Source organism: Enhydra lutris, unplaced genomic scaffold, assembly GCF_002288905.1.
Source record: "Enhydra lutris kenyoni isolate GAN:26980312 unplaced genomic scaffold, ASM228890v2 scaffoldscaffold19, whole genome shotgun sequence".
NCBI classification, from domain to species: domain Eukaryota; kingdom Metazoa; phylum Chordata; class Mammalia; order Carnivora; family Mustelidae; genus Enhydra; species Enhydra lutris.
The window spans coordinates 35,454,930-35,743,287 of record NW_019154103.1 but is presented as its reverse complement, the minus strand read 5'-3'; the positions used below and the strand labels follow the sequence as shown (position 1 = coordinate 35,743,287).

Below are 288,358 nucleotides of genomic sequence, written 5' to 3'. Positions count from 1 at the left end.
TAAGTCAAGCAGAGAGAGTCAATTATCATATGGTTTCATTTGCTTGTGAGCATAAGGAATACCACAGAGGACATTGGGAGATAGAGAGGAGACATGAGTCGGGGGTAATTGGAGGGGGAGACAAACCATGAGAGACTGTGGACTCTGAGAAACAAACTGAGGGTTTTGGAGGGGAGGAGGTAAGGGGTTGGATGAGCCTGGTGGTGGGTATTAAGAAGGACACGTATTGCATGGAGCACTGGGTGTGGTGCATAATCAATGAATCTTGGAACATTGAAAAAATTAAATTAAATTTAAAAAAAAACAAAAAAACCCTGAAAAACCAAACCAAAAACAACAACAAAATGATGCAGTTTATGTGTCAAAGTCATTTGTATTAGACTGACCCGCCAAATGAAAACACATATAAAAGATGGATAAGATGCACAAAACAGGTATTTGGAGTCCATAGAGATCAAGTAGGTTAGTCAGAACTTGAAGGACTAAATCCCAGAGAGAAAACAAGCAGTATGTGTGTGTCAGAGGTAATCTTCACATTAGCCTCCACATTCTCCCCCCATTCCATTTTCTGACTCATTGCACAAGAAAAGAAGCAAATGGAAAGCAGTAGCTCAGAATTGAAGGCAGTATCACTGAAGTTGATTGACTGACCGACTGATGGATTGATTGATAACCGAATTTAAGGATTTCACAGACAAATTTGATAGCATATTTAAAAAGAAAATGGAAAAGATCACTGACAAGCTGGGAAGAGAGATCTGCAGAAATGTCCAGCTTGAATCTTAAACAGAAAAATGGAAGGACAATACAGAAGAAAGCATCAGATACTGAATAACACGTGATTAAATGCTCTAACGTACATATGATTAGAATCTCAGGAGAGAGGAAAGGACAGGACCTAGCAACATGGAAGGCACAAATTACCAACAGGGGAACTGAAATGGGAGATGTTCTCTACAGATATTACAGAGCCTTAAGAAAACAAGAGGATAGTGTGGATAACATAATGTTCATGGATTAGTCTCAATTTTGTACAGATAACATTTGTCTCCAAATTGATCTAAAGACCCAATGCAATCAGAATCAAAATTCCAGAAAGAGGGGCACCTGGGTGGCTCAGTCAGTTAAGCCTCCAACTCTTGGTTTCAGCTTAGGTCATAAGCTCAGGGTCATTGGATCCAGGACCACGTTGAGCCTGTGCTCAGCGTTGGGTCTGCTTGAGATTCTCTCTCCCCCTTCCCTTCTACCCCTCTCTCCAAAAGTAAATCTTTAAAAAGAAAAAAAAAATTCCAGAAAGACATTTTGTGGAAATGTAATAAAGTGTTTAAGATAGATATAGAAAAACAAGGGAACAAGAGCAGCAAAGACAATTTTAGAGAAGAATAACAATGTTGGAGGATTTGTAGTAGGAGATGTAGAACATACAAAGACTAACTATAAAATTATAATAACTGGTGCTCCTGACTGGCTCAGTCAATATAGCACATGACTCTTGGTCATGGTGTTCTGAGTTCAAGCCCCACACTGGGCATAGAGTTTACTTAAGAAAAAAGCAAAAAGCAAAAAAAAAAAATAGAAAAATGTTTTAAATAAGTGGTAAAACTATAACAATTAAAATAGTGCATTATTGACACAAAGACAACAGTTCAACAAAACTGAGTTCAGAAACCAATGCATGCATATATGGTTATGCAAGTGCCATCACACTGCAGTGCAGTTGAAATGGTGTTTAGGATAAATGATGTTGGATCACTGGATATCCATATGGGAAAAAAGTTACCATTGATCCCTACCTTATAACATAATACCAAAAAAGAAAAAAAAAAATATATATATATATATATATCTCAGTTCCTGTTAGATCATAGATCTGAATATAAAAAAGACAAAATAATAAAGCTTCTAGAGGTTAACACAGAATACGTTTAGAATCTCAGTGTAAAGAAAGATTTCTCACGTAGAACAGGGAAGGAACATAAAGAAAAACATTGACAAATTGAACTTAACTACAATTAAGAAAATCTATACATATGGGGTGCCTGGGTGGCTCAGATGTTAAGCATCTGCCTTTGGCTCAGGTCATGATCTCAGTGTCCCGGGATCGAGCCCCACGTCAGCCTCCCTGCTCAGATAGGAGTCTACTTTCCTCTCCCTATTCCTGCTCTCTTGCTCTCTCTCTCGTCCTCTCAAACAAATAAATAAAATCTTTTTTTTTAAGATTTTATTTATTTATTTGACAGAGAGAGATCACAAATAGGCAGAGAGGCAGACAGAGAGAGGTGGGGAAGCAGGCTCCCCACTGAGCAGAAAGCCCGATGTGGTGCTTGATCCCAGGACCCTGAGATCATGGCCTGAGCCGAAGGCAGAGGCTTAACCCACTGAGCCATCCAGGCACCCCCAAATAAATAAAATCTTAAAAAAAAAAGAAAATCTATATACATCAAAAACACCATCATAAGAGTGAAAGAGATAAGATGCTGAGTAGAAAAAGATATTTGCAATATTCATTTCCAAGAACTCACGTCCAGAATATATAAGGAAATATTACAAATCCATCAGAAAACACAGGAAATCCAATTTTTTAAAAATGGGACAAAAATTCTTGTATGGGTATTTTGGGTGTGTGTGTGTATATATGTGTTTGTGTGTATTCTCCAAATTGCCTAATAACGACATGAAAAGATGTTTAACATAACTCATCATAAGGAAAATGAGTTACCACTACATAATCACATTTTTTAAATGACAATACCAAGTGTTAGCAAAAATTTCAATCATCTGGAACACTAGCAATAAGAGTATACGTTAGTAAAACCATGTACGGTCAGTATCTGCCAAAGCTCAACGAATGAATCCCTATTATCAGACAATTTTACAACATAAAAGCATATATAATGCACAAAAGACACATATAAGAATGTTCACAGCAGCCTATGCATAGGTTCTCAAAGCGAAAACCAACCCAAACATGCATCAACGATGGAGAAATGGTGGAACAGTCTTTGAATAAAATTCTCTGCAGCAGGGGTCAGCAAACTACATCCAGTGGACAAAACCCACCCATGGACGGCATCATCTAAGGCTGCAGAGTCCATCAGCTGCAACATACACCATATGGCCTACAGAGCTGGAAATAGTGCCTCTCACAAGCTTTACAGGAAAAGTTTGCCGAGCTCTGCTACACAGCAAGGAAAAGCAACGAGCGACTACTTCTATGCTACACACAACAAGACAAACCTGAGAGATGTCATACTGGGGTTGGGGGAGCCAGACATGAAAGGATACATGTTAGGATTTAGTTTATATGAAGTTCAAATAAGAAAAATTAATAGAAGTGACAGAAGCCACAATGTTGGTTTCATTCTGGGAAATGTCATAACTTGGTTAGGGGCAATAGTACAGCTGACCACAGTCTTTAAACGTGACCTGTCATTTATTTATTTATTTATTTATTTATTTATTTATAGATTTTATTTATTTAGTTAGTTGACAGAGAGAGAGAGAGCACACGCAGGGGGAGCGGGAGAGGGAGAAACAGGCTCTCCACTAAGCAGGGAGCCCAGTGCAGGGCTCAATCCTATAACCCCGGGATCATGACCTGAGCTGAAGGCAGACGCTTAACCGATTGAGCCACTAAGGTGTCCCTGACCCTGTCATTTAAAAGTGAGATGAGGGGCACCTGGGTGGCTCGTGTCATGATCTCAAGCTCCTGGGATTGAGCCCCGCATCAGGCTCTCTGCTCAGCAGGGAGCCTGCTTCCCCCTCTCTTTCTGCCTGCCTCTCTGCCTACTTGTGATCTCTGTCTGTCAAATAAATAAATAAAATCTTAAAAAAAAAAAAGTGAGATGAAGCAAGCCCAACTGGAGAGAAGCACCCACACCCAACTATACCTTCCCTGCCACACCACCAAGGTCCCTGGCAAATCTCTTAGAGCGTGAGATCCCACAATGGCCTCCCAAGCTGGGAAGACAAAAGGAAGCAAAATCAATCATTCAATAGCTCCTGGGCAGTTAAGATAAAATCTTGTCTCAGATCTCCTCTGATCCCTATAGGTTTTAACTTCTTTTGATTTGAACAGTAGGAAAACACACACACACACACACACACACACACACACACACCCCGAATGCATTCTAACAATCTACACTAAATAGTGTTTCAGTACCAACTAAAAGACTATATCCACCCCAAATCCACCTCCTTATTCAGATGAGTGAATAGAATTGCCTGAAGCTCGTCAGAGTATTGATTTTGGAACAATAATTAAAATCTAATGGAGTTCATCAGTTTCACATAGAACTATAAGTTTCATCTAAAGACATGATAAATCGCTGAATAAGAATATCTGACTGCTCATCTACTCAATTTTTAAAAATTCAGATTTCATTTTCTGACAATGTTATTCATTTTAACTGAGAGAAATATTCAGACCATCTGAAGTGCTGGACGTTTTATTCTAAGAAGGGGAGGGAAAAAAGAATCATTTGGTTCTTTATGGGGGTCAAATTATACATCAAATAAAGTATGAAGTTCCTTCAGCAGATACATTTCATAAAGTTAAATGGGTCTTTCAAGATTATGCTGACAATAGAGTCTTCAGTCTTTGTTATAATATAGTCTACGACCTCACTAATAAGGATAATAATGTATCATCAAAAAATGCTGTTAATTGAAAACTGCAAGTCTAATTAACCAGGGATGTGACCATGCATAACATATTATTAATAGAACAAAAAGATTGCATTACAGCAACGCTACACAGAGGAAAAACTACAAGGACAGTCCACAGTTCAAAGACTCTTCACATCCATTTTGGCAAAAGTTACTGGTGGTATTTTCCTTTCATTAAACTGTAGGCTTCATAGCAAAATGACTTAAAACCAGAAGAAGAAAGTCGAGCCAGATTTCAAAGATGGGTCACAGGGCAGCTGCTTGGGATCCAGTCTATAAAGAGTCCCTACACATGGCTGGACGACATCAGAAATATGGTGCCAATTAACTCATGTTTCCACATGAAACTCTTTACATAATGGTTAAAATGTAAATGGGCCCCACTCCCAGTGAATTAGTTCCCTCTAATGAAAAATATAAATACTCTGTCTTTGTGCTCACTTCTTTCCATTGAGTATTTTGTGATATACACATGCACATTCACTACTGGGGGGGTCACGACTATGTCTGGAACCAAACGTGGAAAGAGCCAGCTGAGAGTTACCGGAAGTCAGCAGTTATAGGCAATTAAATTTCAACACTAAAAGAACATGTGGTACAAGACTGTCTCTAGAGAAAAATGGATTTATTTTATTAACTAAATTTTAAATTCTACGCCTCTTAGGATGTTCCCTTATAACAGGAAAAGCCTTTTTAAAGATCTGACAAGTCAGTAGTACTATGGGAAAATGGAACTCATTTTGCCAACATTAAAAGAGAGGACCCAGATCAAAACGACTTACTGACAGCATGTTAAAATCTCCCCCTTACCGCAGCTAGCACTTTAAAACGTTAGCTTAAATAGCATGGATAAAGATACAGATATGTAAACACATTTATTTGTTGAAGAAAAGAACGTAAAACCTCCAAGGGTTACAAACAGAGGGGAACTCACTACCCGATACGAAAGACTCACAGATCAAGGGAATTTGGATGTGAGTTTGGAATCCTGACACTGAGACCTCAACAGTCTCACAGGACCGCGTTCAAATACACCTCATACAAGACAGGTGGCTCACACCAGGCTCTCCTGCCGTTAAAGCTGGGAGCTGCTTGTCCAAAAATCCTTCTGACCACCTGTGCAGAGTTGTGGCTGGGGACAAAGTAGAATCTCCCACTGGAAGCAGAACCCAGGCTTACTTGGTGTAGAATACAGAGCCCAGGGTCACCCCAACAGCACAAAGCAAGAGTCCACACTAAGCAACCAATAGAAGAGCCATTCCATAGGGCTGGGACGGAGGAGTTTTAAGGACTTCCTAAAATTCAAGGTGTCTCTGTTTATTGAGCAAGATCTAACTTCGATTCTTTTGAAATACAGAATAGTAACGAATAAAAGTAAACAATAATGAATGAGGCAGAGTTTCAGAATACAGGGAAACCAAAAGACAAGTCCAAAAGTACTTCAGCTGCCCTTTCTTTTCTATCATCAATATTTAAGCAATAATCAGATATGACCATAGCATTGCATTAGTTTTGCCCTCTGTGAGACGTATTTTGCTTTAGATAATACAGCAGAGGCGGACACCCATATCCACTTTGTATTTACAGAGAATAGACAGTAAAGTTTTGCCCACAACCAGGAGATGTCTCCAAACTGGGGCAGTGTTCTAATTTGTTCTGTAATCTATCCCAAGGTAGTGACAGTTCAGTAATATCCATGTCTTTGTCTGAGTATGTTCATTGAGCATGAGCCTCTCTGTTTCTTAGTATGAAAACTAAATAAGATGCTGGAACTACTTTTCCAGAAAGAGATTTCTTAATGGGAATTCTGAACTCACTACATAGTGCTCGCTTTGGCAGCACGTATACTGAACTCACTACATGTTTCTTTTGCTGCAATATTCTAACATTTTATTTCTGGTAAAGGTGTGTATAAATCTTAGTGTGATTAGCACCAATAAAAGAAACAACTACAACAATTGCTACATTCATTTGCTTCCTACAAAGAAAACATATGGGAAGTGTTGTTAGGCTTCAAACCTTTAAATAAAAATTTGACTGAAGACCTTCTGAAACAATCCACTTTTTGATGCGTTGTTTTGGTAAGTTAATTTTTTTATTTTGTTCAACAAATGAACAAGATTTGAGGCCACACACACACACACACACACACATACACACACATATGTATGTATGTATATGTATGTATATATGTATGTATATGTATGTGTATACATACATATATATATATAAAATAAAAATAATAGTGGGTGATGTGCTGAAAAGAACTTTAAAATAAGTGTTCAAGATCTTTAAAGATGGGTATTAAGGGGGGCACTTGTGATGAACACTGCATTACCTTGAAACTAATATTGCCCTCTATGTGATCCAACTTTTAAATAGAATTTAAAGTAGAATTTATTTTTTTTAAAGATTTTATGTATTTTTTTGACAGAGAAAGACACAGCAAGAGAGGGAACACAGGCAGGGGGAGTGGGAGAGGGAGAAGCAGGCCTCCCGCAGAGCAGGGAGCCCAATGCTGGGCTCGATCCCAGGACCCCAGGATCATGACCTGAGCCAAAGGTAGACGGCCAACAACTGAGCCACCCAGGTGCTTCTAAACTAGAATTTAAATAAAAACTTGGGGGAATAAAGATCTTTAAGGATGTAAAAATGGTATTATGGTTCATAAAATAAAAACAACGGTAATGAAGAAAGAGGTACCTAGAAATGAACATTGTAATCACTGATATTTAAACATTGTGCAATGAGCACAGCCAAAGAAAAAATTGCAGAAGTGGAAGATGGAATTGAGGAAATCTCTCAAACCATACCATAAGGATGGGCACCTGGGTGGCTCAGTGGGTTAAAGCCTCTGCCTTCGGCTCAGGTCATGATCCCAGGGTCCTGGGATCGAGCCCCGCATTGGGCTCTCTGCTCTGCAGGGAGCCTGCTTCCTCTCTCTCTCTCTCTCTCTCTTCCTCTGCCTACTTGTAATCTCTGTCTGTCAAATAAATAAATAAAATCTTTAAAAAAAAAAACAAAAAACCTTTTAAACCATACCATAAGGAGATAAGACATGGACATACAGAAGATAGATGCAGAAGTCCCAAATGCACTGAACAATGCCAGAGGGAGAGACTGGTGGAAAAACAACATTCAAGGAGATAATTCCAGAGAATTATCTAAAAAAATGAAGAAAGACATAAAACCTCCAGTCGAAAAGCCCACTGAGTATCACACGACATAAATTTATTTTAAAAAATCCCTGCCTAAGCATATTGGTACTAAAACAAATAAACAAAAAGTTTTAAAAACTAAAATTCTTGGGGCGCCTGTGTGGCTCAGTGGGTTAAGCCTCTGCCTTCGGCTCAGGTCGTGGTCTCAAGGTCCTGGGATCGAGCCTCGCGTCAGGCTCTCTGCTCAGCAGGAAGTCTGCTTCCCTTCCTCTCTCTCTCTGCCTGCCTCTCTGCCTACTTGTGATCTCTGTCTGTCAAATGAATAAATAAAATATTAAAAAAAAAAAAAAAGGAAGCTCAAGTCTTTTGCACATTAAATGTCTTGTTATACTGGACACCATAATAGCACACAAAGATTTCAATGCCATAGAGAATATTCTAAATAAAACTAAGTTAAAAAAAACAAACACACACAGAAAAGCAAAGAACCTTTCCAACTTCTTGTAGAAAGCAATGTTAACAGAACAGCTCAGCAAAGACAGTTTTCCAGCTTGAAGAGAAAGGTTGTAATTGTAATTTTTACTTTTGAATAAGCTCTTCCCACCTGTATCGTACGTGCTTCAGTCTAATTGAAAAGGAAAAAATCTCCAAGTTGGAGAAACACAGTGACATTCAGAGCCTCAGGCTTGACTCACAAGTAATTCCACCGGTAATATTTCTATTGTTGCAGAAAGTGGAAAAACACAGATATTTTGGCTTGTAGTATTAAATTTAATTCATAAAGTTTAGTAGCAATACTTCTGAGGACAGAGAAATATCAGCTTTCAATATAGTTAGTCAAGAAAAAGAAAGCTATATTTTTGGTGCAAAATTGCCTGTTCAAAATTTCAAAGTATAGGCTTTAGGGTTCTGAAACATGGGGAGATATAACTAGTTTATTATACATCTCAGATTGCAAAAATAACAAAAAGATTCCCTTGGGTTAATATAGCTACCTAAAATCAAAGAACAAAACAAGAGAACAAAGAATGGAGTTTTTTAATTTTTATTAGTTCTCTTGCCAATTCCATAATAAATTAATAGAATTCTGGTTTTTACATGCAGGAAATGAATAGATATTATGAGGACGATATGAAACAGCTTAGAAACTGACTTATTTTTACAAAAAATGATACATTTTTAAGAAAATCAAGGGAAGAAAAGTCTTGGTTTCTGAGTATATGCACAGATATATATCAGAATATATATATTCTATTATACTTGGGATTCTCCAAGTATAATAGAAACCACGTACAAAGATTGAACCACATTCTTTCATTGTTATCTACCCATAGATCATTGTGCTGACCCATTTGAGACTGTTATACCCAATGAGTAAGTATAAAAATGGAAAAAAATTCCCAAAGAGTAAATGCACCATCTTGTTCATTTTAAGATTGTATCTATATTAGGGGGAAAAAGTGCCAACAACTTCAAATATTCAAGTAATGACTTTAAAGGGGCTTTGCAGTTTACATTACAATGTATGTTTGTAATAAAATAACAAAGCCCTTTAAAAATACATTAAGAGAGGAAAATTGTTACAAAGAAATTCTGCAATTCTTGTTACAAAGAAATTCTGCAATTCTTCATTTTTAAGAGGGTATAATTTTTCCTTCATCTACTTGATTCACATCCTATTTCTTCTTAAGAAAGAAAAAAAGACACTGTTCCATCTTTGCAGAAGGCCAGCAAATATTTTACTTCATTAATGGTATCTAATTTTCAGTCAACAGAAATAGATCATGCCAGAATATTTTCCCCTCACTGTCACCATCCCCAAATTCCTTATTCCTTATTTTTTCTGGTGCTCTCAGTGAGTGCAAGATTTGATGAACACCAATAAAAGCAATAACCAACATTTTGTTCTACCAGCTAATCAATTTAAAAATATAATTTGCAGTGGCTTAAAGCTTATTATAGGATATTTCTACACAAGACAGAAGTGTAAACATTAAAAAACAACTAAAAAGAACTCATATAACACTGCTAACTACACTGGAATGAAAATTAAATCAAATTTTAAAAGATAATCTACATTTTGGTATAAGTGGTGGCTGCAAAGAAGTAAATGTGTAAAATTTTGTCAAACTATGCACACGAATATTTTAAACCACAATTAAGGAAACAAGTGTTTACAAAGATTATCTGGTCATAGACTTATTAGTGATTTTTTCTTTTATTTATATCTCTTTTCCAAATTTTATACAAAGAATGAACATTTTCTGTAATGAGAAAAAATGATCAATATTAATAAAAGGTATCTCAAAAAAAAGCCATTAAAGGGATATCCAACAAGAGTTGGCATCATGGGTGAATTTTTTCAAACCTATAATAAGCAGATATTTTGATCCTGTTTATACTTTTCCAGGCCATAAAAAAATTTACAGAGCTGTGGTAAGAATGATATTAAAGTTAGTAAGTACAGCATGAAAAATAAACTACCAACCAATCTCTTCCTGATTATATTTGTACAGGTGCTATTTGAATATTAGCATATAGACTCAAAGAGTTTTATTAACAGATTATTGTGCCATGTCCAAATAATATTATCAGGAATAAGAGGATGGTTGAACATTAGAAGACTGTTGGATGTAACACTAATATTTGCAAAGTATATGATTATAGATGTGGAAACTCAAAGATAGGTTCTTTAAAAAGCTATTAGTCATGTGAAAAGATGTAAACTGATTAAAAATCAATTGCATAAAAGCAGATTTTCTAGGTAAAAGAATCATAAAATGTACTTTAAAAAGAAAACTTTTAGAAAGGAAAAGAAGATGTTATAAATTAAACCATAAATGAGTAAAAACTACATTTTTTTAAGGTTTGATTAGGGATAGAGGGAGATAAAAGAAATCTTAAATGGGAAGACCTATTTTTAGGAGTGATTAGGGAATTATGAAGCCTCTTGGAATTAATCTAAGACTCAATGTGATATAACCAAAATTCCTACAGATTTTTTTTCTTTTCTTCCTTTCTTTTTTTTTTGCTTTTTTTCATCTCAACAGGAAAAAAAAAAAATCATTCTGAAGTTTACGTGAAAGACTAAATGTTTTTAAATGACCAGGAAGAAGTCTTAACAACTAAATCTAATGACAGGGGAGTAGCTCAGCCAAATAGAAATATACACGGGACTCTGGGACAACCCAGGTTTGAACAGCACAGATCTACTCAACACACAGGTTTTTAAAAAATATAAATAAATCGCAGTATTGTAAACCTATTTTCTCTTCCTTATAATTTTCTTAATAACATTTTCTTAAATCCTTTTTTTAAAATCAATTAATTAATTTATTTGAGAGAGATACACAGATACAAACAAATTTCTTTACTGGAATGTTTATCATAATAAAAGATAAGAAGTATATTACTTATCTATTACAGAAATACCTAACAAAATTTCTGAAAATGTAGCTGCTTAAAATCACAGTGAACATCAACTATCTTCTGTGGTTTCTACAGGTCAGAAATTTAGGAAAACTATAACAGGATAGTTTGTCCCTGGTTCCTTCATGGGGTTGCAGTCAGCTAAAGTCCTCACGAGGGCTGAAGGGTCCACATCCAAGTAGACACACTGGTGCTGGTTTTTGGTGAAGGCTGGTGTCATCTCCAGAGCACTGTTTGAATGTCCTTACAACATGGCAGCTGATATCCTACTAGAACATGTAGAACATGATCCAAAATCAAAGGCAAAGCCACAGTGTCTTATATGACTGACTCAAAAGGCATACACTCATTTCTACCATATTCTGTTCTTTAGAATTGAATCGCCAAATCTAGCCCACACTCAAGAGGACAGAAATTGGGCTCCATCTCAGAAAAAATGAATGCCAAAGAATTTGTGGATGTATTTTAAAATCACTATAGTAAAAAACGTAAATATCTACTAATGAAATGAAAGGCTGGTTAAAGGAAGTATGGCAATCATTTCCAAATATTTTTTACAGCATACTCTTTCAGCAAAAAAGAAAAAAAAGAGAGAATTGAAACACACAAGTCTGATATGAAAACATGAATTATATTTTCCAATTATATACATAACATGAATTACATTTATTTTCCAATTGTATATAGACAGTAGATACTATAGTGTGTATGTTACAAAATAGATACCCAAAATTTTGACTTTTCAATAAGATAAACAGAAGTGGACGAGCTAATAATATTTTCTTCCCACAACCCAATGAATCATCCTGAGGTGAATGTACATACTTAAGAGACCACTGAAGATATGTAGTCACTGAAAAATGAAATGATTCTATGAATACAAATGAGGAAATGCATCCAAATAAGAAAAGCAAAATGATAAACATTAGGAATCAGTTGATCCCATCTTTGTAAATAAAGAACATACACATAAATGCGTGCACGCTCTCTCTCTCTCTCTCTCTCTCTCTCACACACACACACACACACACACATAAAATTTATACAACACTATAAGAGAAACTTAAGAATGGTTTTCTCTGGGAAGCAGATTCCATCAGATGGGAGATGAGGAAAAAAAGCTTTAGTTATCTTTTACTCCCTTCCAGAACTTTTGAACTTAATATGTGCATGTTCATTTTGATAATTACTTCCAATGTTTAAAGAAAATATATGCAAATTCATATAAAATGAAAGCAATGTAACAAAAAATGAGTGGGGGCACCTGGGTGGCTCAGTTGGTTAAGCGACTGCCTTCGGCTCAGGTCGTGATCCCAGGGTCTTGGGATCCAGCCCCGCATCGGGCTCCCTGCTCAGTGGGGAGTCTGCTTCTCCCTCTCCCTCTGCTGCTCTGCCTGCTTGTGCTCTCCCGCTCTGACAGATAAAGAAAATCCTTTAAAAAAAAAAAAAGAGTGAAAGACACGAAAAAATAGTTCTCAGGGAAAAAAAATGAGTAAAAATGCCTCTTGAACTTTTTTTTCATGTTCATTTTCAATTATAGTAAGAGAAATGTAAATCAAAACTACACAGAAATAGCACTTTTCCTTTATCAGACTGGCAAACCCTGGAGTTTGATAACGCTCTGACTCAGCAGAGGGGAAAGTCACTTTCATTCAGTGTTGTAAAGACTGTAAACGCTACAACCCCCGTGGAGGGCCATTTGGCAATATCTGCCAGAATTTAAAATGTACATACCCTTTAACCCAGCAATGCCACTTCTAGAGATTAATCCTACAGACATATGCAAATAACATATGTCCAAGGTTCTTTGTTGCAGGATGGTTAATAATAGCAGAAGAAGAGTATTAACCTAAATGTCCATGAACAGACATCAAGCAAGATAAATTACTGTAAATCCTTTCCATGGAGCATGACACAGCGATTGGAGTAAGATCCTCTTTCCATTTATAAGCTCAAAAACATTCTTAAGTAAGGGGTGCCCGGGTGGCTCAGCCAGTTAAGTGGGGCTCAGATCATGATCTCAGGGTCCTGGGATCGAGCCCCACATTGGGCTCCCTGCTCAGCGTGAGTCTGCTTTTCCCCTTCCCTCTGCCTGCTGCTCCCCCTGCATGTGCTCCCTCTCTCTGTGTGTGTCATATAAATACATAAAACCTTTAAAAAGTAAATTAAAAAATAAAAACTAGTAATGATAATAATAATAATGATAAACATTATTAAGTAAATTTTTAAAGAGGCAAGGGCAGGGGCACCTGGGTGGCACATTTGGTTGAGCGTCTGACTCTTGGTTTCGGCTCAGGTCATAATCTCAGGGTTGTGGGATTGAGCCCCCACAATGGGCTCTGTTCTCCACTGGGAATCTGCTTGAAATTGTCTCTCCTTCTGCCCCTCCTGATAATACACTCTCTCCAATAAATAAATATTTCTTGAAAAAAAAAGGGAGGGGGGCAGAACACGATGTATAGTGTGCTACCATTTGGAAAACAAAGTGGGGAAGATATATATTTACACTTGCTTATTTACCTATAAAATCATTGGAAGGAGACATAAGAAAAATAAATGCCAGTTGTGGGTGGGATCTGAGTGGTGAGCAGGCAGAGCAGGGAGGCAGACTTTTCACTCTACACTCTTATACCTTCTGATCTTTGATCCATTAAAATAACTACAATAACACAGTAGAGGTCAATGACATTGGCTAACACCTAATAGTCACACCCCTTGTGCTAGACAATCTACTGTTTTACATATCATTCTATTTAATTCACACATTTTACATATGAGGACACTGAAGCCCAAGGAGACGAAGAAGGAGCCAGACACCTAACATTAATTAGTCAGGGGTGGGCCTGGTATAGTAATTCCATGAGATCTGGGCCAGATGCTGTAACACCTTTCACCACAAAGAGTTGTTAAGAGTAACACTTTGCTAGAAGGCACAGCTATGATAACTGACTCTTCATACCAGTCAATAATTATCAATACGGAAGTGATTTTTTTTCAGTGTTACTATCTTAAGACTTTATGGAGAATATTCAAATGGAGTCACCAGAAACGGAATCAGGAAATGTATGTCTTAGTGTAACTCTGCCGTAACTTTAATTTCTCTTGGTCTTCATTTCTACATAGAGAAGATGAGGAAATATCTAAGTTTCCTTTCCAAATCAGAATCCATTACAGGACCAAGTCACCTGCCCCGATCACAAGTTTGCCACCACTTGGGGGAGTCACCCTTTCCTGGAAAGCTAAGTCAAATGATTCACGTGCCTCCCCCAAGTCAAAACAGAGGGAACCTCCCCACCTCTTCCCCCTTCCAAGAGTCATTTCTAATGAGTTTAAGGCAACAGGAGTTGTTTCCTACGCAATCCTAAGCCAGACCACAAGGAAGCCTGCTTCTCTGCCCATCCTCCCATCTGCTTCCGTCCCTTGCTCACGGTCACTACCTCTCTTCATTCCCACTACAGCACTGCTCACACAATAACAAACATTTTCAGGCATTACTGAAAGAATATAAGACAACACGGAAACAGCTATAAATCAATAATGAGGGACTGTCCTGTTGTCTATAGAGTATTTGAATCACTTTGCTGCGTGAGGGCCTGAGGTTATTGCCTATTTCTAATAAAGAAACAGGAGAAGCTCTACTCCTTCCTCGTAAGCCCACCACTTACGATAAAACTCCCTTTATGAAATGCACAGTAATGTGTAGTTATAAGAAGGAGTTCTAAGCCGGAGAAGTTTGGTTTGAGTCTGAGTGTTGGTTCCAAGTAGGGGAACGCCCAAGGAAGTGCCCCCCCTAGGAGAGTTCATGAGCGTCCCTTCATTTAACCACCTGAAGGTCATAAACGTAATAAAGAAGGAGAAAACAGCTTCTCTGTTTCTCCTAATTAAAACATCATCTCTGCAGCAGGTGAAAGCAAAGCCTTCATGTTTCCAAGTGGTTTAAAAATCCTTTCTATCAACAGTGTGACAGAGAGCAAGAAAATTTACACACCCTTAGGGCAAGGCAGAGAAAATCTATGACTGTCCTATGCAGGTAGATGCAAACTGCTGGTGGTGATTTTTTTTTTTTTTTAAGTATAGATATAGGAGGAAGTGCACTGGTCAAATCTGTTAACAAATATTACAGGACACACTATATATATTTTCTAGAAATAAAACGATCTCAGATCTTGTACTAACAATGGTAGGAACAGTTTCATTAGTCAGTGGCAACCTATAGTTAGTCTCTCAAAATCATTTAAAATGATCACAGGGAGAAGCCAAAGGGTTCTTCCAGATCTTCCAGATCTCTCGTGAAGCTAGCAGTCTCTCAGATTACCTCCAGCATTATGTATGATTTTGCATTAACCTTCTAGATGAGCCCCCGAATCGTGATAAGCAGTGTAAGCTCTAGCCATGTCCTTTTAGAATTTCCATGCACAGCTGTTTCGGATTACTCAAGTCCATTCTTCTATGGCAGATGGCATCCTCCTTGACTTGCACAGAGGAAAAGATGATTATGTCACGAAATGAATGGCTCTGTTTTTCCTACTTCGGACATGAGAAGAACCTCTTTTCCTGGGCTCACCACCTCAGCCTCCAAACCCCAAACAAAACTATTCAATGCTATTTCCTTCAGAGTATGCCAGGCTTTCCTGGTGAGTTCCAAGCGGGTCTAATCCTCCGTCTAGGAATTTTCCAAAGGACAGCATGCTATATTCTTCAGTGCCCAGTGGATTCCAACATGGTTATGAAGTCCAGTGTCCTAGCAAGGCTGGGCATGGGCAAGACCCCTGAAGTCAAGCCTAGGGTGAAGACACTCCCCTGCCCCTCATCTCAGGGCTGTGGCCAAACTGCGGTCACCCTGAAGTCATTGCTTTGTCAGCAGTAGGAGGCAGCTGGTAGACCTTTTTTTAGCTGTGGGGTCCAAGATGCTGTGACTGAGCAACCCCAGGGGCCACAGAGTGTAGAGCAAGGCAATCCAAATGCTTTCAGCACAAGAGGTAGAAAGGTGTCCACACGTGGAGCTCAGCTGCCTGCCAGCTGTACCACCCTAATAAAGTGGAGAAAATAGTTCAATCATGAACTCTCTGTGACAACTAAATGAGCTTATACATATGAAGTACTTGGAACAGTACCTGGTACAAAGTTAATAAATGCATTAAGTATGATTAGCTATCAATACAGGATTTTTGGTTCTTAAAAGTCCTGAGGACATGCCACCGAGGAAGTGTTCTGACTCACACTGACATTCTGAGGGGCCGGCACCATGGACTCTCTTGGGTCAGGAGGTATGGTCTTCATTTGACAGATCTCATTCAAAACAGGCAGCAGGTAGGTGGGTATGGGGAGTGTAATTATCTACCCATACGAGCCAGGTATGGTACAACAGCCATGCATTTCTTCCTTAGGTACTTTTCTAAGCCCAAGCTAGACGGTTTTCTAAGAATAGGGACAGTCGACCATTCGTCTAACCACAGCTGCTACCCTTTCTTTAGCACCGTCATCCCAATCAGCACTTCGAATGGATGGAGGGGGAACACGACACCACAGACTCCCACTAAGTCAGCTCATGATGCAAAGAGATGCCTTCTTTCCATCAACTCTGCTCTTAAATACTGAATTCTTTCCAACAATTCCTTCTTAAATACTGAAAGGGGTGGAGGTCTGGCTGTTGCTTGTCAATCTCTGTGGAACATGGGGCCACCAGTGCCCAATGCCCTCAGCTTTGGACTTCTAGATCAAAATAATGAGCATGAGAAACTGATACATTTATACCTGTGTTTGCCTGGTGACTTCTTCACCTCTAAATGCATTTGGAAGCTCCAGGTGACCTGCAAAATGTCAGTGAAGTTATATACAATGACAGAAAGAGCCTTGAAGAGTCCCTTTCGGGGTCAGCCAGCAGGGGAAATAGTATAGCACTGAGCGTTAAGTACGGCGGCTGATCAAATTTAACCAAAGGCAAGTTGACTTGATGCAGAACTTCCCAGCAAGAGTAAATAAGAAATAAAGTTGACTCGATTTATTTTGGCAGCCAACAGATAGAATTTGGTTTATTTCCTTCTGTCCTACAGAATCTTTTTTTTTTTTTTAACCAAAGGGGGCTGGGAAACTAGATGAAAGGAACACGGCAAATCCCAGATCAATTTTTAAATAAATTCTCTGCTTCATCCAAAAGCAGCACCGAGTTCACATCAGGCATAAGAAAACCAGGATAAACACTAGACAATTGAAAATTTAATCAATTGCCAATGCCCTTGAAGGCCACAAGGTACTCAGTAACAGCCAGGGGTACTTTGTGAAAAGCAAGTCAAGTCAGAACGCAAACATCCTGTCCTCTAATGGGGACACATGATCCAAGGAGAGATGACGCATATTTGCTCTGGACTGGTGACAGGTTTTTTTTTTTTTATTCCGTCACACACAAGGTAGCAATCAAGGCTGCCTCCAGCCTTAGGGTTTAAAATACACCTAAGCTCCCACAGCACACTCAGGAGTTGATTATCAACCATTTTTTTAGAAAATATAATGTCTTATGTCTTGGATGTGGGGTTTATACGTTTATCATTTCCTACACCAGATACATTGACAACTCTCCCCTTTACGGATAATTAAAAGAAATTATAAATGTCTTATATGTGCGGCATAATTATCACTTTTACCTTACAAAATACAATTTGCTGCTCACACATGACCATCTTCTCTGGCCATTTAACTGCAGATAACGATCCTTTATGAATCTAGCCCACAACCTGGAGATTTTCTCTCTCATGTTCCTTTGGACCTTTGCAAAAACAATATAGAATGCCTACAGTGTAAAATTAGGCCTAAACTTAATTATCTTGCAGCCTATTTCCTGAGTTTAATTAACTTTTCTGAGTGGTTTCTACTGCAATGAGAACTAGGCCCATTTGGTATTATTTAGTGTCATAATTTCTCTTCCTTCTCAGTTCCAAGGACACCACAAGCTCCCTCCAGCCCTAATTGCCATGGCAAATGCAAAGATAGGAGAACCGAAAAACAGCTATAACCAAAATTAAGAATGTGCTGCAGTGCATACTAATCTAGGGATGGAAATCTGTGAGTGTGCTATCTATAATCCCTTCTAGCTTCCAAATGAACTGAATTTAAATATTTAATTATCTTGTTAAGTAAATTCAGATTACAGATTCAAATCCTCCTCATTACAGATTATCAGGCTATTTCAGAAGGAGAATAAATTGAAGCCAGACACACAGCCTTTTATAAACTAGAATATGCTACACAGTTTACAAGAGAAGCTGTTCTCCTTCTCCATAGCTTACGTAGGCTCCTTCTCTGGACTCTGAGAAGACTAGACGTGTCAAGAGAGTTGGCCTCCAGAAAGTGCCTAAGCCCTTCCCCATGGGTAGTAGAGTGTGGCCTTTGCAGCCACGCTTTTTGAAAGCAATGAAGACTATTCAGTCATTAGCTCTGGGGCCCTGGGCAAGTTACTCCTCTCTAGTAGCCTTGGTTGTCTGCTATTGAATGCAGATAATGGTAAATGCTCCCCTGGTGGATTTCAAAGATTAAAGAGATAACCAGTAGGCTTCCTCTACCTTTCCCTCTCCATCCCCCCTCCCCATATAAAATGTTTCAGGGAAGTAGTTTCCCTCCAGGGAATTTGTGGGTTGACTTTTTTTTTTTTTAAGATTTTATTTATTTATTTGACAGGCAGAGATCACAAGAAGGGGGAGAGGCAGGCAGAGAGAGAAGGGGAAGCAGGCTCCCTGCTGAGCAGAGAGCCCGATGTGCGGCTCGATCCCACGACCCTGGGATCATGACCTGAGCCGAAGGCAGAGGCTTTAACCCACTGAGCCACCCAGGCACCCCGACTTTTTTTTTCTTTTCTTAAGATTTTATTTATTTGAGAGAGAGAAAGAGAGAGCCAGTAGCTGATGGAGAGGGACAAGAAGACTCCCACCGACCAGGAGCCCGCCAAGGCAGTGCAAGGCAGTGCTCCATCTCATGACCCTGAAATCATGACCTGGGCTGAAATCAAGAGTTGGACGCTTACCTGACTGAGCCACCCAGGGGCCCCAGGTGGGTTGAGTTTTAACATGCCAATATGTTCTGTAAATGGTTGAGCGGAGAGATGACTAGGAAAATAGACTTGAAGGGGGAGGGGGGCCTTGGGTGAGACAGGTAAGAATAAAAAATAAATAAAAAAGAAAAAAAATCAGAAAAGGTTGCAGAGACCTAAATGGTATTTGTAACAAAGAACAACAACCACAAAAATTTAGTAAACAGAAAAGGTGGTACAGGGAGGTAGAGAAGAGAACATGAAACGATCCGGATATTCTGACGTAAAGCGTAAGACACTATTTCTAGGACAGTCTGTGACAAAAACCAAGGAGAATTCAGGGAGAACACAGGAGTGCTCCTAGGTCAGTCTCTAGCATCCACGTCACTCCTCCATCCTTACCTGAGACTCTGCTGTTGCTCTGCCGGGAGCCTCTCTTCACCTTAGCTGGGGCTGGGGAGCTGCTGAAGGCTGGGAATGAGAGAAGCTTTAAACCTTTCTGATGCCACCAGGTACTTCACACCTACTCCCCTCTGCCCCCATTCACTCATTCTTGCTGCTAGTCTTGTGGTATAATTGAGATCCTCCTTGTTTTATGCTTATTTTACATCCTTAGTTCTATAACAGGGAGGAATGTCTCATCACTGTCCTGGCTGAGAAGGAGACCCCGTCTTGGCTCCATTCAGTGGCTCTTTGGTCCCTCCTTGGCTAGCCATGGGGAATTTCCCTCCCACACCAACACCCATCTTTTACCTGCCCAGTCTAGGTAGAAGGGGAAGTAAAATGAGGTATGCTTAAGATTATTCTGAGCCACGGAAAGGGGCACGTCTACTCAAGGACGATGGGACACAGTATGACATCAATAGTCATGGGCAGGCACTGGCCCCATGAGGGAACACCCATCCCCCCACACATGAGAACAATGAAAAGGACAATCACTGTGGATCTTTGACTCAGATGACAACTGATGTGACGACTTTGGCTAACACCAACGCGAACGGATGATGCGGGCGATGACCCTCCCTCAGCTTTCATGCATTTTTGTTCAGGCTCTAAAACACTAAGCGTCTCTGGAAACATTGTGTTCCCCTGTGCTGCTCTGTGTCCCATATCAGAGAATGTTGGAGTTGAACTAGGCAATGACATGGACAGAGATTCGGGTGGTTTTAGTATTGCTATTGGGCTCTTTTCACATCCTCTCATAGACCACATAGAGTTCCCCTTCACACATTCATCTACTTGCTGCTTTCATTCAGCATTTTCCAATCTACCTTGTCCAGGGAAACAATCCCGAAGAATTAGTCCAATATCTGATTCCATCCTTCAAAAACAGGGCCTCCTGGATAAGAGAGAGCCTCTAAGTCTCTCACATTCGGTCCGTATCCAAGGCTACCAAAAGCCCTCACAATCTATGTACTAGTTCCTACTTTATTGTAAAGTAAAAGACTGGGTCTTCGGATGAGACTGAGGCACAGAGGACTTCGAACCTGCCGTGTGCCTGCCTGTGTCTCCTTCCCCAGCCTCCCACACACTCCCCTGCACAGGCCTTAAATCAACCAGCCCAGCCTGGTCTTGTACCTGCTAACATCACCCACTGTCTAAAGGCAGGGAGCTGCTGTTTATTTACAATTAGATCTGCCAGCTGGAAAGCAAACATTCTACGTTACCAAATCAATCAATGTTACAGGGAGAGAAAAAAAATCAGGATGAAGTGGAGGACAGGAACACTACATTATATCGCAGCTGTCTTTGTCCCATGCCATTAGAAGTTCTCTGCACCAAGGATTAATATAACCACCGTCTATGATCAGCTGTCTTCCAGTCACAGATTGGACACCTGAGAAATACAGCCAGCAAAGGGAGAGACTGGGGCCTTGGACGCCCATGGCCTTCATCTAATGACATGAGCAACACTGACCTGAAGGACGGTTCTATCATGGAACCAAGGCTTCTCCCCTAGACTGGGGGAGACCTCTTTGATTCAGGTAGCAGTTACAGCTGAATCACACGGACTGATATGGGGCCTTAAAAACAGTATCATAGGGGCACCTGGGTGGCTCAGTGGGTTAAGCCTCTGCCTTCGGCTCAGGTCATGATCTCAGGGCTCTGGGATCGAACCCCGCATCGGGCTCTCTGTTCAGTGGGGAGCCTGCTTCCCTTCCTCTCTCTCTCTCTGTCTGCCTCTCTGCCTATTTGTGCTCTCTCTCTCTGTCAAATAAATAAATAAAATCTTTAAAAAAAAAAAAACAGTATCATATCACCATGTTGTGTATTTGGAGGCTCTCTCTCGTTTTGGAAACCTGAAAGAATGATAAGCAGCTTCTCTTCACCATCAAGTGGGTCAGCCTAAGTAATCTTCCCATTTTTTATGGATGTATGTAGTTACTGATGGTCAAGACATCGATTTGAGGGGCTCCTGGGTGGCTCAGTGGGTTAAGCCGCTGCCTTTGGCTCAGGTCATGATCTCGGGGTCCTGGGATCGAGCCCCGCATCGGGCTCTCTGCTCAGCAGGGAGCCTGCTTCCTCCTCTCTCTCTACCTGCCTCTCTGCCTGCTTGTGATCTCTCTCTGTCAAATAAATAAATAAAATCTTTAAAAAAAAAAAAAAAAAGACATCGATTTGAGTTTGGCTGTTAATTCACCAGCGTATGCTTGCTGGAGGCACACACCTGCCGGGTATGGTCCTCGAAATCAGTAAAGCCAAAGGCAGTAACACTTTAGTAGGAATACAGCAACAAAAGCTTAACAGTATGACTGACGAGGCTCTTCACTTACCTCTAGGAGTTTTGTTTGGTTTGTTGGGCCATTTTTTTTTTAAATAGTAATTGATGGGAATCCAGAGGGGGAAGGAAGGGATACTCATTATAAAACTAGAGGGTCACTCAACATGAGATTCCAGTATACAATCCAATCTTTGTAACCCACAAAAGTTCCTATGAATGCATGCATACTGGTCTGCACCCCCTAAAACTCACTGCACTTTTTGTAGCATTTCAGATAAACCCTATACACGTTCTCCTCGGGCCCTGGTGTGCTGTGAATGTGAAGGTTTGTGTGCTCTCTCTATGCTCCGGCTCCTAATAGGAAACTCCACTGCGCTTTGTGTAAACAGAGAAACATCTGCTGTAGCCACTAAGAGCTTATGGAAAATGTGAAGCCAAGGCTGTTACAGACCCCTCTCTGCCCTCATTAGAAAATACGCGGCAATCAACAGAAATACAACAAAACTCAGAGAGCTTAAGGAATCGGGAAAAGACAGCGAAGGACTTTGGGACAAAAAAAATAAAAATAAAATAAAATAAAACACCCTCCCAGCTGACTAGTAGGATTAGGAGTACAGGGATTAGCCATTAGGATTCACAGAGCCTTCATTAGGAGCCTCCCATTTTCTGAAACCTGGTTTGTTTAAAACTGCAGGCTCAGAATCCACCCTTTGCATTTCAATACCTTGACCCCAAGGGCAGTAATCTCCTTTTATACAATTGAGTTCGCTTAATGCTCCATAGTAGCCTTATGAACCCTGGGCTTCCCAGAGTCCACAGAAGAGGATGTGGTTTCAAATTCTTAGCAAATTCTGGTGAATAGTTAAACTGGAGGTACATGTAGGTAAACTCTACGAAGAGTCAGACGGAAGGGAAAGTAGTGAGACCACTGCAGACCTCTCTGGGTATGACGGGATAAGGACTAGAACTAAAATGAGATCAATAAAAGTTAAGAGAATAAGGCCAGTGATGGGGTGTCCACCAGAGGGTGCGAAGTATGGGGTAGCCATTCTCTTCCCTGTTCCAGGGACCAGAAATGAACATTCTGGATCGAAATGACGCCTTTTCCTCTCTTACAACAGCTCACCAAGTACAGATTTTGTACCATCTACTCAAAGTCACTGTGTTCTTTCTATTTTTTTTTAATTTAAAAAAAAATTATTTAAGTAATCTCTACACACAACATGAGGCTCGAACTCACAACCAAGAATCAAATGCTCTTCCCACTGAGCCAGCCAAGCACCCCTCAAACTCACTGTGTTCTTGTGGTTCCCTTCATTCCTTTTTTCTTTTGTTTTGCTCCTGGAAGAACCCCTCTTTTCCCTCCTGCCCTATAAACCAATTTCCATCCACCATAACATCCAAGTAACATCATGTTGGTTTGGATTATTTGGGTTAATGTAACAAAAATGGGTTCTGGCTAAAATTAGCAAGGAAAAAAAATTGGGTTTGTGGAAGGAAATGAGACAGTATAAGAAATGGAAGGGCAAGGTAAGCAACCAGGTCTCAGAAAAGGATGAAAAGCAGGGTAATGATGGGAAAATAATAGATGCTCTCTCCAGAATCACCAAAAGGATGAGTCAAATCCAACTATTCCCTGGATCAGGTCATTTTGCTTGGGATGCAATTTCCCAGGTTGCGATCCCCACAGAGCTACATGGAAGGTCCCTCCCCAGTGCTGGTACCAAAGGAGGGTGGACGGGATGCCATAGCCATACGCGTGAAGTACTTGCACAGGCATACTCGTACACACAACAATGGCATGAAGCTTAGAGAAATGACTTACCAGGCTCAGCTCTTAGAAGCTCAAGCCCATCCAACTGCCCTTCATTTCAGGACAAAGCACACCCTGCACCACCATCTGCATTTGGTGCCTTTTATTCCTTTCTTTTACATAAAAATTTCTTATTTCATGGAACATTCCCTAGTTTTAATTCCACACCCTTGCCCACCAAGTAATTCTGATTAATTCTGTTTATCACAGAAAGCAAGGTAAGGCTACAGGAATGATCTCAAAAGAAAAAAAGAAAAGAAAAGAAAAGAAGGGGGGCGCCTGGGTGGCTCAGTCCATCAGGTGTCCGACTCTTGATTTCGGCTCAGGTCGTGATCTCATGGTCATGGAATGGAGCCTACATCCAGCTCCTGGCTCAGCAGGGAGTCTGTTGGACACTCTCTCCCTCCCTCTCCTTCTGCCCCACTCCCTGCCAGCTCTCTCTCTAAAGTAAGTCAATAAATCTTTTTTTTCTTTTTTTTTTAAGATTTTATTTATTTGACAGACAGAGATCACAAATAGGCAGAAAGGCAGGCAGAGAGAGAGGAGGAAGCAGGCTCCCCGCTGAGCAGAGAGCCCGATGCGGGGCTCGATCCCGGGACCCTGAGATCACGACCCGAGCCGAAGGCAGAGGCTTTAACCCACTGAGCCACCCAGGCACCCCAAGTCAATAAATCTTTACAAAAAAGAAGAAGAAGAAGAAGAAGAAAGGAAGACAGAAAAGGCATCCTTAGCCATATCACTGCTGGCCAACAGAACATTGTATGATATTGGAAATGTTCTAAATCAAGGCTCTCCTGTATAGCCCCTACTGCCACATGTGCTACTGAGCCCTGGAATGTGGCCAGTGAGACAAAGAAACTGAGTTGTATTTAATTTCAACTAAATTAAATGTAAATCTAAATAGCCAAATGTGGGTAGGATCTACCAGACTGGAGAGTATAGAATAGATACAGAGTACCCCAAAATTCTTTGTTGCATTTATTTGAAGACTATATGGCTTTTATGTCGTACTGTACTCACGTGTACCATGAATGTGGGATGTTAAAAACCAGATTAAGTGTTTTTCTGGGAAAGTTAAAGGCAACTCTATAACCTTTGCACAAATGCAGCAAATAAGGCACCTTCTGGGTCAGGAACTCACCTGAAATCTAAACCCCCGCCCAACGGACACCTGGGTGGCTCAGTCAGTTAAGCATCTGCCTCCAGCTCAGGACGTGATCCCAGAGTCCTGGGATCCAGCACCGTGTCAGGCTTCCCGCTCAGTAGGGAGCCTGCATCTCCCCCTGCCTGCCACTCCCCTCCTTGCTTGTCCGTGTGCACTCTCTCAAATAAATAAATAAAATCTTTAAAAGTAAATAAATAAGTAAACCATCCCCAAGTAAATAAACAGACTTGCAGCAAGTCCTAAGCTCTAGCTCTAGCTCTCCCTAAGCAGGTGAGTTTAGGCAAGTCAGGCTTTCCTTTTCATTTCTTGAAAAGAAAGAGACCAGATTAGATGTTTTCAGGTCTCTTCTCCAGCACTAACAGCTTTAATTTTTATTTTCTGCCACCCAAATCTAGAAGCTGTGTGGCAGGGGCTACAAACAGAAATGGCTCCAGGGTCCAGGGTGGTACATGAGGCAAAGTTATCTGGTAGGACTGGGAGCCAACACCACACACCCCAGCCAGTCCTACAGCTGGGAACATCAGCCTGCCACCTGAGAGTCTGTTTCCCAAAAGACCTCAGAAATCCTTTTTTATTGTTGGGGTCTAGAGCAATTTTTAAGAAAATCTCTGTGGCCTATGCAAATCTCATCTGTGGACAAGGCGTGATGTAGATTGCTTCAGATACATGATAGCTAAAAACCTGGGGCACTCAGATTCTATTCCCATAAATGACCCCCACCTTCAGAAATTTCTCCCTTTCTCTATCACCCCATATTATTTTCAGTTTAAATTTCTGTTTCTAAGCTCTCCCTCTAAGCTCCAAACACAATTTAATTAAAATGTTAGCTCAAGCCACAATACCACATGGTTGTGAAAGTGGGTTTTTCTCTAATAACTGGGACAGACAGAAAGGTAAGCATAATGTGCCTATGGTAAGGGAAAGATGCCCGTCTCTCACTTTTCATTGGGGTACTCTGAGGGGAATACAAGGATTCTGGGATCCATTAGAATTTGTGTTTTATGGGAAATACATTCAACTTGTTCTCCAATAAAACTGCAAATAATTACTGTCTAGAAAATTCTAACTGTTCACTGAAGCAGCTACTTGTCAATGACACAAATATTGCTGCAGTAACAGAAAAAAACACCAGGTGGCAGCATTATATCATTAAAAATTCTCAGTACTTGAAATGGAGGTAATATTTAGAAAAATTGTCTTGGCACAATTCAAATCAAGCTACATGATTCTAGATCTATTCTTAGCTGATTCATTTCTTCAGAATTTATTTTTAATCAATTATGATTATTTGAAGGCTATTATTATTGCAGCTTAAGTCATTCAACCCAAAACAGGCCTTAAATTTTTAGAATGTTCAGTTTCTAACACCTTTGGGGTTAAATTGTATAAAACTGCATAAGGAAAATGGGAAATGTTTTATGTTTTTTTTGAAAAGGGGAATTCTTTTTTTTTTTTTTTGCTTTTTTTTTTTTTAAAGATTTTATTTATTTGACAGAGAGAGATCACAAGTAGGCAGAGAGAGAGAGAGAGAGAGAGAGAGGAGAAAGCAGGCTCCCCGCCCAGCAGAGAGCCCGATGCGGGACTCGATCCCAGGACCCCAAGATCATGACCCGAGCTGAAGGCTCAGGCTTAACGCACTGAGCCACCCAGGCACCCCAGGGTAATGCTTTTTAACAAACATCCTCGCTTATTATTATTAATCTATTTGTGTTAGAGGCCCTTGGGAGTAATGAATGCTGCATTTTTAAGAGAAATCCTGGATGGTTGGGATTCATGTTTTAGATCCCAAGAAGTACCAAACAGTAGGGCAGAAGAGAGTGTGGAAAATTAGCAAAGAATCTGTTTTAAAGTCCAGGAATCACACCTTTGCATGCTCTGGAAATAAAACCCATTTTCAGATCTCAACTGCAGTGCTTAAAAACCTGGCCCCTGGCCACTGCAGAGTCAGACCGTCCCCCTTTCACCTAATCATCCTCAACTCTGTTTTCAGTTTGCTACTGCTATCTCATTGCAAATTCAAATCAGAACATATAATTAACCACAATTAAAAAAGTATGTGTGTGTGTGTGGAGATAGATGGATATTCATTATGCCATAATATCATCAAATATCCAGAAAAGATTCTTTTTTTTTTAGATTTATTTATTTATTTAGAGAGCAGGGGAGGGGCAAAGAGAGAGGAGAAAATCTCAAGCAGACTACCCACTGAGCACAGAGCTCAAGAAGGGGAGTGGGGGGGATTGATCTCATGATCCTGAGATCATCACTTGAGCTGAAATAAAAAATTGGACTCAAGCGATAGAAGTCCCTGAAGGATTCTATTAATTTTCAATTATTTCATAAATATCCTCAATTTTTAAAAAAGATTTTATTTATTTGAGAGAGAGAGAGCAAAAGTGGGTGAGAAGCAGAGGAAGAAGCAGGTTCCCCACTGAGCAAGGAGCCCAATATGGGACTCGATCCCAGGACCCCAAGATCATGACCTGAGCGGAAGATGGATGCTAAACTGACTGAACCACCCAGGCACTCCTGTCCTTAATTCTTAAAAAAAAAAATAGAAGAATTGTGCATTCCTTTTATGATGGCGGGCCCTCCCTCTTACACAATTACATCTGACTAACGTCTGGCATTTGGACCTGGGTGTCAAGGCCAATAGGCAGGTTTTTGACCTGGGCTGTTGACCCGGAGGGCTCACTCCAAAATAATCCCTCCCCAAATGGAGGACAAAGCTGACTTGTCTCTATGCGTAGAGGAGGCACAGAAGCAAATGCTGGGCCATTTCAAAAGAGCCATTTTTATCCCTTATTTCCGGAATCACGAGTTCAAAAATAATATAGCAATTCTCAGAGCACCCCGATACGAGCTTAGCAATATTTTCATTGTAAATGAAAAATATCTCTTTCTTTCCTTCTTTTTTTCTCTTTTCATTTCATGAGACCAGAAGCCAAAATACTGAATCATCCCTTTCCTGAGGGTGCGGCACCGGTCAGCCCTAGAGGACCTTCGGAAAATCTGAAGGAAGTTTCAGACACTTTGCAAAAAGCTTGCAGGCAGTAAAGCTAAAAGTACCCATTTTCAGGGGAGGAGAGGGTCAGGGACCCCTTGTGAAGAGCCTTGGGCACAGTGAACCTTCGTTGCCTATAAGAGCCATGCTATGCACAGAGGGGAGATCCCAGAACCCGCTCAGCCAAGCAGAACATGCCTGACCATCTCTCTCCGCTCAACCTAAATATCCACTTCCTACCACGTTTGTTCACTGCTTGACTGTCATTTTATTTTATATCGTTTGGCTTTCGCCACTCAAAGCCTGGAGGGGATCTGTAGTGCGTCTGGCCAAGAGACAGCACAGAAAGCCACATCCATATAAGTCACAGAGATGAAGGGTACAGCACAGGGAATGGAGTCACCGGTACCTTAGCAGGGTTACGGGGTGAGAGACGGGCGCTACCGCAGAGTGTATGGACTTGTGGCATCACCGTGCTGTACGTCACCTGAAACAAAGTAACCTTGTGTGTCAACCATATGTCAACAAAAAACTAAATTAAAACAATGACACACAAACAAACAAACAAACAAATAAATAAAAGGAAGCTGAGGGGACGAAAACAGAAAAGAAAATCGTATCCAGAAAAGCAAGTAAGGAACCCAAGGAAAGTGCTGGGCTCTGACGTTCGGCTGGTGGGCGAATAAATTGGAGAGCAATTTGGCAATCTCCCAAGGGACTTAAAATTCTGCACATGCCTTGACCTGGCCCTCCTACTCCCGGAAATTTATCCTGAGGAAATAATCATGTGGGTGGTATAGGCACATGGGTAGTCATTACAGTTGTGCCTATAATTGAAAAATTAGAAATAAACTGACCACAGTTGGAAATGCTAAACCAGCTCGAGTACTGCCATTGCACAAAATAACATTCACCCTTTTATATCAGTTTGATAAAGGTTAGTGATACCATTGGAATATATTTAATCTGTTAAGCAGGAAAAGCAGAGTCTAAAAGAGATTCTAAATGATCCCACTTTGATACTATCTATTTTGCTAACATACCCTGAAATGCTCTACACAAAGTGGCTAACAGCAATGCCTTAGATTATATGATTATGGTTGGTTTTATCTTTTGTCCCTTCTTCCCTTTGATTCTTATTATTTCTGTCTGTATTTTTCTTTTTTTTTTAAGATTTTATTTATTTATTTGACAGAGATCACAAGTAGGCAGAAAGGCAGGCAGAGAGGGGGAAGCAGGCTCCCCACTGAGCAGAGAAACCGACACGGGGTTTGATCCCAGGACCCTGGGATCATGACCTGAGCTGAAGGCAGAGGCTTTAACCCACTGAGCCACCCAGGAGCCCCGGTATTTTTCTGTAATACATACATATTGCTTATGCAATAAAGAAAAGTAAGTATGTTCCAAACATGAGTACAGTCTGAGGATCCTCGATCATTAAGGTCAGTGGCCAGAAAAGACAGGAAAATTGGAAAGCAAGAGAGGTAGGCACCTGCTGAAATGAGGATCAACAAAAAAACTAAAACAAGACACCTTTCACCATGGAGCAAAGCTAAGGAGAAATTCCATGATGCACGAACCAGATTCCATGGCAAGAACCAGAGAGGCTTCAGGTAACACTCACACCCACCCAGTCCCATTTTCTCCTTCTACTAAAGTGATTCTTGATATAAAAGATTTTTATGTATAGCTGATCATGAAATAAACCCAAGTTTCTAGAGCTTTATAAAAAGTGACTCCAAAAAGTCTTAGCCTGGCAAAAAGAACATTTTTTATGTGCTCAGGCACCTCCCTGCCCTAGTGCAGAGAAAACCATCTCGTGTGTAGGCAAGAAACCTGTACCATGTACCCTTTCCTACCTAGAGAAGATTAACAGCAGGCTCCAACTTCTCTGTCAATGGTGCTTTTGAAAAAGGGACTTTGTTTCACATAAGAACATTTGAACTTGTTCCTTTGTAAGCGTGAGCACTTTTAACTCAGACACATGTTAAAATCTCAGAATTGTTTGCTTAGATTTGTGGGCCTCCATGATTTTTTCGACTATTATCTATGCTCCTAGTTTTGTCTGCCTTTCCACAGTGGACTCAAGTGCTCTAAGACCCATCTCCAAAGTGTGGAATTCTTCAGGAACAATCCATAAATCCATCAATGACACTTTTGTTTAAAAAAAAAAAAAATCCGGGGGCACCTGGATGGCTCAGTGGGTTAGGCCTCTGCCTTCAGCTCAGGTCATGGTCTCAGGGTCCTGGGATCGAGCCCCACATGGGGCTCTCTGCTCAGCGGGGAGCCTGCTTCCCCCTCTGTCTCTGCCTGCCTCTCTGCCTACTTGTGATCTCTGTCTGTCAAGTAAATAAATAAAATCTTAAAAAAAAAATCCAAATTCCCCAATTGCATGACTCAAAGGCAATCCTTTGTGACGATATTAGCTGAGACCAAAACCTCAATGTTAAAATTAAAATGTGGAATACTTTGACTTACATTTGGAGTTCCCATTTGACAAAAGTAATAAAACTTGATTTCCATTTAGTTGGAATTCCTCCCTTTTCCTTGGTTATACCTAAGTTTATGTGGAACACTTTGACTTACATTTGGAGTTCCCATTTGGCAAAAGTAATAAAACTTGATTTCCATTTAGTTGGAATTCCTCCCTTTTCCTTGGTTATACCTAAGTTTGGGGGGAGTTTATGTTAAGCCAAGGCCTTGAGAGGTGTGCTCCATGGTTCTTGGGTCTTCATCCGTAATGGTTTTCCCAAGCCACACCCAGCTGGCCCCCAAAGGCTGAGAGGAGTCACATCTGTGTATCTGTGTGTGTGTGTGTGTGTGTGTGTGTGTGTGTGTGTGTGTGTGCGTGGAGGTTATCAACTTTGTGCCAGTGGTTGTTTTCTCAAACCAAGCACCAAGAGGGGATGAGTTCAGTGAGCATTGGTGGTAGAGTGGCAGGCTTCCAAATGTGATGATTTCAGTGAGTGAGAGACTCTCTAGCCTAGATGGGGGAAAAAAATCATTCTATAGATTCTACAACTGAAAATTCATTTTCTTTACCTAAGAAAATTTTTTCTAGGCCTTTTTGTTTAAAAAAAAAAAGCTAGTTATAACTCATCTTCATTCAACTCTTTTAAATCTTCCAATTTTTTTTTAGATTTTAATGATTCTAAATTACATATTCTGGAGGATAATTAATGTAGACCTAGCATGTACTTATGTGGTGTGAAATCAGCCTGGTATGTATGCCACCTTCCCCAGTGGATGTATTATCCCAGGGTTAACACTATGCTCTTCATGGGGTGATATGGTGTCCCTTTTCTCTTTTCTCAACCCAAGCTGTAGTAGATGATCAATAAATGCAGGCCATCCTGTTTCCTTGTGATGCTGGAGCACCCTGTCATGAGCCTGCTCTCTGCAGGAGTACTATGTATTTGTGTTATTTTCTTAGGTTTTTTGTGGGGAAGGGGGTCATGTTTGTTTGTTTAGCATCAAATGCCTAGGGGCTAAACCAGCAAAATCAAAATAAAAAAAACAAAAATAAATTATTAAGATGTAAAAACCTTGTAATGACACTCAAATTCTAGATTAGTACATCAACCAAACCTCTAATTATGTAGATAAATAAAACCGCATCTTAAGTACTTTGCACCAACATCTACTCTCACAAGATGGCAATGCCCACATATACCCAGAGCATCTACATAGGGGCGCCTGGGTGGCTCTGTTGGTTGAGCATTGGACTCTTGGCTTCAGGTCAGGTCATGATGCCAAGGTGCTAGGATCGAACCCCAAGTTGAGCTCTGTGCTCATTGAGGAGTCTGCTTGTCCCTCTCCCTCCCTCCCTGCTCCTCCATCTGCTTACATTTTCTCTCTCTCTCAAATAAATAAAATCTTCTTTAAAAAAAAAAGTGTCTAAATATAAAAAGACACATATAAAGGAAAAGTCAACGAACTGTGTATGCCTTCACTTAAGGGCAGATTTCCAGAGGACGAGCCTCATGTATTTTGTAGCTCGTGCACCAGGCAGGCGAAAAGGGCTTACCCTCTCAACAAAGACTCTATATATTATAGAGTTCTTGTGAATTATAATTCATAGATATATTCCTTTGACACTGAGGATGTTGACTCTTTCACAAATGCAAGATACAATATCGGGGTTTTATTCTTCTCAAACAGCCCATAAAAAGCCACCGATCCAGTACTTCTTAGCCAGGTAGCTAGATGCATGTTGATTTAAAAATCCTTCTAAAGATAGCACTCTCCGCCGTGAAGGGGCCTTCTTAGCCCTGAGCATTTCATTCATCATCCTTAGCTTTGGCTGAAAAAAAAGTTGGCCGTTCACCTCTCTCTAAAGATCAAATCCACTGTGCTCAAGACATATTGCTTCCTTCTTCGAGCTTTAAAAATATATGTTTACTTCTAACTCCTAATGAAGATGTATTACTTCAAAAGCCACAAAGTAGAGGTCCCAGATACGCCTTTTGAGTGAATCCCAAGAAAGGTTGTTAGGTTGTGGGCGTGAGAGGTTTCTGCTGCCTCTGAATCAATCCTTGAAAGCGTTCCTCGGAGCTCTCTACAGTCGGTGCTAACCAGCAGCCTCGGAGGGTCAGAGAAGGGCCGGCTACTGGAAATGATTCGGACCCCTGACACAGCAACCAAACGATGAAATGATTCTTTTACCCTTAAAGGAGGATAATCCTCCACTCTTTTCATACAATACGCTCAGAGGGGAAGACCAAAATAGAAGCAGAAAACGCTTTCCACAAAAGATGTAATAACAATTTTCTTTACTTGAGCCCAGAGAAGGCAAGTGGTTAAGAGTATTCTACCGAACTAGGAGATACTCAGGGAGACATCAAGGTCCAGAAGAGTTCAAACCTTCTTCACTCAACTGAGAACAAACACATGACTCTGAAGGACAGAGACCAGCTCCTTCTTTTCCCAGAACCACAAAATGATGCACATTGCCGTCAGAGGTCTTTATGGAAAAATGAGGGGGGACTGAGGTGTGAAGATCTGGAGCAATTTTCAAAAGAGCACTCAGCAAGACAGTGGCAGGTCAGGAAAACTGCTTTCCTGCCTCAGAGAGTTACATTTCATCTTCTCTAACACAAGAACTGAGGCTGGTCCCCAATGACTACACGACCACAGTTAGACAAATGTTTCTTGTTAAGAGAACCAACTGAAAATGTAATGTGGAAAAGCAAAATGCCATCTCCACACGTCTTTACGGTTGCTGAGATACTCGAGGCCATGGTAACCTCTCCTGATCCTGGGAGTCACGGATTCGGGTCCAAGAGTTTTCAATCCTGGCTCCATGGACGCCCCTTTGGGGAGAGCTTGGAAGAGAAAGAAGAGTCAGTATATCTGAGTCAGATATACTCAGCCTTTCTACCCCAATTTCAACCACCAAAACTCTAAGCTTACCTGTTTCAAGGGGTACATGATTTTTAATTTTTTTAAACAATCAAAGCTAACCCTATACCTTCAAAAATGAAGGGACCGAAACAAGATGGGATTGGGAGGGAGACAAACCATAAGTGACTCTTAATCTCACAAAAAAAACTGAGGATTAATGGGGGGAGGGGGGTTGGGGGGTGGGATTATGGACATTGGGGAGGGTATGTGCTATGGTGAGTGCTGTGAAGTGTGTAAACCTGGCGATTCACAGACCTGTACCCCTGGGGATAAAAATATATTATATGTTTATAAAAAATAAAATTTAAAAAAATAAATAAATAAATACCAAAAAAAAAAAAAAAAAAAAAATGAAGGGACCGAAACAAGGAGAAGTTAAATAACCAGAAAGAAGTACTGCTGAAAGAATGATTAGTGGAGATCAATACATAAACCAAGCAACCAAGATCTAAAGAAGCAAAGGAGGGGAACTTAGATCATCCAAGGACCCAGGACAACGAGCACTTTCAAGAGATGATTCGTCACTGGCACATATTACAAACCCAAGGTGGATTTGGTTCATAGACTTAATATTGGTCCCTCTTCCTTTGAACCTCATCTTCTTGTAACAGTGAAATAAAAAATGGAAGCATGACTACTAACCCTTTTCATCACAAATACATTTATCCCCCTGAAAATCACCTCAGTAATTCTATTCCTTTTCTTCTCTTTCTGTTCTAAATCCCTCCTCCTTCTGGTAGCTACCTCTTCAAACCCCAACCCTTCTATGGGTTTTCTTCTGAATCAGTAAACCCAATATGGCCCCACACAACGGCATGTAAGTTGTTTTATCCGAAAACATCAATTCTATCAATCTTGCATCTGTGGGCAATTTTATTTTGTGAAAAACACAGAAGAAAGAATATTTAAAGTAATACAAGGGGTAATATAAGGCTATTAGTCCCCTTCATATAGTGGTAACAGTGGAACCAGATGACATGAAGAATCTTATGTCTGGAAGGAAGAGTCCTTAAACAGGCCATTCCAACCACCACCACCACCTTCACAGAGTGACATCCTTAGGCACTGACAATAAGAAACAATTTGAAAACCATTCAGAGACAAACTTTAACACAAACTTTAAATAAAATTGTTTGCATGTCTTCTCTTGTCAGTTCAGTAACCCCATTTCCACATGCTGTGCTCATATTTCTATTTTTATTTTTCTATTTCTGTTTCTATTTTATTTGTGTCTTTCAACCCTTCTATATACTCCTCTTGGTTCTGCAAATTCCCCTCTCCTCCTGAAATGCCAGACTATCCACAAGGTTTCAGTAGGATCTGAATGAGAAAAAGAAAACATTTTTCTAAGCTCCTCCATACTATATTTTAGTTGCTTTTTCTCAAATTACCCAAAAGCCTACTAGCAAGTAAATATTATTGTTCTCTGTCTTTTTTCTCTGTAGAGGTACGGATGGGTCGATAGGGAGAGGAGGGTGTTCCAAATCACAATGCTTGTGTTTTTGTAAACTTTTTTATTCAACAATAACTTCTGAACATCTTTCTCTATCATTAAAATTGATCAACATTGGGGTACCTGGGTGGCTCAGTGGGTTAAAGCCTCTGCCTTTGGCTCAAGACATGATCTCAGCGTCCTGGGATCTGGCTCCGCATTGGGCTCTCTGCTCAACCGGGAACCTGCTTCCTCCTCTCTCTCTGCCTGCCTCTCTGCCTACTTGTGATCTCTGTCTGTCAAATAAATAAGTAAAATCTTTTAAAAAAAATTGATCAACAATATTGTCCTCATGCTCTTACAGTATTCCTTCATCTACATGCCAAAACTTATTTAAATCCAGGATGAATTCTGCCTTCTGAGAAGTTGCTTCTTTGGTCTGGTTCAAAGTGTTGATTATTCCAACAGTTCCTAACTGGCCTTCTTATCTGCTTTCCCCTCTACAATGCACTAACCACATCACAGCTGACCTTACCCTCTCCTAAAACACAGGGAAGATCATGTTACTCCCCTTTTTTTATAAACCTTCTACTGCTCTTTGAGTAAAATCCAAACTCCTTCCCAGGGCATCCAAGACCGTCCCAGAACCTAGCTTGGGATTCCTGCTCTAATCCCAGCACCCCCATCTCTCCCAACCAGTATTTCCTGCTCACTCCACAGAAATTCAAGCCTTTGTGCATTCCTGTAATGTCCTTCAGCACCTGGTCAACATGGCTAATTCTCACTCCTCTTTTAAGATCCTCCTCCACTGCCTTTTATGCCACCAGCAGCATTAGCTGCTTTCTTTTCTGCCTGTGAAGCCATTTCTATATTTCTATACAATGGCATTCATCATATTGTATTATAATTTTTTATGTAAATATTTATCTATCTCACAATTCTAGCTTTATCCCTAATGTTTTGTATGTTAACTTTCCCTCAATAAATGTTTGTTGAGGTGAATTCAATCCCTCAACCTGTGGACCAGGCGTATAACTGGATGGGATCAAACATTTAGTTCTGTGAGGTTCTGAGTCCTAAGGATGAAGTGCATTTCCACCCCCACAGTTGTCCTCCTGATATATCATAGCAACTGACATCGCTAATCTATGTTTTCTCCACCAACTTTCAGCTTATATGCAAAGGTCAGAGTCTTTTTTTTTTAATTAACATATAATGTATTATTTGTTTCAGGGGTACAGGTGTGTGAATCATCAGTCTTGCACAATTCACAGCACTCACCATAGCGCATACCCTCTCCAATGTCCATAACCCAGCCAAGGAGTCAGAGTCTTCGGGATGGTATCATTGATAACATTTGAACTCTTTCTGCTGTAAGGAGGGATAATGAATTCAGGAATTATGTCCAACATCCCATTAAAATTAAAAAGTTTTGGAAGAGGCATGCACTGTGAGAAAGCCGTCAATACTGTTACAGAAAACAAAAGTCGGGCAATAATATAGAAGTAACATTTAAATGTGAATATTGGTAAATGTGAAAGAGTTCATTAACTTTACCAGTCTTTATGACTTTCTTTTCTTTTCCCCTTCCAATAAATAACACGGAACTTTCTACTGAACAATCAGCCAAGGAATATCAAATGACTTAGTCTTTGATGGTATTTTCAGGAAACAAAAGAAAGAGAAAGAGAAGTTGTCCAGATAATATTGGTTTCGTGACATCAATGTTTAGTTTCCAGTTTCCTCCTAGGGTTTCTAGGCTTAGTGAAGCATGACAATTGTTTTTTCAATAAAATACAGTCCTACAGCCCTGCAATCCTAATCATGTGTTGTTTTGCATTACTTCGTACTGTTCTCGTTCTAATTGCCACTGATTTGTTGGGTGCTTGGTCTCCCAAGCATGGTTCATAGGGACACTGAAACCCGATGAAGTCAAAAGCAACACTGCGATAACGTGAGTCTGAAAAACATATAAATGTTGCCACCTTAATGATTCTTTCCTTAATAAACCACTAGAGATACCCAGATTCAGATTTCCCTTAAGTCAACAAGAAGAATGTGTTTCCTTGACGGTTCCATTTTTTAAAGAAATGTAACAAAGAAATCGAGACATGCACAAATACTAAGTGCACAGTTCAATCAATGCTCACAAAGGAAGCCCAGCAATGTCACCAGGATGTTAATCATACCCAGCACCCCCAAAGCTGCTCTTGAATGTACTTGCCAGTCTACCTACTTAAGTAGCCCATAATCTGGTATGTTAGCTTTGCCTGTTTTTGAACTTTACATGAATGGACTCATATAGTGTACACCAGAATGTCTGGTTTCTTTTGCTCCAGATGATCTTTCTGAGATGCGTTTTTGTTTTTGCATGTGCCAAGAGTCACGTGGAGCTCGGTGTTAGAATATAAAAGCTTTAGTCAAAAGAGGAAACAGTGAACGAGATGACTTTTTGAAATAACCTGAAGTCAACGGCTAAGAAGCAGCTGCTTGAGGTGAGAAATGTGAAACACCAAAAAGAGCCCTATGAGATAAGCCAGAAAAATGGTCTTAGAAAGAAATGCCCAGAACTGAAACATCTCTCTTAGCTGAAAACAAAAGAAAATTGGCCCTTCAGAAACTATTTTGATTCAGGCTGTCTTCACTCTCATCTCTTTCGCAAAATCTTGCTTTTTTTCCTGCCTATGCCATTCTGTAGCTGCTCTCTGATGGCCGCACCTCCATGAGAGATCGGGTTTTGCCACCTTTTCTCACACTGTATGGTAAATGATTCTCATATAAAATGATTCCAAACAATTCTTCACATAAAAAGACATTTTCAGGGGCGCCTGGGTGGCTCAGTGGGTTAAAGCCTCTGCCTTCGGCTCGGGTCATGATCCCGGGGTCCTGGGATGGAGCCCCGCATCAGGCTCTTCGCTCAGTGGGGAGCCTGCTTCCCCCTCTCTCTCTGCCTGCCTCTCTGCCTACTTGTGATCTCTGTCTGTCAAATAAATAAATAAAATCTTAAAAAAAAAAAAAAACATTTTCTTTTTTTTTATAACATCGCAATTTTTTACTTCCAATTTTTTCCTTCACTTTTTTTTTTGAATCCCATTTTTGTTAGTCTCTTTAATCAGATATGGAATTTTCATTCTGTTTCTGCCCTTTTATTTTTTTTTTCAAGATTTTTAAAAAGATTTTTATTTATTTATTTGACAGAGAAAGAGAGAGAGATCACAAGTAGGCAGAAAGAGGGGGGAAGCAGGCTCCCCGCTGAGCAGAGAGCCCGATGTGGGACTTGATCCCAGGACCCTAAGATCATGACCCGAGCCAAAGGCAGAGGCTGAACCCACTAAGCCGCCCAGGCACCCCTCAAGATATTTTTATTTTTAAGTAATCTCTACACCCAATGTGGGGCTTGAACCTACAACCCTGAGATCAAGATTCACACACGCTACTGACAAAGTCAGCCAGGTGCCCTCCGTCTCTGCTTCTTTTAAACACAGGTTATTAAAAGCTTTCTTTGTAAGTTTTTGGATTTCCATTATGGTGAGCTACCATGCCATAGAAGTTTATAAAATTAATAAACTATTGCTACCAGCTAATTCTAATATTTAAGATACAGAAATTTTTACTAGTGCTTCATAAAATTACATGCATTTAAAACATAAATTATTTTTATTCCATTATGAAAATGTTTCTTAGGGTAATTATCAAAATAATCTCACAAATATCAGTGTCATATTTTGAATATAAAAATACCCTTTTCTTCTCCCTTACAAAAAACCCAAATTCACACACACAAAAAAACTTGTACTAGTTTAAAATACAACTTATTTGAGGTACATCTACGATAGTTTTTAAAACAGATTAACTGATTCCAGTGAATCTGGGGGAAAAAAATTTTTTTAATCTAAGCTTTTCCCTAAACCCTTCCACTTAGAGAAGGTTAATTCAACTTGTCACAGATTTAAACTATTTATCAGGAACGGGAATAGGGAAGTTGGGTATTTACCACAGAAGAGAGATAGTAGGTGTGATTGGTCACGATATGAATAATCTGATTTCTGGATTGTTTGTTTGTTTGTTTTTATTTCTGGTTTTAAAACCAAAATCCAGGTATAAGAGGGCATCCAAAGTTCATTTCATTGGCTACTCAAATATACTGTGTGGTAAATTAAAAGTGGTCTTAAATTATTTTACGTCTTTCCACCAGGAGAGTGAGTCTACTTCCCCATTAAGTGAGCACCTTGTGATTCCTCTGACCAACACAATGAGGCAGATGTGACGAATGTGACTCTCAGCTCAGGCTTCAACAGTCTTGTCACATTGAGGCCACCCCCGGATCTGCTGCCTCCACAGGAGAAAGCCCCTGGGGAGGGGGCAGCATGTAAAGCAAAGACAAGCTCTCGGGGCTGCAGTCGTTGATGGTGATGGGTAATTGTTTGTGTCAACCTGACCGGCCTCACAGATGTCGGGATAGCTAGTAAAACATGTCATGGTGTGTAAGTGAGTCAGTAGATTGAGTCAAGAGAGCTGAGCTCGCCAGTGCAGGCAAGTGCAGGCACGCGGCATCCAAACTGTAGGGGAAAAAGGGGAAAAGAGAGCAAATCTCTTCCTTTTTGAGCTGGGATACCCATCTTCTCCTGCCCTCAGACACTGGAGCTCCTGGTCCTCAGCCTTCGGACATGGACTGAGTTATCCCACCAGTTTCCCTGGCTCTCCAGCTCGCAGGTGGCAGACTGTGGGACCTTTCAGCCTCCATAACTGCCTGAGTCAAATCCTCCAAATCTCCTCACATGTAACTGAGTATATCCTATTGGTTCTCCTTCTCTAGAGAGCCCTGACTGAGACACCGACCAAGAAGCCTGCAGAAGACAACAACTATGTGTAAATGCCCCAGGGAAGAGCAGAAGAAACGCCCAGCTGAGCCCAGCCCAACTTCACGAAGAACAACAACAAATTGCTCATGTGAGTCCCTAAATTGAGGGAGGTTTGTGACAGAACAACACGTCGAGAGAGGCACCCCGAGCCCACTGCATGAGGTAACATACCCATTCAGTGAGGAAAACAGGCTAACAGAGTTGGGGCTTCACTATCAGGTCTCCTATTTCAAATTTCTACTTTGGTTTTCCATCTAACTTAGAGCCAATTTATTTCAAATTGGAGCAACTATATTTCACTCCTAGTATCTGCCTCTACCCCTATTTACTTCTCAAACAAATCCCACTTCCATGTTACCACCAAAATATCTAAGATCCTAATTAAAATTCTCCCTGCCACCACTCATCCTTCCCAACATACTTTTGCCTACAGGATAAAGTCCTGAGCCTACCCTTCATAACCCTTCATGAGGCCCTGTCCCAAAGCAGAAGAGGCAGGAGTCTAGACCCACTGGCCCCTTCCCCACTGATCTAGAGTTGCTCCCAGATGTGTTAACCTACCCTGTGCTTCCAAGCTGAGCATACTCCATAACTTAGAAAGTTCCTCACAGCACCTAGAGCCCCCAAGGAAATCCTGAGGCATTAGGTAAAGCACTTGAAGGGGAAACTTAGAGCCTAACAACGAGTGGAATCCTGCATGGAACGGTCCAGGACAGCCATAGTTGAAATCTAAGAGCACATGTGAATCACTGAGCCGGCTGCATGTGCTGTTCTGTATCTGTGGTCATATGTGAAGATCCATTTCCTTGGGATGCTTCAGGAAGCCTTAGATGAAAGGTCTCCTGGGAAACACCTGGGCCTCTAAGGTGCTCATGCAAACCTTGGATCTCCATGAATTCCTGGAGCTTCTCCTTTCAGACACCGTGACCTCAATTAAACTGATCTGTGGCCAGGTTGTTCTTTCTAGGACAAACTTACTGCAGGATGGCCAGAAACACCTCCATGGAGAGCCACTTGACATATGATTATTTAAAAAAAAACAAAAAACAAAAAACAGGGGCCCCTGGGTGGCTCAGTGGGTTAAAGCCTCTGCCTTCGGCTCAGGTTATGATCCCAGGGTCCTGGAATCAAGCCCCTCATCGGCTTCTCTGCTCGGCAGGGAGCCTGCTTCCTCCTCTCTCTCGCCTGCCTCTCTGCCTACTTGTGATCTCTGTGTGTGTGTCAAATAAATAAAATCTTTTTTAAAAAAAAGAAAACCAAAAATTGTACAGAATCACCTGGGAAACTCGTTTTTGAAACTCTGATGCCCAAGCCCTCCACTGAACCTGCAGAATTCTAGAATCTGTAGGAGTGGAGTATTTGTACAAGCTCACTGTGTGGTTCTGAGGAAGAGCAGAAAGTTTGAGGACAACCAGTTACGAAAATGACGCTAAAGCAGGATTTTATTCACCACTGGGTGGCGCCAGAATTTCAAAGATGAAAATTTCTACTCCAACGTTGTTGCCTTTGAGAGAACAGTAAGTGTATTCCCTTTTCTCTCTATTCTCCACATCTCCCCAGCTTCTAGAAAAGGGGTGTATCACACTTTTTCTCCACTCAGTATCAGTTTGGCACTTTCTCCTTGAACTTATTTAGGTTATAACAAACTATCTTGCTCCGCAGGGACCCTGGAGGGGGGCTCTTTCAGCACTGCCCCTACTTTCCTTTAGCATTGTCCCTTTCAAGTGCAATGTTTGGAAGAAGAAAATCCACTGTGAGTACTGGCCTCAACAGCGAGGAGTGACTTGACAAAAAATAATTATATGACAAGTTCCCGAAAGCCGTATTTAGCCATTTGTAGTTTTCAATCCCTGCCCTTTCCCAAAAACCACGACTTCAAAATTACACCAGAATCACATTTATTCTTTCCAAACTCCCACTGCTTCAGTGCAAAAGTATTTGACAACTTGTTAACAGTTTTGTCCTCTCTTCTTCCTCAGAGATTTGTACATTAACAAATCCCATGCAGATAATAATGTCATTTAAAAATTTCTCTGTACAAAAAAAAAAAGAAAAAAATTTCTCTGTACAGTCCATTTGTTTGAAATCTGCTTGAGGTCATGTATGCAGCCCTGCATGCATTTAATTATTTTTAAATGTGCACTCAACAGAAATGGCTGGAAAGGGGCACCTGGTAGCTCAGTGGGTTAAGCCTCTGCCTTCTGCTCAAGTCATGATCTTGAGCAAGTCTCAAGTCATGATCTTGAGCAAGTCTCAAGTCATGATCCCAAGTCGTGGGATCGAGCCCTGCATCAGGTTGAGCCTGCTTCCCCCCCTCTCTCTGCCTGTTCTCTGCCTACTTGTGATCTCTCTTTCTCTCTGTCAAATAAATAAATAAAATCTTTAAAAAAGAAAGAAAGAAAGAAAGAAAGAAAGAAAGAAAAGAAAGAAAGAAAGAAATGGCTGGAAAGATGAACAAAGCAAATAACATTTATCTTATCAATCCTATAAATATCTACTGAGCAACTGTATGTACCAGGCACTGTGATACATACTAACGGGGAGATATGAGGTTGAATACAACAGGAAGATGGAAGGTCTCCTGGACTTATACATCTAGTTGAGAGAAACATGGGGGGATTAGCAAACGAACGATTAAAATAACAAGAGCGACAACTCTTCCAAAAAGTAAAGCAGAATGATGTGATAGTCTCTGCACAAGGTGGGATTAGTGTTGACAAGGTGGTCAGGGAAGGCACTGAGGAGGCAGCATGTGAACCAAGAACAAATGAACCATCTAGGCAGAGGGTAGAGCAAAGGCAGCAATCTGGGACTAAACAAGCCTGGTACATGGTGGATCAGGAAGGAAGCCAACGTAGGGAAGCATCAGCCCCATGAAGTTGGAGACATGAACAAAGAAAGACCCTATCAAGGTCAGAGACTGCTATCTATCTATCTATCTATCTATCTACCTATTTATCTATATATATATGAAATGGAAAATCACCAAAAGGTTTTAAGAAGGAAAGCAACATGGTCTTATTTATTTATTTATTTATTGTAATAGAACATCTAATTACATCGGTTTCCCATCAACACACTAGTCATTTAATGATGACTACATTGGTCATTTCTACTGATGGCAAGAAGCTCTTCTGCTAAAGGTTCCCATCGTTTCCAGTGTATCATTTATCCTGCCAGACTTACTTCATTTGCAGCCTCAAGCATCCCCTCTGCTAGCTGGCCACTCTGAAGTTGGTCTTCTAATTTCTTAACATCTGGTTCCACTTTAACCAGACCCAGCTTCTCATTTGTAATCTGTTCTGCATACGTGCTGTAGGCTGCATTTTCAGAAATCTGCTCAAGAACATCAAGAATCTTTGTGTACAACATTGTTAGCCCTTCATGTGGACTTTCACATATAACCAACCCCACCAGGCTGGCGGTTGTCCTCAGCAAAGGTGCCATGACAGCGCCTATAGATATATTTTTTAGATCATCTTGGCTCCTGACTGCAAAGGGGACACAAATGGAAGCTGAGAGAACAACTGGAACGTGGCAGTAATTGTTGCTTGAGAGATGATGATAGCTTGACTAGAAATAGGCATGGCCATGGAGAAAATGGTCACATTCTGGAGTATTCTGGCAGGACAGACTTGCTGATGGACTGCATGTGGGGAATGAGGGCATGAGAGAAATCAACAACACCTCAGTTCCTATTTGATCAACCAGGTAGATAGGGAGACCAATTACGAAGGGTAAAATGGGCAAGAAAAGTCTAGAGGAAAGCTCTGAATTTAAAATCCTCATTTGGTCATACAAAGCTTGAAATGTTTACTTAACATGGGAACAGTCAGTGGGGATTTATGAGATTTAATAGTCATCAGCATAGACGTTTATTTAAAGCCTGGATAATATCCTATCCTATCATATAACTATTATTTAACAGCTGGATAATATGTGTATAGATGGAAAAGAATATCAGAGACTGAGCCTACTAACTACATTGATAACTAACTACATTGATAACAGATAACACGGTAGTGGTTATGGGAAAAAATGATGTCATCAAGATCCATATTGGTGAGAATAATCATATTCCATATGGTATTGCAAAAAATAAATATGGGGGGCAGCTGGATGGCTCAGTTGGTTAAGCAACTGATTCTTGATTTTAGCTCAGGTCATGATTTGGGGGTCGTGAGACCGAGCCCCACATCAGGCTCTGCACTGGGTGTGGAGCCTGCGTAAGATTCTCTCTTCTCTCCCTGTGCCCCTCTTCCCTCCAGCCTGTACAAAGATTTCTCTCTCTCTCTCTCTCTCAAAAAGAAAAAAGAACGAAAGAATATATAAAATATTTAAGTGTCTGACACAGAGCAATCAAGAAAATAATGATTTTTTTTTTTTCTTATTTCCTTCCTGGGTAAAAAGTGGACTCACTAGTAAATTGCAATAGAACCAAAATCTTCCCATTAGTTCAGATGTCTTTAAAGCTGAAGAAGTCCTGAGAATGGTCTGCCTCCACATTTCCAAAATGAGATTCTTCCTGTAGGGTCTTTAGGGGTTTCCAGGATCTCTATGAAGCCCGAGTTAATAAAGCTGAACAGATTTCTTGAATGCAGACCCTCACAAAAGTCTCTAAGGGACAGACCTCATATGCAGCATTTCCCGACTTTCACCCAGGTTAGAGAAACTGTCCACAGACCACAGTTTGGAAGAGCACTGACCGACTCCACGCACACATTTTATAGATGAGAAAACTGAGCACAAACGGGATAAAGTCACCTGGCCTGGAGCTTGTTGTTAAAAAACAGACTGTTACTATGAAACTGCTTGCCCTAACCTTCCCATTGGAGAGCCTATTCCTGCTATTTTCCTTTACACTGAGTTAGTGAGTTAACGAGAGGTCAACAATAGACTTTGAGGTTGATAAGATGCCCCTGGTGGGCCTCAAGTTCCTTCCTGGGTCTGAAGGACTCACATGTGCTTTACAAGGACTGGCCTAAGAATCACTATTGTGATTCTTATATGTTATATATATTATATGTTATATATTTATTATTATATACATAATTATATATTATTCTAATATGAATAGGGAGACTGATCTTCCACTTTTTTCTAAAGAACAAACAATTACTATATTTACGGTTTTGCTTCCATTCATGCGTGTGACTTTGGATCCATCCACGTTGTGTCAAATCTCTGAACTTCCATTTATCTGGCTGCTAATAATAAGGGCAGTAAAGCTATGGTGAGTGCTGTGAAGTGTGTAAACCTGGCAATTCACAGACCTGTACCCCTGGGGATAAAAATAGATTATATGTTTATAAAAATAAAAATAATAATAATAATAAAGGGCAGTAAAATGAGAGTTAATATTTGCTAAAGCTTTGGCCCATAACACAAAGTTTCTAAATCAGCAGAAACTATCTCTACCAGTGATCAAAAGAACCTTGGATTGACTTTCTCAAAAGCCAAGATCTTCCCCATCACCATTTTGCAGGAAAGAAAACTAGAGTACACAAATACTAAACCCTTAGTGGGTCAGAGGGCATAATGCATGAGGCCTAAGACATGGTTGGAGGCCAGTTTTGTCGGTGTTGTCCCTTAAATGCAAAGCCCTCCAGCAGAGCTGACTGAGCGGTCAGAAGAAGGACTTCTATAAAAAGATCCAAGAGGAGCCAATGGTGGGTACAGCTGTCCGCTGCCCCCGGGGGCCAAGTGGAGTGGGAACTCTGCCCAAGAGGGTGGGTAGGATGGTGTGGGGATGTAATGGCAACAGTGTGTCGATCTACCAACAACAAATTTGAGATCTTTAATAGATGTCATCTACCTGATTTTAAAACTATTTTTTTCTTGTTTCTAATGATAATCGGCTTCTGAAGTATATGGGACTATTATCCCAGGAAGATTCCACTGCACTCCCTAAGTCCCCCAATCATCATTTACTGAAACTAAAGACACCCTCAAAATGCATTCATTTAGCTCAAACAACTGACAACAATTAAAATATAATAGCCCTGGGAGGAGCTACCACCATCTTATCCTATAAGTATTATGAATATAGGATGTGAAGCAGTTAGCTATGACTGTATGACCATCTCAAAGCACATGGGTTTAAAAAACTATTGTTTTGGGATGCCTGGATGATACAGTTAGTTAAGTGCCTGACTCTTGGTTTTGGCTCAAGTCATGATCTTAGGGTCCTGGGATCGAGTCCCACTTCTGGCTCCGCACTCAGCATAGAGTCTGAGATTCTCTCTCCCTCTCCCCTGCCCCTTCTGCTCATGCACTCTCTCTCTGTCTCTCTCTCTGTCTAAAGTAAATAAATAAATCTTCTTAAAAAATAACTATTGTTTCTCAGGAGGCTACAGGTTGGTAGGTAGTTCTACTGATATGGTGGAGCCAGATTTTGGGTGGGCTCAGTCTGGGTAGATGGCAGGTCCACTGGGAGCTGGAGCTCCATGATGGCTAGAATGACTCAGCTCTCCTCCATGTGGCCTCACATGGAGTGTGCCCCAAAGTCCGACATGTGACCACAGGGAAGCCAGAGAGGAAAGAGAAACACACAAGGCTTCTTGCAGTCTAGACTCCGCATCATCACACCATCATTTCTGCCACATTGCACTGGCCAAAGCAAGTCACAAGATCAGCCCAAATTAGAGTGGGCAGGAACTACAAGATTATTGGAGAAGGGGTATGGACAGAGGCCATTAAATTAACTGAGATCATTGATGCCTTCAATCCAACACAGGGTGGAAAGGCAAATTTTGATTCAAAGAGTAGAAAAGGAAGGATAGAGAATAAAAGTTATCTACATTCTTAATAATCTCATGCCTGGAAATCTCGTTCTAGTATCAAGCTTCGAACTCACACAAATTAGACTTCCTTCTCATTTGTAAATCTTCATCTCAGTTTTTTCCTATGCAAGTAAATCATCTCAACAGATAAGATTTTGTTTTACAGTGGTCACAGATTAAAGTTCATTAAATACTTAAAAATATTTTATCATTTGTGAGGCACCTGAATGGCTCAGCAGATTAAGCCTCTGCCTTCGGCTCAGGTCATGATCTCAGGGTCCTGGGATCGAGTCCCGCATCAGGCTCTCTGCTCAGCGGGGAGCCTGCTTTCCTCTCTCTTTCTCTCTCTGCCGGCATCTCTGCCTACTTGTGATCTCTGTCAAATAAATAAATAAACTCTTTAAAAAAATATATTTTTATCACTTGAGTTTAGCCAAATGATTTTGTTTGGATTTTTGATACAGAGTAAAAAAAAAACAAACTTTAACGTCCTTTTTTTTAATGCTTCTAATTAATAAGCAACTTTAGTATTTGCATTAGTGATATGATAGAACACCTAAAAAAAAATAAGAGTAAAAAAGATCAACTTCGCTGTGAAAGGGCCTTCTTTAGTATAACAGATTCATCATCAGTCGATATTTATTGAACCCCCACCATGAGCAAAGAACCATAATGAATAAAGCACAAAGAACATTTCTTTAAAAGCATAGTCTGAAAAAAAAATAAAATAAAAATAAAAGCATATTCTGATTATAGAAAGAGCAGATGAGGCAGGGGTGATAAAAAAAACATTGATAATATCTTTTTTTGGGGAAATGGTCAAATAATTTTTTTTAATTTTTAAATTTTTTTATTAACATATAATGTATTATTAGCCCCAGGGGTACAAGTCTGTGGATCACCAGTTTTACACAGTTCACAGCACTCACAATGATTATCAAAGCTGTTGTTTGGGCATTTTGGGGGAAGGGTTTTTGTTTTTTTTTTAACATTTTATGTATTTATTTGGCAGAGAGAGAGAAAGCAAGCACAAGCAGCGGGGAGGGGCAGAGGGAGAAGCAGGCTCCCCAATGAGCAGAGAGCCCCCCAGGATCATGACCTGAGCTGAAGATAGATGCTACCAGATGTTTAATCGAATGAGCCACCCAGGTGCCCTGGGCATGTGTAAAGAACGCATAGTCAGGGACACCTGGATGGCTCAGTTGGTAAGTGTCTGCCTTCAGCTCAGGTCATGATCCCCGGGGTCCTGGGATAGAACCCTGTATCAGGCTCCTTTCTCAGTGGGAAGCCTGCTTCCCCCTCTCCCACTCCCCCTGCATGTATTCCCTCTCTCGCTGTCTTCTCTCTCTGTCAAGTAAATAAATAAAATCTTTTAAAAAATTAAATTAAAAAAAGTAGAATGTATACTCATGCAAACAGGAGGAAGCTGAAGCCCATTCAGGGAAAATGACGGTAGAGGCTCTGAGGTGGCACATAGCCACTATCTTCTGAAGGGAGGAAAGACAAGATGGGAATAAGACATAGGTCCTCATGAGGAAGGGGTCAGTGTTAACTGACCCCACACCAGCACCAAGATTAAATGAAGTTCTTGAGCCAAGAAGGTCATGTGATCTTAGGAGTCCCACAGCACATTGCTGCAGTCATTTGCTGAGCCACACATGTGTGTTTCAGGTGTGGCTGATCATGTCCCTCGGAGCAGAGTCTGAAAGAGAAACCACCTGTTGCAGCACTTAGTACAGTGAGGGAAGAGCAGGCCACTTGGCAGAAAGGGCTGTCATTGGCCAGATCAGGAGTAAACTCCAAGTTCCTTCCTGGTACTCCCCAGAGTTTCTGGGCGATCAGATATCTTCTAAGAGATGTGGAAAAGGCAGCAGTCCCTGTCAACAAAGAGGAGCATCCAGCAGACCTTTCAAGCACAGCTCATCTCCTACAAGAGCCTGTTCCAGTGGAGGGAAATTACGCCAAAGGACCCAGACCAAGAATTGTGTTAGGTCTCAGACCTGGAAAAAAATAGGCGAGAAGGGAGTGTTGCCTCTTTGCATTTCAAAAGTCTCTAGCATTTCAAGGACAGAAGCCTCCACAGGAGGGAGGTCTGTGCTTGCCTACTGGGACATTTTACCTTCTTTATCATTAAGGGCTTGAGAATAAACAAGAGTGATCCCACACGCTTTAGGAACCTAGGATAGATTAACCAAAGACTCAAACGTATTTTGCTTATAGGGTTATTGTATAGAAGAACAGGCAGGGTTTGAGGGTTTTCATGTTATTCAAGCTGAAAAAGGGAACTCAAGCAGAAGGGGACAAGGAGCAATACTAGGAGAGCCTTGAGAATCATGGTGGCAATCCAAGACTCGGTTTGCTCAAGAGAAGTCAGGATTTTCCAGTGAAGGGAAAATAGGATTGAAAGAAAGAAAGAAAGAAGGGGGAGGGAAAGTGCCGAATCCTAACCACTAGGCCATCAGTGAGCATCAGAAGGAAGGAGGGAAGGAAGGAAGGAAGGAAGGAAGGAAGGAAAAAAAAATACAATTAAAAAAAGAAAGAAAGAAAATGGGATTATGGTACTGTCTGTCACACTTACCATGTCAACCTATAAGTTTTGGTTTTAAGTTCCTTTTAATCTAGAAAGATGGGTTTGGTTTCAGGTTAGATTTCGTTGACTTCCTTGTAAGCAGGCACGATGTCTGAGGCTTTTGATCTTTTGACTTCTGCTTTGTTTTCTACTTTAAATTTAGCAAAACTGATCACAGAGTACCAATTACATGTAGAGGAATTTATTTTTTTTTAATTCCTCAGGTGTTTCAACTATAATTGCTTTAAAATCCCTCAAAGAGTCTTGTCTTAAAAAGAAAGAGAATTTTATGGGAATGTTGTTAGGTTTTATCCCAGACCTAGAGCAATAAAGAGAAAGTCTCCAGAAACCCATTTAAAGGCATCACCATGGGTACACACAAACACTGTGAAGACAAACACTGCCCATGAGACGTGACGGGAACAGAAAACATAATATAAAATGTAAATGGATGGAGGAGACAAAGAACCATGTGCTTTACTTTACTTCTAGGAGACTGTGTAATAATGGAAAGACACAGGGCTTTGGATTCCAGAAAGTTGCCCTGAATCTCAGCTCCACAGCCATTTCACTAAATGTGTGAACTAGGAAAAGAGACTGTGTCTCTTGAGTTTGGTTATCTTATCTCCAAAATGGTGAGAAATATATCTATTCCCTAGTGTTATAGAGGATTAACTAAGTTTCTACAGGTCAGGTGCCAGGTATATAGAAATTTAACAATGATTAAATTCCCTTCCTGTCTTTATCCTCTGCCCCTAAAAACCCAACAGAAACACTAGAACACAGTTTCACAGATAAACAGCCTATATGTTTCCACAGCCGTCAGGAGATGGTTCAGTCCGATCACCAAACTCCACCTTAATTTATAGCGTTTTCATGGCTGTGTCAGGCAGAGGTAGAATTCAACTCTGGTTTACCAGAAATTTCCAAATTGTATCTGACCTGTCTGGGCTAAACACTCACTGTGCCGGAGGGGGAGACGGCAGGCACCTGGATCTGTATTTGAGTCTCAGTCTTGTCACTCACAAACTAGGAGACGTGGTATGAGTTCATCAAACTCTCAGGCCTCAGCCTCTCCTCTGCAAAATAAGGACGATAACTCCCTTCCAGACTCACTTCCAGCACTGCACACAAGCATGTTAGGAAGGCAATAACCATCACCACAAATGTGGTGGCCTTTCAAAAACTCTCCCCCCAAAAAACAACAACAAAAAAAGAAACAAAAACCTGCCCACTGGTCACCCAGTTGGGTTGTCTTCTGCATTGTTTGATAACTAGTAGAGAGTATTTTTTATTTATTAGCCATGTGCCTTTTTTCTTCCACAAATTGCACCCTTATGACCCAACTCATATCTTAAAAGATTCTATGACCTCCATTCTCAAGATCAAACTATTACAGATAGCACCATCTCAGTCACCTTCTGAAGTTGGCACAGCCTCACCGCTCTTCACTGTTTTAAAACCTTGCAGGATGAATGATAAATTGAAGACATGTCATCAACAGTAACACGGAAATGCATTAGTATATGATTTTCTATCTCTTTGCCTGTCCTTGGGTGATACTAATTCATGCTCTTCTCAGTGCATGAAGATTCTGTAGGGAGGCATCATTATTAGCATTCCTTGTTATTACCATTGTCACAAACAGGTAAAATAATAACCATCTAAAAAACATGATGTCAGGATTATCAAGAATGATAGAGGGAAAATACACAAAACTCTGGGCCTGGACTTACTACTAGAGATGCAGAAAAAAGATAGAAGTCCATGTCTTCAGAAGGAACAGGGATGACCAAATTCACCAATGGAGAATAAGTTGCTAATTATATTGTTTTGTTAAAAGTAATCAGTTAGCCAGAAATAAATCCTAACATTCATGGTCAGTTCATTTTCAACAAAGGAGACAAGACAATTCAATGATAAAAGAACAGTCTTTTCAACAAGAATGCTGGCAAAAACTGCCAAAGGAGTCACGTACCAGGACAACACACCAAAGAAAGAAGTTGGACCCCTACCTCACAACACACTTAAGAATCAACACAAAATAGACCCAAGACCTTATTCTTACATAAATGTTAGAACTATAGTACCTCAGAAGAAAACATAGGAGGAAAGCTTCATGACCTCAAGTTAGGCAATTATTTCTTAGGTCTGACACCAAAACACAAGTGATAAAAGAGAAGACTGCTACATTGGACTTCATCAAAATTGAAAACTTTGTGCTTCACTATTAAGAAAGTGAACAGACAACCTATAGAATGGGAGAAAATATTTGCAAATCACATTTCTGAGGGGAGAGTTTTATCCAGAACATATAAAGGATATAACTCAAAAATAAAAAGACAACCCAGTTTGAAAGTGGGCAAAGGATTTAAATCAGTTTCTCTCTAAAACAGATATGCAAATGGCCAATCAGCACAGAAAAGATGCTCTCATCATTAGTCATTAGGAAAATGCAAATCAAAAACATAATGAGATACCAGTCCATATCTACCAGAAGGGCTATAACCAAAAAGAAAAAACAAAACCAAAAACAAAACAAAAAAAAACACGTTAAATGTTGGCAAGGCCTATGGAGCCATTGGGACCCTCATCTATTTCTGATTGGAATGCAAAATGGGCAGCCACTTTGGAAAACAGTTTGGCAGTTCCTCAAAAAGCTAAACATAGCAACTACACTCCTAGTTATTTAACCAAGACCACTCTGCACACAAAACATGTACACAAATTTCCATAGCAGCAGTATTCATAATAGCTAAAAACTGGAAACAATCCAAATATGTACTGACTGAAACACAATATGAAATGTGGCATTCCGTTCAAGGGAACATTATTTGGTCATAAAAGAGAAGTACTGATACATATTACAACATGGATGAAACTTGAAATTATGCTAGGCGAGGGGTGCCTGGCTAGCTCAGGTGGTAAAGCATGGAAATCTTGATGTCGGCGTCATGACTTCAAGCCCCACATTGGGTATGGAACCTACTTAAAAAACAAAACAAAAACAAAAAATAAAAAGTATGTTAGGTGAAAGAAGACAGTTATAAAAGATCACATATAGTATGATCCCATTTATATGAAATATCCAGAATAGATACTTTGTTTCTATATGAAATGTTTCATTCCATTGACAAAGAAAACAGTGATTGCCCAGAGCAGAGAAGCAGGGAGGTAGGAGGATGGAGAATCACTGCCAATGGGTACAAGGCTTCTTTTTGAAGCAATGAAAATATTCTAAAATGAGATGATGCTGGTGGTTGTATACCTCTGTAAATATGCTAAAAACCACTAAGTTACGCACACTGAATAGGTGGACTTTATGTTATGTAAGTGATATCTTAAGCTGTTGTTTAAATCTTCAAAAGCAGTTACTTTAACTAAAACCCTCTGATTTTATTATAAATGTTGGTAATAATACTTATAACAGCTAACTGAGTGCTCATTATAGGCCAGGCAATATTCAAAACCTTTACAAGTACTAATTCACTTTTCTGGCAAACCTGTTAGGCAAATACCATTATTTGGTACTTTTACATACCATTTTACAGATTAAAAAACTAAAGCTATTAAGTAGCATCCTAAGAATTCAAACACAGAGAGTCTGTGTTTTTATTTTTTTTATTTTTATTTTTTTATATTTTTTTATTTATTTGACAGAGAGAGATCACAAGTGGAGAGAGAGAGAGAGAGGAAGAAGCAGGCTCCCTGCCTAGCAGAGAGCCCGATGTGGGACTCGATCCCAGGACCCTGAGATCATGACCTGAGCTGAAGGCAGAGGCCCAACCCACTGAGCCACCCAGGCAGCCCGAGTCTGTGTTTTTAAATAAAATATGGACCTGGCCCAGTAATCCAACAGCAAAATATGGGGAGAAAATCCCCAAAATTCAGAGTTGGGGAAATTTTAAAATATTATAACAAGCGGGGTACCTGGCTGGCTAAGTCAGTGGAGCATGCAACTCTTGATCTCAGAACGTGGGTTCAAACCTCAGGCTGGGTGTAGAGATTACTTAAAAATTTTAAAGAAAATTTTAAGGGACACCTGGGTGGCTCAGTCGGTTAAGCATCTACCTTCAGCTCAGGTCATGAGCAGGGAGCCTGCTTCTCCCTCTGCTTCTGCCACTCCCCCTGCTTGTACACTCTCTCTCTTTCTCTGACCAGGAAATAACTAAAATATTTTTTTTAAATTAAAAATAAAAAAATCATTAACATAAAATAAAATACTAAAACAAACAACAGAACCTAAGAAAGTTAATGACTAAGAGTAAAACAATTTTTTTTGGTTACTTCATATAATAGCACTGGAAAATGAAAGGCTGGAGATGTCATGGCCATGTCCATCTCTTGTCCTGTGTGAAAACAATATTAAATACAGGTGGGCTGAGGCTGGGAATCCCTGATATGTTTTCATTCTCCCATGAGCTACACCAGGAGGGATCCGGTACTGCAGCATGGCAGAAACAGAAGCCGGACTAGCAGGCTAGCAGCAAAGAGAGTCTGGAGGGCAGGCTTTCCTCTGACACTGATTATTCGTGTGGCCTTGGGCAGGTCCCCTAACCCCTCTGGACACAAATGACAGATCTCGACCATGAACTATCCTCAACTGACACTTCCTAAAGCATCTGTTTGTTTGAAAATCTCATCATCCTAATTTATAGACTGGTATCAAAAACCTCTTGCCCGGTGTCATGCTTACTCTCAAACAAATCTTCCTCAAATCGGTTTCATGAAAGTCCTCAAGAATTCTGTGTGGTTCTACGCCAACCATGCTAGCCCCCAGGGCTCCGCCTGTGGGGAGGGAACCGAGATGAGTCCGTGTGTTCCTCACTTTGAATGGTAAGGCCCCCTGAAAATAATAAAAAAGTATTTTGCAAATGTTGACTATATTTCCAGGATTACCAAGCAATTTTGACAATTATTTAGAGTAAAGCACAATTTTGGTAATGCCTACAGTGTTAATTGTGATTATCTCTGGAGGCTGAAGATTATAGGGGCTTTCTTAATCTTTTTTATATTTCCTGTGTTTTGTTTTATAAACAAAAAAGTGTATTTTAAAAAACTATGGCCCAACGCTATGAATGTAGTTAATGGCACTAAACTGCTCACACAAAAACAATTATGATACTACGTGTATTTCACTGCAATAAAAATCCCCCCAATATCCATTATGGAGACACTATAAATAATACAATGTTCATAAATAATTCTCTGAAAATAATTGTCAATTTGTATAAAATCAAACAAAGGCAGAATAGACAAAACCCATGCAGTAGGTCTGAAGATATTGGTACTTAAATCAAAGAACACAGTTTCTTCCGTCTGGTAACTCTAGAGCCAAATTCATAAGTTTTGCCAAATACTGCAGCTGGGATGCTGAATGTCAGCAGTGGTGTGAGGAAGCCAGCTCCTACAAGCTCACAAGAGTTCACTGTCAGCATCTTTTCCCAAAGCTATATTCAATGGTGCATGTTAGTAGCTTAAAACCAGCCACGGTGGGAGCACTTACACTCTGGAAATTGGAAATGCTACAAATCAAAGCTTGGTTTTTCCCAGAAAATCAGCATGCCAGCACATTGCTGTTTAAATAATAAAAACGTAAATAGAGGGGCGCCTGGGTGGCTCAGTGGGTTAAGCCTCTGCCTTGGGCTGAGGTCATGGTCTCAGGGTCCTGGGATCAAGCCCCACACTGGGATCGAGCCCCACGCTGGGATCGAGCCCCACACTGGGATTATGCCTCACATTATCATGGGGCTCTCTTCTCAGTGGGGAGCCTGCTCCACCCCCCCCCCGTCTTTCTCTCTGCTTGTGATCTCTCTCTCTCTGTTAAATAAATAAATAAAATATTCAAAAAAAGTAAATAGAAATGTATACTAACAGAATGCCTAAAATCAATGATCCCAACTTATTTTATAAATCTAAATACAGTTAGGAGCAGTGAAAAATATACCCAAGTGAGTGGCAAGGCAGGAATAGGAACCTAGGATTCCAGATTTCTTTCCCTTACATCATAAAGACCAAATGCCCAAAGACAAAGGTTGCCTTGAGTTTGCTATTGCTGGATTCACTGGAACTGCAAGATCAATTTGCTAATCTTTCTGGGGGCAAAACTCCCTCCAAAAGTCACCAGCTGCTGCAGAGAGTAATGGCTTTCTGTCAAAAGCAACATCCATCATCTCTGCATCGCCTCAGAGAAGGGCTCATGACTTCAGAGGAGGAATTAACTTCCTTTTTGACACTTCCTTCCATGGACACCCACAGATCAAAGGAGCTTGAGGAAGAAGCCAGGGGCTTGAGCTTGGACCTAGTTCACCAGGTCCTGAGCATTCCAGGCTGCTTGGTGGGCCCTTAGCACCAATGTCAACACCCCACGGACACAAACTGTTAATACTTGATCTCTCTCTGGAATGAGGTTTTCCACAAGACACATGCAGGCACACGCTGACGTCACATTCAGAAAAGGAAGTACATGTCCATGAAATTCAGCATTCATCTGTTTATTCCTATTACCTGTAAGATAAAGCTTGACCTAGCCACGGCATTTGGGGTCCTTCATCATCCGGCCGCTACCTAAGTGTTCAAAACTACTTTCTTCACCAACACACAGTCTCCACTTACACACACAACCTGACCCGTGTACTTTCTCGCTCATGGACTCTCCTGCCTTCCCTCTCCACTTTTCCAACCTCTCCTCACTCTTCAGAGTGGAGAGGTTAACTGGAACTCCAATTTTTCCTATAGGCTTTTCTAAATCATCCCGGATTCAAAAGATCTTTCTTCCTTTGAAATGTAAATAAACATAGTCTCACTTCTGTTTAAATGCTCCATAAACATTTGGTGAATGAATGACTGAATGAATTCCAGCACGACCACATTCTTAGGGCACTTAGTTATGCACTTAGGCACTTAATTATGGCCAAGTTGCTTTAACCTTCTTAAGATACAGTTTCATCATCTGTAAAAATGTGGTTTGGGCAAGAGACTGAGATATTGTTTTGAAATTATCTAGCAGAGATTCTACATAGACTCAAAAGATACTAGGTAGAACAAAGACTGGAGAAGTATTAGCCTGATTTACTGCCTCCTTCCCTCCTGTGTTGTTAGTTAACTTTTCCATTATGCATAGTGTCTCTTCCTAGCTAGATTATTGGATCAAGGACCCATTTCTTGACATTTTTTTCTGTCCTTCACAGTGGCTAGCAAAACATGGAGTTTTGCTAATAAAATACTGTTGATGAGTCAATAGCTTCTCTATTGAAAAATATGTCCCAAGATTTTGTCTGGTGACACTGGAATTCCCTCCTTTAGAGACATTCTCTCCTAAAACAAGCATCGGCCTAGCTAAAATCCAAACCTGCCTGGGAGATAGTAATAAATTATGTTGCATTGGTTATGAATATATGCTCTGGTTACACTTTCTTATTTACAAGGAGTAGAAACTAGCTTGCAGACTCGCTAGTATGCGAAGTATGATATGGTTTTGTTTAATCCAAAACCTTAGTAGAATTCGCTTTATTTAATGTTTTGCCAACATAACTGCAACATAGAAATACAGGGGACAAGAGAAATACAGATACTGCTCTATCAAGGAGGACAAGGAGTGAAACAGAATGAAGTGTAGCATCATAATTGCAGCAAATGGCATCAGGAACCACAGTGACCGGCTGTCGTGATTTGCATTTCACCAAGGGGTTCCAAAGATGCAAGGCATTCAGGGCTAACACCAGAAAATCCCAGACAATCTGGTATAAGTTGGTCATCCTGTAAGGAACCACTAAACTTCCACCAAAAAAACACACTTCCTCTAATTTCAAAAGTGCACTTGGGGTCAGCAGCACAAACCTGTCCCTGGCTGGTTATCAGCTGGTTAGGGCAAAGAGCTCACAAGGCCAAGGCTAAAGGTTTGATTTCCCAGGAAACTTGGCTCTCTTCCAGTCAGAGGCAGAGTGCTTCCCTTCAGCCAGCCGTCTTCCAGCATCTTTGACCCATCACAAGGGGAACAAGGAGAGGGAATGCACAGCTACTTTGGACCAGATCCTCCGCCGCTGCTAGTAACATTGGTGGGCGGACACTGATGGTTTCCTTGGGCATCAACACGGAGTGAGTGAATAAGGTCACAAAAAGAAACTCACCCTTAAATGGGTTTGAAATAACCACACATAGCAGAATCTCCTCGATTTCAGTCCAATACTGTGAGACAGGCCTGGCAGACAGCAAGCGCGGCAGGTCTGGGATCACCTGAGGTTCCAGAGCCAGAAAGCCACAGAGATGGGGCGGGAACCCTCACCTCCTAGCGACTGTTTGTCATCGTGGTGACCGCGGCGGTGGCAGTGACAGAGGTCACAGCCGCCTGTAACCCAGCAAAACACACACCCTGAACATTGAGCTTGACTTTGTACATCTCCTTTCCATAAGGATTCCAGAACTCTTCAGGTTACTGGAACCACACGGGCCGCCTGAAAGCTCTCATGCACCTTGCCCAACGCCAGCCGTGGCATGCTTGTGGGCTGATGATTTCCTGCACGTGTAAAGGCTTTACAAAGTGCAGTCAAATGCTCTGCCACTGAGCTATACCCCCTAGGCTTTACAAAGTGCATCCACATTCTCCACCCTGTTGCTCAGGTCCAGGGGATCCCAGAAAAGTATCCCCACTTTGAACGTTTAGGTGCTGCAAGTTTCTGCACCTCCCTCTTTTTTTTTTTTATATTTTATTTATTTATTTGACAGAGATCACAAGTAGGCAGAGAGGCAGACAGAGAGAGAGAGAGAGAGAGAGAGGGAAGCAGGCTCTTGGCTGAGCAGAGAGCCCGATGCGGGACTCGATCCCAGGACCCTGAGATCGTGACCTGAGCCGAAGGCAGCGGCTTAACCCACTGAGCCACCCAGGCGCCCCTGCACCTCCCTCTTTCACGTCTTTATCTTCTCATAGACTCCTCTGCCTCCAGTCCGCAGGGTCGTGAGGTGTTTGGTGTTTGGATTAGTAAACTGACAGGTGAATTTCCCAAACACGTTTATTTTTCCTTTGGGAAAGTGTGGGTAGGAAGAAAACCACTGTGTGTCCTACTTCCATGTTACTCATTAACTGACTTGAAAAAAAATAATAAGCAGCGTTGGCTAGATTAGGAGTCATGTGAAGAAAGTTTCCTGCAATGCGGGAATAGAGCAAAGCTAAAATGCAGAGTTTTCCCCATGACAGGGGGGACTCAGAAAGGAGCCTCTGAGCTTCTTGCTTAACCTGGTGATCAATATGCGCACAATGGCGAGGAAAAGTCAGTCTCCCAGCGACTCGGTCTTCCAGTTTGACATTCCTGGCAGCCCAAGAAAGGCAGGCTCCGAGGCCCCACGCAGCTCCACAGACAGCCCCGGCTCGGTGTTTCTCAGGTGGGTACCTCCGTGGGTCGCCCTGGTGGCCTGAGCCACCAGACCCGTGTTCCTTGGAGAGCTCTGTCCTTGTCCCTGGAGGCCGCAACCTGCCAAGGGGAAGGAGAAGGCACAGCCTGGGCATTTGGCCCAATGGATTAGAAGGGGGTACATAGCAAAGAATGTCACTTGCTGAGCAAATACAGCTATTACCACTATTAAGGGAAAATAATGGTGAGTACCTTCTTTAGGAATTTTTTGTACTGGGTGACTGGCCGGCTCTGCCGTTCTTTAATTCTTGATCACTTTCATGTTCATAGGAAATGAAGACAAATAGTTGAACCAAAAAAACCTTTCTTCCATGTCAGAATTACCTGTGTTATTATCGAAAGAGTAAATTTGGGGGCTTTCTAAATTAATTATCAAAATAGTATTAGCTGTACTGTGGGTTCAACTATTTATTGTACAGATGGAAAGCAGCTTTGGCCTGATTGAGAACACACTCTTTTTTAGCTATAAATATTAATATCTACATAAATATGACTCTGATAATTACATTTTTTTTAATTTTTTTTTTTTTTATTTGAGAGAGAGAGAGAGAGAGAAAGAGAGCACAAGCAGCAGAGGGAGAAGAAGAAGCAGGCTCCCGGCTTAGCAGGGAGCCCAATGCAGGGCTCAATCCCAGGACCCTGAGATCATGACCTGAGCTGAAGGCAGAGGCTTAACTGTCTGAGCCACCCACGTGCCCCAATAATTACATATTTTTAATGAAAACCCATATTATCAACTCTTTATTCATTTTGACCTCCTAATAATTGTCTAGGAACTTACAAAATGTAGAAATCAAATCCAAGTGAAAATAATTTCAAGAGAAAGTTTCTTACCCAACTTTGATGTAAACTTTAATGTTATCCCACATGAACCTCCTAAGTGAAGCCAGCGGAAAGACCTCCACACTAGAAGTTTACGTCTACACAACACCGCAGCCAGAAAGTTGATCATTTATTTTGTTTCTTCATCATTTTAAATCATTTATACAAAAAGGTGCTCCTCAAAATTATAGCTTTTAAAAATTAAATGGAGACAAAGAAATCCCATTTCATCAAGTGGTGTTTGCATATCAGAATGTCAGGTTACAAAAATCAGTAAAATAATTTAATTTTATTTTACTATATTATTTTATTTTATTTTTATTTATCTATTTGAGAGAGAGAGAGAATGAGAGAGAGAGAGAGCATGAGAAGGGAGAGGTCAGAGAGAGAAGCAGACTTCCCTCTGAGCAGGAAGCCTGACTGGGGACTCAATCCCAGGACTCCAGGATCATGACCTGAGCTGAAGGCAGTTGCTTAACCAACTGAGCCACCCACATGCCCCAAGTGAAATAATTTTAAGAAGAAGTTTTGGGGATAAAGAGCCTGACTTTATGCAAAATGTTATGTAATACCTTTATTTTTAGGGTAACTTAGTTTTTTCCATCCATCATGAAAATGAATTTATCTGACTTTCATTGGCTGAGCAAGAGGACAACTCCTGTGATTAAAAATGTAAAACCTCTGTATTATTCCCATAATTTGCTGAATTTTGAATGTTTCTCAAATAATTTTGTCTGCTTAATCCACCTCTTCTGTAAATAATGCCAACTCTTCTAGGAGCTCAAGTTCTAATCAGGAAAAACAAAATTAAAATATAAAACAAATATTTAAAATATATAAAATACAGAAAGTATAATTTAAATGAACACACATATTATTTAAATAAATTTAAATAAATAGAATAAAAATAAAATAAAAATCTGCATCAACTTAAAGTCAAGCCTCTTTCAAAAACAGCCCATGCTTATTCTACCTGCATATTAGATATTAAATATCAAATGTCTATATTAGGATCTAGAAATGATTTTTTGTGTGTGTATTGGAACCCATCTAAAACACTATGTGTATCTCCAAACACTTTGGGCACTGAAGGACTTTCATTGTGGTTGAAAAATCTACTTAATGTGTTATATAGTAAATCATTCCAAATAATTCATGGAAGCATTTAGGCACATCCTGGTTAATTATTTGAGGTATAAAATAAGACCAGGTAAACACTTCCCTTTACCTTCTCAATAAATACTAAGAATTTATGGGGCTGATGTGATATCCTATTATCATTTCCCAAACCAGAAGCAATAAAATGTACTCTGAGATCAACAAACCACTTCAGATAGGCACAGATACAATTTATGCAGTGCTCTTATTCAAACATTTAACACAGATTCACTGAGTGACCGTCATATGCCAGGCTATATGGAGCACACAGCGTACAATCATAAGCCAGACAAACCCAGTCTCTGCCTTCAAAGAGGTTATTATAATGTTTAACATCAAAGACAGGCTAAAAAATTATGAATGCATAAACGTATATACCTCTATATACATAATTCTTATATTAACATTTATTATCATAGGAAACAGTTACAGGACTGAGAAAAAGAGCCAGATAAGGAAAACTAACTTAGATGGGATGGCAAGGGAAGGACTCTTTAAGGAATTAATAATTCAGGTGTCTTCGAGGATGAAAAAAGCCAACCATGGAGTGACCATGGAAAGGACATGCTGCCCAAAGGGAGGGAAAGATCATAAGTCTTGAGGAATCTGGGAAGAGAAGCATCTGATGAAACTGGAGAAGGGGTTTAGGATTCTCTCTTAACTGCAGTGGGAAACCACTGGGTGGTTTAGAATAGGGGAGTCTCACAATGTGGTGTTCCCTTTAGAATGCCTTTCTTTATTTTTTTTTTTTTATTAAAAGATTTTATTTATTTATTTGACAGAGAGAGATCACAAGTAGACAGAGAGGCAGGCAGACAGAGAGAGAGAGAGAGAGGGAAGCAGGCTCCCTGCTGAGCAGAGAGCCCGATGCGGGACTCGATCCCAGGACCCTGAGATCATGACCTGAGCCGAAGGCAGCGGCTTAACCCACTGAGCCACCCAGGCGCCCCTAGAATGCCCTTCTAAAGGGAACACCACATTGTGAGACTCCCCATTGTGAGACTCCAGAGAGGCCCCTCTCTGGGTGATTTCCAGGTTTCTGCTCTGCCGAGCGATACTGGATCTTGCCCACATCTCCCCATGACCTTGTGTAAGAGCGTCTGTAAGGTACGGAGCCAGCAGACGCATTACTGGGTCACAGTTTATAGGCACGATTAACCCTGCTCATGATGTCAACTTGTGTTCCAAAGTGTTGTGTCATTCACGATCCTGCCTGCAATGATTCTGCTGCCTACACAACATTGACATTGTCTGACTTTTTAATTTTTTCTAATCCAGAAGCTGTGAAATGGCATCTCACTGGGGTTTTAATGTCCATTTCCCTTATTAATACAAAAGGAGCATCTTTTCAACATGTTTCTTGATTATTTTCATTTACTCTTCAATAAAATACCTGCTTATAGATTTATGACCCTTTGGGGCAGAAGGCAGGTGGGAAGACAGGATACTGTCTTTTTTTTAATTTTTAGATAGTTTTAAAAACACTGCAGATACTAATTTTTTGTTACTTATATGTATGGTGTAAATATTTTATTCTGGCATATGATTTGTCTGTTCACATTCTCTGTCATATCCAAGTTCTTATTCTTAATTTATCAATGCCTTATTTTCTTAATGATTTGCACTTTCTGTGACTCGTTTACAAAATCCTGACCTACTCTGAGGTCATTAGAATGTTCTTACCTATTGTCTGCTAAAAGTATGTTTTCTTGCTCTGTCACACATTGCTGTCTTAATTAGTACAACTTTATAATAAAAGTTTTGCTGTCTGGTAAGACAAAACTCCTTACCTAGTTCAAAAATGACTGGCTACTCTTGGGACACCTGTATGGCTCAGTGGGTTAAGCCTCTGCCTTTGGCTTAGGTCATGATCTCAGGGTCCTGGGATTGAGCCCTTCATTGGGCTCCTTGCTCAGTGGGGAGCCTGCTTCTTCCTCTCTCTCTGCCTGCCTTTCTGCCTACTTATGATCTCTCTCACTCTCTCTCTCTCTCTGTGTCAAATAAATAAAAATAAATAAATCTTAAAAAAAAAAAGACTGGCTACTCTTGACCCTTTTGCTTTTCCATTTAAATTTTAGAATCAGTTTATCGAATGAAGACTTATTCTTAGTTGAAATTGCTTTAAGTCTATTACTTAATTTGAGGAAATTAAGTCTACTTCTCCTTATATTGTGTTAAATATACCTATTCATGCACATAGTATTTCCTTCCATTTATTTAGGCTTTCATTAATATCCTTTGATAAAGTTTTAGAATATTCTACATAAAGACCTTACACATTTTTATACTTATTCCTACATACTTTACACCACTGTTGCCATTGGAAATAAATACAAATAAATATATATATACATATATATATACACACATTTTTTTTAAAGATTTTTTTATTTATTTGACAGAGAGAGACACAGTGATTTATTTATTTTTAGAGAAAGAGAGTGTGTGTACGCACACATGCAGGGGCAGATGGAAAGGGAGAGAGAATAAAGCAGAGTTCCCATGGAGCCCAATGGTGGGGCCCACACAGGGCTCCACACAGGCTCAATCCCAGCACCCTGACATCATGACCTGATCCAAAATAAAAAATCCACTGCTAATCAGACCCCTGGAAGTCTATGCCTCTTAATCCCCTTTACCTATTTCACCCATTTCCCTACCTCCCTCCCCTCTGGCAGCTATCAATTTGTTCTCTGATTCTGTAAGTCCGATTCTGTTTTGTTTCCTTTGTTTCGTTTTTTAGAATGCACATATAAGTGAAATCATATGGTATTTGCTTTTCTCTGTCTCACTTATCATAATACCCTTGGGTATATCCATGTTGCCACAAAAGGCAAGATTTCTTTCTTTCTTTCTTTCTTTCTTTCTTTTTTTTTTTTCTTGATGGCTAAACTAATATTCCGCTCTATGTGTGTGTGTGTGTGTGTGTGTGTGTGTGTGTGTGTGCATGCCATATCTTCTTTATCCATTCATCTACTGATGGACATTTAGGTTGCTTCCATACCTTGGCTTTTGTAAATAATGCTGCAATAAACAGAGACATGCATACATATTTTCATATTAGCATTTGTGTTTTCTTTGGATAAATACCTAGAAGTGGAATTGCTAGATCTTACAGTAGTTTCACTTTCAATTTTTTGAGGAACCTCCATACTGTTTTCAATAGTGGCTACACCAATGAACATTTCCTACCAACAGTGCACAAGAGTTCCCTCCTTCCCACATCCTTGCTAACACTTGTTATTTCTAATTTTTTCGATACCAGCCATTCTAACAGACATGAGGTGGTATCTCATTATGGCTTTGATTTACATTTCCCTGATGATGAGAGATGTGGAGCATTGTTTCATGTGTCTGTTGGCCATCTGGATGTCTTTTTTTTTTTTAAGATTTTTTTTTTTTTAATTTGACAGAGATCACAGTAGACAGAGGCAGGCAGAGAGAGAGAGAGGGAAGCAGGCTCCCTGCTGAGCAGAGAGCCCGATGCGGGACTCGATCCCAGGACCCTGAGATCATGACCTGAGCCGAAGGCAGCAGCTTAACCCACTGAGCCGCCCAGGCATCCCCATCTGGATGTCTTCTTTAAAAAGGGTCTATTCAGGTCCTCTGCCCATTTTTTAATAGGGTTTTGTGTTTTTTTCCGCTTTTTTTTTTTTTTTGTATGAGTTCTTTGTATATGTTGGATGTTAGCCCCTCGTCTGATATATCATTTGTGAATATCTTCTCCTATTCAGTAGGCTGCCTTTTCATTTTATTGGTGGTTTTCTTTACTCTGCAAAAGCTTTTTAGTTTGTTGCCCTCGCCTGAGGAGACAGATCAAAGAAAACAAACTCCGAAAAGATGAGGCAGCACTATGCTGGAATGTGGGACCATGGTGGGACAATGGTGGGACCAGCCTAGGCCTCCTCAGACTCCTTCAGTGCTCTGGTTTGGGGATCACCCCAGACTGCAGTCAACAATGACCATGGCAGGTCCAAGGTAGCCTTACAGTCACATTCATGCCTCCACCCAGTGGCCCCACTGATTCTGTCCCTGTTCATCTATTGTCCCAGCTGCCACCAGTGAATGGCAGAGGAAATATTGGCCCTTTTTCTCTCTCTTCCCAACAGCCTTGATTTTTCTTAGCCACACTCACTTCCCCCGCTATCAGAGAAAGAGCAGGAGCACTTTTTGGTACCTCAAGAAGAGGAACACTGTAGGCATCATATTATGACCCATTTTCACTAGATGAGTCCATATCCCAGCTCCTGTTCATTGGGATTTGTAGAGGTAAGGGTTATATTTAGAATCTGGAGGGAGCTGAGTTCTGAGAAATGGGTTTTCCTCCCTAGGAGAAGGGATGAACAGGTAACAGTCAAAGAAAGCAGGACTGTGTTAAGAGGATATAGTAGTAGCAGTCGTAGTGTCCTAAGCGTGGTGTGGGTGTTTCAGCAAATGGCATACCTCTCTATTCTTAGTGGGCAAGGTTCACTGGCAGGACCTGGGAACTCTGCTGAGCCTCAGGGGAGCTTGAAGAGCAGACTATCAGAAAGAAAAGAGATGATGAAGTATACTAGTGAAATGGGGCTGTGGAAGTTAGAATGAGGAGATGCCTCTCCTCAAAGAGCAACCGGCATCTCTGACAGGAGGGGTAGAATTTTCCCAGCAGGAAAGAAGAGAACTCCCCAGCCTCTAACCTGGCCCGGAGAGAATGGACTTGCAGTTTCTTTCCCAAACTTTGCCAGACACTTCCTCACAGTCTATGTATACCAAGCACTCAATATTCTGTCAGCACACATGCTCTATCCTTGCACCAGGCTTCCAAACACGCTGGGAGCCCTCCCTTGACTGCCTCAAAAATTCCTATTCATCTTTCAAGTTGCACCTCCAGAAAGGTCTTCTCTAACATCTGGGGAGAACTTCTACCTCCACCCCTCAGAAGTAGCTGCCTTTTTTATTTGTTGACATCCCATCCACTATTAACCACTTATCAGAATGGACTGTCAGGAGGGGTACGGTTTACAAAGTCGGTGAAGCTTAAGCTTCCACCCCCACTTACACAGGCCCCTTCCAAGGCCCTGGGAGTATCTGTAGCAAGCTCCTCAGATAGGCATACCTTTCTGTAAAGCTTTTGGACAATACTTCAACTACCATTATGACTGCTGTCTCTCTTCACTCCGATTTTCTCTCCTATCCAGTGGGCAAGGGCTTTTTTGACATTATGAGCTAAGGGGAAGTTGTTTGGAGATGCATTTCGTTTGGGATTGCTGGAATTAATTTATGTGGTTCGTCATGTGTGAGTTGTTACTAGCCAACCTGGCTTCCTGGAATATTCCCACCACACATGAAGGGTCAGAGATGAGATCACGATAGGAATATGTCCTCCGGGTACAGTTTATCAGCAGTATGTAGGCAGTGAAAGAGAAACAAGATTCGATATGTATAGGACCAGAAGCTAGTTTCTGGTAAATTTTTCCAGTCATCAGATGTGGTGGACTCTGTCCTCATTAATGCCAACACAAAACAGAAGTTCTCTCCTGTTAGGACTATAAACTTGATAATGTAGCTGATATCATTTTAAGTACACCGAACTTTCTTCTTCTTCTTCTTTGGTGGTAATTGCATGATTTATCAGAATTTCTGTCTTTATGGGACACAAACCCAAGGTAATACTAAAAACAGCAATTGCTTTTGTGTGTGTATCATATAATAGACCACATCTTATTTTTATTCTTTTATACTTACAGTGCTGATGAAGGAATGGATGTGATTCCCTAGGCATGAATCCGTTAGTGGAATGCATGCTGGCTTCTTAGTGACTACCTGTTAGAAGTTTCTCATTTGGGGTGATCTTGAACATATTTATAGAAAAACTAAGTTTATACAAATGTTTCTCATCAGTGTCCAGTTCATTAAATTTTCATAACACCTAAACTTGTTTTTAAAAAACAATTTTAAAAATTACTAACCTATGCATTAAGCCTTGACTCACTTGACTCACTTTTTAAACGACATTTTCAAATGTCACGAAAATTTATTTTGGATGAGCTTATCTTTAAGTTCCTACTTTCATTAAAAGCTTTTTATCTTAACTGGTTTTTAAAAAAAATCAATCAGGTTCATTTACATCCTCTCCTCCCTCCCTCTCTCTCTCTCCCCCCTCTCTCTTTCCTCCATGTCTAATGTAAAGCCAGGCAAGTGTACCTGAGCTGCAAGTTCCAGCAGTTCCCTCCATGGGTAACTATGTGGAGTTGTAAGAGGGCAAATTGGCCAGCCCTGCCAAGAAGTACAGGAGTGATGAATGAGGGCTTCTTTATAGTTAACGGCACAGAAATAACCTCTACTATTTGCACAGTGTCTTACTCGTGGAAACTTTTTACAGATGTGACCTTACTAACCTTAGCGGCTTTTTGCTATGGTGGGTGGATTATGGTAGTTACTCTTTAGTGCTTAGATAATGAAGAAAAGAATGGAAAAAGGAAAAGACGTTTTCTGCTGTGGCTGTCTGGCAAAATAAATCTAACGAAATTAGTTCAGGTAGTGAACACACAGCCAGAGAGGTAACAGGATGGTGTTATCCAACTTCACTGATTAATATATTCACCCGGTGTGACTTCAAATTATGTGGGCTATTTCCAAAAAATCAAATCTATCCTCAAGAGTCATTTAATTTTGTTTCTTCAGCCCACCCAGGGTGACTTTCACAACCTCAGAAGTAGGCATGTGACTCTCTTTGAAAGAAGAAAGTTAAGGAGACCTACCTGGAATTCTCTATTCTCTATTGACCCATTATGTGATTCTATGGGTTTTGGTGAAATTTATTTGCAAAAAAAGACAAGGGTATTTGTCTTAGGTAATTTTCAGGAATGGTGAAAGAACAAGTATGATGGGTAATTTCATTTAACAAACAGCTATGGAATCCCTTCTATAATACTGCATGGAAGGAGGACTGCCTGGTATATATCTGGTTTGGATACTTACTCGTGGCATAAACCCTCGGTGCCTCACTTTCCTTGATGGTAAAATGGGGACAATCTTAAGATGGCCAATACTATTAAACAAGACAATATACAAAGTGCTTGGACAGCAAATGTTCTAACAAGGTGATTATAAGGCAGGAGAGAAGATCTACAGAGGAATAATGGTATATTCACTCACCACCTAGAACTCTTAGAAGCTAGAAACACATCCTTGCCTCTCCATCTATAGTATCTGGCACAGAGAAGAAACTCTATAATGAGAAGAGAGCCTTGCAAAGTAAGTAAATGGCTGCAAACCCAGCTCCTGCTTTTAGGGGCTCCAATTTCTGTTGGTCACAGACACACCTGCTGGCTACTATACAAGGCAGGCAGTGTGCATGTATTAGGAAGATTGTATTATTAGCCTAACTCTCCAATCTGTAATTTCCCTCAGCATGTTTATGGCTGATCCCCATGTTGCAAAACTTACATCTAGAAATAACTGCACATTTCAAATGCTTAGTGCCACAAAATAAACCTTACCTAATGTGAAAAGGTGATGGCTGTCAGGACGTTCCTGGGGAGAAAAAAAAAAAACAAAAAACAAAACAAAACCCAAAACCCTATTTTATTACTTCCAATAAACCCACAGGGGCAGAACAGTGGGCCATGAATAAGCTTCACTCCAAACACACTCCTGTACAAGGGTAATAAAGCCAGAAGCAAGAATGGTGAAATCATACCAGGGCCTGCATTTATCTCCCAGACTTGTCCTTTGAACGCTGGGAAATACCGGCTGTGACCTGGCCAGCTTCCCTGGTCCTATATCTTATTCCAGGAAGCTTCCACTCCACTCATGCATGCGAGTCCCGCCTTTGCACATTCTGAGCTGCCCACAACACTCTGGCAGAGTAAATTCTATGTGGTCCTTTGAAACTGGACCAAACATCCCTGTCTTTGGAAAGCTTCCCTTGACACCCTTTTCTCGGCTGTGTAGTATCTTTTGTTTACTTCCATGACCACATTTATCACAAGCTGCATTACTCTTGTTACATTTCTTTCTTCCTCACTTTGCTGCCTTATTTCTAACCCAACCATTCAGCACAGTTCCCGGGACAAAATAGACAACAATAAATGTCAGAGGGCGGTGGGGGACAGAGCAGTGAGGAGCTCCCCCTGAGATGACAGGCAAACCTGGCCCCTGCTGGGGTGCTTGCTGGGGTGCAGCAGGCCTGGCCCCGGAAGGCTGATGCTCCACAGCACAGTGAGAGCACACAGGGAGGAGCCGGCTCGGTGCAGGAGGGCAGCTAGAGACAAAGCCGAAGGATGGATCAGATCTTCTGACTCACCGTTCTGGACCTTCTCGCTGTTCCATAGTGATTGATTATTAGAGCTGAACTAGCATTTGCCTATACTGTGGTCCCAAATGTTTTATCCTTGCAGTTGGGAAAAGAGAGGGGAAGAATTACAAGGAGCCATAGAGGCTGAGGTTTCTGTTTCCATAAATTGAAGGGCACACTTGATTTTAATGTATTTTCACACTGCATTCAGTTTACAAATAAACTAAATGACTGTAAAATTGAATTAAACTCAGCATAAAAGAAAAAAGAATGAAACAAAACATCAGTTTTTCATTTAAGGAATGATCCCCACAAACGCTGCACATTTTCCTGACTTCATGCCTCTAAGCTCGCTCTCTCTGCCCGGAGTAACATCTCCCTCCAAGAGCACTAAATCAACATCACTAGAAATCCGGCGGTGAATACAACAAGGGTGGCCTGTGTTCTTGAATTACTCTCCTCAGAGGAAGTCACACACGGGCAGGATTTTGAGTGTCTTGCATAGAGGAGGACAGGTAAACGGACCAAAGGGCAGAAACCCAGCCTCCAGGCCTTAAAGCAATGGCAGAGGAGACGCAGTTCCCAGCACAAAGAAATGGTAATTCTGTGACGTGATATAGGTGTTAGCTAACCCTACCTCAGTAATTGCATTACAATACAGAAATGTCTTAGATGACCAGGTTGCACACTTCCAACTTACACAATGGTACTTGTCAATTATATCTCAATAAAAATAATAATACTTAAAAAAAAAAAGAAATGGAAGGTAAGAGGTGAGCTGAGCATGAGGCGAGGGGGTGGCAAAGAGAGAAAGAGCTAGAACCTAACACTGAGGAATTAGCCTTTTGCTATTCTCTGTGGAAGAGAAGAACCCCCGTTTCAGACGGCTGACAGAACCCTGTGTCTCTAGAGCACACAGAGGGGGCGGGAGAATCAGAGGAAAGGATGCAGAACCCAGACACACTTTTCCCAAAGCATAAAAATGAAGCTCAGAAGCTGAATTTTGTCCCAAGTTCCGAACAAAATAAAACACCCTCCAGAAAAAAATATCATTCCTATTTCTCTCCCTGTCAGAGACTGTATCCAACTAATACAAATTCTAAGTTAGCAGTCACTGCCTCCAATGCCACCTCTGGAGAACAAAAGATATTCTTTTCTCTTTCGTGGCTGTGCCTCACCATCAGCACCCAGGCTCTGCCCGCTGACCCTTGCACGATTCCACACCGCCCAACATCGAAAGGCAAATCCAACTCCAAATCACTCATTTAGGGGAACATGAAGTTTAACCAGGAGGCTCACCCCACAGTGGGGAAGAATGGCCAACAAAGGCTGTATGAATTACCAGCTGCCTCCCAGCTCGTTACACCAAATCTTCACCTCTTAAAATCATAAGCATCTACTTTCTCATACAGTATCTGTGTGTTTTGAATCTGGAAGTGAAGAGCGTGGTGGTTCTAGCTCAGGGACTCTGGTGAAGTTGCCGTCAGCTATCAACCATGGCTGCAATTATCCAAAGGCTTGACTGGGGCTAAGGGGGTGCATTTCTAACCACACCTGGTGGGTTAGTGCTGGTATCTGCAGGAGGCTTCAGTTCCTCTCCAACTGGAGAGAGGGTTGTTTACAACATGGCAGCTGGGGTTTTCCCCAGAGCAAGTGATTCTTGAGACAGGACCGTGAAAGACACAATATCTTTAAGAACCCAGTTTCTGAACTACACCATCATTTTTGCAATATCTTGTTGGTGAAATAGGTCAGCCCTATGTATTCGGTGTGGGAGGGGACAATCCATGGGTGAGAATGCCAAGAAAGAGGCATCATTTGGAGCCATCCTGGAGGCTGGTGACTATAAGGGGTATGGGGGTGACATCAAGGTTGCCACATATTTCTAATCTGAAGGCAGTATATGCTGGAAGGACAGCCGGCTTAGAGTTGCACAGGCCTGTGTTTGTGTTGTGTTTTGGGGGTTTTTTGTTTATTTGCACAGGCCTGTATTTGATCACAATGTTGGCACATGCTGTGTCACCTTAGTCCAGTTACCTGAACTTTCTAAACCTCAGCTTTCTCATTTGTAAGATGGAAAAATAACACCGACATCTGAGGACTGTTTTTGAGGATTAGGTATGGAGAATGTACATACTGTGGCGAATACTGGAGAATGGTTAACTGTTATAGTTACAAAGTAGGCTAAATGTTACTATAGCAACACAGTTGGAAGTCTTTACCCACACAACCCTGGGTCAACTCTAAGGGTTTGTTTGGATTTGTTTCTTTTCCCTCATATTCTTTTTTTAAAAAAAATTTTTTTTAAAGATTTTATTTATTTGACAGAGAGAGAGAGAGACAGTTGACAGTAGGAACACAAGCAAGGAGAGTGGGAGAGGGAGAAGCAGGCTTCCCACTGAGCAGGGAGCCCGACACGGGGCTCAATCCCAGAACCCTGGGATCATGACCTGAGCCAAAGGCAGGCGGTTAACGACTGAGCTACGCAGGTGCCCCTTCCTCATATATTCTTTTATAATTTATAAACGACTTCAAGCTAAACACGGTTTGTAGCAGTTTATAAAGCTAAAAAACATGTATTTTTGTTTATATATTTGAATAGATGTAGAAAACATGAAAACTTTAAGATCTAAACTTGACAGCAAGAGCTGTCAGGCTCTTGCATTTTTCCCATATGGCTGAAATCCATACTCTGATGACCTTAAAGAAACCTGGAAATAAGGTAAGGGTGGAGGGAATATACTGCATTCATGAGTTTTCTCAAAATCACAGTTTTTCTGGGAAGAAGTGTGATTAACTCTAGAGAAAAACACAAGTTCCAGTGGTCAAGTGGTGTGTGATGTCAAAATGAAACATTTTTTCAACAGGGCTACTGGTTTATAAGGTTACAGTATGTTCTTTACTCAGAAATTTGAGTTTGGGCTTTGCCTTTGATGCAAATTTCTCCACCCTTCATTTCTTCCGCAGTAAAATAAGAGTAAGGACCCTATGAGAAGAAGCTTCTTCATGTGTGTACTCAGAATATTAACTCTCCAAATTTGTGTCCAGAAAGTTTAAGTAGAAAGAGCCCAGGCTTAGCCCTGACAGCCCTCTGGGACCCGGAACAAATCACTGATCCCCTCCTTTTCCTCATCTCACAAAATGGAGAAATCTACCAGTAAGAGGATTTTTTCCAGACAATGGGGAAGTTAAGGGACGGTGGGGAATGAAATGAGGTGAGATAAATAAATATAGAGAGATAGATATAGAGATACAGAGATATTTAATTATAAGCTCCTTCTGGGGAAAAAAATGAAGAATCCTTTTCAGGGATTACTTTATTCTTATGGTATTTAATATTTATTTTAGTTGCTATCTGAAGTGGGGGACTTACCACAAAGCTAATGAAGCTGAACTTTTAGGGCTGATCACCTGAATTAACCTCTTCTAATTCAATATTCTCTGTCCGCACCTGATTTTCACGTTTTTTTTTTTTTTTTTTTTAAAGAAGTCCCCCATATCATATAAGCTGCAGGCCCTACAAAACTGAATCTGCCCCAGTTGCTGCTCTAAACATAAATACACATTTTTCAACCAAGACCAATTTTCTAATGGTATCACCGGTGTTTCATCATCATTAGTGAGATAATATCCTACTAACAGCTTAACAAATCTATGTAAGAAACTTAACAAGAAACTATTACTATAGTATGAATGGGTATTTCCAAAATGACTGATTCCTGGAATAGATGGAAATACAACGTATCCCCTACGTGCGTGTATTATTTTTCACAATATTCATATTGTCATTTATACAGGATGGTCACATTACATAAACCATATAATTCATGAACCACATATACTAGAGTATATAACATATTTAATGTAGAATTTAATTTTAGCATAAAACATAGATAAAGGTGGTAGCATATGTTGCTTCTCAAAAGAGAAGAAAAATATTATCAAATATTCTATCTATATTATTATATACCACACATTGCGGGGTTTAAAGAAATATAGATTCCAGAAATCCAAAAGTTGCTGTACCGATAATAATTCCTCTCTGAGGTGAGAAGTAGCATAAAACAGTAGTTAGGAACGTCGACCCCACAGGGTGCCTGGGTGGCCCCTCCAGTGAGCTTTTGATTCTGGGTTTCAGCTCAGGTCATGACCTCAGGTCCTGAGATCCAGCCCCACTTGGGGATCAGCTCAGCTCAGTGCAGAGCATTCTTGTCCCTCTCCCTCCCCGGACTTGCACGCACACACATTCTCTCTCAAATAAAGAAATAAAATCTGGAAGGAAGGAAGGAAGGAAGGAGTGGGGGAGGGCGGGAGGGCAGGAGGGAGAGAGGGGAAAGAGAGAGCAAGCAAGTAGACTGACATGGGGTCCCATCTCATTGAAGTGGTTCAGCAAGTCTGTACTTCAGTTTTTGCTCCTCTTAAAGAGGGAGTGATAGCTTCTACTTCATAAGGTTCTCATAGGGATTGAATGAGCTGCCTTACTTGTGAAATGCCTAGAAACCTACCTAGCATAGGCAAGCACTGCATAAATGTTATTTAAAAACACTTTAGGCTGGGGGCACCTGGGTGGCTCAGGCTGTTAAGCATCTCCCTTCAGCTCAGGTCATGATCCCAGGGTCCTGGGATCCAGCCCCACATTGGGAAGCCTGCTTTCCCTCTTGCTCTCCCCCAGCTTGTGTTCCCTCTCTCACTGCCTCTCTGTCAAATACATAAACAAATAAATAAATAAATAAAATCTTTAAAAAATAAAAAATAAAAATACTTTATGCTGATTTCTACCTTGGGCGGTAGTCTCACAAACTGTTTTAGCACCCTGGGCAATGACTGAAAATTTCTCATTTTACTTGACTGTCATTCTCCCACTAATGACATCATGCTTCTAGATCACATTGCATGATTTCTACTGGAAAAGACTATATGATTCATCTTGGTATCCCCCAAAGGTATTATTTAGTCTTCTCTTCTTAGCAAGGACAGAGAAATACCTTTTGGGTTGTAGGTTAATCTAGAAATAGCTAAAACAGAAAACTGTGTAGTCATTTAAATGTTTCATGGCATAGGATTACTTGTTTTTATTTCAAAAGGGTTTTTAATATTTGCTAAATTGTCCACATTAGGAAATATAACTATGAATTAATAAGCATGTCTATTGGAAGTTGCCTCTTTTGTCAGCCTGTAGGACTAGGTGACTGAGAAGCTAACTTGACTTTGAACTTGCAACAATATCTGGGTTTACAGTAATAAAACAGAGTGTATTTTATTGTGGCCCCAAACCATGATGTACATGTGAACACTAAATTACTGGATCATTAATATGTAAGTTCTGAGGTAATGCTATAAATCATGGTAAATATTTAATGGAAATATCAAACCTTCCTTCTTAAAGTCTTATACCTGAATGACAGGGAAGGAGTTTTGTTAATTTCCTTGTAATTCTATCAGTGGTCCTTAATTAATGACAAATAAGAGAAAATACACATTGTGATGAAACATTCAATCATGCCAATACCAGTTTTTCGTCCCTTCTTTGGATCCCCAAAAGCAAAAGCATTGTTTTTTCTTGAATCCAAAAGAAGTGAAATCTTTCTACTGTACGCCTATCAGGTTTTTCCACAGTGCCAGACACTATTGAACCATAAGCAAACCTATAGCTTTATGTAACTTTTGCAGCTTTTCAAAAATACATGGTTAAGAGCAGTGTGATGACCACAGTTCTGTGAGGTAATTCTTAATAAGGACCAGCCTTGGTTCCACAATCTTGTCATAGAAATGACAACATTTATTCTATGCATCCTGTGTACCAAGTACAATACTAAGCCCTTTACACAGATTAGCTAATTCAGACTTCACAATAATCTTATGAAATAGGAACTCTGTGACTGCATTTCCCAGATAGAGAACCAAGGTTTAAAAAAAAAAAATGAAGTACTCGATTCCCACGATGTAAGAGTTGGACTCCATCTTAAGACTCTAAATCCCATGTTCTTCCCACTTCACTGTACTCCCCCATTCTTGCAACCCTTAATTGCCTTCCTTTGTGGACTAACAGAATTGGGTGAATGGATATAGACCTTCTGAAGTAAGTGGGGTACTTAACATCTGATGTGGGAGTTAGCTGTGACACCAAAAGCATAAGCTACAAAAGAAATAATAAACTGGACCTCATCAAAGTTAAATACAAAAGACACCCACAAGAAAGTGAAAGACAATCCACAGAGTGAACGAAAATATTTGCAAATCATGAAGCTGATAAACTAGTATCCAGAATATATACAGATTTCTTACAACTTAATAATGAAAAGATGACACATTTAAAACTAAGCAAAGGTGGGACACCTCGGGGCTCAATCTATTAAGCATCTGACTCTTGATCTCAGCTCAGGTCTTAATCTCAGGATCATGAGTTCAAGCCCCACATTGGGCTCCACTAGATGTGGAGCCTATTTTAAACAAACAAACAAAGAAATTCAAGGGATATGAAGAGTTTTTTTCTCCGAAGATATATAAATGCCAATAAGATGCAATATGGTTCTTCACATTAGTCATAAGGACAAAGTAAAACAACAAGAGAAAAAACCCATAATGAGGTACCACTTCACACTTACCAAAATGACTATACTCAAAAAGACAGAAAATAACAAGTCTTGGCAAGCATGCAGAGGAATTGGAACCCTTTTACAAAGCTGGTGGAAATGCAAAATGGTGGGAGCGCTTTGGAAAACAGTTTAGCAGTTCCTCAACAGGTTAAACATAGAGTTACAATATGACCCAGCAATTCCACTCCTTGGTACATAACCATAGAATTAACAACTCATGCCCACACTAAAACCTGTACATGGGTATCATAATAGCCATCAAGTGGAAACAACCCAAATGTCCATCTACTGATGAGTACGATGTGGCTTGACTACAGAATGGATTATTAACTGGATAAAAGAAAAAAAAATGAAGTACTATTCTATGCCACAATGTGAATGAAAGAAACTAGTCACAAAAGGCCACATGATTCCATTTTTTAAAAAGATTTTATTTCTTTGAGAGAGAGAGAGAGAGAGCATGCGCATGAGAGAGCATGAGCTGGGGGAGGGGTTGAGGGAGAAGCAGACTCCGGTTGAGCACAGAGCCCTACAACCAACATGGGACTCCATCCCAAAACCCTGAGATCATGACCTGAGCTGAAGGCAGACACTTAACTGAATGAGCCACCCACATACTTCCATTTAAATAAAATGTCCAGAATAGGCAAATCCACAGAGATAAAAGTAGAATTGTGGTTCCCAGGGGCTAGAAGAAAGGACAATGAGATTGACTACTAATGATTACAGGATTTCTTTTTGTAGTGATGAAAATGTTCTAGAATTAGTGGTGATAGTTACACAACTCTGAACCAGTGAATTGGAGAGTTTGAAAGAGTAAATTTCACAGTATATGAATTATGTCTCAAAAAGCTTTATTTAAAAAAAACTTAATGAAAATTTTTAAAAATTCATTCTTTTTAAAAAACAACTCATGTTCTGTGAGTACAAAACATAAAAATAACTTTTTCTATGACCGACAAATTGACCTCTTGATTTCAAAAGGAATGACACATTTTTATTAAACTAGATATTCTAGATCAACATTTTCTTTATTTGCCATGTAACTTTTTAAAAGATTTTATTTATTTATTTATTTATTTGAGCAAAAGAGAGAGAGAGAAAGGTACAGGGATAGTGAGAGAGAGCACAAGTGGGAAGGAGAGGGAGAAGCAGACTCCCCACTGAGCAGGAAGCCTGCTTGGAAGCTTGATCCCAGGACCCTGGGATCATGACCTGAGCTGAAGGCAGATGCTTAACCGACTGAACCACCCAGGTGCCCTTTAAGTTTTTGGGTTTTTTTTTTTTTAATTTTATTTATTCATCAGAGAGAGAGCGCACGCGCACGTATGCACTTTGGGTGAGGGGCAGAGGGAGAGGGAGAGAGAGAATCTCAAGCAGACTCCCCACTGAGCCCAGAGCCCAACATGGGGCTCGACCTCACCACCCTGAGATCCCAACCTGAGCCAAATTCAAAAGTCAGATACTTAACTGACTGAGCCACAGGTGACCCAAAGATTTTATTTTTTTAAGTAATTTCTACACCCAACTTGTGACTCTAACTCACAATCCTGAGATTAGGAGTCGCACACACCATTTAAGTCTTTGAAAACATTTCCCTTTCATCTTTTCACTGAAATTGTGCCAGGTTAAGGGAAGGATGTGAGAGAGTAAGTACCACAAGAAAGGGTTTGTGCCAGGGGCCCACAAGACCAGCCCACACTGAGAGATTCACTAGACACACTCAGAGAATTCAGCATACAGTAGAGTACACAAGGCTAAGATTTACCACAGGGACATAGTAAACTGGGTCATAACAGAAAAAGATGCAGGTGGAATCTGGGGGCATCCATGTATAAGCTTCCTTATACCCTTTCCCTCACAGTAAGGGTCACAGAGAATAAATACCTTCTTCCCCCAGCAAGGCAAATGCTACAACAGGTGTACAATGTTTCTGACCACGGAAGCCCATCAGAGAGTTTTTACTGGAGGCTAGTCACATAGGCACCCTCTGCCTAGACATGCCCCAAATTTAATCTCCCAGAAGGAAAGCAGATGTTGAACATAAATCATATTGCTTGCACAGCCTAGGCCTGATGAGCCACTTTTTTTTTTTAAAGGTTTTTTTATTCATTTGACACAGAGAGATCACAAGTAGGCATAGAGGCAGGCAGATAGAGAGGGGGAAGCAGGCTCCATGCTAAACAAAGAGCCCGATGCGGGGCTCGATCCCAGGACCCTGAGACCATGACCCAAGCTGAAGGCAGAGGCTCAACCCACTGAGAACCCAGGCACCCCCTGATGAGCCACTTTTATCAGCCTGGGAAAAGTGGGAATACCCCCAAAACCGAAGTTCCCAAGTATCAGGCATGCAAAGATACCTTTCTAAGAAGACTAGTCTCAGGTCTTCTTATTCTACATTAACTCTATCCTGAGCAGGGGTGGAAAACCAGGACCTCAAAACCACCATCCAATGAAACACAGATTCTTGAGGGAAAGACAAAGAGGACTAAGAGGATTCAAGGCCAAGGGGACACTGTAAGGTTTGGCTCCTAGATCAAAAGTCTACCCACATCCACAACCTGGGAAAAATTGGACTGGTTCAAGGAAGAACCTTAAGCCCAGATGGGCCTGATCATTTTGAAGTGATCCCAGGATTTTCTAGCTTCGCTTCCTAGCTTCTACCATCACCATGGCCTTCCATTCTCTAGTTGTCCAGGCAAAGGCACCTCCTCTAGTACTTTCCTGGAATAGTTGTGTCTTTTGCAGGAGAGATAAAAGGAAAGAGAGATGAAGTGCAAAGGTCTCTGACCTTTATCTTCCCCTGTGGTATTCAAGAAAGAATCCTCATTGATGTACAGATGGTGAAATGGTTTAGCACCAAGAACAGAGTTCATGAAACACTTACCAGGCCAGGTGTTCATGTAGCCCAGATGTAAAGGTCACAGAGGCAACACCAAGAAATAAACATGACATGACATGAGGTCATCCTTTTCTCTCCTGCAAATGCTTAGTGAGAATTTATCTCATGGAAGACTGGAAAACTGCTGTCTCAACTCCTTTGGGAATCAGTAACTACCAAAGATCAACTAGAATGTATTTGAAAAATAAAGTGGAAGGGATGTCTTTTTTTTCCCCCTAGAATATATTTCTGTTACATAAGAATTATCTAACTATGACCAGTGAGTTACAAAATGCATCATTAAAGGGCAGGACTCAAAGTGCATGCCAGGCATGAAAATGGTTTAGGTTTCTGTGGCTGCTTAGAATTTCTAAGACTTTCTACTTTCTCTGTATCTTTCTCTATTATCCTGGGTTCCTCGTTTTCCTTTTATTTCTTTCACTGATCAGCCTCCTCCTCTTTCCCCCTTCACATCCCTCCCATCTCCCCAAAGAATTAGAAACTGACTGTAATTTCCAAGGGTTCACTTATCTGCAGCCAACTGTTTTCTTTGACAATTTCTTTGACAATATCTGGGAGAATTACCCAGATACAAGATGGTATCTCATTGACAGATGATTTCTAATAAACATTCCTGTGTTAGCATATGTGTGTACCTGCATCTTCCACATTAATAGTTTTTTTTTTTAATGGTACCTTCCAAAAATATTCAAGTTCACGAAAATCAGTAAATTCTTTTTTGCTACTTGTAGCCCTATGGAAAAAAGAGACAGTAAATTCTTATTTAGCAGCCTTTCAAAATCTTCAAAGCTCTGCCTTCAAAATCAGGCAGCTACATGGGAAAATCAGAGTTTCCCAGAATCAGACTTTATAGCCCTGGTGATTGGCTTGACGGAGAGGGAGGAGACCTTCCTGGCAGAGATCAGTCACCCAGGGAAGGACCCTTCATCTAACTATCCATGTTTAATCTTCACAGAGAGTCAAACTGTCTTGAATCTAAGAAAGTCAACTTAGATGCAAGACACAAAAGATGACCCATTAGCAGGTGAGCCTGTCTCCAAGATAATAATTGCCTTCCATTTCACTTGCCTTCCACTGAGGCAGGGTTTTACTAGGACTAAAAGAGAAGTTTTCTCCGAAAAGGTGAAAAAATTCCTTCCTCCAAAAAATGAAAAAGTAATTTGGTATCATAGAGCATAAGCAGACTTTAGGATAGGTAACAATCCTATGTGTGTCAGGCCTTTCCCGAACCATCGTGGGTTCTATGGAAAGGTGACAATCTAGAGCATACCCAGAGATCTGAGAGCATGAGTGAACATGCAGATCTCTGTCAGCTGTGCAAGAGCTAAGGCTATTTGTCTGCAGAAGCAAAGCTCAGAAGCCGGTGCGGAGAGTAGGGCGTGAGGGTCAACTTGGATATTTAAAAGTTTGTCATGTGGCAGAGTCAGTGTACATGGCCTGAAGGGCTAAAAAGGTACAACTAAGAAGAGATAACATTCCAATCGCTATAAAAGAGAACTTGGAACAATCAGAATTCCCAAGGATGAAATGGGAATGCTGTGAGTGGTAAGGAGTTCCCTGTAGCCTGAGGTATTCAAGCATTTGATAGATTCATTCAACATTTTGCATTCCTTTATTAAGTGTTCACTCTAGAGGCTCATCACTGGCTACACAGAGGTGAATGAAAGGGTTACGATTCCTGCTCTTATCCAACTGAGTCTGGTGAGGTCATCGGCTCAGAGGTAGACTCTGAGTTAATTGCTAGAGAGGACTCAGATAGGACCTGTCAAGTTTTTCTGAATCTCAGGAAACATTCCATGAAATAAAGCCATGGGTTTTTCTACATTTAGAAAGCCCCAAATATTTTTTTTCTTGCCAAGAATGAGCCAGCCAGATTAATAATTCCTGGTTATGGAACAGCTTACAGCTAGCTTAAAGAATATTTTGGAGACCGTTGGGATTAAGGCTTTAAACTTTAAACTGTGGGTCTCCAAAGAACCTAAGGAAGAAGCCTCAAGTCCATTTTCTGAAAGTGAGCTCTTAGAATCATCTTCTTGCTGTTGGTGATAGTACTTATAACTTAGAGTTACGTATGCTTTACGGTTAGAAGATAGCTGGCCTTTCGAAAAATAGAATGACAGTATTTTATGATTAGGAACATAACATAAGACTGGTATATGCTGAAGAAAAAGACGAAAAAGGTTCTTCTTAATGGTTTGCATTTATTCTCATGATTATTTCCTTAACACACAACGCTGATTAAGTACAATCTAGTCTTGCCTATTAGCAAGTCTTGCCTAATTAGTGAAGTTCATTTTCTAATCACTTTGGTAATCAACACACTTCAAGATGTGATCTTTTTACCTTAATCTTAATTTCACAACTATGATCTTAAAACTGGACCACCTGATGATTTGGAAAAATTACCTGTTATAGCTACAAGTCCCCTGCGGGTTTGCCTAACTTGACCAAGGGGCAGAGGTGAGAAGCTCTGGGAAAATTCCAGGAAGTTCGCTTTAGTAAGCCTCCCAGAATAGCTCCCGGCAACACAGAATTCACAAACACGTCTTCATGGAAAATAAACCGGCACTAACAAAAGCTCCTTTCACTTCTTTTTTTTCCTTTTTTTTTTTTTTTAGCATATTTTAAATACTAAGACTAATCCAAAAAAAATCTATTAGCAAATTATGTACTAATCAATGCTAGAATGCTAAAAGTTTAAAAAACAAGAAAAAGAACAAGGTCAGGGACTGAAAAGTCATAAGCAGCAGGAGAGAACTTGCTATTCAGTTTCCAGAAGAAGAGGGAATGCTTTATAGAAACTTCTAGATACAGACCTGTTTTACCTTGTACTTAAAGAGAAAGGTTTACACCAAAAAGAACAATGATACTTTACATTATTATATAGTTTTCTAACCATATTCTTGAGCAGACCGTATCTCTGCTGCCCATTAGACTCAGACAATTAAATACTTAGATAAACCTATGACCCCTAGTCATACACATGCACAAATGAATAAATCACAGAAGTAAGATAATAAGGATCATGAGGCTAAGGGCAAACTGGCAAGTTTTCAGTTTATTGTTAGGCTTTCAAATTCTAACAAAACACACTGGTTGGCTTACTTAGCTGAGGGTTACTATTTCCTAACAGTGGAACTAGACAGAAAATCAAAACTGTAGGCGCAGGTCCTTGAATCAGGTTTCAGGCCCAACCCTGTCCTAATATTAGCCCTCTCCGGCGTTTTCCCTTGTATCTTGCCTTTTCCTCTATCTGTGGGGTTTCTGCCAACATGCCCACTGGGGTTCCAGGCCACCCATGGGCCTTCCTATCACCCCACCCCAAGGGGAAAGAAGTCTTCTCTCCAAGTATGACAGTTCCTTCAGCCAACTCAGAAAGCCTGGCTTCATCAGCAAGGAGGCCCACGAGTAAGAAATTTAAAGCTAATGAACCTAAGAGTTTGCAGAACCAGGAAGTGTGGATGAATGGTAGCGAGAAAGATATTCTCAGCCTTGTGGTCCCAGGAGGCGATTCTCCTCTATCTCTAGCTAGGTTCCCTGCTGCTCAAGAACCCACCCAGCCTGCTGAGATGGGAACAGGCTTCAGTGTTTTCTTATTTGAGGCATAATCTCTATGGTACTACAGACCCCCAAACTACTACCAGTGAATCTGAGGTAGAAAAAGCTCTAAAACCACACAACTTTTGTAACTTTGCTAGGAGAATGTGAACTCAAGTGCTGTGAGACTCAAAGCAACACCTATTTAGTTCACTTAGTGGGAATGTTCGCACGTTTAGTGGAAGAAATCTTATCTGATTGAATCAAGCTAGGGATATTTTCTAACATGCAGCATATGTGTCATATAGCTTTCTAAAATCCAAAAATCTCTCTGTATCCAAAACAATTTTGGCCCCATGGGTTTTGGATCAAGGCCTGGGGATCTGTAGTAGCTTCAAAATTAATTCCAGAGTTTTCCTTCACTATTTCCCCCAGGGGGCTGAATGAATTATGCAGGATATTGTGGCTAAAAGGAAAAGGTCACATATCGAAATTAGAATTCCTCATAATTTAGTGGGGAATTTAATGGGAGGGGAGTACTTTTAGAAAGCCAGGGGTTAGGGTACAGTGTCCCCCTAAAGAAGACAATATTTACCCCTTAGCCGTCTCATCTCTTTGTCTATTGTTGGCTAATATTCACCCAGGAAGGAGAGTATAGTGTGGGAAATCCATTCCTGAATTCAGTGGGGAGCTCACCATAGGATAAGAACTGCCCTCACTAAACAAACAAAATTTTCAATGATGATTTGATTCCCTCACTAAGCCAGAAAAGTTTGCTTATGGAGTAGCAAAAGCAATAGAATCCACAATATAGAATAAGCTCACTTTTATGAGCCAGACTTGGAATCCAAATTCTTTTTACATGACTCTTTACATGAGAAAATGTATTCTGCTTTCAAAAATGCCACGTAGAACACAGCGCATTTCTAAGTTGTATGCTAGCAGTATTATGTAGTGTTCTTCTAAGCACCATCACTTATTGTCCAAGAAATATTTTGGGGGCACTTGTAACAGGTTCTAGGAATAGAAGGTTCAACAGGAGACAATGAACCAGTCCTCACACTGTTCAGACACTAAGGAGAGAGATGAGAGGGGGAGAAATGTAATACAGATTAAAGTAAATGCCTCTCAATGTAAAATCAAGTACTCAATAAAGTCACAGTTTTCTAGTTGTAATTCTATACATCCCAAGTCTCCTGTGGTGCGTTTCATCTTATTTAAAAACAGCTGCATATTTTCTGATCCAGAGTTTTTGACACACTAAAAGTTTCACACTGAGTAACATAAAGTCTCCAAATCTTCACAAGCATAAGAAACTTTCTAATTACATATCTTTTTCCTCCAAGTTCTGCTAGTAAGAAAGAAGCTGCCTGGAAAAGAACAATTTACCAAGTCTCAGCAGAATAAAAGCATCATTTTCCCAAAAGTGAGACACAGAACACTATTTGAATCTTAAAACAATAGTGCTGAAATTCATCATTTAAAAAAAAAAAATCCCAACTTTGCCAAAAGAAGATGGAATGTTAATGTCTGATCTGATAGCTACAGTCCACATTTTTAGAAAACCTGTCTCAACATTCTACATACCAACCTTCTGAAAACAATAGCCTAGCGCTATTGAAATGCCAAGGTTAGATTTTCTAAGTGGAAACCAAAAAATAACAGCTACCTTCCCTGAAATCAGGAAATCCCAGTATCCCACAACACAACCCAAGGAAACAAAGCCTTGGTCTTACACACATCCTTTTCATGGTAGTGGTATTTGGTAGAGGGTGCATGTGAAGAGAAGCGAAAAGAGAAGAGGCCTTACTTCTCCACAAGGCAGCTCCCAGGGGGAGTTGAAGACACCATTGTCAACACAAATGGGAAGCTGTAGGTAGAAAACACATAGAAGAATTACGTGCTTGTTGTCTTAACCCAGATTGCATCAGCCACATAATGCCAAGGACAGAAAGTCAGTCCATACTTGATGTTAAGCCCCTGAAGAAACAACAAAGAAACAACTAAGTCTTGAAATGAATCATGGGCATATGCAACTCCCTCTCTACTTTCAGATTTTTAAATGCAATGAGAACTCCCAGGGGATGGTAATGCCAGCCTGGAAAGCGATAATCAGGATCCTCAAGAGTAGCAGAATAAGGTCTGGGAAGTGTGGATTCTGTATTTGGTGAGGTCTTTCACTGGGGAAATTTGGACAATATGGAAAATTTGGAAGTTCATTAACTAGGAAAGTGAAATAAACCCAGTAGGCCTTTGTTCAGTGTCTCCAATTATGAGACACTAATCTTGGCACTGAAGGGAGAATCACAAAGATGTACAACATATCACCTCCATCTCCTTGGGGAGGTACATATAACCATAAATAGAGTATTGTGCAGCATAATAACTAAAGGTGATCATTAATACTCCCAAGACATCCATTACATGCCACACCCCATTCTAAAGGGGTTTCCATGTTTTATTTCATTTAATTATCACAATCTATGAGACAGGTCCTATTATTCTGCTATTTTAGTGAAAAAACTGAAGCTCAGAGAAGCTGGGTAACTTACCTAATGTCACATAGCTCCTAAGTGGTATTTTAGTGACTTAAACCCAGGCTCCAGATGCCCACCACACAGTATAGCATGGAAATGATTCTAATTCTGTCTGTTGTGAGTTATGGGGGCAGGATGAGGAAGGGAGGTGGGGAAAGAAATGGGAGTTTCCAGGAGGAAAGGGCAATTGAGCTTTATGGTGCCTCAATGAACACAATATAACCTCCCACAAAATAACTGGGTCCCTAGGCTTGGTTTCCTTATCTCTGAGTAAGACTGATGAGTTTCTCTCTTGGGTTCCTTTGAATCTTTTAATCACTTCAGAACTCAACATGTCACCTCTTGTGACATCAGAGACATCACCAGAAACAGTACATAAAGAGCGAACTTTGGAAGAAAATGAGTCAATAACAGCCATGTGACATTAGGAGATTTGTGCACCTTTACTGAATCTCAGTTTTCGTCATTGGTGCACTGGGATAATCTTCGTAAGTTTGTTGTAGAGATTCAGTAATCGACACACAGTGCCTGGCGCACAGGGGACAGTCGATTAAATTTAGTCTCTACTTCCCCCCTTCCTTTTCTTCAGCTGCATAAAAATCTCAGTTCTTGAACTCCCTTAAACCTTAGATTTAAGGGAGGGACCTGGATGTGCAACTGGACACACGTTAGTAGAATACCCTTTGGAGGGAGATTAAAAAATAAAAGAATATTTGAGGCTATCAAATGTTTGCCAAAATATCTGCAAGGTTTTAATCTGCAATGCATCCATTTTATAGTAAAATACTTTGTCCTTCTCTTGATTTCTTTCCTTGTACAACTCAACTACCTTACTGAACAGTCACATGATCAACTGGAAACCAAGAGGTGAAGACACGCACGTACTATTTATAAGTTATGATTCATATGGCCTAGGAAGCTTTCAGCATTCCTCAAGTCATGCTAAAGTGCATAGCTGAAAGAATGAAAACCTTTGTAATGTTACATACTAAAATAAATGTGAAAGGAAGCGGACAATAAGGTCCTATCCAAAAACACCTGCCATAATTTAAAGCTTTGTTTTCAAAGATCAAGTAAAGATAGAGATCAAGATGCACACTCATAGAAAAGAAAAGACGGAGACCATATTGATAGCCAAGAGGAAAAAAGAATATATAAACAGAGGTTTTACTTCTTCTTTCATTAACTCAGAATACATTTTTTTAACCAGTGGTGGCTCAAGAGATTTGAGACTTTTCTTCCCTTTTTTACTTCTTTTTTATCTAAGGTTTAACTTACATATATTAAAGTACACCAATCCTAAGTGTACATTCAATGAATTTTTACATAGGCACACACCTAAGTAACTATCTCCCAGATCAACATATAGAACATTTTCAGCACTCCTGAATGTTCCCAACCCCCTTGCAGATACCAAAAGTTAACCTCTATCCACACTTCCTAATTCAGCACTGTAACAAAAATAGGCAATGATCAATGAAAAAGTAAAGGAGTCCTAAACCTAATTTGTGTCTTCTGGTGTGTGCTAGAGTTTTTCACCATAAAAACTACTCACAGGCAGTTTAGTAACCAGAGAATCTCAAGGCTCTAAGGAACTCGCTCCCTGGATGATAAAATGAAAGCCACAGCCTGGGATGTTCTTATTCCAGAAGAGTCTAATGATCTATTTCTTTCTTCTAGAGGAAAATGATTAAGGAAAGCATTGGGAGAATTAAGCCAGATTGTTTGCAAACTCCGTGTCGATAAGAATGACTCATTAGTGACTCAAATTCAGCTTTGCGGTTAGCCAAGCCAAGATAGGTAATAACCATGAGTCACTTAGGACCATACTCTTGATTGGATCATGAAGCCATCAATTGTACACAGAGATGCCTCCCATTTGATATCAACAGAGCATGAACTTTGAGTTTTTTTCTAACTGTGATAATTTGACATTCTTACATACATTTCTTTTTTGCAATACATTTCTTTTCAAATTTTGATTTAAATCCTAGTTCATTAACATACAGTGCAATGGTGGTTTCAAGAATAGAATTCAGTGGTTCATCACTTACATATATAACACCCAGTGCTCATCATAAGTGTCCTCCTTACTACCCATCACTCATTTAACCCATCCTCCCACACATCTCCTCTTTAGCAACCCTTAGTTTGTTCTCTATCATTAAGAGTCTCTTATGGTTTGTTTCCCTCCCACCTTTTTTTCTTCTTCCCCCTGCCCAAATGTCCACCTGTTTTGTTTCTTAAGTTCCACATATGAGTGAAATCATATGGTATTTGTCTTTCTCTCATGGACTTATTTCACTTAGCATAATACACTCTAGATTCATCCACATCATTGCAAATGGCAAGATTTCATTCTCTTTTTTAAAAGATTTTATTTATTTGCCAGAGAGAGAGAGCAAGCAAGCAAAGGCAAGGGGAGCGCCAGGCAGAGGGAGAAGCAGGCTCCACACTGAGCAAGGAGCCCGATTTGGGACTCGATCCCAGGACTCTGGGATCATGACCTGAGCCGAAGGGAGACGCCTAAATGATTGAGCCACTCAGGCATCCCAAGATTTCATTCTTTTTGATGGATGAGTAACAGTCTATTGCACATATATGTGCAATGGACTATACACAAACACACACACACACACCACATCTTCTTTATCCATTAGTTGATGGACATTTAGGCTCTTTGCATAGTTTGGCTAATGTTTATGATGCTGTTATAAACATTGGCACCCTTTCAAATCTGTATTTTTGTATCCTTTGGGTAAATACCTCGTGTTGCAATTGCAAGAACGTAGGGTAATTCTACTTTTTTTTTTTTAATTTCTTTTCAGCATAACAGTATTCATTGTTTTTGTACCACACCCAGTGCTCCATGCAATACGTGCCCTCTCTAATACCCACCACCTGGTTCCCCCAACCTCCCACCCCCTGCCCCTTCAAAACCCTCAGATTGTTTTTCAGAGTCCATAGTCTCTCATGGTTCACCTCCCCTTCCAATTTCCCTCAACTCCCTTCTCCTCTCCATCTCCCCTTGTCCTCCATGCTATTTGTTTCAGGTTTTCTATGTAGATGATCATGTCCTCTGCAAATAGTGAGAGTTTGACATCTTCCTTACAATTGGGATATCTCTTATTTCTTTTTGTTGTCTGACTGCTGAGGATAAGACTTCCAGTACTCTGTTAAATAGTAATGGTAAGAGTGGATATCTCTGTCTTGTTCCTGAACTTGGAGGAAAAGCTCTCAGATTTTCCCCTTTGAGGGTGATTTAGCTATGGGTCTTCTGTATTTGGCCTTGATGATGTTGACGTATGTTCCATGTATCCTTTCTTTGCTGAGGGTTTTTATCAAGAACGGATGCTACAGGGGCACCTGGGTGGCTCAGCCTTTAAGCATCTGCCTTCGGATCAGGTCATGATCCCAGGGTCCTGGGATCGAGTCCTGTATTGGGCTCCCTGCTCCAAGGCAGGAAGCCTGCTTCTCCCTTCCCCACTCCCCCTGCTTGTGTTCCCTCTCTCGGTGTATCTCTCTCTGACAAATAAATAAATAAAATCTTAAAAAAAAAAAAAAAGAATGGATGCGATATTTTGTCAAATGCTTTATCCCCATCTATTGAGAGGATTATATGGTCCTTATCCTTTCTTTGGTTAATGTGGTGTCTCATGTTGATTGATTTATGACTATTGAGCCATCTGTGCAACCCAGGAATAAATCCCACTTGACTACGGTGAATAATTCTTTCAAAGTACTGTTGGATTCAATTTGCTCATATCTTGTTGAGAATTCTTGCACCCATGTTCATCAGGGATATTGGCTTGTAATTCTCCCTTTTAGTGGGGTCTGTGTCCAGTTTTGGAATCAAAGTCATGCTGGATTCATAGAAGGACTTTGGAAGTTTTCCTTCCCTTTCTATTTTTTGGAACAGTTTGAGAAGAATAGGTATTAATTCTTCTTGAAATGTCTGGCAGCATTCCCCTGGGAAGCCATCTGGCCCTGGACTTTTGTTTGTTGGGAGATTTTTAATTACTGATTCAATTTCTTTGCTGGTTATGGGTCTGTTCAAATTTTCTATTTCTTCCTGTTTCAGCTGGTAGTTTGTAGGTTTGTAGGAATTTGTGCATTTCTTCCAGATTGCACAGTTTGTTGGCATATAATTTTTCATAGTATTCTCTTATACTTCTATCTATTTTTGTGGTGTTGGTTGTAATCTCTTCTCTTCCATTTGTGATTTTTATTGAGTTGGTGCTTTCTCTTTTCTTTTTGATAAGTCTAGCTAGGGGGCTATCAAATTCATTAATTCTTCCAAAGAATCAGCTCTTAGTTTCATTGATCTGTTCTACTGCTTTGTTTTTTGTTTCTGTATCATTTACTTCTGCTCTAATATTTATTATTTCCCTTCTTCTGCTGGCTTTAGGCTTTATGTGCTGTTCCTTTTCTAGCTCCCTTAGGTGTATTGTTAAGTCATGTATTTGAGACTTTTCTTGCAGACCTATTGCAATATACTTGCTTCTTAGGACTGCCTTTGCTGCATCCAAAAGGCTTTGGACTGTCATGTTTTCGTTTTCATTTGCTTCCAATTATTTTTGTATTTCTTATTTATTTTCCTGGTTAACCGCTACATTATTTAATAGGATGTCCTTTAACCTCCATGTATTTGTGGGCTTTCCAAATTTTGCTTATATTTGACTTCAGGTTTCATAGAACTATGGTCTGAAAATATTTTTTGCAACACATTTGTTCTGGTAAGTTTCAGGTCATTTAGTAAAATTTGGGAATACATTGAGTGACAGAGGGTATTCTACCAGTCAGAAAAGCAATCAAATCCAAGAGTTCATGCTTAATCTAAACACCTGAGCTAATACAATATTTTAGTTTGGTCCAACTGTAGATTACCTGTCAATAAGTTTTCCAAACAGGGATACCTTTAAAAAGGGGACCATACTATAAATAAGCCATAAGAGTGGGAATAAATCAGGACTCTCTCAAACAAATGAGAATGTTCAGTCATCCTAGCTCTCATAAGCCTCCATAAGCCTCAGAATTCCTATTAATTACCTTTTAAATCCAATGACTTCTATACTATTAAACTAAAACTTTTATGGTGGCAAAGATATTTGAGAGGGGAAAAAACCCAGGACATATGAGAGATTACAGATGAGATCTAGTAAGCTAAACATATCGATATCACTGATCTAAGGATGGAGCCTTAGCTTCTGATACAGATATCAGCTTGAAGAGGGCTGAGAACTCAGAGGGGAATAGATGTTACACCTTCTACAGCTTTAGTGATGCCTTCTTGCAAACCACGTAATACTCCACACACTGTGGGTTTTCATTAAATACTGAGGGCTGATGATATGAGGGAGGGCAGTTAAAATATTATTCTGGTCAGTAATAATATGATGATAATAATCAAGAGTTTAAATGAACTGAGTGCTTACTAGGTACCTGGCATACTTTACTAATTCCTTTACATACATAAGCTTTCTAAATTCTCCAGTGATCCTATAACATAGATACTACTGCTATTTCTGTTTTTTTCCCCCCAGATGAGGAAATGGAGGTTTATAGGAGGTAAGCCAGGTGCCCAAGGTGGTCAAGTGCATATTAGGACTCTTAGATCAGTCCGAATCTCAATCACTTGACCTCTCCTCATGCCCACCCCTCCCCTGCTGAGACTCTTTTGCCACAGGACAATTCCCTGAAGGAGCTCAAACAAGGAGGGCTATTTCCTGAAAGGAGACCATGGACAATCCCTCAGACAGAAGGGGCAAAATAGCAAATTCTGTAGGACTACATGAGAAGTGCAACTGAGAAGCCAGGAATTAAGACCACAGCCACCTGCTCTCACCTTCTGCTTCTTTGTAGTACCTACTAGTAATTTATACATTTTCTCGAAATCTGGAGGCTTGGGATTCTATAGGACCAAGCATTTCCAATATCTGAATTTCCCTCTAATGTGTGTTTTACTGAAGAGCTTATTATTTATTTTTTGATAAATAGGAAAGATGAATTTTTATTACTTTGACTACTACTACTACTAGAAATAGAATAAATTCTGATTTTAGTCAGCCTGTGATCGCAACACACAGGGAAACATTCTGTTTTCATCTGCTATGCTTTTAAAGGTAGAAGCCCATACAAAGAAGCAGAAAGCCCTATAGAAAGAAGGTAAATGCACTTAGTTTGCCAAGTGAATAAATTTTAATAAGCACTCTTGCCTCATGAAATTTATTTAAAACTGTCATTCCACAATAGGTACTTCCAACATTTCTGTGTAAAGCAGTTTCTTCCCCCTTCCCTCTTTTAGTCTCTATAAGACAAAAAGTGACACAGCTGGAAGCATGAAGTCTAGAGCCCTTTCTTTGAGGCCAGCATTCTCTAACTTCAATGCTGTATTCCATTAATAGATGCACATTCCAGCACAAAGCACACTGCCTGGACTAGGGCCCAGTTCTGACTTCCAGCCTACTGCCTTTCAACAAGTTGTGTGGATATGTAAGGGGGTTAGGTGGGGAGTGGGTATGACTTGTGTGTGACCCAAAACAGAAGAACGTGAAGCATCCCATGGCCATCCCCTGCCCCTTCCCACCATCTACTACCCAGTTGTCTGATCCAAGTGTCTGGTTGTGATATAGAATTGTGATAGGTTTGGACTCAAGTTCTGTGTACATGTATCTTGTAAATAACCACTTATTGAACTCTTTCCCTGTGGACAATGAACTCCGTTATAGCACATAGGTACTTCTTTATTTTTACATCTCCATCACATGAAATATAGCTTGGCACATGAAATATAGCTTGTTTTTTTTGCCAAAAATACAAAGCAAAAAAAAAAAAAAAAACAGGTTGGAAGTAAAGAAGGAAGGAAGGAAGGAAGGAAGGAAGAAAAGAAGGACAGACTGCACAATCTACCTCAAATGAAGGGTATGTTTATAAAATTTAAACAAAACCAAAGTAAAAGCTGTGGTTACTTGAGGGAAATAGAAAAACTTTATTTGCCTGAGGTGTTTTCTGTATTCACTTCTTCCCTGTTCCTCTTTTGCTTTCTTGTTTGTTAAATAATTCTTAAAAATGAATACTATTGGGGTGCCTGGGTGGCTCAGTGGGTTAAAGCCTCTGCCTTCGGCTCAGGTCATGATCTCAGGGTCCTGGGATCGAGCCCTGCATCGGGCTCTCTGCTCAGCAGGGAGCCTGCTTCCCTCTCTCTCTGCCTGCTTGTGATCTCTCTCTCTGTGTCAAATAAATAAATAAAATCTTTTTAAAAAATGAATACTATTAGAAGACAAATTGGAAGAAAAGACAACAAAATGCTAATAGGAATTGTCAAAAAGGAATAACATGAAAAGTATGTAAAACAGAATGAAAATCTAAAAAAAAAGTGTGCAATAGGTGATATAAAGAAAAAAAGTAACATGCAGAAACTCCTTGAATAATTAAGTATTAACTGCTTCCAATGTATTCATTGCACCATGCAAACTACATCGTCAGAACATTTCCCAGGAAGGAAAAGAGAGCACGTAAAACCAAGGCGCAGGGGAAGATAAGTCCTCATAAGCATGACATGATCATTAGTTCCCAAAACAAGGAAAGGAAGTTGCTGTATGAATGTTTCTCTAAGAAAACATGAAAGATTCCCTAACTTTAAATCACTGCCTGTGGATTATAAACAGTGATTCTTGGACATACTTTGGAGCCAGACCATCTGGGAGTCATGGGACCTCTCTGACCCCTTTGAAACACTTGCCATCCACTAGCAGACAAGTGATAAGTAGCATAAGCTACTTTTCTTTTTTTAGTTGGAGGTCTGAGGTGGGGGGGGAATTTGAGTTAAATTTCTTTTTTTTTTTTTAAAGATTTTATTTATTTATTTGACAGACAGAGATCACAGGTAGGCAGAGAGGCAGGCAGAGAGAGAGGAAGGGAAGAAGGTTCCCTGCCAAGCAGAGAGCCCAATGTGGGGCTCGATCCCAGGACCCTGGGACCGAAGGCAGAGGCTTTAACCCACTGAGGCACCCAGGCACCCCTAAATTTCTTTTTTCATTCACTCTTTTTCCCTGCAAATTCCAAAATGAAAAGAAAAGAGAAACAAAAAGAAAAGAAAAGCACATTTCAGGTTCCCTAGAGTTCCAGAAGATCATGGTTGAGCAACATTGGTTGGAAACAATGACCCAGTGATTCCTTCATTCATTCAACACATATTTATTGAGCAACTAATAGGAACCAGGTGTTGTGGATGGAGTGGCAGACACAACACCCAAGTTCTTTGTTTTGGGGAAGATTCCAATCTCAAGAAAGAGGACAGATTAAAAAAAACAAATAGACAGAGAAGATAGTATCTCTCAGAGATCACCTCCCACCAACCTTCTCTTCCCTCCTTTTACTCCAGAGTAGAGAACGTGGGCCTTCTTACTGTCCCTAGAATGTGCTGAACTCAGACTTGCCTCAACACCTCTACTCATGCTCTCTCCACTGGCTGCCAAACTTTGCACCCAGACTTCACATGCTCCCTCCTTCCCCTCTTTCAAATCTGACACATCACCTCTCAACGAGGCTTCCCTGGGCTTCCTATGTAAAATGGGCCTCCCTCATTCTCCATCATTTTCTATTTTATTTTGTTTGTACCTCCCATCTGTTGAAACTGTGTTCTTTATGTGCTTATGTTTCTCATTTTCAGTTCCTCCACTAGAATGCAAGACCCACCAAACACCATGGGTTTTGCCTATATTGTTCACTTGTATATCTCATGCATTTAGAACAGTGCTGTTAGAAACGCCCATTCACCCACATCCACATTGACAAAGTATCTAAACTCAGAGGGCATCATCTATTACCTGCACTGTGGTAGCCCATCTCCAGAGATGGTCCCCAGTGAAATGCACTCCTGTTATTCACACCTTGAATGTGGGGCGGCCTTGTAGCTCACCCTTGACCATGAGAAAGCAGCAGAGGTGAAGCCACCTGACATCCAAGGTTATCACATAAGAAGCCTTGCAGACTCTCCCTTAGCCTTATACAACACGTACCCTGGAGAAGCCAGCCACCAAGTCAGAAATCTACATATACTGAGATGGCCATGTTGTAAGGAAGCCCAGGATAGCCATGTGGTGGGCCATGGAGGGAGACAAAATGCTCAGCTAGTCCCCACCTGTTCTAGCCATCCCAGCTGAAGCACCAGACATAGGAGTACACCTGAAACTCAACTGAGTCTTCAGATGGTACTCCAAACCCAGGCACCATCTGACACTGACTGCATGAGAGACCCCTAGTGAGAACCCTCCAGCTCAGGGCCCACTGCACCAGGAGCAGAAATAATAAATTACTGTTTTAAGCCACAAGCTTTGAGGTAGTTATGCAGCAATAGATAACTCCAAAGGGCAGCCACCAAAGACAGCTCTAGGTTCAAACATTTCCTTCCCCACCAACATTACAGATGTGTCAGTGTCCTTGGGCTTTCCTTCACACACACTCTCCAGTAAGGTGTGCGTCTCTGCCATTAATGAAATTTGGTTTTGCCCTGTCCGTTCTTCTGCACCCCTACAACCACCCAAAGTCAGGAAAGTTGCATCTTCATCCTCAGGAGATCACTGTCATCTTGGCCGAGTCCCTACACCCTCTGAAGCTCAGGCTCTTCTCTCAAAAATGACTGCAGATTTTACTTTTCAATTTTGTTTAGTGTGTGGCAGGCAACCCTTTCCCCCTCCCTGAAGTAGAACCCAATATAGAACACAAATACACGAGAGATAAAGTGAGAGGGGTCTAGCAGAGGCAGGAGAGGCTGTGTGTCTGAGTGGTGGGAAGAGGGAGGCTGGTGTCATGAGACCTACCTTCAATCACCAGCTCCCCTGCTCTCTAGTTCAAACCATCCAGCTGACTCCTCCAGAACCTGATGTGAAAACCACAATAAGGGATGGTCTCAGAGGCCTCCTTACCTCACATGGGATCCGTGACATTAACCATGCAGAAAATAGACATCTACTTTAAAACTTCGGGATTGATTTTAATGTATTCTTTATGGGGCATCGTGTATTTTAATTTTTAAATAATATGGGGCTGGAAGAGGTTTTTTTTTGTTTTTTTTTTTTTGTTTTTTTGTTTTCTGCTTTTGCTTTCTCATAGAATCAGACTTAATCCTAGTGTGTGCCAACCACCACCTATTCTTATCATAGCAAGCCCCCACCATTTTGTCCATTTCTCTAAACACGGGTCCTAAGCTTGGTTGGTGCTTAATCCCTAAGAGAAAGGAAGAGAATACTTCAAATTTTCCCATCTGCAGTATAACCTGACTTGGAAAATACTGGGTTACAACCATTCTGTGTGTTTTTTTTTTTATACTATTTTCAAAAGCCTATAGAGTACGAGATTTCATGCCATACTGTAGCTTTCCATTGCAATTTTAATAGCTGTACTCATCAGGAAATTGCCTTTCATGTCAGTAAAGATCCCCTTCATGTAATGCTTCTCAACTTTCATTCTTAAAACCCTATTTAGAAGTCTTAAAATCAAATTCTTCAGTGTCACCGTAGGGCGCGCTGCTGAACTCTGTTTTCCCATTTTCTCCTTTGGATATTGAATTTAAATTGAAAACAGGAGTGTTCTGATCGATGCTCATGAAATTCTTTGACTTAGGACCCTAATACATTGAATATTGTGCATAGCTAAATTATTACAGGTTATACCTTGATAAGAGCATCAGCTACCTTTTTAAACATGTCCTCAGACAACAGGCACAAAATCCCAAGCATGTGATGACATTTGATATGTGCCTATATTGGTTAATAAGTACATAGCCTGCCACGTGGTATGAATTAGGTAATTACTTGACCCAAACATCACCCAGCAGATTAGGTAATTACATGATACCATCATCTCCACTCAAATCTCCAAGCTCATATTTGAACTCTGCCATTGAGACTATGGACAGATGTACAGTGTATCTGATCAACGTCAAAAAGACAACAATTTCGATCAATATTCCAAGCTGTTAAGTAGAAGTCTCCTACCTCCTGAAAGGAAGCTGTTTGAGAATGTCTTTTAAACCCAGGCAAATATTACTATGTAAAATAATATTTTTTGCTTGCTTCTTTTATTTTTTAAAATTTAAAATTTTAAAATTTTATTTGTTAATTTGACAGAAAAGGAGAGCACAAGCAGGGGAGCTGCAGGCAGAGGGAGAAGCGGACTCCCCATTGAGCAAGGATCCCAATATGGAACTCGATCCCAGAATCCTGGGATCTTGACCTGAGCAGAAGGCAAACACTTAAATGACTGAGCTACCCAGCCACCCCTTACTTGCTCCCTTCTAATTCCTCTCCACTCTAGGAAAGGCCTATGTGCTATTTTCTTGACCTGCCCGCATACCCATCCTCCTCCCCTCCTTTCTCACTTAAGACTGAATTATTGTTAAGTCTTCATCCCACACACTACAGAACAAGTTCTAAGGTACTCGTGTGCTCACTAAATGAGCTCTAAGCCCATGCCGAGGAAGTTCTGAACACTTGCCCTTATTCAGGCATCCAAAGGGGCCTGACTGGGGTTTCTCAAAAGGTTAAGCATGTGACTACCATCCGACCACCAATTCCACTCCTAGGTATTTACCCGGAAGAATTCAAAGTAGGGACTCGAACAGGTAGTTGTACATCAATGTCCACAACAGCATTATTCACAAGAGCAACAATAGCAGAAATAGCCCAACTATTCATCAGCAGGTGAACGGATCAACAAATGTGGAATAGACATACAATGGAATATTACCCAGCCATGAAAAAGAATGAAATACTGAGCTGGGAGTCTGCTTGAGATTCTTTCCACTTTTCCCTCTGCACTCCCACTCTTGCTCTCTCTCTTTCCCTAAAATAAATAAATCTTTTTTTTTCAACCAACATCTTCTTTCTTTTAACTTAAAATCAATTAATTACATATAGCATATCATTAGTTTCAGAGGTAGTTTAGTGATTCATCAGTTGCATATAACACCCAGTGCTCATTACATCAAGTGTCCTCCTTGATGCCCATCACCCAGTTACTCCATCCCCCCATCTACCTCCCTTCCAGCAACCCTCAGTTTGTTTTCTACAGTTAAGAGTCTCTTATGGTTTGTCTCTGATTTCATCATATTTTATTTTTCCTTCCCTTCCCCTGTGTTCATGTTTTCTTAAATTCTACATATGAGTGAAATCATATATTTGCCTATCTCTGACTGACTTATTTCGCTTAGCATAATACCCTCTAGTTCCATCCATGTCATTGCAAATGGCAAGGTTTCATTCTTTTCGATGGCTGAGTAATATTCCCTGTATACATACATCACATCTTTATCCATTCATCTGTTGATGTACACCTGGGCTCTTTCCATAGTTTGGCTATTGTAGATATTGCTGCTATAAACATTGGGGTACATGTGTGCCAATAAATAAATCTTTAAAAAAAATCTGGGGGTAGAGAGAGAGCGCACAACCTACCAGGCCAACTCTCATGGAATTTACGTAAACGTTTTTCTTTAGTTTTATTTTGTAAGTGTCAAGAGAATCAATTTTGGAGCAAGCGAGCTACTAAAAGATGCTTTTGTTCTCTCAGCCTAATCATATAGCTAATAAATGGAGAGGGGAAAAAGAGAACTTTGGAAGGGACTTGATCCCCCAAATGCTTGCAGTTATCTGAAAAGGTAGGTGTTTTATTTTACACACACCATATATGCACACATATACATACATACATGTGAACGCTACGGTTCCGTAGTCTTCGTCATTATTCTGAAATCTAAAATCAATTTTAAGAGAAAAATGAAGGACTTGCAGCTCCAGGAAGAGCACAGAGTTGGTGATTCCTCCCCCACCCAGCCATGTCATGAGCTACTGTTGCCCCTTGTCATTGTTTTAAAGTAAATGCGGGCTTCCAGCAAGTAAAACTACTCTTACTTTCAACTACTCTGGAGAAGTAGAAAACCACCAACACATGCTTCACTTGGTGTAATACGGGCATGTTTAGAACGACACCTGGAACACGGTAGCTCTCAAAAACCTGCGCCATAAATGATGTTTGAAATGCAAAACTTCAGATCGATTCACCACGTTCGAACCTCACCAAAAAGCTGGAAGAAGAAGAGGCATTCATTGTACTTCGCGGGGGCACAGCCCCTGCTCAGTTGCTAAGGAGGTTTTGAGGATGCCTCCCCACCCCCAGCCCATCCCCGCCGCAAGCCCCTGGAAGGGTTCACCAGACCACCCCTAGAGACAACCAGGTCTCACTACCTTTGTCACTCAGCTCAACTGACCTACTGATGAAGCCCCGACGGAGCAGTCCCCAATGAGGCAACATCCTGTGTGAATCATTTAGGCCAGGCCCCAAGTCAACCCACACAGCACATCTGTGTGCGAGAGCGCTTCTCGCAGGCGTAACCATTTCCTGGAGCCGCAGCCTGGCCGCCTGCTTCTCAAACCCCGGGGTTCCAGTCTGGGAGGCACAGCCCCCCACATCGGGAGGTTACATCTACGGAGCCTAGTTAAGCGCAGTTCCACCTGCGTGGCCAATTAGCTGCCTTCCCCGCCAGCCCGGACTAGTTCAACAGGTTTCCTCGAGCGCGTCCCGGGCCTCCCGATTGGTGCAAGAGGCTGTCACTCGGCTTCGGCCCACCCCTTCCCGCCCCTTCCCGCCCCTTCCCTCCCCGGCTCGCACGCCTGAGCGGACCAATCGCCGCGGGCCGGACGTGTCCAGGTTGGCTACCCCGCCGCGCCGGGCCGGCCTGAATGCGCCGAGCCCACGAGCGCACGGGGACAGCGTGGGGAAGGCGCGCTTCGCAGGGCCTGCGCCCCGGACCCCGGCAGCCGCGGAGGGACGCCTGAAGGTGTCCTCCACAGGCGGCCCCGATGACCGAACTACAGCAAGATGTGGAAGACACAAAGCCTGCCAAAGTGCTCGCGAAGAGAGAGAGCAAAGTTGGCTCAGCCCAGTGAGTATGCTCCGCGGGGACCCAGCCCCGGCGGCTGAGAGCGCGCTGCCCAGACGTCTCTGCCGGGGACCGGTTTGGAGTGGAACTTGAGGGGGGACGGACGGCCCTGTGGCTTGAATTCTTTCGGTGGCGCCGGGTCGCCTTTTTTTCTCCCCTTTTCCAATGCTGTGTTAGAGGAAAAGGCACGGTAGTGGGTCAGGAGTGGGCTGCAACTTGCAGTCCCGTGGGGATGTCAAGGATTGGACCCGAAGGCAACGACTGGAGGTTGGTCGTTCCCGAGGGACGTCTGGGGCAAGCCGTCAGATCTCTAAGGCCGGTCAGGAAGCAGCAGCCAACATTTGTTTCTGTTGCCCTACTTCTTAGTGACGTGTGGGAAGGTGAAGTTGCCTCATAGATGTCATCTGGTCGTTAGCGTCGCGGTGATGCGTGTTTTGTCGTGCGATTCAGAGCTTCAGGGTGTCTTTCTCCCATCCCCTTTCCTGTTTCCCCTCAAGAGAGGGGGAAAGTGGTGGAAAACATGGACTATGCTTTATCTTTCTCCTTAGAGACTGTCTGGCTTTGCTTGGGAACTTGACACAAACTTCTTCAACACTTTTTCTTTCTTTCTTTCTTTCTTTCTTTTTTTTTTTTTTTTGAGAGAGGGTGTAGGAGTGGGATGAAGGAGCACAGGAATATATAATATAAAACACTTCAAATATTGGGTTCTGACTATCCTCTTAAAGGATCCATGTTCATAATAGGATTTGCACATTGTTGGGCCTATAAATTCCTATGGTTTTAGAAACTGAAAACTGAAATATTTTGGTTACAAGGATTAGCTTCCTGTAATAAAACTTATTTATCTTCCCTGCTTTTTTTTTAAAAGCTGTAAGTATTATTTCCATGGTTATTATCCCCAAACCTTCTTGTTTGAAAAATGAAAAGAATCTTTCGTTATTCGCTTCTTTTCTGTATCACTGTAACTTTTTTTTTTAAGATTTTATTTATTTATTTGACAGAGCTCACAAGTAGGTAGAGAGGCAAGGAAGAGAGAAGGGGGAAGCAGGCTCCCTGCTGAGCAGAGAGCGCAATTTGGGGCTTGATCCCGGGACTCTGAGATCATGACCTAAGCTGAAGGCAGAGGCTTAACCCACTGAGCCACCCAGCTGCACCTTTATCTATAACTTTAATGATACTTATAAACTAAAACTTTAAATGATACTAAGATAAATATATAAATGTTAAGATGAACAAATAAACCCAAATTTTTTTTTGGTACCAACCTGTTGGGCGGCACCTAAAAAATAGTTAGATTTCTATCTGCTTAATTTCAACATGTACTCGTTTTTTTATGACACAGCCTGGTTCCACATAAAGACTTGTGTTTATAAAAGCATCTTCCATCAGTGTATCAGAGTTTGGGCTGAAGTTTTGAAAAAGGAATAGCTTTTATTAGCTGCTTTGATTTGTTATTTCAAAGGCTTTGGTTGTGTTCTCTTCCAGTGTCTGCTTTCCTTGGCTACCCTTTCTTCTGCCTCTCAGCTTTGTCAACTTAAGCTGATACTCTTTCCTCTTCAATGATAGATAACACTTGATTGAGGAAAAAAATCCCATAGATATAACCCTTAAAAAATGTTTTTGTTTTCTTAGCCTAAAATAAAATCCTAACTCTATTCTAATTGTTCAAGCCCAAGAAAAAGGTAAACTAGCAAAGACCATCTATCTCCTTTGCACTTAATCATTCTTTTATAAGCTTCTCTTAAAAAGAGGTATACGTAGCATTTTAAACAGCCCTTGATAGATGTTTGAGGTGACAGGAGTATTAAGGGGCACAGATAAGGCTGGAGCCCAGGACTGTGACCCCCTAGTCCAGGAGTCCACCGCAGGCAGTGTTATGTTCCTGTTACACAAAGCGGAATGATTCAGGTCCACCCAGCAGCTCCTAAATTTTTACATCTTCACATTCCCAATAGTCTACTCAGTTAAGGATATCGTTTTAGTAGATTGAGAAAGTCTGTTAGCTGTTTAGATGAATTCTCTTAACTTAAAACTCTTCAGATGTTGGCAAACTAATTTTATAGAAGATAATCTTAACCATATTGAAGCAGAAGAACCCAAACAGCCAGACCTTTGTTTGGAACACCTTCGTTTGACAAATTCATTTCAGCTCAGCAAATACTGGAATACCTACTCTTGGCCCCATAATGGTGGGGAATACGGAATGAAGATGTTGTGGTATCTGCCCTTCTGGAACCCAAGAGCTGTGTTGAGGAGACGCATACATATACAGATATTTCTGTATTTATCTGTATGTATCTATTACTGAAGTTCAGAGGACATTGGGGTCCCTGGCCATATTAAACCCATGAACAAGATAGTTCTATAAAAAGTTTGGCCTATAACTGAAGCCTCTCCACAGTTAGGATGTTTGCCCATTTGGCACTCTGTAGTAAATTTTTCTAGATTTATGGAGATTTTTGTTTATTTTGTTTGTTACAAAGTGGTCATTTCTAGGCCTGTTGTAGTCACTTCTGAGTCAATCAAAAACTTCAGACACTCTCTACTTCCTGAGCATTTGAATTCTTGCTTTGGTGATGGAATAAGAGTGATTTTTAAGAGGGAGAGAGATACGTTGTCAGTGTTACGTGCATTATGATTATTACATACCCGCAGTCATTTGAGGAGCAAAATTTTGATGCTTAGAAACCCAGTCTAACTTCTTGGTTTTGAACTTTGTAACTTAGATTAATTATCACTAAGCTCAGAGTCATTGGAGTCCGAGTGTCCCGATGGACATTTTCTTCTCTAGTGTTAGAATGGCTTGTCTTCCTACACAGCCCTTATCACCTAGAACCTAGGTTTGTAATTGATAATAGCTGGCCCTTACTGAGAAAACTTGCTTTGTGGCAGGCAGGGTGCTTAACACTGCACGTTCATTTTCATACAGGATTAGGCACATACTGTCATTTCCATTTTACAAATAAGAACATTAGAAGAAGTTAAACAACTAGGCAGAGGTCTAGTTAACATAGAACAGCTCAAATTCAAGGCCAGGACAGCTCACTCTAGTCCGGAACTTGAATACTTTATCCCTACTTCTGTATTCCAGAATCTCTGATGGCCCTCCATGACCTCCTCTCCTCTGCCAAGAAGTTCAGACCTTTCATAATCTGAGCACACATAAACCATTTCAGTCTCATTCCTAATACTAGCATGCACATCTTTATAGCTAAGCAGTTGCACTAGTGGCCCTGTACTTAGGAGGCGAGGATGCGGAAGAATAAGAAACAGATGAGCCAAAGGTACTTCTGAGTTAGTTTCCCTTCACTCCCTACTCGCCTCTGTTCCTTTCTCAAGCAATTCCCTCTTTTCTTTGTCTCAGTGTACTTCTACAAGTCAACTCAAAATTTCCTTTCTTGAAAGCCTTTCCTTGTCACTGGCTATACTTAGCTCTCTCTTATCTGGCCTCACCTTGCATGCATGTGATCAACCCCAGAGAACTTAGCTGTCACTATTATTGCTGTTAATTAATAGTTAATGTTTATTGGACATTTATTATGTACAAAGTACTACTTTGTTAACAGATACTAACTCACGTACTAATCCAGGACATATTAGCAGACTCACATCATATTTTTTCTTACTGATTTTCTCAGAGTGCCCAATGTATAATCTCTTCCAATGTCTGTCTCTTAGTGAGTGAGAGAGGCTGACACCCCAGCCCTCTAATTAAGGTATATAATCTACTTACTGATATTCCGCTTGAATATTTCCAGGGAAATCTTACTTTTAAAGTTTCTTAATCAAATTTTCTGTCTGTAGCAGTTAGAATTTTTAGGTACCGGCCCAAGAATTTTGACTCAATTACTCATCTTTGTATTAGCAGTGAGGTGAGGCTGCACATTTATTCATCACCAAAATGCATTAATTTAGCTGTATATTTCCTTTTGAGATCCTAGTTTTCCCCTTTCAGTACTTTTTTCATTCTGAATGTTCTGTTCCCAATGTATAGACATTTATAACAAACCTAACTTTTTTGACACACATTTTCTCAGATACACTTCAATTTCATAAAGTCTCTTGTGGATCTCATTTATTAATGGCTAAGTTATTTTCATAGTTTTTTTTTTTAAGATTTTATTTATTTATTTGACAGAAGGAGAGAGAGCACAAGCAGGGGAACAACAGGCAGAGGCAGAGAGAAAGGGAGAAGCTGGCTCCACGCTGAGCAAGGAGCCTGATGTGGGACCTGATCCCAGGACCCTGGGATCATGACCTAAGCGGAAGACAGACGTTTAAATGACTGAGCCACCCAGGTGCCCAGCTAAGTTATTTTCAATGAATTGCAAAAAGGATCTAAATTGACTGATATATTTCTGGGAAAAAGTTTACCTTGATTCATATTTCAAATAATGAATTTTATCACATGTAGCGTATTTCTAATGCAGTTTTAATTTTTAACATACTTTAATAATTTGAGACATAAGAATTCTAGACATTTATTCAACTGGATATATATGGAGAAAGAGAGGATGGATGTGGACAACATAAACATTTACCTCAAAAGCAAACTCTTGTATTAGCAAGAAGTAGTAAAGATTTTAGGAACATGTTTGACATTAGTGAATTCAAGTAAAAATAAGTGACCTGCCCCAAAAGCATTTATCATACAAACAGAATAAGGGTTGGAGTTAAGACGTGGTCTTGGTTTGGAGGCAAGAGGAGCAAAAACAAATAATGTTTGAGGATAGCTTGATTTTTTTAGTGCTTGTTTAATTCCAGTCTTCCAAAGTGCTCATTTAGAAAGAAAATCTCCATATTGTATATTGCCTATATATTCTCTCTCTTTCCGTGTGTGTACGTGTGGGTGTGTCCACATTTTTCTAAAATTCTAATTTCCAGGTCACCAATTCTGACAGGTTATCTAGTGTACTTTTTAATAGAAACTTTGGAATAGGAATAAAATACTGTAACATTAGAAACCATTAAAATTTTATTAAAGTGAAACAATCAGAGGAGTTTAAAAAGATGGAGAAAAATCAAACAGTGTGCTGGTCCAAAATGTTCTTGGAAAGGGATTTAATGAGTCAAATCAGTCCTCTGGCTTGAGGGTACTATCCAGGGAGATCACTGATTTATCAAGGTAGTTCATAAAGATGTTAAGAATGTAGGCTCGGGAAACAAGGATTTGAAATCTAACTTTCCTGCCTCCCGAAGTGTGACCCCGGCCAGTTACTTAGCACTACTAAGTCTCCCTTTTGTCATCTGTAAAGGGGAAAACTTAAGTCAGCTGTTTCACAGGTGCTTGCTTTCATGTTTAAATGAGAAATGTAAGAAATTCACTTCCCCTACGCCTGACATCATGAGCTCTCAGTAACCATAGCTATGTTCATCTTTGCTGTTGAAGGTCTGGGGCTTGCTGCGCGATAGAGGGTAGCCTGGAGGTAGGGAGGGTAGGCTGGTAGCAGGGAGGAAGGCTGACATAAAAAGTAATTAATCAAAATTCAGCAGGCCTGCCTGATAGTCTCATGCCCTTGTGATGTACTCAGTGAGCCTCTGTTGCATCAGTTAGACCTTGAGGACACTTGGGAGGGTACCTGAGCATTTCCTTGAAATCTACATGGCAGCTTGGTTTTTAGTTTATGCTAAAAGGATCTCCTATTGTAATTGTTCAGTGACCTACCAGCTTATTTAAATATTGCTTACTGCTTTGGTTGTTATCCCATCTGTTGTCCAGGACTGTTATCTACAAGCCATTGATTTTCACATCCTGCTTCCTGGCACTGAGTTTTATCTTGCCGCTCCTCATCTTTAAACTGCTGATTGTTTTTCATTTGCTGCATTCCAGTAGAACTCTGCTTCACCGTCTTTCTGATTCTTTAAATGCTCAGCTCTAGGCATTTCACACATTTTCAAATGGCGTAAAGCAGAGGTCCTCAAGAAAGACTCTGCCACAGTCACCTCAGTGACCGTTCTTTCTCCTCAAAGGACAACGGGTGTTTTTATCTGAACTTAAATTTGATTATTTACTCCTAGCAGAGAAGCAGAACCAACTTCAGCTGCATTCCGTAAGAGAAACTAATTTGGATGCTGTCATAAGTCACTCTGTGTCCCATTCAGAATGGGACATGATGTCTCAAGAGGCAGATTAGTTTTAACAAGTTTATTGCGATATATATAACATATCATAAAATTTACTCTTTTCCAGTGTACAGTTAAGTAACTTTACTAAGTGGTGTGCCATTGGCATACCTGGTTTTAGAACATTTTCACCCCCCCCAATGAGATTCCTTAGGCCTATTTGTTCCCCATTCCCACCTAGCCCCAGGTAAACACTTGTCTACTTTCTGTTTCTACAAATTTGCCTTTTCTGGGCATTTCATATAAATGGAATCATATAATATGTGGTTTCTTCTTTTTTATGATTTATTTATTTATAAGAGAGAGAGTGTGTGAGTGAGAGGGAGAAGCAGCCTCCCCACTGAGCAGGGAGCCCAATGTGGGGCTCGACCCCAGGATGCTGAGATCATAACCTGAGCCGAAGGCAGATGTTTAACTGACTGAGCCACCCAGGTGCCACAGTATGTGATTTCTTATATCTGCCTTCCTTCACTTAACATTGGGTTTTTGAGGTTCATCTGTGAGGTAGCATATGTCAGCAGTTCATTCCTTTATATTGCTGTATAGTATTCCACTATATAGATATGCCACATTTTGTCTGTCTCTTCATTTGTTCATGAACATTTAGCTTGTCTCCACGTTTGGTTATTATGAATAATGCTATGACTGTTTGCATGCAAGTCTTTGTGTGGACATATGCTATTAATTCTCTTGAGTATATACCTAGAAGTGGAATTGCTAGGTCATACTGTAATTGTTTAACTTTTGGAGGAACTGGCAGACTTTTTCCAAAGCAGCTATACCATTTGATGTTTCTCCTAGCAATGTGTAAGGGCCCATGGTATAGATTTAAGAGAAAATGCTTTCACAGTGCAGGGAAGCAAAATTCTAAGCACTTTAAAGGTAAACCAGTGACTTATACTCCATAACATAATAAACATCTGTTGATTGTTAACTGAGCAACATTCATACTTACAATTTTAAAAACTCCTCCAAACTGCAGTGTTATCGAAGATGTGAACAGGTGTTACAATGTTACCAAAGATAATTCTGGCTGTCATACTTGGGTACATTTTCTACAACCTCTTAAATTTTTCATAAAACATTTATCACATATTTTATGACAATAATAGATGAAATTTAAAAACTGGACCATAATCTCCTCCATCTTTGTTGACCTATTTTAAAGCAATATGTGTATAAGGTTAGAAAAATAAAACGAGGTAAGCTGTGTACAAAATGAAAAGTGAGGGCTTTGTTCCTGTCTCCCACGTTAAATGCCCTTGTCTCAAAGGTAACTGCTTGCTGAGGTTTTTGTATTCTCTCGCTGTTGGCACTTAAGGCCAGAATTAAGTTTTTTTGTTGTTTGTTTGATTTGTTTTAGAATATTCAGCTCCCAGTATGCATGTAAGTATGTTGGACTTGGTAAAATGAAAGACCGTGGGAGGACTAAGAGTGATCATACTCTACTTGGTCAGCATACCTAGTACACAAGCTACCTAAATGGCAGACGATATTCTCATAAAGCACTGTTTTCTCAAACTTCTTTGCATAGTACTTATCTACCAATAAAGTGGCCTCCTCGATTCTGCATTGAAGGATAAATAAATCCATCAGAATGTGACTTTGAGTGGACCTTAGCAATGTGGCCTTATGGAGAGTCTGATTTCTGACTGTGCTGTCCTCCAGTTATCAAAACATTTTCTCATCTCTTCTGTTCCCCACTCCTAAACGAAGGACACTAGGCAGGCCCTTGATGAGATGAGGTAGCTATAGCTGGGCTGCAATGTGAACAACTAGATGAAGGGCACAATAGTGATGAGATGGGTTTAAAAAAGAAGAGATTGAGCGGAGAAGTGGAAATGTGAAGGTGGCAACAGTGAGTAAGGATGGGGGAGAGAAGAAAGAAGAACTCAGGAGGGATATCGAGTTACATGGAAAAGAGAAAGAAAAAATGCTAATTTAACATTAATGTATACAATCTTCTATTTGTCCCCTGGATCCCTGGTTCCCTGTTCTATTTCTCCTCTTCTCTCCACATGCTCTTCTGTATGCTGTCTGTGAAGTCTCTGACACTGCAGTGTTTAGCAGACATGCCTCTTCCCTCATGAAGATACTGAGTTACGTGTAAAGGTTGGTGTTTTCTTTAAGTCCCTATATATCAGGTTTATCATTATACCCTTATTTGTTATCTTCTGGATTTTTCAAATTATGTCTTCCATCTCATGCAGTGAGTTAAAAACTGGGAAGAACCTTAGAAATAGCCTAAATTTTGTGTCCTTTACTATTAGGGATTATTACCTGAAGACCATGATCTTGGGATCCTACAAATTATTTTGAAACCCCTAGGGTGTAGTCCCATAAAGAGTGTATTGCGAATTGAGTTGCTATAGGATAACAGTGATGAAAAACTAATTCATTGTGACAGCTTTTATTATCACAGTATTGTTTCTATAAATCTTTGGAAAATAGCACCTCATTTGATCCTAAGAGCTTAACTATTATGCTGCATAACATGAAATGTGGTCTTGCGAGAGCTCACAGGAAACATCAAGAATATTTTCCTTTCCTCTTAGAATAAAGTTCTGTAGTATATAAAGTTAGACTGGTTTTCACATGAAGTTGGTAGATTTCTTACACTTGTTCTCTTGACTTGATCAGAATCTTTTCTAAAAATTTTACAAAGAATCACAGCACCTTTGTGGAAATCAGATACTAAAATCAAAACATCAGATTTTTCATCAATACCCGAAATGAGAGAATAATCAGTGGCGTAGCAGAAAGGCAATATATAACAGCTGATAATAACTGAGAGATTTGCTCCTATTCTCAACTGACATTGACCAGGTAGTTCTGTATGTTGGATACCATGTTGCGTGTCATGGCAGTCACCATGATGAAGAACATATGGCCTTTGCCCCTAAGGAAAATAAGAGCAGAGGAAAGGAATATTTTGAGATTAAATTTTTTTCAAAGGAGAGACAAGGTAGCTTCTGAAAATATATTAAAGCTTAGATAAGGTGTGATATCATTGTTATGTGGTAGACACCAGAGTGCTTTTACATATGAGGTAGGTACGGTTCTTATTGCATTTTATGCCTCACAGAGACTTAGCAACTTGCCCAAGATCATAGCAGCTTGTGAAGTGTTGAAGCCAAAATTCAAATGCCCTAGCAGTCTAATCTGAACCAGCCCCCTTAGATGGTTCCTTACTCAAACAACCTCAGTAGATTTAGGAAGGGTAGAGGCACAGAAGGCAGGATTCCTCCATGAAGTGTCTCTGATCCTTGAGTAGATCTCTTGACTTTGATCGGTCTGTTTTCTCAACTATAAATCCAAGATTCCTTTCCATTCAACACTTCTAACATTGAAAGTATCTCTAATGTTATGCAGAGGACAGGGTAGATAGAGGGAGCATCTTCAGTGAACTCCGGGGCACTGGGACTTTGTCTGTGTGTTGTCAGACACAGGTATCCCTGTCTGGCTCCTTCTGCTCAAACCTGACCACCGGGAACCTGATCATTGCAGTTTCAGCTTTCTACTGTGATTTGTGCAACAGTCATTCATAGATTCCGGTTTTTAAAAACTGTGGTTGGGTTCTTCCTTGCATAAGCACAGAGTGTTTCTACAAAGTAATGTGATTGCTTTGTTATAAAAACATGTGAATGTTGTCTCTTTAAAAGTAGTCACCAAAGGAACCCAAGAACTTTTCCAAAAATGCTGCAATTGCACAAAACCTTTTTGAAACTCTTCTTACAGAGTTACTTCCAAAGCCTGGAGCCCATTCTTTGAATAGTCATAAGGTTGGCAAATCCTTGTCCTTTGAGAATGAATTCAATTTCTGGAAACAACCTGAAGCCAAATGTGGTGAATAAGGTGGACAAAGATAAATTAAATGCCTTTAAAACACTTTTGGATAGGATCCTTTTTGATCCAAAAACAAGTTGTGACTATAGAATAATAAGACCAAGTTTCTAGTGGTATTTACAACCTCGTTTCTATATGTCCAAATTCTGGTTATTATTTTGTAATCTCATTATGAGAACAGGAAGATATTACAGTTTTTATTCTGTCCTAAAATCATTTTTTAGTGTTTACAGTATACCCAGGTTGGTGTTAGACATAAGCATTAAAAAAATACTTGAGTATGCAAATGTAGCATGTGATGTCTTTTCATCGAAGTGTATTCTCTATGTATTAGGGAAAACAATTTGTGAAAAACTTGCCCTCGGTTTAGTTTAAAGTAAGTGAAGTTCACATGTCACAATCTTCTTATATTATCTTGTCTGTCATTATAGACTAAGGGAATTGGTATGCTAATTACATTTTTTCAGGCCCTCTCTCCATAGCAGAGGTTTACACCAGATGGACTTTTCTCATATATGCCAGGCATCACTCCTGACTTTTTCACAGGATGGCCATCAGTTTTCAGTGTGAAGCTTTCCACTTTTGTCTGAGTGTCCCCTGTTAGTTAATATCTGTGAGATGATTGATCTACTACTACCTGTTAAGTCTTAGAGCCTTCTTTTTTGTTTGTTTGTTTGTTTGTTTTAAGATTTTATTTATTTATTTGACACAGAGAGAGATACATCAAGAGAAGGAATACAGGCTGTGGGAGTGGGAGAGGGAGAGAAGCAGGCTTCCCTCTGAGCAGGGGGCGCGATGCAGGGCTGATCCCAGGACTCTGAGATCATGACCTGAGCCAAAGACAGATGCTTAACAACTGAGCCACCCAGGTGCCCCAGTTCTAGAGCCTTCTTAAAGATAAGCATATTTTCTCATTCCCAGCTTTTGGTCCAAATGGGTTTATTAGCATAGCAGTTTCACCTGATATCTGATTTTAATGCTGTGTAGTGTTTGGTAACCTGTATGTACTTTGTCTTCGCTCTTCTGTAATCCACTGGAATTCAACAGACATTTGCCTACCACTTACTCTCTGCTGGGCATACAAGGCTAAATGACATGTGTGCAGTGGCCTTTGGAGCTCACAGTCTGAGGAGAAGAGAGTGGGGGTATGGGTGCACACATATAACTAATACCATGTGATAGAAATTTCACAGTAGTTGTCTACTGCTAATGGAAACAGACTTGTAGGCAATTTGTTTTCTTTAAGGTGAGGTGAAGTAAGAAGTGATGTTGAAGTGTGGTTGAAGGGCAGTAAAGAATCTGGCCTCAGCTTGAGGGGGAAAATTATTCCAAGCAGAAGGAAGAACAAAAATAGGTTGCTTGAGAGTTCAGAATCATGTTTTTGACACGTATGTAAAGGTTTTCTGTGGCTCAAATAGTGGGGGCCAGGAGAACTAAAAAGAACAGAGTCGGGGCAGACCTGGAGCCCCCATTTAGAATGCTCTTCCTGGCTTTGTTCTCTTTCTTCATTTTTGACTTTGGCTCTGCTACAGAGTCTTTGGAACTTTAGGGAAGTCATTCACTCTGGTCTTCACTTTCCTCCTCTGTAAAAAAGGAGGACTGAATGACTTGATTTGTTAGGTTGCTTCCAACCTGAAAAGGAAGAGTATTTGAAGAAACTGCCCTACTTCTCTGCACTCTGCTGTAGCCTTTGTGTAAAGAATTCTATCAGACTGGAACAAACCAAGGAGAGTTTTTTGAGTATGAATAGAATCCTTGCATTCTTACTTGGTTTTATCCTCTTTTATCTTTTTCCTTCCTTTCCCTAGGTAAACTTACACCTGGCTAAGGCAGGATTGTCATTTGTACATACCTAGACTGTCCTCTCACAAATTTGTAGATACTTATCAACATTCATGTTGCATTCAGACATCCCTGCTTTGCCCTTTGGATGCAGCTGTCAGGGTCACAATGCCTTCTGGACCAGTTGTAGTAGAAATGTCCAATCAGGTAACTTAATGTCAAACCCATAACACACAGGGAGACCAAACTTCTTACCAGTAGAACTGCAAGCTTCTCAGCTGTAGTTAAGGTCTGAAAATAATATACCATTATACTGGAATACAGATGAAAATTTAAGGTTAAAAAACCTTTTTCCTCAGAGATGAAGCCAGTGATACTTGTTTACTACTTCAACTTAATAATTACTTCAGCATTTTAAAAAATATTATATTTTTTAAAGTACTTTTATTTACACCAGTAGTTGAATTTAGCACATATTCTGAGAACTTACTATTGTTAGGTACTGTACTGTCCCCCTTAAAATAAAATAACCAATTATTTTACCATCAGATGGGTTTAATCAGGAACAGCAGAGGAATTGCAATCTGGGACAAGTAAATGCTAGCAAATGCCAGGCAAGTCCACAGAACAAAGGAAAGGAATGCTCCTTTACAGAGAAAATAGGGGAGTTGGGAGGGGCTGTTATAAGCAAAAGGCCATTGGTGTAAACTCTTTGGTTGATTGGCAACAGTCTGTCACTGGCTGGGCTGTTGCCAGGCAAGGAGAAAATCTTCCTACCTCCTCCCATGGTAGTAAAATGGGTTTTTTCCTTTGGAGAATGCAAGGTCTGTCTCTTTCTGTTGAGTCTGCAAAGTGGGGCAACCAGTGGTACAACTTGAGCTCCATATGTTCCAGCCTCCTGACTCCATTTTCCATGAGGTTTCCTTTATTAAGGTTCATAGTACTATGTTATAAGGATATTAAGTTGCATTAGACACGGACCCTGCCCTCTAGAACAGATTTCACTACAATTTGAGCAATATCTTAATATGACATTAAATATGAATTTCAATCTATTGTGATAAATAAGAATTTGTACAAATTATTTTTAAAAGAATAGCAGGAGAGAAAGTACCCCAGGGTGGGGACTGAGTAAATAAAGTAAATCATGAGAATGGTTGAAATTTTCCAAATGGAGAGAAGAGTAGACTCCCAAAGAGAGAACCTAGGAATGATTTTATGTTAGAATGAAGGACAAAAGAAGAGGGCACAAAGGTGAAGTAAAAATAAATGGCACAGCAGAAAACAAAGCAATAATAATATTAAATGCATAGAATAGAATCATGAAAAAATGATCAAGGGAAGAAGAATCCCAAGGCATAGCATGAGCAGGAGCTACCAATAGCATCAGAAGAACTCCTGAAGAGCCCTTGCATTTAGCAATACAGAGATCACCAGGGAACTCTGCTAGGGAAATTTTAGTGGAGCATGGAAAATGGAGCTTAGACTCTAGTGAATTAATGGGAAATAAAGAAGCAGACACAGCATGGGTAGGCTGTAGTTTCAAGAGACTCCACTGAGAAATGAAGGAAGGGGAGGAAGGTAACTAGAGGAAGTGAGGTCAGAGGAAAGTGGGTTTTTTTGTTTTGTTTTGTTTTGTTTTGTTTTTTAATTTAAATTCTAGTTCATATACAGTGCAAGGTTTGGGGAGGAGGGGTTCCCACACACAAAGACTTTATTTTGAAAAAATTAGAAAGATAATGACCATCCTGGAACAGTGACATGATGAAAACTGAGCTTTTATCCCCACAGCTGTTCATGACTGAAGCTCAACCAAAACTGAATGTTAAAAAATCATGGTAGATTCAGAAGCAGGGCCTGTAATTGGGAACTGAGGGGTTAATGTGATCGGCTCAGACATGAGCCTTTCTTTATCTCAGCTTCATCATGGGTGATAGGGCCTTTTTTAAAAAAAAAATTTAAATCCAATTAATTAACATATAGTGTAGTATTAGTTTTAGAGGTAGAGTTCGGTGATTCCTCAGTCTTTTGTAATACGCAGTGCTCATTATATCACATGCCCTCCTTAATATCTATCACCCAGTTACCCCTTTTCCCCACTCTCCTCCCCTCCAGCAAACCCTCAGTTTGTTTTCTATGGTTAAGAGTCTCTTATGGTTTGTCTCTCTCTCTCTCTCTGATTTCCTCTGGGTTTTTATTTTTCTTCCCCTCCCTTCCCCTATGATCCTCTGTTTCATTTCTTAAATTCTACGTATGAATGAGATCATAGGATAATTGACTTTCTCTGAGTGACTTATTTCGCATAGCTTAATACCTTCTAGTTCCATCCACTTCATTGTAAACAACAGTATTTCTTTTTTTGGTACCTAAGTAGTATTCCATTGTATATTTATACCACATCTTCTTTTTTTTTTTTTTTTAAAGATTTTATTTATTTATTGGACAGACAGAGATCATAAGTAGGCAGAGAGGCAGGCAGAGAGAGAGGAGGAAGCAGGCTCCCTACTGAGCAGAGAGCCCGATGCGGGGCTTGATCCCAGGACCCTGGGATCATGACCTGAGCCGAAGGCAGAGGCTTTAACCCACTGAGCCACCCAAGGCGCCCGATACCACATCTTCTTTATCCATTCATGTGTTGATCGACATCTGGGCTCTTTCCATAGTTTGGCTATTGTGGACATTGCTGCTATAAACATTGGGGTGCAGGTACCCCTTTGATCACATTTGTATCTTTGGGTTAAATACCAGTAGTGCCATTGCTGGGTCATAGGGTAGCTCTATTTTGAACTTTTTGAGGAACCTCCATACTGTTTTCCAGAGTGGCTGCACCAGCTTGCATTCCCACCAATAATTTAGGAGGGTTCCCCTTTCTGTACATCTTCACCAACATCTGTTGTTTCTGGACATTTTTAGCCATTCTGACCAGTGTGAGGTGGTGTCTCATTGTGGTTTTGATTTCTATTTCCCTGATGCTGAGTGATGTTGAGCGTTTTTTCACACATCTGTTGGCCACTTGTAGGGCTTCTTTGGAGAAACGTCTGTTCATGTCCTCTGCCCATGTGTTCATTGGATTATTTGTTCTTTGGGTGTTGAGTTTGAGAAGTTCTTTGTAGATGTTGGATACTAGCCCTTTATCTGATAAAACGTTTGTGAATATCTTCTCCCATTCTGTCTGTTGTCTTTTGGTTTTATCGACTGTTTCCTTTGCTGTGCAAAAGCTTTTGATCTTAACGAAGTCCCAGTAGTTTGTTTTTGCCTTTGTTTCTCTTGCCATTGGAGATATGTCTAACCAGAAGTTGCTAAGGCCAAGGTCACAGAGGTTGCTTCCTATGTTCTCCTTCAGAATTTTGGTGGATTTCTGTCTCACATGTAGGTCTTTCATCCATTTTGAATTTATTTTTGTATATGGTATAAGGAAATGGTCCAGTTTCATTCTTCTGCATGTGGCTGTCCAGTTTTCCCAACACCGTTTGTTGAAGAGACTGTCCTTTTTCCATTGGATGGTCTTTTCTGCTTTGTTGCATATTAGTTGACCATGGAGTTGAAGTCCATTTCTGGGTTCCCTGTTCTGTTCCATTAATCTGTCTGTTTTTGTGCCAGTACCATACTGTCTTGATGATTATAGTTTGTAATAGAGCTTGAAGTCCAGAATTGTGATGCCACCAGCTTTGGTTTTCTTTTTCAACATTCCTTTGGCATTTTGGGGTCTTCTCTGATTCCATACAAATTTTAGGATTATTTGTTCCAGCTCTGAAAAAAGTTGATGGTATTTTGATAGGGATTGCATTGAATGTATAGATTGCTCTAGGTAGCATAAACATTTAAACAATGTTTGTTCTTCTAATCTATGAGCATGGGACATTTTTCCATTTCTTTGTGTCTTCCTCAATTTCTTTCTTGAGTATTCTAAGTTTTGTGAGTGCAGATCTTTGCCTCTTTGCTTAGATTTATTCCTAGGTATCTTAATGGTTTTGGGTGTAATTGTAAATGGGATTGACTCATTATTTTCTCTTTCTTCTGTCTTACTGTTAGTGTATAGAAATGCAACTGATTTCTCTGCATTGATTTTGTATCCTGCCATGCTGAATTCCACTATGAGTTCTAGCAATTTTGAGGTGGAGTATCATGTCATCTTCAGAGAATGAGAGTTTGACTTCTTCTTTGCCAATTTGGATAGCTTTTATTTAATTTTGTTACCTGATTGCTGAGGCCAGGACTTCTAGTGCTATGTTAAACAACAGTGGTGATAGTGGGCATCCTGTCGTATTCCTAACCTTAGGGGAAAGGCTCTCAGTTTTTCCCCATTGAGAATGGTATTTGCTGTGGGTCTTTGGTATATGGCTTTTGTGGTATTGAGGTATATTCCCACTATCCCTACACTATGAAGAGTTTTAATCAAGAAGGGATGCCCTACTTTGTCAAATGCTTTTTCTGCATCTATTGAGAGATTCATGTGGTTCTTGTCCTTTCTTTTATTAATGTAGTGTATCACATTGATTGATTTGCAGCCCAGGAATAAATCCCACTTGGTCCTGGTGAATAATCCTTTTAATATACTGTTGGATCCTATTGGCTAGTATCTTGGTGAGGATTTTGGCATCCATGTTCATCAGGAATATTGGTCTGTAATTCTTTTTGGTGGGGTCTTTTCTGGTTTTGGGATCAAGGTAATGCCGGCCTCATAGAATGAGCTTGGAAGTTTTCCTTCCATTTCTATGTTTTGAAACAACTTCAGAAGAATAGGTATTAATTCTTCTTTAAATATTTGGTAGAATTCCCCGAGAAGCCATTCAGCCCTGGACTCTTATTTGTTGGGAGATTTTTGATGACTGCTTCAGTTTTGTTGCTGGTTATGGGTCTGTTCAGGTTTTCTCTTTCTTCCTGGTTCAGTTTTGGTAGTTTATACATCTCTAGGAATGCATCCATTTCTTCTAGATTGCCTAATTTGTTGCCATATAGTTGCTCATAATATGTTCTTAGGATTGTATTTCTTCAGTGTTGGTTTTGATCTCTCCTCTTTCATTCATGATTTTATTTATGTGGGTCCTTTGTCTTTTTTGAATATATATTTTTTAACATACTTTCTTTTTGAATAATAATAATATTAATTCTTTCAAAGAGCCAGCTCCTATTTTTGTTGATCTGTTCGACTGTTCTTTTAGTTTCTGTTTCATTGATTTCTACTCTAATCTTTATTCTCTTCTGTTGGGTTTAGGCTCTATTTGCTGTTCTTTCTCCAGCTCCTTTAGGTATAAAGTTAGGTTGTGTATTTGAGACTTTTTTGTTTCTTGAGAAAGGCTTGTATTGTAATGTATTTCCCTCTTAGGACTGCCTTTGCTGCATCCCAAAGGTTTTGAACAGTTGTGTTTTCATTTTCATTTGTTTCCATGATTTTTTTTTTAAGATTTTATTTATTTATTTGACAGAGAGCGATCACAAGTAGGCAGAGAGGCAGGCAAAGAGAGAGGAAGGGAAGCAGGCTTCCCGCTGAGCAGAGAGCCCGATGCGGGACTTGATCCCAGGACCCTGAGATCATGACCCGAGCTGAAGGCAGAGGCTTAACCCACTGAGCCACCCAGGCGCCCCCCGCCCCATGATTTTTTTTTAAATTCTCCTTTTAATTTCCTGGTTGACTCATTCATTCTTTAGTAGGATGTTCTTTAACCTCTAAGTATTTGAGTTCTTTCTGACTTTTCTCTTGTAATTACGTTCAAGTTTCAAGGCATTGTGTTCTGAAAATAAGCAAGGAATGATCCCAGTCTTTTGGTACCAGTTGAGAACTGATTTGTGACCCAGTATGTGAACTATTTGGGAGAATGTTCCATGTGCACTGTAGAAGAATGTGTATTCTGTTGCTTTGGTTTGTAATGCTCTGAATATATCTGTGATGTCCATCTGGTGCAGTGGTTGTTCACAGCCCTTGCTTTCTTATTCTTCTGCTTAGATGATCTGTCCATTTCCCTGAGTGAGTTGTTAAAGTCCTCCACTATTATTGTATTATTAATCAATGTTTTACTTTGATTTTATTATTAATTGGTTTATATAATTGGCTGCTCCCATGTTAAGGGCATAAATATTTACAATTGTTAGATCTTCTTGTTGGATGGACCTTTAATTCTGATACAGTGTCCTTCCTCATCTCTTATTACAGTCTTTCTTTTAAAATCTAATTTGTCTAATAGAAGGATTGCTACCCCCTCTTCTTTTGATGTCCATTAGCTTAAAAAATGGTTTTCTACCCCTTCACTTTCAATCTGGTGGTGTCTTTAGTCTAAAATGAGCCTTGCAGACAGCATATTGATAGATCTTGTTTTTTTATGCCATCTGATACCCTGTGTCTTTTGACTGGGGCATTTAGTTCATTTACAATCAGAGTAATGATTGAAAGATACTAAGTTAGTGCCATTGTATTACATGTAAAGTCACTGTTTTTGATTATTGTCTCTGTTCCTTTCTGGTCTGTGTTACTTTTGGGCCGTCTCATCATGCTTAATATTTCTTGCAGGGCTGGTTTAGTGATCACAAATTCTTTCAGTTTCTGTTTATCTTGGAAGCTTTTTATCTCTCCTTCTATTTTGAATGACAGCCTTGCTGGATAAAGATTTCTTGCTTGCATATTTTTCTCATTTAGCACCCTGAATATATCATGCCAGTCCTTTCTGGCCTACCAGGTCTCTGTGGATAGGTCTACTGTCAGTCTAATGTTTCTACCTTTGGAGGTTACAGACCACTTGTCCTGAGCAGCTTTCAGAATTTTCTATTTGCCTCTGAGATTTGCAAGCTTCACTATTATATGTCGAGGTGTTGCTCTATTTTTATTGATTCTGAGAGGGGTTCTCTGTGTCTCCTGGGCTTGAATGCCCATTTCCTTCCCCAGAGTGGGGAAGTTCTCCACTATAATTTGTTCCAATATACTTTCTGCCTCTCTTTTTCTCTTTCTCTTTTTCTTTCTTTCTCCTTCCTCTTCTTCTGGGATCCCAGTTATTCTAATATTGTTTCACTTTATGGTATCACTTATCTCTCAAATTTTCCCCTTGTGATACAATAGTTGTTTATCTCTTTTTCTTAGTTACTTTATTCTTCATCATTTGGTCTTCTATATCACTAATTGAACTTCCATTTTTAATTGCCTCTTAGTAATAACCTTTTTTATTTCAACTTGAATAGATTTTAGTTCTTTTATTTCTCCAGAAAGTGATTCTCTAGTGTCTTCTATGCTTTTTCAAGCCCAGCTAGTGTCTTTATATTAATTATTCTGAACTCTCGTTCCAACAGCTTATCTCCATACTGATTATGTCCCTGGCAGTCAGTAGTGCCTCTTGTTCTCTTTTTTGAGGTGAGTTTTTCTGTTTTGTCATTCTTGCAGAAAGTGGTTGCTTTTCTATTTGTAGAGGTGCATCTATTCTTTCCTTAGATCTCCAGTTGAGTTTGCAGGTGTTCAGAAAGATTTGATAGCTATCTAGCTGGATTCCTGGGAACAGACAAAACTAACGTCTTCTCTCTATCTTGGACTTGGCTCACGGTTTTGGTTTTTAAATGAGAGAACTTTGTAAGGTTGTATATAAACTCCCAGAAAGTCAGCAGAGAGGGGAAAGATGAAGTTGTATCACAAGCCCAGAGCGGTGGGAAAATGGGCTTGAACATCAGTAGGAGAAAGACCTTGTCTTCCGAAACTTCTGAAACTTGGGGGACACACAGATGCAGTAGAATCAGATACATGCCATTGTAGATCAGGGGAACACATGTTGTTGCACTCCTATGAATACTTCAGTTTTCTGTTTCTCTAGCTAAGTTGTGATGTGGCCCCTTTGATCCACAGGGATGGGTTGTGTGTGGCTAGGGGCTTGGCAGCATGGAGAGTGTTTAGAAGGCAAGCTGAGGGAATAGCAGGGGGAGGTGGCCAAGGACTGCCGATGGGCCCATGACAGCAGCCTCAATCCACAGAAAGGGCTAATTTTCCACCTTCAGCAGTGCTCACCATCTAGGATTGAGAAAGTGAATAGGCTGATGTTGAGCTGATCTTGTGGTGTTGATGCTGGCAGAAGGACTGCCATACCTGGAAACTAGGGGTGAATCTGTCATAGAAGTAGTCTGAGCTGCTTCAGGAAATAAGTCCAGAAGGCATTGCTCAGCCTAAGAGAACATGGAATATCAAAGACTATTTATTATCTTTGTCTGTAGTGGGAGTGGTGAGGGGCAGGAACTGGGATGATAGAAGATTACAGGCAGACAGCAAGAGAGAGCCATTTCTATATGGAGTAATCTGAGCAATGATTTAATGGAGTTAATACCAAGTGGTCAGATGCCATTCATGTGGACGTTGAAGGATCCAGGTTTCAAAGGGAGGTGGTCCATATGTTGGAAGATGCAGACAATAAGGAACATTAAATGCAGCTCTGTCAAGATTAACCCACAGGAGGTTGGCCTTTCTGTATAGTGAGAAGTGATAATTGACTTCATTTTTTAAACTCAAGTGAATGAACACAAATAGAAATGAGTAGTCAATAGGTTAACTGGTCATCAAAAAATATTTTTAAATCAATTACTTTTCTTACCAACAGTAAGAAATTTTAAAAACAAATTGGAGGAAAATGTACAAACAACAAGAAATATGAAATAACCAGAAATAAATTTAAGAAGACTTAAAAATAATACAGCTACCAGAGACAACTTAATTAATGGAGAGATGTACCTTCTTTGAAAGGGAAGAAAAACTTGACATCGTATAGATAATTGTGTTCCTTAAATTTCAGTGACTCTCTGAAGTGTTATAAACTGAATCTAAAATTCCTCTGAAAGAATAATTACTCTGTGAGAATATCCAGGCTAAATCTAAATAATAGAAGGTAGACTTGTGGCTTGTTGTGATGGATTCTCAAGCTCTAGGATTTAACTTTAACACATATAATCTGTTAGCTCCTGATCTCATTACCAACCACCTTTATTTTTATTCTTTTCATTTATTAGAGAGAGAAGGAGAGCAAGCACAAGCAGCAAGGAGGACAGAGGTAGAGGGAGATGCAGACTCCCTGTTGAGCAGGAAGCCTGACAAGAGGTTTGATCCCAGGACCCTGGGGATCATGACCTGAGCCAAAGGCAGATGCTCAACTGACTGACCGCCCCCACCAGGCACCACTAGGATTTAACTTTAGCACATCTAACCTGTTAACTCCTGATGTCATCGCCAGCCACCTTCAACTGAATATTTGCATCACTCATAATTTTGAAACAAACTCCGTCAAAACCTTATTTAAAATGTATTTTCGAAGGTGTATTCAAATTTATGCATTATAAAATTAGAGATTTTCCTGTAAGGCTCATGCTTAAAATTACCCCCTAAACATTTATTTGAAATCCGTTCTGGTTTAAGACATTGAGCATAACCGGTGTCCCAAAATCCAATGTTGTCCCTTTTCTTCCTTCTTTTTTTAAAAGACGTTTTAAACAGATTAACATGTGTGATTAGAACAAGCTCATGGTAATAATCTTGACCACCACAGATCGTAGCAAAAAATAGAAATCACTAGTAATTTTATTTCCAAAACAAAATTCAAACATGGTTTGTATTTTGATTTTGGATAGTGCATTTGACTAATATAGGAACTTCATACCTGAAGGTGGCATTACATACTTATCATTAATGAAGATTATTTTTCTAGAAGTACTAGTTTGTGCTGATAAATTTACCCCTCTTTCCCAGCCCACATTGTAAGATCACTGCGAGAAAGAATAAAAACAAACCAATTTGCTTCTTGATTGGCCTAATAATCTTTGGCTTGGTTTCCATTCACTTCAGTAGTTAGAAGATTTTAGTGGGCAAGAGACTTAAGTCTTAAAAGGGTTTGAAATAGGGGTGCCTGGGTGGCTCAGTTATTCAGGCATCCAACTCTTGATTTCAGCCTAAGTCATGATCTCAGGGTAGTGAGATCGAGCTCCATGCAGGTTTCATGCTGGGTATGGAACCTGCTGAAGATCTCTTTCCCTCTTCCCATCTCCCACCTCCTCCCTTTAAAAAAAAAAAAAAAAAAAAAAAGTAGGTTTAAGAATATTCATTCTTACAGCCCACCCACTATCTCCCAGGTGGTTCTGACATAGAAAGTGCTTAAGCCCCACTTTCAGAACCACTCATTTATGAAGTTCACAGTCAGATTTTACCAGAAACCGTATGGCTCAAGCCTACCCAAAATGACCTGTCATGGAAGAGAAGAAAGGGCTTCAGCTTTATTTGTATTCTCTGTCCTAGTTTTGGTTAAGAGTTGTTTCATTCTGTGTGTTCCTATCTTAGGCCAGGCTCCCATTAATTAGTAAGAAAACAGGACACGCCAGGCAAAAGCTTGAGGCTACAGTCTGCTCACACTCTCTTCCACATCTTCCTCCTCCTGTCTCCAAAGACACCCCTTTAGTTGGTCACCTACTGCTGTGCCCCCTCTGTAAAACCAGCCTTCTCTCAGCAGTGGCAGGAGGACGCTAACAGTGACTTCATGAATTGGTGGTGGTATGTTCATAACAGTAAAAGAGAGAGATGCCTTCTAGTACCCCTTCCCCAGGTCTGGCTTACCTTTTCAGAGATTATTCCAAAGAAATATAGGAGAGGACAATGGGTTGGGGGTTGGAGGAGCAACAGGGGTGGTGGAAAGGGGATTCTGATATACTACAAAAGTGCTCGCTACGGCAGCACATATACTTAAAAAAAAAAAAACCCGATATACTACAAAAGATGGGCTTGCCATTTTCTCCCACAATTTAGCCAGCAATACTGTGCAGGTAGCTACTCTTGAAACAAGCTAGCCTTCAGCTTAGAAAAGACATTGCCTCTGCCTTCTTTCTAAGATAACCTGACAATTTAGTATTTGAAGCTGTTCAAAGAGAGAGTAGGAATTACTGTTACATTAAAGCTCTTTTTCATGGACAAGATTCTAGGGGTTTTGTTCTAAGAATTGGCAAGAACTTCTTGCAAAGATCAGGGGGCAGTCATCATTTGTGGCATGCATTTATGATGGACAAAGTCTGAGAACCAAATACTGTTGAGAGAGAGCTGATCTTTGCACCTAGAATGCCCTTTTTTATTTCAAACCCACATACTGCTTTCTTTTTAGATGCTTACCTTCCATCCCTTTCCTGTACCCAGGAGGGCTGACCTAACCCTGCAAGGAAAGCCCAGACAGCCTCAAGTACTAGCACAGCCCAGGACCTCATTGACAAATAATATTGATGGGCTAGAGGAAATGGATGGTTGTGCTGTCACATCCCCATGTGTGTCTGCTGAGCAGCAGGTTTCTTTCAAGAATATCGCTTGGATTTTGAAAGGCAGAGTTTGGCGGGGGAGTAGAGAAGAACAAGTGTAGCATGAGTTGCAGGCAGGATATATTTGTGGCACTAATATCCCATCCACTGTCACAGTGGTTCATCCATTTTGATACATTGTGCTCACAATGACAACCAGCTTCTTGTTGACCCATGTAATTGCAAATCTCTTTTCCTTCATCCCCAAGAAGACCTAATTTGGCCCAGGTGTTGAGATTAGGGGCTATTTCTGTTTCTTCTCCCCAAAGTAGCCAGAGCAGCTAGGCCCCCAAGAAAAGAGACCCCAGCCCATGGAGATACCAAAGGGTTACCTCCTATTGCCAAGCTGGTGACAGCCATGTGGATTAATGCAGGGAAGTGTGAACTCTTTCAAGTCCCATACTGGATACTCTGAATATCCAACCTGTGTCCAGAGATGATTTAGTTCACTCTAACCCTAAATACTGCAGAGGGAGAAAATAATTTTCCCTCTACTCTTCTGAGTCCTTAGCTGAGACTTCCACAATGAAAGGCAGATTCACAAGAGAAGAACATTATTAACATGTTGGCCTTATGTATATGTGGGAGATACCCAGGGAAAAATGAGTAACTCAAAGAGGTGTCTTTAGACCTCAGTATTAAATTCCATCTTAATAAGGAGAGGGGAGGGAGGATATGGGCCTCTCAGGGGACAGTAAATGATTTTTATGAAAGATGAAGGGACTGAAGAAGAATAGGCAGGAGGTATAACAATTTCTGATGGTTTGTCTGGGTGGTGTGTTGTGAACTTCTAGCCTATTCTTTTGTGATGAGTCAATCCTTCATGGTTGATGGAACTCCCAGGGAAATCCCTTTGGAGAATCTGTCTTTAGGCAGGGAAGTGGAGGTCAGAGAAAGCCACTTCATGCATTTGCTCTCCTTCAAATACCTACAGCTCAAAATAGTCCACACACTGAAGCAGCATCTTTTGGGGTGATGTGTCCTGCTATACTCTTCAATAATAATATGTAATGATAATACCTTCCCTGAACAATAGCTAGATTTCACTTACTTTTTTTTTTTTTTTATGAAAGAATTTATTTATTTGTGAGAGCTAGAGAAAGCACAAGTTGGGGGAAGGGACATAGTGAGAGGGAGAAGCAGACTTCCTGCTGAGCAGAGTCCCATACAGGGCTCCACCCCAGGACCTCAAGATGATGAACTGAGCTGAAGTCAGATGCTTAACCCACTGAGCCACCCAGGTGCCCCTCACTTATTTTCTTAATCAGTTACAATTGTTAATCCTTTTTGGGTTTGATATTGGTATTGTGTTTATCTTTGCAGTGATAATGTAGGGATTTGCTTCAAAATAAACAGGATTTGGGACAAGAGGTAGATGAAATGAGATTGGCCATGAGTAAATAATCATTCTTTTGTCTACTTTGTATATATCATAAAACTCAGAGTAAACAGTTGGAAATTCTTTCTAATCATTTACAAAAATAAGTGGGAACTTTTAATTACTCAGTTAGCTGTGATGTAAACTAAGTATTAATCTCCAAAATTAGGCCAGCCTGAGTTTTTCTAATGAGATCTATGACCGATCTTTAAACAGTGTCACTATTCTATGAACACCACCTACCTTCACTGGCCAAATAGAAACTGCATACACTACCCTATGCTCCTTTACCCCAAATTTTTAAAAATGGAAAAATCTCTAATCAAGCATGATAGGAAAAATTTCATATCAAGCATGGTAGGAAGAGAGCAGCTCTGTGCCGTGCAGCTCTGTAGTACATGCTGCGGGAATGGGGACCTGATGTGGACTCAAGAAAGCCAGAATCTCATTCAGAAACTGAAATGTGATAAACAACCCTTATGAAGATGCCCCTCCCAGAAACCACGTATTGGGCTGCTCTCAGGAAGCCACCGATCCGGGAATAGGTTCTTTTCCTTGAGTCTTATCCATTTCAGAGATGCAAAATGAAGAAAAGGTATCTTGTGTTCTTTGGGTTTCTTGGAATAGCAATATCTAAGCATCGCCCTTTAGACTCTTCAAACAATAAAACCAACTAAGCTGTGATGGCCCCTCCCATCAGCAATGATGAGCTCATGCTGGCTCCATAAGGCTGACTCTCCTACCTGTCACCCAGTTTTCTGGGAAGAAATGGTAAAGCTTCCTCAATGGAAAGGTTCCTTCTTGACCCACAGTATTTGCTGTATCCTTTTGTCATATCTTTGCCTGGAAGAATTGGAAAGGCAGGCCATTGCCTCATTAAAACCACCCCTGACCAGTTGGGTCCAAGTTTGCCAAAACAGGGTCCACCCTCCAGTAGAAAATTTCTCTGGTCTTTCCCATGCCAATCTTCCCAAGTCCAGGAATCCCCAGTGAAGTACATCCCTTCCTGTTGCTATTTATGCTGTCTGGTGAGCCAGAAAGGGCTCTGGGCTAGAAATCAGAATGCCTGGCCTCTAGTGCTGATTTGAGGAGCATGAAATACTTAAGCTAAATGAAGAGAGCCCTTTCCTCCAAGGGATACAGAAAACTCTGGACCCTGCCCTCCAGGGGCTTATGATCCAAGGAGGGAAAAGACAAGCAAACTGTAGGCATTCATAATTTCAAAATAAACCTCCCATTAAAGCATACAGTTGCCATGGCAGCCATATCTTATAGGGTACTGGGAGGGAGCATCTGAAAAGGAGAGTCAGTCCTCATGGCACACTGGGCACTGGGCAGGGTTCCCTATAGGATGATGGTCAGCCAGAGCTAAATCTTGGAATATAATCAGTGCATGCTGAAGACAGGAAAGATGTCTCAGGCAGCCCAAGCTTATGACTGGGGCAACATGACAGGAGGTTAAAATCCAAAGAGGGAGGTTCCAAATTGCAGAGGGCCTCCTTAATTCGTCTTCAGCTGCATCCTGTAGGCACTGGAGAACCAGAAGGGCTTCGATGGGATGTGGGTGGGGAGACGATGTAACTATCCTATCATATTTGGGTTTTTCCACGATCACACGGTAAAGTGATCTTCCATATAGACAGAAGGAGTGAGATGGAGGAAGTGTCTGTCAGAGTTCAGATGAGGTAGAGAGGTACAGGGGTCCAGGCAGAAGGCCTCGAGGATCCCGGCAAAGCCAGCAAAACTGGGAACAAATAAGCAGGGGCATAACTGGAGAATATTAAGGCGGTGAATTCCACAGGTCTTGGTGTCTGAATGAGTTTGGTGGGAAACAGGCAGTCAACATACGGGTTACAGAGGTTCTAGGCACTTAGGGTATTGTGTAGGCAGTCCCTCAGTCCTCTTATTTAGCTTCCTTATTTGTGACATTTGGATAATTGGTGTGGTACACACTCGCCTTGTCCACATTTCATGAACACTGGTATGGTATCATGCATGATACAGCTGTACATGCTCTTTTGCGAACAGCAGTGCAAATTAAAGGATTCGGAAAATCCAAAAGAAAGGGGTGGCAAGGGAGAGAGAGGAGGTAGAGAAGAGGTGTTTGGCCAAGCAGTGTATTTTCAGCACAGGTAGAGAAAATGCGTATTTGTGGTGATAGAAATTAAGAACAGGAAATAAGGATGTCAAAGGTAAGATCTGTTAAAATGTATCTAAGGGGCACCTGGGTTGCTTAGTGGGTTTAGCATCCAACTCTTGATCTCAGCTCAGATCTAGATCTTAGGTACTTGAGTTTAAAAAAAAAAAAATCTGTTTAGGCTTACTGCTTATGTTTTCTTGAAAAAGGTACTAATTTTCATGTATAAATTATACTAATTCTAATTCTTGTATCTGTGCAAGTTAGTTATCTTTAAAATACTGGGATAAACATTTCTTCTCAACAACAGTGAGGAGTTACTCTATTACATATGTTGATACATATGATAATTACCATCTATATGTTAGATCATGGTATTAATATATGACATATGATATGTTACTTATATGTCATGATATAAATGTCAAATAATTCTCTGGCAATAATACATACAAAACATGGGGATGGATTCCAGGGGAGAAAAACCCAGATAAGATACAGTTAATGGGTTTACTTTCGTGAGGAGCTTACATTCATACTTTTGAATCTTAAAACTCAAAGTAACCGGGACGCCTGGGTGGCTCAGTTGGTTGAACGACTGCCTTCGGCTCAGGTCATGATCCTGGAGTCCCGGGATTGAGTCCCGCATCGGGCTTCCAGCTCCACAGGGAGTCTGCTTCTCTCTCTGAACTTCTCCTCGCTCATGCTCTCTCTCACTGTCTCTCTCTCAAATAAATAAATAAAATCTTTAAAAAAAAAAAAACTCAAAGTAACCAAGAAAGTACTCTTTTATTATTTATTCCCATAGGGTAGCATAAACTGTTCTTTGCTTAAGTATCTTGTTTGGAAGCATTTTTGGTTAAACCATGGCTTTTTAGAGGAAACTGTTTTCTCTAACGTATGGATATTGCATTTTTTAAAAAGTGACAGGAGAGCCTGGGTGGTGTAGTCCTTTAAGCATCCAGCTCTTGATTTCCGCTCAAGTTAGGATCTGAGGGTTGTCAGGTGGAGCCCTGCATCAGGCTCCATGCTCAGTGTGGAGTCTGCTTCTCTCCTTGACCCATGCCACTCCCTCATTCACATGCTCTTTCTCTCGCTCTCTCTCAAATAAATAAATATTTTTAAAAATTTTAGTTTGCAAGTAAATAAAGAACAAAAAGCGACAGTGACTTTCTTGTCTAGTGGTTGACAAGACATTAATTTTCATTAGAAAGAAGCCCTGAGTCTTAGTAATACAAAGCACTTAAGCAAAGAGAATTTTCTCGTGCACTGGTGACATCCAAAGAGCCTGTGTCCATTTCGGTCCCTGGGGGTGATGTGGCAGGAAGTCTGGAGCCAACTTCTGGAAATTCCTGTATGGCCCAGCCCGGCGAACATCCTGAGCTGTCCTCACACACAGGCAATTCTGAGCCGTGAGATCAGAGGACAGAAGCCTGAGGACATAGCACTGCCGAGTTTGAGTGGGGGAAACAAAGGAGAGACAGGTTTCCCGAGTGCTCTCTGGTGCTATTTTGGAGCCTTGTGGCAACTTTTAACTCTTCTGCAGTGTGCATGTGCGTGGGTCTTTCAGCTCTCAGGCTTTTGATGTTTTTTGGGTTTTGTTTTATTTTGTTTTTAACCTGCATAGATCAGAAAGAGTTCCAGGAAATGAAGGGTAGAAGAGGGAAGAAAGCCCTTGCATCATCAGAGATGACAGCCAGGGTGGCACGAGGCGGCCCCTTTCTCCTGTCTCCCGTGCTTCCCATGCAAATGCCTCCTCCAGCAGCTGAGGGCCAAAGCAGCACAGCCTGTTTCCACAGACACAGTGGGGGCTCCTCAAAACAAGAACAAACATTGCTCTTCAAGTTGGCTTCCAGTGGCCCTGGATTGGGGTGGGTTTTTTTTTTTTTTTTTTAATGGTACTGTGCTATTAATAGGTGAAATATTCCCTTCTGGTTAAGTACATGTATTTATGACATGATACATCCCCTCTGTCTCCGGAATAAAAGTTACTCTCATGCATGGTAACAAGAGAAATGAAACTTAATTCAGGAGGTATTTGTATTTTTTTTTAAGATTTTATTTATTTAATTGACAGAGATCGCAAGTAGGCAGAGAGGTACACAGAGCGGGAGGAGGAAGCAGGCTCCCTGCTGAGCAGAGAGCCTAATGTGGGGCTAGATCCCAGGACCCTGGGATCATGACCTGAGCCAAAGGCAAAGGCTTAACCCACTGATCCACCCAGGTACTCCCAGGAGGTATTTATATTAACATCAATTCATGTTCTGCCCATGTTGCTTATAAGGGATGTCCTGCTTGGCCTGGGGGTAGGGGGTAGAGGTATACTTTTTCCTTTCCCTCTTACCCCCTGGTCCTCTACCTTCTCTTTGTTGGAAGAGTACCTATAAATCCAGACTCCCTCACATTCATCTCATCCAGTACCCATCTATGAGAGGTTAGAATGTCATTATCTCAGGAGTATCATTTTTTAAAATATTTTTTTATCTATATATTTTAAAGAGCATGTGTGCGCGAGTGGGGGTCAGAGGGAGAGGGAGAGAGAATCTCAAGCAGGTCCTCACTGAGCATAGAGCCGGTGTCATGGGGCTCCATCTCACGACCCTGAGATAATGACCTGAGTCAAAATTAAGAGTCAGCTGTTCAACTAACTGAGCTACCCAGGTACCCTTCACAGGTATCCTTTTAAGAAAGTTGTGTCTTGGGGCACCTGGGTGGCTCAGTGGGTTAAGCCTCTGCCTTTGGCTCAAATCATGATCTCAGGGTCCTGGGATCAAGCGCCGCATCGGGCTCTCTGCTCAGGGGGGAGCCTGCTTCCCTCTCTCTCTCTGCCTGCCTCTCTGCCTACTTGTGATCTCTCTCTGTCAAAAACATCTCAAAAAAAAAAAAAAAGTTGTGCTTCATTTTAGGGTAGGGCTCTGTTACTTTCTCAGAATTTTGAGGCTCCTCTGCTTACCAACACCTTTCTCCTCAGCCACTTGATTTTTTTCTGATTGCACTCGCCTCTCATGCCCTTCCGCTAAAGACACCTTCTCCTTGGCACTCCCAGGATCCATGTTAATTGTTCCTTTCTCTTTCCTTGCACACTCTAACGTTTTACGACTTCTGCCTAAAGCCTTTATCCTCCCAGCTTCGTACTATCCTTGGTCCTCTTTTCCCTCAAAATGTGTTTCCAAATTGTTATTCTTTGATGGAAACGCACACAGGCATTAACATCTTTAATCCGGGTTTTAATGAGGTTGATAGAACAGCGGGTTTGGGTTTTTTAATGTGTGCCAATTGCCTTTATTTCAAATGTAAATCTGTTGAGAGCAGAGACTGTCCTTAAATATTTGTTCTTCCCTCCTTCCTTGCCATGTTCAGGATGTGGTAGGTTCAAAGACAAGGCATGTGGCTATTTATCTTGGATATCAGATCTCTTCTGGTATAGAGGTGTTTAGAAATTATGGCCCTCCCCCAAGCTCATTGAAAGAACTTCTTAATTTTCCTTAAATTCTAGCATTCCTGCTCTGGGCAATAAGCACATTTATGAATTTGAGCAGTTAGAAGTCCAACTTATATAAAACAGCTTTGCTTTTATCATTCAGAATTGCCTGTAATGGCAAATGGCTATTTTATCTTAGGGCATATTCTTTTTCTGTATCGTGCTCTGTCAATACATTCCCAGTGATCCAGTTGCTCTCCATATTCTAGGTTTTAATTTAGTTATTTCTCAAGTATGTGAGGTACTTTCTGATCTTATTTAATACTTATGATACTTTGAGTACTTTTCATAATAGCTATAGATTTGTTAATACTGTACTTTCTCTAAGTAATTTTTTCCTGGATTTCATGCCCTTTTCTTTTCTTTTCAAGATTTTATTTATTTATTTGACAGAGAGAGATCACAAGTAGGCAGAGAGGCAGAAGTAGGATCCCCGTTGAGCAGAGAGCCCGATGTGGGGCTCGATCCCAGGACCCTGAGATCATGACCCGAGCAGAGGCTTAACCCACTGAGCCACCCAGACACCCCATCATGACCTTTTCTTTTGTATTCCTACCTTTCTGCTTTTCTAAGTGTTTCATTCTGCTTTTAAAATTTATTTCTTCCCCAAACACATCCTTCAGGCCAAAGCTTTAATAAATGTCCTTGAATATATCTTAGATACATGAAAATGGCTTATTCTGACATCTAGCAATTGCTCATGGAGAACAACTTCAAAAAAGGAGTGGAGATAGAAATATAAAAACTCTTTAAAGCCCTTGCCCATGAGAAAATTATATTCTTGTTTAAAGGAGCCATATTAAACATATTTTTAGAAATTTTGTTAGCACTGAGCAAGGCAACATACAAAATACTATTTACACGCCGAGTTTGTAAGTAACGAAAGGGAACTCGCTGTCAGCATCATCAATTTGCCTTTCCTGGAAATTGGAAAAGTCAATTGCTGTCTCCTTGATGTATTTTCTTGTCATTTTATTTTGTTATTTTCCGTTTGTGCTTGGCCTCAAAGTACCACTACTGAGAAGTTACTTAGTTTGATTATAATTCTGCTTGCAATCCTCGTTTCTTCCAACAATAAAGACAGTCTGAGTTGTCACAGGGATTCAAATTCTCGCTTACCTAACTAATGATTAGTGTGAGGAATAAGGCTGTACACAGTGCTGATTCAGTGTAAGGGAAAGTGGAAAGACGACCTTTTCCTCCCTTCTGGCCCCTTCAACACGGCCCCCTTCCAATAGAAGTTGTAAGGCACACCTGATAAAGAGTTTACAACGTAGGCTGAAAGCAAATGTAAGCCAAAGCACTTTTTAAAATGCTGATTTTGGGGACACCTGGCTGGCTAAGTCAGTAGAGCATGTGACTCTGGGTCTTGGGGTCTTGAGTTGAAGCCCCACATTGGGTATAGAGATTACTTTTAAAAAATGCTGATTTTTGTCCTGTACTGCAAATACACTCGAAGTTGTCTGGTCAGTAAGTATTAATTGCACAATTTCTTATACCCAGACACCGTAGCTAAAGAGATGGGGGCCAGTGTGACAAAGGTCGATAATTAGACATGCCCCAGGCATGGAACAGTGTGTAGTTGTGGGGAGTTGGGAAGCAGCAGGGAGGATAGTGTGTAGTTGTGGGGAGTGGGGAAGTGACAGAAGATAGTGTATAGTTGTGGGGAGTGGGGAAGGGACAGAGAGGATAGTGTGTAGTTGTGGGGAGTGGGGAAGGGGCAGAGAGGATAGTGGGGAGTGGGGAAGGGGCAGAGAGGAGAGTGTGTAGTTGTGGGGAGTTGGGAAGAGGCAGAGAGGATAGCCCAGCTGGAGCCAGGGCACAGAGGGAGGATGGAACATGATGTAAGTGAGGTCATGGGGAGAAGACCAGCTTGGCTGGAACGCAGAACTTTTGTTGAAAAGTAGAGGAACACGGCATAACTCTGGCAGGTCTTGGCTTATATCCAGACGCCGCAATCCAGATGCTCCATTAGAAAGCCATTGTTGGTTCTAGAGCGGTGGCTTGACGCAGGGGAGGCGGTGTCTCTGGAGGATGAATTGGGCATTGATGGCTCAGGCGACTTGTGGAGGGGGACCCCGGAGATCACTGCTGTGTGTTCAGGGATTGAAGGCAAAGGTCTGCAGCTGCAGCGCTTCTGCCCTGGTGACTTCATCTTGAAGCAAGGACAAAAGCCCTTTCGGGGTTTTTTTTGTTTTTTTTCTTTTCTTGTAAACATAAGCTAGTTTGAGTTGGGTTTCTCTTCCTTCGGAACCAGAATCCCGGAGATCAAATGCTTTTTGGAATTGAGTTGCCTTAGGCTTTGAAAGCAAAGCAGTGTTGTAGGCAAACAGAATTAGGAGAAGGTGGAAAGGTGGGAGTGACTCATGCGATGGGTTCTGGGACAGATATTTGTCCACTGAAATACAAGCAGAGGGGAGCTCTGTGGGACCAGTTTAAAGAGGTGTGTTGGGCCCAGTTGGTGGCCCGTGGTGAGCCACTCCTCTATGCCTAGGATACTGCAGCTGAAGCTGTTGCTCTAGTCTATGGCCATGTGCTTGGGACTTAGCAGAAAGAAGTTTCCAGCTGGCAGAATCTCTCCTCTGCAGTCAGTTACTCTTTTTGCTGTTGTTCTTTGGGTTGTTTTGGTTTCTTAGATACGGCTTTCTCACGATATGTTAGACGTCTATTGCTAACAATAGACATCTGTTATTTCTGAAACTAGGTTTGCAAAATCCCTCCCACCCAACATTTCCTCTTGTGTTCTAGTTGTTGGTAGCAATCCTATCTTCTCCATCCTCCAGATAACCTTGGGGTTATCTTGGATATTGCTCTCCATTGCTTGCTCTCTTCTCTCTTCTAGTGTTATCTCTGGATTCATTCTCCTGTGCGGTCTACTGCTTCTTGCCTTCACTCTCAGCCCCCTACCCCCACCCCGTGCTTAGCCACTGATATAGTATAATCCCTCCAGAGTCCGTAGCTCTTCAGACCCTCATGATGGCTGTGTGGGAAAAGATGGGCGCTTCACACCCTGCCGCTTCATTCCTTCTGCTTAAAAATGTTTCATTTAGGGGCACCTGGGTGGCTTAGTGGGTTAAAGCCTCTGCCTTTGGCTCAGGTCACGATCCCAGGGTTCTGGGATCGAGCCCCGCATCGGGCTCCCTGCTAGGCAGGGAGTCTGCTTCCCTTCCTCTCTCTCTCTGCCTGCCTCTCTGCCTGCTTGTCTATCAAATAAAAATTTAAAAAAAAAATTAAGAAAAAAAAGTTTCATTTATCCCTGCTGCCAACCAAGTGAAGACTAAAAGCAGCCCACTCTCATTAGGAATCAAACTTTCCAACAATGTAATGTCCACTTCTTTCTGCTGCCTGCACTCCAGAGAAAACCAGCCTACTCCGTTTTCTTGTGCATGTGTAACTCTTCCTTGTCTGCCTATTTTTGCTACTGCCTCTCCTTGTATTTCTGTGCCCTTTTGGTATCTCAGCCAATTCTAACTTGTACGTCCCCAGTTCAAACATTGATCCTTCCCCCATGACGGTTGCACAAATACAGTGTCTCTCCAGGTAGAGAGGTGGCAGAGATGACTACTGTGTGGTAATGGAAGGGTTTGATTTTCTCCATCCAAAGGAACAGGTCTATTTTTTTATTTACAGCACTAATAGAAATACTATTTACACTTGTGATTTCTTGTACTGCAATGTATTTCTGACAGCTTAATGAGAAAAGCAATACTGCCCTCCCCTCATAAAAGCCCACAATGTCATGCTGATTTCCTCCACAAATCTTCCCTGATTCTCCTCTTCACAGCTAGATTTCTTAATTCCCAAGGCACTGCGTGTATGGTAGCCATCACTTATAACCTGTATTATGTGTTAATTAGGTGCTAAACTTAAATTCCCAGTAGAGGCCACAGTCCTGGAAAGGGCAGCACCTGGCAGTATGTTCTGTACATAGCAGGAGCTCAGACATTTGAAGACAGCAAATCCACCTATTTTTATGATATGTGCTGTATTTTACATCCTCTTTATAAGGTATTAACTTGTTTTTAAGTGTTCACAAATTAATAAAGTGCATTAAAATTTATAACAAACTCAATTTCACCACCCCTCTTCTCCGTGTGCCTCCCCAGTAGCTTCTTCTAACTGTGCCTGATTTTAGTTGCAGTGGTTACTTCGTTATCTGTAAAAAGTTTGTATCCTGCTCCTTCTTGCTTATTAATATTTAAACCTTATCTCTTCACTTCCTGTTTTGATGGAACATAAGAGTCAATGCAGACTAGCTCCCTGCCTCGGTCCGCCTACTCCTAATGTTGCCTAGGCATATCCCTCTTTCTAAATCCTACTTTCTCTTTTACCTTTTTAAAGAATACATCAATCTATATTTGATGAACAGCCAGTGCACAGGTTTTCTCGTGAGAGTTTGGGACTGTGGTTGGAAGGAAGTGAGTGAGGGGGTCAGGAGCTGAGGAGGGGTGAACAGGGCAGGTCACCAAGTGCCTGTAAGCTCCAGAGGACTTGGATTCTGGGAGAATTTACGAGTCCAGGAGGGTTTTCCCTTGCCATACTACTGTGATCCATTTCCTGGGTGCTGTCTTCTCTCTTTGAAGATATTCATTGGAAGGCTATGGGGTTTTTTTCTTGTTCGCTTGTTTACCTTAAGTTTTCTTCTCTTCTCTGAAGTCAGTTCCCTAAGGGTTTTACTATCCTGTTGGTTTATCTCGATCTTGTCATTAAGACTTCAGGTTTTCTTCAAGGGTCTGGCAATCCTTTGTTGTCATTTCATATATCAGAAAGAGGGACTAGTGAGCTCTTCTGGGACCTTTGGAAGGGCCTGGGTAGTGGATTGGCACCTAGCCTGGGGACTACCGATTCCCCATGGGAGGATAAGAAGGGTTTACTGTAAGGTTCCACCCTCCATACAGGGTACCCTGGCTTTGTACAACTAAGTTCACTCTGTCTTTTCACTGACATCCCTTCTGATATTTGACCTCCATGGCTAATGGTCTTCCTGCCTGATGATGGGGGCCGGGGTCAAGAGGAGGCCATCAAAGATCTCTTACACACAACTTTAATTTAATCTAATGTATTCATCAACTTCTTAGCCTTCCTCTTATAGCCCCCTCATTGGACTTTGACAGACCAGATTACTGTTCTCTTACCTTCCACTGATGCCCATATTCTATAACTTCTTTCTTTTTTTTTTTTTAAGATTTTATTTATTTGACAGAGAGAGAGATCAGAAGTAGGCAGAGAGGCAGGCAGAGAGAGAGAGAGGGGGAAGCAGGCTGCCCGCTGAGCGGAGAGCCTGATGCGGGACTCGATCCTAGGACCCTGAGATCATGACCTGAGCCGAAGGCAGCGGCTTTAACCACTGAGCCACCAGGCGCCCCAATGCCCATATCCTAACTACAGCTTCCTTACTTGGCTGCATGAGTTAATACTGTACTTTACTTTGTACTTTCCATATACCAGAAATTTGGGAATTACTCTTCTGTTGATGGTTTCCCTCCAGGATTATAAGCAGGAGTATTACTTCTTTTATACTTATTTTAACAGGCCTCAGAAAGGAGAGGCAAACATTTGTGCTCCATTCCTCCCTCTTGAACTAGAAGCCTGTGAGGTTTCATGAAAGGTTTTGCTGAAACCAAAGAATACTACATTTTGGGCATTTTTCTCCCTACCTGCCAGTAAGCCTATCAAAAAGTCAATTTGTCATCGACGTTTTATTTTAATGTTAGGCCCAACCCTAATATCCACTTAACTTCTAATTGTTTAACATCAGTTATTTAAAAAGTCAGTTCTAGAATATTGCAAGAATCAGTGATATAGTTGTGAAAAGAAGTATCGCTCTTGAATGTTTCAGTCAACAGCCCAATAGAAAAATTGGCAACGTGTTTAAACGTTAAATCACAAAACAGGAAATTTCAAAATACGTGAAAATACTCTCAACCTTACTCATAGAGAACGATAAATTGAAACTGTAATGGATTTTTTTTAACCTCTCACATTTGCAAAGATCAAAAATTTAACACTAGTGTTCATTCAAATTATTCTTGTTATTTTATGTGCTTGTTATTGTTATATGTAGGTACTCTGCTAGGGACTTGGGAAAAAATTCTTTTTTGTTTAACATTTTATTATTAAGAATGTGTTAACACTGCTTTGTATTGTGGGTGTGGGTTACAGAACCTCTGCAGAAGGCAATTTGGCAATAACTATTTTTTTAATTGTGTACATTTTGACACAGGTGTTTCATTTCCATAGAAGGAAATGAAACATACAAGGACATTTGTTGCAGTGTTATTTGTATTTGTAGTAAGACTGAAATCCACCTAAATGTTCATCAATAAGGAACTGGTTAAGTTATAATTTATCCATCTCAGTGGAACTCTGTGCAATAATTAAAAAGAAAGAGGAAGCTCTGTGTCTACTGATAGGCAAAGCACCAAGGTATATAGTAAGTAAAAAGGGGGGGAAAGCCAGCCGTATGATAGTATCCTATCATTTGTGCTTAGACAATACATATACTTGTATGTACACAGATTGTTGCTGAAAGACATACAGAAACTAGGAATAGTAGTGGATGCCTCTTGGGAGACAAACAGGACCACCATGAAACAGGGATAGTAGGGAGATTTGTTTTGTGATTTGTAACTTTTTAATTGAAGTGGAGTTGATACACAATGTTCCATGAGTTGCAAGGGTACAACATAGTAATTCTACAGGTCTATACATTATGCTGCTCTCACCACAAGCATCATTACCATACAATATTACAGCACCATCAACTATATTCCCTATGCTATACCTTTCATCCCTCTGCCTTATTGATTCCATAACTGAAAGCCTATATCTCCCAGTCCTCTACATCCATTGTGCCCGTCCTCCTACCCCTACTCTCTGGGAGCTATCAGTTTGTTCTGTGTATTTATGGGTCTCTTTCTACTTTTTGTTTGTATTTATTCATTTGTATTGTTCTTTAGATTCCAAATACAAGTGAAATCATAAGGTATTTGTCTTTCTCTGTCTGCTTAATTCACTTAACATAACACCCTCTGGACCCACCCATGTTGTGACAAATGGCAAAGTCTCATTCTTTTTAATGGCTGTGTAATATTCCATTGTGTGTCTGTATTGCGTCTTCTTTCTTCTTTAATTTATCAGTAGATACTTGGGCTGCTTCCATAGCTTGACTATTGTGAGTAATGCTGCAATGAACCTAGGGATGCATATATCTTTTTAGATTCATGTTTTTTGTTTCTTTGTGTAAATACCCAGAAGTGGAATTACTGAGTTATGTGGTATTTCTATTTTTAATTTTTTGAGGAACCTCCACACTGTTTTCTGCAGTGGCTGTCCCAAATTACATTCCTACCAACAGTGCATGAGGGTTACCTTTTCTCCACATCTTCACCAACGCTTGTTATTTCTTGTCTTTTTGAGTCTTAGCCATTCTGAAAGGTAAGAGATGGTATCTCATTGTGGTTTGAATTTGCATTTCCCTGATGAGTGCTGATGCTTTGTCACATCTTTTCATGTGTCTGTTGGCCATCTGTATATCTTCTTTGGAAAAATGTTTGTTCCACTCCTCTGCCCATATGCTAGTCAGATTATTTGTTTTTTGGTGTTATGGGAGTTCTTGATATATTTTGGCTATTAACCCCTTATTGGATATATCATTTGCAAGTAACTTCTTGCATTCAGTAGGTTCATGGTTTCCTACGTTGTGTAAAGGCGTTTTATTTTGGTGTGGTCCCAAGTTTGTTTTCATTTTATTTCCTTTGCCTAAGGATGCCTATCTAGAAGAATGTTGCTAAGGTCAATGTCAAAGAGATTATTCACTATGTTTTCTTCTACAAGTCATGGTTTCAGGTCTCACATTTAAGTCTTTAATCCATTTTGAGTTTATTTTTGTGTATGGTGTCAGAAAGTGGTCCCGTTTCCTTTTCTCGCATGTAGCCATCCAGTTTTTCCAGCACCATTTACTGAAGAGATTGTCTTTTCCTCATTGTACATTCTTGCTTCCTTTTTCATAGATTAATTGACCATATAAGTGTGGGTTTATTTCTGGGCTTTCTATTCTGTTCCATTGATCTATGTGTCTCTTTTGGGCCATTACCATACTGTCTTGATGACTACAGTGTCGTAGTTTATCTTGAAATCTGGGATTATGATACCTCCAGCTTTATTCTTCTTTGTCAAGGTTTCTTTGGGTATTTAGGGTCTTTTGTGATTTCATACAAATTTTAGGATTACTTGTTCTAGTTTTGTGAAAAACGCTGTTGGTATTTTGTTAGGGATTGCACCTTGTAGATTGCTTTGTCCTACTACTGTGGACATTGTAACAATATTCTTTCAGTCAATGAGCACAGGCTGTCTTTCCATTTGTTTGTATCATCTTTGATTTCTTTCATCAGTGGTTTATAGTTTTCAGAGTTCCATTTGTAACTTTTGTATTGTGTACTTTTGCTTCTGGTACTTACACAGAAATGAATATGTAGATACATAAAATTTAAAGTTTCTAGACAAAGATCTACTGTATCAAAATTGTAGATGAAAGACTTCTTTCTGGCTTATGAAAATCTAGTTTGGGAGATTTTGCATTTACTTTGCAGTTGGAGAGGCTGAGGGGTCTTAGAGAGGCTCTGGTGTCCATCACCACCTCCTATACCTTTGTGCCCCATTCTGCACCCTTCTTACCGTTACCATGATGTCTCCTGATTTGTCCCATGGCTGCTGCCAAGCCTCCCATAGATCCCTCCTCTAACATTGTAGTCCATCTCTTGGGTTCCACGTAGTACTGCCCTTGCCTGCCAGCCAGCCTTGAAACCACTAAGCAAACAACACACCAAAAACACGGATTTGGTGGGACACCTGAGTGGCTCAGGTGATTGTTTGATCTGTGATTTTGGCTCAGGTCATGATCCCTGGGTTGTGAGATCAAGCCCCATGTTGGGATCTGTAAGCAGTGGAGAGTCTGCTTGAGATTCTCTGTCTCCCTTTCCCCCACCACCACCCCCTCAAATAAATAAATCTTTAAAGAAATAAAATAAATTTTAAAAAATAAAAAATAGAATAACAAGGGTTTGGTGCCCTAGGTCTTGGCACCAGGTGTACCCTCATTTCCAATATAGGGTTTCAGCACAGCACTGTATTATGACAGACCTGGCCTTAATCACTATGATCCCCTTTCCAGAATTTTATCCCCTTGAGATCCTCTGGTGAAACATAGCCTATCTTCAAGTCACTTCCAAACCTTGTTGGTCAAAACTGTGGTTTCAGCATACAGTGATCAGGGATTTTTTTTTTTTTAAGAGACAATGGATTTAAAACTACCCTCACCCATGCTACTATAAGGGAGTTGACGACATTTCTTATGCTTTAGCTTAGACTGATTTAACTTGAAGGTAGATTCAACTCCAGGGATTCACCACTGTGATTAGAAAGGAACACATCTGCCTGGACTGAACCATAGAAGGCATTTGTTTTCATTTACCTGAGATGCCACTTACTCACCTGGAATGCACCTTAATCACCATTCTGCCCAATAGGTACTTACCTTGACTTACTTGGGATGATGGCTCATTCTCAGCATGAGGGACAAAGTGATGGGGAAATTAATGGGATGGGAGAAAGGAATGCTGAGTTTACCCTTCAACTCAGAGACACTCTTCCCAGGAGGAATATAAGAATTCCAATTCTGAAAAATTGTGAAATCTGAGTCATCTCATCATCAGCTTAATGAGGTCTGGGAATTGACTCATATTGTCCTCTCAATAGGGATTGTCCAGCCTGTTTTTTTTTTTATTTATAGATTGTGTAACAGTGTGGGGCAGTGTCTTATTGAAACCAGTACCTCCTAGCTGGTAATAAAAATGCATTCCCCCAAAGGGTAACGTCAGGCTTGGTTGGGATAAGCAGGACTGTCTCAGTGCTCTGGAATTCCACTGAAAAGCTTTCAGGGCCCACAAGTGATACTTACATTGGGTTGGAGATGGGAGAAGAAATAACTCGTTAAGGCCGAGTGAAGGTTGATCGTGCATTTCCAGCATCTGGTTCTTCTGAGGATACAGTAAAACTGTCAGTCACTTATCTCTGTGTCACCTGCCCAGCTCAGCATCCTGCTGTCCTAGCAGGGACCCTTCCAGTAAACATTTGTGGAAAGAGGAAGGATGGATTATCTGCCATTAGTGTCACCACTAGGGCCACATTCTAGTGATCCCTGAGAAGTTCAGCATATTTTGTGAGAACTCAAAACCAGTTTTGATGGCTGGGCAGAAAAGAGCCTTTGCCATCACTGCAGTGAAGGGTGTGGGGCGAAGACAGGCTCACGTGGTATTGTGGAAAGCAGATAGCGACCTCACCAGGAAGGCAGGAGAGCTGACGGAGGATGAGATGGAACGTGTGATTGCCATTATGCAGAATCCATACCAGTATAAGCTTCCAGACTGGTTCTTGAACACACTAAAGGATATTAAGCATGGAAAAAAATACAGCCAGGTCCTGGCTCATGGTCTGTACAGCAAACTCTGGGAAGACCTGCAGCAACGGAAAAAGACTCGGGCTCACACAGGGCTGCAACACTTTTGGGGACTTCGTGTCCGAGGCCAACACTTAAGATCATAGGCTGCTGAGGCCGCACCATGGGTGTGTCCAAGAGGAAATTTAAATCTTGAGGCTTTATCTATTAGTAAATTGTTTATGTATCAAAAAGAGAGAGAAAGGAAAAAAGAAGACTTTCTTTTGGTTTCGTTTGGTTTTGTCTTGTTTTTTAGTTGACTCTTGTAGCCAATGTCCCTGAAAGGCCTTATCTTCTTGGTTAGAAAAAAAGACAGAAAAATACCTGGTTTCTTCTTTTTCATGATTTAAACAAGACCTGTTATTTCATCTCCGTTGTCAGTGAGTTCAGCTTTATTGACAGTAATTTTAAAGTGACAGAGGGGCCTTGTGGAATCATCCCATTGCCCTCCCATGCTCGGCCAGTCTTTGCTGTTTGGATTCTATTATGGTTTCAGTCCTCTGCCACAAGACCTCAAGGGGGAGGGGTGCTTGTGGGAGTGAGCTCTCCTGTGTTAGGAATTCACCTACTTGATTTTCTGTAGCATCTTTTTTTTTTTTTTTTTAAGATTTTATTTATTTATTTGAGAGAGAGAGCATGAATGGGGCATGGGGGGTGGAGAGAGGGGCAGAGGGAGAAGCGACTCCCCGTTGAGCAGGGAGCCTGACAGTAGGGACGGGGGCTTGATCCCAGGACCCTGGGATCTTGACCTGAGCCAAAGGCAGATACTTAACAACTGAGTCACCCAGGTGCCCCTGTGCCATCTTTAAGTCGACAAAACTCTAAAACTGAATGGGCCCCTACATGAATTTCTGTGTGAGACACTGCAGAATGAATCCCACATCAGTCAACATGTATAAATGACCACTAGGAGCCAAATGCTGAGCTGAGAGCCATGGAAAAACTCAGATGTTCCCTGTGCATAAGGAATTTAGTCTAGGAGTTGGCTAAATAAGACATTTGCCCCAAGCTAGGGGTACCTTAGCTCTGCCAGGCCACATAGCAATAGGGCTTCCTCCAAACAGATGGGTAGCTTTTGGTGAGTGGTTCCTGGGGGAGGGTCCTTTCTCAGTATGCAGAGGTGCTGTACAGCATAGCAGCACCTCAGACTCGTGCACAAAATTCAGGAAACACATAAGTAAATGTCAAATGGATTATGAAGGGTCTACACACGCTTATTCTCCCTACTTAAGGAGGGCCTCACAAGTGGATTACCGTCTCATGCTTTTTTTTTTTTTTTTTTTTAAGATTTTATTTAAGAGAGCGAGAATGAGAGAGTGAGATCATGAGAGAGGGGAGGGTCAGAGGGAGAAGTAGACTCCCACTGAGTAGGCAGCCCCACATGGGACTCGATCTTGGGACTCCAGGATCATGACCTGAGAGGAAGGCAGTCACTGAACCAACTGAGCCACCCAGGTGTCCCCCATCTGATGCTTTTGAAGAATGGGGATAATGTGTGTGTCTTGGGGAGGGTTAGGGTGGGTGGAAGTATCTTCTAAAGCCCCTTAACCTTCTAAAATTCAGAGTCTGTGAATTCAGCTTGATGGTAAAATTAAATAAAACCTCTATTTCAAACCAAAGCAGTGTCTTCCTATTAATATGTCAAAGACTTCCATGTGCCTTTTGTCACATCATGCAGTTCAGTTACGGACTAAGCTCTTTGAACATACTTAAGAACTATTGAGCACTTTGAGAATGGAAGACATGGAAGGTTGGGGAATGTTGATATACTCAGAAGTGGAATGCTAACTCCCAGTGGAAGAACACCCACCATCTGTAGGGATGGTTAACTGGCTACCTTGTCAGATACACTTGGTCTTGATTTTGACACTACTGCAGTCTTACTGGAATGGGCTGGAACTGTCACATACTGTGAGAAGTGGTAAGCAAGCAACCACAGAGCTTCAGCTAACCACTCACATTTCCTGCCTGTGAGGTCATGTGCAGGTAAAGGCACCAAATGGTGGGAAATGAGGATTCAGAGTAGCCAAACGGTCATCGCAATGCTATCTTAATATGTTTCCTTTCATGTTCAGCCACCCTAGAGCTCTCACCTTCTCAGAAATGTGTCTTGTGAATTCTGTGCTTTGCAGACTGGTACAGAAGGAGGTCTGGTCCATGTAAAACACCATGTATTCTCTCTTCCCGCATTCCTCGCCCTCCTGTTTCTTTCCCAAACTGAAATTAGTGTCCCTGGTCCCTAAGATTGAGGGAGCTCAGCTCCCATGTCCACCGCACTGGTTACCCTCGTTTGTTAGTGGTACAGGGTGCAAACCCTCCTCACTTGCTTTCCCCTCTAATCCTTCTGTCACCAAAGTCAGCCCTCGTTGTCTAAAAACCTGTTGATCATGATTAGATACCAGCACTCACCTAAACCGTGTGGTCAGTATAAAAATCACTAAGATCCTTACCCCACCCTGGAGCTCTCCCACTGAAGAGCTATGAGGGGGCTCGATGGAGGGACAGGTGGTTGGGGCAGGGGGTGGGTGGATGGCAGGGGAAAGAGAGAAGAGGATATGAGGATGGGTGTGTACCCTGAGGCATCCTCGATGGACAGATCTTGGCTTGAATCCCAACTCAGACAGATACTGGTTGTGTGAACTTGGGCAAGGTGGATGATATCTGAGGGCCTCAGATTCCAGATCTGTTAAGAGGGGGTGTCATAATTCCTACCCAGCCCAGGTGGCTGCGTAGATTAGAGACCGTAAATGGCTCAGAGAAGTGCTTGGTTAAAATATCAACAACCCAAAGTGGGACCTATATATAACTACCACAGTGGGTGGTAAATGACACAAGAGAAATGCAAACAAAGGGGTGGGGGCTGGCAGCAGAAAGGCTCACACCTGGCAGAAGGCCATGCGTGAGCGTGTGTGCTGAGCACGTGTGTACACAGGCCCTCCCAGCCTCTGGGTGATCTGTTGCCCCAGCACACAGCTAGCCTGGTGGAGCTGAGCAGTGTGGGGCCCACGGGCGCACACCTGGGAGCCACCCAGTTCCCACAAAATCGGACGTTTACCTGTTGCAGCAGGCATGACCTGGAGCTCATGCCCTTGAGGGATCAGCCGAGAGGCAGCAGAATGGACATCTGGAAAGGGCACTGCCATCCAAGTTGACTTCGGCCTGCTATGGGGATTGAACATTATTCCCTCCTCCCGAAAGCAAGGTGTTTTCATCGGTTTTCCTTCCACCCCCTTCTCCGGATGTATAAGATCAAGCGTGCTTCTCTCTTCTCCAGCTCAGAGGCTGAGAATGGTGTGGAGGAGAAAAAGAAGATCTGCAAGTCGCCAACAGTCCAGTCCCCAAGCCCATCCATTGAGGCCGAGTCCCCAGACCAGAAGAGAATCCTTTCCTTGCGGTGAGTCCTCATGGTGACACTTGGTTCTCTGGGGCCTCTGGGTAGGAGGGGCTGCTGGGAGGAGCCCGTGTTTCTAGTTTGGTGGTGGTGGCTGAGAATCAGGATCTCGTGTAGGCGAATAAACCCCTGAGAAACAAGCAGGGTGTCTGTCTTTGATATCCTGGCACCGGTGCTTGCCCTCCTGTCTCATTTCTTTTGGGCGGCATCTTTCCTCCTTCTTGCCCCAGTCTACTGCAGAACACCTGCCCCATTCTTCAAGGACAGATCTTGCTACCCGATAAAGCCAGCATAGCCCCCTGTCTGGCATAGACCTCAGAAGCACCTGGAAAGGCTGGCCAAGGAGCCCTCGAGGCCCGCCCAGCTTGGGCCTCTCTGCCTGTGCGTGTGCTCACCTGCTGTCTCGCTGTCCTGGCAGCCACCTGCCTGGGATCCCTGGCCGGGGTGTGCATGGCTCAGGGGGCCACCTGCTTCCTGGGGGCCGGAGCTGGAAGCCGGATGGGGCAGGGGAACAGGCCGTTCTGAGAGGAGCCATGGTCCCTGGCGCACTCTCAGACTCCAGTTATGTGTTTGCTTTCACACGGAAGGAAGAAGTAGGAACTTCAGCTTGCTTTTCTTGCCCTGAAAAGAGAATGGGTGTACCCATGGTCAGTTTCGGGAAGTGTGGCGAGGGATCTGTGCCGGGTGGTGCAGGGAAACTGCTCTCCTTTCTCCTCCCTGAGACTGCACCTGTCAGAACTGCTCCTTCAGGGTCTTGTGGCCTCTGTGAAGGGTAATGAAGTAACTCCTGCCTTTCCCTTTCCTTCCTGGCTTCCCAGCCCATTTCTTCTCTCCAAATCCTTACTTCATTCAAGACCAAGCGTAAGTCTCCTTGCTGTGCCTGAGATTTTTCTTTTCTGGCTTCCTCGTTCTCTCGTCTTCAGTTCTGCATGGCTGGCTTGACACATCTCACACCTATAGCTGTTTCCTGTCTGAGCATCTCACCTCACTCACCACTCGAGCCTCTGGGCAAAGGCACAAAGTATGTCATTTCTTGAATCTTTTACCATTACTGGCTGGCTCCAGTGGGTGCTTGGAAAAAGTTGCTTTGACCCCGCCTCCCCCAGGCTTCGGATGAGAAGCACACACTCATCGTGAGAGCGGCTTATTAAACAGTGTGGGTGAGTCGCCTGTGTAGTCACAGAGAGCCCCCCACGTGCTTTACTGCTCTGCTCTCACTGTCTGGAAATTCCTAATTTTTGAGTAAGAGGCCCGACATTTTCATTTGCACCGGGTTTTCCGTCCCCTTCATAGTCACCTGTGAGAAAAGCGAGTACCACAGTTCAGAAGACACAGAGATAGCAATGCTATGTAAATCAGCAGCCCTCCTCCCCCTTTCACTGAGCGCTGTGCTATGCAGAAGTCCATTCTGCTGGTGGCTCTTGAATTCATCAAGGATACAGCTACCCTCCTGGGTGCATTTGCTCAGAGTCCTTCAAGAGGTCGTTATCGTTGCCTTGGCAATTCCATTGACGTTTACTAATGTGAACCTGTAGAGGTGATTAAATCAGATTAGTGGATAGTATAAATAGTAGGTAATTTGACATTTGTAAAAAAAATAATTTTATTTTGGAGTACAGTCTTTACTCATAATTTCAAAGAGAAAAGTAATTGCTAGAATTCAGAAGGAATTTGTATCTGTGAATGGTTTCAGTGGTCAGTAGCTAAGTCCAAATCTTCACCTGTGGCTAGAGCAACTTGGATCCAAACTGTTAGGGCTGGCAAGGACCCAAAACATCTGATAGCCTGTTTTTTCATAGCTGGGTCTCTCAGACATCAGTCATTTCTGTCTCTGAGTCGTACCCTCAAACCTCCTGAATTACTCAGGATTCTTACATCTGCCTTGAAAAAAAAAAAGAAAAAGATTCTTACATCTGCTTTGAACCAAATAGTAGTTTTAACTGAGCCTGTTTGTAAGGAATCATATTGTGGAATCATGAATTTCATGTGCTATATTTCCCAATAATCAAAAATAATCCCACATAATTGTATCCTAAAAGTTGGTCCTATGTAGACCTCTAAAAATCATACATGTATTCTACTTTGAAATGATTCTGCGTGTCTGTAGGCCTGAAGACATGTGCAAATTCGCATATGTACTCAAACGGAGAGCCAGGACCACAGTCACCTCAGAAACACCTCTGCCCTCACTAGAACAAAGGAAGACTTGACTTTCAAACACATTTTTCATTTTTATCCTGGTTTCACATCTGTTTTCCCCACTCTGGGATGTTTTGTCTCTCTTTTCCTCATACCCACCTCCTGCTCATCCTCTGGGACCCAGTGTATTAAACCCACATAGTGCTATTGAGCTCCTCTTCTCTTATCTCCTGTTGGATTTTGTATCTCTCTACCTGCCCCCAACACCCCTGGTATGTATTATTTGGTGCTAAATCTTGTACTGCCTTTTAAAAAAGATGTCTGATGAATTCTTGGGCTCCTTAAGGAAAAAGAATGCCTTGTGTGCCTCCTGGCTTTAATACAATGCCCTCCTCAATTAACACATGTTAAATATTAATGGAACTCTGAAACAAAAATATTCTTTGCTTGAACTATAGCTGTAGTTTTGTTTAATAATTTGCCTATACTGCTCCTCTTTGACTGCTTAAAAGACTTTTGAGATGGTATAATGACCTTCACAGTTCAGCTGTTACTTCTCCCTTCTACAAGTTCACATTTCTCCAGTTTAAGATTGCGGCCTGGTGAAACCATCCCAGTCTCCTACACACTATACTGTGTAAATGCTCTCAGAGTATCATGAGTGATCACCAAGGTCTAGAAGAGAAAAACAAATGTGAGGTTTTCTCATGCGATTGTATAATAATCAAGATTTATCACAATACAGTCAATGAGTAGCATACAAAATTCATCTTACAGGCTCCCTGGATTCTCTTTCCTCAGGTCCAAATCCAGTTTTGACGGTACCTCTTTAACAAGCGACAAGAACGACTGTAAAGCAGAAAGCAAAAATGAATCTAAGATGGACAGGAAAAAGTATTCGTCTTCCAGCCAGGTAACTTGGGAAGGCAGTGTGCGTCATGTCACAGCAGGGACACTAAACCCAAGTGTGCATCTCCCTGCTGGTCAGGACTCCCATAGGCAGGGGTGGTAGGGAATCTGGAAGAAAGAAGAGAATGCCGTTCCTTTGGTTGATTTTTAATCAAGATCGTATTTCCCCACTGACCTTTCAGTATATCCTGGGCAGTGGTGGGTTCCACACCATGCCCCCTAACTCTGACAAGCACCCTGAGAGCAGGGAACAATTTGGTCACATGCTGGTCTAATTAACTGAGACCGGGAGAGCTTTGATAGCCTTGCATTAAAATTAGAGCCTGATACAGCACCTGTATGAATGGAAGGCTCCCCAGCTGCACCGGGGCTGGGCGGGGGGAGGGTGGGGAACCTATGAATGGGATCATGCTTCTTGTCCAGGAGTAGTTCAGTTCTGCTCTCAAACACCCCCAGATGGGTGTGAAAGCCCAGTTCTGTGTCTTAGAGTGGGGAATACTTACTGGAGTCAATGGTTTGAGGTGGTTATTGACACTTCACCCCTAAATACTTGAATATGTGTTTCCTAAGAACAACAACAACAAAAAAAAACCCCATTGGCACACACAAGAAATGTAACTAAACAGTAAATATACCAAAATCGTATTAACATAAAATCCATTTTGGATTTCCATAATTGTCCCAGTAGTAGATGCCTTTTTTTTTTTTTTAAGATTTTATTTATTTGACAGCTAGAGAGAGCACAAGCAGGCAGAGTGGCAGGCAAAGGGAGAGGGAGAAGCAGGCTCCCCCCTGAGCAGGGAGCCTGATGCGGGGCTTGATCCCAGGACCCTGGAATCATGACCTGAGCTGAAGGCAGCCACTTAACGAATTGAGACACCCAGGCGCCCCTTTGGAGGCCTTTATAAATGTTTTTTGCTCCCCCACTCTCTAGAATCCAGTCAGGGGGCATGATTGCATTTATCCATTTATCTGTTGTTTTTAATATAGATCATTCCCACCACCTATTTTTTTTTTTTCCTTTTATTATGTTCACATTTTTTAAGACTCCATGTTCAGGTTTTTTTGTTTCATGGATTTTTTTTTTTCCCTTTTGGGCCCAGATTTTTTGGGGGTTTTTTGTTCTTTTGTTTTTTAAGATTTTTTATTTATTTGTCAGCGAGAGAGAGCACAGCAGCAGGAGCAGCAGGCAGAGGGAGAAGCAGGCTCCCTGCTGAGCAAGGAGCCTGATGTGGGGCTTGATCTGAGGACCCTGAGATCATGACTGAGCCGAAGGCAGATGCTTAACAGACTCAGCCACCCAGGCGTCCCCGGCCCAGATTATTTTTAAAATCAAGTCATGCAGCTGATTCTCACTGTAGCCATTTAAAAAAAAAAAACAAAAAAAAACACAAAAACCTCAGGAAAGCTCCTGTGGAATACCTAGCTTTAATCCAGGTAATGTCCTGGATGCAGAATGTACTTTTAGGAAGCAGCATGAGGTGACCTACTTTACATGAGGTATTTGTAGAATAGCTGACTTGTGGGGCCCATCTTTCATCTGCATGACCTTTCTAAACTCTTCCTTAGAGCAGTATTAGGGCCAGTCCTGTTACTGAGACCACTCCTAGTTTGGGTAATAAAACATGAAGGGCCTGCTTGTACTATCTCTCTGTTCGACTCACAAGACTTTTTTTTTATCAAAAGCATCCTGTCAGGCAGAGGTCCTGGAAGGAGGACCAGTTCTACCTCTTAGCCATGTGGCGCCAGTTCAGTGATTCAGTTTCCCTGAGGCACACTGTCCAGAACCATGGAATGGGGACACCAGTTCCCCGGGTTATTTTGGGAATGGTATTTTTGAAGGCAGGTTACCAAATGGAAATTGCTGGCTGTCCATTGTTGTTGTCACAGCTGTCTAAACACATGTCTTCTTACCGCCCTCGAGAGTTCTCTCCCCCTGACATTGACTAAGGAAATGCTCTCACAACAAAAGTAGTGAGAGTGACAATACCAGGTGGTGGGTCTTTCAGATGAATTGTACCATTTAAGCTTTATGGGAGCCCTTTGAGGCAAGTAGTGTATTTGTCCTCTGGCACAGAAGAATTTGAGGCTCAGCAAGGCTCCCTCACTCGGCCATAATCACACACCAAGGAAAGGTGTAGCCAAGACTTGACCTCGGGTTTATCTGACCCTTCAACCTCTGCCCCCCCACTCTGAAAGTCCTTGTATCTGGAGGGCTCTGAGATCTGCTGCCTTCCCTGGTGAGATCCCTTGGAGTTTCATGCCATTTGTTATTAGGGACATCCTTGTCGAGCCACCTGGGCAGAACGGTGACCACCAGCTGCAGCATGGTCACAGATGTCTGTCCAACCGGAAGGTCACTAATTTTGTTGGAAAATGAAACCTTGTGCCCTGCCCACTCTGAAGGCTTGTGTTGAAGACTGTGAGGTCAGAGAGAAGGAATTCCTAAAGCGACTGTATCAAGGGAGGGGAAATTTGTTAGGTTATTTATTTATTTATTCATTTATTTTAAAGGTGTATTTATTTATTTTAAAGATTTATGTGAGAGAGAGTGCAGGTGCATGAGCTGGGGGGGAGGGGCAGAGAGAGAGAGAATCCACAAGCAGACTCCCCGATGAGTGCAGAGCCCACCATGGTGCTCGATCCCAGCACCCTGAGATCACAACCTGAGCTGAAATCAGGAGTTGGACTCTAATGGACCAAGCAACCCAGGCATCCCTTGTTTTGTAATTTAAATTGAAGTCAAAATTTACAGTGTTTCACCAAGAAATGTGAGTGGTGATACCTGTGTTGTGTTCTCATTGTAGTACAAGGCCAATATGCACTTCCACAAGTTGTTCCTTGATGTCCCAACTGAGGAACCACTGAGGCAAAGTAAGTTCTGGTCTGTTTGACTTATTTGAAGAGACGTTAATTGGTTTGGGGGTAGAAAGCGGCCTCCATCTGGGGGCTGAAGCACCCACGGGAACAGGTTTTTGAAAGTCACAATGTGACAGTGGTGCCAGCCTCATTCAGCTGTCACCAAGCACTTGAAGGAAAGTAGGCCAGGAAACTGAATTTGTCCTCATAACAGGGAACCCTCTAAGAGGATTACAGAATGATTTCCTCACCTCTGTATTGATGGCTGAAATGCACTGTGCATGGGTTGTCCTGAGAGTGAAGATAACGAGACTGGAGAAACAGAGAACACTGGAAGAAGGCTGAAAGGAAGCACAGATTCTAATGCACAGGCATGTCAACCCTAGATTATGTGGGGCGCAAGGATCACCCCCGACATCCTGCTCAGCAAGCCAGTGAAGACCTCTGCTCCTCTTAGGTTCATTAGGACCAAGGTTCCATTCTGGCCTCTCAGTTATACCCATGTTAAGCAGGAGGCTGGATTCCTGCCATGAGGCCCAATCATGTGGGTCACATGCTCTTCCCACACTGAGACCATCAATTTCCAAAGGAGTCATTAGTGACCGTCCCAGAGTAGGAGGGGCAGGAATGCCAACACAAGCTCAAGGTGACACGCCTTCCTTAAATAAAGGGATTTTGAAACTCCATTCTCAAACTCTCGTTTGTAGTGATAGACTTGCCTGGCCATTTTGAGTTTCATACCAAAGCATGTCAGACTTTGAATTAAAAAACAAACTCTCATGCCCATAGCTTTACTCCACGGAAGACAGCTGACAAAGAGGAGAAAGATCTTTTGAATATGAGTATATTATCTCTGCCAATCCTGAGTCACCAACATATTTACGGAATTTTTGTTTCATTTGGAAATTGCAAGCCCTCTTATACCTGTTTCTGTTTTCCCAGGTTTTACCTGTGCTCTACAGAAAGAGATATTATACCAGGGGAAGCTCTTTGTATCAGAAAACTGGATTTGTTTTCATTCCAAGGTCTTCGGAAAAGACACTAAGGTTGGTATAATTTTTTAAAAGAAAGCTATGCACTTTATTATATGTTGTGAAAGTCAGTTTGTTTAAGCGTAGCAATGTTGATAAATATTTATTCTTGTTATACCTTTATATCTTTATTTCCCTTATCATAGTTCCAAATATTACAGGTTCTAAATACCTCTAACTGATACTAACTTCCCTTTTCTCCTAAAGACCACTCTCAGTTTATTTCCTTATATACATAGATCTCTCCCACAATCATACGCTCAATCCTTACCCAGATGTCACTAGAGAACTCTCAAAGTTGTCCATTTGGAGAGCGTGCCATCATTTGTTTCAAAGACATATATTAAACCCAAGACCATTTTTTAAATAAATACCGATTTTTACACCTTGTGCCTGTCACATCAGACATGTAGAAAAACAGGCTTAAAGGAGCTCACTTTGTACCATCACCAGCACCAAATGAGCAGGAATTAGAACACTTAAGGCCTGGTCTGAGAGAGTTGTACACCCACATTCCCCAGTAGACAATGATTGACAAGTTCTCATTCTCATTAAACAGATTTGGGGGAGCACAGGCCCAAGACACCTGAGCTGTTAAGGAGGATAGCCTAGAGGAATTGGCAGTTTTCCCAAGCCACTCCCTCCAAAGGGAGGACCCTGGGACTATGTCATAAGAAGGAAAAAGATAATACCATCCCACTGACATTCTTTCCTTTTGACCTGCAATGTCACACCACAGGCCACCAGAACAAGGAGTCTGAGAAACTCCTTAGGTTTGTGTGACCGAATGAGTTCTTAATCCTTCTGATGCATGAACAAGCTGCTTTAATATTCATGAAGTTGCTGACTAAAAACTTTTTGAGTGGTAGTTATGTTTTATTTAAATATTCTCCCTAAAGCCCCTGGCAATCTTTAGGATAATGACTATGTAACAAATACAAGGGAAAATTCTTGATTTTGTTGTTGTTAGTTCCGCCGACTAGCACATTGTTCTGTGGGTCAGACATGTTATTTTTGATGTTGTTCTATAATTCTGTAGAGTTGTGTTTAGACAAACATTTTGATAAATATGATCACCTGAATCAGTATAACACAAAGCAGTATTAAGCAGTTTTCCACCGGATTTCTAGACTGCTCAGTTGTAAGAACTTGTTCATGGAGTAGGGAAGGAATTGGGTAGCAGGAATCTCCACAGTTTTGTGTTTTTTTTAAAGATTTTATTCATTTATTTTACAGAGATCACAAGTAGGCAGAGAGGCAGGCAGAGAGCGAGAGGGAGGGAAGCAGGCTTCCTGCTGAGCAGAGAACCCGATTCGGAGCCCGATTTGGGGCTCGATCCCAGGACCCTGGGATCATGACCCAAGCTGAAGGTAGAGGCTTTAACCCACTGAGCCACCCAGGTGCCCCAGGAATCTCCACAGTTTAATGTGATAAGATAATTCCCAGGAATTTAGAGCCAACACCTCTGATGAAAGCAGCAGGGCTGGAGATATTAGTGAAGGAAGAATGAGTCTTTGTTAAGGGATGGGGGAATTCTTAAACTCAGTAAGTGTACTTTGAAGCTAATATATGATCCTAACAGTGGTTTTAAAATCCAGTATCTACCTAAAAGAGAAATGGCCAGACCACAAAAAGAGAAAAGGAGTGGCCTAACACACTGGTTTTCTTTCTTTTTTTTTTTTTTTTTAAGATTTTTTTTTTTAATTTTTTATTTATCTGACAGAGATCACAAGCAGGCAGAGAGGCAGGCAGAGAGAGGAGGAGGCAGGCTCCCTGCTGAGCAGAGAGCCCGATGTGGGGCTTGATTCCAGGATCCTGAGATCATGACCTGAGCCGAAGGCAGCGGCTTAACCCACTGAGCCACCCAGGCGCCCCCACACTGGTTTTCTAAAAAGGTAGTAGCAGGGGTTGCTTTTGCATGTGCTATAGCTAATCTAAGAGACAAGGGGTTAAAAATCATCAGGAGGTAGGAACTTAAGAACTGTGGTAGTGACCTGTACATTTCTTCCCTTCCCAGGATGGTGGCAATGAGATTGGGGCCACAGATCTGTGGCAGAATTCCCATACTGCCAACAGAACTGGGTCCAACATGATCCCACATAAACTAAAGGCAGTTCACACAATTCACTCTAGGGAGGGAAATTCTAAGCACCCTACCCTGGAAAAATATTAACAAAGTGCAGCCTTAAAATCAGGACATTTTGGTCAGTCTGACTGCATTTTCAGATACTGGTAAAATTAAATGCATGTATCATATCCCATCTAGACTCAAACTGAAAAATGATTTATACTTTATTTCTCACATGTGATCTGGTTGTCATTTTATACTTATTAAGCAGTTGATTGAAAACTCCTTAAGAGTGTTCCATGCCTTAGATTATGAAAAAAAAATATGTAGCCCCTAGTCTCTGTGTGCTTGTGCTGCTGCTCAGAAACAAAATCAAACTCATTTTTATATCCTCATCCATCTTGGCAGACTTTACTTTTTTTCCCCCAGATTTATCCTAATGTTTACCATATGAGTTATCTCCTACACTTCAAAATTTTGGGCAGTAGAGTTCTTCAGCAAAATAGTTTTTAGGAAATATCTCATTAAGATTAGCCCCTCATTCTTCCATAGTCTTCCCATCTGGAACTTGGAGGGGCAGTAGAACATCTCTGTCTCATAAACCTAAATACAGGAAAGACAGTGTTCAGAATTAAAAGCTCAGTTTTCTTCCTTCAAACTGACAGTACTAACCTAAGGCCCTCCTCTTCCCCACTGACCTTGTTGCTCTCTTCTAGAATATGTGAAGCATTTTTACAAGATAATGTACACTTGAATAAGTATCTGTGGAGGGAGTCAGTTCATTTTACCGTGGATGCGTATGACTCTTTATCAGGATTAAAGTGATATGGCCCATTTCTCTTTGAAACCAAACTGGCTTGGGGGGATATAACATAAAAATATTGCAACATCTATTCTTCGTGTTATCTGGTACATGCTTGTAATACACTGGATGAAAAAGAACCCACATTTTGGATTGGATTGATTCAAATTCTCTCGTAACCCATTTATGACCTTGGACAAGTCACCTACCTCTGTAAACACATGTCCTAGTCTCTTAGAGCATGTACTTTATAGGACTGTCCTAATTAAAATGACATTCTCATCTGTTCTAATTCTCTATTGTTCAAACCAGAGAAGTTCAAGTTCTTTTATTTCACTCATCCTCTTCTTATAAGACGAATGAGGAAATGAATGACTTTTTTTTTTTTAATTTAATGTGGAACATTTCATGAATTTGCACTGATCTTTGCATAGGGGCCCTGCTAATCTCCTCTGTATCATTCCAATTTTAGTATATGTCCTGCCAAAGTGAGCACAATACATTACTTTCTTAATGAGTGCTAGGCATTTTCCATATATTATCTCACTGAATCTACAGAAAATCCTGGGAAGCAGGAAGATTATCTCCATTTTACAAACCAGAAACCTGAGACTTAGAAAGTGTGGTTTGTAAGGTCGAGTAGGTCACGTAGATAGTATGGACTGGAAAAAGTAAAAACAGCCAGTGGTTTTATCAGCAAAATGGGTTTATTCAGGAACGGGAGAGAAATCACACTTTGAGCCATGCAAAGCTCTGGCAAACCATAGGGAAGTCAAGATCAAAGGAAAGAAATATTAAATTATAGAGCAAAGGAGGAAGTTGGGAGGGGTTGCTTTGGACAGAAGCTCATTGAAGAGAATTGAGCGTTCATGCCTTCTCATTGGCTGAGCTTTTTGCTGGGCAAGGAGAAATCCTTCCTTCCTCTGGCTGGGGTGGGTAGTCAAGTGGGCTTCTTCCTGTTAGGATCTGCAACTGAGGACCAGAGGTGGTACAGGAGAGCTCCCCTTTTGGGCCTCCAAATTGCATTTTAAATAAGGTTTCCTTTATTCGCTTTCACGGAAGTAACAACTGAGAATTCAGGTCCGGGACTTTCTGTCTAGTAGTGATTCCACTATAACAGCGTCAGTCAAGGTTTTCCATACCTGCATATGTATAAGGATAGATGAGAGGGTGGTGTGTGGAGATTAGCCCTAGGGGGATGGCCACAAGCACTCTGTTTCTGTAGAGCCAGGGCCTACCTTTAAGATGACTGTGCATTTTGCATTCATTGCCTTGTCTCAAGATCAAGGTTTCTCACCCAGCCCTTCTCTTGAAAACAGTAGAATTAATGAGGCAGATTTACCCTCTGGCTTTGGAAGCAGAACTTGGAGGAGACTTGGATTTTTTTTCCTGGAGGCTGGAGAGCTCCCTGGTGGTTTTGGATTTCTTCATTAAACTTTTTTTTTTTTTTTAAGATTTTATTTATTTATCTGACAGAGATCACAGGTAGGCAGAGAGGCAGGCAAAGAGAGAGGAAGGGAAGCAGGCTCCCTGCTGAGCAGAGAGCCCGATGTGGAGCTCTATCCCAGAACCCCGGGATCATGACCCGAGCCGAAGGCAGAGGCTTTAACCCACTGAGCCACCCAGGCGCCCCTTCTTCGTTAAACTTTAAAAAAAAATTTTTTCTTCCTTCCACATGAAGATCTGAAGTCGTGTTCAATGAAGGCTCAACCAGTGCGAACTGATTCTGTTTCAGATCTCTATTCCGGCGTTCTCAGTCACCCTCATAAAGAAAACCAAAACTGCCCTCCTCGTGCCAAATGCCTTAATTATAGCAACAGTCACAGACCGGGTGAGTAGGCCTCGGAGACGAGGGCGCCTTCGCTTTGTCCTGTTTGTATATTGTTTCCCCTCACAAGGTGCTTTATTCTAATATAATTGTTGACAATTTTGCGTTTCCTGCTGACTTAATTCTACTTGCTTGACCAAGGTCAGAAACGGAAGATTCTTTCCCAACTCCCCTTTCTCTAGTATCTCTCGGAAGAGGCTAAACTGATATATTGAGTTTCTTTAATATTTAAAACCACCCCCACTGCTTTGTTGAGGGGATGAGACCGAAGAGTCTCTGGGACCCAGAACCTTACTCGGTTCCTCACCAGAGCCATCCCCGATATATGAACCCGGTGCTTGCCATGTGGGGGTCAGCTTTGGAACCAGTTTCTAGCACCTCTTTGCTTCCAGGTTGCATCAAGTTCTATATAGAAATTCTGTATTTCTCTTGACCGTTGAGCTGCGCCACACATGTGTGACCGGATACTTGCATTGATAGTGGTGTTTATTTCACTTGAGCCAGAAAGAGGGAGTGGAATGGTTCGGTTATTCATTTCTCACTTGAAATTATTTTTTTTAAGATTTTTAGTATTTATACTAAAATAGTAGTATTTCTATGAAAGTATAAAAGCTGCATTCCATTTCCAACCTTACTGGATAACCTGGAGAGGGAAGGAGGGTGGAGGAAAAGATAAAAGAGGCTATTCTGATGAGAGTAGAAAATAGGTTAATATTTTGGAAAAAAAAAAAAAGTTTATAATACGAATGGCTAACAGGCATTAAGTACTTCTCGCCAGGCATACACTAAATACTTTCCTTCTATTTTCACATTGATTCCACACTGCCACCCAGAAGGGGTAAGTGTTGTTAGCCAACTGAGCCACCCAGGCGCCCTGGCCTCAGTTTTCTTAAGCGTCTGCCTTTGGCTCAGGTCATGATCCCAGGGTCCTGGGATCGAGCCCCGTGTTGGGCTTGGCAGGGGGCCTGCTTCTCCCTCTCCCTCTGTTGCCTTCCACTGCTTGTGCTCTCCTGTTCTCTTATTCTGTCAAATAAATAAATAAATAAATAAAATTTTAAAAGAAAACTGAAGCCAAGGGTCACTTGAGGGTCCGACTCTTCATTTCAGCTCAGGTCCTAATCTCAAGATCATGGGATCCAACCCTGCTATGGGCTCTGCAGGCAGGCGGAGTCGGCTTGAGATTCTCTCTGCCCCTCCCCACTTCACATACTCTGCCTAAGTAAATAAAATCTTCAAAAAAAAACAAAAGAAAAACTGAAGCCAACAGTGGTTGAGCAGTTTGCCTACTGTTACCCACTTCTAAGTAGCAGCGCCAGACCTAGCAACTGGGTCTAAAGGCAGAACCCACAGTGTTAACTACTCTGGAATACATACTTTCTGGGAAAACCTATCAAGGGCTCTCCTCCATGAGTAAAAGGGATAATTACAAATTTCTGGAAGGGGGTTCTGAAAAGATTCTGTGGCTCAAACAGAGAAAGAATGAGTTTTAATATTTTCTTAACATATGTAACACTTTACCACTTAACATGTTTTTTTAAAGATTTTATTTATTTGAGAGAGAGAGAAGTCACAAGTAGGCAGAGAGGCAGACAGAGAGAGGGGGGAAGCAGGCTTCCCACTGAGCAGAGAGCCCAATGCAGGGCTCGATGCCAAGACACTGAGATCATGACCTGAGCTAAAGGCAGAGGCTTACCCCACTGAGCCACCCAGGCACCCCCACTTAACATGTTCATGGTAAATTCATTTTTCCTTATGTCATGTGTCTCCAAATTCCTTCTCTAGTCTGATTTCACTTTTTGCCCATCACTTACGTATACATGCATCCACTAGAAAAATCTCCATATTTGTACAAGGGAGAATCTGGAAGTGGCTTAAAAAAGAATGGAGCCTCTAAGAGCCTCTGGGAAATTCTTAGTGGAAATCTAGGTCAGAACAGAGAAAGAGGACCCTTGGGAAATGTTAAATACCTTAAAAGAAAGGGGGGGAGGGGTGGCTGGAGAACAAGCTTTAAAGAAGATCTAGCAAGTATCATTGGCCTTTTTTTAATATTATGACTTTTTTTTTTTTTTTAAGCCTGTGTGTGCTTGTTTGGGGCATCTGTTTCAGTGCCTTAGCGCCTTCACATTGCTATTACTTAAATGGGGTTTGAGGGTTTTGTTGCCCTTGTGGGGAAAGAGGCTTGGTTTATTACGGAAATGGAATTTAAAAAAAAAAAAATGTGTGGGTGAATGAGTCTTTCCTTTGAAAAGGAAAAGAATTATATAAATTTTTTGCACTCTGAACTCTCACGTGTTTCCACGCAGTATCTGTTAATAATGGCTGTTTTGTTTTCCAGTACATATTTGTCTCCTTCCTCTCCAGAGATTCTACTTACAAGCTACTGAAATCTGTGTGTGGACACTTAGACGTGAGTACAACATCCCTGAGCCCCAGCTGCTGTCTCTCTTTTCTATTTCTGCTGGTTTCCTAGTTGATCTGGTTTTTCATTTTGTTTCATTAATTTCAGAATACGAGCGTCGGGAACAGTCCCAACCCATCTTCTCTTGAAAACAGTTTCCGGGCAGACCGCCCTTCATCTCTGCCTCTGGTGAGTTGTCTACGTAACAATCTAAAAGCCACAGAAAGGGAATGTGTCCCACAATGACACTTCTCCTTACACCAGGATCAGGCGATGGAAGTAGCGTAGGACCTTAAAATCTGAGGTCAAATCTGAAGGCAAGGGCATTTCTGTGCTGAAGAAAAGGGGGCCATAGGAGGCCATAAACTTTTTTCAGGTAACTAAAGAGCTGTCCTACAAAAGAAACAGGATAGTGGGCTGTCTGGGTGAGCAAGTGGTCAGTGGAGATGTTTGTAAAATCTTGCTGTCTTTGCTTGTCAGTGTTTTGCAATTGTAAAAGAACTCTGTAGTCACCAAGTGAAAGATTTTTTTCCCCCTTTAGAGTTTGTTGACTGAATAGTAAATCTCCAGTGGAAAGTAGTTACCCCATTTGTACCTACAATGCTGTGATGTCAGCCCAAGAGTCCTAGCCGTATTTATTCAAGTCCTTATTCCCAAATTGATTCCTGTTAAATACCGGAATACCTTGAGTGCAATAGTATGAGCCCATGGCTTTCATATCTACAAATCTTCTAAGAGCTATTAAATAGTACAGGGATTGAAAACATATACACATAAAAAGTCGTCCAAGAATGTTCACAGCTGGCATGCCTGGGTGACTAGTTAATTAAGTGTCTGCCTTCAGCTCAGTTTGTGACCATGTTGTACTGGGACTGAGTCCCCCATCAGGCTCCTTGCACAGCGGGGAGTCTGCTTCTCTCGCTCTCTCTCTCTCTCTTTCGCTATCTCTCAGGTGAATGGATAAAATCTTTTAAAAAACAAAAAAAAAGTTCACAGCTGAACTGTCCATAATAGCCAAAAAAAAAAAAAAAAAAAAAAAATTCTAATGTCCATCATCTGCTGAATGGATGAATAAAATGTCGTATGTCCATACAGTAGAATATTATTTGGCCATATAAAGGAAGGAGTACTGACACATACAACATGAAAGAACCTTGAACACATGACGCTAGGCAAGAGAAGCCAGACTCAAAAGGCCACATACGGTAGGATTCCATTTATACAAAATGTCCCAAACAGACAACCTGACAGGGAAAGTAGAGGAGTGGTTGCCAAGGGACAGGGCAAGGGAGAAATTAGAAGTGACTGCTACTAGGTAAAGGGATTCACTTTGCAGGTGGTGGAAACGTTCTGAAATAAGACAGTGGTGATGGCAGCATAACATTCTGATTATTCTAAAAACCACTAAATTGTATGCTTTAAATGATGATTTTTGTTATTACATGAATTTTATCTCAAAAAAAAAAAAACACCTTAGGGAAAAAAAGTAGTGGGAAGTTGTTAAGAAAAAAAAAACACAAAAAACAAAAACCAAGACATATAATTTGGAATCCAACAAACTTGGTTTCAAATCTGGGTTTTGCCCAGCTGAGTTATGCCATCAGAGAAGCGCTTTTAACTGCTGTGACTCAGTTTCTTCATCCAGCCAAATGCCAGCTTCATGGTGTGGCTGTGAAGATTAAGTGCAGTCATCGGTCTGAGGAGTTTTGCGTACTGCCTGATACATGATAGGCTTTCAGTCAATAATTATTAAATCGAAGAGACTGGAATTCTTCAACTTTCTCTCTCCTATATATTTTTGCATGAAATTGAAATGAACTGAAATGAAATTGAAATAAATTATTGAAACGATCCAAAGATAGCCAGTGTAAGCTGAAGGCTGGTCATTTGCTGTTTGGCAGCTAACTCAGCTGTGAAAATCTCAGCTTACTTGCACCTCCTGGGAGTGGGGAAGGGTACATTTTAATGACCCCTGTGGTCCCTTCAGTACTTAAGCACTTGGGGGAAACAAGTGGGATAAAAGTTAAACATCCCTGCTTTTTCCCTACTGCTCACGCCTCTATCCTCCTTCTATCATTCAATAGTGATAGCACAGCCTCTCTTTTAATTTGGTTGGTGGAAGGGAGCTAACTTTGCTTTCAGTGTCTAATTTGTTAAAGGCATTTTTCCTTCCATTAAAATTCCTTTTTTTATACTATGATTTAAAGAATACCTTTGCATTGAGAACATGGGTTTAGAAAACTGTACTTCTATTTCTTTTCTCCTATATGTCTGCGTCGATCACTTTTTCTCATGACAGAATGCTAATGAGACTTTTCCAGTTTGACCCTGGAAGCTTTTCAATCATCAGCAGTGCTTTTTCTAAACATTTGTTGTTTCAAACAAGTTGGCCACTGTTGACAGGATTTTAACAGCCCAGAAAAATCTGTTTTGATCACCAGTACTCTGATCTGTTGGGGAAATCCCAGGGGTATGGTAATCCTCCCTTCTTTTTCAGTATTTTATAGGTGAGGCCCAAGTGTGGGGATTACAGAGGCCTGTCTGTTTACTGAGGGGAATTGGACTCTGTACGCTTCCTTGTTTCCCTTCAGGATTTCAACGATGAATTCTCAGATCTGGATGGAGTGGTTCGACAAAGAAGGCAAGACATGGAAGGATACAGCAGCTCTGGTTCTCAGACTCCTGAATCTGAGAACTCTCGAGGTCTGAGAAATTTCTGTATGTTACCTAAAGTATAAGGCTCCACCAGATATCCTCATCTCACCCCTATAAAACAAAACAAAACCAACAAAAACCACCTTGTCAATCAGGAAGGGACTAATTAACAATTAAAATTTGATAAGAGACTCTGGAGAAAGGGTCGTTTGAAAGTTTCAGGGAAAATAATTGTCTGCTTGGTTAAAAAAAAATTTCTCTTTATACACATTTAATAAATCTCTTAAATTGACATCATATTAGGGCAGTTCAAAGAGAAATACACAAAATGTTTTGTTTTGTTTTACCTCTTCTTTCAATCATATTATTCACTGTTCTAGCTGAATGGGCCCAGTGAGTTAGTGGGCTAAGGACAGACTATCCTTGTATCATTTTCTTACTTCTTAAGCATTGAATTTCAATACCTAACCGCTGAACCAACTTGTGAGAAGATCCATTTATATTCTCAGCCATTATGCATGTTGTGAGATTAATTTGCTTTGTGGTTGATGGTGTGTTTTTAAATGCATTGGGAAGGAAACTTAGCCAGCCCCATTTTGGCTTGATAGATTTCCATGTGACAGAATCCCAGACAGTTCTGAACGTCTCCAAGGGAGAAACAAAACCAACCCGGGCAGATGCCCATGTGAATAGAGTGCCTGAAGGAAAAGCCAAGATTCTCCCTGTACATGGTAAGGAACAGAATGTCTTGGGTAAGGGAGTGTGGTAGTCATCAGCTTGTAACTTTTCAAGGACCCCCATATGTCAGGGGCCCCTGGGTGGCTCACTTAAGCATCCCACTCTTGGTTTTGGCTCAGGACATGATCTCAGCGTCCTGGGATCAATCCCTGCATTGCCCTCCCTGCTCTGTGGGGAGTCGGCTTCTCCCTCTCCCTCTGCCCCTCCCTCTCACTCAATAAATAAAATCTTCAATAAAAAATAAAGGGCACTCATATTTCAGTTTATGACTGCCTTTCATATTCCCACCCCTCCTTTCCTACTGTAGGTCTTTGTTCTGTGCATATTAATTCATGTACTTATTCAACAAACATTATCCAGTTCTGTGCTTTATTGTGAGGAATACAGAGGTGACTAGTCTTCCTGGAGGTCCCTTCATTATTTTTAGTATCTTGAGAATGTTACTCAAAAACTGGTGATAAAACTCAAATTATTGCTTACTTAGTTTAAGTATCCTAATAGCTGTTAACCAATTATACTGATATGAGAGCAAGAACAGACACCTGGAAGGCTTCAATGTTTTCTTCAATGTCTATTATCCTGGAATAATTACCTCTTTCAAGTACCTCTTCCCTGAAGGGATTTTGCTGGATGAAGGAGGTGTGTTGTAGTTTTAAAACTGTTTTTTCTTCTCCCAACAGGTCAGTCAGAAACCACTGGAGTCCTACACAAATTCAAGTCTCAGACATGTATGACTCTCCACCATATTCTTATATTTTACGCAATTGTGTAAGTAGATGAATTTACTTTGAGTGACTTAAAATCATTCATTTCTCTAAAAGAATAATCTAACAGTTCCAAGAGTCATTATAAATCTCAGTTGTCTCTCATGTGACCCACATCTTTCCTTTGACAATTTTGTCTCCTATTCCAACATTTTGTTTTCCTTAGGCTTAGGTTACATTTTCCTATTTATTCCCTTATTTAAATAAATGAAAGGAAGGAAGACCGAATTGGGCCAATTCTAGCAGAGGACTACGTTATGAGTGGATACTGTTAGTAAGAAAACTGTTCTGTGAATGATGAAGCATCTTTGGCCTTACTATTTATCTTCTCATCTATCCCATGTTCTCTGGACAGAGGCCAAAACAACTTCAAAATACCATCATCCCTTTTACTCTGAAAACTCTAGCATAACTTTAAGACCTTTCCTCCTCAGCTTCCAGCCTTTAACCAATTGTTTTTCTGAAAATAGGCTGACCCAGTTCTAGGTTCTCCTTACTACCAGGGAGGATGTGCCCAGTTTGGTTTCCAGATAAAGAAGGGAACTTGTGAGTCACCAGAGAACAAGACTGGGCACTCACTGGCCAGGGCCTCCTAGTAAGGGACACAGCACCCCATGGGAGGAGCACAGGCTTGGTAATCCACCCTGGGCATAGCCTTGAGAGACCCTAGTAGAATGGCCATTGTTTATAAATCGAGGAACCTGGACCAGAAGATTTTAAATCCCGTTTTCACTCTCAAGTTTTGTGACAAGACATCAGCCTATTGAGAAAAAAAGACCTTTTTCAAGTCTCTCTGGCAAATTAATTTTGGAGAATATCTTGCCTTAAAGATACAACACTGGCCCTGAGTTGATAGTTTCATGAGTGTCAGTTCATGAACCTATTAAGAATTTCTCTTTTATCCCTTTCCAGTGTCTGTGCACTAATCATCTCGACCTTCTACATGAGATACAGAATTAATACTCTGGAGGAGAGGCTGGGGTCACTAACCTCCATCGTGGACACTCATCATCAGGAGTAAGACGATTCCCTCCTATGCTGTCATCTGCTTGCTCCTGAGACTAGTCTAATGTTGGGCGCTTACCATCCTTCTTAGCAAATGTGAACTGAGGTTACATTCCATAGGAGACATTTTGTTAAGTGCATCCAGGGGGGATAAAGGGGTTGGTGGGAGGATCCTAGAAGTGAATGCCTGGACTCCGAACTGTTCTTGCTAGAGTGTTGCCAGATTATCAAGAAACACGCCTGATTTTACATTATCTTGTTCTGGTAGCCTAAGACTCAGCTTGACCTTGGCCCACTTAGTAATATATACCAGTTTATCTTACTAAAAGGACAGTGAGTGAAGACACTAATAGGAAAGAAGCAATTCAATTCAAATAACTCAGCTCATTTATCACATATTAACTCTTTATATTAACTCATATATTCACAAAATTCTTGACTACTTTTTTTTTTTTTTTTTTTAAGATTTTTATTTATTTATTTGACAGACAGAGACCACAAGTAGGCTGGGAGGCAGGCAGAGAGAGAGGAGGAAGCAGGCTCCCTGTTGAGCAGAGAGCCCTATGCGGGGCTCGATCCCAGGACTCTGGGATCATGACCTGAGCTGAAGGCAGAGGCTTTAACCCACTGAGCCACCCAGGCGTCCCTCTTGACTACTTTTAAGATCTCTGTGACTAGTAATTAGCTGAATACATCTGTGAAGATTTTCCATCTCACCCACTCAGAGCTCTTTCCTTGAAATCCATATACATAAGGATTTTAATCCATTACCAAAAAGTGAAATAAATTACTCCATGTTAGAAAGCATACTTGTAACCCAAATTTCTTTTTCTTTCTTTCTTTCTTTCTTTCTTTCTTTCTTTCTTTCTCTCTTTCTTTCTTTCTTTTTTTAAACTGTTGGGTTTTTCTTTTTTAGTTTAAGTAATCTCTACACCCAACGTCGGGCTCAAACTCATGACCCAGAGATCAAGAGTCACGAGCTGGGGCGCCTGGGTGGCTCAGTGGGTTAAGCCTCTGCCTTCGGCTCAGGTCATGATCCCAGGGTCCTGGGATCAAGCCCCGCGTCGGGCTCTCTGCTCTGCGGGGAGCCTGCTTCCTCCTCTCTCTCTGCCTGCCTCTCTGCCTACTTGTGATTTCTCTCTATCAAAAAAATAAATAAAATCTTTAAAAAAAAAAAAAAAAAAAAGAAAGAGTCACGAGCTCTTCTGAGCCAGCCAGGTGCCCAACTCAGGTTCTACAAGTAGAGATACTCATTTACAGAGTTTATACCATGTGCTAGAGACTCTATTAAAATAGATACATATGGGGCGCTTGGGAGGCTTAGTTGGTTAAGCGGCTGCCCTCAGCTCAGGTACTGAGATCAAGTCCCACATTGGGTTCCCTGTTCAGCAGAGAGCCTGCTACTCTCTCTCCCTCTGCCTGTCACTCTGCTTACTTGTGCTCTCTCTCTGTCAAATAAATAAATAAAATCTTTAAAAAAAAAAAAAGAAAGAAAGAAAGAAATATATATACGTGCAATTCTAATTTTATGTTCACCATAGCCTTTTTTAAAAGATTTTATTTATTTGACAGACAGCACCATAGCCTTTTAAGACAACTTTTATTCCCATTTTACAGATGAGGAAAACTAAGACCCAGAGAAATAATTTACTGTCATACAGTTTATAATCAAATCAGGTCTCAGATGCAAGTCAGTATGACTACACGGAGGACAGGCTTTCCCATCTACCAGTGGCTTGGTTGTGAGGGACAGCCTAGGAACTGGATTAGGCTGTATAGAGTGTGCTTCAGAATCATCTGGATGGCTTGTTAAAACAGACTGCAGGGCCCCTCCCCAGAGTTTCTGATGCACTAGAATGGAGGGCCCAAGAATTTGCATTTCTGTCAAGTTCCTAGGTGATGCTGATGGTGCTGGCATGGGTCTGTACTTGGAGAATTATTAGATTATGCCATTCTAGGGCCTCTTTATGCTCAAACAATGACCTAAAGTCTCATTCTGTGGCTTACATGTCTGCTGGCATACAGGTTCTTTCTGAACCATAACATATACTTTTGAGCCAATACAGTGGAAACATAAAGAACAGTCTAGAATAGATTTATACCCTGCCCTTACTTTCTCCCTTCTTGTTCAAAATGCTGACATACTTAGGCCACAGCAATATAGTGTGCCCTCCTAGTTCACTATCATATACAGGGTTGGCTTTTTTAACAAAAATGTACCTTATGTCTGATTATCTTTTCGTTAACTTGGTGATGATGAGGGGGAGACTCCCACTAACAAGAACAAAGGGAATATTCATTCCACTATTTACTCAACACAGGGCACCTGGGTGGCTTAGTCATTAGGAGTCTGCCTTTTGCTCAGGTCATGAGCCCAGGGTCCTGGAATTGAGACCTACATTGGACTCCCTGCTCAGTGGGGAATCTGCTAATCCCTCTTCCTCTGCCTGCTGCTGTCCCTACTTGTGTGTGCTCTCTCTCTCTCAAATAAATAAAGATTTTTTATGTATTTATTTGATAGAGGAGGAGCACAAGAGTAGGGAGGGTCAGAGGGAGACGCAGACTCCCCTGAGCAAAGAGCCTAATGCAGGACTTGATCCCAGGACCTGGGATCATGACCTGGGCCGAAGGCAGACACTTAACCAACTGAGCCAGCCAGTTGCCCATAAATAAAATCTTAAAAAAAAAAAAGAACAACAACCCAGGAAGAAGTAGTGTAAAGAATCATCATTTAAAGGAAAAATCACAAAGATTAGGACATGGGGCCAGGAACACGCATGATGGGAAGAATATGTTCATAAAGTGATTTATAAGACCTGAGCCTAATCTTCCTTTCACCAAGGTGATCCAGCCAGGCTGCCCCATAGCTAGATCCACACTTGTAAGCGGGTCAGTTAGTGGTCGCAGAATCCATACCTTTTACTGGCTTTGTTGGTGCATCAGTAGCCTGTATGCTGTCAGAATTTCGTGTTGATCCATCAGTTCCCTTCTCTCTAGACACTGACAGATTCCCATTCGGCTTCCTGTCTGGGATCTAAGATTTTGATGGTGCGGCTCAGGGATACAGAAAGCTGTTTGTTTTTAGTACTAGTATACAGAGAAACATCTAATTCCTTTCTTAATGTTTAGATGATCCTCAGTCATTCACCAAGTACCTGTGTTAAATAATTAGACCCATCACTGCCATCTAAAACCTTAATGGCTAAATAAATTACAGCCAAGAAATATGGAGAAGCTAGAGACCATGGTTCTTAACCTTAACATGAAAATCTGCTTCAAAGGCTTTAGACCACTTCTCCAGGAAAATGTACACACAGCGCTCAATTTCCTGCAGTTTCAGCTGGTATGGGACCCCACTGAGCCCTGGGGAAGAGCCCATGCCGTAAATACTTGAAATGGCACACGATGAATCCACGTTCTGTTGTTAAGACAAGGCTAGCTCCATGGGCATGGCAAATCCCAAGCTAGAAAAAGTCTCACACTTGAGCAGCAATTTGACTAAAATTCCTTTGTAAATGGTCTCTCCTCCAAAAGTAAGTCTATGACTGAGAAGAGCAGTAATTCTTGCTCATTTCTGGTCTGGTGGGGACAACAAGGATATTCGAGGTGAGCAAGAGGTCTAAGAAGCCATGTGCTTGAGCGGAATTGCCTGATTTTTTTGGTTCGGAAGCCAAGGTACAACACGGCCACTTCCACAAAAACAGGTTAAGAGTTGTCCAGCCTTTCCGATGTTAACAAGTGAAATGCTCATGCCTGGCAACTGTAACCCAGTTTTCTGTACAGATAAATTTTAAATGTGTTCATTCCACTTCCTTTGCCACCGCTGCACATAATCATTTTTCTCTTTGTTCTTACAGACAGACAGCACCATCCGGCCTGGGGTCACAAGTACAATTAAATGTGGAGGTCCTCTGCCAAGAGCTGACGGCTAACATAATGAAATTAGAAAAGGTGACTCACATATTTCCTGGGCTGGGGCGAGAGCTGTGGTGTCTGCTGATGGCCAGACAGCACGGGTCACGCACGCAAACACCTGCAGGGGGTAGCAAGCAGCCTCCGTGAGCAGAGCCAACCAGGGGATGTCACTGTAAATGGGAAAGAGTATTTTTTTTTATTTCCACCCAGAAACCGATTTCAGTCTCGCTCTCCTTGTGGGTATGTCTTTGGCTTTTCTTCCTTAGAAAGATTTCTCTCTACCACAAGGGCCCAACGGCCAGTGACCACTGACACAGGGCTCAGTGGAAGGGACGCAGTAGGAAGTGTCCTCACCACAGAGTGTGGCCCAGCTCCACCCATGCTGATTGTTGCCATCCATGAAATACTGTGTTCAATCTGTTAGAACCCCTGCCTGATGGATGTCACTGTCCTGTCTGGCAGACAAAGAGTCCAAGTTCCGAGTAACTCGCTCAGAGACGCACAGAAAAAGTTGGCGGATCTGGAATGTGAACCAGGTCTGATTCCACAGTTGTGTTTGCTGCTCCTCACAGGCCAACCTGAGGCCTTGCCAGTAAACCACTGATGTACCTTTACCCTCTAGAAGTTTCTAACCGTAGGGCAGTTTTTGAACAGATCTGTCCTAAAACCTGTGTCATTCTTCAAAGCCAGGAGGAGGGCGGACAGGAAGATTGGCACAGGAGAACCGGCCCAGAATTAAACCTAACTAACATTTCTTCACCTCTCCTTCCGGTATGTCCCTCTCGTCCATCTGGTGGTTTGTTTCTGCCCTAAACCTTAAGGAAGGGTTTCAGGTACAGGGGTTCAGTTTAGACTGTTACCACAAATGCCCAGCGTAGCGCTCCCTAACAGTGCAGTCATGTTTACCTGGTAAGAAATGTGAAATACAAATGAGCCAAATGATGTTAGTTTTGCTAGACTAAATGGTGGTTAGCACTCAGTTACTGAAGGATTGAGAGCCAAGGAGTTTCCAAAGTTCTGCTTGAAACCAAAGGATGACCTAGAATTCCTACTGAATCTATGGACAAACTTGGAAACTTTTCCTCTTCTTAATCCAAAATCATCCTAGAGAAAGTCGGGTGTAGCCACCCAAAGAGTTTTCTTTTCTAAAATGTGAGTTGCTGAGAGTTGAAGAGATGTTTTTTATAAGTGTCCTGCCATGCTTACAGACATCGGGTTTCCACGCTGGCCTGGAGAACAGGTTGGTCATCATTCTCCATCCAGTTGCTCACACTGGTACGCAAGGGCATTTTGGGGCCAGAAGCACCCAAATTCCTGCCCATCCCCTTTTGCACTCCCTCCCGCTCTGGTGCCAGGTCCAGCTAGGGCACCCCACGCTGTAATGAGGGACAGAACCTATCCACAGGGGCAGACAGATGGCTGCGTCTCCTGCCTTCCGCCTCAACTTCTTCTAGAGCCCAGCTCCTCGGCTCAGAGGCCTGCACTCCCACCAGAAACCTTGGTCCCGAAGCAGCAGTAGTAAAATAAGTGGGGTTAGGGCCCCAGTGCTGATGTGGAAGTTCTAAAAGTTGTAAGTTGCCCACACGGCTCAAAGGACTCTGGGCATGAACAGTCCTGCTCTGGCTCACGGGTCCACCCCGCTCTGTAGAGGTCGTCCACAGCGGGGGGCGCAGACTTGAGGTGCACTCACAGCTGCCCCCCCCCAGCTTTTACTTCCAGGTTTCTCTCTTTGGAGGTGTGTTTTAGATATTTTGGTTATCAGGACTTTATGTCCTCTCTGTTTCTTCCTTCGCACACCTGCTTTTCTGTTTACCTCTGGTCCTGTGGAGTAGGTAGGAAAGACAGGACAGAATAACAGGGTGGGGACGAAGGCAATGCCTTTTACAGGTCATGAGATAAATAAGTAAACTTATTGTCTGAGAGCCGCAAATGGCATTCATGGCGGAGCAGAAGCAGCAGACCTCTGTTTTCACCCTTCGTCTGCCACTGAGAATGTGGCTGATCTCCCAGTTCCGTGTGTGAAACCTGTGTGTGGTGGCGGAGGGCAGTGAGGGGAGCACCTGTGAAGTTCCCGGCACAGACGTCCTAGATGCTTTGCTCCTCACCAACCCTGGGTGCCTGCAGGACATCACAGACTGGTCTATAGAAATAGATAGGGGCACCTGGGTGGCTCAATGGGTTAAAGCCTCTGCCTTTGGCTCGGGTCATGATCTCAGGGTCCTGGGATCGAGCCCCGAATCGGGCTCTCTGCTCAGTGGGGAGCCTGCTTCCTCCCCTCTCTCTCTCTGCCTACTTGTGATCTCTGTCAAATAAATAAATTTAAAAAAAAAAGAAATAGATATTATCTGGGGCGCCTGGGTGGCTCAGTCAGTGGAGCATCTGACTCTTGTTTTCAGCTCAGGTCATGATCTCAAGGAGGCTTGATGGAGCCCCGTATCCGGCTCAGTGGGGAGTCTGCTTGAGTTTCTCTCTCCCTCTCCCCCTCTCCCACCTTGTGCTTGTACTCACTCTCTCCAAAAAAAAAAAAAAAAAAAAAATTTATATATATATATATGTATATATACATATATATATATATATATTCCATTTTATACACACACACACATATGTGTGTGTGTATCTTTTCTTTTCTTCCATGGGGTTCCCCACTCCCATCCCCATATTGCTTGTTGAGAATTCCTTGCTCAGAATTCTTGAAAGTTCACTTACTCAGCAAATATCTACTGAGCATGTTTCTAATGCCCAACACTGTCCTGTGGTCTCGAGATCTAAAGATATGTCACAGACCTGGGCCTGTGAAACTCAGTCTTCTGGGAAATGGGTAATATCTCGTAGGAGTGTTCAACTTTGATGGTTTGAGTCAGACACCACAGGACACACATGCTCCATTAGTCTCAGTTTCCCATTATCTGTATTTAGGTCACACTTGGTGCTATGAAGGCTTTTTGTTCTTTTCCTTCCATCTGATTTCTTTTGGTCTCTCCTAACATTTGCATCTTTGTGCCACTCTTCGTTTTTAGCCCCCCCCCTTTTTTTTTCATCTTAAAGTGGATTATCAACAGTTTATTTCCATTAAGCAGCATTTGCCTGATCTCAACTGAATGTGGGGGCCGCTTTTTATTCAATGTAGAATAGATTAATCTCAGACATTATCCAGATCATGGCAAATGGGCTCTTGGTAGAAGCCATTCTATTTAGGAACAGGAACTTCTCTCTTGTTATCTCCAGATACAAAACAACCTCCAGAAGCTGCTTGAGAATGGTGACTGACAGACTGGGTCAACCGTTCAGGCCGACATGATACCTCGCTCACGCGTCCCTTTGGAGAAGGTGCTCCCTGAGGCATTTTGGTGGAGCGCTCCCTGCTGGCCAGAGGAGCTGGCGGACCTACATCCCCAGCCATGTTTGCACTTGGAGGTCTCCAGCTCAGGAAGGGGGGAAGGGGGAATAATTCTGGTTCCTGTGCAATAAACATTGACCCTGTCTAAGGGAGTTTTCAGTGCTGCTGCCCGAACAAAACAGACCCATGTCTGGAGGTCTCTGGAAGGGCCTGGTGGACACTCTTGGGTGATTTTGGTGCCACGGTTCTCGTGACTGTATCAGCAAACACACTCCACTCTGTGCCTTTTTAGTCCTTTCTGTGCTCCTTTTCTCTCCTTTACACCCCTCTGAACCAGCCTTCAAACGAAGGGAGAGATCATGTGCCAAAAACCTGATACGGTCCTTTCAAGAATGAGCCCTGGTTCTCCAAAACAGATTTGCCTCAAAGAACACCAGCATTTTTTTTTCTTTTCCGCCCTTCTGCTGTTCTGTTCTGCTTTAAATCATCCTGCGTATCTTCTCAATTCAGTACGGACAAGAATATCACAAAGCAGATTAAAAGTACCCGTTTGCGTTGTGCTTTGTTCCTGTAACTAATACTTAATTGGACTGATCATCACCCGGCCCAGATCAAGAATCTATGACCACATGCAACTAAAGTACTAAATTAAACTTACTCAAAACCAAAACTAATCTTTAAACCAAAAAGTACAATATGATTTGATACTGGATGAAAAACCCTGAAGTTTTAAGTTTATAGGTGGATGATGTTAGTTTTGAAACAGGCTGCCTACATGGAATGCTGAAACCCCTCCCAGCGTGACAAATGAATGCTTCTCTCTCTTGCTGACCAGAAGTAACTGGTGGTTTCCTAACTTCTATTTACCATATGGGTTGGCTGGTTTTTATTAATAATTATTTAGGTACCATAAGATCTGTAATATAAATGATATTCTGTTTCTATTGGCAATGCATTTTATAATCATTTCTATGAAATGTACTTTGTTTAATCAGATAAGCTAATAAATGAATTGGTTACTTTATATTTGTTAGCCTGTTGGACAAGAACTGTGCCTGGTGCACCCACCCCCCCCCCCGGCTTTTAATAAATACTCATTGGCTAAAATGCCCTGCTAACACTGTGTTCTGTCAGTTTGTAAACTCATTTAACTAAGACAACGTGGCCTTTTTAACTGCCTCTCCCCTCCTCTCTACTGCTTCCAACTCACCCATACTTTTCTCTTCCCAAGTATCCATTTCAAAACTTAAAAATAATTTAAATTCTGGGGTGGCAGAGATACAGGGGAAAGAAAATGAGCTTTTAAATCATAAAAATAATGCTTTATTCTTGGGTTTATGTTTTATAAGTTGTGTGACCTGGAGATCTTTGGCCATTTTCCCGTTTTATGTATGTGACTAAAAGTACCAACAAAAAGTGTCACTGAGAGGATCAAATGTGATGATATCTCTAGAGCCCATCAGTGTCATGCCAATAGTATACTCTCATAACAAGGGCCATATTCATTATTTTTCAAAATGTTCTCATGTCTGACATTCCAGTTTCATAAAAGTTCTAAGTCAGTATAGTCCAAACCCATTAGGAATTCAAGAATGGGTAAATTACCTACACCTATACAGAGAAATTTTACAGTGTATGAAAAGCCTTGTATACCCAATATATTAAATACCCAATGTATTAAAAGGTTTAAATTTCACAGTAAAGAAAACAAAACTGAAAGGCAACCTTCAGAATAGAAGATATTTGCAAATAACACATCCAATAAATAGTACCTAAAAAATATAAAGAACTTATACCCCCCAAAAGAAGACATCCAGATAGCCAACAGACACATGAAAAGGTGTTCAACATCACTGACCGTCAGGGAAATGCAAAGAAAAGTACAATGAGCCGTCACCTCACAACTGTCAGAATGGCTAAAATAAGAAACAAGAAACAACAGGTGTTGGTGAGGAAGTGGAGGAAAAAGAACCCTCCTGCACTGTTGGTGGGAATGCAAACTGGTGCAGTCACTCTGGAAAACAGTATGGCGCTCCTCAGAAAGTTAAAAATACAACTACCCTATGATTCAGGAATCACACTACTACATATTTACCCACAGTGGATACAAAACCACTTATTTCAAAGGGATACATGCACTCCTGTTTGTAGCAACATTATTTACAATAGCCAAATTATGGCAGCATCCCAAGTGCCCATTGAAAGATGAAGAAGTGATAGATACAGAGAGACAGTGATATATGAGAGAATAATACATATATATCACTGTGTGTATACATAACAATGGAATATTATTCGGCCATAAAGAAGAATGAAATCTTGCCATTTGCAATCACATGGATGGAGCTAAGTGAAATAAGTCTGTCAGAGAAACAAAACCACATGATTTCACTCATATAAGGAATTTAAGAAATAAAAGAACACAGGGAAAAAATAAAACAGAGACACCAAGAAAAAGACTCAGCCCCTGAGAACAAACTGATGACTACCGGAGGGGAGGTAGGTGGGGGGGGTGGGTGACATAGGTGATGAGGATTACAGACTACACTTACCAAAAAAAAATTAAAGGTCTGAATTTCAGGAATTGGTAATATCTCTAGGAATTTATCCTGAAGCAATAGGCAGAGATCTAATCTAAGACTTATACGCAAGAATATTCTTTGAGAAATTATGACTGCAAAATATTACAGATTTTAAGCATTCAGTGGCAGAACAATTAAATCATAGAACTATGGAGAACTGTCAAAGCATTGTCTAAGAATGGCATCAAATACACCATTAAAAAGTGAGGCACAAAACTATATGGTATGATCATAATTTCTGAAGAAATTCCTACATATATGTCTATACACATATATATGTACATACGGAAGGACACACACACTGACATTGCCTATCTTCTCCAAATTTGGTACAATGAGCAGTTACTACCTTTTTTTAATCAGAGAAGTTGATCAGAAACATTAGATGGCTCTCAGGAGAGAATGAGATCTTATTATTGTGCCCACCCTGCCCAATAACATGGCCCCTAGTTCTGTACCATGAGTGCCTTCTTTAGTTGTTCCAACATCCACTACAGTTTTTTCCCAAAGAGAGAGAAAACACATCATTATTTTTAAATAGAGTGACTTTTTGCTCTGGGTATGCTGTTATTTGTTTTGTTTTGTTTTTGCTTTGCTTTTGTTTTGTTTTCTTTTTCGTTAGTAGCTCCTAAATCTAAATCTGCTACAGATGGATCTGAATGATGATGTCCACATGCCTGTCCACTATGCAGGTCATAGGCCTGCTTATTAAATCCAAGGAAGCATGGGGGAGCAAACATCTGGGATTTTTCAGCCTCTACCACCGAGATTAAAAATGTAGGGAATTCTATGGGGTGCCAGGCTCAGTGGGTTACACTCTGCCTTCGGCTCAGATCATGATCCTAGGGTCCTGGGATCGAGCCCCGCCTTGGGCTCTCTGCTTGGCGGGGAGCCTGCTTCCTCCTTTCTCTCTGCCTGCCTCTCTGCCTAGTTGTGATCTCTGTCTGTCAAATAAATAAATAAAATCTTTTAAAAAAGAAATGTAGGGAATTCTAAAGTAGAAAAGAGTTCCAGACGTTGAGTGGTCCCAATAACAGCAAATGTCCACCATATACCTTGCGTTTTAAAACTTTAGCATTACCTTTCAGAAAAAAACAACAACTTAAAAAGAGATTAACTGGTTGTATTTCTACTTCTGTGCATCCTAATATTTTCATGTGTGATGAAATATATACTATTTGGATGAGCGGAAACCAGCAACTTCACATAAACTAAAAATTCAATTATTATTGATCTCTCAAGCTTTGTGAATACTTAAGATACTTTACTATGTAGACTCTACAACACTCCAAGGCATTTCCCAGGTATTCATTTATGCAATTCTTTGAAAACATCACAGATGTATTTTCCTTTAAGATTTTATTTTTAGGGGCGCCTGGGTGGCTCGGTAGGTTAAAGCCTCTGCCTTCGGCTCGGGTCATGGTCCCAGGGTCCTGGGATCAAGCCCCACATCGGGCTCTCTGCTCAGCGGGGAGCCTGCTTCCTCCTCTCTCTCTCTCTTCCTGCCTCTCTGCCTACTTGTGATCTCTGTCTATCAAATAAATAAATAAAATCTTTAAAAAAAAAAAAAAGATTTTATTTTTAGGGGCGCCTGGGTGGCTCAGTGGGTTAGAGCCTCTGCCTTCTGCTTGGGTCATGATCCCGGGGTCCCGGAATCGAGCCCCGCATCGGGCTCTCTGCTCAACAGAGAGCCTGCTTCCTCCTCTCTCTCTGCCTGCCTCTCTGCCTAGTTGTGATCTCTGTCAAATAAATAAAATCTTTTTAAAAAAAAAAAAGGATTTTATTTTTTATTTTTAAATAATCTACACCCAAAGTGGGGCTCAGACTCACAACCCTGAGATCAAGAGCCCCACGCTCCTCCGCCTAAGCCAGCCAGGCACATTTGTTTTTTTGTCTTCCACAACTCATCCTAATTCATAAAATCATGGCATCAGACTGAAAATGTTCCCACTGAAGTGTGAATTTTCTCTTTCATGGTTTTATGTGTCTTAATAGTGAAATTCAAGTGATGCTCTCCTTGTTTGTTTCTGGTGACCTGAAGGTCATGGACACTAACATTATAGATAGCTCAGGTAATTTTACTCTCAAGCATTATTTTTTTTAAGATTTTATTTTTAGGTAAAAATACACCCATTGTGGGGCTTGAACTCACAGCCCTAAGATCAAGAGTTACATACTCCACTGACTGAGCCAGTGAGGCACACCTCAAGCATTTTTTTAAGTCAAAATTCTATACCCTGGTAATAGTTATGCTATCATTTGGGATCCATAGCCTGATCATCTCACAAAGGAGCCCAGTTGTATAATGTTCTTTTTAATGCCTCTTTTAAACCTATCCCTATTAATAATGTTAATATTAGCAGTTTTTAACTAAACTAAAAAATTAGGGATATTAAATGAAGCATCTCTGACCACTGAGTTTCTACCATCCTTTGTGTTTTCCAAATGCTAAGCCTTACCAAAGCAATCTGTAGATGTAATGCAATCCCCATCAAAATTCCAATGCCATTTTTCACAGAAATAGAACAGCTTGGAACAGCATGCAAATAACATTTGCATGGAATCACAAAAAAACATATAGCCAAAGCATCCTGAGAAAGAACAAAGATGGAAGCATCATGCTCCCTGATTTCAAACTGTATTATGAAACTATAGTAATCAACACAGTATGCTATTGGGATAAAAACAGACATATGGATGAACGGAAAAGAACAGAGTCCAGAAATAAACCCATGCATATATGGCCAGTAATTTATGACAAAGGAGCCAAAAATTTATCATGAAAAAAACAGTGTTTTCAATAAAGTATTGGAAAAACAGGACAGCCACATGCAAAAGAATGGAAATGGACCTCTATCTTACTCTGTACACAAAATTCAACTCAAAATTGATTAAAGACTTGAACATAGAACCTGAAACCATAAAATTTCTAGAAGAAAACATAGGCAGTGTGCTTCTTGACACTGGTCGTGGCAATGACTTTTAAGATCTGACATCAGAAACAAATACCATAAAAGAAAAAAATAAACAAGTGGGACTCCATCAAACTAAAAAGCTCTCCACAGCAAAGGAAACCATCAAGAAAATGAAAAGGCAACTTATTGAATAAGAGAAAATATTTGCAAATCATATATCTGAGAAGCGAATAACATTTAATACATAAACTCACACAACTGAATAGCAAAACAACCAACATGATTAAAAGATGGGCTGAGGGGCGCCTGGGTGGCTCAGCAGGTTAAACCCTCTGCCTTCAGCTCAGGTCATGATCCCAGGGTCTTGGGCTCGAGCCCCGCGTCAGGCTCTCTGCTCAGCGGGGAGCCTGCTTCCCTCCTCTCTCCCTACCTGCCTCTCTGTCTACTTGTGATCTCTCTCTCTCTCTGTCAAAGAAATTAATTTAAAAAAAAAAGATGGGCTGAAGGACTGAACAGACATTTTTCTAAAGACATACAGATAACCAACAGGTGTGTGAAAAGATTCTCAGTATCACTAACCATCAGGTAAGTTAAATCAGTATCACCATGAGATATCATCTTTACCTGTTAGAATGGCTATTATCAAAAGAACAAGACATGGTAAATGCTGGGTAGGACATAGAAAAGTGGGAGCCCTCTTACACTGGTGGTGACAATGTAAACTGGTGCAACCGCTATAGAAAACATATGAAGGGTCCTCAAAAAATTAAACAGAGAGCTACCATAGGATCCAGTAACTCCACTGCTGTATATTTATCCAGTAAAACCTAAAAACACAAACTCAAAAATATATACATGCTCCCATGTTAATGGGACATTGTAGCATTAATCCTAACAGCCAAAATATGGAAACAAACTAGGTGTATAGAAGAATATACACTTGAATGGATAAAGAAAATGCAGTGTATATATACAATGAAATATAATATGACATTAAATATCTATTATTCCATTAAATATGTGTATTATTCCATTAAAAAAAATGCAATCTTGAGAGTTCCACTCCAAGAAGGCAGTGTAGGAACACCCTATATATCTGAGAAGGGAATATCACCTTCACCGTGGATACACCAAATCTGTATCTGTTTGTATAGATCAGTTTCTCTTGAAGACCTAAGTGCTAACTCAGCAGCTTCCACACACCAAAACATGGAGAAACCACACAGAGAATGCTGAGAGCTGGGGACACGGGTGCAAAGGGAACTGACCCTTGATGATGCAAACTGCGGTGAGGAGGGATAGTGGTGGGGGGACCCAGAGCAGATTCATCGACCTTGGGGGACAGAGAAAAAAAAAAAAAAGCACAGTTTCTAAGAGCAACATGAAAGATCCAGCCCTAGGGCCCGACCCAACAGCAGGGGAGCGGCTGGAATTCTCTGTGGGTTGAAGGGGCTGGTGCACACCACAATTTATGTTTCATCTCTACCCTGACGGCATGGACAGGAGCAGAGTATGGGCACCAGAGTCGGCCTGCTGCCTCACTGAGCCCCTTGCTCAATCCATACCAGCCTCAGCGTGGAACACTACAGGACACCTGGTCAGTGCTCACCATAGCTCCAGCCTTTCCACCAAGGTGACACAGGTGCAAAGCACCTCAGAAGACTCCAGGCCCACACCACTTTGGCTCCAAACAACTCGCAGGGGGCATGGAGCACCCCAGAATATCCTGGCTTTTTACGCAGTTCAACTTCAGCTGGCCTCCCGGATGCCCTCAACAGAGCCTGGAACTAACTCAGCCCAAACACACTTCAGTTTGGGCTGTCCTTCCAGGGTGCCCTCCAAGCGGAGAGCCTCAGGACCCCACAGTTGGCACCCACTTCAGCTTAAGCTATCCTGCAGAGATGCCCTCTGCGCAGAGAGCCCTGGAACTTCCCCAGCTCATGCACACATCAGCTCTAGCCATCCCACCAGGGCAGCCCTAGTACAAAATGTCCTCGGACTCTCAGTCCATACCAGTCACAGTTCTAGGCAGCCAACCACAGTTAGTGGGCACACACAGTCTCCACAGGGGATGATCATACACAAGGTCATTCCTTCAAGTTTTGGAGAAGTAGTTGTTCCACCTAATTCACAGACACAAAGAAATTCAAAACAAATGACGAGAGAGGGGTGCCTGGGTGGCTCAGTGGGTTAAGCCTCTGCCTTCGGCTCAGGTCATGATCCCAGGGTCCTGGGATCAAGCCCCGCATCAGGCTCTCTGCTTGGCCAGGAGCCTGCTTCCCTTCCCCTCTCTCTGCCTACTTGTGATCTCTGTCAAATAAATAAATAAAATTTTTTTAAAAAAATGACGAGAGAGAGGAATGTGCTCCAAATGAAAGTACAAGGCAAAACCTCAGAAAAAGAACTAAATGAAACACAGAAAACCAGTCTATGTGATAAACAGTTCAAAGTTATGGTTATAAAGATCCTCCCCAGATGAGAGAGAAAAGTGGATGAACCCAGTGAGAATCGCAACAAACACAAAATACAACAAGGAACCAGTCAGAATTGAAGAATACAACAAGTAATATGAAAATACACTAGCGGGAATCGACTGTAGATTAGAGGATACAGAAGAGATCAGCAAATGGAAGACAGGGTGAGGGCAAGCATCCAAGATGAAAAGCGAAAGGAAAAAAAGAATTTCTTTTTTTAAATGACAGGTTATGGGTTATCTTGGATAACATCCATATCTTGGATATTTAGGAACAAACATTTGCAGTACAGAGATCCACAAGGAGAAGAGAGAGATAAGTGGGGCAGAAAACTTACTTGTTTTTTCAAGTAACAAACAACAGCTAACAACTTCCCTAACCAGGGAAAGTAAACGGACATCCAGGTTCAGGATACACAAGGAATTCCAAACAAGTTGAACCCAAGGACATCCACACCAAAACATATAATTATTAAAACGCCAAAGAGGGGCTCCTGAGTCAGTTAAGCATCCGACTCTCCATCTCAGCTTAGGTTAATGATCTCAGGATCATGGGATCAAGCCCTGCATCAGGCTCCATGTTCACAGGGAATCTGCCTGAGATTGTCTCTCTTTCCCTCTTCCTTTGCCCCTCCCTCCTCTCTAAAACAAATAAATAAATCTTCAAAATAAAATAAAATGTCAAAGATGGAAGATAAAAAGAATTATAAAAGCAGCAAAAGAGAAGCAACTATTTATGTACAGGGAAAACCCTATAAGTCTGTCAGCTGATGTTGCAGAAGAAACTTGAGGTATCAGAAGAGAGTGGCATGATACATTCAAGGTGCTGAAAGGAAAAAATCTACAACCAAAAATATTCTACCTGGCAAGATTTTCACTGGAATGAGAAATACTGCGTTTCCCAGAAAAGAGAAGTGAAAGGAGCTCATCACCAGTAAATTGGCCTTGTAAAAATGTTAAAGGAACTTGTTTAAGTGGAAAGGAAAAGACCATGTTTAGAAGAAAATTATGAAAGGAAAAAATTTCACGAGTAAAAGCAAACACACTATTAAAGTAATAGACCAATCACTTATAAAGCTAGTATGGTGGTTAAAAGACAAAAGTAGTAAAATCAAATACATCTAAAAAAAAAAAGATACTTGAGGGGATTCACAAAATAAAAGATGAAATATGAGGAGGGGAGAATAAATGAAGTTCTTTCAGAATATGTCTGGGGGCACCTGGGTGGGTCAGTCGGTTGTGTCCAACTCTTGACTTCAGCTCAGGTCATAATCTCAGGGTCGTGAGACTGAACCCCATGTTGTAGATTGAGCGCCACGTGAGTGGAGCCTCCTTAAGATTGTCTCTCTCTCTCTCTCTCTCCCTCTACCCCTCCCCACTCATGTACCTGTCTCATTAAAAAGAGAGGAAAAAAATGTGGGTCTTAAGTGACCATCAACTTAATATAGACTTCTATATACTTGAGATGTTATATATGAACTTCATGGTAACCACAAACCAAAGACCTATTACAGACTCACACACACACAAAAAAAAAAAGAAAAAGAAAAAGAAAGCCAAGAATAACACAACAGAAAGTTGATCACAAGGAAAGAGAGTAAGAAAAAAAAGAAATAGAGGACTACAAAAGCAACCAGAAAACATTTAACAAAATGGCCATAATACCTATGAATAATTACTTTAAATGTAAGTGGTCTATGTGCTCCAATCAAAAGACTTCAGGTGTTGAAATGGACAAGAAAACAAGACCCATCTACATGCTGTCTATAAGAAATTCACTTCAGACCTAAAGACACACACACACACTGGAAATGAAGGGATGGAAGAAAATATTCCATGGAAATGGAGGAAGAAAAAAGTTTAGATAGCAAAACTTATAGCAGATGAGACAGATTTTAAAACAAATGTTGTAATAAAAGACAAAGAAGGACATTACAGAATGATAAAAGGATCATTCTAACAAGAGGATATAACAATTATAAATATCTATACAGCCAACATTAAAGAACTTAAATATATAGAGCAAATAGTAACAGACATAAAGGGAGACACTGACAGTAATACAATAATAGAAGAGACTTTAACTTCCTCCTTACCTCAACGGATAGATCACCCAGGAAGAAGATCAGTAAGGAAACAGTGTCTCTGACCAACACATTAGACCAGATAAACTTACCAGATATAAACAGGACATTCCTTCCCAAACCAACAGAATATACATTCTTTTCAAGTGTATATAGAACATTCTCCAGGAGAAATCACATGCTAGGCCACAAAACAGTCTCAATAAATTTAATGAGACTGAAATCATATTAGGCATTTGATTCTGACCACAACATTATGAAACTAGAAATCAGTTACAAGAAAAATTGAAAACTGGAAAAAAAAACCCACAAACACATGGAGGCTAAATAACATCCTGTTAAGTGACTAATGAATCAATAAAGAAATTAAAGAGGAGGGGCGCCTGGGTGGCTCAGTCGGTTAAGCATCTGCCTTCCATTCAGGTCATGATTCCAGGGTACTGAGATTGAGCCCCACATTGTGCTCTCTGCTCAGCAAAGAGTCTGCTTCTCCCTCTCCCTCCACCTCTTCCCCCTGCTCATGCTCTAGAGCTCTCTCTCAAATAAATAAGTAAAATCTTAAAAATAAATTAAAGGGACAATAAAATATATGGACAGAAATGAAAACACTATGGTCCAAAATCTTGGGGCCACAGCTAAAGCAGTTCTAAGAGGGTAACTTACAGCAACAGAAGCCTTTCTCAAGAAACAAAAAAAAAGTCTCAACTAATCTGGCCATACACGTAAAGCAATCAGAAAAGGAAGAACAAAAAAAGCAGCAAGTTAGTAGAAGAAAGGAAAAAATATAGAGCAGAAATAAATGACACAGGGACTAAAAAAAAAACAATAGAAAAAATCAATGAAACCAAGAGCTAGTTCTTTGAAAACTACTGCAAAAAATTATATGCCAGTAAACTGGACAACCTAGAAGACATAGATCAGTTCCTAGAAACATACCATCTTTTAAAACTGAACCTGGAAGAAACAGAAAATCTGAACAGACCAATTGATCATAATAAAATCAAATCAGTAATCAAAAAACTCCCAACAAAGTAAAGTCCAGGACCAGATGGATTCATAGGTGAGTTCTACCAAACACTTAAAGAAGAGTTAACAGCATTGTCAAACTATTTCAAAATATAGAAGAGGAAGGAAAGCTTTCAAAAACATTATAAGAAGCCACCGTTATCTTCATACTAAATCCAGACAAAGTCACTACAAAAACAGAAAACTAGAGCCAAAATTCCTGATGACCACAGATTCAAAAATCTTCAACAAAATACTAGCAAACTGCATAAAACAATACATTAGAAGTATCTTTCACACACAATCAAGTGGGATTTATTCTGGCAATGTAAGGATAGTTCACGATCTGTAAATCAATCAATAGGATATGCCACATTAACAAAAGGAAGAATAAAAATCATATGATCACCTCAACATATGCAGAAAAAGCTTTTTTTTTAAAGATTTATTTATTTATTTGACAGAGATCACAAGCAGGCAGAAAGGCAGACAGAGAGAGAGAGGGAAGCAGGCTCCCTGCTGAGCAGAGAGCCCCATGCAGGACTTGATCCCAGGACCCTGAGATCATGACCTGAGCCGAAGGCAGCAGCTTAACCCACTGAGCCACCCAGACGCCCCAAAAAAAGCTTTTGACAAAAATCTGACTTCATGATAAAAAAAAAAAAAAACTCTCAAAAAATTGGGTTTTGAGGAAACACTCCTCAACATAATAAAGGCCATATTATGAAAAACCCACAGCTAATATCATATTCAGTGATGAAAAACTGAGAGCTTTTCTCCTAAGGTCAGGAATAAGACAAGGATGTACACTTTGTCACTTCTACTCGACATAGTACTGGAAGTCTAAACCATGACAACCAGACAAGATAAAGAAATAAAAGGCATCCAAACTGGTAAGGAAGAAGTAAAATTGTCACTATTCTCAGGTGACATGACACTACACATAGAAAACCCTAAAAAATCCACCCAAAAAACTGCTGAAAGTAAATTTAGTAACGTTGCAGAGTATAAAATCAATATACAGAAATCTGTTGTATTTCTATACACTAAAAATGAAGTAGCAGAAAGAAAAATTAACATAACAATTACATTTAAAATTACACCAACAAGCCTAAAATACCTGGGAATAAACTTAAACGCATAGGTGAAAGACCTGTACTCTGAAAATTATAAAACACTGATGAAAGAAATTAAAGACAACACAAATAAATGGAAAGATACCCCATGCTCATGGACTGGAAGAATTAATACTGTTAAAATGTGAATACTGCACAAAGCTATCTACATATTCAAGCCAATCCCTATCAAAATACCAACAGCATTCTTCTCAGAACTAGAACAATCCTGAAATTTGTATCGAACTACTAAAGAACCCCTACATATAACAAATCAATCTTGAGAAAGAACAACAAAACTGGAGGTATCACAATTCCAAACTTCAAGATTATTATAATACTATAATCATCAAAACAGTATGGCACAGGAATAAAAACAGACACACAGAGCAATGGAACAGAATAGAGAGCCCAGAAATAAACATACACTTACACAGTCAATTAACCTACAACTAAGGTGGCCAGAATGTACAATGGGGAAAAGACGGTCTCTTCAGTAAATGGTGCTGGGAAAACTGGATGGCTACATGTGAAAGAATAAAACTAGACCACTTTCTAACACCATACACAAAAATAAACTCAAAATAGATTAAAAACTTAAATGTGAGACTTGAAAACATAAAATTCCTAGAAGAAAATAAGAGTCAATAACCTCTTTGGCACTGATCTTAACAACATGTTTCTAGCTAATGGCTCCTCAGACGAAGGAAACAAAAGCAAAAACAAGCTATTGGGACTACATCAACATAAAAAGCATTTGCACAGTGAAGGAAACCAACACCAAACAGAAAGGCATCCTACCGAATGGAAAAAGTTATTTGCAAATGACATAGTGGATAAAGGGTTGATATCCAAAATATATAAGGAACTTATATGACTCAACACCAAAAACTCCCACATAACCTGGTTTAAAATGAGCAAGGACCTGGGACACCTGGGAGGTTCAGTTGGTCAAGGGACTGCCTTCAGATCAGATCATAGTCCCAGGGTCCTGGGATCGAGCCCCACATTGGGCTCCTTGCTCTGCAGCGAGTCTGCTTCTCCCTCTGCCTGCTGCTCCCCCTGCTTGTGCTCTTTCTCTCTCTCTCTCTGACAAATAAATAATTTAAAAAAAAAATGAGCAAGGACCCAAACGGACATTTTTCTAAAGAAGACATCCACAAAAAGGGGTCATTTGACACCTGTCAGAATGGCTACTACCAAAACCACAAGAGACAACATGTGTTGGTGAGGACATGGAGGAAAGGGAGCCCTCATGCACTGTTGCTGGGAACATAAATTGGTACAGTCCCTGTGGAACAGTATGGAGGTTCCTTAATTTTTTTTAATTACTGAGTATTTACAAAGAATACTAAAACACTATTGTGAAAGGATACCTGCACCCCTATGTTTACTGCAGCATTATTTACAATAGCCAAGCTGGGGAAGTGACCCAAGGGAATCGCTGATGGAGGAATGGATAAAAAACATGGCTGGCACTTTGGAAAACAGTGTGGAGATTCCTTAAGAAATTAAAAATAGAGCTTCCCTATGACCCTGCAATTGCACTACTGGGTATTTACCCCAAAGACACAGATGTAGTGCAAAGAAGGGCCATCTGTACCCCAATGTCCATAGCAATAATAGCCATAGTCGCCAAACTGTGGAAGGAACCAAGATGCCCTTCAACAGACGAATGGATAAAGAAGATGTGGTCCATGTACACTATGGAGTATTATGCCTCCATCAGAAAGGATGAATACCCAACTTTTGTAGCAACATGGACGGGGCTGGAAGAGATTATGCTGAGTGAAATAAGTCAAGCAGAGAGAGTCAATCATCAGGTTTTACTTACTTGTGGAGCATAAGGAATAACATGGAGGACATTAGGAGATGGAGAAGAGAAGTGAGTTGAGGGAAATCAGAGGGGGAGACAAACCATCAGAGACTGTGGACTCTGAGAAACAGAGGGTTTTTGGGGGGGATGGTTTGGGAGGGCCTGGTGGTGGGTATTATGGAGGGCACGTATTGCATGGAGCACTGGGTGTGGTGCATAAACAATGAATTCTGGAACACTGAAAAGAAATTAAATAAATAAAATTATTAAAATAGGGGAAAAAATGAAAAGAAAAGAAAATGGCTGGACCTAGAGGGTATTATGCTAAATGAAGTACATCAGAGAAAGACAAATACTATGATTTGATTTAAATGTGAAATCTAAAAAACAAACTAAATGCACAAAAGCAGCAGAAAGAAACCCACAGGACAAACTGGTGGTTGCCAAAGAGGAGAGGTGTGGGGAGATGAGCAAAAAAAGGTGAAGGGAGGGGTGGGAAGTACAGACTCTAGTTATGGAATGCGCAAGGGAGGGGAGGTACAAGAACAGGGTCTGAAGTCAATGGTATTGTAACACCAGTGTATTGTGACAGACGGCACCTACACCTGTGATGAGCAAAGCCTAATTTACAACCACCTAAATAGCTGTTACAGGCCTAATTCTACCTTCTAGGGAAGTGAATTTCCTCAAAGAACATTTTTCCCCCTCCCAGAATATTTTATTTTATTTTAAAGATTTTATTTATTTATTTGTCAGAGAGAGAGCAAGCGAGCACAGGCACACAGAGTAGTAGGCAGAGGCAGAGGGAGAAGCAGGCTCCCTGCCGAGCAAAGAGCCCAATGTGGGACTCGATTCCAGGACTCTGGGATCATGACCCCGAGCTGAAGGCAGAGGCTTAAACAACTGAGCCACCCAGGCGTCCCTCTCCCAGAACATTTTTTTTTTTAAGATTTTATTTATTTATTCGACAGAGAGAGATCACAAGTCGGCAGAAGGCAGGCAGAGAGAGAGAGGAGGAAGCAGGCTCCCTGCAGAGCAGAGAGCCCGATGCGGGGCTCGATCCCAGCACCCTGGGATCATGACCTGAGCTGAAGGCAGCGGCTTTAACCCACTGAGCCACCCAGGCGCCCCCCAGAACATTTTAAAAAGCAGCAGAGAATGGTTCTATAAAAATGGACAAAAGATTTGAACAGACTTCAGCAAAGAAGATACACAGATGGTGTCAAGTAACACGTGAAAAGATGTACAGCCTCTGTAGTCATTAGGGAAGTGCGAATTAGAGCTGCAACGAGGAACCCAGTACACTGATATTAGAAAGTCTGCGGTTGTAAAGACAGGTCCTATCAGGTGCTGGTGAGGATGCAGAGGAGCTGGCCTTTTCATACACCGCTGGTGGAAATGTCAGATAGCACACTTGGGAACAAGTCTGGCAGTTTCTTAACAAGTTAAGCACATACCTTCTGTATGACCCAGCCATTCCACCGCTGGGTGCTTAGCCGAGAGAATTAAAGTGGCCGTCCCTATGGAGGCTTGTACAGGAAAATTCATAGATGTTCTGTTTGTAGTAAAGAAAAACTAGAAGCAACCCAAGTAGCCATCCACAGGCTGATAAACAGTGAGTGGTGCACACACACACACACACACACACACATTATTCAACAATAAGAAGGAATCAATTATTGAAACATGCAAAAAGTTGATAAATGTTAAACTACTCTGAAAGGAAAAAATAGGCAAAAGAGTACTTACAGAATTGTTCATTTATATAAAATTCTAGAAAATACAAATATGGAGACAACACATCAGTGGTTGCTTGGGAATGGGTTGTAGAGGGGGGCACGACAGAGGAGTTGCAAAGGAATTACTTTTGGGGGTGATGGCTATGTTTATTATCTTGATTGTGGTGACGGTTTTGCAAGCATGTACTTAGGTCAAAACTTAAATTCTACACTTTAGACATGGATAGTTTACTGGATATAAATTATACCTCAATAATTTGAGGTATAATAATAGGGGTATTAAAAATCAGAAACAAAACAAATTAGCATGCTTTGACGGTGATTCTGGTTAGATAAAACCACACACGTATTCCTTTTGGCCGCTAACAACCATGTTTCTCTCCTGTTTCTACTGCTTTGGAACCACACTCTCACTGGGGTGGCTTACGCTGGGGTAAGCCCCCAGCTCTAGGTCCTGGGCAGGAATTTTTTTGCTTTCTTTCTTTTAAGATTTTTTTGTTTGTTTCTTTATTTGACAGAGATCACAAGTAGGCAGAGAGGCAGGCAGAGAGAGAGAGAGAGAGAGAGAGAGAGAGAAGCTGAGTAGAGAGCCTGATGTGGGACTCAATCCCAGGACCCTGGGATCATGACCTGAGCCGAAGGCAGAGGCTTTAACCCACTGAGCCACCCAGGCGCCCCTTTGCTTTCTTTTTTAAGTGGAAGCATTGTAAAGGGGTAGTGGGATCACTGCCTGGCCAGGGCATAAAAGTGAAGGAGGGCAAGAGCCTACATTGCTTAGGTTCAGAGGTTAATGGTTATTCTATCATCCCATTATCGTATGGGGAGAGAAAATGAAAAAAATATATAGGGTTGAATTTATTTATGGGCATGTAGCTTAAGGACAATTAGAAACAGAGTGAGGAAAATGTGTAACTGTAGCTTTCTAGACACAGAAAGGGGCTTACTAACCAGATCAGTGCAGTGGAGGCCAGAGGAATAAACACGCTTCCCTGTATGACATACTTTGTCACTTTTGCGTCTCAAAAGGCTTTTTATAGTCAGTTTCAGAAAGAACAGTGAAAGTGACTTTCTGAAGGAACATATATGTGAGAAGTTTTTTTTTTTTTTAAAAGATTTTATTTACTTATTTGACAGATCACAAGTAGGCAGAGAGGCAGGCAGAGAGAGATGAAGGGAAGCAGGCTCCCTGCTGAGCAGAGAGCCCGATGTGGGGCTCCATCTCAGGACCCTGAGATGATGACCAGAGCTGAAGGCAGAGGCTTTAACCTACTGGAGCCACCCAGGTGCCCCATATGTGAGAAATTGAGAAATTTTTTTTTTTAAGATTTTATTTATTCATTCGACAGAGAGAGATCACAAGTAGGCAGAGAGGCAGACAGAGAGAGAGAGAGAGGAGGAAGCAGGCTCCCCACCAAGGAGAAAGCCCGATGCGGGGCTCGATCCCAGGACCCTGGGATCATGACCTGAGCCAAAGGCAGAGGCTTTAACCCTCTGAACCACCCAGGTGCCCCGATATGTGAGAAATTTTTAAAGGCTGAAGGAGAATGGGCTACCTGGATCACTAAGACCCACTGAACTAGTGGTTTTGTCTGTGCCAAGCAAGGGCCATCTTCCCCTCCCAGTTTTCATTACCACATACTTGGATTATTGATATGGTGGAGTGTGTGTGTGAGAGAGTGAGAGAAAGAGAAGGTAGTTTATATAAAGTGGTTAGAAACATAAAGAAATAAGAGAAACTATAACAATTAGTGACAACTATCCAGTCTGGTGTTTTTCAAGTTAGGAAAAGTAGCATTTCAAGAAAAATTACCTTCTGTAATAATCATTTAATAGCAGTATTAAAAGGAACTGTTTTGTAATTGACAATTTCATCACGTTAACAAAAACAAGTATTTTCATTCCTTAGTATTCTCTTCCAAGGATTTGTCCATATAGCTGAGTATTTTTACCTGGATGTTGTCGTGTAACTTCACACCTACATGTTTTTCACTAAACATTTTAACATCAGGCATCCTCTCTGCTGCCTTTTTTTTTTTTTAAGATTTTATTTATTTATTTGACAGAGAGAGATCACAAGCAGGCAGAGAGGCAGGCAGAGAGAGAGGAGGAAGCAGGTTCCCTGCTGAGCAGAGAGCCCGATGCGGGGCTCCATCCCAGGACCCTGAGATCATGACCTGAGCCGAAGGCAGAGGCTTTAACCCACTGAGCCACCCAGGCGCCCCCTAGAACCATATTTTTTATTATTGAGCTTTGACATTTCATTATTTTGGATTCCAGTCCTTTATGAGATATGTGATTTGCAACTATTTTTTTTCAGACTGTGGTTTATCCTTTCCTTCTCTCCCCCCCTCCTTTTTTAAAAGATTTTATTTATTTGAGAGAGACAGTGCACACAAGTAGGGGGAGGGGGAAAAGCAGACACCCCACTGAGCAGGACTCGATCCTGGGACTCTGGGATCACGACCTAAGTCAAAGGTAGATGCCCAACCAACTGAGCCACACAGGCACCCCTATCTTTTCTTTCCTTTAATGTCTTTTAAAGAGAGATTCTCTTCCAGCCAGGGCTCTGCTCTGTGAACTCCAGCCACTTGGGCTGACTCCCAGATCCATTTCTAGCCAGGTTCTCCTCCCCCCACCACAGCTTGAAAGCTCTCTCCAGTAAGTCAGCGGGAGCAATTGTAGTAGGGCTCATCTCCCTTGTCTCCCTCCTCTCAGGCATGACTGTCTTTCATTACCTGATTTCCAGAGTCTTCAATACCATTGTTCCTATAATTTGTCAGTATTACTTGGTTGTTTCAAGTGTTAAAATCAAAAAACAAGTGGTGACCAGCCCTGAAAATTCTCTGAATCAACAGAACTAGGTTAGTCATACAAGACAAGCTTAACTGAACTTATTTGGCAAGACTAACTTCACCTGGGTCATTTCTTGTATAGACGTCTGAAAATCCGAAGCAAAACTTGACTGGTTTCCCAAAGGCTGGTAAAAGATAACCACTGATCAATTCCCTATTACTTGAGAAAATTCTAATATTATAACCAATCACTGTGAAGAATGAACAGTCCCTGTTTTCTCACAGTATAACCTTATATACTTTATAACAATACACACCTGGGCCTCATTCTATATTCAGTCTGAGCCATCTAGGTTTCAGCCTTTTTGGTGTATGCACAGTAAGTTTTTACTTGTAACTACTTCAGTGATACAATGGTTTTACTTCCAACTTTCCACACTGGTGAGAAGTTAAATCTCGTCCCTGTTAACTCCATCTTGGGAAGAAATGGAAATCCCACACCAGAGAACATCCCATCCCACGGACTACGAAGCCGGTTGAAAGAACTGTCAACTTGGTAACAGAAAAGGGAAACGGAACACAAAGCACACATGTAGCCAATCTAGGCTTTGGGGAACAAGAGAGAAGTGGCTGAGACTATTATAAAGCTTGGACCCTCAGGAAGGGCTCCAGGGAGCTGAAAGGCAGCCATCCAAGGGGCTCACAGGTGGTGCTCATGTCTCAGAGGGACCCAGTGACGCTGCTTCTGCAAATTCCGGGACAAATGCAAAGTGGATTCAGCGGCTGCTGCAGAAATCAACTGCCACCATCAGGATGAAGAAGTGAGGATAAGCGGACCCTCACCCGCACAGAAAGGAGTTGAGGTCTCAGGAGCAAATAGGAAGGAGCAGTCCCTTCTTCCAGCCTCAGGGCTCTCGTTAGCGCCCCTTTTAGTAGAATCTAACGCGGAGCAACTGGAGGCTCGGAAACATGGTTTCTAGAAGTTTCAACACTAGCCCGACAAAGCGGAATCTAGAAAGGCAGGCTTCGAGCTGAGGGACGACAGCTTCATGACTGGCTACTAGCTACCCCTCTTGCTCCCCAGGAGCCATGCCCGCTCTTCTATACCTATGTGAGCTCTCATGCAAGAAACTTACCTGCAGGTTCCGGGAGAACAAGATGCAACATGCCTCACAGAAGCCACCCTTGTCCTTATCTGAAAACCATGCGACGCGGACTCCCAACCTCCGCGGGCTCCGTCCCCGCGGTACCTCTACTTGGACAAGCTGCGTGCAGACCCGGCCTCCGAATACCGCCGCCCGGAGCTTCCTGCTACCAGGGGGCCCAGGTGTAGACGATTCCAAGCCTGGCTCTGGGGCCTGGCTCTGCTCTTTGTGGGAGAACAGAGGGGCCCAGTTGCAATGCCCCACGCACTGAGGCCAAGCTTGCCCTCTTTGACCCCTTCTCCAGGGAAGACGGTGCAGGCTCCAGTCGGACCCCACGTTAAGTAAGCGAGCAGCGATGCAGGCAGAGCCCAAGAGGCTGCAGCAGGCGTCTTGGGGGCCAGGAAGGCAGAAGGAGGAAGCGGTAGGAGGGCCTGCTCTTGCTATCTGCACTGAGCCTCAGAGCCCATCAGCCAGGCCCTGCCGCTCTGGAGGGCTACCAGGACAGGTGGCATGCGCGTAGTGCGCAATTCCCAGTGACTCGTGCGATGCCTGCCAGGAGGACGCGGAAACGGTAGCCGGGCACCTGAAGCAGGCAGAGGAAATCCTGCACCTGCACCTCCCCGGCTCCCGCCCTGAGAGAGACTGGATCCTTCCCCAGGACGCCAGCTCTTCCAATGCCCGCCACCGGCTTGCCCTCTGTCTCCTTGGTGCCTGCCCCTGTCTCCTGGTCTTATCACTCCAGGGGGACATTTCTGTGTGTAACTAGACAGAGACTGGGAAAAATAATGAATTCAAAGCTCCCTTTAAACAATAATGAGTTCCTTTTAAATAATTCAAAGTAATTGATAATATTATTTTTATTAATTATTCCTCACATTTGATCACATCCCCATCAGAAGAGTGTGTTCCTTAATGATTATATTCTAAAGTTAGCCTCCAGCAAAACCTGAATAAAATATTAAAGGGAAGGATGAGAGGAAAGAAAAAACTGTTACTACACACACTTCTATGCTAATATACCACAGATATGTTTGTACACACACACACAGAGAAAAATATGCACAGCTACTAGTGTTCATTTCTATAAGTAATCACAAAGATATTTTTATAAACTTTCACTACCCGTTTCATTTTCTCTTTGCCCTCATAAAGAACCACAGCTGTTCACTATTCTTTCTGAGGTCAGGTGATCTAAATCTCCATTCTTGAAGGCTCTCAATTCCCAAACCTTTTTTTTTCTTCATTTTTTGTTGTTGTTGCTGTGTTGGTTGCCTGTTGGTTCAATGGTGTTAGCAGACCAAAATGGGTATTCGGCAGTGTTCACTTCTAGTTCAATGGAAAAAGTGTCCACTGGGAACCACAATCTCAGAGCTCAACACTGGAGAGATAAAAAAAGCAAGAATTCCAGGGCGCCTGGGTGTCTCAGTGGGTTAAGCCTCTGCCTTTGGCTCGGCATGGTCTCAGGGTCATGGGATCGAGCCCTACATCGGGCTCTCTGCTCAGCAAGGAACCTGCTTCTCCCTTCTTTCTGCCTGCCTCTCTGCCTACTTGTGATCTCTCTCTCTGAATAAAGTCTTAAAAAAAAAAAAAAGGCAAGAATTCCGTACTTGAGTTACTGCAATAGTGAAAGGAGCCACTCCTACCTCCAGGCTTCGATGGGAGGATACGGGAGAGACACACATATATGGACTTCTGCTTCCAAGCATCTGCTGCATCCTCTAAGATAAAACCCCATGCTTTCAGGGTGTCTCTCCTAATGGGGAGCCTAATAGGGTCTTCCATAAGGCCACACCATTGCTTATTAAGCCAGCAGCTCTAATGGAATATGTGGTAAAAAAAAAAAAAAAAAAAAAAAAAAATGACAGCAACAAAAAAACCCAGTGGACTCAATGGACACGAGCCCTCTACTGAAAGTCTTTTGCTGTGAAATGAGCTTCCTGATCAGAAGCACTATGGTGTAGAATTACCATGACCATGAACAAGGCAGAAACATTATGGGCAAGGAAGGCAGGTCAATAGTGAGAACACCTATCTATTCCAAAGAAGACAAATCTCTGCCTTCTGTGCGGGAAGAGATCCAAACTAAGAGTTTTGCCAGCGAGGCGATGGCTGGTCTGCGGGGGGATGAGGCTACACCCAAGGCTGTTGCCAGGTCTGGTCTGAAGCTCTGTCAACCATAGTGAAGGAAGTTTTATGTAGGCTGAAGCCAGGAAAAACCTTAATGATCATCAATATTCTCTATTTTTAAAGATTAAAATTTGAATGGGTTATTTCAGATTGAACGCAGGACAAGGATTCTAGCCCTTAGAGCTACCCTTCCCCTCACCACCCCCCAAAAAAGAGCGATTTATAGGCTCTGCTCTGCCTCACTCAGCATTGGACTTGTTAAAATTGTATTTATTAAGTGCTCAGTGAGGAAGTCATTCAGAGCCAGTCAGCTGTCGGGGAGGCTGTGAAGAAATTTCCTAGATTGCTTGGCATTCCATAGTTCTGAGGACAACTGAGCAATTGCATATCTTCCACGACACGTCCCCACATGGTGAAGGCGGTAGCAGCATTCTGCTCAAGGGTTAACCTCGCCCACGGAAACGAAACCGTTTCGGTCTACACTAAGAACTAAGAACAACAGTCCCATGAGAACGCCGGGGCTCTGACATGGCTGACGTGTGTAACTTCGTGTGGATGCTGTGAGGTGCTCTGGGCTTTACAGACAAGCGTATTGTGACCCAATTCGTTCACCAGGCAGGTGTTCCTGAGAGGCAGTCTACTGACGGAAGAGAACTGAAGGCAGAGGACTGACTGGACCATCAAAGCCAAGTGTCTGCTGAAGTGAATAAAATGCTGTGTAAATCCAGGCGTCACCATGGCATGAAGAAAATGAAATAACAAGGAGGAAGAGGGATTAACTCACAAGGAAACACAAGGTGATCTTGACCTGCACTGACCTGGTAGGTTCATCCCCATCCAGTGGTCTCTGTCCAGAGGCTCATGAACAGAATCTTACTGGCAATCTTGGTAAAAAAGAAGCCAACAAGTTTTGGGTCAGCATACACCTCCTTTTGCTGCCACGGTTTAACTCTCGAAAAATCTTCAGAGAGATTTTCCGTTGTATTTCACATCCTTTTGTATGCTCAGAGAGTCGTGTATGATTTTCAGGCTTTCTGTGATGCCACCACACGAAATCCAGCTTAAGTCCTGTCTGTCTGGAAGGCTCGTGACCCTACTGCACGAACAGATTTGTGAAGATGTTTCAGAAGAAAGTAACATGAGGGATGGACTTTCTGAGTGGCTTGAGCCCCCTTGGGGCTCCTGAGTTTTTTTCCAGGTGCCCCGAATCGTTTCTCCTTTTAAGGGGCAGAATGTGAAGTTTGGTGGGGATCCAAATGCCATGTCAAATTGTCCTCGCCAGAAGATGATTCTTGCGGGGCTCCTGGGTGGCTCAGTGGGTTAAAGCCTCTGCCTTTGGCTCAGGTCATGATCTCAGGGTCCTGGGATCGAGCCCCGCATCGGGCTCTCTGCTCGGCAGGGCGCCTGCTTCCCCCTCTCTCTCTCTGTGCCTGCCTCTCTGCCTACTTGTGATCTCACTCTGTCAAATAAATAAAATCTTAAAAAAAAAAAAAAAGAAAGAAAAGAAGATGATTCTTGCAACATACCCTCCCCTGACTTAGCCAGGGAAGGAAGAACATGACTGAGTCCGATCAGAACTAGCGTCTCCCCCACCCCCCAGAAAAAAGAACTAGAGTTGCCCATTTTTACATGGAGCCCAAGGGAAGGTTAGAAGTTCTAAATACCGTCTGTGGCAGTGGTGGTGAATAGGAAGCCAGGGCACCTGAAAAGCCCTTGAAGTTATACAATGGCACAGAACTACAGTATGATGATATTAGCTCTGAGATCAGAACCCATGATGACTCAAATAGATTTGTGGGAAAGGCCATCAGCTTTCTATTTGGTTCCATTCCAAGTAAATATTCCTATGGTACCACACCTGCTACTGAGGTAAACGCAGAGAACCAGGAACATGGTCTTCCTGGAAAAAGAGGGGGTGTATCTCTATCTAAATCAATATTTTTACAGTCTTTTGTTTGGGTACCATCAGGCTTTTTACAAATGAAAGACTTCCTGACATGTGGATTAATATTAATAAATCAACCCGTGACATTTATAAAGGACAAAATACATCACTCCCACCCTCTGCTTCCAACTTTGCAAACAGAACCTGAGACGATGAGGTGAAATAGTTTTCTGGAGGCCTGAGCAAAGGGGACTTGCTGTAGATGGTTTTGTTTCCTTTCAAATCTGGGAGCTTATCATGTGGATGCTTTTGTTTGTACACATCTGTACGGGTTTGAGGAGATGAAAGGGTGGAAGGTAATTCTTCCTCCCAGAAATATGGTTTTCATTACGGAGTTAGGATCCTATAAACACTTTCTTAGGTCACATTTAATGGTATTATTTATATTTGGTATTTGATACTAGTAATGAACACACACCCCAAACAATATAACTAGACACTGTAATTCCCTGAGACCCTAATTTAATCAGCTAGGACACAAACACTGCCCCAGGATGAAACACTTGAAGCATTAGCTGCTCATTTTCCTAGGTATTAAGTTTCATCTATCTTTCAAGCTGTCACGGGGACCCTTGCTCTCCTAACTTTGTCTGGTCCTGGAAAAAACACAGGCCTGCCTCAACACACCCTCCTGTATTTGATGATGCTGAGACCATGGGGCCCACTCTGAGGAGGAGTTTCTTTTTTCATTTTTATTTTTTTCCTTCTTTTTAAAAGATTTTATTTATTTATTTAACAGGGAGACAGAGAGCACAAGTAGGCAGAGAGGCAGGCAGAGAGAGGGAGAAGCAGGCTCTCCGCTGAGCAGAGAGCCTGATTCAGGGCTCGATCCCAGGAATCTGGGATGATGACCTGAGCCGAAGGCAGGCACTTAACAGACTGAGCCACCCAGGTGCCCCTGAAGAGGAATTTCTTGATTTGACTGTTCTAGTCAGTAACTATGTCCTTCCCTGGGATTACCTCACTGAGATTTTAACAGCATCACCCCATCCCCACCCTAAAAGAGTGCATCCAAGGAATGCCTGTGACAGAACCCTTGGGAGAAAGATGTTTGTTGAAACAGATCCTGACATCTTTATCAAATCTCCTGAATTAAAGTCTCTAGTGCTGGGTGTGGGAATCTAGTGCCACTCACTTACTCCAGAGCCATATATTAAATCCAAATTGACCCTGGTTGGACACCATGAGGTCCTTTAGGAAATGAAGGAGCATTCAATGCAAGCAAAATCCAAGTCCATGGGTTCTAAGAAGTAGGAAGCAGCAGCCAACATTGTATTCAGCTCAGGTCAGCCCCCAAATTCCTTTAGGCCACCCCATATTCCTCTTTTGGGCTAAGGATGTGACCTAGGACTTACCTTTATGGTTACACAATACACTGGTTATGCCCGTTCATGATTTATTTATGGAAAGACAGATATCTAAATCATCATCAGTACAGAGTACGAAGAAAAATGTTCATTGAGGGATGTCAGAACACATTTCAAACCACAAATTTCCCTGACGCAAACTCATCAGTGCATGTCGAAAGCAGATCATGAGCTGAGAGCATCTCCAGAGGTAAGGAGATGTTTGTGTTCCCAAACCAAAGAAAGAAGTCCTTGAAATACCATATTGTTGGCTCCCAGAATGGGGAGCCTCTTGGGGCCTAGATGGTCATTCACATCAACTTGTGCTTTGTACTCCTGAGGAAATACAAATACAGCAGTGGTGAAATTTAAATTTAAATATGCTACATCCACATCAAGGAAATTTCTTGGTATATTTAAGTGTAAGGAATCCTGAGATGTGTGCTCTTCTACAGAAATGAAAATACATGGAAACAGGAAGTCAGCCTCACAACAGGGAGGGGCCACAGAGAAAGAGGACTCACACTTTTTTTTTTACCATATTCCATTTGAGGGGACAAAGTCTCCCACAGCCTGCCCACTTCAGCCTTTCCAACTTTCCCACAGGGGAAGAAAAGCTCGGTAACAAAGAATGAAGAGAGGAACAAATCAGTCAAAATGCTAATAATGGAACAATTACACAAGACAATACCAAAAGAAAAGCATAATGATGGTTTTACAAATGCATTATTTAATATAAAAATACCAATATCTCCAGATCATGACCATCGTTCACACCAAGACACTTTTTTTTTTAAGATTTTATTTATTTATTTGACAGAGAGAGATCACAAGTAGGCAGAGAGGCAGGTGGGGGGTGGGGCGGGGGAAGTAGGCTCCCTGCCAAGCAGAGAGCCTGATGCAGGGCTCGATCCCAGGACCCTGGGATCACAACCTGAGCTGAAGACAGAAACTTAACCCACTGAGCCACCCAGGTGCCCCAACACCAAGACACTTCTAAGAGTAAATGGTGGTTTCACCAGGATAGCAGGTATAAATGGCATCTGTCCCAGGACATCCAGGACTTAAGATCACCGAGTGATCATACACCAACAACATATCCTTCCATAAAAGCGGGGGTATTCCCAGTATCTAGGTGCGTACTTACTTGGTAAAGGCTTTGCAACATTATCGGTGGTAAAATGCTGAAAGTAAGGCCTCAGAATTCTCTAGCAATAGGCTGATTCTAGTGCCCAAAGACTCACATGACAGTTTTGGTCTTCTTGCACCTTAGAGATCTGTCAACCTGACTTCAGTCCATGAGGGTCCAGTATGCAGCTGTCTCATCTCTCATGTCACTTGGTTCCAAATATTTCTTAATTTTGTTTCTTTTTTTTTTTTTAATTTGAGTTCTTTTCTAAAATATATTTTTAAGGGGTGCCTGGGTGGCTCAATGGGTTAAAGCCTCTGCTTTCAGCTCAGGTCATGATCCCAGGGTCCTGGGATCAAGCCCCGCATTGGGCTCTCTGCTTCTTTTGCACAGCGAAGGAAACAGTCGACAAAACCAAAAGATAACTGACAGAATGGGAGAAGATATTCACTCACAAATGACCTATCAGATAAAGGGCTAGTATCCAAAATCTGTAAAGAACTTCTCAAACTCAATACCCAAAGAACAAATACTCTAAGAAATGGGCAGAAGACATGAACAGACACTTCTGCAAAGAAGACATCCAGATGGCTAACAGACACATGAAAAAGTGTCCAGCATCACTCGGCATCAGAGAAATACAAATCAAAACCACAGTGAGATACCACCTCACACCTGTCAGAATGGCTAAAATTAACAAGTCAGGAAATGACAGGTGTTGGAGAGGATGGAGAGAAAGGGGAACCCTCCTACACTGTTGGTGGGAATGCAAGCCTGTGCAGCCACTCTGGAAAACAGCATGGAGGTTCCTCAAAAAGTTGAAAATAGAACCACCCTATGACCCAGCAATCACACTACTGGGTATTTACCCTAAAGATACAAACGTAGTGATCCGAAGGGGCGCGTGCACCCGAATGTTTATAGAATGTTTACAGCAGCAACGTCCACAACAACCAAACTACAGAAAGAACCTAGATGTCCATCACAGATGAATGGATAAAGAAGAGGTGGTATATGTATACAATGGAATATTATGCAGCCATCAAGGGAAACGAAATCTTGCCATTTGCAACGACGTGGATGGAACTAGAGGGTATTATGCTAAGCGAAGTAAGTCAATCAGAGAAAGACCATTATCATATGATCTCACTGACATGAATTTGAGAGGCAGGGAGAGGGATCATAGGGGGTAGCGGGGGAATAAATGAAACAAGATGAGATCAGGAGGGAGACAAACTATAAGAGATTCTTAATCTCGGGAAACTGAGAGTTGCTGGGGGTGAGAGGTAGGGATGGGGTGGCTGGGTTTTGGACATTGGGGAGGGTATTTGCTATGGTGAGTGTGGTGAAATGTGTAAGCCTGATGATTCACAGACCTGCACCCCAGAGCAAATAATACATTATATGTTAATTAAAGGAAAAAAGTAACAATCAAAAAAAAAAAAGAATCAGCTTAAAATAATCCACCAGCCAAAGAGACATATTTTGATGGGCCAAATTTTGCTCCCCTACATTTGCATCAATGTAGAAAGTTTAATGCGCATGCAAGTTTGCTATTATTAAGGGGGCAGCAAATTCATTACAGAGTCATCTTTCCTAAGAATTAATTGATGTTCACACAGTATTTCGAAAGTAGTATTTTCTGGATCTTAGGGAAATCAAGTAAAGTATTACTGCTACTGATTATCTCATATGTCTCTAGTCCTAACACCTAAGATTCAAATATCCAGATTCTATCCCAAGTGTCCAGGGCATTTTGCTTTGAACTAAAAAATTCTCTCCTCCCCAGTAACAGTGAAACTCCTCATCTGTTCCATTAGTCTCTATTCCTACATAATTCATTTACACCACCTCTGTTATCCAGATTGCAAACCTCCAGAATTCTTAAACAACCAGACTACCTCAGAACCTAACAGGTCAAAGGAAAAGTAAGAAAGAACTAGTGATTTAAAAAAGCAAAGGAAAACCATTTAAAAAAAGAAATAGCCCAAAGAATAACCTGAAGCGTAACTTTGGGAGGCTGGCCAGAGGGAGAATAGCATTCTGGTTTTCTGATGACCAGGCCTGGCTCTTTATATGAGGCCATAACACAACAGGGAAACGGAAGATAATAAGAAATAAAGCAGAGGAGGGGCCCCTAGGTGGCTCAGTCGGTTAAGCGTCTGCCTTAGACTCCGTTCATGATCTCAGGGAACTGGGATTGAACCTCAGTCCTCAGTTGGAGTCTCCACTCAGCAGGGAGCCTGCTTCTCCCTCTTTCTCTGCCCCTCCCCCCCACACTTTAGTGCACACACACTCTCTCTCTCTCTCTCTCAAATAAATAAATAAAATCTTAGGGGGAAAAAAAAGGAATTAAGCAGAGCAAAGAAGAGTGATGGGGCAGGGAGCCAAGAGAGCACAGCCACTCTGCTAACAGGGTCACCCTCTCTGCGTGGGTCACTCATGTTCACCACCCTGCAAGGGACCACGCTGTTGTCAGGCAGATGACCTGCACCTGGCACACAGCCCAGAGCCCAACCAGTCCCCACGGCCACCTTGAGAGCAAGGCTATGGAACCCAAGGAGAACACAGTATCCATCACACCCTCTAACTTTAATAAAAACCACTAATTATCGAGCACTTAATATGTGCCAAGTCCAGCTCTAATTACATCCTTTAGTGCTTCAATTCTACCTCTGAGGTGGGTACAATTATTAGCACCCTGTGTTGGACCCGGTCCTACAACAGTCAGATCCTGAGATAGGAATTAAATTTCCCCTGATTTTTGGCCAGATAAAATATGAGTTCTACTAAAAGTTAAAGTATACTTTCAAGGGAAATTATTTGTTATCTTAAATTCACATCTAACTGGACACCCTGATGTTTATTTGCGTTTAACCTGACAACCCTTATTAGGGGAACTACTTAAATGGGGGATAAGAGGGTGGGAGCTGGACTAGGCTGGGAGAGGCCTGAGACCATGATGGCATGTGAGGCCAGGAAAGAGAAAGCAGATTAGTTGGAAACATCACAAAGGGACAGTTAGGCAAAGCCACCAACAAGTCCACAAGCCACAGCGGTAAATAAAGGATCTTTGTGTGGCCCAGGATTGGATCTACCTTAATAATCATGCCACACTCAGTGGGCTAGGAGCAGCCACGGGGGCCTAGCCTCAGTAAATCCCAGGGATAGATGGCAGAGCACAGGGCTTGGTCAACTACAGCTGAAGATTAGCAAAGCACATCCTAATGGCCACCACACTCCCACAACCCATTTTATAGGCAGTGAAACTGCGTCATGGAGAAGTTAAGTAATTTATCAGAAGTCAGGGCTAATTCGTTCAGGAGACAAGATTTGATGCTCTGATTCCAGAAGCCTTGCTAGAGATTGCTAGGCTGCCTCCTAGGTCTACATTTTGTGCACGTTTAGAAACTATCTGAAACTCACAGCACTGTATTTAACAAATAGCCCCATGCTCACTTGGGATACAGTGTTCAAGTAAATGAAGGCTAGGACAGTTTAAACAGATGTCCACCAAAGCAAGTATGTTTATAAACTACCAAAATTAGGAGATCCATTCCCAATCCTAGCTAAGTACAGAGCAATATGAAAACATTGCATAACCAGAAGCGCCTGGGTGGCTCAGTCCGTTAAGTGTCTACCCCTTGATTTCAGCTCAGGCCATGATCTCAGGGTCATGAAATCCAGGCCTGGGCTCCATGCTCAGCGGGGAGTCTGCCTCTTTTACTCTCTCCCTCTCCCTTTCCCCCCTCTCCACCACTTGTGCTCTCTGAAATAAATAAATAAATAAATCTATAAAAAAATTATGTAGCCAGAATTATTCTTAGACAATTAAGAATTGCTCAAGAATGATTCTGTGGTAATTAAGAGTATTACTATCTCTTTTTAATAACACATCACTAAACTCTACTATTTCATTAGGCCCCTCAAATCTTAGAATACATGCTATATGTTTCCATTATCTGGCACCAAGTAAGGCCAAAGTCTGAATGAGATGCCAGGTAAACCTTCTGTAACATTGGTTGAGGCTTTTCTTAACAGGCCTGGAAATATGTCTGAACGCCTTAAGTTTAATTTCCTAAAAAGAAACATTTCCAGAAAACATTTCCTTTTTCAGAGAAGGGACTAGAGAATTAAAAGATGACCAAGGCCATCCAACGGGTCTGAGAGGCTAACCCACGTCCACTGACCACCTGCCTTCTGGGAGCAGCTGGAGGTCTGTGCAGGGGCTCCTAGCCTCTGTAGAAGACGGTGACCTCAACTAATTCTTGAAGAAGCCAGGACCCGTGCAAGCAGCACCTGTTGCCCTGGAACTGAAGACGCAAGAGACCAAAGTCACTTCTCATCTCAACCCTGCACACAGGAGTGTCAGGGGCCCAAACTTCCCGTTTCTCAATAATCTCCTAGAAGTAAATCCATTACATTGTTCAAGATTCCTAAGTCCAGTCAAAAACACCCTGGATTTTTGTAGTGATGACTTTTAGTGTACTGGGCATGGCTTCTAAATTATCCCTATTAAATAGAGTTGTCCTATGCTTTGAGAAGCCCCTCAGGGAAGAAAATCACATGCTGACTTCCGTCCATACATTCAAATGCTGTACCAAAATGACTCATGTGGGAATCTTTTAACTTTCCTACATTCTCAGTCAGAGAGGATAGTTTTCTTGTCCTCTTTCTGCACCTTAGGCTTGCTTAATAAAACACATTTCATGTGTCTTCCTCCCTTCCCAGATGACAGGACCGGGGAACAGGTTGCATGTGAAGAAAATCAATTAACAGCAATAACCTATTTGCATTAGATTCCCCCCCCCATGATAATTTAGGAAAACAACTGCCACGTATGATGGTTCCAAATCTCCCAGATAGCAGGCTGGTCTGAACTGGCAGTTTATGTTGCCCCCATACACACACACACTCACACAATCACTAATCATGGAATGCTCTAGGCACATGGGATGAGATCTAGAACCAGCAGTCACATCTTGTATTTGAGTTTTACCAAAAAGTGGATGGAGCGGGGAATTCCAGCTGGGTGAGGACTGAAGGTGGTTTTTTCCCTCTGACTGGGTGTGGGAGGATGTGGAGGTGTTTTTCAATCAGTCTTACCAAGCAAAGTTTTCCAGTGCACAAACCTGAGAAGAAATTTCTCTTCTCTAGGGCCTGTGCAAACTCTGGGAAAATACCCAAGCATAAAATGGCCCCTGGCTTGTTTTCCTTCTTTGCTTTGTCTTAGGGAAGTCTGTCATCAAGTCTCACCCAAAATATGCCAAACCATGTTTGTTGTACTTGTCTCTCAAAACCTTGTGTTTTTCAATTGAGCCTACAAAGGTGGATCAGGACCAGATACGCTGCCTTCCAGTGTTGCAACTGGAAACAACTCAAGTCCCAGCCCCAGCATGTGCCATGTTCCCTCAGTGATTATCAAGGGGAAATACTGATGGTAGCTAAAAATAGCAGTGATAAAAAACAATCTCCCCAAATGGCCCACAGAAGTGCAGAGGAACGTATGAATTTCTTAGAGAAATCAGAGCACGGCTCTGGTAGGACACTAAGTTTTATGAGACTCGGAAGAGTAGATAATGGGATTTTAAGGTGTTACAATTTAATGATACTAACACTGCACACAAATTTGATTTTTATCCTCTACCTGGGCTTTGGAGAGGGCAGGAGACAGGCTTAGGAACAAAAAAATATTTTCTTAGGAGGAAAATGCCCATTTTGTGGGTTTCACTCAGTCCCAGGGACATACTTCCATAGCTGTATATACAAGGAAATGGCAGTTTTTCCTTTTCCCAATTTGTATTATGTCAGGAGGAATAGACAGCCTAGTTTTCTCTCCCACAAAGGCAACGGAGAGCAAGGAACAGGTAGGGTTACTCAAGTAAGGACACTTGTGTGTCACAGACTATACACCCCAAATCTATGTGCTGATAATGAAGGAAAAACGAGTGACAATGACCATGCACACAGAATTATTCCATTTTGTTTCTAAAATTACATGTATAATTAATAATTACATGGGATACCATTCCACCTCTCTTCCACGCCCTATGAAAATGTGGGCCTCACTCCAGGCCAGACACCTTGGTGTCCTGTTCCTCCTCCTGGAAAGTCTATCACATGTGCCAGCCTCCTTCCTGCTGGAGGGGAGGAGATACTTTTCCACCACCTTCTCAGGTTCTGTGGCTGGGGCCCAGGAGTTAACTGACAGGAGAAAAAGCAACAGATTTTCCTGATGTTACTATTTCTCCAAGGAATGGGTGGTTTCCTACACGTAAGTTAAAATCCAGAAGAAGCAGTTAGACTCGCAGGCCTATAGGCCATTTTAGCAAAGAGCAATAAGTTGTGGAGATATGACAAGATGAAGGAAAGGTGGCTTGGGGCCGGACACAGTGAAGTGTGACAAGGTGACCAGTATATACATGGGGGAAACTAATACCAGAGAAGGGCTGTTTTCATAAGGTATTTGTAAGAATTTCTGTGCAGAATCATCTCATGTTGACTCCCTGTGTATAACAGTAAGAATGTGCTCCTTCTTCCTGGCACAGGGAGGCCATCTTTCTTGCAGGAGATCTACACTCTACTTCTAGGCTCAAAGTGTGAGATCAGAGAGCCCTTCCTGCACCTGCTACTTCTCAAGTGCATTTGCTCTAAATATTCATATGCCAAAGACGCCTTTTTTGGGGGGTCATGTGCTCTGATCCCTCTCATTACGTTGCCTATACCTCTGCCAGGACACTTGGCAATTTGTATCACCAACTACATAACCATTCTCATCTCTGTGGAAATGTCTTCTCCTCAACAAGGCGATACCTGACCTCCCTGTCTAAATAAACATATTCCAAGGGCACCTGGGTGGCTCAGTCGTTAAGTGTCTGCCTTCAGCTCAGGTCATGATCCCAGGGTCCTGGGTTCAAGCCCCACATCGGGCTCCCTGATCAGCGGGAAGCCAGCTTCTCCCTCCCCACTCCAACTACTTATGTTCCCTCTCTCGCTGTCACTCTGTCAAATAAATAAACAAAATTTTAAAAAGATAATAATCAAATAAGTGCACATATTCTTCATTCCTCTCTGACTCCAGAATTCTACCCTCTCTTTTTTTAATGGCATTGTTTCAAATATCTCAACATGCGGTCAAAGTATTTGTTGGTGTATTTGTTTATTGACTTTGGCTGCCTCCAGACTGAGGGCAAAGACTACATCTACTTGTCCAAACCAGCCCAGCACTTAGTACAGTGCCTGGCACAGAGCAGGTGCTCCATCAGTATCTGTTAAATAAGTGAACACAGAGAGATAAGGACAAATATCCAAGTGTTAACAGTGCTTCTCTCCAGTTGGTGAAACCATGATTGCCAGATTTTTTCTCTTCTACCTGTGCGTACTTTTTTTTTCACTAATGCCTTGCTTCCATCATAGGAAAATAATTTATTCATACATTTTTAAAAGATGGTTCTTAATAACATACTGAAATGCTTTTTTAATTTCAAGTAGTCACGTATTTATATAGAAGCTCAAGGCTTTTCAATAGCTCCACAACAAAAGAAGGTTAATTTCTGCCGTGATTGCTTGCTTCTCAACTTGACCAGGAGGTTACCACACTGAATACAGTGAAGGGGCAGTGAGTAGTCATGTAAAAATCATAGGCTTCATGTTCCCAGTTCTGGACATATGGACAAATGATCTGTACTCCCTGAGCCTTATTTCCTTATTTAAAAAAAATTCATTTCCAGTCTTGCTTTATATGTAGTATTTTGTTTCTCATAACATTCATGGTCACAATTCTCAATTAACTCTTCAAGAAAACTAAAACCTCATGTGTAGGTTGATCTAAATTTAAAAAAATGGTAAAATATTGGCAGTTTAACTTAAAAACAAAATGGCAATTTCCAATGATTCAACATAATGGGTGTTTTTCAACCTGAGGTCTCAGGAGGACACCTGTATTTTGAACTGAGGCACTGCCCAAACTCCGGAAGTTCCCCAAATGGCCCCACGTGACAGGACTGTCGGCTTTTTGACCCCTACTAGTTCAAAGTGCAGGGGCATTTGAGAGCAAAATTTCTTAATGTCCCATGACTCCAATTAGAACTTTATCAAGTTCCCAATTTCGTAACTGCCTAAGCTGAATGAGAATTCCTAGAGGGAAAAAAAAAAAAAGGTATTCACTTAAAAATGAAGGCAAAGAATTTTCTCATAAAGCCACGGCACACAGACTTGAATGATAGCTCATTAAGGCCCCTTCTCCACACCGCCGCCCCCACCACTGCCCCGGAGCACACGTCACCCACAGCCACCAGTCCTTTGAAAAAGACAACATTTCCCTGCTCCTTTATGGCTAAGAAGGTACGCGGAACAAGGTTTAGACAACCAACATGTATAGGAAAGAACTGGTTTGAGAAACATGCCACTGTTAAGGAAGTGCTTATTTATGTGAGCTAAGTTAAAGGAGACAATAAAGAAAGGTAAATCCTTTAAAGGAAACAGGAAAAAGAAATTGGCTCCAGTGACATAAAAATCATAGGGGAGTGGTGTCTGGCTGGCTCTGTGGGTAGAGCATGAGACTCTTGATCACGAGGTTTTGAGTTCAAGCCCCATGAAGTTGGGTATGAAGCCTACTTTAAAAAATAGTAGTAACAGGGGAAAATCTTTTTTAAAAAATGCAACTGGTTGATTTTTCCTTATGTTTATGTTTCCTTATGTTATGTTTAAGAATGAAACAAAATACCAAGTTGGACACAGCAAACTTCGGCTCCATTCAGTTAGAGGTACACAGGTACCTTCTGCCTACCAGCACATATTAAATATTATCAATGTGAGGTTTTGTTTTGTTTTGAGATTTTATTTATTTGAGAGAGAAGGAGCACAAGCAGGGGGAGCAGCAGGCAGAGGGAGAGGGAGAAGCAGACTCCCCACTGAGCAGGGAGCCCCACATGGGGCTCGATCCCAGGATTCTGGGATCATGACCTGAGCCGAAGGCAGATACTTAACCAACTAAGCCACCCAGGCATCCCTATATCAACATCTGATGTACTAATTTGTTAGTATTTCTAAGTCAAGGGGTGAGACAGGAAGAGAGGACAGGTTCCACATTTGTGAGCAGACAGGTATGAAATAAATCAGCCAAGAAAAGCACCTCACCTAAGGCTGTCCCAAGATTCTGAACACCTGAAAGTGGCATCATTTTCTACGGTCATCCCAGCTAGATTTAGATTTTTTAATCCCACTCCCTCTGGTCCTCAAAAATGCAAATGTTAAACCAACATATGATTAGGTGGGGCTATATGTAACAAAAACACCAAAATTACAGTAGCATGAACAGGATAAAAGGTTATCTCCCTGCCTCAGAAAAGCCCCAGGGCTGGCAATCCAGAGGTAGTAATCTGCTTCTAGAAGTCCTCAGAAACCCAGCCTATTTTTTCACAGGCTATACCTCCCAGCAAAAAGCTGGGAAGATGCTTTCTTTATTCCATACCCCCTGTTAATAGGAGAGAATGGATGGTAGTGGGAAATGGGACTCCTTTACCACAACCAAATTTTACCAAACACATGAAAGGGATGAGAATATGCCACCCCCAAATATGCCACTTCAGCAGAAAAATTATTTTGAGCTGAATCCAAGTGAGAATCTTCCTCTGATCTGCCTAAAAGTATAAGCTTCCCTTATAAAGGTATCCCCCTCTCTTGTACCTGGAAGAGAACAAACTTAATAACCAGACACAGAGAAAGTGCTGAGATGAGTCTGCATATACCTTACCAGGTAACTTTATCTTCCATTAGTTTCACTCATATATTCACCTTTCCACAATCTACCACCCCAAAAGTCCAAACCCCTTTTCCTTTGTCTTGTCATTTCTCAACAATTTATCACACTTTGTTAAAACAGTATGTAAGCCCCCAAGTTCAACCACTTCTTTCGGTTTTTTACTTCATTTTTATGAAGGCATCCATGCACATAAAAATTAATAATACACTTTGTATTCCTTTTCTCTTGTCAATCTATCTTTTTTTCAGTTGGATTCACAGGTCCCAATTAATGAACCTAAGAGGGTAGAGTATAATTTTTTTCTTCCCCTATACATACAAAAAGAAGCCAAAATCTCCACAAAGTATCCATTTATTTGCTCATTCAAGAAACATTTACTGATTCCATACTGTGTACCATGCATCCCATTAGATACAGGAGAGAGCGAGCTAGACAGGTTCTGAGTAAGATGGACAAGGTCTTGACCTGAGAGAACTTTCATTTACTGAGGGAAATGAACAGTTGAAAATAACGATGCATTGTAACTGCTGGGGGCAAAAAGAGAGACAAGTCCGTTTGACCTTGGAGTGAAGATGCTCATAAAAAGTTTTCTGTAACCTTCCTTATTGTTAAGGGATACTCACAAGACAAAAGAAGTAACAAGGAACCAGAAGTAGATCTTGTAAGTGTAAGAAAAATCCTAAAGCAAATTTCCTGTAATGATTATGAGTCACAGCACGGCTGGCACTATGTTGCTTGATGGTAAACAGGTCAGCCAGGGAGCCTTCGCTGGAGGGAGTGCTTGGACCAGTTAGAAAGCCCCTTTTATTTCTGTAAGCTACTAAAAATTCAAGACCTTCAAGTCATTTAGGCAACTCTGAGGGAACAATTAGGCTTTTACCCACTTCACAGAAACCATGTTACAGAGAAGCATTCTGTTGGGGGAGAGAGGAAATGACATACTGATGAGGTTATTTATAAAGATGCAAGACAATGATGACTCCAGCCACTTAGCCTGAGAGGCACATAGCTGGTAAAATCTTAATGGTGGGGCACCCGTCCTCTTGTAGTGTGGAAGTTCTGGAAGCCAGAGTGGAGAGAGCTGCTGGGAAGGCCGCACCACCTGCAACCCGCGTGGCTCTGTGTTTTCTATAAGCAAGAATACAAGATCACTCAAGGAAGAACAGAGGCCGTGCGATCATGAGAAAGTCATAGTTAAATGTGCAGAGGTCAAAAAATACAAATGGGGAATGAGGCTGGGAGGCTCTCAGCTTACCTGAGCTCACAGAAATTACTAGAATAATCTGTCATTTACTTGGCAGCCGAGAATGGCAGAGGGAGGCAGAGTTGGGAAAATGTCTTACGTTGTCCGACTCCTTGCATAGAGCAAACTATGAGACTAAAAATTCAAGTCATTTGATGTAGAATCTATAGCCTACAGATTATAGAAATGTCCTGATACTTTTTCTTTAAAGATTTCCATCTCAGGAGATTAAAATCATTCGATCACTCTTTGGGCATCTGGAGTCAGGGTTAAAAACACCACAGAAACACCACAATGATCATGCCTAATTTTTTAAGTTGGAACAGGTCATTACTTCAAGGCAAGAAAAAACTTTTCAGTTAATCATCTTATTTCTAAAATAGTTTGTCGTATTTTAAAATTAAAGCTATTGGGGCGCCTGGGTGGCTCAGTGGGTTAAAGCCTCTGCCTTCAGTTCAGGTCATGATCCCAGGGTCCTGGGATCGAGTCCCTCATCGGGCTCTCTGCTCAGCAGGGAGCCTGCTTCCTCCTCTCTCTCTGCCTGCTTCTCTGCCTACTTGTGATCTCTGTCTAAGAAATAAATCTTTTAAAAAAATAAAATTAAATAAAATTAAAGCTCTTAATACTCAGGAATATAATATAAAGTGAAAAACTGATTCTCCAAGCTGCAGTACAAAATACAAGATGCATCCCCTGGGACGCAGTCCCCTTCATACTATCCCCAGAGAAGGCAATGTGACACTTTGGCTCTGAAAAAGTACAGAGGCAAGGCTTTTCTCACATGCACGGTCTGAGTCTGTGAGCAAACCTCACCCTCCTGGCTCCCAGCAGAATGTCCTCAGGTTGACCACATGTTCAGATGACACACTATGAAATGCAAAATATCTCCTCATTCCACACAGGAAATTTTCACAGCTAAATGCCAACCAAGCAAATATGTGTCCACTGCCTCAAACCAGGGCAGGAGCAGAGATGACCAGTTCTATGGCTACTTGGCTCAGAGCAGTCCAACATCAGGAGTTCAAGCCACATTCTTTGGGCTGCCGCACCCATCAAAGGCAGCTCTGGAGATCCCACCACAATGCCATTGCCCAGCCTAAGGTGTTTCTGACTATACACCTGAGACATGCTCATGTTCTTCCCTACCGTCCCAGACAGGTAACTACTCTGAAGCCCAGGTCCTGAACCTGACAAAGAGGGCCCCAGCCCGTCCAGACCATGCCCTCTCTCCTAGATCCTGTCTGCTGTAGGAATGACCTTTCAATCAGGGTGACCCCGTCTTAACTAAATCCAGCCCCCTGGGTCCACCCAGGCCTCGATGAATTCCACAGAATGTAGAAGAGTTTTACCACGTCTCTCAATATCATCTTTCTATTAGACGTTGTACACACAATTTGCCTATTTGACTGTGTATTTGTATTTCATGATAGTGTTGGGAAATGCAGCCTGAAAGGAAAATTGTGCCCATTTTACAGAAGACAGTGAGTCCTAGAAGAGATGTGGAATCAACTCTAGCCCTTCTGAAATCCCCATTGTGACGGATTATGATTCCACTGAGCCCCAGAGCAGAAAATGGAGCAAAGAGGCCACACTAGTGGAAGCTCATGTCCTGGTTCCTCGGTTCCCTTCTATTTCCTACTCCTCTTTTACCAGCACCACCTTCTCCCAGGGTTTGCTCTTTCTCTTCAGCCTGGTGTTCCCACAGGGTTTCCCACTCACCTCGGCCAACCCTGGTCCCAGTGTCCGACTTGTCCAGGCTTCTCTGTTCCACCTTCTGCTCTTTCCTAACCAACTTCGAAAGTTCCCTCATCAGCTGCTTTGGGAAGCTCACCCCCTCCACTTCCTACTAAAGGATAAAGGATGGAAAGCCCTCAGGGATGAAGACAGAATCTAAATGCATTCTTAATTGGCAGAGTATCCACATAAAGCAGCAAAATGACATGTGACAGAGAATATTCCAGACAGTAAGCAGAGGGGAGTATTTTAATAAACACGGAGTTGGAAGGCGTAATTTTCCAATATCCCTTCTGTCCTCTCAACATAATGCCATACCCACGTTTTGACTGGCTGGCTATCTGGGTCCCGAGAATAAAGGTCTGGGGGCGCCTGGCTGTCTGAGTCAGTAGAGCGTGCAACCTTTGATCTCAGGGTGGGGAGTTAAAGCATAGTGATTACTTTAAGGAAAAAAAAAAAAGGAATTAAAGGTTTCTCAACCTCTCATTGGTTGTGTCTGCTGTGTGATTAAGTTCTACTTCTGTAATGTGAGTGGAGAGGACATGTGCAGTTTCTGGGTCACACGCTTCAACGGAAGAGAGCCTTCCTTACCCTAACGAGCTGAAATGTGACATGGCAATGACCCACCTTTCACTACGCGGAACAACAAAGAAGTCTAAGGCCTGGACCCTGTGGGTCACTGACCCACCCTGGACTATTTACATCTGAACTCTTAAATCAGAGAAAACTATTCTGTTTAGCCTTTCTTCTCTGCAGTCTCTGCTCAAGCAGCTAAAATAACATCCTTAATAATGCCAGGGTCCCGACTTAAGTCTAGGTAAACTTCTCACTCTTGGTGGAAAACCTGTGCTTAGCCAAGGGCTTTTTGAAGTATGCCTAATTCATCAGAGCTGAAAGAATAAAGCCACTGAGCCTCTGGGAGGGAAGAAAACGTATGAAGCTGGGTAAGATCACGGTTGTGGCCAACCGCGGTGAATTAGAGCACATCACCCATGCTTTCAAAAAATTTTAATTTGAGTTTTATAAAAGCTAAATTCCAAACAAAACAGGCACTGGGCCAATTCTGGCCCACAAGGCACTATTTTCCAGCCTATTCACTTCACACGCAAGAGTTAGGGCCAGAGATCAGGAGATTCCTCAGAGCCTTTACCCCACTAGAAACAGAGCTGTCCCTAGACATGGACCTTCTACTTCCAGAGCTTACCTCCCTGTTCATCCAGCTGAAGCCCCAGGCAGGGTGGGGGGCACCTAAATACCATTTGGAATTAGAATTGAAACTGCACATTTAAGAAGAGGTCAGGTCCTCTTTGTCTCTCTTCCTCAACAGTGCAATCCTAAAGCCATTCAATGGGTAAGAAGGATGTCCTCATGTGGGAGGTAGCTGTGGGTAGGTGTCTCAGGCTGAGCTGGGTGAGGAAGACGTCCACGGTGAGGGCAAGTCCAGCGCCCTGAGAACCAGGATGAGGTGAGAAGGGTGTCCTTGGGGGAAGAGGGGATTGGTGAAATCAACCAGAACAAGGATCAAGGGTCCTAGGAAGCAGGTTTCTAACAATCAGAGACAAAAGCAGCAAATCCTGGAAGGGCGAAAACTGAACAAGCACTGTGATGTTGGACTGGATTTGTGAAGTTCTGATGTGACCCCATGGTTGTCCAGATGTAGAAAGGTTGTACGTCCGTGTATTTCCCAACTCTGTCCACTGTGAGGATCTGACAGCACTGAAATCTTCATGTTGATATGTCTTGGCTTCTAAATAGGATTCTTGACTAAATGGCTTGAGAAAATGGCTGATTCCAGGGCTGGGGCAGGTAACTACAAGAACCACCCAGAACATCTTGCTTCAAAAAGGCAAGCAGGGACTGAAGAAGAATGAGAACACATCAAGAGAACACAGAAGCTAGTTTCACGGGTATCCTGCTGGCCAAATCAGGTATCAAAATTTATTCTGAGCATGTAACTTATTGGCTAAAAGAGGAAAACATAAAAACATACAAATGTAAGTAAATAAACATAAAATCTGAGGGAAAAACAGGCCGCGTACATAGTTTCAAAGTACCTCCCCACGAAAGACATTCATGTACAAAGGATAAAAGAAATGTTTTACAATGGAGAATGCCAGCAGACAACACCCTGTGAGAGCTACATGAACATCCTCTGTAATAGACAAATGGCAACCACACCCCACCTATTAAGATGCAGTGAGGCCACTACTGGGTATTTACCCCAAGATACAAATGTAGTGATCCAAAAGGGCATGTGCACCCAAATGTTTACAGCAGCAATGTCCACAATAGCCAAACTACGGAAAAGAACCTAGATGTCCATCAACAGATGAATGGATAAAGAAGATGTGGCAAATATGTACAATGGAGTATTGGGCAGCCATCAAAAGAAATGAAATCTTGCCATTTGCAACGGCGTGGATGAACTAGAGGGTATTATGTTGAGCAAAATAAGTCAATCAGAGAAAGACAATTATCATATGATTTCCCTGATATCAGGAATTTGAGAGGCAGGGCAGCGGGTTGTGGGGGGTAAGAAAGGAAAAAAAAATGAAATAAGATCGGATTGGGAGGGAGACAAACCATAAGAGACTCTTAATCTCACAAAACAGAGGGTTGCTGGGGCGAGAGGGGTATGGAGAGGGTGGCTGGGTTATGGACATTGGGGAAGGTATGTTATATGGTGAGTGCTGCGAAATGTGTAAGCCTGACGATTCACAGACCTGTACCCCTGCGGCAAATAATACATTACATGTTAATAAAAGTAATTTAAAAAAAAGATGCAGTGAGGCAAACAGCATCACTTCTGTGACTGTATTGCTCTACCACAGTTTTTTTGTATGATTTTATTTGTGCACAAGAGAAAGAGTGCATGAGCAGGGGGAGAGGCAGAGGGAGAAGCAGACGCCCTGCTGAGCAGGGAGCCCAATGTGGGGCTTATTTCCAGGACCCTGAGATCACGATCTGAGCCAAAGCAGATGCTTAACCCACTGAGCCACCTAGGCACCCCTTACAACACAAACCTTAAACCCGAATATTCTCATGAGCAAACACCAAGTTCAGGGGCATTCTACCAAGTAAGTTGTAATTTCTAAAGTGTCATGGTTGGGGTGGCTGGGTGGCTCAGTCAGTCAAGTGCCTATCTTCAGCTCCAGTCATAATCTCAGGGTCCCACAATTGAGCCCCATGTGGGGCTCTCTGCTCAGTGGGAATCTGCTTCTCCTTCTGTGCTCTTCCTCTCAAATTAGTAAAATCTTAAAAAAAAAAAAAAAAAAAAGTCATGGTTATAAAAGCCAAAAAAAACCCAAACAAACAAACAAACAAAAAACCCAAAGAAAAAGTAGCTAGAATAACACAGCTCCTTTTGGTATAAAGAAGATTACTGATACAAGGGGCTAAAGTTGAACAGTATCTGAGAACAAGATGTAATATATCAGTAGTTCCCTGATTTTGATAGTGTGTAACAGTTACATAGGAAAATGTCGTTTGCAAGAAATATACACTCAAGGATTTGGGGTGATGGGAGGGGTCAACTACATAGTCTCAAATAGTGAAGGGGAAAGAAGTTCTTTGTATTGTACTCCAATTTTGAAGTTTGTGATAATATCAAAATAAAAAATAAGTAAAATCATATAAGAAAAAATGAAGGGACAGCAATTAAAAAGAGGTAGGCAAGGAAGGAGAGCATTAATTTTAGATGACTCGTTACTAGAGCACTACTAACTCTGGAGCCAGACTGCTTGGGTTCAAATTTCACCCCCACCATTTATCACCTGGTAGACTTGGGGAAAAGTTACTCAACGCCCCTGTTCCTCCATTTCCATGTTAATAAAATGTGGATTATCAGAGGACCTATTTCATAACTTGTTATGAGAATTAAACGGGTTTCTATTTGTTAAGTGCTTTGAAAAGTGCCTGGAACATAGTAAGTATCATAAAAGTGTAAGTAAAAGAAATAAAATGTCCCCTGGAGTAGTTCAAACTGGAGTAACCTCACACATAGGCTCCACTGAGAGACGGGCGGGGAATGGATGGAAAATGAAACTTTATAATGTTTCTTAACTTAAAACAAAAGATACTCCTGTGCAATTACAGCCCAAATACTATTTTTTCACCGACATTCCGGTGCTTAGATTTTACCCAAAGTCAATCACCCACGGAAGCTCAGGTGATGTGTCGTTAGCCGACCAGAGGTAGGAAATGCGGTTTACCAATGGTGCTGGAATGTAAAGCATCTCATACAAGTAGGGCAGGGTGCTTAGCACATCTGTCTTCAGAATACAAAACCTTTTCCATGGTGACCTCCTGGATACGACAGTCTAAACAACTTCCTTCCCTGCCAAACTTAGGCATTTGCTCTGAGCAGCAGCGCCACCTACAGTCAACACCGTAAAGACAACTCCATAGTATGAATCCTGGTCAAACCTCCCCAACTCTAGAGTTGAGGGGCTAAAAGACCTTCACCAGCCAAGAGCAAATGTAAAGTACTGACAGGATCTGTGTTTCCATTCTTTTTTTTAAGATTTTATTTATTTATTTGACAGAGAGAGATCACAAGTAGACAGAGAGGCAGGCAGAGAGAGAGAGAGAGAGAGAGAGAGAGGGAAGCAGGCTCCTGCTGAGCAGAGAGCCCGATGCGGAACTCGATCCCAGGACCCTGAGATCATGACCCAAGCCGAAGGCAGCGGCTTAACCCACTGAGCCACCCAGGCGCCTGTGTTTCCATTTTTTAAAATAAAGACTTAATTTATCTGACAGAGAGAGAGAGAGAGAGAGAGAGAGCACGCACATGCACAAGCAGGGGAAGGACAGAGAGAGAGGGAGCAGCAGACTCCCCACTGAGCAGGAAGCCCCATGTGGGGCTCGAACCCAGGACCCCGGAATCACAGTCCTGAGCTGAAGGCAGACCCTTAACGGACTGAGCCACCCAGGTACCCCCATGTTTCCATTTTCAAACCTAATCCACCTTAGAAAGTCAATTTTTTTGTAATAACTTACACATAAGGAAAGGGAAATCTCACCTACAACTGGAATCTTAAAATATATAGGAATAAACTTAAAAGACAGATGAAATGCATTGCAAAATTTTGTGAGGAGTCATAAATATTTGAACAAACATATACATAACAAGATCTCCTGGGTGGCTCAGTGGGTTAAAGCCTCTGCCTTCAGCTCAGGTCATGATCTCAGGGTCCTGGGATCAAGCCCCCGCACTGGGCTCTCTGCTCAGCAGGGAGCCTCCTTCCTCCTCTCTCTCTCTCTGCCTGCCTCTTTCCCAATTGTGATCTCTGTCTGTCAAATAAATAAATAAAATCTTAAAAAAGAAAAAAAAAAAAGGGCGCCTGGGTAGCTCAGTGGGTTAAAGCCTCTGCCTTCGGCTCAGGTCATGATCTCAGGGTCCTGGGATCGAGTCCCGCATCGGGCTCTCTGCTCAGCAGGAGCCTGCTTCTCTCTCACTCTCTCTCTCTCTCTATCTGCCTGCCTCTCTGCCTACTTGTGATCTCTGTCAAATAAATAAATAAAATCTTAAAAAAAAAAAAAGACAAGATCAATAAAATCTGAGTAACTACGAAGTTGTTCTCTATTTTATTGATAAATTTAGTTCCAACGAAAAGCCCCCTAGAACATCCCTTTTCAAAAACATGAAATATCCTTCTACGTTTCTTTTAGGAAAATATGGAAAACACTCTAATAACAGCAGTCAATATCTATGGAGCCCTCACCATGTGCCAGGAAGTGTTATTTCTTTTATTTCCTTAAAAATTATGGCAGGTATTATTACCGCCCTGTTGAATAGAACATATTATTTTAGCAGACCATCACCCACATTTCATTCCAGGATAATATCATTATTTCCAAATCCTGGGAATTATGCTTTCTTGATTTTAGCATTCGATTAACACAGTGATTATGCTCTTCCTCAAAACAACGAGCAGGTCACATACCTGACAGGCAAAGGATCCACGCCAGCCCAACCGCCTGCTGCCTCAATAGTTTTTTTTTTAAAGATCTTATTTATTTATTTGACAGACAGAGATTACCAGTAGGCAGAGAGGCAGGCAAAGAGAGAGGGAGAAGCAGGTTCCCTGCTGAGCCAAGAGACCGATGTGGGGCTCAATCCCAGGACCCTGAGATCATGACTTGAGCCAAAGGCAGAGTCTTAACCCACTGAGCCACCCAGGCGCCCCAAGATTTTAATTTTTAGTAAAGGAAATAAAAGGCCCCCAAACAGTTGAATTTCATTCATTCTGGCAGAATGACAAGATAGTTCATTATCTGCTGCCCAGCTATATCTGGGGAATAAGGAATTGAGGAAGGTGACAAACCCAGGAAGCATCAACACAATGCCATTTGCACCTGGAGAACGAAGGGCAAGAAATAGGTACGGTGTTGCCAGAATCCTGTGTCACCACAGTAGAGGGGACACGACAAGGTCTGTAGTCACAGAAATAGGATTAAAACCACTGAGAGTAACTACCAAAGGCTGGCAGAGAGTGGGGAAATGGATACTCTGACCTCTAAGCTTTGATTTTCTACCACTGGCCAAACAATCAAAAACCAGAACACAAAGAAAGCCCAGGTGAAGGAGCCCAGAGGTCAGCCCTGAAAGACACACTGCCAGGACAATGTTGGAAAATGAATCTGCAGGAGCAAAGTGAGTGTGACCACCATCCTTTCTAATTTTTGCTAAAGGCAAAATTGTTTTCTGCAGCTTATAACAAAGCAGCCAAACTGGCAGACCCCAGATTATGGTTAAGAAAATTAAGTTCAAATAGGTTAGCTGCTTGCTGAAGGTCACACAGGTTATCTGTATGGGACTCTACAAATAAAACAAAAAAAAAAAACCTTTAATAACAGGAATTTAAAGGCCTGGCCACAGCAAGAATTGGGCACCTGGATGGCTCAGTCGATTAAGCAACCGACTCTTGATTTCAACTCAGGTCATGCATGATCTCAGGGTAGAGATCAAGCCAGACCTTGGTCTCTGCGCTGGGTGGGCTCTGGGGCCTGCTTGAGTTTCTCTCCCTTTGCCCCTCCTTCCACTCTCTCCTCCTCTAAAATTAGATAAAGGCCACAAGAATTAAATGTATCATATTATAAAAGGCAACAATGAGGAAAGGGAAATTTGTTCATGAAATCTGGGCGGGGGGTGGGGGGAGTACTAAATATCTGAAGGGGAAATCAATTTAGATCAAGTCATAACATACACCCTAAGGCCAAATGGATTAAACGCCGATAGGCCAATCCCACAAAAACATTTATGGGCCTTTTCCAATGCGGGAAAAAAAAAGTCTCTGTATTTTTAACCCAGAACACTAGACTGAACCTTCCATTCAATATGGGGAATGCCCTTCCCAAGATTCTGTAAAAACTGCCTCCAAGGGATGCCTGGCTGGCTCAGTGGGTTAAGCCTCTGCCTTTGGCTCAGGTCATGATCCCAGGTCCTGGGATTAAGCCAGGCATTGGGCTCTCTGCTCAGCGGGGAGTCTGCTTCTCCTTCTCCTCCTCCCACCGCCCCCACTCATGCTCTCTGCTCTCTCTCAAATAAATAAAAATCTTTAAAAAAAACAAAAACTTCTCTTGGGGCACCTGGGTGGCTCAGTGGGTAAAGCCTCTACCCGAAGGTATGGTCTCAGGTCATGGTCTCAGGGTCCTGGGAACAAGCCCCGCATTGGGAATCTGTGCTCAGCAGGGAGCCTGCTCCCCCCTCCACTGCCGGCCTGCATCTCTGCCTACTTGTGATCTCTCTCTCTGTCAAATAAATAAATAAAATCTTAAAAAAAAAATTCTCCTCTCTAAAAATAGAAACAAAAACAAAACAAAACAAAAACTATCTCCAAAATTACCAGTTGGGAAGTTTCCACAGGATGTGCTCCAGCAAGACTAGAGTATAAAGCAATCGGACAAAATACATGGGAGCCAGGAAGATCGAGAGTCTCTAATGCAGAAGAGCAGCAAAGGAAGAGGAAATCTTGTATGCTAGCCAAGAGCAGCCCATCTCACTGAAGCAGAGAACAAAGATCACAGAGACAGGGGATCCCAGCAAGAAAAAAACTGAGTAACTGGAAAATATTAATAGGCATGTGACAGAATCCAGGCATTTTGAAATAATTAGTAATGGTCTATTTTTATGAAATATCCAGAATAGGCAAACCCAGAGACAAAAGCAGACTGGTTGACAAAAGGGACTGGAGAATAGGGTGAAAAGGGGAGAGTACTGGTCAATGGGTAAGGGGGTTTCCTCTGGGGATGATAAAAATGTTCTGGAACCAGTCAGTGGTGACTGCTGCACCAATGAGTGAATGTACCAAATGCCACTGAGCTGCACACTTCAAAAATGGTTATGCCGTAGTTTAACACAATTAGAAAAACAAAACAAAACAAACAAAAAAAACAGATGCAGAGCACATTAAGCAATAAGGGCAATTACAAACTCCAGGAAAAAGACAAGATAAGAAAGCAGGCATGATTTGTTGCCTTTTGCACAGTCGTAATTAAGTCATGACTATAGACTATGACTACAGACTTCACATACACAGTATGTATGAAGAGATGAGAGGAATGCAGGGAAAGCAACTTTATGTCTGGGGAAATGCTAGTAAAAAAGTTAATCCTCACCTACTGCACTGAGAACTCTGCATTTAATATCTGAACTGATTTACTGAAAAATCACAGTAGGAGCTTATTACTTAGGAATAAGCAACAGCAAAAAAGGTGAGGATGGTTGTTCCAGTAAAGTGGGGGGGGGGGGGAGAGAAGAGGAGGGAACAGTGTTTTAAGCATTCTAGGCTCATTGTATTTTTAACTGTGTACAAGTATTTAAAATACACTTAACAAACAAAAAAAAAGCAGAGGAAAAATTTATAACCTAGCTTTCTAAACTTAAAGTGGAAAAAGATCAAGAGATTTGGGGCATCTACCTGGCTCAGTCAGTAGAGCATGTCTCTTGTTCTTGGAGTTATGAAGTTTGAGCCCCACCTTGGGTACACAGACTACTTAAAATGATTTTTAAAAATTCAACAGATTTGATTGCGTTAGAACTCCACAACTTCAGTACATCAGAACATATCAACACTTTCTGGGACTCAAATGCTGTGGCACCTAATGTCTTCATACATCCCCTTAAAAACCTTTAAGGCCAACAAACACCTAGAAGAAAACCAAACAGGAGCAGTTAAGTGCAAGACAAGAGAAGTGTGAAAAGGGTAGAAATTGTGAACAGTTACCAGTGCAAATGTCTACAGCAAATAGGCAGATAAATAAAATTACAGCAAAGCCAATAGGAGAAAAGATCTGAAGTGCTAGGGAAGGAGAGAAGAGCAAGCACACAGACTCCTCAGTCCCTTCAGCATTACCAGGGACAAAGAATGCCATTAAGAAGATTATATAGTTGCACTGCATTGAAGAGAGAAGTGAAAAAAGTAACAGCATCCTTATTTCCTTTGAGAAAACTGCCTCATCTCTATTGTGTGAGGTCTTCATCATGAGTGCTTGCCTCGCAAAATGGGAGGCCAGGAAAATCAAGTATTCCAATGCCTGCCTATGGAACTCCAAGAGTCAGGATCCTAGGGTCAGCCTAGGATGCTCTCTCCAGAGACTGCAGAAGTACAGGAAGATGCCAAGACACTTAGGGTTCACTGTAGTGGTGAGGCTGGCATGCTGACCACAGCTCCCAACGGGGGCTGGGAAATGGCAATATGGCTACACTACCAGATGCAAGCAGTAAGGAGGGGCTCGACGGAAACAGTGATCCCAAGAAGCAGTACAGGGCCCCTAGCGCCTTAAAATACACAACCCTAACACCACACACAAATGTGCATTTCAACTTCCTTGGTTAAAAATACTAATAAGCGATGTTTATTTTTTGATTCACTAAAAAAGAACAGAGAGGGACAACTGTAGCGCAAATTTTTTAATAATAAGCATTATGACAAAAATAGGTCCTCATAATTATTAGAAACATGTAGAAAAATTATGAATTAGTCTCAAAAAAAAAAAAAAAGGAAATCAATCAATTTTATTCAATTTCTGTATGTTAAGACTAGATCTACCAGTCACCCCAGCATGCTAGAAAACTGGCCACCGTATTATGACTTCACCAGATACATGGGAGGATGGACAGCCTCCTTAAAAACCTAAAAGAAAGAAATTATAAATGTAAAAAACTTTAAGTTAAAACAAACACAGTGATATAGCTTATATCTTAAAACATTTGTTTAAAAATAATATGCTGGGAAAACCAAGGATATAAGAAAATATTTCAATCAAAAATCACCCTGAAAATTTCACAAAATAATAATGGCCTATCAGTATGTGATTCCTAAAAGTGTTTTAAATGGTGCTTTACTTTCTTCAGATAGGACTATAGTCCCTAAGACAGGGCTAAAATACTTAAACAATGAGACCTTAAAAAAAAAAAAAAAAAAAAAAAAAGGGCAAAACAAAGCCATAGCAAGACTTTTAAAGTTAATGTGCAAATTCCATGATCTTCTTAAGGAACCACTTATTTTAAAAGGAAAGATATCGCAATATGGCATAATCCAGTCTATGATAAACTTTAAAAAATGGAGAAAACTTGGTCTTCAGTAGGATCATTTCATGAGATGTTTCAAGGTGACCTGGGTCAATATTGTACAAGTGTATGTACAATAGAGAGTACATACAAGGGTGTGTGTGTGCTCTGGGCATGGGGATGGAGGAAAGAAGGTCTGGAAATGAATGATTCCAAGCACTTCATTCTCCAACATCATTTTTTTTTTTGTGGGTTTTAACTTTTATTAAAGTTATATATTTTCTTGACTTGAAGAATCAAACAGTTCTCTAAGACATGTTCTGAGAAACAGCCATCCCTCCTATCTCCATACCTGACCTCCCACTTGCCCTTCTGAGACAATGCTTCTTTCAGAATTTACCTCCCTACCTCCATCAACTTTGTTACTATTTCTTACTTCCAGGACATAATATGAATATCTTTCCCACCCTGATAAATTTTCAATTGCTTCATTTTTTTCATTTGCTTACTTCTTTGTCATAACTCAACCCAGTCTTTACCAGTTGTCCAAATCTCTCCATACATCCTAATGCATCCGATTACATACAAATACAATCTTCTTGGAAGGCTTCTGCCCAGGTCTAACCCAGCCAGGCAGTATAGATGGCCAGGAAGACAGGAGACCTTCAAGAGCCAATGTGGGCTCAAACAGGCAACCTTGGGCTGAAATGAACCACTCCAAAGGGCTCAGTTTCCCAAGAGAAGGAAGCAGATTCTCCTTTGCAAGTTCTACTTTCTTTCTTTCCTCCTTTCACAAAAACCACATGCTGCCACACACATAGTGGTCATTCTCCCAGAACAAATCCAAGGGCAACCGCACAAATGTAATAGTTATAAAGAAAATGCCCTAAGATTGTATAAGAAACCCAGATGATACTCTCCATAAACACAGGCAGGTGCAAAACCTATGTCCACCGTGCTCTATGTTTTTTGTGGTGACACAAAGCCAGTATGAGCAAGAAAAGCCATAATGGTGATGAACACCCTTAGTCATTTCAAACACAGCAAGTCATACCACATCGATGCTGTTCTGTGCTCATCTACAGGCAAGGAACACAAACACACTCCCTGCAAACATGCACTAGAGGCTCATGTCAGTCAATACTCACTAAAGCAATCTCTACTCATGCTCAGATGTTCCTGCATCTACCGAGACTTCTATTTTCTTCCCTTTTCTATTCCGTGTTTTTCCAATTTCCTCCTATTGCATCTACTCCTTTTTTAAAAAAACTGTAATAAAAAATTCAGGAACTCATGAACTACTAGTAAAAAATTCATCCTACCTTTTACTAAATACGGCTGTATCATGACAATTTAGTTTTATTTTTTAAAAAATTAAGTCTCTTGATTTAAGTGGGGCCTAGGGTTAAGAGACTAGCCACCGTCATAATCAAAATGATGCATTTATTCAGGAAAAATCTTAACTTCCTTCATCTTCTTCAGAAGAAAGAGGTCCAAGAATACCTATATGATCTGAAGTAATATCAATTTACTGCCACCTTTACTGAAACTTGATTCCTTGAGCCAGAGGAAGGTCCTTACTGTAGTTGATGGTACTAGAAGGGAAAAAAAAAAAAAAATCAATGAAGGGCAGTATATACATAATATAGAATATTTAATGTCATTAAGAAAACCTAGCACATATGTGTATATAACAAGGTGAAATGTCCCAAGATACAAGTTGGTAAAGAAAAAAAGTTAAGATACAAAACAAGGTTAGTACAGATCCAGTTTCATGAGAGAGAAAAGACAAAGGAGAGAACAGAATCTGGAAAAACACCTTTCAAATACATTATTCATAGTCTTTGGTGCACAATATGGGGATTCACTCTAAATCTCAGGTGCACAACAAAAGTAAAAGGAACATAACTGACTTTGAAGAACAGGTACCAGGAAACAAACAAAACCCACAACAAAGAATGGGAACCAGGAGAGGGTGCATGTGTCTGAGACTTAAAGCACAGCCGAAAGCTCCTCAGAATTTCCAGACAGACATCGAGTCACTGAAGCTCTAAGGGACTAAGGCTGAGAATCCACCTGAGGTTAGAGGGCTAGTGAGAAGCAATAAATGAGACCAAGAGGAGCATCCTGGGATCCTCAACCTTTGCTCTGCTACATCACATGGGCCTGACCCACATACTGTTTTAATACACTTGGTAAAATCATTTCTATCTAAGGGAGAGAAAAAACAGCATATAAGCAGGGCGCTTGGGTGGCTCAGTTGGTCAAGTGTCCAACTCTTGATTTCGGCTCAGGTTGGGATCTCAGGGTCATGAGATCCAGCCCCACACTGGGCTCTGTGCTCAGCTGGAGTCTGCTGGAGACTCTCTCTCCTTCTCACTCTGCTCCCCCCCCAGCTCGTATACCCTCCGCCCCCCAAAATAAGTTTTTAAAAAACAAACAAAAAAATAAAAAATAGCATACAAGTAGAATAACCAACTCCTAGTAAAATCCTCCCTGAAGCAGGTTCCGGTGCCAGCCACCAGTGTGTGCTGGGTAAACAAGCTAAGGCACCGTCAAGAGCCATGCTCACTATTCTGGCCTGCAAGGGCCCTGCATACTTTCCCTCTGCTGCTGCCCCTACCACCTACAGGGGTGGTGGCCATACCCAAGGAGAAACCGCAAGTACAGCTTCTCCCACTTTCTCCTACTGGCTGACCCTCCAATGTCCTGCTCTTCTGGTGTCTCCAAACAGAAACCACAACTGAGATGGTTTCACAGTCGAGCCCTGGGCACTAGCTGAGGTGGGACAACCAAGGGAGACAAGTAACAGTACAGGCTAGATGCCGTGGGAGGGGACAGCTGCGCTTCATTACAAAACCAAACTGAAGTGAAGCAGTATGAAGAAAGAGCATACGGTAGAAAAGCAGAAAAGCACGTTCCAATGGCACAAAGCTCAAACCCACCCTCCCAAAGCCTTTTCTTACCAAGTGGATCTTCTCATGTACTGTTTCCAGGCATCGCTACCGGACTCCCGGCCACCTCCAGTGTGTTTTTCTCCTCCTAAAGAAATACACAAGAAGCTCACAAATCATGAGCAGTTTTTCTGGGTGCAGCACCTACTTGGTAGCATGGAGAGAAATACACCAAAAGGAGACTAGAGCTACCAGACCAGTGAGTTCACATTTAGCTCAGAGTATATGCCTCCTCTATAAAAAAGACAAGAGGGGCGCCTGGGTGGCTCAGTGGGTTAAAGCCCTGCTTTCAGCTCAGGTCGTGATCCCAGGGTCCTGGGATCGAGCCCCACATCGGGCTCCCTGCTCAGCAGGGAGCCTGCTTCCCCCCTCTTTCTCTGCCTGCCTCTCTGCCTACTTGTGATCTCTCTCTGTCAAATACATAAATAAAATCTTTAAAAAAAAAAATTAAAAAAGACAAGAGACCAAATAAACAGCAAAAAAAAACTAAGGCGGCGGTGGGGTAGGGGTGAGGGGATGACACACAAAAGGCATATAGAGGCAACAAATCTGCCAGAAGCAAAAAAAAAACAACCTTACCACTGGACCAGATATTAAGATGGAAAATTTCTGGACAGTGGATATATAATTTCACACTTAAGCTCAGCTATATATAATTTTCAATAACAACTATACACGACTTTTACAATATTCTGAAATGTTACATTAATGTCCTTATAACATAAGAAGGTAATGATTCCATAAAATAAGAGAAGGGTATTATGTACAAGTGTGCTATCAAAGCACAAGAAACAAGTCTTGGTAGTGTTTCTAGTAACAGCAGAGGAGAAAACACTTCAACAGAAGAGCTACAAGAAAGATCTGAGCAGGTATCCAGCTGGCTCAGTCGGTGGAGTGTTTGATTCCTGATCTCAGGATTATGAGTTCAAGACCCACGCTGGGGATAGAGATTACTTAAAAATAAAATCCTATGGGCACCTGGATAGATCTGCCAGTTAAGCATCCAACCCAACTCTTGATTTTTGGCTCAGGTCATGATCTCAAGGTGTTGAGATCGAGCCCTGTGTTGGGCTCTGTGCTCAGCGGGGAGTCTCCTTGAGATTCTCTCTCTCCCTCTCCCTCTGCCCTTCACCCAGTACACATGTACTCTCTAAAATAAATAGATATTTTTACAAAAATTAAAATATGTGAAAATCTGAGGAAATTGCCCATATTTAAAAAAAAAGATGGAAAATAGAAGGGAAAAGATCACAAAATTAGATGATTCTTAAAGAGATAAGATATTATTCAAATAATAGTTCTAGTCATTAGAAAAAGAGAATAATTGCGGCACCTGGCTAGCTCAGTCCATAGAGTACATGACTCCTGATCTCGGGGCTTTAAGTTTAAGCCTCAAACTGGGTACAGAGAGTACTTTTAAAAAAGGTGGGGGAGGGTGCCTCACTGGCTCAGTCAGTTAAGCATCTGACTCTTGGTTTTGGCTCAGGTCATGATCTCCAGATAGTGAGACAAAGTCCCGAGTCAGCCTCAGCATGGAGTAGAGATTCTCCCTCTCCCTCTCCCTCTCCCTATGCCCCTCTACCTCCACACACACTAAATAAATAAAACCTTGAAGAGAGAGAAAGGGAAAAAAACTGTCAAAAAAACACCCAGCACTGAGAATTATAAGCCCCAATACTCTAAAGCTAATCACTGGCCCAATGTCTAAGAAAATTTTTTACAAAGATCTCAAACCTAGGAAACCTCGTATTTTTTGAAATAGGAAAAAAAAGAGAGATCGGAAATCAAAGTGTACTGGGCTCTTCAACCACGACACCAGACGCCATAACGCAAATGAATTAACAACTTCAAATGTCTGAGGAAAAATTGCTACAAACTGTGCAGGACAGGCACAGAAGGTCTGTCGGCAACACTGCAGCATGTAGGAACCCAGCTGCTGAAGAGTGCCCTCCATGGATAGCAAACTGCCCCTCAATGATTAAAGTGTCTTACTGGGCTTCAGCTGTTCTGGTACAATGTGGTTTATGTGAAACCCCTCCTTTCCTTTAGGGAGTCTGGAGTTTCAGTATGTGCCAGGGAAAGGAGGCCTCAGCGACCAGCCTCCAACAAAAGCCTGGGATGCAGAGTCTCTCCTGAGTTTTCCTGGTAGATGACATTTCATGTTTGTCGTCCCAACCCAATGCTGGAAGAAGGAAGCACATCCTGTGTGACTGTGAGGGGGAGAACACAGAAGCGTGGTTGCTTCCTCTGGTTTCCTCCTGACCTCACCCGGCAAAACCTCATGCCACACACCAGAAGAGCAAGGCTTAAGAAGGTTCACCTATGCTAACAGAGGGTCAACAAACAATGTCTAAAACGGAGAAGAGTAAGCAGCTGAAGCAAACTACTTGGAAAGACTGAAGGAGGGGCGCCTGGCTGGCTCGGTCGGGGGATCATGAGGCATGGGGGCACAGAGCTGTGAGTTCCACCCCATGGTGGATGGAGATTATTTAAAACTAATAAAAAACAAAACAAAACAAAACTACAGGGGCACCTGGGTGGCTCAGTGGGTTAAAGCCTCTGACTTCAGCTCAGGTCATGATCTCAGGGTCCTGGGATCGAGCCCAGCATGGGGCTCTCTGCTCAGCGGGGAGCCTGCTTCCTCCTCTCTCTCTCTGCCTGCCTCTCTGCCTACTTGTGATCTGTCTGTCAAATAAATAAATAAAATCTTTAAAAACAAAAACAAAAAAACAAAACTACAGTAAATTCAAAGGTAAATTTCCTTTTAGTAATTTCCAAGTAGCTGCCTCTGGGAATGAAGCCGGAAGAGAAAAGTGGGAGAACCCCCTTTCCCATTTAAAAATTAACTTGTGGGGCGCCTGGGTGGCTCAGTGTGTTACGCCTCTGCCTTCAGCTCAGGTCATGATCTCAGGGTCCTGGGATTGAGCTCCTTATCAGGCTCTCTGCTCAACAGGGAGCCTGCTTCCCTCTCTCTCTCTTCTCTCTCTGTGCCTGCCTCTCTGTCAAATAAATAAATAAAAATAAAATATTTAAAGAAAATTTAAAAAATAAAAATTAACTTGTGTGGTCTTCAGGCAGTAAGAGTCACGTGCACAAAGAAGTGTGGGCTACAAACAGGCACCCGGGGGGCACACAGCCTACTCAAGAGCACAGTGCACGGGTAAGCCTGAAGGAAAGCAGGAACCTTTCCTCAAAACTGATGCAATGAATAGTAAGTGCAGCAAACACTGGTCTGAAAACACTAAAAAGTGCCTCGAATTATTTACAATGTTGGAGGTATTAACACATGTGTGTTCTGCTCTATACATATACAGATGTATATGTAAGTATAAACAATGTAATCTGTTTTTACTATACTTCCGCTCATTTTTAGTTGACTGTGAGATCGAGACCAGAGTTGAGATCAAGAGTCGGACACCTAACCAACTGAGCCACTCAGGTGCCCTCATTTTTAGCTGAAATGCTTAAAACACAAATGCTGGCTGGGATGACTTTAGGAAAAAAACAAACTACTACTTAATTTAAGCATTAAGAACTCAAGGCTTATTAAGAGAAAATACAAGCAGAACCCAGTGGAAAACACGTTAGTGTTTTATCTAAAATAAAAACTAATGTTTAACACCACACAACAAAAGAGATGTCACTGCTTCAAGGGGTCACATATCCTAGGCTAAGGGCCCTGGCTCCAATGTGATGCAGCGTTTGAGAAAAAAGAGTCAGATTCTGGATCATCACTCTGAATTCGGCAGTAAGCTCCTCTCAAGCATGTTAGACCAGACTCTTACCAAGTTCTATTATTTCGGTTTCTTGGTCAAACTTTTCTAACAGCTACTACTCCTTTTCCTTTGCTGCTTGAACTGTGTCCCCTCCCCAAATACTTATGTTGAAAACCTAACTTCCAATACTTAGAAGGCGGCTGTATTTGGCAAAAGATCCTTTTAAAGAGGTAATTAAGGTTGAATGAAGTCATAAGCCAAAGAAAGATGTCACAAAGGTACAGGCCTGTAACAAAAGGACTGGTGTCCTAGGAAAGGAAGAAGCACCAGGCATGTACAGGCAGGCATGGAGAAAAGGCCATGGAAGGATCCTAATTCATGAAAGAGGGGCCTCAGGAGAAACCAGCACTGCCAACACCTTAACCTTGGACTTGCAGCCTCCACAACTGTGAGAACATCAATTTCTGTTGTTCAAGCCACCCACACCATGGCGTTTTGTTATGGTACCCCAAACATCTAACTGCCCCAGATGTAGAAAAGGGATTCTCTACATACCGAATGCACCTCCAATCTCAGCCCCGCTTGTGGGGATGTTGACGTTCACAATCCCACAGTCTGATCCTTTCGGTCTGTGTGTAGAAAGGGAAGCAAGGTTGAGAGCAACAGATAGGAATTAAGAAATAAAACAAACTGAAAAAATCCAAACAAAACCTCTAAGACTCTTCATGCTCAAAAACGGGATTTTCAACTACAATGGTTTCTTTCGTTTTTTTTTTTTAAGCCCATTCATGACACAAACTAGGCTTATGTAAATTCTCAAAACAGACAAAGTTATACCCAAGCCAGCGGAAGATTCTGCCCAAATCCTTGGTAAAGATGCTACTGGAAAGTCCCTGTTTTACTTCGTTATTCCAGGCGAAGACTTCCTCTTCATTCTAAAAGGACAGTGGAAGCTGTTAGAGGACGCAGCAATCGCGTCAAAATTCGCAAGAGTCCATTTCATGAGCTGTACCAATGTAATCTCCACGCACAGAAGTTAACTAAAGCCTCAGTATCTTACTAATTCTGTTTCTCTCATGCACAGCTTTGTGGGGGGTTTTCCCTGAATTGTACTCTGAGAAACAGAGATGAGGACATGCTTCCACTCAAGCTGCTACATCTAAGAGCTATTACTTACTGAGCTCCTCTTATATGCAACCCACTGACCGAAGCACTTCGCATGCATTTAAGTATTTAATCCTCATCCAACGATACAAGTTTTGTATTACCCCCAATTTACAGATTAAGCAAGACACACTAAATAATTTACTCAAGAATTCACTCACATACACAAAATAAAAAACATGAAAATTATCCTCTGTCACAAGACATGAAATAATATGATGATTTAAATCAAGATTTTTGAAAAGCAATCCTTTAAGGGGCACCTGGGCGGCTCAGTCAGTTAAGCATCTGCTTAGGCTCAGGTCATGATTCCAGAGTCCTGGGATCAAGCCCCGCATCAGGCTCCCTGCTTAGGGGGAAGCCTGTTTCTCCCTCTCCCACTCCCCCTGCTTGTGTTCCCTCTCTCGCTGTCTCTCTCTGTGTCAAATAAATAAAATCTTTAAAATAAGTAAGTAAAAATAAAAAGTAATCCTTTAACTGCAGTAAGATATAATTCTTGTTAATATTTTCTTAAACTGTTAATCATGGCATATTCAAACCTTGATTTGATCACTAAGTATTGGCTGGCATGGCTCCAATCTGTCTCATGGTGGGGAACGAGACCCTCCAGCTCTTACCATCTAGTAAAACCTCCACAGGCTGTCCACAGATACAGGTTACAACTGTAGGTCTTAAGAATGCACGCAGCTTCTCACTTGTCTGCTGATGCTCAGCACTGAGGCTATGGGACTATCTGGTCCCTTCCATGTGGAAGCTAACCACAAGGCCTACACAGCTCAGAGCAGATGACACACAAAGGCAGCCATTCTCCATCACTTCCAATCTGGTCCGCAGCCTGCCTTGGTTGCCCTGGCAGTGAGCCTGACAGGCTCTACAGTATAAAATGCTCATCTCTCCATGGTTTAGCCTTCACCTTCAAACTCCTACTAACAGAGTGACTTTCCAGGACCTCCCAAAAGGCTAATAGAGTATAATTTCGTATACCCTCATTTGCTTTAGTCAGAGGTGTTTCAACATCAAACTCGAGAAATGGGAAACAGAATCCATTCTTACCTTGAATTTAAAGACATAAAGAATCGGAGCAAACGTCTCTGTGTGTGCAATGGACGCGTTGTGGGCCAGACCTGTCACAATTGTTGGTTCTACGTAATTGCCAGGGCGATCCATGACCTTCAGTAGAGAAAGTAGAAAGAATGAAGGCGTTTTGTTTTTTGGTACTTCGGGTCAGAGGACACAACCTTTCCCTATACTTTGGAGAAAAAAAATAAACACCATTTAAACAGATGAATCATTTCCCCAAAGTAACTTCCCATCATGAACAAAAATAACCTCTGTCTCAGTTGGTCAGAGAAAAACAGAAAAGGAAGTGAAGGAGCAAAACCTGTCACAGGTGACACGACCAAGTGACACTGAAAAAAAGCAGTTATAGGTGGCTTTTTAACAAGTTTATATAATGTAAAAACAGGACTATACTGTTTTTGAAGACTGTATCATATCCCCATCCCCAAATTCCTACAAGGAAGCCTTAACCCCCCATGTGACTGAAACTGGAAACAGAAGCTTTTAGTAAGTAATTAAGTTAAAAGAGGTCACACAGGTGGGGCCTGAATCTGGAAGAACTGAAGACCTTACAAAAAGAGGAAGAGATACCAGAGAACTATTTTCTCCACACTCAAGGCAAAGGCCGTATGAGGACACTGAGAAGGTGGGTGTCTGCGTGGTCTGCGTGCCAGCAACAGAGGCCTCACCAGAAACCAACCCTGCCAGCACCCTACTTTAGACTCAGCCCCAAGAATTGTGAGCAAAGTAAATTTCTATTGCTTAAAGGACCCAGTGGGGGGCCTGGGTGGCTCAGTTGGTTAAGTATCTGCCTTAGGCTTAGGTTATGATCTTGGTCCTGGGAGCGTGGGGCTCCCTGCTCAGTGGGGAGTCTGCTTCTCCCTCTCCTGCACCTCTCCCTGCTTGTGCTCTTTTTCTCCCTCTCTGAAAAAAACAAAATCTTAAAAACAAACAAACAAAAAAAAAAAACAAAAAAGGGAAAAAAAAAACCTGTAGGTTAGTCAATACTGTTCAAATAATTGATTCTGTGGATTATACCTAAATACTTGTTTTCAAAATCTCTCATTTATAGTATTACACATTTTCTTGCTTGTTGATTTGACTCCTTGACATACTTTTTCTTTTTTTGCTACAATTTCTTCCTTTGTTAAGAGAGGCATCAGTTTCCAAACACTAGGATGCGTATTTCTTTTTTCTTTTTTTTTTTTTAAAGATTTTTTTATTTATTTATTTGACAGACAGAGTTCACAAGGAGGCAGAGAGGCAGGCAGAGAGAGAGAGAGGGAAGCAGGCTCCCCGCCGAGCAGAGAGCCCGATGCGGGACTCGATCCCAGGAACCCGAGATCATGACCTGAGCCGAAGGCAGCGGCTTAACCCACTGAGCCACCCAGGCGCCCCTAGGATGCGTATTTCTAATTGAGCTTTGCTCTGCGCTGTGAACGCCTCTGCCTTGTTTGCGCTTGGCATGTTCTCCCACGTCTGTTGACAGACAGTTCAAGGTTCTGTGGGAAATGCAAAGTCCACAGTTCTGTGGAAAATTAGTTCAAAACTCTGCACCACTGCACAGACCATCACGAGGGCTAAGATTTACATAGTATAAAAATGGGAAACTACATCAATGGAGAAATGAAACCTAATACTCAACCCAATGATTAGGCCAACACGGTGACCAACCAACCAGCCAACCAGTTATGTTCATTATTTTCATTACCCTTTATGCCAAAATTGCCTTTATAACCAATAGTTAAGCAACAATAATGTTTCTGGTGAAAATGCTAGCAGCAAAGATGCTTATTATGGCATCCTAGTATCCCATTTTTGATACCCTTTTAAAAATGCCCACTAAATACGGATTCTGACTGTTCTAAACACAAAGTCTTGTACTATTCCAGGAAAAGGAGGTGTCCCTTCCATACAAAATCCCAGGGACTCAATTCAAAAGCAACCATGGCCCTGAGTTTCCTGTGTGTCCTCCAGAAGTGTTCCATGCATTTTACTTTGTCACTCACCAAAACACTGATTTCCCCCTTATAAAAGTATGATGGAGAAAAACAAAGACAGTAGTAGGAGACCCTTCGCCCATCTGCTCAGAGCCCTGCTTATGTTAAGGAAGCAAAATGTGTCACTACTGAGCTCAGTGTCATTACCTTGCCACCATAGACCACGGTGCCACCTTCTTTCTTTGCTTCCTCCACTGCTCCCAGAAACATGCTCACAGCCTGTTTGGTGTGGAGTGGCCCATAGAGAACATTAGCTGCAGAGAAAAAGGAATGCTCTCAATCTCACCCTGAATGGCATCATTTTCTTGTTAGAAGAGCCCTTCCAATGAACAGCCCTATGTCTTTATACAGCCCCCCAGTGAGGAGCAGGCATCTGCAACCTTTCCCAGTGAAAGGACAGGAAATACGGAATGCTCTGCAGGACACGTGGACACCACCACCACCACTTGTCTCTTTGTGGGGAGCGAAAGTAGCCGCAGAAGACAGAGACAGCAGCAGGTGAGACTGTGTCCTGACAAAGCTGCTCTATGTGAACAGGGGGAAGGCCAAATCTGTCAACCCCTGAGTTAAAGGAATGGCTATCAATGAATGAGAGCACTGCATTAAAAATGTAAGGTCCATTTATTCATGACCAGGGAATCATTCTCTAGAAACTTCACAGGTTTGGGAGCTGGTGTGGAATCTAACCGGCAGAGATGGATGCTGCTGGAATCCCGAGCCTTAAAGGTGACCAGGGGGCAGAGGAAGAAGGGAGAGTCAGGTACGCCTCAGTGAGGAGGTGGCATCTTACAGCACCAGGCATGAGGAAAGTGGGTAATGAGAATTTCCAATGGAAAGGGTAGCAGGACGAAGCCTGGGACACTGGAGCTCTGTGAGAAGGACGCAGAAGGTGGAGCTCAGGGAGTAGGTCCACAGAAGTCGTGGTGGGGGGTGGTAAACAGAGGAGGCAGAAGTCACATCATGAAAGAGCATGAGCCGGATCCAGAGGGACTGGGAAGGAATCCAGGTTTTAGCTGAAGAGCAATTAGGAGTCACTGGAGTGCAGAAAGCAGGCATGTGATTTATTTGTCATCTAATTACATCCTTAAAAAAAAATCACTCTGGCTTCTCTGGAAGGCAGAAGTGAAAGCAGGAAAGTCAGCTAGATGCCTCCCGCAGCCTTCCACAAGGATGGTGGTGGTTTCCATGAGCGTCGTAAGAGTCAAGAGAGAAAAGCTCATCCAAGTCATCCCGCCTGAACACCACGATCTAAGCTCACCCACCAGCTACCATCAAGCACTCACAATCCTAAGCTAGGAGCAGATGTGATACCCCAAGTGCCCAATGACCCTGCTTCGTACGCCCTCAGGCCTCTCAGGAAAGGAAAAACAGAAAACATAAGATCAGAAACACTGTTAAGACCAGTTGTTAAAAGCAAACATCTTTGAAATAAACCAGATACTTACAGTCCCATGGGTTCCCCACACGGATTTGTGCATAGGCCTTTTTAAGTCTATTTACAACTTCATCATGGATGCTTTCATGTAAAAACTAAGTGAAAAAAAGAAACATTCAAGGGAACAGTAAAATGTACAAATTAACAATGTGCAATTTTCCTTAATAGTACTGACTTACAACTCATAATGGTTTTTAAACACTGTGACCTCTGAAAACATAAGCAAATTAAGTATTAGATAATTTCTAATTTTAATATTAACTACATTAAGGCAGTAATTTCCACTCAGTGGAGGTTAGAAAAAAATTTTAAGCCACGTGTTTAGCAAGATTCTAAGGACTTACGTGGCCAAGCTTCACACATCAATTAAAGCCTGTTTTTGTTCTAGAGCACTTGACATCTTAATTACCAGAGAATCTCAAGTTTATCTACGCTAATCATGGTGCAGTCAGCCTGGAGCTGCTGCTCTGTCACATGCCCTTAGCTCTCAGGCCAAGCAGGGCTCCAGAGGGAGACCTCAACCAGGAGGACGGCCCTTGGGCTCATTCAGGTAGGATGTAAGCTCTGTGCTACGTTCCCACGGATAGAGATGAACTTGTCAAGCCTTCCACTCTCTGGGTTGGTCTCCATGTAGCAAATGGACTGACAGTCATGGAGAGCTGTGGGATGGATTTTTTTCTACATACCACTAACTGTCCCTACGGAAACCAGTCTGGGCAGTGACTAACAGCATCCTCTAACATTTAACGCTAAATACAAAGCCTGATTATGTACACTTGCCCCAACACACAAAGGAAAAATAAAACTCAGCTGAATAGACAAATGCTTGACTTCCATCTCATTTTTTGGAGTACTGATTTCTTCTCAGCGTTAGTGTAGTAAATGTTTAAAGCAAACAAATTCAATAAATTGTTAATTATTCTATGAACATCACATCTCAGATTTTTTTTTTTTTAAAAGACTCCTTTTTTTTTTTTTTTTAAAGATTTTATTTATTTGACAAAGAGATCACAAGTAGGCAGAGAGGCAGACAGAGATTGAGAGAGAGAAGCAGGCTCCCTGCGGAGCAAAGAGCCCAATGTGGGACTCGATCCCAGGACCCTGAGATCATGACCTGAGCTGAAGGCAGAGGCTTAACCCACTGAGACACCCAGGTGCCCCTCAGATTTTTTTTTTTTTTTGAGAACTTCAACTATGGAACAACCATGGAACAACTGATTACAGATAATCAACTGTTGTATACAGGAGAAAAAAATGAATACGAAAAGTTACAGAAAAAGGAGATTTGCTTTCTAGGTATCTTTTAGTCTAATTAATTTATATTACATCAACCTTATAAAGAATTGGTTCATACTCACCATGGGTCAAAATAAAAACACAAAGCCAATTCCTCTAATTCAACTGCAAAATTTTTTTAAGTAAAGGAGGAAAACTCAGTAATTTTTAAAATGTCAAATGTACAAGCACCTGGGTGGCTCATTCAGTTAAGGGACCAACTCCCGATTTCAGCTCAGGTCATCATCTCGAGCCCTACATCAGGCTCCACAATGGGCATGGAACCTGCCTTGGTTAAGATTCTCTTTCTCCCTCTCCCTGTGCCCCACCTGCTCTGTTCTTTCTCGCTATCTAAAAAAAAAAAAAAAAAAAAAAAGTCAATAATGTAGCCAGATCTTGCACCTCATCAAAACTTGTTTGGTAGGGGGCACCTGGGTGGCTCAGTGGGTTAAAGCCTCTGCCTTCGACTCAGGTCATGATTCCAGGGTCCTGGGATCGAGCCCCACATCGGGCTCTCTGCTCTGCAGGGAGCCTGCTTCCTCCTTTCTCTCTCTCTGCCTGCCTCTCTGCCTACTTGTGATCTCTGTCAAATAAATAAATAAAATCTTTAAAAAAAAAAAAAAAAAAACTTGTTTGGTAGTACCAGAGTTTTCAGCACCATGAAAATCAGGGATGTATCCCACACAGAAGTGAAATCTAGCTAAAATCTAAGTATGGAGATTAAAACTTCCAAACTCCACACACGGATGCTAACCTATAACTCCATATATGCACTTAATACCAATGTGGTCTATATATTTGTATGCAGACTATATATTCATCCAGAGACAAAAAACAAAGTCATTTACTTTTCAATAAACGGTGCAGAATCAAGTCTAGATCTAATATCAGACTTGCAGGCCCCAAATTAAAATCTTTGTAACAGTTTATTACTTAAAGTATTTTTATGAAAAAAACTAAAGCTGGGGCACCTGGGTGGCTCAGTGGGTTAAAGCCTCTGCCTTCGGCTCAGGTCATGATCCCAGGTTCCTGGGATCGAGCCCCGCATCGGGCTCTCTGCTCAGCAGGGAGCCTGCTTCCTCCTCTCTCTGCCTACTTGTGATCTCTGTCTGTCAAATAAATAAATAAAATCTTAAAAAAAAAAGAAAAAAAGAAAAAAACTAAAGCTATCTTTTAGCAAATGATTTGCAAATTCTCCGAACTCTGACCTGATTTTATTCTCTAAGTGACACTGGACTCTGTCCAGATCGTTCTAGGTTTAAGACTGAAAACCGTCCCAGTCAAACTCTAATCAATGAGCATGAGTCTGCTTTTAGTTTGGGTGGAGGGTGAGGCTGAGAGCCCGGCTGATCAGCACCACCACCTTGAGCAAGGACCACAGATGTGCCAACCATGTCTGCAGAATACAGTTCTCTAGCAGTACCTCTACAACGTGTCCTAACAGTACAATGTGATACTAAGGGACTGAATGTCATTCAACGTCATGTGCCCTCACGGACACACTCACCAGGCGCCTCGCAGTGGTACACCTCTGGCCAGCTGTCCCCACAGCAGCAAAGAGGGCTGATGGAACGACTAAGCTGAGGTCTGCATCTTCAAAGGCTTAGAGAGACAAAACAGATACCCATCAGTGTCATCAAGGAGACGTGCTAACCTGGACTAAATGATGCCCTCAGAAAGCTCTGTAAGAGAGCACCAGCATTTCCTCTGCGACAGAAGCATGCTCACTTCACAGGGCAACTTTTCTTCCAGGGAGGATTACGTAAGAGCAGAATAATGAGCTCCAAGGTCTTTACCCCAGTACAGATGTCAAAGGAGATTGATAATGGTATCTACCTCACGGGATTACTGTGGGGATTAAAGGAAGTAACTCAGATGAAACAGCTGTACACAGTATCTGTGAATACCCAGTGGTCACTAAATGTTAACTGTATTTTTGAATGCACGCTCTTTAACTAGATGGGTTCAACCAGAATAAAGCCATCACCACAAACTTTTTAAATTTCTGGTGTACACCACAAATATACAGGCATTTACACATGATGATAATGATGGTAATATACAAATTACCAAATTTGGTTTTTATCGCAAAATCCATGTTTCTAGCAAGCAATCATCTTCCTAATGTTCGTGATCAGAACAGGCTGGTGCCCTATTTCCTTTTGTGGCCAAAACCAAAAAAAAGAATCACGTCAACTCCGAGCCTTCGAGTAAATGATACAAAATGCTTTAAGGGCGGGCTCTTTCGCAGTATAAAAGCACTCAGTATCCATTACAGACAAGCAAATATTTTAAAATATAAAGGAATCAGGAAGTCATGTAAGAATTACTCACTTATTCTACAGAAACGTGGCCAGTTTTCCTGAAGTAGGAGAAAAGTAAGAAATCATGCCACACTATAAATTCTCAGGTATAATAAGCTCTAAGCCCCAGGCAGCACTTCCTAACATGAACACCTGTCCTTCCTAGTCATCTCTGCCTCACACCTTTACATCATGTCTCCCAAGTAAAACCTGAAAAACTAAAATTACGTCTTAGGCGCATACAACACAGGAGGGATGAGTTTCTATTCAAGTTCTGTATGTTCATCTGAGCTACCAAAACTATTCTGAACAGAAAATAAATGAAAGGCAGGGGTGCCTGGGTGGCTCAGTCGTTAAGCATCTGTCTTCAGCTCAGGTCATGATCCCAGAGTCCTGGGATCAAGTCCCGCATTGAGGTCCCTGCTCGGCAGGAAGCCTGCTTCTCCCTCTCACTCCCCCTGCTTCTGTTCCCTCTCTTGCTCTGTCTTTCTCCATCAAATAAATAAATTAGAAAAAGAAAGAAAGAAAAAGAAAGAAAGAAAGAAAGAAAGAAAGAAAGAAAGAAAGAAAGAAAGAAAGAGAAAGAAAGAAAATAAATGAAAGGCAACCTTACCAATAATGGCATTGTTTCCTCCAAGTTCTAACAAACTTCTCCCTTTAAAAACACAAACACACTTTAAAGCCCATTTCAGTATTTAACACACATTGCAAGAAAGCCTGAAACCACAGCCTATTTCAATTATGTCTTAATTTATTTTCAGATTCTAAATGTAGTATGAGCATTGCATCCATGTCAAACATCTTGATTTTCTTAACTGTACCATGGTTTTATGGCACAATGTCTGTTCTCATAAGATATACACCAAAATATTTAGTGGTAAAGAAACACAATGCTTTCAACATATCTTCAAAGGTTTAAAAAAAACGAACATGCACTCACAGTTTATGTGCATGCATGCCTGTTGCTAGAGAGAAAATGATAAATGGGCCAACACGTAAGCCACTGGGTGAATTTCATTAAGGGCATACCGGATTCCTGTGTTAGTTTTGGAACTTTTCTCTCAGTGTGAAAGCTCTACCCCTTGAAACTCTTTTTAGAAGTCTGGGAAATTTTGTAATCTGCCAAGATATTAAACAATAAATTACCATATGATCTAACAATCCACTTCTGGGTCCTTCACCAATAGCTAAAAGGTGGAAACAACCCAAGGGTCCATCAAAAAATGAGAAAATAAATTATTATCCAGCTCTAAAAAGGAAGGTGGTTCTGACACATGCCACCACCTTTAAGACATACTATGTAAGGTCAGCAGGTACTGAGTGGTAATGCTACTCACAGGAAGTTCTTAGACTGGTCAAACCATGAAGAAAGTGAGCAGAATAATGGTAGCCAAGAGCTGGAGGATAGCAGAAACAGGGAGCTCGCTTTTAACGGGGATACAACTAGGAAAACAAAGTTCTGGAGAGGGATGGTGATGATGGTTGCACAGCAATGAAAATGTGCTTAGTGATACAGAAGTGTACACTTAAAATGATTAAAATGATAAATTTTGTTATATACATACACACACACACACACACATATATACACACACACATTTCTTTTACCACAATAAAAAAAAGAAACTGAACAACAAGAATCTTTTTTAAATCAGAAAGTATCAAATAGGCAAAAAGCTATGGCTCGTAAGTCACCATGAATCTCTCCTCATAATCTGATACAGCGCCTTCAAATCTCTTACCTGTTCATTTGTATTTTCTTGACATCACAGGAACTAATGTGCTCTTACACCTCTTCCCTAAGTTGTTAAGAGCTGCTTGAAAAATCACTGCATACAATTTCAACATGATGATGGAACAAATTTTACTTAGCTCCTGCTCTAGTGCTGAATAATCTATTGATTATCTACCTCCCGATTATCTACTTCAGTCAAGGCCACAGGGTAAGTCTATTAGAGCTCCTGATACACACTGCCAACTTACATTCCAGGAAAGTCACACAGCAGGTTACAAACACAACTCTTACCTTACACACCTCAGCATAAAGAACAGAGATTTGCCTCGATTTCAGAGCTGTGTTTACGGCTGATCTTTTGAGTATGTTTCCTTAAATGCCCTTTAAAATCAGCTTCTGTGTAAATAAATACTACTAATGTGTGCTATCAGAAGCACATGTGCCAGCAGGAGAAGTTCTCTCCAATGCTAACAGTTAAGCACCCAGGGGACATTAGAAGGAGATGGGGCTGTTGTAACCGGAAGTCCCTGTTACTATTAGCTGTAGTCTTTGCTACAACAGAGGATTTAATGATAACCTGGCTGGCTACAGCAGAGGACAATGCTACCTGCTGAGAAAAGGAAAGCAACAGCAGATTCTACACCTAACATGGGCTCCTGCTGCCCGGCTTCAAGGGACACACTGCAGAGAAGGGACCCACACATTCCGGATCCTCCAAATTCTCTCTGTGCTCCCTAACTCTACTCATAACCACCATCCCTGTCCAAGAAAAGAACCTGCAACTGATGGCAGATGGATGCGTGTTTCTAAAGACCACAATCCTTCTATTAAACAGTACTACTTAAGAGACAGTAACAAACTATGGCTTTAAAGTAATAAGGGGAAAGGAAAAGGAAGAAATCAATCGGCTCATGGAAGCAGTAGCATTAATGATCTTGAGCACCCCAGCATAAGCTTCTTGGGGTCATGGTGAATATTCGAACAAGTATCTATCCAAAAGCTTTGCCCATTTTTAAACTGGGTTGTGTTTTATACTGTTGAACTTTAAGAATTTTTTATTTATTCTAGATACGAATCTCTCATCAGAAAAAGGATTTGCAAATACTTTCTCCCATTCTGTGGGTTTTTCTTTCCACTTTTAAGTTTCTTTGGAAGCACAGAAGTTTTATTTTTGATGAAGTCTTCTTAATCTTTTATTGTTTCTGCTCTAGGTGTCATGTCGAAGAAAGCACTGCCTAGTCCACAGTCACAAAAACCTATTCCTATGTTTTCTTCTCTGAGTTTCACGGTGCCAGCTCCTATATCCATGTCACTGGAACATTTATTTTTTGTGTACAAGATGAAGTAGGGGGTCTAATTTCTTACCACGTACATGGATATCTAGTTGTCCCAACACCCTTTGCCCTTTGTTGAAAAGACGACTCTTTCTCCATTGAAATGTCTTGGCACCCTCATCAAAAATCAAATGACCTAACTGTAAGGGTTTATTTCAGGACTCCCACTGTTATTACACTGATCCTGACATCTATCCTTACGCCAGTACATCATCTTGATTACTCTATTTTTGTACGAAGTTGTGTTATCAGAAGTATGGGTCCTTGAAATTTGTTCTTTTTCAAGACTGTTTGAGCTGCTTGCGGTCCTCCATAGTTAATCTAAATTTAGCCATCAGCCTGTCGATTTCTGCAAAGAAGCCACATAACATTATGAAAGGGACCGCAATCTCCGTAGACTACTTGGGCAGTATTGCTCTTAGGCTGTAACAATATCAACTTTTCCAAAAAGTGAAAATGGGACATCTTTACATTTACTTAGATCTTCTTTACTTTCTTTTAATGGTATTCTGTAGTATTTTGCGTGAAAGACTTCAACTCCTTTTGTTAATTTTTTTTTGAAGATTTTATTTTTAAGAGACCTCCACACCAATGTGCGGCTCCACCTCACAACCCAGAGATGAAGAGTTGCATACTCTACCCACTGAGCCAGCCAGGTGCCCCTGTTTAATTTACTATTAAGTATTTTATTGTTTTAGGGGTGCCTGGGAGGCTCAGTTGGTTAAGCATTTACCTTGGGCTCAGGTCCTGATCTCAGGGTCCTGGGATCAAGCCTCGAGTTGGGCTCCCTACTCAGTGGGGAATCTGCTTCTCCCTCTGTTCCTGCCCCTTGCTTGTGCTCTTTCTTTCAAATAAGTAAATAAAATTTTTTTCAAAAAAAAGTATTTTGTTCTTTTTGACACTACGGTGAATGGAATTGTCTTCAGAATTCCATTTTCAGGTTGTTCACTGTTGAGGTATAGGAATACAAGTGATTTCTGTATAGTGATCTTGTATCCTGCAACCTGACCTTACTTATTAGCTCTAATGGTTTGTAAGCCTCCTGTTTAAAAGCAACACCCTGGGGTGCCTGGGTGGCTCTGACGGTTAAGTATCTGATTCTTGATCTTAGGGTCTTGAGTTTAAGCCCTACACTGGGCTCCATGCTGGGAGGGGAGCCTACTTTATTTAAAAAAAAAAAAAAAAAAAAAAAGCCACGCCTTCAGGATGGGGAAAATAAGTAAAAGCAATGCCTTTATAGCAAAACAACTGGCAGATTTAGTAGTCAAGTCTCATTTTAGGCTACGGTTTGTCAAAATTCAGCAAAACCACCAAAAATTGAAAGTCACTATTATTCTTGAAAACTTAACTCTGAGAAGCCGTCCAGTGGAGGACAGAACACTCTGTGTATACAACTCGTCAGTTGTATATACGTAAAATGTAAAAGGGGAACAGACTTAAGTATTCCATTCCTATATTCACTCCATGTCCTGCCAATCTCTACACCTATTTAAAGTATGACTTTTCTGTTTTTAGTTTGCCAAACACTTCTGACAGAAATCAAGAAATGTATTTGAGGGACGCCTGGGTGGCTCAGTTGGTTAAGCAGCTGCCTTCGGCTCAGGTCATGATCCCAGCGTCCTGGGATCGAGTCCCACATCAGGCTCCAAAGAAAGAAAGAAAGAAAGAAAGAAAGAAAGAAAGAAAGAAAGAAAGAAAGAGAAAGAAAGAAAATAAATGAAAGGCAACCTTACCAATAATGGCATTGTTTCCTCCAAGTTCTAACAAACTTCTCCCTTTAAAAACACAAACACACTTTAAAGCCCATTTCAGTATTTAACACACATTGCAAGAAAGCCTGAAACCACAGCCTATTTCAATTATGTCTTAATTTATTTTCAGATTCTAAATGTAGTATGAGCATTGCATCCATGTCAAACATCTTGATTTTCTTAACTGTACCATGGTTTTATGGCACAATGTCTGTTCTCATAAGATATACACCAAAATATTTAGTGGTAAAGAAACACAATGCTTTCAACATATCTTCAAAGGTTTAAAAAAAACGAACATGCACTCACAGTTTATGTGCATGCATGCCTGTTGCTAGAGAGAAAATGATAAATGGGCCAACACGTAAGCCACTGGGTGAATTTCATTAAGGGCATACCGGATTCCTGTGTTAGTTTTGGAACTTTTCTCTCAGTGTGAAAGCTCTACCCCTTGAAACTCTTTTTAGAAGTCTGGGAAATTTTGTAATCTGCCAAGATATTAAACAATAAATTACCATATGATCTAACAATCCACTTCTGGGTCCTTCACCAATAGCTAAAAGGTGGAAACAACCCAAGGGTCCATCAAAAAATGAGAAAATAAATTATTATCCAGCTCTAAAAAGGAAGGTGGTTCTGACACATGCCACCACCTTTAAGACATACTATGTAAGGTCAGCAGGTACTGAGTGGTAATGCTACTCACAGGAAGTTCTTAGACTGGTCAAACCATGAAGAAAGTGAGCAGAATAATGGTAGCCAAGAGCTGGAGGATAGCAGAAACAGGGAGCTCGCTTTTAACGGGGATACAACTAGGAAAACAAAGTTCTGGAGAGGGATGGTGATGATGGTTGCACAGCAATGAAAATGTGCTTAGTGATACAGAAGTGTACACTTAAAATGATTAAAATGATAAATTTTGTTATATACATACACACACACACACACACATATATACACACACACATTTCTTTTACCACAATAAAAAAAAGAAACTGAACAACAAGAATCTTTTTTAAATCAGAAAGTATCAAATAGGCAAAAAGCTATGGCTCGTAAGTCACCATGAATCTCTCCTCATAATCTGATACAGCGCCTTCAAATCTCTTACCTGTTCATTTGTATTTTCTTGACATCACAGGAACTAATGTGCTCTTACACCTCTTCCCTAAGTTGTTAAGAGCTGCTTGAAAAATCACTGCATACAATTTCAACATGATGATGGAACAAATTTTACTTAGCTCCTGCTCTAGTGCTGAATAATCTATTGATTATCTACCTCCCGATTATCTACTTCAGTCAAGGCCACAGGGTAAGTCTATTAGAGCTCCTGATACACACTGCCAACTTACATTCCAGGAAAGTCACACAGCAGGTTACAAACACAACTCTTACCTTACACACCTCAGCATAAAGAACAGAGATTTGCCTCGATTTCAGAGCTGTGTTTACGGCTGATCTTTTGAGTATGTTTCCTTAAATGCCCTTTAAAATCAGCTTCTGTGTAAATAAATACTACTAATGTGTGCTATCAGAAGCACATGTGCCAGCAGGAGAAGTTCTCTCCAATGCTAACAGTTAAGCACCCAGGGGACATTAGAAGGAGATGGGGCTGTTGTAACCGGAAGTCCCTGTTACTATTAGCTGTAGTCTTTGCTACAACAGAGGATTTAATGATAACCTGGCTGGCTACAGCAGAGGACAATGCTACCTGCTGAGAAAAGGAAAGCAACAGCAGATTCTACACCTAACATGGGCTCCTGCTGCCCGGCTTCAAGGGACACACTGCAGAGAAGGGACCCACACATTCCGGATCCTCCAAATTCTCTCTGTGCTCCCTAACTCTACTCATAACCACCATCCCTGTCCAAGAAAAGAACCTGCAACTGATGGCAGATGGATGCGTGTTTCTAAAGACCACAATCCTTCTATTAAACAGTACTACTTAAGAGACAGTAACAAACTATGGCTTTAAAGTAATAAGGGGAAAGGAAAAGGAAGAAATCAATCGGCTCATGGAAGCAGTAGCATTAATGATCTTGAGCACCCCAGCATAAGCTTCTTGGGGTCATGGTGAATATTCGAACAAATATCTATCCAAAAGCTTTGCCCATTTTTAAACTGGGTTGTGTTTTATACTGTTGAACTTTAAGAATTTTTTATTTATTCTAGATACGAATCTCTCATCAGAAAAAGGATTTGCAAATACTTTCTCCCATTCTGTGGGTTTTTCTTTCCACTTTTAAGTTTCTTTGGAAGCACAGAAGTTTTATTTTTGATGAAGTCTTCTTAATCTTTTATTGTTTCTGCTCTAGGTGTCATGTCGAAGAAAGCACTGCCTAGTCCACAGTCACAAAAACCTATTCCTATGTTTTCTTCTCTGAGTTTCACGGTGCCAGCTCCTATATCCATGTCACTGGAACATTTATTTTTTGTGTACAAGATGAAGTAGGGGGTCTAATTTCTTACCACGTACATGGATATCTAGTTGTCCCAACACCCTTTGCCCTTTGTTGAAAAGACGACTCTTTCTCCATTGAAATGTCTTGGCACCCTCATCAAAAATCAAATGACCTAACTGTAAGGGTTTATTTCAGGACTCCCACTGTTATTACACTGATCCTGACATCTATCCTTACGCCAGTACATCATCTTGATTACTCTATTTTTGTACGAAGTTGTGTTATCAGAAGTATGGGTCCTTGAAATTTGTTCTTTTTCAAGACTGTTTGAGCTGCTTGCGGTCCTCCATAGTTAATCTAAATTTAGCCATCAGCCTGTCGATTTCTGCAAAGAAGCCACATAACATTATGAAAGGGACCGCAATCTCCGTAGACTACTTGGGCAGTATTGCTCTTAGGCTGTAACAATATCAACTTTTCCAAAAAGTGAAAATGGGACATCTTTACATTTACTTAGATCTTCTTTACTTTCTTTTAATGGTATTCTGTAGTATTTTGCGTGAAAGACTTCAACTCCTTTTGTTAATTTTTTTTTGAAGATTTTATTTTTAAGAGACCTCCACACCAATGTGCGGCTCCACCTCACAACCCAGAGATGAAGAGTTGCATACTCTACCCACTGAGCCAGCCAGGTGCCCCTGTTTAATTTACTATTAAGTATTTTATTGTTTTAGGGGTGCCTGGGAGGCTCAGTTGGTTAAGCATTTACCTTGGGCTCAGGTCCTGATCTCAGGGTCCTGGGATCAAGCCTCGAGTTGGGCTCCCTACTCAGTGGGGAATCTGCTTCTCCCTCTGTTCCTGCCCCTTGCTTGTGCTCTTTCTTTCAAATAAGTAAATAAAATTTTTTTCAAAAAAAAGTATTTTGTTCTTTTTGACACTACGGTGAATGGAATTGTCTTCAGAATTCCATTTTCAGGTTGTTCACTGTTGAGGTATAGGAATACAAGTGATTTCTGTATAGTGATCTTGTATCCTGCAACCTGACCTTACTTATTAGCTCTAATGGTTTGTAAGCCTCCTGTTTAAAAGCAACACCCTGGGGTGCCTGGGTGGCTCTGACGGTTAAGTATCTGATTCTTGATCTTAGGGTCTTGAGTTTAAGCCCTACACTGGGCTCCATGCTGGGAGGGGAGCCTACTTTATTTAAAAAAAAAAAAAAAAAAAAAAAGCCACGCCTTCAGGATGGGGAAAATAAGTAAAAGCAATGCCTTTATAGCAAAACAACTGGCAGATTTAGTAGTCAAGTCTCATTTTAGGCTACGGTTTGTCAAAATTCAGCAAAACCACCAAAAATTGAAAGTCACTATTATTCTTGAAAACTTAACTCTGAGAAGCCGTCCAGTGGAGGACAGAACACTCTGTGTATACAACTCGTCAGTTGTATATACGTAAAATGTAAAAGGGGAACAGACTTAAGTATTCCATTCCTATATTCACTCCATGTCCTGCCAATCTCTACACCTATTTAAAGTATGACTTTTCTGTTTTTAGTTTGCCAAACACTTCTGACAGAAATCAAGAAATGTATTTGAGGGACGCCTGGGTGGCTCAGTTGGTTAAGCAGCTGCCTTCGGCTCAGGTCATGATCCCAGCGTCCTGGGATCGAGTCCCACATCAGGCTCCTTGCTCATCAGGGAGCCTGCTTCTCCCTCTGCCTCTGCCTGCCATTCTGTCTGCCTGTGCTTGCTCTCTCTCCCTCTCTCTCTCTGACAAAAAAATAAATAAAATCTTTAAAAAAAAAAAAAAAAAAAGAAATGTATTTGATAGGATTTCGCTCTGGTCATTTAGGGGGAAAAGACACGCTTTTCCAAATTGCGTTCTTAAATGTGCCATCTCCCCATTGGTATCTGTATCCCTTCTCTTTTACTTGGACAGTCAAATAAACATGGCTGGTGTCCCCATAGAAACAATCCAAGAAAAAACCCAACTCTGAGATTCCCTATCCATCACACTGCTCATGAGAAAGTCAACACTTACCAAACCTCTCCTGCACCATAAGGGCCACCTGCTTTCCCACCTGTGTGCTCCCGGTGAAGGACAGCAGGTTCACCCGCTCATCTTTGGCCATTGCTGTGCTGCAAGGGAACAAACAAGGTCACCCAGGCAGAGAAGTCCAGCAATGGCACCACCTACTCGCACCAAGCCAGAGCACTGACATGCTTCCTCACCACAGAATGGCTCTCAATCAAAGATACATGTCAGTCTATCCCAAGAGTGCAAAGGAAGGTCTTCATGAAAATGAACTAGATTTTCACAAGCAAACCCATACAGTCCAACAGGCTAATCTGATTTGGGAGCTCTCAATAAACGGAAATCACCTTGAGGACATTGTTAAGGATCAAAGTCCTGGGGCGCCTGAGTGGCTCAGTTCGTTAAACTGCCGACTCTTGGTTTCAGCTCAGGTCATGATCTCAGAGTCCCACATTGGGCTCCACACTCAGCAGGGTGTCTGCTTCAGGATTCTCTCTCCCTCTGCCCCTCCTCCCACTCACTCTTGAGTACTCTCTCTCTCAAATATTTTTTTAAGAAAGGATGATATACATTATAACCTTAGCATTTCCTCTATGAGCATCCCAATTATGTTGCAGACTCCTAAACTATTAATTCTTTTAAGAATTAAAAGTCTGGGGGTGCCTGGGTGGCTCAGTGGGTTGAAGCCTCTGCATTCGGCTCAGGTCATTATCTCAGGGTCCTGGGATCGAGCCCCGCAATCAGGCTCTCTGCTCGGCGGGGAGCCTGCTTCCTCCTCTCTCTCTGCCTGCCTCTCTGCCTACTTGTGATCTCTGTCTGTCAAATAAATAAAATCTTTAAAAAAAAAAAAAAAAGAATTAAAAGTCTGGGGGCACCTCGGTGGCTCAGTTGGTTGGGCAATTGCCTTCAGCTCAGGTCATGATCCTGGAGTCCCAGAATTGAGTCCCACGTCCAGCTCCCTGCTCGGCAGGGAGTCTACTTCTCCCTCCGACCTCTCCCCTTTCATGTTTTCTTTCTCTCATTCTCTCTCTCTCCCAAATAAATAAATAAAATCTTAAAAAAAAAAAAAAATCAAAAGTCTGAGGGACACCTGGGTAGCTCAGCTGGTTAAGCACCTGCCTTTGGAAGATGCTAGGGTCATGATCCCAGGGTCTTGGGATAGAGCCCCGTGTCCAGCTCTGCTCGGCAGGGAATTTGTCCCTCTCCCTCTGCCAGCTGCTAACCTTGCTTGTGCTGTCAAATAAATAAAATCTTAAGGAAAAAAAAGAATTAAAAGTCTGAAGACTATAGGGAAACATCCTAAGTATCTCTCATGGAAGCTCACTTAATGAACACTATGCTAGGATTTCCAGTTATCTCTAAGAAATATAGACCAGACACTACAGATGCAAATCTCTTGGCTCTTGGTTCAGGGCTCCAAAGGGCTTGGTAGCAGACTAGCAGATCAACCAGCCCAAGAGATAAACTGTAAGGCTAGAACTGCTTGATGGGATTACACACGGAGATGTCCCCAGGTTCCGCCCAGCAAACCTTAGCACTGATACTCTAAGTACCGTTACCTAATGCACAAGCAGCTGTTACTTAATGCATGCCTGCAAACACTCCTCCCTCTGAGCCAGTCCAAGACCAATATGAAGGATGGATGCTCAAAGAGCACAAATGTTGTAATGTTATAAATGACATGTAGATAATATTTCACTAGGTACTCTACATGTGGAAGTTGTATTTCCTGCTATGTTCTCATTCTTATCAAAAGACGAATGTATTATTCCTTTCTGAAATGGACAAGTGGAGCAGTACGGTAAGTGAATGAGGGAGATCAACGTTTCACCCAAGCCAGTGCGGGCTGTAAGGCCCGACTCCCAGGGGCCTCCGGGGAAAACACACCTAATCAACATCTAAGCCAGCAGTAGTAACTTCAGCTTTCATCACAGATCAGGGCAATTACAGCTCCCGGCTTAGGAAAAGGCTCTGATAGGATGCTGAGTTAAAGAAACCACAAAGCCTGCATGTTGTAGTATTCCACTTATATGAAAGGTTCCCAAAAGGCAGACGTACAGAGACAGAGTAGAGGAGTGGTTGCGGGGGAGTAGGGGGGATGCCAAGTGACTGCTAATGAGAATGAGATTCCTTTCTGGTCTAATGAAAATGTTCTGGAAGACAATAACGGTAATGGTTGCACAACGATGTGAATATTCTAAAAACCCCTCAACTGTACCTTTTTAAAGAGTGAATTCTACGGTATGTGAATTATACAGCAATTTTCTAAAAACAATACATTTTTAAAAAGAGGCTACATTTCCAGAGGTCCCTTTTATTGGTCAGCTGAAGAACCTAGACGACAGGACAGGTTCTCAGCTGAGGGAGACACCAGACTCCAATTCCACAGCTTTGGTTTTTCTAAGTAAGCACCTCTATGAACTAAGTGGCAGAAAGCCATAGACTTCTCTCAATGTTACAGGAGTTTTTCTTCTTCTTTTTTTTATTTTAAAGACTCTATTTGACACAGAGAGAGAACTAGCAAGAGAAAGCACAAGCAGGGGGAGTGGCAGACAGAGGAGAGGGAGAAGCAGGCTCCCTGCTGACCAAGGAGCCCAACATGGGGCTCCATGCCAGGACTCTGGGATCACCACCCCGAGTGGAAGGCAGATGCTTAACGGACTGAATCACCCAGGCACCCCAGGAGTTTCTTATTTTAGACTATAAACACCTCACAAAACTAGCTCTGGGCAATTAAAAAGATAATCTTATTCATCCTCCAACAAAGGCTATGTCCTAACAAAGGCAAAGCCCAATGAGGTACGAGATAATAATGATTCCCCAAAACCCCTCCCTCCTCCTCAGCTGTCCTGGGTTTCATTACTCTAATAAAGAAGATTCTAACCAATGGACCTGAAGTCCTTCAACAAAAAGCTGCTCTGGGCCCAACGACTTACCCGATGTCCGCTCCACCGCAAGTCAAGGAACAGATCGCACCAGGCAGCTGGTTATCCTCCAGAACCTTGGCTATTATTCTAGAAATGGAAAAACAATTATGGAGAAAGGAACAATTTAGTTTCTTTCTTTATCTTTTTAAGATTTTATTTATCTATTTGACAGAGAGATCAAAAGTAGACATAGAGGCAGGCAGGGTTGGGGGGAAGCAGGCTCCTTGCTGAGCAGAGAGCCGGATGTGGGGCTCGATCCCAGGACCCTGAGATCATGACCTAAGCCAAAGGCAGAAGTTTAACCCACTGAACCATCCAGGCACCCCAACAACATAGTTTCTGAAAGTTTTTTTTTTAAAACTAGGAATCGTTTTGCTGTTTGAACTCTTTTAACCCCTTAGCCCCAGTCCCAAACACACAGGCCTGGATTTTACCTGACATATCAGACACAAGGATTTCTAACACCTTAAAAGCACAACTTATTTTCCCTAAAATCTTAAGAAGAAAAATACGTGGAGCACCTGGGTGGCTCAGTCCGTTAGGTGTCTTTTTTTAAAAGATTATTTTAGGGGCACGTGGGTGGCTCAGTGGGTTAAGCTTCTGCCTTCGGCTCAGGTCATGATCCTGGGGTCCTGGGATTGAGCGCCACATCGGGCTCACTGCTCAGCGGGGAGCCTGCTTTCCCCTCTCTCTCTCTGCCTGCCTCTCTGCCTGCTTGCGATCTCTGTCAAATAAATAAATTCTTTAAGAAAAAAATCTTTAGAGAGAGAGAGAGAGAGAGAGAGCGAGTGAGCGCACCAGCGAGGTGAGGGGCAGAGGCAGAGGGAGAAGTAGGTTCCTCGATAAGCAGGGAGTCCAACTGGAGGCTCAATCCCAGGACCCTGAGATCATGACCTGAGCCCAAGGCAAATGCTTAACCGACTGAGCCATCCAGGTCCCCCAAGTGTCTTGAGTTCTGACTTCAGCTTGGCTTATCATCCCAGGGTCAGCAGATTCAGCCCGGCATTAAGATTCTCCCTCTCCCTCTCTCTGTTACTCCCTCCGCCCTGACCTCTCTCTCTCCTTCCCTATTAAAAGAAAGAAAAAAGGGCGCCTGGGTGGCTCAGTGGGTTAAGCCTCTGCCTTCAGCTCAGGTCATGATCTCAGGGTCCTGGGATTGAGCCCCACATCGGGCTCTCTGCTCGGCGGGGACCCTGTTTCCCCCTCCTTTCTCTACCTGCCTCTCTTGCCTATTTGTGATCTCTGTCAAATAAATAAATAAAACCTTAAAAAAAAAAAAAAAAGAAGAAGAAAGTCCAAATTCTATACCTACTTCCATGAAAAACATACTGTTGTTATATTCTCTAGTTGTCCCCCAATACGTCCTTTTTATCGGTTTTCTTTTTTCCTGTCCATCAAGGATCACAGGTGTAGCTGGCACATCTGTGACCAGGCATCAGGTTGTACAATTTCTTCCAGGGACTGAGGGTGTATCTACCGTCTGCACAAGGAGACGACTATTCTTCAAGGGTGGGGATTCTGGTTGTGCCTAGGAGCTCACCAAACCCTTTCCTGTACTGCATGAGCCCCTGACACTGGATTAACTCTCTCATTCTCCTGCCCTGGTTGCCTGGTAAATGTTGGAGTATCAACAAGTCTACAGAGACACAGCATGACTTATGCTAGAAATGACCCCTGAGCTGGTCAACATTGAAACCTGGAAATGGGAACCTCACGCGTTTTGGTCGTCCCTGAGCACAGGGACTCTTGGAATTTCATGTCCCTTGTGGGTAGCTAAGAGCTCTGCCTAAGGAACTGTTCCAATACATTTTGGGTCCTGAGGGTCAGGAGGCTTTTACACCAGGGCACCCCCTCAAATCCGTCCAAAGCAACTCTCATCTCCCTACTCCTGCATGAGCTGCTACAGAGACACAGAATGAAAAGAAATACTGGATGTTATCCTCCCGGCAAACTAGGACCTTTCCAACATCCTTCTGAAGAGAAACAGGGGCAACATGGCCTTGTCATCATGTACGAATCTGAACGTTTAGCTCAATTTATAAGAACTCAGTTTATAAGAACTACTCAATTTATAAGAACATTATGGCACCCTTGGTGAATTCCAGCAAAACCTAGCATCATTTTACTTACTGTCTTCTGTGACAAAAACAGGGAACATCCTTAATTATGTAAAGAACAGGCCAAGTTCCCCTAAGAACATTTCAAATCCTTCAGTCTGTTTAGAGCAAATACATAAATAAGCTCAAAACAGCAATTACCTAGAACATTTGAAACTACTGTCAAAATAGGTATTTTAAACCAGCTGCTTAACAACAACTGGTGAGTCTGGTTCACTATGTTAAGAGAACTGTCTTCGGTGTTTTTTTTTTAAATTCCCTGGGAGGCAGCTCTTTCTGGCCGCAGGTCCTATCCCTGTGCTTTAATAAAACCAAATTTTTACATAGAAAACAAAACAAAACCCCAAAACAAAAAACCCAACAACAAAAAACAAACCAAAAAACCCCAAAAAACAAAAAAACTGCCTGGGAACCTCATCATTTTTATAGATATGTTCTGTCTCATGTGTTTTGCAGATTATCGTTGTCTATAATACTTAATTATAATTTAAGTATAATTACAATCAAATTTTAATTATGGTAAGCCAATAATTATTTAATTACTCAATTTAATTATTTTGCCTTGGAGGATAAAGCTTCCTCAGTATCACCACACATTCCTTTCAAGTAAATACTAACACACACACTACTCTCTTTTTCGGCCCATGTCTCAATTCCTAAGCCGTTGTCCCTAAGTGAACTTTTCACATTAAGGACCCTCTTCCACAGAGACTCCACATGCTTTCTCCGAGCAATTCTTCTATCAGAGAAGGCAGACCATGCAACCAATGGAACATCAGGGACAGTCAACAACCACCACTCTACATGGGAAGGCATCCTCTTCTATACAGTCTCCAAATTCCACAATGACAGATTAGTAACACTAATTTTATGACCTAATCAGAATTGTCAAGTTCTCAAAGATGAATTAAAAAATCTGTAATCCAAAGATGAAATACATTTTAGACATTCTAAGTATCAGTAGAACAGTATTATCGTTTCTGTTTTGCTAATCACTTATTAAACAAAAGCAATAAAGTATTAGCTGGGTAGAAATAAAAAACCATGAACATGTTCAGCATTTACTAAATACCGCTCCTAAATTACACGACTTCCTTTCCAATGGATTTGTTTGTATTTCCCAAGTGACATAAAAGTTTAAGAGCTCAGTTTCAGTATGTTAATCAATATTTGGCATGTTTCCAAAGAGCCATGGAAGAGCTCCATATACTGTAAAATGATTATCAAAATGTTATTACAATCAAAGGAGAAAGAGGTTATACAAATTTCCTGCTTAAGTAAATGTGACTCTTCCACTGAATTAAAAATCAGTGCCACCCGGGCGCCTGGGGGGCTCAGTGGGTTAAGGCCTCTCTGCCTTCGGCTCTGGTCGTGATCTCGGGGTCCTGGGATCGAGTCCCGCATCCAGCTCTCTGCTCAGCGGGGAGAGCCTGCTTCCCTCTCTCTCTCTGCCTGCCTCTCTGCCTACTTGTGATCTCTGTCAAATAAATAAATAAATTCTTTAAAAATGTTTGAAAATAAATAAATAAATAAAAATCAGTGCCAGCCTTTGAGATTATGCAACACTCAGAAAAAAGCAAGCCACACATACTTACTTTGTGACAGCTACACTAATGAGCGAAGTTGTTGGAGCTCCTTTCCTTGAGAGGGTTAAAAAAAAGAAAAATGCAACTTAATTTGGTGGAAATCATAAATACCTTTTACTGTCAAGCAGAACCAAAAGTCTGTGTGACAAATTCTGTCCCAATCAGACCACAGAACCTGGTAACTGAAATAAAAATCTGTCCTTCTTCAGCTTTGTGTCTCTGGGACCCACAGGACTATAAAACTTTGAAAAACATAAAATGGCAATTCTGAACCTGCCCGCCGCACTGAACACAGGGACTGTTATATTAACCTTTGTCAATTACGGAAATGGAACTCTATCAACATGAACTTCAGAAGTTCCCCAGAAGGCACGCAGAGCTGAGAAAAACCATACAACTAGTCTTTATGGACTCAAACACCAGAAAGCGTGGGTCTCTTTGGCAAGATGGTGTCAAATCATTAATCTCCCAGCGATGCCTGGCTTTTGTAGACGGTCTGTGAATATAGTCAACTGAACACAACATTACAGTTAAGTAAGTAACTAATGAGACAGATGCCAAGCAGGCTAAGACAACTCTCTTGGCTTTCCTGATCTCACCATGGAAGCTAAAAACAGGAAAGTATTTTGCCACCTGCAAAACAGGCATTTCCCAACTAACTTCTACTATCACATATTTTATAAAGATGTAAAAGTTAACGTATCAATGGGAACACTGGCCAAAAACCGAAGAATCACTTGGGAATTCACTATGAAATTTTTATGGAAAGGGGGGAAAAAAAAGTCAAAATTTCACAAGGAAGGTTGTGACTCTTCCCAAGTTCTTTTTTTCTCCAACTTTTTAACTTAGTTTTGTTCTTAGAGAGTGGTATAAAGGCTCCATCCGGGTCTTTCTTCCCAGTTTCTGAAAGCATAACAGAATCCTCCGGAATTACTCCCAGGGTATGTGTTATGCTAACAGGGAGTTATGTTAACAAGGTGATTTGGGGAGGGGGCAGTGCTAGACAGGGACCGGATGGGGGCTGGTCACTGGTCACCATAAAATCCAAGGCCGTGATCGAACTATCGGCCCTCGGGGACTCCATCTATGGGGGCAGGAGGAGGGCTGAGAGAGTTCAATCACATGTCCAACGATTTAATCAACTGTGACTTTGTAAGGAACCCCCAAGAGAAACTGCAGACACCAAAGATCAGTGTGGCTTCTTGGTAGGTAGGGTGCCCTGCCCCAGCTCAACTGGGAGAAGGCGCAGAAGCTCTGCATCTGGGACCTTTCTACACCTTACCATAGGTGTATCCTTTAAAATCAAATTATAATCATGTGTCTGGCTAGCTTAGTCGGTAGAGGACTAAACTTTTAAAATCATGTAATCATTATTAAATATAGCATTTTCTTGAGCTCCGTGGGTCATTCTAGTGAATTACTGCAACTGAGGATTCACGGGTACCTCCTAATTTATACAAGACTGGCCAGAACTGCATATGTCCTGGGTGACCTGGGACAATTGTGGCTTACATCTAAGCCTTGTGGAGGACTGAGCCCATAAACCAGTAGAGCCTGTAACTAACTCTTACAGTATATCCACTTGGGGTGGAAAGAGCTGGAAGCGAGAGTGGGGACAAGCCATTTGCCAAAAAAAGTAAGGCAAAAAAAATTAATCTTACCAATGGCAAAATATGCAGTAATAAAAAAATCAATCAATTAGCAGGTGTGACTTATATGTCCATTAAAGAGTAGGATATTAGAAAACATTTCAATACATTTAAAATCCTTCAAGCAGTACCTGAAAACGGCTATTTTTATCATCTTACTACCACTTAAGAAGCTGAGGTCTTACCAAAGGCAGACATTCCCACAGATCATTGCGATGGCATTGTTCCAGCCATATACTGCCACAGGGAAGTTGAACGCAGTGATGATCCCAACCAGGCCTACAGGATTCCACTGTTCAATGAGGGCGTGGCCAGGTCCTGAGGACATGGGATGGGGCAGAACACTTAAGCTAGTATCTTAATGCATTTGATGGTACTAAGAGTCTGAACTCATTCATTCTGAGAAAGAAGGTGCACCAGACCCAGGGCAGACTCCAGGTGCCTTACAGTGGCTCACTTTACACAGGTACATTAATTAGCATACAATAAAGCTGTTGTTACTACACTAGGTTATAAAGGGTACTGATCATTGTGCCTCTGATCTTAAAGGAGCTCTGTATGGAGCAGGGCAGCATCAGCACCCTCTGGAAGACAAAGAAAATGCCAAGAGGTGATGAGAGGTGCCCTGGGGGATGTGAATGCCAAGGGCATGACCCCAGAGCTGTGATTCCTGTTCTTTACATTGTCTGTCAAGTCCCTGGCTGACCTCTTCAAAGAGAGAAAAGGTGGCTCATTTATATGAAAAAAAGAACAGCTCTAAGAATTACACGTATGGTAAATGAATGAAGTGCACAAGTCTTTGAGTTCATATAAGAAACATGATAAATACAAAGAAATATACGTATTCTATATACAAATTTTAAATAGGGGCACCTGGGTGGCTCAGTTGTTAGGCGTCTGCCTTTGGCTCAGGTCTTGATCCCGGGGTCCTGGAATCAAGCCCCACATCGGGCTCCCTGCTCTGCGGGAAGCCTGCTTCTCCCTCTCCCACTCCCCTACCTTGTGTTCCCTCTCTCACGGTGTCTCTCTCTGTCAAATAAATAAATAAATAAAATCTTTTAAAAAAAGCAAAAAAAAACAAAAAACAAATTTTAAATATACTGTAACCCACAGTCCCACAAAGGGTGTATTTTTTATTTTTTTAAGATTTTATTTATTCATTTAACAGAGAGAGAGAGATAACTAGACCAGGAACACAAGCAAGGGGAAAGGCAGAGGGAGAAGCAGGCTCCCCACGGAGCAGGGAGCCTGATGCTGGGCTCGGTCCCAGGACCCCGAGATCATGACCTGAGCCGAAGGCAGTCGCTCACCAACTGAGCCACCCAGGTGCCCCAAGCAGCATAATTTAATCAAAGGAAGCCAGAGCAGTGAACTGAAGCAAGAAAGGTCACAAACTGAGTTAAAACCACAGACCAACTAGGAAGATGGGGCTCCCAGCCGTCCATCTTTCTGGCCAAATTCACTGCAGAACATGGAACCCAGCAGTGGCTGTCCTCCCTCCCTGGCCCTCCTTTAGTTGAGCTCAATCGCCCTGGAAATGATGTACTGACTCAGCCTCTTCCTGGCCCCTCCCCTCGTTGTCATCCTCCCCAGGGAGGCTAGTGCAGCCCTGATGCCCTCTGTCCTCTGCTTACAAGCCTGTGGTGTCTGGATGGCTACTGCAGCTGCCCTCAGGCCAAAGTCCGAGCTCCTCACCAGGACAGGTCTTTCCCCTCACATAGTGCCCTCAAGCTACACTGAAGCAAGGCAGCTACCCAAATAAGCCAGGTCTTCTCCCGTTAACTAACAGACTTCTTCCCAAGGTCAGAGCACCCCTGCCCCAGCACTCCACCCCCTCTCCGCCTTGAGGCCTGATCTTGGATTACTGTCTCTCCTAGGGGCATTTCCTGATTGCCTCATAAGGCTGGCTCAGGGTCACCACCCTCCCCTGCACCCCATCACAGTACCCACCATGCACTTTTACAATTATCCCATTACTTGTCTCCCACTTTCCTCCCACTCTACAATGTCAGGTATCTTTAAGCTTTAAACTCTGGGTGACTCAGCTGCTTAAGCCTCTGACTTGATTTCAGCTCAGGTCAAGCCCTCAGCGTCATGAGATGAGCCCTGTGTGGGGATCTGTGCTGGGCAGGGAGTCTGCTTAAGATTCTCTCACTCCCTGTCCCCCTACCCCTGCCTCACTACTATGCACACTCACTCACTCAATCAATCAATTAATCCCTTCAGGACAAGGATAATGCCTGACTGATCAAGTATCACTATCAATTCACCTGGTACCTGGTACACACTCAGTAAGCATTTACTACATTAATGAAATCAAAGTCGCCCAAAAGCCTCTGCATAGACAGACTAATAACCTACTCTTGTAAAAAATGTGCCTACAGGGCGCCTGGGTGGCTCAGTCATTAAGCCTCTGCCTTTGGCTCAGATCATGATCTCAGGGTCCTGGGTTCAAGTCCCACATCGGGCTCCTTGCTCAGTAGGGAGTCTGCTTCTCTCTCTGCCTCTGCCTGCTTGTGCTCTCTCTGACAAATAAATAAATAAAATCTTTAAAAAAAAAATGTGCCTACAACTGAAAAAGATTTTAATTGGTGAGGCAGACATCTCAGTAAGTATGTATCAAAGAAATTCCTTGTTTGCATACATATGCTTCTCCAAACTGACAATTTGCTTTTTTAACTAGAAAAGCCTATTGGAAATTATCAGTAATGGGGCACCTGGGTGGCTTAGTCAGCTGGACATCTGCCTTTGGCTCAGGTCATGATCCCAGGGTCCTAGGATGGAACCCCACATGGGGTTTCCTGCTCACTGGGGAGCCTGCTTCTCCGGAGCCTGCTTCTCCCTCTCGCTCCCTCCCTCCTCCCCACTTATGCTCTCTTTCTCTCTCAAATAAATAAATAAATATTAAAAAAAGGAAAATGATCAGTAACATAAAACATAAAATGCATCTTGGCTAATGGGAATCATTGCTATATACCTAATTAAGGACAGTAAAAAAAACAAAAACAAACAAAAAACTCCCAATTCTTTCCACCAATAGGAAATTTACCAAATACGCCAAGAAAAACAGGAAAATTTGCTCTTTAAAAAAACATATTCCTGGGACACCTGGGTGGCTCAGTCAGTTAAGCATCTGCCTTTGGCTCAGGTCATGATCCCGGGATCCTGGGATTGAGCCCTGCATCGGTCTCCTTGCTCAGCAAGGAGCCTGCTTCTCCCTCTGCCTCTCCCTCTCCCACTCCTACTGCCTGTGCTCTGTCAAATACATAAAATCTTTAAGAAAGAAAAAAAAAAACCCAAAGTGCAGGATTAGGGGAGAGCAATCTCTGTTAAGTGTGACTTTCAAAATATGTTACTAGACTACCAAAATTAGCTTAACATTTGTCATATGATACGGGATTAGGTCATTTCAGATTTTTCCTAGTGATACTACAACGAACACCTTTATATATAAACCTTTGTCATATTTCATATTGATTATTTACTCAAATTAGAGTCTTGAAACTGGTATTAAACTTTGGGCCCTTTGGATTTATTTTCAAATTGTTTTTGTTATGGACTAGTGATTCATGTTGCCAAAAGTCCCCATAAAAGAGTGGCTATCTCACCTACAGACTTCCCAAAACGGAGTTTTGGCTTTAAACATACAAAATTTTAATAAGGATCTTGATCTGATATTTTCACCTATTTTAATTTATGTTAGTACAGAGATTAAAAACATTTTCATATGTTTACATGCTACATGCAATTCTTCTTCTGCAAACTAGTCATAGCCAGGGCATTTTTTTGGAGTATGGTCTAAGAACACAGAACTCTAAGTTTAACTGACTTCATTGCTTACTTTCAGAAGGCAAGATGGGTCCACCAATCATCCGCGATAAGCCAACAGCATAATCACAAATATCCACGTACTCCTGAACTTCTCCCACACCTTCCACTAAGATTTTCCCCATCTCCAGCGACACCTAAAAGCCAAGAAGCATTCTTACAACACAATTCAAGTTTTAAATACTAAATTTATAGGGTGGGAGGGGGCAGGGGGAAGCAAATGGCATTTCCTGTCTATTTCGTCAAAGTATAAACTTCAGAAAGTCTGTTATTATCTTAATTTAAAACTCTTCCCTGTTCATCTTGTTCATCTTTCCTCTAAAGACTCTTTTTTATATGTATGAACTGTTCTCCTTAAGCATCACAATCCTAAAATCTTAAACAAAAACACTCAACAGCCGCAATCCCCAACTCAAAGGAATGTCTATTTACTATGAAAATACTTTACCAAACTTCCTAGTATTTGGATCTTCTCCCGCAAAGCATCCCCAATCTGTCTTACTATTTCTCCTCGCTTCGGAGCAGGAACCTAAGAAGAGAACAGAATCTTAGCATCTGATTCAACGTGTAAACTTGTGTCTGTAACACAGTATTAGACAAACATGCTCTAAGGGAACTAAATACAAACCCATCAGATGACTTTTTGATCACATCCAAACAGTATTATGGCACATCCCTAACACAGATACCAGAGTCCCAGAAAACATCAACCAGATGATAGATTTTTGGAGAGTAAGGGTCTGTGCCAAGAACAGAGATAAATTATAAGACTGAACACAATGATTCCTAAAAAGCTTAAAATACCTTGAATACCAATAAACCTTTGTGATTCCCACTGACATCTTCTTACGGGTCAAAATGACTGCATACCCAAATCCTAGATTCAGCTAATAAAACAGTATTCCATAACCCATTCAAATTATGATCCACTATTTTCTGAGCACCCACTTACTACGTGACAGGCATCATTCCAGGCACTGGGGCAAAAAATAAACAAGGCATTCACAGAACTAATAATCTTACTGAATCTTACTGTAAGTGCAATGGGAAGTCTTTAATGGTTTTTAAGGAAATGATTTGCTCCACTTTTTTTTTTTCTCCAAAGATTTGTTTTTTAATTAAGCAAGCTTTACACCCAAACTGGGGCTTGCACTCAAGACCCCAACACCCCAAGATCAAGAGTTGCATGCTCTACTGACTGAGCCAGCCAGGTGCCCCTGCTTTGCCTTTTATAAGACCACCACGCAGAGGGCACCTGGGTGGCTCAATTAACCATCCAAGTGTCCATGTCCAACTCTGGATTTTGGCTCAGGTCATGGGAATGAGCCCAGCGCCAGGCTCTGCACTCAGCACAGAGTCTACCTGTCCTATTTCCTCTGTTCCTCTCCCCACTCTCTCTCTCTCAAAAAAAATAAATAAATAAATAAACAGACTCTTATAAAAAATCAATGTGGTAGAGGTGGAGCATATATTGGAGAGGAAAGAGAAGTAGGGAGGCCAACTGAGAACATACTCTAATGCCCTACGCCAAAGATTACAGTAACTTAGTTGTAAAACTAAAGCAAGGGACACAAAGCAGATTCAGGATTATTCTGGAAACAGGACAGACAGGACACCCTAATGGAATAGGTATGGGAAATGAGGGAAGTGCAAGAACCATGGATGGAGCCCAGGTCTGTGGCTTGAACAGCTGGGTGGATGGAATTACAATTCCTGAGACAAGACAGAAGTGTCAGGGGTTTATGGAGGCAAAGAGTACAGGCTGGGTCACGTGAAGTTTGCGATGTGCTTCACCTATGGAGACATGACTTCCTCAACTGTGATCACCACTCCTTTCTTCTCTCCCCTCCAGCTCTTCCCAATTAACTCAGCCTCTCCTTCAGAGGCAACTGTAAGGATGGCTTCCCCCAGGCTGGGGTCTGGCCGCACCCCCTCTTAGAGAGGGCTATCACAGCACTGCTCAAAGGCTGACGCCTCCCAGAGCCTGACCCAGAACTCAGGGTTCATCTTCGTGCTCTTTTTCCCAGAGAGATCACCGGGTCAGGAGAGAGCTTTTCTGGAAGGTAATCTGGCATCCTACTAACATTTAAACCATTCCTCCCCTTTGACTAGGTAATTCCATTCCCAGATACCAAGCATACACGTAAGTGTACAGAGGGATAGGTACCACACTTAACCACAATGCCATTTCTAGCGGAGACAAACCAACCACCCTAATGTCCATCAACACATGACTAGTTAATATCAGAACAGCTATAAAATTGGACACTTCACACTCTCTAAATAGGAAGATAGACTTATAAGGAAAAACTTTCAAGAGTTGTAACAGAATAACAGAAAATAGCAAAATAATACACACAATAACTAAACTTTTGCTTATATTTGAAGAAATATACAATAAGATGTTAATGGTTATTTCTGGGGAATAGGATTTTTTTGGTGGGGGGGGAGGAGATGCAATTCTAACAGACTTCCATTCCCCACATTTTCTATGTCTACAGCATTTGCCATTTTTACAATACATGCAACTCTTCTGAAAACAATAAACAAAATTTGCAATGTTACATGAATCAGCACAGATCTACATACTTTCTAGAACATGGGATGGGCTCATTAATGTTTCAAATGAATTTAGCCTACAGGCTTCTAAGTTCAGCGAACTGGTTAGTATCAACCCAGAATGGCTAATACACATTTACATTATATTCTGTGTATATATTACTCGGTCTCTAACCAGTAATTATTGTACACTTTCTACGTGCAAGATATTCTGATCTTCCCCAGGGACACCAGGAAGACGGCTACAATTCAAGGCCACTAGAACCAAAACCCCAATGGGGTGGTGGAAACAACAAACAGGTGATTTCAATCTCATGTGGTGAGTGCTGTTCTGGAGAAGCCAGACTGTACAAGAAGAGAACCTAGCAGTGTTAACTGAATGTTGCTTGGGGTTAGCAAGCGGGGAAGAAGGCAGCTTTCCGAAGAAGTTTAAGGTAGAGATCTAAGACCTTAAGCATGATTGCTGCTTGCCAGGTAAAGAGGTAGAGAAAGTAGAGGGAAATTACGGGCAACAGGAAACAAAGCATATGCAAAGGCCAAAAGTCAAGAGAGGATATGGAGGATTTTCGGAAAATTTAGAAGGTTTAAAGGAACCAGGAGAGAAAATTTGGGGCCACAGTGCAAATAACCTTATAAAGGATGCTCCAAAAAATAGTGGGAAAATCAGCAGAGAGTATTAAATGGTAGGGGGAAATTACAGCACCTTTTAAAATATCATTCCAGGAGCACCTGGTGGGCCCAGTCTGTAGAGTATACAACTCTTGATCATGGGGTCATGAGTTTGAGTTCCACATTGGGCTTAGAGCTTATTTAAACAAACAAACAAAAAATCACTCCAGTTATTGTCTAGAAAATAGATCAGAGATTCACACTGGGAGACCAGTAGGCAAGACAAAGATGGTGACTTGTCTCAATTATAAAAATAGCAATAGAGATAAATGTAATTTAAAATATGCAAGACTTGGTAACTGACAGTAACTAACAGATTCTCAACCCTGGGTATATAGCAGAATCACCACCCATAAAACTTTTGGGCTAGATTCCATGCAAGACCATTCAAATGTGGCCTCTTCATTTTTTTTCCATCCTCACAAATGACAGGCAGAGTAGTATGAACTGAGAAAGCCAGGTTAGGTCTGGGGACAGGGAAATGAGGGCAGAGGAGGCAACAAGACAGCCCCATCTCCCAGGTGAGCTTGATCGGCCCCCACACGACAGGCCATTCAAAACCTCATGCCCTCCTGAGATGGGCAACAAGACCCCTCATCCCCGCACACTGTAATAAAAGAGCTTCCACGTAAGTGGTATTCCTTTATGCCCTTACAGATAGCTCGTTATCAGGTGCCTGTCCTCACTCTGGCTCTTCCTCACCAGAGATGGGAGGGGGAAAGGACACACTGGGGATGCAGAGGGGCCTAACAGTGGCCATTCTGGGCTGAAACCAGTTCATGAGAGCAGCAGAGCCAGTACTCCTGACCAGGTTCTCTGTGCTCAGGTGTAGTTAGAAGAAATCATGTATATAAACGATCCTCCTCTATTTTTTTATTTTTGCCTTCAAGGAAACCATTCCCGGGGCGCCTGGGTGGCTCAGTGGGTTAAAGCCTCTGCCTTCGGCTCAGGTCATGATCTCGGAGTTCTGGGATAGAGCCCCACATCGGGCTCTCTGCTCAGCAGAGAGCCTGCTTCCCCCTCCCTCTCTCTCTCTGTCTGCCTCTCTGTCTACTTGTGATCTCTGTCTGTCAAATGAATAAATAAAATATTTTAAAAAAAAAAAAGGAAACCATTCCCACTGAAAAACTGCAGGCCTAACACCAATGAACTCACTGAAACACACAAGGCCAGCCGAAACCATCACAGCGAAGCAGAAGCAAGCCCCAACGCCAGAAAGGAGCCTGGAGGGTTAAGTGCATAGACCAGGACGGAATGAGCTTTGCTCTGTTCTTGTCTGAGGCACCAGCAGCCTCTAAGTTAACTGCCCCATTGGCAGGAGCCCCAGAGGCAGTTAGGAAAGGCTATGCCACTTCCCTCAACTTTGAACTCAATTGCTTAGCTCAAATTCTAACAAGTGGGATCCCCTACTGACTCCACCATCACCCTGCACAAGCCATTTGCACTCAGCAACCTCATTCTACTAGGAGATCTAAAGAGTCCAGGAAGTAGGAGAAAGCATGGTAGGTGTCCAGAGGTGGGCACTGTTCAGGCAGAGCAGACTGCCAAATGCACGCCTCAACAGGAAAAGAGCGTAACAAAAAAGTACAGCATCCTATTAAGGAAAGGCAACACAGTGTCAGCTGCCAGCTCTAGGGCAGAGCCAAGACTAACTTAAAAGCCACTTCGGGAAAGGCAAGATCGTGAATCACACATGCCTGGGTAAATACACACACATGTAAGAGATGTTTCTGGTCATAGGTTTCCCTGGCATTCCAAACAGTGTATGCAAACAGCGAATTCGAACGCAAATTATGGACTTTAGTTAATAATAATTGATCAACATTGGTTCTCCCACTGTAACAAATGCATGGCACTAATATAAGATGGTGGTAAGAGGGAAACATGCCAAGTACGCTAAGGAGGTAGAGGGCCCCCCCCACCCCCTTTTACCGCTCATCGCTCCGGTGACAGGGCTCAGACTGAGCCAGGACGTGCCACTTTGGCACGAGGATTATTTTGAGCTGAAGCCAACCAAGGCCCACCAGACTCGGGAAAAGCCTTTTTCTTCCCCCTTAAGTTTCTGAAAGAACTTACAAAGGGGATCTCTGCCAAGGAGCAAGTTATTACCAGAGATCACTTTGATAAGGAGATACCTAGCTGCATGGCAGGGAAAACATTTGTGTACCAAACATTTACTCCTCTTACCTTCCTGTGAATTGCCTTCCCCCACAAGGAGCCCCAGAGCTCTGGATTCACAGAAGCCTAGGTGTCTGACTGCCCCTGGGTCTTGGATCCTTCCTCACTGCCACCCTTCCCCACTCTACACTAGAAATTAAAATGTTTTTCTCCTGTGATCTGTTTTATGCCAATTATTGGACCAGACACAGTACACAGAAGTGAAAAGCAAGATTCTTCTTTCTTGGGCGCCTGGGTGGCTCAGTGGGTTAAGCCTCTGCCTTTGGCTCAGGTCATGATCTCAGGGTCCTGGGATTGAGCCCCTCATCGGGCTCTCTGCACAGCAGGAAGCCTGCTCCCTGGGCCCCCCCCCAACCCCCCCTCCACCTGTTTCTCTGCCTACTTGTGATGGCTCTCTGTCAAATAAATAAATAAAAATCTTTAAAAAAATTCTTTCTTCTCATACTATAAACCTAAAATTGCTCCCCCCCACACACGCACACAAAAAAGTCTGATTAATTTTTCTGTAAATAGCTTATCTATAGGAAACCAATGTTTTTTTTAAATTACGCAGTAAACTTAGGCTGGTATGCAGTGCCACCGTAAGTCAAAAATTTTACGGGATGCCTGGGTGGCTCAGTTGGTTAAGCAGCTGCCTTTGGCTCAGGTCATGATCCCAGTGTCCTGGGATCGAGTCCCGCATCGGGCTCCTTGCTTGGCAGGGAACCTGCTTCTCCCTCTGCCTCTGCCTGCCTCTCTGTCTGCCTGTGCTCGCTGGCTCTCTCTCCCTCTGTCCCTGACAAATAAATAAATAAAATCTTAAAAAAAAAAAAATTTTACACACGCCTTGTATAATAATTACAACTATGAAACACATAAAGATGAAGGAAATGCACAAAATCTAACTCTAATAACTATTCTGTATAGAAGAGGACGAGGTAAGAGGATTCAATGTCATTATCTTAGTGCCTCATCCAATTTTTAGTAAAGATGTATTACTTTTTTTTAAGATTGTATTTATTATTTGATACAGAGTGCATGAGGGTGTGTGGGGCGGGAAACAGAGGGAGAAGAAAACTCCCCAAAGAGCAGGGAGACACCACCCCCCCCCGCCCTCCCCCATCATGACCTGAGGTGAAGGTAGCCACTTTACAGACTGAGCCACCCAGGTACCTCAAATATGTATTACTTTTACATCAAAAAGAAAACAAAATTATTTTGCAAACAATTAATGACACTGCTCCAGATACCTTTCTCTATGCAGGGTGAACTTAGCACACCTTTTACTTTCGGAAGTGGCCTTTGACTGCTCAAGGACATTTTTCATCAAGCGTAATGGAACCCCACGCCAAGTTACAGCCAGATTTGGTTCAAGTACAGGAAATACGTTCTTCCTGCTTTGCACTGAGGCGACCTCCTGCCTGACAACTTAAGGGGCATCCAACTCAGGGCTCTCTGGGAAAACCTGCCCCTTCCCCAAGTCACCCTAGCAACATGGGATTCAGAGAAAACAGTGGCTCAGCGATCCCAAACCCAGCAGCACGTGGTGTTTGTGGCTCAGGCAAACATCTGCGAAGGTAGGGTCTGTGCAACAAGCAATTCCAATGATTAACTCATTTAACCCTCACCACAACCCCAGGAGGCAGGCGGACCCAGTTTCCTCTATTTACAAGACAAAGCGCACAGAAAGTCATTTACCCGGTAGAGCTGGCTTAAACCTTCCAGGACGTTCCTTTAGCCTCAGGCCTAGAATCTTCGGAGGGACAGCAAATGGGATATTCAGAGTGGGGGAGAGGAGGGAGAAAGTCTACCTTAACATATAAAAATTCCTTTGGAAACTTCCTTTAATCTCTAAACCCTCCAAGACACGTGTTGGCAACCATCCCCCAAACGTATATGGCCCACCGATATACACCTGAAGGGTCTCATGACTAAGGTTTTATTAGATGGTAATAGGTAACTTTGTGCTAAGAATAGTTAGCCCCCTCAAGGTCCTGGAAACCTTGCTTCCAAAATTCCTTAGAGACTTACGGTCTCCCTAATCCCCTCCCAACTTGAAAGTCCTCATGACCCCAGTGCAGCTTTCTGCCCACCAGTCCCATCCCCAGGCTTTAACAAAACAACCTTTTTGCACCAAAGACGTCTCAAGAATTCTTTCTTGGTTGTCAGCTTCAAATCCTAACGTTCTTTCCTACATCACAGATAGATGGAGGAGGAACCACCGGCTTGACCAGACTGCAGGAACTCAAGGCCCTGCCCTGTGAACTGGGACTATCAACCAACTGCAGAGATGCTCCCTCCCACACCCCAGCCCCCACCCCTGCATGAAGCTGGCTGGAAGGAGTGGGGAGAAGCAGGAAAAAGGGTGTTTGTAACATAGACGGTCCTTTCTTTTTGTCCAGTGAGAAACTTGAGAAACTTCAATTGGAAACAGTGTTCACAGCTGAGGTATATGCTACTTCAGTACAGACTTTAAATCCACTTAAAATCACCATTTACTGAAGCCAGATATAGAAAAGGCACTATCCTGGGACTACAGCAGAGGGAGATTATCACAGCCCCAGAGCAACTCCCACTGCAGGGAGCACCCACTGCCTGGAAGATTTTTCTCTTACCTCCCTGCAATCACCAGAGGTCATCGTGCTATGACCTTCACACTCACCTCTGCCCAGACTCTCCACGCTTCCCTTGCTTTCTTCACCGTTTCTTCATAGTCGGCCACGCTAGCCTAAATTACCAATTAGGGGGAGACAAAGAGAAAAACAAAGGGAAGTGATGATTCCCCTTCTGAGAACACCCAAGATTTCTGGAGAAAAACTGGAGTATCTCTAGGTGACCCTCAGATCTGTAGCTTAAAATGAATTTCACAGCCTGTGCTTCCCAACACTTGTGATAACCCAGTAAGACAGCTTAGAATCTAGCTATACTTTTTAAAACATTGCTTCTAGAGGCAAGGTCCATTAGCCTCATCTGGGGACAACACCTGAGATGTCAGAAATTCAGAACCATGGGCTCCAACATAGACTTCACAAGAACAGGTGATTCAGAAATGTGGTGATTCAGAAACCTGGCCTTAAATGGAACCCCCCCACAACTTCTCTGTTTCACCTTTCCTAGGACACCCCAACCCAAAGAGTGGGCAGTCTCTCCCAGACATTTTTCAACGTCCTATGAAAAAGAAACACTTTATTCTTGGACTGTGAGACTCCACACTGCTCTTCGTCACTGGCACAAACACCATAGGCAGTTCATATTAATAAAAGCAAAACCAAAAAACTTACCTGTCGGACTCTTGCTATCGGTTCATTGTTAGCAGGACAATAGGTGGTGATAACCTTAAAACAAAACAAACAAAAAAATGAATGCTATCTATAGAAAATGTAATCCCTTCCAAAATGGGGGAACAGACCAAATGGGGGTTGTAAGGGAAAGAAGAAACTGAACTTAGATACCATATCCAAACTTGGAAGTTTTACATTAACTTTTACTACAAATAGGTCACTTAACAGAGCTCTTTTTCATTTTTGACCTAAACATGCAGAATCATTTTGCAAAACCCAGCCTTGCCATCTAAACACTCAGTGTAAAAGTTAACAGTCTAACGTAACCCGTTACTTCACCTCTTTTTCCACAAATAACAGACCAATCTGACGAGATTTACTTACTCTTCTCTTACTCTGCCCTAGTCAGAAGGTCAAAAAACCAACAGTGGACAAATATGGGAAAAGCCTATCTCCACACAAACGGCTGAGATTAGTTAAGAAAAAAAAAAAAAAATCAAGGCATATCGAAAAGATTTTCAGGAGAGTAATTTATCCAGGAACCTAGTAACATGCCACAGGAAAAACAGGATCAAAGTGAAAACAGAAAAGGATTCAGAGGATAATTAAAAGCACCTGAATCTCCTACAGTCACAGGTAACCATGAGAACTGTTCCCTCTAACAAAGCAAGTTCATTATATCACACTCCACAAACTTTGTGGCATGTTATGTAACATTTCCTTTTTGGGTTTTTTGGTAACATCTTATAAAAGCTTTCTTTCGTACGCAGCTTTCAAAAAAATCTGAGCGGTAATAACCTTACCTTTCCATGGTATTCTGTAAAACAACTTAATTGAGCTTTCACTGAGTGCCAGTTTTGGTGCCTGGCTCTGGAAATAAAGAAATGCTTAAAATCCTGTCCTCCAGGAAACTCAGCGCCCAGCAATTTTAACAGGATTTCAGCAAATCCGGGCTTGCAAACTCCAACAAAGGATTTCAGAAAAGACAGTATAAAACTAAGGCAGAACACAGGCAGACCCGTGGAGCCAGAGTCAAGCACAAAACTGAGATAATTTCCCAATGCTAAGCGTGTGGCCTGTCTCTACACATCGAGAACGCTGCCATAAGGTTGTAAGCATGCGTGGAAGTTCAAGCTCTACCAGCTCCAAAATGACGCTGATTTCTCCAAAGCACACAAAGACCTAATAATCTAAACGCATTTTTAAGGCACCCTACACAAGCACACGTTTACTCTGTCGCTTCCAAACTTGCCCCCCAGTACAACCGTCCACAGCGGCAGCGGGGGGGGGAGTGGAAAAGGGCGGCGGGGGATCCGATTGGGCAGGGACCGCACTGAGGCCGCACAGATTTCCCGCACACCCGCATACCTCTCCCCGGCCTCCCCAGCTTCCATTGTATACGCCCTCGTTTTCCTCGCGGAGCCCAAGCTCCTTCAGCCAAGCGTACTGGGCCTGATTGATGAGCAAAGTAGACATGAAGGCGGCAGGCCTATTCCAAGGACCAGAGAGCCTGCTTCCCCGTGCAACGTGCACGCACAGCTGGCGAGGAACCTGCCACATACTGAGCCCCGGACGCGCGGCGCGCCCGCGCCCCGCGGGAGCGGCTGAAATAGCGCCCCGCCCCCTGCTCGGGAGAGCCCATTGGGCAGGCCGGGCCCCGCCTTCCGGAGCACGCTCCCGCCGCCGCCGCCACCGCACGGGCGGAGGCCAGTCTGGGTCTTCCGGAGGCGCGCGGAGCTCGCCCTCGCCTGGCACAGTGGGGTGCCGCTAGGAGGAAGTGGGCGAGCTGCTGCCATCTGGTGCAAGACGCGGCGAATTGCGGCTGCAGCCAGAAATGCTTTTCAGCAAAACATTGGTTCTACAGTACCCTAGCTTAGAGCGGGGCTTCTTGGGCTTTCTCGTGCATGGAATCACCTGGCCATCAAGTTAAGTGCACATTCTGATTCGGCGACTATGGCCTAGGGTCTGAGAAGCGCCGGTTCTAACCAGCCCCCAGGTGATGGTGACACGGCTGCTACCTGGAGTAGCTAAAGAAGGTTTCTTGGTGGAGGGAGAGAGATGATGGTGTTCACTGCTTTGTTGAATTACAAATTCGAGTTTTCTAATTAATGAAAAATGTGAAATGATGATACTGCCTTCTCAATATCCTGCCAGGGATATTGCTTTTGAAGAATAAAGACAGTTTTGATAATTCCCTTCATTCTCCATTATTTCAATTTTCCTGCAATAGCCTTTCCACTCACTCCCCACCCACCCACCAAGCTTAAGCATGCCATCTCCCATCTTAATCCACAGTAACTAGGCCTACCCTATAAAAGGGAAATACATCTCTTATCAGCATGATTTGGATGTGGGTTAAAAATATATATGCACTCTTGGAGCGCCTGGGTAGCCCAGTCTGTGGAGCATCCGACTCTTGATTTCGCCTCACGTTCTGAGCCCAAGATGGAGCCCCATGTGGGGCTCCCCGCTGGTGGGGGGGGTGTCTGCTTGGGATTCTCTCTCTCTGCCCCTCCCCCTTCATGAGTTCTCTCTCTCTCTCTCTCTCTCTCAAATAAATAAATGTTTGTTTTTTTAAATACACACACACACACACACTCTCTCTCTCTCTCTCTCTCTCTCTCTCTCTGGGGCTCCACTGAACCTTGGACTCTTGGTTTTGGGATCTGGGTTGTGGGATGGAGCCCCATGTTTGGCTCTGTACTGAGCATGGAGTTGGCCTGGGACTCTCTCTCCCTCTCCCTCTACCCCTCCTCCCCCCTCAAATAAGTAAATCTTAAAATACATATATACATACCCATACGCACACCCCACTCTGGAATCAATTGAGTTAGGCCTCTCAGCAATTCCCAACAAACCTTTTGAAAATATTCCTCCTAACTGCTGCTGGATTTCTAAATTGCAGCCAGACACACTAAGTCACTTTGTTTCCATGCAAAGCCTGTTTTCTTCCCACTGTGCTTTTGTCCTTTACTATTCTCTCTACCTGTGAAACTTCCATCTCTGTATTCAAACTTGAGCTTTATCTATTCCATCCTTATGGCTCAAATAATTTCAACAAATAATCTGGCATTTCAAACATCTACAAGAAAGTATAGTAAGCACTGGATATACAGGAATGATGCCTCTGTTTGTAAACATTACATTTTCTGTTCATCCTTGTATGGCTCCACGATTCCCAGCATTCTACCAGGCTCACGTGCACTTACATGAATGAATGAACAAATGAAACTATGAATACACCTGAGGAGCAGTAGGCACAGACATCTTGTCCAGCACTGGTAATCCACCAACAGCCCAGCTACTATCTTCATCTACCCTAGGACTGAAGCCCTAATTTCCTTCATTCTAAATCTCAGATTCTTTTTTTTCCCCCTCAGACATTTAACTGAGAATTTAATTCTTCTCACTTTCTGGTGGCTAGCAAGGTTCCTTATACATATATCCTAATACCACAGTCTTCCTTCTCTTCTCCCCCATTTAATTCAGAAGATACTTAAAGATGCACTAAATTTTAGGAGTGACACATAATGCCCTTAAGGAATATAATATTCTCTTCACTATGTCAAGCAGAGAAGTTCAGGACTGTCTCTCTAAACCAGTTGTAGCAAAAATAGACACCAGCAATTGCCCACATTGAAAATGGAGATTACATCTCTCACTTCTACCTCCAGTTTTCAAAACTACTTATCCCTGCCCAACAGGAGATCAGGAAAAAATTTTAAGCAATGAATTCTGATGGGGCAGAGCAGGAGAGCACATTTCATATATGAAAGAGAATTAAGTGAATCATATATAAAAGCATATAAAAACTGCAAAGCCTTACAGAAATGTCAATGTACTGACTGAACTCCGAGCACCTTGAAAGTATTGTGCATCAGAAGTGGCAGAGTCTGCAAATAGCCAATCCTGCTTTCCAAATAACTTATCAAAGGCATCACAGCATGGTGATCAAAGCAAGGACTCTGGAGTCACAGCATTGTAACAAATGAACAGTGCTTATGATGTGATGTCCTCAGTGAATGCTAGAAGTCTTCATTCTTCAAAGATAGCTACCAGGAGGCAGAGGCATGTGACCTGAACAGGCATGCTTGCCCCAAGGCTGCAATACATTAGAGAAATCACTACCACCCAGGATACAATTTCATTTTTGCAAACGCAAAACATGATTTATCAGAGCATAGGTAAGTGACACTATTGCTCTGGGCAAACTCATTAATCAAGCTCACAAAGAAATGATGCTACAACTACAATGCTGGAATATTATTTTATAGGGAAAATTATCTTCAGAAAGGACCAACAACTCACATCCTATAATCACTGCATTCTCTCCCAGGACACAAACTACCCATCTAATTGTTTAATGAGTCCAGAATCAGAAGAGTTATTCATTAATAATATATGGTTCCAGCTTTTTTTTTTAAAGGGCTTTATTTATTTGTGAGAGAGAGAGAGAGAGAAGGAACAGAGGGAGAGTAAGAGTCCCAAGCTGACTTCACGCTGAGCACAGAACCCATCACAGGGCTCGATACCAGGACTGTGATATCATGATGTGAGCTGCAACTAAGAGGTGGTCGCTCAACTGACTGAGCCACCCAAGAGCCCCCAATTCCAACTTTTAATAGCATCAGCTAAGATAGTCTCCTCACTGTCTGAATTAAATGATAGATTCAGTGCAATCCCAATCAAATACCAGAATTAGCTAGGGGATCTCAAGTTTAAATGGAAATGCAAAGGATCTAGAATAGCCAAAACAATTTTGGGAAAAATGAACCAATTTACATTACCTAATTTTTAACAATTATTACACAATTGTACCATTATTATAAACCTAAGTAATCAAGACAGTGTCACATTGGTGTAAAGACAGACATAAAGAGTAATGGAACAGAACAGAGAACCCAGAAATAGATTCTCACATACATAGTTAATTTTCAATAACGATGACAAGGAAATTCAATGGGGAAAGTATAGCCTTTTCAACAAAAGGTACTATATTAATTGGATATTTACATGCCAAAAACAAATGAATCTTGATGTTGTTCATTATATATACACATCACATTATATACACACTTCACATTATATACAATAATTTACTCGAAATGGACCGTGAACCTAAAAGTAAGAACAAAATCTCTAAAACTTTTAGAGGAAAACAGTGGAGAAATTCTTTAGGATGGGGAGCTGTTCTTTGTATTTTTTAATATTTAGCTGCATTCCATACCACATAGTAAAATGTTAATTATAGCATGAAATTTGACTCCTACCTCAGACCATACAGGATCAACTCCAAGGGGATTGCAATTCTATGCAGGAAAGATAAAACAATAAAGTTGTCTAAGAGTTAGGAGACCTGGAGTCAAGAGTCAGTTTAAATAGCTTAGCTGTGTCAAAAGGGATTGGACTAGGTCTTAGATCTTAAACTCACATTTCAAAAATCTATATTCATTCTTTTCCATGCAGTCTAGAAACTTATCCCGAGGAAATTATAAAACAAGTTTGTAAAAATATGTGTTAACTGCAAAATTGGCTACAGCCTAAATGGACACCGTCAGAGACGAAATAAGTGCTGGCATCTCTATGCAACTTAATTCTAGGTAGTCATCAAAAAGGAGCTAGAGCTTTCTATTTTGGTACAAAAAGGTGTCCAGGATAAATTGTTAAGATTTTTTAAGACTTTTTTTTTTTTTTAATAAGTACAATCTACCCCCACAAAGTGGGGCCAGAACTCACGATTTCAAGACCCAGTCATATGCTCTATGGATTGAGCCGGCTAGGCACCCCTATTGTTTTCTTTTCTTTCTTTCTTTTTTTTTTAAATTAGATTACAGGGGCACCTGGGTGGCTCAGTTGGTTAAGCATGTGCCTTCAGCTCACCTCCTGATCCCAGTATCCTAGGATCCAGCCACCTCATTGGGCTCCCTGCTCAGTGGGGAGTCTGCTTCTCTCTCTCTCCCTCTGCCCCTCCCCCTGCTTATCCACGCACTCTGCTCTCTCTCACTCTCTCAGATAAATAATAAAATCTTTTTAAAAATCAGATTATAAAATAGTAAAAGGTGCAAATAGTAATATTTCCTTCATGTAAAAAAAATCCATAAATATTTCTTGATCACCTATCATACACAATAAGTCATCGAGCTGAACACTGGGGAGAAACAACAGTCAATAAAAACAGGCATTCCATGGGTCGCCTGGGTGGCTCAGTCATTAAGTGTCTGCCTTCAGCTCAGGTCATGATCCCAGATCCTGGGATGGAGCCCCGCATTGGGCTCCCTGCTCTGCAAGGAGCCTGATTCTCCCTCTCCCACTCCCCTTGCTTGTGTTCCCTCTCTAACTCTCCTTCTCTGTCAAATAAATAAATAAAATCTTTTTAAAAAATAAATAAAGGGGCGCCTGGGTGGCTCAGTGGGTTAAAGCCTCTGCCTTTGGCTCAGGTCATGATCCCAGGACCCTGGGATCGAGCCCCACATCCGGCTCTCTGCTCAGCGGGGAGCCTGCTTTCCTCTCTCTCTCTGCCTGCCACTCTGCCTACTTGTGATCTCTGTCAAATAGATAAATAAAATCTTTTAAAAATAAATAAATAAAATAAAACAGGCATTCCAGAGGAGAACGAAGACAAAAATTAATTAATTAATTAATTTAATTAAATAAAACAAATACACACAGGGGGCGCCTGGGTGGCTCAGTGGGTTAAGCCTCCGCCTTAGGCTCAGGTCATGATCCCGGGTCCTGGGATCGAGCCCCACATCGGGCTCTCTGCTCAGCAGGGAGTCAGTTTCCTCCTCTCTTCTCTGCCTGCCTCTCTGCCTACTTGCGATCTGTCAAAATAAAAAATAAAATTAAAATAAAAATTAAAAAACCACACGCAACAAATACACATAAGACTATTGATGTCATGAAGAAAAATAAGCGCTCAAGAGTGGCAGTAGAGGATCTTGTTTTAGTTAGGGTGGTCGAAGAAGGACAGTCCGAAAAGGCGGCCCTTGTTGGGAAAACCTAATCATAGAGGAGAACAACCTGCGCAAAGAACCAGGTGTCAGGGCTCCTCCAGGCAGAGGCAACGGCAACTGCAAAGGCCTTGAACCCCTGAAGAACAAAGGATGCCTGAGGGATAGCGAGAGCAGCACCAGCACGGCTTCGGAGCTGGACACAACACAGACCGCTGCGTGTGCGGGGCGGAGAACTCAGAACTCAACTGCGCGGAGCGAAGTCTCTGGAAGGTCTGAGGAGGGTAATGACCTCAGGTGCTGTCTGAAAGGCTCTGCAAGGAGCTACAAGAAGAGTGGGTCGTGCAGGAGCAAGAGTGGGAGCGAGAAGACCTGCGCAGAGCATCTTGGTGAGGAAGGCGAGGCCACGGGAGGAATCCCCGACGGCCGCTGTCCGGGCACAACCTTAGGTTGGCACGAAAAGAAAGTTGGGGAGAAAACACGCAGAAGTGCTGGGGAAACGGGAGGTTCATTTCCCCCAGAGCGGTGCAAGTGGTGCACAGTTTGTCATGATTATACGTATTCGTCAATGCTGACCCAGGCGTAAGGAGAAAGCCCCGCGCGGGCCGTCGTGGCGGGAGCGACTCCCCTCGCGGGGGCGCCCGAGCAGCCGCAGCCCGCCGGACCTTCCCGCCGCCGCGCCGGAAGTGTTCTCCTGACCCGCCGCGCCACGCCGCGGGAAGATGGCGCAGGACGCCGGCGACATGGAAGATGGGCAGCTTTCGGACTCGGATTCCGACATGACGGTCGCACCCAGCGACAGGCCGCTGCAGGTGCCGGTGAGTGTAAAGGGCAGGCGGGTCGTTTGGAGCCGGGAGCGCGCAGGCCGGGCTGAGAGGAGGGGCCGGCGGCGGGGCGGGTGAGGGGCTGGCGTGCAGAGCCGTGACTGCGGGAAGGGGCGGGCGACTATATGGATGAGCAGCGGCCGGGCGACCCGGGCCGGGCGTCCCCTGCGGGCCCCGGCGGCGGGGGGGAGGCGCTGGGCGCGGACGCCACGGCTGGCCGTCCGAACCCTGACCCGGCATCTCTTTGCCAAGCTGGGCGGCGAGGCTTGCGGCCTCCTGCTGGCTGGCGTGCGGCCGGCTCTTCTCCGCCTGCAGTGTGCCGCTCTGGGTTTTCTAAATTTGGGGAGTATCCCCCCCCCAACGGTAGCCTGGTTAGGTTGTCCCAGCCCGGCAGATGACGCCGAAAATGTAGAACCAGGGGACAGCGGGCAGAAACATCCTCTGGCCCTCCTTTTCGCCCTGATCAGAGAGGGAAACTGAAAACCGGGAATGAAGTCCATCATTTGCTAAAGGGCTTGGTTTTCCATATTCCCATCAGATCTAGTTTCGCCACGCGATAATGTGGCACCGGGTTTTGCATTAATCTCTCTGCTTTCTAAAGGGGAGTTTGTCTTGATTGCCTGCTAAGTCGCAGACACTTTGAGCAGGCTTTGTGCCAGGCTGCCTGCATTCGAAAACTGGCGCCTCCACTGTGTGACCAGTGGCAGGGTTTTTAGCCTAGTGCCCCAATTTGTATAAGGAGAATCATAAAAGTAACGCCACTGATAGGGTGTCTCTAAGGATTCAGTGAGTCACAGTGAACAGTAAGGACTGATAAATCTTAAATGCTGTGGGAAGATTGCCTCTTTATTGACTTAAATCACCTCCTCCTGCCGCCATTTCTAGCACATAATAGCGCAAATAATAAGATCCCCTTTTTTAAAATAAACATTTCTTGATCATCTGTCATATGTCATAAGCCAGCGTGCTGAACACTGGGGAGCTCAGCAAATCCTTCATTTAGTACAAAACACAAGTGTTTTTTTTTTTTTTTTATAAGATTTTATTTATTTTAGGGAGAGAGATGGGAAAGGGGCAGAGAGAATCCCAAGCTAAGTGCTGAGGTTCTGAGGTGGAGCCCAAGGTGAGGCTTGATTTCACGACTCTGAGATCATAACCTGGACCCAAATCAGGAGTCTGATACTTAACTGACTGAGCCACCCAGAAGCCCCAAGGTGTTCCCTTTTGCATATAGATATCTTAGGAAATTGATATGAAGGTTTCAGTTTAGGTTTTCAATCTTTTCCAGGTGGTTTTACATAGATTGACCCATGGGTAATCTATGTAAACTTGGTAAACTTAATGCCATGGACTGTGCAGTTTTAATAGTGTGGCGGGAATTCTTACCCATAGGAGTTTACTATCTGATCTCAAAAGAGTGTGGTTACTAAACTGTATAAAGGAAGTTGGGTGTGTCCAAATGCAAGAAATACATGTTTGGAAAGAAAGAGAACATACTCTGTTAACAACTGCGTTAACCTTTAAAATAAAACCTACCAGTCATCTTACCAGCAAAAAAGGGTTTATTCTGGAACAGCAGAGAATCACAACTGAACAGGCAAGCTAGGGCAAAACCATAGACAAGTGGGAAACAGAGGAATGCTCTTTTATAGAGGAAGGGGAGACGTTGAGGAGGACTGTAAAAAAGTCCACTGAAGTAAACTGGGAGTTAAAAGTGGCTCCATCAGTTAAGCATTTGCCTTCAGCTCAGGTCATGATCCCAGGGTTCTGGGATCAAGCCCTGCACTGGGCTCCCTGCTCCACAGGGAGTCTGCTGCTGTCTCTGCCGTTCCCCCTGCTTGTCTCTGTCTCTCTCTCTCTTTCTAATAAATAAGTAAATAAAATCTTTAAAAAGAAAAAAAAATAAAGTATATGGCTTTTCATTGGCTGAGTTGGGACAGTCTTATTGGCTGGACTGTTGCCTGGCAAGAAGAAAATCTTCCTCCTGCTGTGTTAGTAAGATATAGGCTTCTTCCTGTGGGAGATGAAACCTCAGGTCTTTTCCTCTGATAGGACATGAGAACTCCCCCTTCAAGCTTCCTGACTCCAGTTAAGCAAGGTTTCTTTTTAATTTTCACAACTGTTACGAAGTTATTGTGCATGCCATTTTTAAACATTCTGACAATAACTGCACATACTGAAAATCTTCTGATGTGGGAATTAAATAGCTTTTTAGAAAGAGACTTTAGAACTAAGTTCTGTATTAGCTTTAGAAATACGAATTTGTAATAGTTTTAAAATTGGCAAATTCCATGTGGAACTTTAGAAAAGAAGGGACTGGGTTGGTTTCAGAGATTCATTGAGGATTGTTCTGCTTCAGTGGTTCGGCTAAATCCCGAAGTAATTTTTTTTTTTAAATAGCACATGGTGGGTGGATTTAATGTGTTGGTGGAATTGATTGTATTTCCTTTCACTTGCAGAAAACACTAGGCGGGGACAGCGCAGTGAGGCCCTTCCAGGGTACTGCAACACCATGTGCGCCAGTATCGCATTATCGGACTGTTAAAAGTGTGGATTCAAGTGAAGAGAGTTTATCTGATTCAGATGATGATAGCTCCCTTTGGAAACGCAAGCGACAGAAATGTTTTAACCCACTTCCAAAGCCAGAGCCTTTTCAGTTTGGCCCGAGCAGCCAGAAACTGCCTGTTCCTGGAGGAAAGAAGGTTAACAACATATGGGGTGCTGTGCTTCAAGAACAGAATCAAGATGCAGTGGCCACTGAACTTGGTATCTTGGGAATGGAGGGTACTATTGACAAAAGCAGACAATCCGAGACTTACAATTATTTACTTGCTAAGAAACTTAAGAGGGAATCTCAAGAACATGCGAAAGAATTAGACAAAGAGCTAGATGAATATATGCATGGAGGCAAAAAAATGGGATCAAAGGAAGAGGAAAATGGGCAAGGTCATCTCAAACGGAAACGACCTGTCAAAGACAGACTGGGGGACAGATTAGAAATGGACTATAAAGGCCGATATGAGATCACAGAGGACGATTCGCAAGAGAAAGTGGCTGATGAAATTTCTTTCAGGTGAGCATTAAAATTTGGCCTGCAAATGAGCACTTGACCAACTACCTTCCGTTTATAGGAAATAATTCCAAATGCATTAAGGATGATGTTTCTTTGTGTTTCCTAAGTTCAGACAGGCCTGATAAAAATAAAAAATGAATTTTGCAAACTTTTATGAACTGTTTTTTTTTGTTTTGTTTTGTTTTCTTGCTTTTATGAACTCTATGAACTCTTAATGATTTTTGTCATTTAGTGCTTTGGAGCTCTTTTTTTTTTTAAGATTTTATTTATTTATTTGACAGAGATCACAAGTAGGGAGAGGCAGGCAGAGATAGAGGAAGGGAAGCAGGCTTCCCACTGAGCAGAGAGCCCGATGCGGGGCTCGATCTCAGGACCCTGGGATCATGACCTGAGCTGAAGGCAGAGGCTTTAACCCACTGAACCACACAGGCGCCCCTTTGGAGCTCTTTAGCTCAAAGAATATGTTTTTAAATCATGGGTGTTTAGTTTTTGCTTTGCTTTTGCTTATTTTTAGTGTTTCCAAATATTCATGACCTTTTATAACTTCATTGAGGCATATTGTACACATGATAAAATCCACCCATCTTGGGTGTTGATTCTTTAGTAAATTTATCAGTTTTACGAATATCACCAAAAATCACTTTTAAAAAACATCATCCTATAAGATCCATCATGAGCATATGCCCATTTAAAGGTTTTGGTTTTGGGTTTTTTGTTTTGTTTTTTAAGATTTTTATTTATTTATTTATTTATTTGACAGAGCGCTTGTGCACACAAGCAGGGGCAGTGGGAGGGAGAAGCAGGCTCCCTGCTGAACAAGGAGCCCCTATGTGGGGCTCGATCCCAGGACCCTGGGATCATGACCTGAGCTGAAGGCAGACGCTTAACCAACTGAGCCACCTAGGCTCCCCTAAAGTTATTCTTTGTTCCTATCCCAGATAACTGCTCATCTACTTTCTGTTGGCATAAATTTGCATTTTCTGGACATTTCATAATAATGGAATCATACAGTGTGTGGTCTGTATGTGTAATGTTTTTGAGACTTGTCCATTTTGTAGTAGGCATCAATACTTAATTTTTTAATTTCTATACATATGCAAACCATATTGCTATTTTGCTTTTTGACCATCATGCTGTATGAGCATGATATGGAGCTTTGACATGCAGATATTAGGGCATGTATTTTAATTTTTCCTGAGTAAATACCTAGAAGTAGAATTTCTTGGCATATGGTAAATTTATTTTCAACAAGTTCAGATTTTGTTTAACTTTTTCTTAGCTCTAAGTATTAAGGAACGAATTTTAAAACAGATATGATTCAAGAATAACAATGCTAATACTGGACTTTTAACCTACAGAGTGAGCTTGGAATTTGACAGTTGGAAAAGAATTTAGAGATTTTGTAAACCAAAGCCTTCATTTTACTGATAAGGAAACTGAGACCCAGTAGTTAATATGGCTTGTCCAAAGTCACAGTTTTAAGTGTCAGATTTGGAACTAAACTTTGGTTGCTTTGTTCCTAGTCCAGTGCTCTTTCTCCGATAATTCACTGTGTCTTGTTGAGAATGAGCAAGAAAACCAGGTCTAGTTAGAGAACTGGTAGAACTTCTATGTTAATCCTCACTCATCTCTATGGAGTGTGGACTATGATGTGAGAAGTGTTAGGTTTCCTGTGTTTTTACCTCTCAGTGGTAAGATGAAAATAAGTACCTAGTTCATAAGGTTGTTGAGGTGATTAACTGAGATAATGCATACAAAGGTTTTAGGATTGTGCTCATCCCATGGTAAGTCATCAGTTAATATTAGCTATGGCCTTTGTTCTGAAGCAGAGAGACTGAGAGAAAGATCTTATCCACTTTAAAATTCCCACACATCTCTGGATTTATGAGAACTAACTTGTAGGCATGATAATTGAGTGCACAGTGTATGTTTGTTACTGGTTTTGACAAGAATGGATTTACCTTCTTTTGCTTTTAGGCTTGCATTCCCATTGCTGGATGTGCACATTTATTATGAAATTCACCGTAATCCATTAAGGCAAAATGAAAAGGCCAGTTCTGAGACTTGAGATGGAATCTTGAGTTTACTGTCTCTTTGACCCAAGGTAGTAGTGTTGGCATGTCAGTGATTCTAAGGTTAAAATTGAAGATTGTAAAAAGCAGATGTTACCAGAATAGGATTTTGATTCTACTTGGGAATTAAACTGGAGACAAAGATAAATTTCTTCAACTTTATACAGGAAATAAAGAGATTAATATTATTGTACTCTGTTCCTTATCAGGTTGCAGGAACCAAAGAAAGATCTGATAATGCGAGTAGTGAGAATAATTGGGAACAAAAAGGCAATTGAACTTCTGATGGAAACTGCTGAAGTTGAACAAAATGGTGGCCTTTTTATAATGGTAAGACTTACTGCTCTGTTGTTTCCATTTTGTAGTGTGTTTCATATGATTTTTTTTTCTTTTTTTTTTTTTTTTAAGATTTTATTTATTTATTTGATAGAGATCACAAGGAGGCAGAGAGGCAGGCAGAGAGAGAGGAAGCAGGGTTCCTGCTGAGCAGAGAGCCCAATGCGGGGCTCTATCCCAGGACCCTGAGATCATGACCTGAGCTGAAGACAGAGGCTCCAACCCACTGAGCCACCCAGGCGCCCCTGATGTGATTTTTTTTTTTTTAATAAAATAAGCTTGTTTCTTTTTTTTTTTTTAAGATTTTATTTATTTATTTGACAGACAGATCACAAGTAGGCAGAGAGGCAGGCAGAGCAAGAGGAGGAAGCAGGCTCCCTGCTGAGCAGAGAGCCCGATGCTGAGCGTGATCCCAAGACCCTGAGATCATGACCTGAGCTGAAGACAGAGGCTTTAACCCACTAAGCCACCCAGGCGCCCCATAAACTTGTTTTTGATTGTTGGATCTCTTATCAATATACTACAGTGTGGCTCAAATTTTAAGAAACTGAATTTAAAAATTATGTGTAGTTAGTTTTTGCAATTACTACTTTCCTTACAAAAACCATACATAAGTTGTATCCTGTTAATGTGCAGTCAACAACACATCTCTTAGAGGATTCATTGAGAATAGGGGCTGAAATTTTAAGAAAATAGTCTGGAGGGAACTTGGAAACTCAAATTTTTAAGAATACAGATTTTAGAATTTGGGAATCCTTGTTTTGAATTCTGGGTCTGCAACTTCCTACGTGTGAGATGTGGCTAAATTGACTTCTCAGAGCTTCTTTCTCCCAGGTGCAAATTGGGGACAGGATGAAACAAGATGATATACATAAAATACCACAGTGTACCCAGCCCTTAGTTGGCAGTGATGAACAGGCATGTTGCTTTGGGTTTGTTTAATTCATGCATTCTTAAATATTGGTCTTGGGGCCGAAAAAAACCCCGAAAACACATATATATGTATAAAACACGCGTAGATGTACAGTGTATCAGTGAGTATTAAAGTTCCATAGATGGTGGGGTGGGTAGGAAAACCTCTGCAAAGGCTCCTTAGGGTAGGGGAAGCAACAGTGAACAAAAATTTGAGAAACACTTTTTTATTTTTTATTTTTTTGAGAAACACTTTAGTAATTGTTTTTCTTTAAACTTTACTGTTTTGTTTTTTGTTATTTTAACTGAAGTATAGTTGACATGCAAAAATAATTTTAACTGTACAACATAGTTATTTGACAGTTACAAACATTACAAAATGCTCACCATGTGAGCATAGTTATCAGCTGTCTCTATATGAAGTTATTACAATATATATTTTTTAAGATTTTATTTATTTAATTGAGAGAGTGAACATGAGCGATGGGGAGGGGCAGAGGGAGAAGCAAACTCCCTCGTGGTCAGGAAGCCCAACTCCGGGCCCAATTCCAGGACCCCAGGATCATGACCTGAGCTGAACTAAGACAGATGCTTAACCAGGTGAGCCACCCAGGTGCCCCAAAGTTATTATTGCAGTATTACTGATTATATTCCCCATGCTGTACTTTCCATCCTGTGACTTTATTGTGTCACTGGAAGCTTGTACCTGTTAAGGTATGCCCTTCACCTGTTTTGTCCATTTCCCCACCCTCTACCCCTCTGGGTAGAACAAGTTTGTTCTCTGTATTTTTTAGTCTTTTTATGGTTTTTTGTTAAACAGGTTTGTTTTTGTTTTTAGATTCCACATATAAATGAAGTAATCTGGCTTGTTCTTTCTGACTTACTCAGCATTATATCCTCTATGTCCATCCATGATGTGAATGACAAGACTTCATACTTTTTTATAGCCAAGTGATATTTCATCATATATATAGATAAGAGTTATATATCATCTTTACTCACCATTGGACATTGAGGTTGCTTTCATGTTTTGGCTATTTTATTATTTTTTAAAGATTTTATTTATTTATTTGACATAGAGACAGGAAGAGACAGAATACAGGCAGGGGGCAGTGGGAGAGGGAGAAGCAGTCTTCCTGCTAAGCAGGGAGCCCATTGCTGGGCTCAATCCCAAGACCCTGGGATTATGAACTGAGCCAAAGGCAGACACTTAATGACTGAGTCACCTAAGTGCCTCATTTTGGCTGTCTTAAATAATTCTGTAGCAAACATAGGGGTCCATATGTCTTTTCAAATTAGTGTTTTTGTTTTCTTTGGGTGGATACCCAGCAGTGGAATTGCTGAATCATACGGTATTTGTATTTTGAATTTTTTGAAGAACCTCCACACGGTTTCCCATACTGGCTGTACCAGTTTACATTCCCACCAACAGTGCTTAAAAATTCCCTTTCCTCCACATTCTCACTAATGTTTGTTATTTCCTTTTGTCTTGTTACTAGCCATTCTGACAGATGTGAAGTAAGAAACACTTTACTGCTTGAGAATGGCAGAAAGAGCACTACTCTGGTTAGGGCCGGATCACAGGCAGTGGTACTTTTTCCCATATGGTTCTGGAGATCTCATTTAATTCAGCTTTCACCGCATGGTTAGGATGAAGCTTGAATGGCTCCTTCTTATTTGTTCTTCATGAATCTGAATGGTAGTATCACATGAGAATGAATCACTATTATGCTGTGAAGGTGGAGAGAAAAGAAACCAGTTAGAATTGATAGCGTTGGCTGAGGGAATAGGATGTGAATATAGATTTCAGAAGTCAAAATAGAACTTGACAACAAAACAAATTACAATAATCATGAATGTACTGGCACCCTTGTTTGTCACTGCTGAGGTACTTAGATTTTTGTTTAGTTGACCCCAAAGTTATAGATTCATTAATATCTTAATACCGTAGTAATAAAAGTTTGTATTGAGTGAGCTAGTGAAAATCTACTGGTTATTGGAAAGATGCAAGTCCAAATTCACTTTCTTTTAATGGACAGTTTTCTTTTTTTTATTCTTTCTTAGAGGTTTTATTTGGGGGCAACTAGGTGGTTCAGTCAGTTAAGTGGCTGCCTTTAGCTCAGGTCATGATCCCAGGGTCCTGGGATCGAGCCCCACATTGGGCTCCCTGCTCAGCAGAGAGCCTCCTTCTTCTCTCCTTTGCATGCTGCTCTGCCTACTTGTGCTCTCTATCTCTCTCAAATAAATAAAATCTTCCAAAAAGGTGAGGTGAGGGGCAGAGGGAGAGGGAGAAGCAGACTCACCGCTGACTAGGGGGCTCGATGTAGGGCTCAATCCCAGGACCCTGAGATCATCACCTGACCTGAAGGCAGACACTTAAACGACTGAGCTGTACATTTTTCTTGTACGATTATTTATTGCTGTGTACTAGGCACTGTTGTAGACAGAGCAATCTTAGCCTGTAGGTGGGGGTGGGAGTGAGACAATGTATAAAGAATAAATACATCTTCAGGTATGTTAGCAAGTGATAAGTGCTGTGATAAAAGAAATAGATCTCATGGAGGTGTGGAGAAGAGAGGAGGACATTGCAGTTAAACTGTTGTGATCAGGGTAGATCTTTTTCTTTCTTTAGGTACCTTTCTGTTTAAAAGATGCTTTAAGCCACTCATAGGAACAGTCTACACAGTATCATTTTTCTCTTTCTCTTCGTAGAATGGTAGTCGAAGAAGAACACCAGGTGGAGTTTTCCTGAATCTCCTGAAAAATACTCCTAGTATCAGCGAGGAACAAATTAAGGTAAAAATTACAGTGTACTTCCTTGACTTTTAAGATCTATCATAATTTTACTTCTGCTTGGGTTCTAGCTGCATATTCTCCTAATCCCTATCACCTGGTCTGCCTTAAATTGACCAATTCTGTCATTGTCTCATTTCAGGTAAAACATGTGCTTTTATAAACTCTGCCTCCTCTTGTTCTTCCCTTTCCAAGTCAAGGTCACAATTTCCTTTGCGTCGTTTTCCTGGTCTTTGAGCACGTAATTTCTGGTCTTTTTAGAACGTATTTTCTACCCTTCTACAACTTTTTATTAATGAAAAATTTCGAACATGCAGAATAGATGAAAGAATAATAGGATGAATTTCCCACACTAACATTTAGGGGTTGTTAATCTGAAGAATTTGAGATTCTTATCTTACAGTTGTTTTTCTGTGCTATTTGGTAATAAGTAGAGAACATCGTGACACTCAGCCCTAATTTTTTCAGTAAGCATCTGTCAGTAATAAGGACAGTTTCCTACCAAGCGTCACCTAAGAGAAAGAATAGTTTCACAGTACCATCTAACATCTTGATCATATTCCAGTTTCCTGAATTGTCCCAAGAATGTATTGTCTGCCTTTTTTCCCTCCTCCAAACCAGGATCCTGTCTAGATTTCCACTGTATCTCTTTTCCTTATTTTAACTCCACATTTTCTTTTGTGATTTAGACCTTTAGAAGAGTCTGAGGTGGTTTTTTATAGAACATAACCACATTCTGGTCATTGTCTCCTCATGGATTTTTTTTCATTCATTCCTCTGTCTCCAGTGGTTCTTATAAACTAGAATCTAGGCTCCTCCTCCGCCCCGCAAAATCTGGCTTTTCTTTTTTTAATTAAAAAAAAATTTATTTTTAATTTTATTTATTTGACAGAGAGAGACACGTGAGAGGGGGAACACAAGCAGGGGAGGCAGGAGAGGGAGAAGCAGGCTTCCCACCAAGCTGGGAGCCTGATGTTGAGCTCAATCCCAGGGCCTTGGGATCATGACCTGAGCCGAAGGCAGACGCTTAACAACTGAACCACCCAGGCGCCCCTAGAATCTAGGCTCTTAAGTATTAATCATTTTTGCATTACCAAATGTCCTATATGGGAGTTCTTTTACAATGTGAGATTTTCGCAGCTCAGAATTTATCTTTTATTTTATTTTATTTTAAAGATTTTATTTATTTATTTGACAGAGAGAGAGAGACAGTGAGAGCAGGAACATGAGCAGTGGGAGTGGCAGAGGGAAAGCAGGCTCCCCACCGAGCAGGGAGCCCCACATGGGGGCTCAATCCCAGGACACTGGGATCATGACCTGAACTGAAGGCAGACACTTAACGACTGAGCCACCCAGGCACCCCTCAGAATTTCTTTTAATTTTGTTTTGTTTTTTTTAAGATCTTTTTATTCATTTATTTGACAGACAGAGATCACAGGTAGGCAGAGAAGCCCGCAGAGAGAGAGGAGGAAGCAGGCTCCCTGCTGAGCAGAGAGCTGGATGCCAGAACCCTGGGATCATGACCTGAGCGGAAGGCAGAGGCTTTAACCCACTGAGCCAGCCAGGTGCCCCTATCTTTTAATTTGTTAATTAAGGAACATGATTACATTTAGCAGGTAGGATCAAGATGGAGAACTTACTTCTTGCATAGGAAAGAGATGGTACTCAGGCAACGCAGATACTGTATTTGAGCAGCTTTGTAGTCTCTTTATCATAACAGTGGGTAATACAGGTCGGAGGAATGCCCTTGAGCCATTTATAATGCTAATGAAGACATAAATGAAAGCCACTTCTTAAGCTGCCTTTCCTTGTGAGTTTATTTTATGTAAGCTCAGTGTTAGATTTTTTTTTCCTCAAGTTTCTGGCTGTCCGCTTCCAGTTATTTTTTTAAAATCTATTGTTGAAATTCCTACAGGAAATGTTTCTGTTATTGCACATTTGAAATCCTTTGTCCATCACTGCCTTTTTTCCTAACTGGAGCAATGACCTTGATAAATTTGTAACGATGTAATTTTCCTCAGGAGCACACCTATTTAGTAGAACAGAGTTTATGGTTTTGTTCTCCTTCCTTCCCCAGTGTAATCTCTGACAGAAGGTGTAGACTGAGAAGAAACATGCTTCTAAGTACCATTAAACATGGTTTGACAGGAAAATGTCAGAGAAATAGCATAATGTGATAAAAAGAATTTTTTAATATTCAAAATCTGGGTTTTAATCTAATTTTGCCAGTTAGTAATTATGTACTATGAGCAGATCACTTAATCTCCCTCAGCCTTAATTTTGTCTTTTATAAAATGGGAACTGTCCTGCCTGTTGAATGGAGATCTTAAAGGATTAAATAAAGTGATATCTGGAAAAACTTCTTGTAGGTAACTAAACTTTGGATAAACAATTTCAACAATTAGAAGAGAAAAAAATAACATTTATTCACCATGTCCCCAGCACTGGGCCAAATATTTATAGGACTTAATCTGTACCAGGTTCTATCAAAGTGGATGTTACCATGGAATGCACATGAAAAGTGATAAAAGTGATCTCCCTGAGATTGTGCAGAATACAGACTTGAAACTGGTTGTTTTCACTGAATTACATCTTTGCAATGGGGAAGGAGATTTTAATGTTAGTAGCTTATGTTAAGCTACAGAAACACTGCATTATAACAACAAGTAGAAACATTTTGAAATATCTAATAATAGAGGAGTGTTGACCAAGAGAGACATTTTTAAAATGACTATGCTGTAGCCTTTATTTTTGTGAAGCATTTTTAAGAAAAGGAGAAAAATGAACTAATACCAAAACTTTTAAAAAGGCAGAATACAAATTTGTAACAGAGGCATGAGACAATTAAATTGATAGGTAAAACACCAAAAAGTTACCAGTGATTTGGTCTGCTCCAGGGGATTATAAATGTTTTGGCTTTTAAGATATTTCTGTGTTTTTCCAAATTTTCTGCATGTGCATGGGTTGAGTCCTTTTGTTATTAGAGGAAAAAATCTAAAGCGAATAGAATTTCATCATAGGTGATTTCAGATCATCTAAATGGTAATGTTATAATTACTGTTGTGATCACTATAATGCTAATCATTAGAAGCCAGAACTGAATGGAGTAAGTGGGTTTGTTTGCAGTTTTTTTATTTGATTTTGTTTTGGTATGTGATACCATTTTGTTTTGGTTTTCAGTTGTTTAAGTTTTGTTTTGGAAAATATAAAGTTTGTGAGAGAAAAAAAGATTAAGAGCAGTTAAAACTTAATTTACTATATTTTTAAAAAGCTCAGCTGTACTGGTCTCCTTCTGCAAATAGTATAGCATTTAGGTTCTTAACTTGTAAAATTAATTCTATGCAGGTAGATAGGGAAGGGAGGACAAAAGAACTCCTCTCAGATTATCTGTTGTCTGCATTTGTTGTAACAACATTAACAACAGGTTACAACAGCATTTCTGTGGGCCGTTGCCCCATTTTTCTGTCACATTCATAATCTATGGAATGTCGTTTTTAATGTATTTGGGGGCAAAAGGGAAGCTTTATAATTTTACTTAGTGTTGCTAAGCATCGTACTACTTAGAATTGTTTTTTTTTTTGAGTTGCTTGGATGTGCTTTCCCATGAAATGGAAATACTTCCCCTCACAGCTTCTTTTTGTCTCTCCCCTTGACAGGTAAGTAGAGTCTTGAAAAAATTGTGAATTACCACACTTCCATGTAAACAATGGGTTTTAAGAATGTGAATTTGGAGAACTAATATATGAGCCTACACTTTATACCTTCACATGTTGGCTGTGCAATCTTGTGCCTTCCTTTTCTCATCTGATTTTAGTGTGTGTGCTGCCAAAGTGGGCACTGTCGCTTTCCTCATCTGAAGACAGGGCTAATACGCACTGCATAAGGTTCTGTTGAGAATGAAGAATCCTTAGCACAGTATCTGGTGTATAAATGTGCTCATTCAGTAAATGGTACCTATCTGAAGTCACTTTTTCTTTTGTCCTTCCACTTCTTAACACCTGTACCCTCCTTCTCCACCCCCAGTCTTGTCATTTCTTGGCAGACGCTTTTATTCCTTCTTTCCATCAAAACATTCAACTTCTGAAGCTTTCCCTTGTTCCCTTAATTTCAGGGCTCCTTCCTCCTTCCTCCGCTAGTTCTCTGTGCTGCTTGAAACGATCACAAATATTAGGAGAGGGCTTCCTTTATTTCACCATCCTCCATAGTGCTTTTTATAAACAAGAAAGGATTTGTGATTTGTGGACTTGAAGAATATAATAGGGAGTGACTTAGTTATAGCTTTTATTTTATTTTTTTTTTTAAGATTTTTTATTTATTTATTTGACAGACAGAGATCACAAGTAGGCAGAGAGGCAGGCAGAGAGAGAGAGGTGGAGGCAGGCTCCCTGCGGAGCAGAGAGCCCGATGCGGGGCTCGATCCCAGGACCCTGGGATCATGACCTGAGCTGAAGGCAGAGGCTTAACCCACTGAGCCACCCAGGCGCCCCTAGTTATAGCTTTTAATAGTCTCTTCCCAGAAGGTCGTAGGGTATCCTGCCTATCCTAACTTCTCTTTTAAATCTGAACCTTCTCTGTTTTAGCATAGTCATTTTTGACCTTCTCTTTAGATCCCTGGCCTACTTTTCTTTCTGTAGCCTCTGAAACTACACTTCTCTGTGTCAAGGTTTCCAGATGTCCTTTTATGTTTTCCCACGTAGTAGTTGAATGAAATGTTATTTTGCACTTTGGCAGCTCTCATCCACTGGCAATTTTGCCTCTTGGAGGACGTTGGGCAACACCTGGAGATGTGTTTGATTGTCTCAGTTGGGGGATGGAGGAGGTCTGTGCTGTTGGGGAGAGGCCTGGCACGCTGCTCACCCTCCTGCCCTGCACAGAGCAGAGCGCCCAGCAGGGAGCAAGCTGAGGTTTCAGATCCCCTGGTGGAGAAGCCCTGTACTAACAGTCTCCTATTTTTCTGTTACAGAGTCCCTTTTCTAACATCCTGGAATACATCCCAATGCTGATTGTATCAGTTTTATGCTTCATGGTATAAGTTTTGGACAGATTTACATTCTCCATACTAATTACAGTAACATTTTTTTAAGGGATAGATTTTTTTCCATTGTGTAGGTTACATGATCATACTTAGTCACACCCGTAGGGCCTGGCTTGGTTTCTTAGCATGTGCAGTTACATGTGGTTAGGATGCCATTTCAAAGTTAGTAAACTCTTATTCCAAAGACTTCTGTTTGGTTGGGACAGATCGTATTTTATTTAAATCCTGAACAACGTGATTTTTCTACCGTATCTTCTCATTTAGGAAACCTGTCGCTATAGAGATGGTATGTGATGGTTGACTAAGCGTGCACCCCAGAGCTAGCATGGGGTTGAGCGTGAATTAAAGCTTCATCCTCTGGTTGCAGTGGGGGCGTCCCTGCTTTCTTGGACTCTGTGTCCTGTCAGTCTAATAATATTTGCTTGTCTTCTGTGAGAAATGAAGATCATGAACATAAAGGAAGGGCCTGCCTTCTAATAAACATTCAGTACATAGCAGTTTTTACTTGAAGTTGTTCTTTTATTGTAGGACATTTTCTACATTGAAAATCAAAAGGAGTATGAAAATAAAAAGGCTGCCAGAAAGAGGAGAACACAGGTGTTGGGAAAAAAGATGAAACAAGCTATTAAAAATCTAAATTTTCAAGAAGATGACGATACATCACGAGAAACTTTCGCAAGTGATACGAACGAGGCTCTGGCCTCTCTCGATGAGCCGCAGGAAGGCCACGGAGAGACAAAGCTGGACGCAGAGGAAGCCATCGAGGTTGATCATTCGCACGATCTGGACATCTTTTAGTACATTTGGAGGAATAAGCCTTTTTAGAATAACCTTGTAATAAGCCATTTCTACTGAAGTTGCTTTGTTTTACTTTGCACTGATACATATAAAAATCCGGAGAGAAAGAACTGTTCTCTTGTTTAAAATAAAGTTAAATCTGGGGGGGAGAGGAATGTTATTGATAGAAACATTTCTCGTGTCTGACAAATACTTACAGGTGTATATAGCAGAGGATTTAATTTCTCAGTCTGTTGCATGTGTCAGTCACTACTAGTTGATAATTACTTTTGTCCTGGTCATTGTAACATGCCATTCAAAAATTTGTTTTCTTTTTCTGAGTTAGGCAGTGAATTATGATTCGTTTCAAAACATTCCACTAAAAGATCCTAATAAGGCACATACATTGTTAAGCTGTTACAAATGCATTCAAATTTAGTTTTTCTGTGTTCTAAGAACTTATAGACAGTTTTAAGGATAGAGACTAAAAATAGGTTTATACTGATGGCTCTTAACCACTTATTTGTCCAGAAGTAAATTAACATCAGAAGCTTTTCAAAAGAAGTATTGGTTCTTAACTTTGTTTTTCACTTCTTTCTAATTATATGATCATACCTGTGTAATTACTAAGGACATAAAAAATTCACAGTGGTTGCTTGCCTAAGACTGTTTTACCTTATGTTAAGGAAGTTGGGTATTAAAAATGCTGCCTGAAGTGTGGAATTACTCATTTTTATTGAAGGAAATAAAGGTAGTTAAGGTGTTCTAAGAGTTGACTATGGTTTATAAAGTAAATTAAGCAAAAATCTGTAGGAAGCAGTTATAAACTTCTTTACAAAGAGTACTTAAAGTCTTTCTGGAATACATAGTCATTGAAGTTGGATCTAAGGATATAAGTGGGAAAAGAAGAAGAAAATGGTTATTGGTTGCTTTTTATTCGTAAAGAATGCAAAAATAAAATTAGATTTTGGGCAGTCCTTAATGTGCTTCAAGTGACTTTTTTTTTTTTTTTAAATATTTATTTATTTGAGTTATCTTTATACCCATCCTGGGGCTCAAATTCAAGATCCCAAGATCACGAGTCTCATGCTCCTCTGACCGAGCCAGCCAGGTGCCCCTCAAGTGACTATTTTTTTTTTTTTTTTTTTATTTTTTTTTTTAAGATTTTTTTTTTTTTTTTGACAGAGAGAGATCACAAGTAGACGGAGAGGAAGGCAGAGAGAGAGAGAGAGAGAGAGGGAAGCAGGCTCCCTGCTGAGCAGAGAGCCCGATGCGGGACTTGATCCCAGGACCCTGAGATCATGACCTGAGCCGAAGGCAGCGGCTTAACCCACTGAGCCACCCAGGCGCCCAATTGACTATTTTTTTAATCTCAGATATTCTTGGATGATATTGCTATAACCAAGGGAAGGAAGTACTTTAAATAGAGAACTGAATATTGTTCCGAGGTTATTCACGAGAGGTAATTTTAAAGGTGCAATACATTGAGAAGGATAACATTCAGGTATCTGCTGCTTTGGTGTGTTTTTGTTTTTGTTTTTTAATGATTTTATTGATTTGATCGAGAGAGTAAGAGAGCACAAACAGGGGCGTGCAGGTGAGGGGGAGACAGAGA

General features: G+C 41.6%; 3 protein-coding genes across 6 annotated transcripts; 2 read left to right on the top strand and 1 right to left on the bottom strand.

Moving 5' to 3' along the window:
• Positions 1-48,317: 48,317 nt before the first annotated feature.
• LOC111148323 (GRAM domain containing 2B) lies at positions 48,318-169,687 on the top strand. 3 transcript variants are annotated; one of them, XM_022504825.1, is made up of 14 exons: positions 48,318-48,445; positions 142,006-142,125; positions 145,063-145,174; positions 147,978-148,044; positions 148,972-149,075; positions 153,666-153,761; positions 156,094-156,165; positions 156,265-156,345; positions 158,748-158,859; positions 159,420-159,542; positions 160,230-160,317; positions 161,226-161,330; positions 165,176-165,269; positions 168,462-169,687. In XM_022504825.1, the coding sequence occupies exons 1-14, from the start codon at positions 48,318-48,320 to the stop codon at positions 168,501-168,503; spliced, it is 1,344 nt and encodes a 447-aa protein (XP_022360533.1). In that variant the 3' UTR covers positions 168,504-169,687. The 3 variants fall into 3 exon arrangements, with proteins under 3 accessions (XP_022360533.1, XP_022360531.1, XP_022360534.1); XM_022504823.1 differs by lacking the exon at positions 48,318-48,445 and adding an exon at positions 58,158-58,408; XM_022504826.1 differs by lacking the exon at positions 48,318-48,445 and adding an exon at positions 98,086-98,209.
• Positions 169,688-217,459: 47,772 nt separating this feature from the next.
• On the bottom strand, positions 217,460-265,571 carry LOC111148305 (aldehyde dehydrogenase 7 family member A1). Of its 2 annotated transcripts, XM_022504796.1 has the most exons (19): positions 265,340-265,571; positions 263,972-264,025; positions 263,353-263,418; positions 255,754-255,834; positions 255,319-255,442; positions 251,663-251,795; positions 249,838-249,882; positions 246,135-246,212; positions 243,205-243,302; positions 238,748-238,789; positions 233,150-233,244; positions 230,378-230,462; positions 229,080-229,186; positions 226,927-227,043; positions 225,547-225,644; positions 225,265-225,338; positions 221,006-221,081; positions 219,543-219,634; positions 217,460-217,662 (listed from the first exon to the last, which is right to left on the bottom strand). In XM_022504796.1, exons 1-18 carry the CDS (start codon positions 265,529-265,531, stop codon positions 219,580-219,582), a joined length of 1,620 nt encoding a protein of 539 aa, XP_022360504.1. In that variant the 5' UTR covers positions 265,532-265,571; the 3' UTR covers positions 217,460-217,662; positions 219,543-219,579. The 2 variants fall into 2 exon arrangements, with proteins under 2 accessions (XP_022360504.1, XP_022360503.1); XM_022504795.1 differs by lacking the exon at positions 217,460-217,662 and having other exon boundaries at positions 219,386-219,634.
• Positions 265,572-271,623: 6,052 nt separating this feature from the next.
• LOC111148304 (phosphorylated adaptor for RNA export) lies at positions 271,624-287,720 on the top strand. Its single transcript, XM_022504794.1, has 5 exons — positions 271,624-271,739; positions 274,205-274,818; positions 277,100-277,220; positions 280,851-280,934; positions 286,495-287,720. Exons 1-5 carry the CDS (start codon positions 271,644-271,646, stop codon positions 286,762-286,764), a joined length of 1,185 nt encoding a protein of 394 aa, XP_022360502.1. The 5' UTR covers positions 271,624-271,643; the 3' UTR covers positions 286,765-287,720.
• The last annotated feature ends 638 nt before the right edge of the window (positions 287,721-288,358 follow it).

What these genes read in the sequence shown, in the direction of transcription:
- LOC111148323 (XM_022504823.1), top strand. Translation starts at nt 58,275, where the DNA reads ATGCGCACAATGGCGAGGAAAAGTCAGTCTCCCAGCGACTCGGTCTTC. An exon ending in TGAGGAACCACTGAGGCAAA is followed by an intron (nt 148,045 to 148,971) that starts GTAAGTTCTGGT and finishes CTGTTTTCCCAG; the next exon opens with GTTTTACCTGTGCTCTACAG. An exon ending in CTGTGTGTGGACACTTAGAC is followed by an intron (nt 156,166 to 156,264) that starts GTGAGTACAACA and finishes CATTAATTTCAG; the next exon opens with AATACGAGCGTCGGGAACAG.
- LOC111148305 (XM_022504796.1), bottom strand. Translation starts at nt 265,531, where the DNA reads ATGTGGCAGGTTCCTCGCCAGCTGTGCGTGCACGTTGCACGGGGAAGC. An exon ending in TGTGGGGAACCCATGGGACT is followed by an intron (nt 229,187 to 230,377) that starts GTAAGTATCTGG and finishes TTTTCTCTGCAG; the next exon opens with CTAATGTTCTCTATGGGCCA. An exon ending in TACATGAGAAGATCCACTTG is followed by an intron (nt 219,635 to 221,005) that starts GTAAGAAAAGGC and finishes TTTCCCTTCTAG; the next exon opens with TACCATCAACTACAGTAAGG.
- LOC111148304 (XM_022504794.1), top strand. Translation starts at nt 271,644, where the DNA reads ATGGCGCAGGACGCCGGCGACATGGAAGATGGGCAGCTTTCGGACTCG. An exon ending in GCTGATGAAATTTCTTTCAG is followed by an intron (nt 274,819 to 277,099) that starts GTGAGCATTAAA and finishes GTTCCTTATCAG; the next exon opens with GTTGCAGGAACCAAAGAAAG. An exon ending in TCAGCGAGGAACAAATTAAG is followed by an intron (nt 280,935 to 286,494) that starts GTAAAAATTACA and finishes CTTTTATTGTAG; the next exon opens with GACATTTTCTACATTGAAAA.